Source organism: Capra hircus, chromosome 12 (assembly GCF_001704415.2).
Source record: "Capra hircus breed San Clemente chromosome 12, ASM170441v1, whole genome shotgun sequence".
In the NCBI taxonomy this organism is placed as follows: Eukaryota; Metazoa; Chordata; class Mammalia; order Artiodactyla; family Bovidae; genus Capra; species Capra hircus.
Window position 1 is genome coordinate 654,365 of NC_030819.1, and position 285,986 is coordinate 940,350.

At 54.4% G+C, this 285,986-nt stretch overlaps 2 protein-coding genes and 1 long non-coding RNA gene across 12 annotated transcripts; 1 reads left to right on the forward strand and 2 right to left on the reverse strand.

The window, feature by feature from the left end:
• LOC108637285 lies at positions 103,540-105,249 on the forward strand. Its single transcript, XR_001918922.1, has 2 exons — positions 103,540-103,696; positions 104,896-105,249. It is a non-coding gene; the product is annotated as an uncharacterized LOC108637285 (long non-coding RNA).
• Positions 107,098-117,066, reverse strand: TEX29 (testis expressed 29). Its single transcript, XM_018056337.1, has 6 exons — positions 116,980-117,066; positions 116,805-116,899; positions 115,375-115,485; positions 108,890-108,959; positions 107,974-108,137; positions 107,098-107,274 (listed from the first exon to the last, which is right to left on the reverse strand). Exons 2-6 carry the CDS (start codon positions 116,860-116,862, stop codon positions 107,234-107,236), a joined length of 444 nt encoding a protein of 147 aa, XP_017911826.1. The 5' UTR covers positions 116,863-116,899; positions 116,980-117,066; the 3' UTR covers positions 107,098-107,233.
• Positions 122,458-223,950, reverse strand: ARHGEF7 (Rho guanine nucleotide exchange factor 7). Of its 10 annotated transcripts, none has more exons than XM_018056338.1 (22): positions 223,473-223,950; positions 194,681-194,767; positions 181,616-181,700; positions 178,842-178,972; positions 174,474-174,675; positions 168,038-168,126; positions 158,339-158,433; positions 158,004-158,099; positions 150,342-150,464; positions 146,159-146,297; positions 145,439-145,498; positions 144,627-144,773; positions 143,814-143,900; positions 141,312-141,390; positions 141,004-141,143; positions 139,200-139,424; positions 137,444-137,537; positions 135,972-136,061; positions 133,261-133,437; positions 125,833-125,932; positions 125,593-125,647; positions 122,458-124,747 (listed from the first exon to the last, which is right to left on the reverse strand). In XM_018056338.1, exons 1-22 carry the CDS (start codon positions 223,635-223,637, stop codon positions 124,625-124,627), a joined length of 2,589 nt encoding a protein of 862 aa, XP_017911827.1. In that variant the 5' UTR covers positions 223,638-223,950; the 3' UTR covers positions 122,458-124,624. The 10 variants fall into 10 exon arrangements, with proteins under 10 accessions (XP_017911827.1, XP_017911838.1, XP_017911831.1 ...); XM_018056349.1 differs by lacking the exon at positions 223,473-223,950 and adding an exon at positions 194,948-194,967; XM_018056339.1 differs by lacking the exon at positions 122,458-124,747 and adding an exon at positions 124,754-125,339.

Below are 285,986 nucleotides of genomic sequence, written 5' to 3' on the forward strand. Positions count from 1 at the left end.
TAATGGTAATATGAGAGACAGAAGAGAGAGGAGGAGAAGGAGGAGACGGGGAGGAGGAGGAGGAAAGAGAAGAGGAATCCTGCGGCCCAAAGGAGATGTGATCACTCTGAGTTCAGAGGCTGGCCCACTGGATAATGTCTCTGAAACGTTTCACAGCCCCCAAGTCTCAGTTTCCCAGGTTTGAGATGGAAACATGCCCGAAGGCTGACGATCGCATAAGACAGGTCCACCGCTCGCTCCACCTGAGCGTGCAACAGATTTCAGTTCTAGGGCGGGGCCAGCATCTGGGTGGGCCGTGCTGTGTGCAACCTCACTGGGCCTAGGGAATCTGTTTCCAAACTATCTGTTTACACAGAATAGCCTTCCCCAAGGGCCCTACCGGAGAATCACAACATCCACTTGGTTTGGTGTGGACGGAGAACCAAGCCTGTGGTCGTCACACCCCAACCAGAGCCCAAGTTTCCTCTTGGGCAGAGAGAGACTTGTCCGTTTTACCCTGTGACTTATATTCTCCCCAGGGTCATAACTGGCATCTCTTCTAATAAGAAAAGATCCATCTACCAGCAGTTTCAGTTTAGAAATGGAAGCTACAATTCAGCTGAGAAAACCATCCTTCACCGTTGATTTGCGGCCCCCAGGCCTTCCTGCCAGGATCACTGGGGTGAGCAGACCCGAAGCTCCCCTCTCAAGGTGGGACCATCACAGCCCACACAATGCCAGCTGTGCAAACCACCAGCTGTAATTGCTGAGAACCGGAAGGCTGGCTTTTATTACTTAGGGCATTTGAATTTCTGACAGTAAAGCTGCATTAACGAAGGGCGTCCTTTTTTGCATTGAATTTACACCTAATGTGATTCCATTTTGCATTCCTTACATATGCAGATGAGGTTGCTAGAACGCTCCCGATGCAAAAACTGTTTTTGCTAAATCATATCAAAATGTTTCATGGGTCTCACCAAAAAGTGTTGATATATGGAAATTGCTCTTTTTCAAAAACTGTCTTTAAAACCCAAATGGTATATTTTGAATTTCTTTTCTCTACACCACACCCTCCCCGGTATTTGTGGAGAATTAGAGGAAATAAATAATATATTAATGCCACATTGCCACGGCATGGGAGCAGGGGCAACCAGAATAATGCTCATTTTAGCCATCGCTGAGACAGAGGGACGTAGTTCAGGGCTCAGGTGTTTTTCGAGGCAGGTGGAAGAGTGAGAGTTAATGTTAGAAGGTCAGAAAGTGTCCTGTGTCCCTTCTGAGTAAGGGAACAACAGAGTCACACACTGAATGGTTACTTATACGAGGGTGTGTTCCTACATACTAAAGCTGGTGGGTCTCATCTGGGCTTAGGTCATGCACCGTTTTAAAAGGGATGAAGGCAGCGCCCTGTCCCTCTAGGAACTGCAGCCCGTAGCTGCTCTGGGCTGAACAGCGACTGCAGCATGGACAGGAGCCTGGGGCACTGTCCATTTTCACATGCCAGCTTTCCAAACTCCTTAGGCAAGCTGAAAACCACAGCGCACGCCACTGCGCCATGAGAATGGGCTGTGGCAGGCTTCACGCGAGGAACAATTAACGTGACCGTGAGCACAATCGCAGAGGTTAAAGTGTCGAGAAGGAGAGGACGCGCAGTAGCCAGGTATCAGAGACGCGCTCGGAGCCTCCCCCCAGAGCAAGGTGCAGGGCAGACAACAAGCTCAGAGAGCCGGCGGCCTCGGGCGGTTAACCGAGTCAGAGGGGCCCAGAGAGCCGAAGGAGGGCGAATAACGAACCGCAGAGGAGGTTTACAAACAAAAAGACTCACAGAAGCAAGGGCTCTCTCCAGCTGACAACTCTTTCAAGTCGGGGCATACGTCTATCTGCCTGAAATGGAGGGAAAGTGTAAACACGCCATGCAAAGGTGCCGGCTGCAGCTGACCGGTCACTCGGCACACTCAGCCAGCGCCGTGTAAATCCGTCACAGGACGTGGGCAAATGCATATGGTCCTTCCTTCCAGAGAGAATCTGCACGCTTCCTGCCCTGGGATATTCCTGAGGTTTAAGGCTGGACGCTTTGAGAAAAGCATACACGGGAGGTGAACAGAGAAACACCCAAAGTCCCAACAGCCTTTCTCCAGGTGACTTGTAACTTTTTTTAAGTAGATAACACTAACCAGCCTGGCTTCCACAAAATGCTAGCATTCTAACACAGCCTCAGCGAATCAGCCGGCCTTCATGACGCTGAGGACCCACCTCACTCCGATGACCCCTGAAAATAGGTTTTTCTTGGGGTTTTTGGGGGGGGCCTCCTTGTGGGGTAGGTAAGGGGCCTGTTGAGGAGCTCAGGCTTGGAAACTATTTAGTGATGCTGCCTGAAGGGTCCATTTCCCTGTTCAATCATCTTCCCCTAATAGAATAACATACCTTGATTTTTCATCAACGTTAAGTGTGTTTTTTAATATACGTAATGGTGTTTGGATGACATTTATTTAATAGATTCGAATTGTCCCGGCATGTCTCTGCTATTGATTTGGCGCTCCTCAACGGGACTGAACATACTGTGGGCCTGCCCCGGGTTACCCTGAGTTGGAAAGTTTACACCAAATCTTGCTCCCTGAATCTGTACGTATCTCCCAGGGCAGGAGGGGAAAAAAAACACCTAAAGAACACTGGGAATGTCCTTCTGCTGCCATGTGTATCTGGCAGCCACAATTCTAACGTGTATTATTGTCTGCGATTTATTGCTTTCGCTCTTTCATTAATAATTTAATGTTTGCGAAAAAACAAGCTCTTCAAAGCACACAAAAAAAATCCATTCAAAGCTATTTAAACTTTTTTTTGGGGGGTCAGAGTTAAACGTCTTTGTATGTTGAAATGCCAGTTCTGCTGCACAGACTTAATTAAAGCTACTGGATTTGGAGAAAAGGAAGTTTAGTTGGCGCGCTAACCTCTGCCTGCTCTGTCAGTTTGAACAGAGCTGAAAATTACCTCCTAATGGCTGAGAATATGTGTGCGCAGTGTCATATTTTGAACCTAATCGCGCTGTGCTCCCCACAGACACAGACGTGTTTATTTATATAGATTTAATCAGCGACAAGGGTCCCTCTCCGTGGAGCTTGGTTAGATGGCTTGGAAGCAAAGTGTTATTGCAGCATTTCGAAACTCACAACTGAGAGCCCAAACTGCCCCAGAACCCCAGGCATTCGGAAATGGCCATTTTGACTTAATTGAAGCAAATTATTCAGGATATTGTGATAAACAGATACAAAGCAATTTTCCCTCTGCCAAAGGAACGTACAGTGACGAAGTCAGAAATTGCATTCATTACGGTGGGGCCCCAAAGAGGGTGAGTGCTGAGACCCAAGGTCAGCTCGCAGGGACCCACACACCACCTCCCGCAGCTTCTAGACCCGTGTTGTGGGAAGAATTCACACTTAAAAGGACAGGGCCCGGAGAGAAGCAAGAGGCTCTGAAGCTGCACATGAGCTGGCCGGCCAGGGCACCTGAGCCTTCCCGGCTCCCAGCGCCCTGGCCCTACACGGGAATGGGTGTCGCCGTGCCGTCTGATCCCACCCTCTGGCCTTGGATGTGGAAGGCTCGCTCAAAATTCTGCTCCCAATGACTGTTCTCTTGGGCAGAATCTACATAACCTGCTGTCAGGGACTGTCAAACAAATGTTCAACTTCGTACACCCCGTGACCGAACCCCAGAAGGGAAGGAAGGAAAAGAAACTGCTGGGATGAGAAAGTGCTGAGGAAGGCAAAAATCAGATATTCGTGTGAGCTCGTAGACGCGAAATGCTGAATGTGACCTCCAAGGAATGTCTGAGGTGACTTATCTTTGCATTCACACCGCACCCCGCCCCCCCACCACCCCCCCCCCCACCGAGCCTGGACTTACAGACACAGGTTCTAACTGCTGACTCAGAGAGTGGTGGAGAAAGGGAAGAAGTTTGCCTGGCATTTTGAAAACATGTGCGTTGTTTTAGTTGCAGGATTGAGGGTGGGTGTGGAGCCAAGTGAGGAGGAAGGCAGGGAGCATGTGGCAACAGCAAATTCCTGTAAAATTATACTCTTTGGTACTAAACTCTTTAATACTATTTTTAAAACCAATTTCAACTGTCATTCTTAGCAGGGGCATTTATATGAATAAACGAATTTACTATTTCTCCTTAAGCAATACCCAACTGTAAACCACCCCCATCTTTGCACATTTGACTGATGACAAAGCACGCCCAGCATCTGCAGTCTGCTCGTGTCCACAGAATTCCCTCTCTCATCCTAAAAAACCACTTTAAGCAGGAAGCAGCAAATGTGCTTTCTTTGAACTCAAATTATTTCAAACAAGTTCTTATATTGCTTTTTGGAAACTTACACAGGACAAGTTTTTAAATCCCTTTTTTTTTTTCACTTCCAACGACTCAGTGTTTAAAAATTTAGTTCTGCCATTAGATTTAAAGATCACTTCATTCTCTTAAAGGTAGCGTGCTATTTTGCCTCGTTATAACAAACACCAATGTTTTTACAACCGCAACAGTTCCGCGCACATTAGCATATTTTGGCTGAGGTATTGTTTTACTGTGACCTGTATAATAAGTGTCACATTAGCAAGACAACAAATCAAACGTTTGTTAATTTCCCTCGCTTTCCCACACAGCTGGTGGTGTTATCGTGTGGCCAGATTTTAATTAATATGATAAGTAACACTTGCAAGACAACAGCAGGGTTTTTTTCCCCTCTGTGTGCGTGAGGGGCTGTAAACCTCGTGTGTGTGTGTGTTCGTGTGTGCGTGTGCGCCTGCACACACGTGTGTGCAGATGGTACAAAGCAGGAGGAAGCTAAGATGTTCACAAGGGCCTTTTGCAACAAATTAATCACCAAAAACATTCACAGCCGCACACAAAGCCGTTTCCAATCTAACTTCCATAACACTATCTTCTTTTGCTCTTCCGGATCAAAGATCGCCATGCACCAATGCAGAATAAAAATCAGAGAAACAGATAAGAAAATGTGCCAATTTTCATACCTGGGGTAGCTGTGTGTTTTTTTAATCTCTCCAGCTTCCACGTGAGTAGTAGCAAATACACGTCTGACTTACACAGGGACCATTGTGTGCTCGTGTGCGGAGCGCTGCTCGGGCTGTTCTTGGGTAAGGGGAGAGTGCCATCTGTCTGCAAAAGCTAGGAACGCAGCCGAGCTCAGAAGGGAGAGATCCTTCCACCGCCAGCCAGCCCTGGAGCCTCCGGCACGGCTAACAACAGACCCAAAAGCGGTCGGTCCGACAGGGAAGAACAACCTCGGCACGAAAATACATAAAAGAAAATGCATTCCCGGCACGTGCACCCTGTAAAATATTTTACGAAACCAGTGCCGAGGCATCTAAAACTGTTTCTATACAATTTTTAGTAAAAAGAGGAGCAGTATCCAGTCCCCCAAAAAATGCGTAATATAAAACACCACCTAAGGATGAATGCATTTTACCCTTAGATATTTTAAAAATTATTTAATACTTTTTAAGTAACACAGTAGAAATTAATTCTATAGCAAAACACTAACAGTGGAAATCCTTAAATGGTTGCTGGAGGAAAATGCCAATAAGAAAAGTGGTGTTCAAAATTAGAACTGTCTCTAATGCTTTCTGATTTTGAATTTTCCGAAGAGAAAGGAAACCTCTTCCTCCCGGGAATGGAAGGCAGAAAGCCCGTTTATGGAGCTGAAATTCTTCCAAATCTCCTTATTGTTTATTTAACTTAACATTTTTTCCCTTCTGTCACAAAATACAGGTTTCCCCTGATGAATCCCACACTCTAATAGGCCAGCTACACAAGACAAAGCCCCAGAAGCAGGATGGCACTGACGTCCCTGAAAAGACGGTTTTCTCTGTAAGTAGGATTAAGCCCAGAGCAATTTCCACACGCGGCGGCAGTGTGCTGAGAGGGAAGGCCGGCAGACCCGATCCCCGGTCCTGCCAGTATCGCGCCCCCGCCCGAAGCTGCCCGGCAGGACGGGGGTGCCAGGAAGCCAGCTCGGTTGCTTTCAACCAGGCGTGTAAACACAAGCTCAACTTGAGGTCAACTCGTAATCTCCAGTAACGATTCTGAAAGGGACGGGAAAGCATGTTTCCAGCCTCCTCTGCTGGTCTGCTCAGCAGCCCTGCGGGCCAGCGTGCAGAGAGGGTCGGAGGAAAACGCCCACCGGCTCGTCAGAAGCCGACCCTGGGAAAATTCACCTGGGCATTCAGTCAGCGAGAAGAAGGCCCCGAGGGGCTCCCGCTGGGAGGGAGCAGAGCTGCCCGTGCTGGGGGGCAGAGAGCCAGCCCGCCTGTCCCCGCTCCATCCACACCGCAAGCCTGGAGCCCTCCTCCTGTCCTCTGCCCCTGGGTGGGGGGTCTGCCTTCCTGAGAGACGTTGTCGGGAGGGCCTCTTTTCTAGGGAGAAGAGCTGGGGAGCTGAAGACAGATGGACCCTGACCAGGCCAGTCCCCGGGCCAGTGTGTGCTGTACCACCCAGACGCCCACAGGGCCCACAGTTCTCAGGAGGGCTTGGTCCACCCCCAGCTCAGCAAGGGCGAGACCCCCGGACTCCCCGGCATGCATCTCCCACCCTGGCTTCCTCTCCACTGTGTCAGCAGAATGAGGACCTGGCTCTTTCCTGTCTTCACCTTGCACCTCAGCCAAGGAAGGGAGTTTAGGGGCAGACGGAGCAGGGAGGGCTTCCAGGGGTCAGGTCGTGCTCACCCCCCAGGGAAATACTAGCCCAGCGAGCCCCTAAAACAACTGGGGCATGCCCACAGAGCAAGGACCCTGCGTGGTCAGTGCCCTGACCCGAAGGAGACGGGGAGCTGAAGCTGGGGTGCCTGCAAGTCATTCCACTGCGACAACCCAGCAGCTCAGGCTTCAAGGGGAAGCAGCTGAGAGCCTGAGTCAGGTTTCCAAATTTAACACCCGGAAGATACACGTTTTATTCTGACCGAGCAGGGGCAGACGAGAGCTGTTATGGGCAGTGAGCTTAGCTAGGAGCATCAGAGCAGGTGATGTAGGAAAAGGGCAGGGACCAGGGGGAAGCGGGGAGGGAGGGGTGAGGAAAGGGGGTAGAGGGAGGGACAGAAAGGAGAAGAGGGAGGGAGGGGGTCTTCCCGAAAAGGATTCGGTGATCTAAGCACGATCCACCCAAAAATCACACACACACTGCAGAATACCCCTAGCTCCCACAAGGTCAGGATCTTGACGTGAGCCTCGGAGATTACAGGTCAGGCTGTCCCGCCCCTGTCCCAGGAGCTCAGGGCAAGGCTGGAGCGACAGGGATCAACATTGTCTCCAGGGACAGGAGATGGCACACCCTAATTTCAGATTAAATGCAGAACCCCGGCAGTCACAAGACACACCTTGAGTACCACCAGGAATGCAGGCAGACGTCACGACGACGTAAACCGTCAGATGCGGGGAATGTCTGTTTGGGATAAATGAAGTGTAAGGGAGATGGCCTTGCCTTGCTTCTGACATGCTATGGAGATTGGAGAGAGTCCAAAGAAGAATGCAAAGATCTGTGAGTCTATCAGTTCCCTTTCTGTAGGTTTGGCAGGTAATGGTGTGTGTGTTCAGTCGCTAAGCCATGTCTGAATCTTTGTGACCCTATGGACGGCAGCAGGCCAGGCTTCTTGTCCTTCACCATCTCCCAGAGCTTGCTCACACTCATGTCCACTGAGAGGGTGATGCCCTCCAACCATCTCATCCTCTGTCGTCCCCTTCTCCTCCCACCTTCAATCTTTCCCAGCATCAGGTCTTTTCCAATGAGTCGGTTTTTCGCATCAGGTGGACAGAGTATTGGAACTTCAGCTTCAGCATCAGTCCTTCCAAAGAACATTCAGGACTGATTTCCTTTAGAATGGACTGCTTGGATCTCCTTGCTGCCCAAGGGTCTTTCAAGAGTCTTCTCCAGCACCACAATTAGAAAGCAGTTACATAAAATAAAGCTTAATTTGGAAAATCCTCCCATTCCGTAGAGCAAATTTCAAAGTTCATTCTGAGATTGCCCTTTGGATCACACAGGCTCTACTGAAGCAGGACCTGGGGGCCATGGCTGTGGCAGGCCAGGAGGACCGCAGCCCTAACAGGTCAAGGGCAGTCTCTGCTGGGCCCCTACCTCTCCCTGCCCCACCCATGTCCTGTCCCTTGTGGAGGGGCATCAGGGAAGATGGGGAGGCTAACAGAGGCCCCTCCCTGACGCCAAAGGAGAGGGGAAACTGGAAGCTGGGGGCTTTCCACGATCACCCGGAAGGGCTCGTCCCCTGCCCAGTGGGGCACGGACACTTCTTAGGGAAGACAGTGGTCTCCTCTGCAGACAGACGCGGGGCCGTGTTCATCAAGAGGACAATGAGTCAGGAGACTCATTGGTAAATGATGCGGGAAAATCGTGTTCTTGGCTAGGAGTTGGTTTGCTATTTTTGTTGTTAAATTCCTGCAAATTTGCATTTGTAACGCAACAACATAATGTAAGGGGGCACTCTGTCCTTCTCTGGCTGACCCATTTGGCTGCTGCCAACATCAACAAAGAGGGCTTCCCAGGTAGCTCAGCTGGGAAAAAAAAACTCACCTGTAACGCAGGAGACCCTGGTTCAATTCCTGGGTCAGGAAGTTCCCCTGGAAAGGGGATATGCTACCCACTCCAGTATTCTTGGGTTCACTACCTGGGTTGGTAAGACCCCCTGGAGGAGGACTTGGCAGCCCACTCCAGGATTCTTGCCTGGAGAATCCCACGGACTGAGGAGCCTGGCGGGCTAGTCCATGGGGTCACAAAGAGTCGGACACGACTGAGCGACTGAGCACAGCACAAGTGATTCTGACCATCTGAAGGCGACTGACAGGGACACGGAGCGCAGATGGAGGAGATGCCGGGCCGGCACGGGTGGGCGGGCAGCCTCTGTCCCTGCGCCAGGTGTCTGCGGCCCAGGAGAGGAGCGGAAGGAGGCCACCTCCCCTTCCGTGTGTTCTTAGTTTCTAGTGAGGGTTGTATTGAGTCTTCCGATGCTGCTCGCTGTCCCTGGAACACCCGTGAAGCACCAGAGGAAGCGGGCGGAAGACGAGAGAGGCGGGGCAGGGGCTTGCAATCACCCCCAGACATCGTCTGTAGGTGCTGGACAGCGATCTGCGGAGACTCCGGCGCCCCCTTCAACCGTCAGTCTCGTGAGCAGCCCTGGAGTTACTTACTCAGCCCCCAAACCATTCTGTTCAGCTCCAGGTTGGCCAAAGCACTTCCCCGCTCACTTTCATTAGGCAACTTGCTTCATCCAATGTCAGCGGTTACACCAGGACACACGTCTCATCCACCTCACTCCTTGCGCCTCGTGTACTCAAATGAATGGGAGGCGTGTTGTTGTCCCGGGGGCCGGGAAGCAGGCCTTCCCCTGGGCCGTGCTGCCAGGCCAGGCTGGCCAGTGGACAGCAGCCCTGCCCGTGAGCCCGCAGCTACACTGGCTCCAGTCGCTTCCTGACTCTGCCCTCCGCCAAGGCGGCGTGTGGACGCTGGCAGCCTCCTCTGGCTCACACCGTCTGGAAGTTCCATTTTAGACAGACACGCTCATAAATTTCTGTGCTCTTCTGGAAAAATGCCACCGAAAGATACGGAAAGCTATCTTGGGGTCTGGCTACAGATTGCTTCTCAGAGTGTTTTGAAGGCATTAAGTGGGTAGACCCCACATGCCACGACTAAGACCTGGCACAGCCAAACAAATACAAGTCAATAAATTTTAAAGTCCTCTGTAAAGGGAACTGCGTTTGCCTGTTCACATGTGCATGAAAAGTCAAAATTTTCTGTCGATCGGGGGAAGCGAAGGCAGAGACTGGGAAAAAGCCCTCCTCTCAGTAACAAATGTCAGAAAACAGCCATTAGCTGCCTTTGTGCCTCAAGTTGGACCATTAACACCAGAGAATGAACTGTCATCCCTGAGACCATTAGACCAGCCCACAGAGCACACCAACCAGCCTGGACAGGTGCCCGGCACCCCCAAAACAGTACCCGTCATGAAGTGCCCCTCACCCTCGTACACCTCACACTGAAAGTCAAAGTGTGAGGCGCTCAGTCGTGTCCAACTCTTTGTGACCCCATGGACTGTAGCCACCAGGCTCCTCTGTCCATGGGATTTCCCAGGCGACAATCCTGGACTGGGTGGCCATTTCCTTCTCCAGGGGACCTCCCTGACCCAGGGATTGACCCCGCGTCTCCTGCAACAGCAGGCAGGTTCTCTACCGCTGAGCCCCAGAGAAGCCCCTCACACGAATAACCGAAATATGCAGCTCCATCTCCAGAGGGGAAGCCTTATTAGAACTTCAGCAACTCGCTCCTCTCGAAGGGCTCTAGGCAGCCCTCCTTCGGGTAAAGTTCTCAGCAAACGCCGCCACGACGGATTTGATCTGGGAAGCAGACTGGCCCATCCAACACAAAAGTCAGGGTCTGTCCTTAGAGGCAGCTCCTGGGTATCCAGTGAAGCCTCTTGAGGAATCACCAGAAATGAGGGCAAACTGACAGGTCCTCAGGCACGAGGCTATTTGGTGATGCGAACACTCCCACTCCAGGAAAGAGCGACTCTGGAGAGCAGGCCTGTCACCGGAGGTCACTGCGTCCCCAGGCGCCCCATACCTGCAGGGCTAGGCAGCCCGGGCGCAGCAGGCAGGCTGCAGTCAGGCTCCTCCACCAGCTCACAGTCCAGCGGCGGGTGGTGCGGACGCGACTGCAGACCTGGCCCTCCAACCCCGGGGGGACACTGGGCGTTTGGCCCCAAGAAGGCGGGACTCGGAAATACCGAGACCTCACAGTCTCGGCAAAACAGAGCTGGCCTGGATCTGGCACGGCCGGCTGGAGTGAGCGGAGGCAACCAGACAGGGTCCATCCACTAGGGCTGACCTGCCCCTGGAGCCCCGCGGGCCCCCAGGTCACGAGAGCCCAGACACGCTTCTGCCCGCAGGCCTGGAGAGCAAGTCAGCAGCGTACACTGCTTGCTCCCTGCCTCTCAGGAGCAAGAGACGCACAACCAGACACGGGGCCCAGAAGGCGGGGATCTCAGCTGAGCTCTATCCCCTGATAGGGTCGCCCCTGGCCGGGGCTTGAGGATCCCTCGACTCGGTGAAGGATGAACCAAGAGAAGAGCTCAGAAAGTTTGAGAGTCTTCACCACAGGCAAGGCGGGGGCATGGGCTCTGATGCCTCCTGGAGCTCCCCAGGTGGCTCAGGAGTCAAAAACCAGGCTGCCCATGCATGAGACACAGTTCCATCCCTGGGTCGGGAGCACCAGCCTCTCCAGGCTCCAACACTGCGCCTCTCAGGTGGCCCCAGCACCACGCCCTCTGCCTCTCTGACTTCCGTCTGTCCAGCAGAGAGCTGCCCACCTCCTGGGTTTTCCTCCCTGCTGAGTTCAACAATGAGGGGTTTTTTTTTCCCCATCATATTTCTAATGTTCTTCACAACCTTGATTTTAAGAAAGGAAAATTCCCCATCATATTTTTGGTCTGATTATCGGAGGATGGTGGACAACAGATTAACAGGAGTCACTCAAGGAGACACCAGCTCTTGTGTGTAACAGCTCCTCCAATTACCAGGCGCTGCTGAACCACTATTGATCCCACTCACACTGGGTGATAACTGAGCATTTTCCACTTCTTTAGAGTGCTGTTAGCTAGAGCCTCCCATCAATGGGAAAGCAGTAGATTTCCTTTAAACACTGCTCAACACAATAAATAGCACATGCTGGAAGTTCAGAGTTCTTTAATCTCAGTGAAACAAATAACCACCCAGCAGAAACACACAGACTTGCGAGGCGCTAAATGGTTTATTACAAAACTGGCTCCCGGGGAGGTCATTTAATATGTCACCTTAGCGACCACCCACAGATGTGCTGAAGAAAAGGCACAGCTCTCTCCATTTGCTTTCAAGGGTTTAAAATTAAGGATCGAGAGACGGGGCGGGAGGTGGGAACCGGAGTGACAGTTGTTAACCGTCGGGGTGGGCTTCTCATAACCGTCGGCAGCATCCCGCCGGCTTTGGGGCTGCACGCCTTGCTTTTTGTGGGACGGCAGGATTTGCAGATGAATGCGGGCGGATGGGTAGAATGGGGATCAAACAAGCATCTCTGTCAGGCTGGGTTGATTGGTGTGGTCCCCAGAGAAGCTCATCAGTGACTGCTCCTCTCCTGGGTATGTGGTTTGGCGAGTGACCACTGGGTGCCTTTGTCCTGATGGACCAAGCCTTTGTTGTGGGTCCCGGGCCAACCCGAGAACATAAAACCGAGAAATTGACGAATAAGGAAATCAGCACGAAACTGCGAAAATAATCTCTCTGTGCCATCAGTAGTTAGCCAAAGGGCTGACCACTGAGGCGCGGGGTCAGGTCAAACGACCTGAGACGTCAAGGAAAAGTGGTTTTCGTTATTTATTTCGCCAGAGTTTCTCCCTTTGTGGATGGGTTCACATTCTATTGTAAGAAAATAAAAGCCTGGAATTTCTCCAAACAAAGGCATTGCCGTCATTCCAGGGCCAGCTCCTCGGCCCCTGGAGCCACACCCCCTTGGCTCGCCAGACCACTGGATGTCAGGTACTGCTTTCAGCATCCACAGAGAGATGCTGCGGTCAGGAGACGGGGCACCCCAACAACTCCTCGTGAATAAGGGTGTCGTGGTTCTCGGGGCTCTGAAGAGAAGAGAGGGACAGACATCGAGGAAGGACAGGGTGAGAGCAGAGGTTAAAATGAATTTAAAGACAGGTCATCACTGAGTTGTCCTAGCCTCTGGGTCTCTCTGTATTAAGCTGATGAATACATCTCTGTCTGTTGGGTCACACCTAATCCTGTCTTTCAGAGACCTGAGGTTGAGATGTGGGGCTGAATGAGAAGGATACAGCAGCGGGCTAGGGTCTGGTGGCAGGCACCTGTCATCAGGTGGCCCAGGAGGATGGAGACACTTGTGTTGAGCCTGGAAAGGGAGGTGGCAGAGTTGGCCCCATGAGAGGACGGCCTCTGAGAAAGCCTAGAAGGATGTGTGTGGCCTCTGAGGACCCGCGGTGGGGACTCAAACAGGTCCTCGTGGCAGCAGCATCCACACCGGCCAAAACCGGAGACAACCCAGCATCTTCCAGCAGGTGACGGATAACCAGTGAGGTCCACCCGTACCGTGAGCACTGCTCAGCCTTGAGACGGGAGGGAGGGGATTCCCTGGTGGCCGCGTGGTTAGGACTCGGCACCCTCACTACTGAGGGTCTGCGTTCACTCCCTGGTCAACCTTCCCAGGTGGCACTGGTGGGCAAGAACCAGCCTGCCAGCGCAGGAGACGTAGGGGATGCGGGTTCCGTCCCTGGGTCAGGAAGATCCCCTGGAGAAGGAAATGGCAACCGACTCTGGTCTGCTTGCCTAGAGAATCCCCATGGACAGGGGAGCCTGGCGGGCTACAGTCCATGGAGTCTCAAAGAATCAGACATGACTGAAGTGACTTAGCAAGCAGGGAACTAAGATCCTGAAAGCCGTCTGGCGCGACCACAAAAAAGAGAAGGAAGGGAACTGTGCCTCCATCCCACAACGACACGGGACGAACCGTGAGGGCAGTGTGGAGTGAGGTGACCCAGTTGCAACAGGAGGGATGCACCCAATTCCAGTCCTGTGAGGGGCCCGGAGTCGTCCCGCCATGAGACGGAGGGGGACGGTGGGCAGAGGGCCTGGGTAGGCACCTGATCCCACTCCTGTGAGGGACCCGGAGTCGTCCTGCCATGAGACAGAGGGGGACGGTGGGCAGAGGGCCTGGGTGGGGCACCTGATCCCACTCCTGTGAGGGACCCAGAGTCGTCCCGCCACGAGACAGAGGGGGACGGTGGGCAGAGGGCCTGGGTGGGGCACCTGATCTCACTCCTGTGAGGGACCCGGAGTTGTCCCGCCACGAGACAGAGGGGGACGGTGGGCAGAGGGCCTGGGTGGGCACCTGATCCCACTCCTGTGAGGGACCCAGAGTCATCCGCCCACGAGACAGAGGGGGACGGTGGGCAGAGGGCCTGGGTGGGCACCTGATCCCACTCCTGTGAGGGACCCAGAGTCGTCCCGCCACGAGACAGAGGGGGACGGTGGGCAGAGGGCCTGGGTGGGGATGGGCAGTCGGTGTTTCACGTGAGCGAGTTTCCATTTGGGGGGGTGGAGACATTCTGGCGATGATGGCACCGCTCTGAGAATGCACTAAATGCAACCGAAATGTACACTGCGAAACGGTTAAGAAACTTTTCCTTAAACTTTTATGTTCTGTGTATTTAGTCAAAGCTACGGTTTTTCTAGTAGTCATGTATGGACGTGAGAGTTGGACCAAAAAGAAGGCTGAGCACCAAAGGATTATGCTGTCTTGAGAGTCCTTTGGACACCAAGGAGATGAAAGCAGTTGATCCTTTAGGAAATCAACCCTGAATATTCATTGGAAGCACTGATGCTGAAGCTGAAGCTCCAAAACTTTGACCACCTGATATGAAGGGCCAACTCATTGGAAAAGACCCTGAGGCTGGGAAAGACAGAAGGCAGGAGGAGAAGGGGACGACAGAGGACGAGATGGTTGGATGGCATCACCAATTCAATAGATATGAACTTCAGCAAACTCCGGGAGATGGTGAAGGACAGGGAGGCCTGGCATGCTGCAGTCAATGGGGTTGCAAAGAGTCAAACACGACTTGGCAACTAAAGAACAACCAATCATAAGGAAATTAAGTTCTTGGTGCTGGTAAGCCCACACTGAAGACAATTCCAGAACATAAAGCCCAGAAATGCAGCAGGACCGCGGCGCAGGCCCCAGGCTCAGAGTCTCACGGAGGGAGACACAGCCGGAGGAGTTCCCCCACGGGTCTGACGGTGCATCTGAGGCTCCCTGGGCAAACCCAGTCTTCAGCCAGCTTGCAGTTCAGGAGAGGATGGGAGAGCAACTCCAGGCCACACATCGCCAGGGACCAGGCTCCCTCAGAGAAACACTCCTGTGCGATTGGCCCTCCGCGCTTTACCTGCGGCCTTGAGCAGTTTGGTGCAAATACAGATACTATTAAACAGCAAATTGGAAACACTATCCACCTCCTGCACTTCCAGAAATTTTCAACCCCTGGGGACCGATTGAAGTGCAAACAAAAAACAACCTCTCACCCTAAGTGAGTCTGGGCAAGAGGGATCGTGGCGCGGAGCAGGCGAGTACGAGGCGCCGTTGCCGGAGGGAAGACGCGGAGGCTGGGGAGCGGCGGCTGCCTCTGCGCCCACTGGGCCGAAACAGGCGGCGCGTTGCCAAGCGCCTCACCCGGTACCGAGGGGGAGGAGGCAGGCAGAAAGCCCCACGTCTGCAAAAACGCGGGGCCTCCCGAAGCGGAGGGGCGCACAGGTACTTCGTGGGCGGCGGGGCGGCTGGAGGAGACGCGAGCCGGAAAGTCGGGATTTCTGGGCTGGCGCTGAGGTCACCGTCTCAGGCTCGGAAGAGGAAGCGGAGGCTCTGACGGCAGCTTCTCAGCAGAGGCTGAGGAGGCCCAGGCCCGTTTCTTGCTCAGTGGAGCGAGGTTGGCTCTCGCCTGTGGGAGGTCAGGAAGGCGTCGCCCGGTCCGCTCTGCAACTGCACGGGACCTCAGTGCCCGCCGGCCCGGATGCCGCGCCCGCCTGGGGGAAGGCGCGCCCGCCCGCTGCTGCTTCGCGGGCAGGAGCCGGAGGGTCTCGGGAGAGGCGGTCAGCCTGACCGTTCCCTCCGTCATCGAGGTGGTCAGAAGTCACCGCCCGAGCTTTCCTCCCAGGCTGGAAGGAGAGACCCGGGCAGGCCTGAAGATGCAGATGGCTCCCGAGCGCCCGAGCGGAGCACCCGGGCCCGGGCCTCTGCCTGAGCCACGGCCAGGAGCCGCGGGGCAGCTCTCTGAGGCGCTCCTCCTCTGCGGCCCGGGGCCCCTCCCATGCAAGGACCACCATGGCGGGGGACACCCCCCAGACACGGGGGCCCTCCTCACACCGCAGAAGCCCCCGCCCCCGCCCCGGAGGACCCAGCTCAGAGTCCTCCCCTCCCTCCATCTGTCTCTGGGCACCATCTTGGAATCCAGCCTAGCCCAGCTCTCACCTGTGGTCTGGATCTCAGAATTCTAGAATGAGAAGGCAAAGGGGAAGGCCCGCCACTCACCTCGCACTTCACAGACAGCACACCGTGGCCGTGCTTACAACGGCAGGTACCTCCTGGAGCCGTCAGAACCTCGGGGGCTCAGTTCCCCGGGGTCAGTAGGAAACTGAGGACCAGAGAGGCTAACCAAGGCGACTCAGCTGAGCTCCCATATCCAGGACATTAAAGAGACACGATTTCAATCCACGGAAGGCTTCTGACTTCAAAAAGAGACCCAGCGTGGCTGTCCAAGCCAAAGTTTAAAATGCCGAACTATGCGGCACTTCCCTGGTTAAGAATCCACCTTAGTAAAATAAAAAACCAAACTATGACCATTGTTAACTTCTTCAGAAGCGTCACACCATGCCCAGATAATTTTATTTCATTTATGTGTTGCTATCTTTCATACTTAGGAGTTTATTAGTGCCGTATGCAGCACAATTAATGCCTATTTCAACTGAAAATATCTCAGAATGAAATATCCCTTAATGGAGGTGCTTTCTCCCTCACTGCCTGTGGGGATGAGCCCGGCCACTTGCCCCAGGTTCGAGCACTGCTCACGGGTGGCCTCACGGGCATGGTGCAGGGAGGAGCCGGCCATCTGGGCAAACCCAACCCTTGAACAAGGCTTGTAGGCACTCAACTTGCTGCCTTTAGCATCTTCAGATGACAGGCGACGGGAAGGGATGGGCTCAAAATGTGTAGACCTGATGCCATTCTAGTGGACCCACCAGCCACGTGCTGACATCATGGTTTTCTGGGCAAGACAGCCATTCCAGCCCCTCCCAGCTTTTAAAATGCCGTAACTTCAAGTTGGCTTCACCCACGGCATTTGCAGGTTGGGACTTGGGTCCTGATCCTAATGACCAGCGGCCTCCCCGGCGGCGCTGGCGGTAAAGAATCTGCCTGCCAAGACAGGAGACGCAGGACACAGGGGTTTGATCTCTGGGCTGGGAAGGTCCCCTAGAGAAGGAAATGGCAACCCGCTCCAGTATTCTTGTCTGGAGAATCCCACCGACAGAGGAGCCTGGCAAGCTATAGTCCCTCTGGTGGCAAAGAGTCGGACATGACTGGGCACACACACACATAATGAACGGGCTCAACATCACCCCACACTGTGAGGACGTGGGCTCCTGTGTCTTTTAGGGGAGATGCCCCTGTTCGAGGCTGCCTTCTATGAGCAACCTCAGGGAGCCCACTTTCTATGGGGTCTGGAGACCCAAGCTGCTGGGTGCTAAGGAGGACTATGTGGGGCTCGGCCGCTCAGAGTGTCATCGCTGGGGCAGGAGGCCCGAGTCTGAGTGCGCTTGGCCACGGTGCGACCCCACTAGTCTGCCCGGCGGAGACAGCAGATAGAGCAGGATGAGCAGAGGCGAAAAACTAAGACCATGGCCTCCGGCCCCATCACGTCATGGCCCGGAGATGGGCAAACAATGCCAGCAATGGCAGACTTCATTTTCTTGGCTCCAGAATCACTGTGGACAGTGACTGCAGCCATGACGTTAAAAGACATGAGCTCCTTGGAAGAAGAGCTGTGGCCAACAGAGACAGCATATGAAAAAGCAGAGACATTACTTTGCCAATGAAGATTTGTATCGCCAAAGCTATGGTTTTTCCAGTAATCATGTATGGATGTGAGAGTTGGACCATAACGATGGCTGAGCACCAAAGAATCGATGCCTTTGAACTCTTATCCACATGGATGCATGGTCCAATTCTTTAAAGGGCCACACTCTGTTACTGTATAGCGTCTATAGTCAGAGCTATGGTTTTTCCAGGAGACATGTATGGATGTGAAAGCTGAACCATAAAGAAGGCTGAGTGCCAAAGGACTGATGCTTTTGAACTGTGGTGTTGGAGAAGACTCTTGAGAGTCCCTTGGACTGCAAGGAAATCAAAATAGTCAATCCTGAAGGATATCAACCCTGAATATTCATTGAAAAGACTGATGCTGAAGCTGAAACTTCAATACTTTGGCCACCTGATGCGAAGAACTGACTCATTGGAAAAGACCCTGATGCTGGGAAAGATTGAGGGCAGGAGGAGAAGGGGAGGACAGAGGATGAGATGGTTGGATGGCATCACTGACTCAATGGACATGAGTTTGAGCAAGCTCCGGGAATTGGTGATGGACAGGGAGGCCTGGCGTGCTGCAGCCCATGGGGTCGCAAAGAGTCGGACACGACTGAGCGACTGAACACAGCAGTAGCAGAGTGAGGATGAGAAAATGAGAGCACAGGGCTTCGTCTTCACCAGAGTCAGTGGGTGTGGCTGCCCCAGCGCAGCCTTGGGCAGGGCAGTGAGTTGGGATTGACGCTTCTCAACAAGCTTCTCCTAGTAGCCCAGCCCCGCGTGGCCACACCGCACTCCTAGAAATGACAAATGAGCGATCTCACAGCACCAGCTTAATGCTATCGTTTGTATCACAGAGTCAGCAAAATCCAGCCCCCAATAACTCAGCAGACTATTCTCCACCAAGACCGGCCATCAATACGGGTTTATGTGCCCGGTACTAATCACCAAAGTCAGATAATATGCAAGGTTAATGGCTGCAGACAGTCTGGGGAAATATCCAAGATCTGATAAGGATGGACCTGCATTATTGCACTTCTGCGCGTCTATACCCCACCAAGAACAAACCCAGGAAGGAAATCGATGTTTAAGGCAGTCGCAATACATCTCCTGTGGTTACATATAAATTGGCCCTTCATTGGCCCATTCACATCTTGGTTAATAAATAGTTCAGACAAGGGCCACCCTGATAGCGAAGGAGGGTGCCCATTGTCAGCCCGTCACCCCCCGGAGATTTATGCTGCTTCAGCACAAGGACCGCCGCGGCTTTCCAATTACCCTGCCCAGCTCTCAAAGGAGACAGAAGCGGTGGGCACTCAGTTCTGATGACGAGTTTAATATCCATATATATCAAGCCCTCAAAACTGAGGGCTGCACTGTCTTCTCCCAGCAAAGCACTTTTATTGAACAGTAAGCAGACAAAGCCCCGCTTGGGGCTCCTTTGTCCCGGTATCGACCGCCAGCCTGACCGCGGGGCCTCGTGAAGACTGCACTTCCTCTGGCCAAGCCTTGGCGACCCTCGATAGCATCCCCAGCAAGACCTGGAGGACCTTCTGTGGTCTTCGACGTTTAGAGATGGTGTTGCAGCTCCCCCCATCCGTGAGATGCTCCTACCAATAGTAGCTCCCTACCAACAGCAAGCTGGTTAAAGCCAGCACCATCATCTGGAGGAAGACGGACCCGTTTGCAAATACGCCGCGCTCGGTCACCCCTGGAGGGCTGACCCCAGTCTTGGCAGCGTGTTGCTCCTCAGATTTAGTATGCCTTTCTGTGCCCCAGTATAATGACTACAATTTACCTTCCCAAACCGAACCAGAGCGTTCTGGCAACATCTTTGATTTGTAACTACGAAATGCAGATGTGGAGTTGGCAGCTTGGCCACCCGCAGCGTTGGGGGGAGTTTATCTCACCCGTGACAGGGAGAAAGACTCTCTCCCAGGACCGTGAGTGCTGACAGTCCCTCCGATGGAAGAAAAATCACCTAGGCCAGCTGCCGGGCTGAGCTCCCGCCTCCTCCTGGGGTGCGGAGCCGCACTCCTGTGAGCCAGGCACAGGATGGCGGCCTGCTGTCCTGGGTCCCAGCCCTCCCGGGGGCAGCGGGACCACAGGGCACGGAGCCGTGGCCGCTCCGCTCCATGCTCCACAGCACAGAGACCCCCAGGGTGCCTCTCCCATGGAACGAGGAAGAGGAGGAGAGGAAGCAGCGACTCCGCCGTCCGGGCCTGGCTGTCCCGCCAGGGACGCGACCCACGGGGGCACTCGTTCCCACCCTCCCGCAGCCGGCAGCCCGGCGTGGCGCCGCGCCCGGCTCTTGGGCCTCTCTCCTTGTGCTTGACAGTGTCCGGGGAGACGGAGCAGGTCACAGAGCCTCATGTGAACCACATTCTAGCAAACCCCCAAGGGACGGGGAAGAAGGCAGAAACTAACGCTGCCCCGTGGTGAGGGAAGGATGAGGAAGGTGGGGGGACTCCCCGAGGAGCCAGGGACCCTCTTGAGAAGCGGCGCTAGGATGAAGGATCAGACCTCATCCGAGCACTGCCAAGACCAGCATCACGCTGCAGTCAAGGTCTGTGAAGGGTTTTATTTTACACTGGAGTGTAGTTTCAGGGGTACAGCAAAGTGATTCAGATATATATAATACACGCATCTATTCTTTTTCAAATTCTTTTCCCATTTGGGTTGTTGCAAAGGTTTGAGCAGGATTCCCTATGCTGTTGGTCATGTTTTAAATAGAGCTGTGTGTACATGGCCATCCAAGGTTAGGAGATTGGGATCCATGTACTTGTACGGATTAGAACACAATGAACATCTTTAAGACGACTTTCTGGCAGAGTGCTCCCAAGCCCCTGTTATCCAGACCAGCCTCCATCATCAGGAAGCTCGGTGGCTACAGTTTTGCTTTCTCACTGTGCTTGTGGGGAAGATGACCCAGCAGATGGCAGGGCGTGGGGAGGGGTTGGTGCGTGCCAAGGAGGCAGGTAAGAGAGGAACCCGTCTGTCCACTGAAGTGCCCTCGATTCACAGAGACCACTCTTTGTGACCCCATGGAATTCTCCAGGCCAGAACACTGGAGTCGGCAGCCTCTCCCTTCTCCAGGCGAGCCTCCCCACCCAGGGACGGAACCCGGGTCTCCCGCGTTGCGGGCGGATTCTTGTTTGTTTGCTTGCTTGTTCTCTTGCCGCTTCCTTCAGGACTCTGGGATGGACCCCGTCTTGCCCTGGAATTGTTCCCACACTGGCAGCGGGTCTGCCGAGCACATGCAGGCAGATTCCTCACCAGCTGAGTCACCAGGGAAGCCCAAGAATATTGGAGTGGGTAGTCTATCCCTTCTCCAGCGGATCTTCCCGACACAGGAATCGAACCGAGGTCTCCTGCATTGCAGGCAGATTCTTTACCAACTGGGCTATGAGGGAAGCCCCACACAGAGACCACAGAGACCACTTATCCAATGAGCCGCCTAGAGAACCAGAGGCGAGCACACGGATCTTCCCCTTTGTTAGGGACCTGGATTCCCTCACTCATGTGTCACGGCACAGGAATCATTGGTCAAACTTCCACTCGGGGATTTGGAGACACCCCCTTACACCTGCGAGGAGAGGGCACAGCTGTGATCCGCTCAGGGACCACTTACAACCTGCATGGAGTATTTATCCCACTTTCCTTGGGATGAAACGTCCCGCCTCTCCCCCTAACTCACGAATGCAGAGGTCTGGCGCACGCTTCACAGTCACTGACTCCACTCAACCTCGCCACCTCCAGAAAAATGGAAAGTGCAATTTTCCAATGAGGACGAAGGGTAATTCCAGCCTCGTGAAGGAAGGCCCCACGGCTGCCCACCAGAGGTCCTTGGTAGCGGGAAGCAGGTCTCCCAGAGCATGTTTTCTAAGATTGATACTAAACATGCTTCCTGCACAGAGGGTGTGCAGGCTCCCATGGGGGGTGGTCCTACGCGGGCTCCCATGAGTGAGGGCTGGTCCTACAGTGAGCAGCCCTCCTGAGCCCCACCCTGCACCCTGAGACGGTGGCATTTCTGGTCCCTCCTGACCCACGTGCATCAGACAAGTGGTTCTGGAGCTTCCAGCACCACCTGGAGAGCCTGAGCTCAGCCCACACCCTCTTCAGGTTCAGCGAGTCTAAGTGGAGTCAACCTGCATTTCTAAGGTCCCCGGTGCCGCTACCCCTGCTGGCCTGCAGAACTCACTTGAGGACCAGCGCCTTGAAGAAGCCACCCGTGTCTCATAGCGGGACGAAGGGATGGGCGTGAAGGAGCAGAAACACAGAAGAAAGATGGGGAGGCAGCCAAAGAGACGGAGGGCGCCCTGCCCTCGAACGCCTGGAGACCCGCAAGTGTGGGCACAGAAGGGAGCTTTCTCGGGTGCAGCCCAGACCAGCAGGTGCGGCCTGGGGACACAGGTCCTGCTTCTCTGAGGGAATCGTTTACTTAGTGGCTCGGCTGCTGACTGGCACCTGGGCTCTCAGCACCAGACACAACCTTGGAGATGGGCAAGCGTCATCTGCAAACAAGATGAAGAACTGAAGCAAGGGGCTGGGAGGGGCAGGGGAGGTGTGTCCCCCAGCCGAGAGTCCCTGAGAGCCCCGTGCCTCCCCTGGCAGGCAGATGCATCAGGCTCTTGGCCACCCTCTAGGATCGGTCAGCTCCCCGCTCACCAGACTCCATCTGCCCCTCCAGCTCCAGGTGGCTCCCTGAAACCAGTCCTGCTTTTAAATACTTGGCTTCTGAGTTCTGAAATAATAGGATCAGAAGCCATCGTGATCACCCCCGCCCTGGAAAGACGCTGCCGGTATCAACTCTGATATGTCTGTAACTGGTGTCGTTGAGGAAGAGGAATTTTTTTCCGAGCACTCCAGGCAATAAGGAAGCTTTCAGGAAACATCCCAGATGTTCATTCTCGTTTCCTTTCAGGTCGAATCTGTGTTAACTCAATTAAGGGCATGCAATTTGTCTGTCACAGAAATTGAATATAAAGAAAAATGTATATTAACGCAAAGTTTGAGGAGTCAGGTGCATAGAATCCAAGAAGTTCCTCATAGTTGTCTTCTTTTCCCTACAGCAGGAAGCAAGAAAGAAGGGAAGCAGGGGGGCTATTACATGTAGATGACCTTTCTTTTAAATTCATTGTTCCGCAAAAGCTTACGCACAGGCTACGCTGCAGGACTTGACTAGGCAATCACGCGGTGAGAGTTTCCTGTTTACTGTTGCGGTGGCAACTAGTGGTAAAGGAGACAGAAGGATGCGGGGTCAACCCCGGGGTCAGGAAGATCCCTGGAGGAGGGCGTGGCAACCCTTCTGGCCTGGAGAATCCCAAGGACAGAGGAGCCTGGCAGGCCACAGTCCATGGGGTCGCAAAGAGTCAGGCACAACTGAACCACTTACACATTCAGTCACTCAGTCGTGCCCGACCCTCTGTGACCCCGTGGACCGTAGCCCGCCAGGCTCCTCTGTCCCTGGGATTCTCCAGGCCAGAATCCTGGAGTGGGTTGCCACGCCCTTCCCCAGGGGACCTACCCCACCGAGGGATCAAGCCCGAGCCTCCCACCTTGGCAGGTGGATTGCTTACCGCGGAGCCGCCCGGGAAGCCCTCCCTGTTTAATGCACTTGGCTTCCCTGTGCACGGAGACCTCTGTGCCCACCGCCACATCCTGGGAGCCAGCCGGTATGATGACACCAAGGACAACCTTTCCATGAGGGCCCACGTGAAGTCCAAAGGCCTAGGCGGTGGAGGGCTGGGCTGTGGTCACTAAACAAAGTCCCCTGTGGGACCCAGATGAGGACCTGCCCCCAGGATGCGCTCATATTCTTCTGCTCTGCTCAGAAGGCCTGCAGAGCAGGGCCAGCCGTGGGGCAGCTCCCTGTGATGCTGCCTGGGCTGGTCAAGCCGCCTCCGTAAATGCCAGGCACGCCTGTGCCCCTGGCTGAGCCAGACACCCCTCCAGCCAGGGTGCCCAGCCCTGAGAATGCGGCCGGCCTGCGGAGGGGTCCCACGGGCTAGAACTGCTGCGTGTGCTGTTTCACTGAATCCTTGCGGGAGTCCCTGATGGCCATCACTGCTGGGGGCAGACGGGCACCTTCCGGACGTGACCCGCCCCGCGAAAGCCGCCAGAGCTGCTCCCCTGAAGGCACTGAAGGTGAGCACAGGCTGAGTCAGACCCCGGACAATTGTTTTGGGTTTTGTTGTGTTTTTTTCAGGCAGCGCTGCTTGCGGGATCTCAGTTCCCCCACCAGGGACTGAACCCGGGCCCTGAACCCGGCCAATCCAGTCAAATCAGTGGGCACGTCAGTGGCTTTGCACTCTGCTGCTGCTGAACCCCGCTCTCCTTTAAACCCGAGTCACCCTGACGCAGACTCCACGTGCCCGGGAGGGCCTGGCCGACGGAGAGGCGGCCTCAGGGGAGGGTCTGGAGGCGGGCACCCCTTTCCCTGCCGTTCTGCTCACCGCCCACCTGCCTGTAACTCTCCCGAGTCTCCTGCCCCCAGGGCTCCACCTCGTGGTGGACTCAGCGCCTACTCCATGCCCTCAGCCTCCAGCCGAGCGCCCACCGCCCTGGGCCTTCACCCCCCAACCTGAGCCGGACCTCGTATCCATCTGTCTTCAGACCCCATCCCTCCCCAGAGCAGCGGGGCCCCGAGAGCTGCCCAGGCAGCTTTAGAACAAAGCTCTTAAGAAGGCACCTCTTCTCCGTTTATCTCTCGGGCAGAGGGCGTAGAAGGAGTGAAAATTAAATTCAGAAAACCATTTTGCCATGATTATGCATTTACTAATTTCAACACAAAGAAGCCAGGAAATGCAGAAGCGCAGCCTTTCATCCTCATTATCTCACCCACATCCCAGGTAGTGCCTATTAAGCCATCATTTTCAACAGTTTAACTTATAATGAGAAACACCCCGAGCTGAGAGCCAGCGCCTGCCTCACTTCCTAGCTCCATTGTTCGCCTGGCTCCAGTCCCCGCGCGCTGCGTGTTTACATGTTGAGAGACAGAAGACACTGCGCTTCGTGAGGATGTCTGCACGGCGTGGGGAGGCTGTGATATCAGAGTGAACACCCAGGCGCCAGAAATGTAAACTCAGAAGCAGGACTATCAGGAGATGAGCGTTCTTTACACAAAAAGAATCATTAATAACGTGCTTCCTTCTGCAAATGACGCAGTCTCAGAGTTCATCTAAATCACAATATGATTTACAGAGGGAAGGAAAGGGCAACACAACCCGCTCTCAGGTAAGTCTCCCCAAGTACAGAGCGGGTCCTCAAAAACTCGGCGTGATTTGGAAAAACGACGACAGGAAGGCAGTCCCACCGGGGCCCCCTCGGCCCGTGCACCCCTCATCCGACACTCACCCCTCCAACCTGGAGCTCCTGCCCTCGCCCTGACGGTGGCCTTTGTGTCCTGGGGCTGGGGCGCTGCAGACACTCACAAATCCCTCTCTGCACTGGATCCAAAACACAGGGAAGAAATGCTGAGTGGTGATATGCGCTCCATTCCTCCCAAATTGGGATCCTTGAAAAGTCTGGGGGTTTCCAGAGAGCTCAGCTGGGAAGGCTTCGCAGGGGGCACAGTGGTAAAGCACCCGCCTGTCGGCGCAGCAGACGCAAGAGATGCAGACCCCATGCTGGGGTCAGGAAGACCCCCCCAAGGAGGAAAGGCACCCCACTGCAGTGCTCTGGCCTGCAGAATCCCAGGGACAGGGGAGCCTGGCAGCTACAGTCCACGGGGTCGCACAGAGCTGGACACGGCTGAGTGACTGGACACGCCTCCCTGTTGCATGTCAGCTGACCTTGCGGAGAGCCTCCAGCGCCATGAGAAGGCAGGCGGTATCTGATGCGTTGTGACTCAGGAAAAAATACCGCATGACCCCCGCTGGGCCCCACCCTACGGGCTGTGCTTGGGCCCTTCGCTCAGCCAGGACGCCAACCACCAGCAGCAGGACCCAGGCAGGGGGCCATGTTCCCTGAGACACAGGCCACCCTCAGGCCTGCGGGCTGCACTGGCAGCGGGGGGTGGGGGGCCACAGTAGGAGGTCTGCCTGGGCCTCGGGCAGGGGCCGGGGCACAGGAGCAAGCACTGGGCTGGCACCTGGGGAGGGACAGCCTGGCCCCTGGAAGCCATCAGGAGCAGACCTCAGCCCTGGGCACAGCGAGCTGTCCCGCAGCCACTGCCGGAGGGGAAGCCGAGACCGTGGGGAGGGCCCACCACTGCTTCCCCACAGTGGGCGCTGGGCGCTCCAGGCAGCAGCTCTGGGTATCAGGGTGGGCAGCTCCACGCCCCCCTCCCATCTCCTGTCTGGACAGAACGGGGCATCTCCCCAAGTTTGCTCTCCTGGACCTGGGCAGCAATGAGCAAGGCCCTGGCCTCAGGAGCTGCCTGACCTGGATGCTAAATGGGCAGCTGGGGATGCCAGGGGCTAGTGGGTCCTCAGACCCCACTCAGCCTTCTGCACCCCTGGAGCCTCCCCGCCTCCAGCAGGGGACAGAAGTCATCCCTGCCTCCTCTAAACCCTCCCACATCACCACCTTTTCAGCCAAATCCTACTCTTGGTGATCCCATGGATTGTAACCACCCCCCTTCCCCAGGCTCCCCTGTCCGTGAAATTCTCCAGGCAAGAATACTGGAGAGAACTCAAGAGTCAGAATCAGATTTTTTTAAATATATAAATGGGGAAATATATAAATAGATGGGGAGACAATGGAAACAGTGAGACTTTATTTTGGGGGCTCCAAAATCACTGCAGATGGTGACATGAAATTAAAAGATGCTTACTCCTTGGAAGAAAAGTTATGACCAACCTAGACAGCATATTAAAAAGCAGAGACATCACTTTCCCAACAAAGGTCCGTCTAGTCAAGGCTATGATTTTTTCCAGTCGAAGTCATGTTATGGATGTGAGTGAAAGTTTGACCATAAGGAAGGCTGAGCGCCAAAAAACTGATGCTTTTGAACTGTGGCATTGGAGAAGACTCTTGAGAGTCCCTTGGACTGCAAAAAGATCCAACCAGTCCATTCTGAAGGAGAACAACCCTGAACACTCACTGGAAGGACTGAAGCTGAAGCTCCAGTACTTTGGCCACCTGATACGAAGAGCTGACTCATTGGCAAAGACCCTGATGCTGGGAAAGACTGAAGGCGAGAGGAGAAGGGGACGACGGAGGATGAGACGGTTGGATGGCATCACTGACTGGATGGACATGGGTTTGAGCAAACTCCAGGAGTTGGTGATGGACAGGGAAGCCTGGCATGTGGCAGTCCATGGGGTCGCAAAGAGTTGGACACAACTGAGCAACTGAACTGAAGAAAACCTATCTGGCCGCACCAGGCCTCAGTTACAGCACACGAGTCCTTAGCTGTGGCATGTGTGATCTCGCTCTCTGACCAGGGATGGAACGCACCCCCTGAATTGGGAGCTCAGAGTCCTAGCCACCGGACAGCCAGGGACATCCCTGAGTCAGGTCTTAGGTCCTGCATTTTCCTAAAGCTGAGCCATCACTAGTTAGTTGCTAGCATTTATTGCTCCATCTAGGTGTCCCCCTGGGCACTTTTCTTACAGAATCGCATTTAAATCTCCTACCACACTGTCAGTTGGGTAATGCCATCCCCTTGTAGCAGCAGCTGTGACGAGTTGTGACGCTTGTCCAGTGTCCCTCAAGTGACGGCGGTGGCTCCCCATGGATAACCCCTCGCCGCCCCCAGCAACACATCACCGCACTGCTGAGGGGCCATCCAAGCTGAATTAGGGTTCACCATGGTAACCTCACAGCAAGCCAAGGTGCTCCAAGACAAGTATTACAAGAAACACGCAAGATATTCAAGACCTCTGAGAATCTAAGTATCTTAAACGTTCTACAGTAACATTCAACTGACTCCAACAAGCCATAAAGTGCCAGTGTGAGAGTTTAGAAAGTTGTTTCAAGCTTTCAGAAGAGAGCCTGGATCTGTAATAAGCATTGTGTAGCACTTAAATCTCCGTGCTGCTGCTGCGCAGCCACTAAGTGGTGAAGGACTCTCTGCGACCCCATGGAGTGCCGCACGCAAGGCCTCCCTGTCCGTCACCATCTCCCGGAGCTTACTCAAGCTGAAGTCCATCGAGTCGGTGATGCCATCCAGCCATCCCATCCTCCGTCGTCCCCTTCTCCTCCTGCCCTCAGTCTTTCCCAGCGTCAGGGTCTTTTCCAGTGAGTCGGCTGTCCGCATCAGCGTGCATCTGTATCCACCGGAAAAGCAGCAAAGGCGTGAGACAGTTGTGTGTGTGAGCTTTCAAGTCACGCAGATGTGGGCACAGGAAGCCAAGGTCTGGAGCAGGCAGAGGAAGCGGCCCCCTGGACTGAGGACCCGAGATGCTGCTTCGTCCACACCAGCTCAGGCTGAGGTGAATCAGCCCCAGGACGTCAGTGCGGGTCACATGGATTCATCACCTCCCACCCGCCACTCCCCGCCTCCGCCAGCTTCCAACTCGGTGCCTGAAACCGGACCCAGCAAGGTCCGAGGGCAACCCGAGAGCATGCCAGCCACAGTCACCTCCGCTGTCCCCAGGCGCGAAGGGCACGCAGCAGAGCCGGCCTGGCGCAGTGGGTGACCTGCGCTCCTGCGGCTTTTGCTGCCGGCGACGTCCCCAGGGTGTTTGCTCAGCAGTGAAGGGCGGCCAGAGCTGTTGCACTGGCCCCGGCCACCCCTGTCCTTGGCGCCCGCACCCAGGCCCACCGGCTGCTCCTGGGTGGAACACACGGAGGCCCCAGCCTGGGGCCACACGTCCCCCCAGGAGTGGCCTCAGGAGCCCTCGCCACAGTCACTGTCCTGCTGGCTGGTCTCTGGGTCAGCCCTACTCCGACCCCTCACAGTTGACTCCCCAGAATAGTGCTGCGAAAGGTCAGGGCAGGGAGTGGGGAGCCAGGGAAAAACACGAACTGCACCCCCAGGACGGGAGGAGCCGTGGCGGGGAGACGATAGAGCGAAGCGTGTCACCAGCTGGTGCGTCCCCGCGGCTTCTCATCCACCTGCCCGCCGCACGTTTATTTTAGGAGGGATTTTACTGACATCTGGTGGCAACTGGAGAGATCTCACTTTTAGAGAAACTGAGTGCCGAGATTTAACCAGCCTGGCTGTGAGTCCAGAATGAAGGGGCCTGTGCCGAGCCTGCAGTTCCCGCCCAGACGCTGGACCCCAGCGGCAGCCAGACCCACGCTCCCAGAGCGAGCTGAGGACGCGGGGTGTGGGGAAGGCAAACCCCATCCTTCCTCCCCAGGCGCTGGGCCCCGGGGTCCAGATTATAAATAAATCAGGGGCCAGGAGCACAGGTTTGAACACTCGTGACAAGTAAACAGTCCAATCGTGGGATCACCTCCAGCTTAACAGCAAAACCCTCTGCAAGCCTACGGCCCGGGTCGGACCTCGAGAGCCGTCTTCTGACCCACTGGGCTTTCTCACTCCTCCAGCCCTCCCGCCGGCTCTGGAGTGGCCGGAGTCAACTCGGATATGTCCACCACCAACCCCACCAAGTCACGGGGACAGACAGTGCAAGTGTGAGCAACAGAGCCACATGGCCAGGGCCCCAGGCCACCGCAGAGCAGGTGCCGAGCCCCGTTCTCCTCCTGTTCCTGCAGAGATATGTGACGATGTCAGCATCTGTGTCCTTACAAGTCGCTTATCAATGATCGGCCTGAAGAGGACGATCCTGCCTCAGCAGCTCTACAGGCATCAGCTAGAATCTCCCCTAAAAGTATGAAAAGTTGGACAAAAGGATAAAAGGTAGCATTTTCAGTGCAAAGTGAGAGATTTCCTTTTTAACTGACAAACAAGTGAAGTGAACGTCGCTCAGTCCTGTCCGATTCTTGGCTACCCTACGGTCCATGGGATCCTCCAGGCCAGAATACTGGAGTGGGTAGCCTTTCCCTTCTCCAGGAGATCTTCCCAACCCGGGAATCGAACCCAGGTCTCCCACACTGCAGGCAGATTCTTTACCAGCTAAGCCACCAGGGAAGCCCAGGGACACTGGAGTGGGTAGGCTCTCCTCCTCCAGGGGATCTCCCCCACCCAGGGATGGAGCCCGGGCCTCCCGCAGGGCAGGCGGACCCTTTGCCATCTGAGCCACCAGGGAAGGCCTAGCTGACAAACAGGGCAGAGCAAACTGTAGACAAAGCCCTTCACACTCATTCACACGTGTTAGGACCAGATCCTGAGGAAGACACACCGACGTTTCCAGTCGAATTTGGCAGGTGTCCCTGTGGGTGATGGCCCTCCTCTTTTTACATTCGTATTTTTTCCAAATTGTCTGCAGTGATGATACGTAACTTTTATCAGAACAAAAGCAGAAAACAAAGCCTGCGTGGATAGCAGGCTTTAAAATGCTTCTGTATTGCAGGGCAGCTCCCCCTCCAAACCTGGGCCCCTGGCCCTGCCTGGCTCTGGGAGGGGAGCCTCTGGCCAATAGGTGGCGCCAACGCTCAACCGCAGACCGGCCAGGAGCCCAGCGGCCCAGCCAGGGACCGGACATTCAGCCCGCCACCGCCACAAGAGTCGGAGCCCAGACCCGAGCCCCGTCTCACTCTCCCCGCCACGCTCCCGCTCCTCTCAGGGACGCGCCCCCCGAGCCTCCGCGGAGCCTCCGCCCACGTCCACCACCCCAGCCGCGCTCTGGAGGTGCGCCGGAATCACTCTTCACTTCTGTGTACAAGTGTGTATGCACACCACACACACGTGCGTGCCACATGCCTACACGCTCATGCGTGCACACAGCACACATACATGTGCGTGCACACACGCGCCTACACACTCGTGTGCACACACCACAGAGCACACACCCCCCACACCTTCATGTATGTACGCACCTACACTCGGCAGTGCAATTCTGCAAAAAGAAAGCCTTGCACGTGTGTGTGTGGTGTGTGCGTGATTACCTGCATCCTCGTCGGTACCTGGGTCTCTGCTCACACCTCCACTGGGAAGTTGGAAGGATGTGAAAGGCGTCATTAGCTCCAGGGGGACGAGTGCAGGTGAGAGGCTGAACTGGGCGTGTGGTGCAGCTTACTTCTCCTGTATCACATGCAACTCTTCTGAGTTTTTAAAACTTGATTTTAAAAGACCAAAGAAAGCTAAATGAAAGTTATCCCGTTTAAAACTACATATTCATAACAAAGCCTATGTATCCATAAAATGCACACACACACACATATATCATTATCGGGCCTTAAATAACAGGAAAAACCCAGAGGTGGCAGAGACGAGATAACGAGTAAACCCCCAGGTTTCCTAAGCCCGCTGGACAGGTTCCTATCCTGTCCACATGAGAGCATCTGGACTCTCCTCCCGGACCATTCACACAGCGCAAAACAGAAATGTCCTGCACAGTCAACTCCACCGAGAATTATTTTCAAGTCCCCTCCATCCTGGAAGACTTTTATTTAAAATATAATCTTTAATAATGCTTTTACTGGTAAAGCCTCTACAAAATTTCAAGTTTTAATAAGCTGAAATCTGTGAGAATAAAAAATAGGGATTATAACTTCTGAAATGCCCGTGACTGTGCTCTCAAACGCAATACAAGCGAGGCCACTGTATTAAACGCTTGTCTGAACATGGACCATTCTCAGGCCCATCTCCAGCTTCCCCCCTAAGGAGCCCCGTGCGGCCTGGGGCCAGAGGGAAGCTTGGGTGATCCTCACAGGGACAACACTTCCCCGGGGTCCACCGGCCCCTCAACACCGGGCAACTGTGACACGGGGCGAGTACCCTGGTGAGCCTGTTCCCTCTCTGGACACTCTTATGGGGTACTTTAAAACGGTAAACAAGTATATTCATAAACACACAAATAAATGAATGTATGTTATAAACAGTTTAAGGCGTAACACTTTAACACAGCAAATGAACAAAGCAATGATCCAGGCACACGGAGATGCAGGTGAGAAAGATACAGAGAAGTCAAAGACAGGCAGACAGAAGCGAGACTCCTGGAGGGAATATTCCAGAAATCTTGAGTGGGAGGAAGATAATTCTCTCCAGTATGACACCCAGAAAGGATGGTGACCTGCAGGAGAAAATAAATGAGAGCAGGCTACGGGAAAATCCTACCTGCAAAAACGTCCACGAAGTTCTTATACTTGGAGGATATGTACAAAATGCAGCCAGTGTGGAAGTGGGGAAAATATATATATACGCATGTCTATGGATATAGGTATGTAAGTGTACACATGGAGAGAGACGTGGGTTATGCCTATGTGTGCCTACCTACCTGCGTCTCTCTCCATCTATACACTTCCCTAGCGCTTCCCTCACAGCTCAGTCAGCAAAGAATCTGCCTGCAATAAGGGAGACTCAGGTTCGATCCCTGGGTCGGGAAGACCCCCTGGAGAAGGAAATGGCACCCACTCCAGTGTTCTTACCTGGAGAATCCCGTGGACGGAGGAGCCTGGGAGGCTACAGTCCATGGGGTGGCAAGAGTCAGACATGACTTCGCGACTAAAGAGAGAGAGATCTTCAAACAGAAACTTGTGTGCACCAGGACCCAGGAGAAAGGAGCAGTGACCCCACAAGACTGACCCAGACTTGCCCGTGAGTGTGCAGGAGTCTCCAGCAGAGGCCGCGGTTGGCACTGGCCTGCTGCAGGGTCGGGGGCACTGAGTGCCGCAGTGCGTGCATGGGACCTTTGGAGGGAGGTCGCCATCATCTTCATCACCTCCACCATAGTTTGGCCCCAGGTAAATAGCCGGGCGGGAACACAGCCCTGCCCATCAACAGAAAATTGGATTACAGACTTTCTGAGCATGGCCCCACCCATCAGAACAAGACCCAGTTTCCCCCCAGTCAGTCTCTCCCATCAGGAAGCTTCCGTAAGCCTCTTATCCTTCTCCATCAGAGGGCAGACAGAATGAAAAGCACAATCACAGAAAACTAATCAAACTGATCACATGGACCACAGCCTTGTCTAATTCAGTGAAACTATGAGCTATGCCACGTAGGGCCACCCAAGATGGACGGGTCATGGTGGAGAGTTCTGACAAAACGTGATCCACTGGAGAAGGGAATGGCAAACCACTTCAGTAATCTTGCCCTGAGAACCCCATGAACACCATGAAAAGGCAAAAACGTATGACACTGAAAGAGGAACTCCCCAGGTCAGTAGGTGCCCAGTATGCTACTGGAGATCAGTGGAGAAATAACTCCAGAAAGAAGGACGAGACGCAGCCAAAGCGAAAACACCACCCAGTTGTGGATGTGACTGGTGATGGAAGTAAAGTCCGATGCTATAGAGAGCAATATTGCATAGGAACCTGGAATGTTAGGTCCATGCTGCTGCTGCTGCTGCTGCTAAGTCACTTCAGTCGTGTCCGACTCTGTGCAACCCCATAGACAGCAGCCCACCAGGCTCCCCCGTCCCTGGGATTCTCCAGGCAAGAACACTGGAGTGGGTTGCCATTTCCTTCTCCAATGCATGAAAGTGAAAAGTGACAGTGAAGTCCATAAATCAAGGCAAATTGGAAGTGGTCCAACAGGAGACGGCAAGAATGAACGTCGACATTCTAGGAATCAGCGAACTAAAATGGACTGGAATGGGTGAATTTAACTCAGATGACCATTGTATCTACTACTGTGGGCAGGAATCCCTCAGAAGAAATGGAGTAGCCATCATGGTCAACAAAAGAGTCTGAAATGCAGTACTTGGATGCAATCTCAAAAACGACAGAATGATCTCTGTTCGTCTCCAAGGCAAACCATTCAATATCACAGTAATCCAAGTCTATGCCCCAACCAGTAACACTGAGGAAGCTGAAGTTCAACGGTTCTATGAAGACCTACACAAACTTCTAAAACTAACACCCAAAAAAGACGTCCTTTCCATTACAGGGGACTGGAATGCCAAAGTAGGAAGTCAGGAAACACCTGGAGTAACAGGCAAATTTGGCCTTGGAGTACAGAATGAAGCAGGGCAAAGGCTAGTAGAGTTTTGCCAAGAGAACGCACTGGTCATAGCAAACGCCCTCTTCCAACAACACAAGAGAAGACTCTACACATGGACATCACCAGATGGTCAACACTGAAATCAGATGATTATATTCTTTGCAGCCAAACATGGAAAGCTCTATACAGTCAGTAAGAATAAGACTGGGAGCTGACTGTGGCTCAGACCATGAACTCCTTATTGCCAAATTCAGACTTCAACTGAAGAAAGTAGGGAAAACCACTAGTCCATTCAAGTATGACCTAGATCGAATCCCTTATGATTATACAGTGGAAGTGAGAAATAGATTCAAGGAATTAGATCTGATAGACAGAGTGCCTGAAGAACTATGGACGGAGGTTCTGGACATTGTGCAGGAAACAGGGATCAAGACCATCCCCATGGAAAAGAAAGGCAAAAAAGCAAAATGGCTGTCTGGGGAGGCCTTACAAATAGCTGTGAAAAGAAGAGAGGTGAAAAGCAAACGAGAAAAGGAAAGATCAGTTCAGTTCAGTTCAGTCACTCAGTCGTGTCCGACTCCTTGCGACCCCATGAATCGCAGCATGCCAGGCCTCCCTGTCCATCACCATCTCCCACAGTTCACTCAGACTCACATCCATCGAGTCCATGATGCCATCCAGCCATCTCATCCTCTGTCATCCCCTTCTCCTCCTGCCCCCAATCCCTCCCAGCATCAGAGTCTTTTCCAATGAGTCAACTCTTCACATGAGGTGGCCAAAGTACTGGAGCTTCAGCTTTAGCATCATTCCTTCCAAAGAACACCCAGGACTGATCTCCTTCAGAATGGACTGGTTGGATCTCCAGCAGCAGCTGTGCTTTGCTGAAGCAGCCGTGAAGAGATACCCCACGCCCAAGGTAAGAGAAACCCAAGTAAGATGGTAGGTGCTGCAAGAGGGCATCAGAGGGCAGACACACTGAAACCATACTCACAGAAAACTAGTCAGTCTAATCACACTAGGACCACAGCCTTGTCTAACTCAATGAAACCAAGCCATGCCTGCGGGGCAACCCAAGACGGGCGGGTCATGGTGGAGAGGTCTGACAGAATGTGGTCCACTGGAGAAGGGAATGGCAAGCCACTTCAGTATTCTTGCCTTGAGAACCCCATGAACAGTATAAAAAGGAAAGATACACCCATGTAAATGCAGAGTTCCAAAGAATAGCAAGGAGAGATAAGAAAGCCTTCCTCAGCGATCAATGCAAAGAAACAGAGGAAAACAACAGAATGGGAAAGACTAGAGATCTCTTCAAGATAATTAGAGATACCAAGGGAACATTTCATGCAAAGACAGGCTCGATAAAGGACAGAAATGGTATGGATCTAACAGAAGCAGAAGATATTAAGAAGAGGTGGCAAGAATACACAGAAGAACTGTACAGAAAAGATCTTCACAACCCAGATAATCACAATGGCTATCAGCAACCATTATCAGTTAGTGCAGATAATCAGCAACCTAGAGCCAGATGTCCTGGAATGCAAAGTCAAGTGGGCCTTAGGAAGCATCACTACGAACAAAGCTAGTGGAGGTGATGGAATTCCAGTGGAGCTATTTCAAGTCCTGAAAGATGATGCTGTAAAAGTGCTGCACTCAATATGCCAGCAAATTTGGAAAACTCAGCAGTGGCCACAGGACTGGAAAAGGTCAGTTTTCATTCCAATCCCAAAGAAAGGCAATGCCAAAGAATGCTCAAACTACTGCACAATTGTACTCATCTCACACACTAGCAAAGTAATGCTCAAAAGTCTCCAAGCCAGGCTTCGACAGTACTTGAACCGTGAACTTCCAGATGTTCAAGCTGGATTTAGAAAAGGCAGAGGAACCAGAGATCAAATTGCCAACATCCATTGGATCATCAAAAAAGCAAGAGAGTTCCAGAAAAACATCTGCTTTATTCACTATGCCAAAGCCTTTGACTGTGTGGATCATGACAAACTGTGGAAAATTCTTAAAGAAATGGGAATACCAAACCACCTGACCTGCTTCTTGAGAAATCCATATGCAGGTCAGGAAGCAGCAGTTAGAACTGGACATGGAACAACAGACTGGTTCCAAATCATGAAAGGAGTACCTCAAGGCTGTATATTGTCACCCTGCTTATTTAACTTATGTGCAGAGTACACCATGAGAAACGCTGGGCTGGATGAAGCACCTGCTGGAATCAAGATTGCCAGGAGAAATATCAATAACCTCAGATATGCAGAGGACACCACCCTTATGGCAGAAAGCGAAGAAGAACTAAAGAGCCTCTTGATGAAAGTGAAAGAGGAGAGTGAAAAAGTTGGCTTAAAACTCAACATTCAGAAAATGAAGATCATGGCATCTGGTCCCATCAGTTCATGGCAAATAGAAGGGGAAACAGTGGCAGGCTTTATTTTTGGGATCTCCAAATTCACTGTAGACGGTGACTGCAGCCATGAAATTAAAAGACACGTGCTCCTTGGAAGAAAACTTATGACCAACCTAGACAGCATATTAAAAAGCAGAGACATTACTTTGCCAAGAATGCTCCATCTAGTCAAAGCTATGGTTTTTCTGGTAGTCATGTATGGATGTGAGAGTTGGACCATAAAGAAAGCTGAGCGCCGAATAACTGATGCTTTTGAACTGTGGTGTTGGAGAAGATTCTTGAGAGTCCCTTGGACTGCAAGGAGATCTAACCAGTCAATCCAAAAGGAAATCAGTCCTGAATATTCATTGGAAGGACTGATGCTGAAGCTGAAACTCCAATACTTTGGCCACCTGATGCAAAGAACTGACTCATCTGAAAAGACCCTGATGCTGGGAAAGATTGAAGACAGGAGGAGAAGGGGACGACAGAGGATGAGATGGTTGGATGGCATCACCGACTCAATGGACATGAATGTGGGTAAACTCTGGTAGCTGGTGATGGACAAGGAGGCCTGGTGTGCTGCAGTCCCTGGGTCTCAAAGAGCTGGACATGACTGAGCAACTGAATTGAACTGATATTTCTTCATATTTCATACACATATAGGTATACAGGTGTATATGTCAATATATAGAGAGGGGCCGGCATATAGACAACTTCCTAGGGATATGTATGTGTAGAGAGAGAGAGAGAAAGCTACCTATGTATATATCTATGTCTATGAGAAGGAAATGGCAACCCACAGCAGTATTCTTACCTGAAAAATCCCATGGACGGAGGAGCCTGGTGGGCTACAGTCCACGGGGTCACAAAGAGCTGGACACGACTGAGCGACTTCACTTTCTTTCTATATACCTATATGGGCTTCCCAGGTGGCGCTAGTGCTAAAGAACCCACCTGCCAACGCAGGAGACATAACAGACATGGGTTTGACCCCTGGGTTGGGAAGATCCCCTGGAGGAGGGAATGGCAACCCACCCCAGTATTCTTGCCTGGAGAATCCCATGGACAGAGGAGACTGGCAGGCTACAGTCCATGGGATCGCAAAGAGTCAGACAGAGCTGAAGCAACTTGGCATGTATGCATGCATATATCCACCCACATCTAACTAAAAACAGCCACCTCTGCTGACTCTAAATCCGTATACACTTCACCTTGGTTTTTTGATCCACAGAAGATGGGAAGCAGCGCTTATCAGGCGTCCAGTGACCCACCCGGGAGCAATGCAAAAGGAGACAGAACCAGCAGTCTACAACGGTGAGCTTAGTTTGCTCCTTCTGGAAACAAAGACGAGAGCCGGCTTGCCATGATTCTGTTCTACAACCTCCGCGGGGGATAGACAGACCGCAGCCTGGAGTCAGGACCGCGTGTTCTGGTAGTCTGACTGCTCAGAGCCCTGAGGCTGTAGCGGACTCGGGGGGATGCTCACCCCCTTTCAGCATCCTGAAGGACTCGTCTGACGCAGCCCTGGGGGCTCCCAGAAGCACCCAGCCCTGGTGAGTGATGCAGCAGGGGGCTCCAGGTGAAGCCATTTCTTCAGACAAGTGCTTCGTTTTCCCAGAATGCTGGGGCTGCTCTTGATTTGAAGCTACGCTGACATCCCCTCCACCTGGGGTCTGAGTTGACTGGAAGATGCTCACAGCACCTCTACTGAAAATTTTAAGATCAGGATTTTCTAGACTCTGAGGTCTGAAAAAATCCCATGTGGTGCTTAATGGCCCTCTCATCTAAATTAGATCACCCCAGAACACCTGTGCCCCTGATGGAGGAGTTAGGAGGCGCACGTGGTCACCGGGTACCAGCCTGTGATGTACACACTTCCCCAGAGCGGGTGTGCTCTGAGATCTCTCAACACACCAGCTTCGTGAGCTTGGGGCAGAGGTTTCTGTACCTATTTCACGGAAGAGGACACCGAGACCAGGAGTGTGAACCGTGACAGGTGTCAGAGGCAGTGTCACGGTCCAAAGCTGGGGGCCTCTGGATGCCAGTGTGGGCTTTTCAAAAACAGGTAGTTAAAAAGCACATAAAATCTGCCATCTTCACCATTTCTAAGTGTATAGTGCAGAAGTGGTAACTATGTTTACACTGGTGTGCAGAAGACCTCTAGAACTTTCCATTCTGCAAAACTGAAATTTCACCCTCAATGCTCCCTTCTTGGGCTTCCCAGGTGGCTTGAGGGTAAAGAATCCGCCTGTCAAGCAGGAGACACGGGTTCCATCCCTGGGTCAAGAAGGTCCCCTGGAGAAGAAAATGGTAACCCACTCTAGTGTTCTTGCCTGGGAAATCCCGTGGACAGAGGAGCCTGATGGGCTGCAGTTCATGGGCTCGCAAAGAGTCGGGCATGATTGAGTGGCTAAACAATGACGGTTCCCTGTTCACCCCTCCCCCAGCCCCTGGCACCCACCCCCTCTACCTTCTGTCTCTATGAGTCTGACTACTCCAAGTACTTGATATAAGTGAAATCAGACAGCGTTTGTCCTTCTGTGACGGCTTATTTCACTCAGCGTCATGTCCCCAAGGTTCATCCGTGTGCAGCAGCTGTCAGACTCTCCTTCATTTTGATGGCTGGATACTATCCCATCGTGAGTTTGTAACAATGGAAGGAAATGTTTTTCCGTTCACCCCTCGATGGACACTGGGGTTATTCCCGTATGTCGGCCGCTGTGGATCAGGTGCACGGACAGAGGAGCGCAGACCCCTCTGTCATCTCAGTCCCGTGGTTGCACATCCAGAAGTGGGATGACTGTATCATACAGTAGCCCTATTTTCAATTTTTTGAGGACCCCCCCATACTGTTTTCCATAGTAAACGGCTACAGAAATGGCTGCACCGTTTACATTCCCACCAATGGCGCCCAAGGGTTCACTTTCTGCACGTCCTTGCCGACACTTGATATTCTGGTCACTTACCAGAGGCCTTCCTAATGCGTGTGCGGGTTATTGATGTCTTCTGAGCAGGTCCACTCGGAGATACAAAGACCGTCTCAGTTTAAGGTGTGAAAACCTGCAGCTCATGTTCTCAGATGGTATCGGGAAGTTGTTAGTAACTCTCTCAAGCACAATCATGTTTCCGTGGTCGTGGGGAAGCGTGGCCTTATTAGGTGACACAGCCTGTCGCTCTCAGAGGTGAGGTGTCAGAACGCCTGCAAGTTGCTATCGGATTGTTCAGAAGTCTGGTGCAGACAGACAGAGATGATAGAGGATAGATACAGACAGTAGGTACAGATAGCCGGTAGGTGATCGATACAGATAGGGGACAGACAGATGGCAGACGACTGATAAAGACGGATGACAGATATGGACAGATACAGACAGACAGATGACAGAGATGCTCAGAAAGACACGCACTTACACACGCATGCGAGGGAGAGAGAATCGGACAGAGAGGAAGCGGCTGTGCCCGCGGCCACTGCTGAGTCTAGGAGAAGCGTATCTAGGCGCCGGTTGTCCATTGCTGGAAGTTTCCAGAGCGCCCGGGAGAAAGCAAGCTGAGGGCGGCAGCGCCCCGGGTCCTGCCCGCCCGCCGCCCGGTGCCCGGCCTGCCCGCGGCTGTCCCGCCCTGCCCACTGCCGCTGGGCCGGCGGGCCCAGGGCCGCAGCCGCTGCCCCCAGACCTCGGGCTCTCGGGGGCGCGGTCCCCCCGGAGCGGGCACCTCAGCCTCGGTTCCCCGGAGCACCTGCCGCCTCGCGGGCCTCTTCCCGAGACGACGTGAACCGCCCGCCGACACGGCCCGCGGGGCGCCGGCGCAGAGGAAGGCCCGGCCTCGCCTCACCCGCGGGCAAAAGCGCCCGCACCTCCCGTCTCCAAAAGCAAGAAAGCCTCTCCAGGCGTCCGTGCTGCCGTCACGCGCGCGCTCCCCGTGTGCCCTCAGGCGCGCTCCCCGTGTGCCCTCACACGCGCGCTCCCCGTGCGCCCCCCGCGCGCGCTCCCCGCGCGCCCTCACGCGCGCTCCCCGGGCGCCCCCCGCGCGCGCTCCCCGTGCGCCCTCACGCGCGCTCCCCCGGCGCCCCCGTGCGCCCTCAGCGCGCGCTCCCGGGCGCCCCCCGCGCGCGCTCCCCGTGCGCCCTCACGCGCGCTCCCCGGGCGCCCCCCGCGCGCGCTCCCCGTGCGCCCTCACGCGCGCTCCCCGTGCGCCCCCCGCGCGCGCTCCCCGTGCGCCCCCCGCGCGCTCCCCGTGTGCCCTCACGCGCGCTCCCCGCGCGCCCCCCGCGCGCTCCCCGCGCGCCCTCACGCGCGCGCTCCCCGGGCGCCCTCACGCGCGCTCCCCGGGCGCCCCCCGCGCGCGCTCCCCGGGCGCCCCCCGCGCGCTCCCCGCGTGCCCCCCGCGCGCGTCCTGAGCAGGGCGCCCACTGCGCCGTCTCCCCGCGCGCCGGGCCGCGGGCTGCTCTCCGGGGCGGCGGCTGAGCGCCTGCGGGGCCCGCGGCCCGTCGCTAGAGGGCGCGCCCCGCCCGGGTGCTCCGCGCCGGCCCGCCTCCGCCCGCGCCGTTTCGGGCGGCTCCTCGGGAAAGCGGCCCGAGAAGAGCCGGGCGCTCTGCCTGGCGGCTTGGGCCGCCTCCAGCCGAGCCCAGTCGGCAGAGCCCGCCTAGGCGGCAGGAGCCGCCCTCCCCAGGCCACGCTGGGCGCCCCCTGCCCGCGGCCAGGACGCGGATCCCAAGGCTAATCCCACAGACGGGAGCGGCCAGGGCCCGGACACCAGCTTCCACCCGAAACACGGGGCTGAGGGCAGCGGCCAGCCCCCCACCCGCCCGTGACGCGGCTCCTCTCTGCCTCTGTCTCTTTGTCTCTGTCTCTCTCTGTCTCTGTCTCTTTGTTTCTGTCTCTCTGTGTCTTTGTCTCTCTGTCTCTCATCTCTGTGTCTCTCTCCGTCTCTGTCTCTGTCTCTGTCTCTCTCATCTCTGTGTCTCTCTCATGTCTCTGTCTCTCTCACATCTCTCTGTCTCTCTGTGTCTCTCTCCGCCTCTGTGTCTCTCACATCTCTCTCTGTGTCTCCGTCTCTGTCTCTCTCTGTCTGTGTCTCTCTCCGCCTCTGTGTCTCTCACATCTCTCTCTGTCTCTGTGTCTCTGTCTCTGTCTCTCTCATCTCTGTGTCTCTGTCTCTGTCTCTCTCTGTCTCTGTGTCTCTGTCTCTGTCTCTCTCATCTCTGTGTCTCTCTCATGTCTCTGTCTCTCTCACACACACACCGTCTCCTTTCTCTTTAAACATCTGTGAGTTATTTCACCAAAGAGCACGGGCAGAAAGCAGAGCTCGCAGGGCGCTTCCCTTCCTCCTGTTCCCTGTCGCTTTTTGCCCCCTGCTCCTTGTATGAATGGAGCGTTTTTTCCCCAGTAGAATTCACCGAGCTTGGACATCTTGCTTGTCTGTGGCCTGTTTGTGGCCCTGATAGGAAAATCTGGGTTCCGAAGCCTGCATGGTTTCTACAGTTGGTCATTTAAATGTCCTATAAATAATATGAACCCCAGAAAGTAATACCTCTGTTAACATCTTTGCGAGTGTGTGGCCGGCTGGCCTGTGGATACAGGGGGGTCTTCAGAGGCTGCGGTGGTCCTGCCCTCTCACCCTGCCCCACCTGGAATCCTCTGTGATCCGCCAACTGGCCCCGCCCCCAAAGCTCACTTGGGAGCCTGAGAAAGGGGCCCGAGCTTAGATCAAAGCTGGTTACTCAGCTCCATCCTCTGAGAAAAAATGTACCAACCACCTGCGCTGACAGGTGCCGACCGATATCGGACCTCCTCCCAATGGGCGCCCCCTGCAGACCACCCCCATACTCCTCTGCCACTCACCAGCGGGAGGGCCCAGGCCACGCAGGCCCCTAAGCCGGCAATGCAGGCAAACAGCCTCTAATGATCCCGCCATCCGCTGGCCCCTGGGACGTTCCCAGGCAAACCTGCGCCCAGGGGGTCATGGCAGCCCGTGCTGGGGTCTGGGGGCAGCTCTGCCAGGGCTGTGTCCACAGCGAGCCAGAACCAGAAGGACGGGGGCTCAGGACGCCTTCTTTCCTGACTCCAAGCCCTGAGAGTGTGATTCCACAGATACGCAAGGTCAACAGTCAAACCCAGGAACCACAGTATTCCCGGTAGCTGTGGTTCAGCAAACGCCCTGGCCCGCACTAAGTCTGAACACTTACATGTGCAAAGCCAGGTCCAGACCAGACTACAAACACCCCACCCTGCAGTAAGTCCAAACACTTACATGTACAAAGGCTGATCCCAGCTCGCTCAGCAAGGTTGCCCTCGTCTGCTCCCGAGTCACCGAGGAGGTGCCAGCTGCCGACCTGAGTGTGGAGGCAGGGCTGGGCCTCCGCTCGTGGCTCCCACGCGCCTCTGGGCCAGACCAGGAGGATGAAGCCAGACCCCAGGGAAACCCACCGTCCAGGGAGGAGCCAGGCAGCTGAGATGGGCCCAAGAGGGCTCAGCTGCCCACCCCACCTGTCAGGGTCCATCCTCAGGGCGCCTCTGGGACCCGAGTCCTCTCCCCCTGCTGACAAGATGTGGTCTCCTCATTGACTCAACACGAGTGTGCTGAGCGCCTGTCGTGGTTCCCTGATGGGGAAGGCCCCGTTTCCGCCCTCCTGGAGGTTGTGGTCCTGGGAACAACAGGCCTTTTACCGAGAACCGCCAAAGATACGGCGTGTGGGGAAAGCCAAGAATACATGGCTGGGAATATCAGATTAAGAATGGCAGCTCTGGGGTTGATGCACACACACTGCTGCATTTTAAACAGGTAACCGACGAGGACCTACTGTGCCGCACAGTGAGCTCTCCTCAATACTCCGTAGTAACCCAAAGGGGAAAAGAAGTTGGAAAAGAAGAGACACATATATTACATATAATTGAATCACTTTGTTGCACACCTGAAGCTAACTTAACACTGTTAATAATTCTGTTCCAATATAAATTAAAAATTAAACGCAAGAATGGTAAGTCACTACAGAATTCAGGAAATTCCCCATAGAAGAACAGCATTCTGTAAAGCAGGTAAATATCAAGGGCCTGCTGTATAGCAGAGGGAACAGTACTCATTATCACGTAATAACCTATAAGGGAAAGTCATCTGAAAAGAAAGCGTCTCTGTGTATGTATAACTGACCCACCTTGCTGTTCACGTGGAACTAACGAACCTTGTAAACTGACTGTGCTTCAACCTAAAAAAATAACAGAACACCTCCTACCTACGCAGTACTTACTGCAGGGGGATTTCACCTCCTACCTACGCAGTACATACTGCAGGGGGATTTCACCTCCTACCTACGCAGTACTTACTGCAGGGGATTTTATGTGGTCAAGATGGAGCGGTGATTTAAGGCTCTATTTAGGAGCCATTAAACCAAGAGATGACCGTGTGATTAGCATCAGAGTCCATTAATATCGGTGGCGCTGGTGACTCTACTCAGGGAAGCCGCCATCGTCATTGCGTGTAAATGACCCCAAAGAGGCTCATCCAGGTTGTGTAAACGTCACTTCAGAGGAAATAACTGGGGGAAGTCTAACACGTATTTCTGTGGCATTATCGTCTCATCTTGTCATCTTTCACGAGAGTTTCGAGTTCCCTGGGAGCACGTGTGAGCATGGGGTTAGCACCGCACGTCGGCGGAGAGTGCTCCCGGCTCTGACTCTGATTTCTGGTGCCTCCTGCGCAGGGGTGTGCTTCTCGGCAGATGGGATCAGTGCCCAGTTTCCTGGGAAGTTCTCAGCTGTGTTTTCTGGGAGGAGAAAGGAGAGAACTCTGTCTGCCCCCTGAAACCAGGCTCACTGCAGGTAGACAGCAAGTGAGCCAGACACCAACTAAGGGACAGTCTGCTGACGCTTCTCTCATGGGCTTGGGGGCCATTTCTCTTGGTTCTTTAGCTTATAAAAACCATCTCGAATGTTGAAGTCACCCACAGTCAGACCGCCGCCCCTCAGCCTGATCTAACAGGGTGAGAGAAGATGAATGCACCTGGGAGCCGACGTGGGGACCCACCCGAAGGGGCCCCCTCCTGTGGTGCTGTCCACAGCACAACCGGTTTCCAGGAGAGGACGGCTCCCTCCCGGGAAATCCCCCACTGCCCTGCTGGCGCTCCATCTGCAGACACTGGGGATTCATGCAGGTGACCTCATCCAGACTGTGGTCACGACTGGATGACCTCCCAGCACAAGTCTCACGAACAGACCCACGTGTGCCTGTACATTTTGTGTCCTGTCCCACCCTGTTCAGAGGAGTCAAATGTGACACTGTTTCCTGCAAGTGGGTCCAAGGACGATGCTTTTCCTCCAGGACCCCCTCCAAGATGCAGCTCACTGGGCAGGCTCTCAGCACCTCCAGTATCACCTGCGGAGGAGGGGACTCGAAATGATGAAATGAATACGTCCTTTAAAAGTGACCCAGCCTGGAGATCACAGACACGGTGACAGGGATGGAGAGAAAGAGGGGGACAGAAAAGGGTAGGGGCTACGTGGAGGCAAGTCCAGGGCTGCCGTGGGGGGCAGGGGGCAGGGCGTGGGCAGACAGAGCAGAGAGGCTGGTCCACGCACGTGTCCCGGCCATCATTCTCCCGCCAACAGCCCTCACAGGGACCTCGAGTGAGTCTCCATAAATGCTTCATGGGCTGAGATTACCTCCCTGTGGACTCCCACAAATGTGACCACACCTTTAAAACCTGACGTGGGTACATTTCACTCGGAGTTTCAGTGTTTAACTACCTGTCTGTCTGACGAGCACGCCTTGTTCCAATAAACGCGGAAGCGTTTGAATGTTTCAGCATCCTGGCCTCTTCCCAGACCCAAGTGTCTTTGTATAAGACCCTGCCCCACCATCAGCCACACAGGGGACATGTCAAGCTGATGATGTAGCTAGTTGTATGCAACCTGAGTTTTTATCACGGGTGCAGAAGAAGACAGAAGGCAAAGTGACATTTACCAAGCACACGCTCCGTTGAGCGCTGGGCTAGGTAAGAGGCACGCAGTCCCGCTGAGGTTCTGTCTGCAGACATTTCTCTACGCACGGTTGGGGGTTTTTTTGGAGAGGACATGGTTTGTTTTTTATTGAGGTTTATCACTGACCTACAGGGATCCACGTGTACATGTTTAAAGTGACAACGTGACGAGCTTTCACGTACACACACACCCGTGAAGCAATCGCCACCACGAACACAGCGCACGGATCGTCGCCCGGAACACCCTCACGCTCCTTTGTAAGGCTTCCCCCACCTCCCCGCAGTGCCTATGTCCACTTTCTGTGCCTACGTCCACTTTCTGTGTCTACGTCCACTTTCTGTGTCTACGTCACCGTAGACCAGCTCACGCTTTTCAGCATCTTATCCGAATGAAACCACAAAGGGCTGCCCTTCCACCCAGCCTTTCGGCGCAGCGTGAGGACTCAGCGATCCCTCCGGCGCGGTGCATCAGGAGCACGTCCCTACCCTTTGCTGAGCGGTGTCGTGTGGCCGGGCTTAGCCAGCCACCCGCTGAGCGGCGTTTGTATCACTCGCACTTTGGGGATCATCACAAATGCGGCAAACATTCATATCCAAGGCTTTGGTCACATGATTTTTTAATTTGGAGTCGCTACCGAGACGCCGAATTGACCCGACAACATGGTAGGAATACACACCACCTTTGGAGAAACTGCCGTTTTCCATTTGCGCGTCTTTAAGAATTCTTTTTGTATCCTGGAGTCAGGTTCTTTATCAGATGTTTGTTTTTCTACCAGGGTGTAGCTTGACCTTTCATTGCCTGAAAGGAAATTTTGAAAAACAGAACCTCTAAAGATGAAGCCAAGTTATCAGTTCTTTCATTTACATTTGTGTTTTGATGATGTATATAAAGAAATCTTTGCTTAATCCAGAGTCATGAAGGTTTTATCTTATGCCTTCTTCTTGAAGTTTTATAATTTTATATTTTACACTTAGGTGTGTACCTATTTTGAGTTCATCTTTGTGATGTGAGGTATGGATTGAGTTCCCTTCTGGCATATGGATACCCAGATTCTTTCTAGCACCGTTTAAAAATAACTATCCTTTCTGCACTGAATTGCCTTCGTGCCTTAGTTGAAAATCAATTATCTGTGTGTGTGTGTGTGTGTGTGTGTTTCTGCACTCTCTATTCTTTAATTGATTTATCTGTCTACCTGAATACCAAAACCACACCACTTTGATCAGTGTAACTTTATAATCAGTCTTGAAACCAAGGAGTGTTAGGCCTGCAGTTTGTTTCTCTTTTCAGTTTTTTGGTGCCTTCTAGGATCTTCACACTCCCATAAATGCAGATTCATGGAAACCATCTTGTCAATTATTATAAAAAGAAAAGCCTGTTCAAATTTTGATTGGTATCGTATTGACTCCTCAGGTCAATTTGGGGAAAACGGACATTTCAGGAACATTGAATCTTCTGACTCACAAACACGGCCCAGCTTTCATGTCGTTTAGGGCGACTTTAATTCCTCTCATCTGTATTTTATAATTTTCAGTTGTCAGATTTATCCCTAAGTATTTCATACTATTTTATGCTATTGTAAATGGTATTTTTTGTTTCAATTTCTGTGCTCAAAGAAATTCAATATATGTTTGCATATTGATGTGGTATCCAATCAGCCTCCTGCACTCACTGCCTGGTTCTAACAGCCGTTTCTACAGATCCCATTGGAATCTCAGTGAAAGAAGCCAGACTGAAAGGAGCATATACTGACTGCATTATTCCACTTACACAAAACGCTGGAAAATAGAAACTCGTCTGTAGCCCCGGAGCCCTGGTCGGGGCAGGGGCTGGGAGGAGTGTTGCGGAGGGGAGCCAGCAAACCTCGGGCAGCCGTGGAGGCATTCGTGCTGTGCTCCGTGGTGATGGTTTCCCATCACGTGCCTGTCAAACCTTATCAAAGACTGAAACTTATACATGTGCACTCTATTTTTTATGAATCAAGCCTCAAAAGAAGTTGCTTTTAAAAGATACTTTGATAAATTGGAACTAAATTTCCCAGTGATCCAGACACGTGGAGTTACAGGGAGAGGACAGAGGGGTTGGGATGGAAGCGAGGCCCCAAGACCATCACCTTCTCACAGGGTCAGAGAAGAGGGGCCGTGAGTACTGCTCAACCCGAGGCAGCTGCTGGCCGGAAACCTGGGCTGGGGGTGGGGTGGGAGGTGATCACAAGAGATGGGGTCAACGACGGGCGGGGGTGGGGTGAGGAGGTGATCACAGGAGATGGGGTCAATGCCGGGAGGGGGTGGGTGAGGAGGTGATCACAGGAGATGGGGTCAATGCCGGGAGGGGGTGGGGTGAGGAGGTGATCACAGGAGATGGGGTCAATGCCGGGAGGGGGTGGGGTGGGAGGTGATCACAGGAGATGGGGTCAATGCCGGGAGGGGGTGGGTGAGGAGGTGATCACAGGAGATGGGGTCAATGCCGGGAGGGGGTGGGGTGGGAGGTGATCACAGGAGATGGGGTCAATGCCGGGAGGGGGTGGGTGAGGAGGTGACCACAGGAAATGGGGTCAATGCCGGGAGGGGGTGGGTGAGGAGGTGATCACAGGAGATGGGCAGAGGCTGTCTTCTCAACCTTCCTCTCCTGCCTTGAAGTGATTCAGGTCATGTCACAGCAGACGTGTCTGAGAAATTCACAGACAGTTCACATAACGACGGCTGGCAGCTCAAGGCCATGATTCAGAATCGTCTCACTATACAAGGGTGCTATCCCAGAATTAAGGAGTTCTAGCTCATCAGGAACAAACATAAAATACGGACGCTCGGCCTAGAAGCCCACTCCGCGAGCCCGGCCTGGGTGCCCATGCCTTACTTGGCAGTAGCTCTCATCAAAGAGGCCTCGTGGGCTTGCCCACCATCAGTAGCGACCAGGGCAGTTCCAGGAATCCGCGGGCTAAGCGGAGAGAAGCACAGGCTCTGCACCTCGGCTCACACAGCCCTCTCTGCTCTCCCACATCTGGAGCCGGACGCCTGGCCAGGCCCCAGATTTCAGGAGAAATGTGGGCAAGAGGGAGACATCTGAAGGTGGGTCACCGTGGAAACCATCCCGGTGTGTTGTATGAACAAGAGTTAAAGGAAACACGCTTCACCTGGAAAGAGGGGCTTCTTCACATCCATGTGCTCCTGCGTATGAGACCAGACTAGACCCGAGAAATCAGACCAACAGAACAGCCAGCAAGTGGAGGCAGAGAAGGCAAGAGCTCCGGAGACCACAGGGACACGCCCTGCCATCAGAGCCTCCAGATCCCTCCTCACTGGAGGAGGACTGCCCTGGTGGAGAGTGTTTCCTCTCTGAGAGCCCAGGGTGTACGGAGCTCAGAGGGAAGGACCACGGGATGCTTTCATGGGGTGCTCACTCAGGCCGCAGTCTCAGGGCCCATCTCGACAGAACCTCTGCAGCCTCTGCTCACAGACAGCTCCTGCCCGCCATCAGCCTCCCTGCGACTGCAAGCGTGCTCCACCAGAGGAGTACAGAGTTCTCGAAGGACACCCTCACGCCTCCCCAGAGAGACTCAGCCAAAGCCAGGTCTGTGGACATAGCTTCAAACCATGGGCCTTGCCATGTCCGGCAGGCCCTCACCTCCCAAACCAGGGTCCTCCCTGACTCACGGCATCCCAAGAAAGATGTGCTTGGTGACACCCCAGCAGCCCGTCCAGTTCCCTGATGGCTCAGATGGTAAAGAATCTGCCTGCAATGCAGGAGACCCAGGTTTGATTTCTAGGTTGGGAAGATGCCCTGGAGAAGGGAATGGCTGCCCCCTCCAGCATTCTTTCCTGGAAAATCCCATGGACAGAGGAGCCTGGCAGGTTATAGTCCATGGGGCCGGAAAGAGTTGGCACTGCTGAGTGACTAACACATAGCAGGAAAGGAGACGCTGCTTCTTGCAGACTCTGTTCTAGAACATTCCCTGGGAATCCAGTCCCATGGTCTTCAGGGTCAGAACCCTGCCGTTCTTGGCTTTGGGATGTCAGGTATCGGCCTTTGGAGAAACCACTGCGCATTTTCAAGATTAAACAGGGACAAACAGATTGGCAAGCAGCTCCGGGGCTGTTGAATGCAGAGACACAAAACATTCTGGAAATGATGCCCAGAAAGAACAAAGCCTGAGTGGGGGATGTGGGTTTTTACGCCAGAAAATACGGGATCCAAGCGGCCTCTGGATGCGTTGCTGGGCGTCTGCTGGCAGGATCTTTGTTGTCTCCCATACAACAATGGTAAGCGTCCTCTCTGTTTGCACACGGGTTAGCTAGCGTCTGGGATGGAAGCAGCATGCACAAAAGAAGTCCTCTGTCGTTTCGAGACAAACGACTCAGACATGATGAGATGCAGAGAGAACCCTAGTTAGCTCTTCTGGGCCCTGGAGAGCTGGCCCCTCTCAGATCCAGTTCCCAGGCTAGCCCAGAAGGAGGCGAGTGGGGCAGACCCACTCGCACCAACAGGGACCCCCAAGGAACAGCCTACCGCCACCGGGCCGGTCAGACCCCTGACCCGCTGCCAGGTGGCCACACTGCAGGCCAGGCTGCCCACCCGCCCTGCGCTGCGTTCCCAGCTTTCCCGGGGTCTGCCCCAGCAGAGCTGATGATGGGCCGTTCTGGGAGACTTTCTGTAGACGCTGGACGTGGTGTGTGTGGGTGCTGGGGGGTGTGTGTGCGTGTATTTGTGTGTGTGCACCTGTGTGTGGGTGCTGGGGGTGTGTGCGTGTATTTGTGTGTGTGCACCTGTGTGTGGGTGCTGGGGGTGTGTGCGTGTATTTGTGTGTGTGTGCACCTGTGTGTGGGTGCTGGGGGTGTGTGCGTGAATTTGCGTGTGTGTGTGCACCTGTGTGTGGGTGCTGGGGGTGTGTGCGTGAATTTGCGTGTGTGTGTGCACCTGTGTGTGGGTGCTGTGGGGGGGTGTGTGCGTGTGTTTGTGTGTGTGTGTGCACCTGTGTGTGGGTGCTGGGGGGTGTGTGTGTGTATTTGTGTGTGTGCACCTGTGTGTGGGTGCACGTTTGTGTCTGAAAGCTTCTGTGTATGTATGTATTTTGTGTGTGCCTGAGTGTGTATTTGTATATGTGTATATATGTGTCTGTGTGTTTGTCTGTCTGTGTCTGAAAGTTTCTGTGTGTGGAGTCTGTATTTGCAAGTGTGTGTGTGTGCACGCACTGGACAGGCACAGAGAGGCACAGACCCCCCTTTTCCTCCTCTGGCCTGGAGACCAGACTCAGGCTGCAGCCTCTGGGCCTGCTCCCTGCAGGGTTTAACCAAGACCTCCAGCCTCAGGAGCAGGCTTTCCCAGTGCCTGCACTGCTGACATCAGGGACCAGGTGGTTCTTGGCTGGGCCCGTCCTGTGCATCCCAGCAGCAGCCCTGGCCTCCGTATGCTGGGTGCCAATACCATCCCTGATGTGACCGCCCCGAGTGACCCCAGATCCCGCTGAGTCCCTGGGGCAGACCTGCCCTCACTGAGGACCACTTCCTAGACCTGCCACGCGGTGGGTGAGAAGAGACGAGGAAGAGAAAACCAGGCTGAGGACAAGAATACCCCTTGTACCCCGAGGTGGAGGAAACAGAGAAGCCGCGCCCCCTGCTGGTCCCCGCGCCTCCCTGCGGCCCCTCCTGGGCCCCCACGTGGTTGTCTAAGTGCCAGAGGAGAGCAGGGAGGCATCCTTGAGCTTCACAGGAGCTGCGCCTGGGGGCCCCCTGGAGCACGGATGCAGCAAAGGCAGACCCATGGATCCCCAGATATTTGAGGAGATCCAGCCGCACCGGAGATAAAGTGCCAGACAAGTGCAAAGGAGAGCAAGTGGTTAGCGGACACAGCTACCTCAGGAAGAAATAATAGGGCTTGAAAAGCTTCTGTTTTCAAAATGATTGAGTATAACACTGAGCCCGTGGGCGGGGAGAGGGAAGTGGACGCTATAAGGAGAGCGCTAAACAGGAGGAAAGAGCCTCTAAAGGTGGAAACGAAAGCAAAACCTGAAAGCAAACCTTAACACAGAGCATCAGGAAAGCAAGCTTTGGGATTCTTCCAGAAAACAGAACAGTAAGAAAAAGAATTGTAACTCAAAAGCTAAACAAAAGTGGAGGAGTAATCCATATTAGACAAATAGATCCAGAGAGGAAGACGAGAGAGAATCGTCCAGGGACTTCCCTGGGGGTCCAGGGGCTACGACTCGTCGCTTCCCAACGCAGGGGGCCCAGGTCTGACCCCTGGTCAGGGACCCAGATCCCGCATGCTGCAACTGAAGAGCCCATGTGCAGAAACAAAGATCAGAGATCCCGCGTGACCCCGTGCAGTCAAATAAACAAGCATTCAAGAAAGCAAAAAGATCAGAGATCCCGCATGACCTCGTGCAGTCAAATAAACAAGCATTCAAGAAAGCAAAAAGATAAACCACCCAAGAAATAATATTAACACAAGAAAACATCTCAGGACATTTCAGAAAGAGCATTCCCCCACCAAGTGCCAGCGGAACGAGAGTCAACGGTCAGAGGGCCGAAGATAAAGAAGAAAGGAAGCTGCACGGCTTCCCCGCGCTCCTTTCTGCTGCCCGCCTTCTTACAACCACCAGACATCAGAGAACAAGGGGCCCAGCGTTTTTTTCAGGCCAGCTTTGCATATCCAGCTGAGCTACAGTCACGTGGAAAGATAAATGTAAATATAAAGAACTTTACCTTGGATGTCTACTCTTAAAAAAAAAAAAAGCCAAGAAGCTGAGAATGAGTTGCAGAAAAACAAAGGGGTCAACCAAGGAACAAGTCTGGTTATGCTCATTAATTTTTATCTTTCTCCCTCTCCCTCCCGAGAACGTTCATCCGTGGTTAGACTGGGTTCATCCGTGGGCTTCGCTGAGTGGGTAGTACTTACAAAAGCAAGTCCAGGGGAGAAACAGAAGGAAAAAGGATGTGAAAGCTAGGAGTGCGCACATGAAGTTTTAAATAATTTAAAAGATACTGGAGAGGCTGATGGAAGGCAAGCAGGTGGGAGGCGAAGGGGCGATGTTCAAAACCTGCTGATATCGGGGTGATATTCAAAACCTGCTGATATCTACATAGCCTCAACAGGGATTTGAAAAGTCTGAGTAGGAATTTTGGTTAGTTTCAAATAAATTATTTCTTTGGTGGAATGCCTTCCTTTGACCTCAAGTTTTCTATGAGATGAGACCACATGGGTCCTGTTTTCAAAGAATTATAAGTTAACAACAGTCACTTCAGACTCAAAGCACAGATTATATAATTAAAGGGAGTGAAGTGAAGTCGCTCGGTCGTGTCCAACTCTTTGGGAGGCACTGTAGCCTGGCAGGCTCCTCCATCCATTGGATTTTCCAGGCAAGATTACTGGAGTGGGTGGCCATTTCCTTCTCCAGAGGATCTTCCCGACGCAGGGATTGAACTGGGGTCTCCCGCATCATAGGCAGACTCCTTAGCGCCTGAGCCACCAGGGATAATTAAGGGAAATATGAGGTCAAAGGTCATGGAAGCGGGGTACTGATACAGGTGGAATCAACACAATATGTTATTCTTTTAATCATAAAAACACACGTTTACAGGAAGAGTTTTTAAAAGCCGAAAGGTAAGAATAATTGCAGATATTTGCATGCTAAACAATGGAAGATAAAAATAAAAGTGTTTTTAAAGTAATGGTGAAAAAGCATTAAAACCCATAAAACAAGAACTAGAGAGCTTTTCATCTCGTTCTGTGCTCTGGAATAGCTTATGTAGCATTACCACTGAATGTTTCTTAAAATAGGAGATCTTCTCAGCAAAGTTGATGATTGCGCCCTTGAAATCCACTCTTTCAACCAATGCAATGATGCTTGAAATTGAAATAACAAGTATCCATATAAAAACTGAAAATTATACTATTATTCTCAGATATGACCATGATTATGGGCTCAGTAATTTCAAGAGCGCCAACAATAACAGCAACTATGATAATAAAACTACCTTAACTAATACAGAATTAACAAAACACCCAGACTCAAAACAACCCTACCAGCACCACGAGTGCTCCTAAGGCCGCTCTGCCGCCTGTGGCGCAGGGTTCTGCTGGCTCTCATCGTCTGCTTTCAATTCTGCTGCACGGTGCTACGGTCCTCATCACGGTGATAGTGAGCAGGGTTCATCAAGTGCCGACTATGTGCCGGGAAAATACATGATGAGTCAGATGGATTATTTATCACATACACTTTTAATAACATTCCGTAAGGCCTTATCTTTGGCCTGTGGCTTAGAATACTTAAGTTTAGCAAAGCTAAACCACACATCCCTCTCCCAGGTGTGTCCCTCTCCCAGGTGTCTCTCTCTCCCAGGTGTCTCCCTCTCCCAGATGTCTCCCTCTCCCAGGTGTCTCTCTCAGGTGTGTCCCTCTATCCCAGGTGTCTCCTTCTCCCAGGTGTGTCTCTCCCAGGTGTCTCCCTCTCCCAGGTGTCTCTCTCTCCCAGGTGTCTCCCTCTCCTAGGTGTCTCTCCCAGGTGTGTCTCTCTCCCAGGTGTGTCTCTCCCAGGTGTGTCTCTCTCCCAGGTGTCTCCCTCTCTCCCAGGTGTGTCTCTCCCAGGTGTGTCTCTCTCCCAGGTGTCCCTCTTTCCTAGGTGTCTCCCTCTCCCACGTGTCTCCCTCTCCTAGGGGTGTCTCTCCCAGGTGTGTCCCTCTCCCAGCTGTGTCTCTCCCAGGTGTCTCCCTCTCCCAGGTGTCTCTCTCTTCCAGGTGTGTCCCTCTCCCAGGTGTCTCTCTCTTCCAGGTGTGTCCCTCTCCCAGGTGTCTCCCTCTCCCGCACGACGAGAAGGGCTGTGGCGGGGAGCAGGCAGGAGGCCAGGGCCGGCCTTCCCGGTGACCTGGGCCAGCCGGAGGCCGCCGCCTGCCTCCGCCCTTCCCCGGCTGCCCTGATGGGCGGCCCGGTGAGGCAGAGCGACTCTCCGCGGCTTCCTCCCCAGAGCGCGGGCCAGAATCTGTGTGGGGGACGCACCGGACAAACGCAGACTCTACCAAGTGACTGGCCTGCCCTCGCCAGAAGAATCGAGAAAGACAAAAAGTGGGACGCGCACGTACAGATCTGCAGAGATGACTGTGGAGAAAAATATGTGGGCGGAGGACACGACTGAGGCAAAGGACAGGATCTGAACACGTGCTATCGATGGGCATTTGTTGGTCACAGTTAAATGCGTTGATTTTGATGACCGCATCAAAACCACGAGCGGTGTGACCCTGACTCACACAGAGGAGAACGTCAGGGTGAAGACAGCGACAGAGGTGGGGTGATGTTCTTACAAACCGAAGGTTACCAGTCACACCAGAAGCTGGAGGGCCAGGACAGTCTCTGCCACAGCCCCAGGAGGGACCCATGTGTTGTGTGTGGCAAACAAGCAAAGCGGTGTGTTCAGAATTAATGGCGGTGGCTCTAAACTATTTAAATATATAAAAGTGGCCAAGTCATGAAAGCAAGTCAATCACAGAGCAACCTCTCCTGCACTATATGGCTTCTTCCATAAGGTTAAAAAAAGTGAAAGTGTTAGACTCAGTCGTGCCTGACTCTGCGACCCCACGGACTGTAGCCCGCCGGGCTCCTCTGTCCGTGGGATTCTCCAGACAAGAATACTGGAGTGGGTTGCCATTCGCTTCTCCACGGAGTCTTCCCTGCCCAGGGATCGAACCCCCATCTCCTGCACTGGGAGAGAGACGCCTCACCACCCACCACTGACCTAGCCAAGCAACTGCCCAGCCTCTTCAAGGGCGGCAGGGTCGGGACGGACCAGAAGCATCGAGAAGCTGTTCCAGGCGGAAGGACACCCTCGAGACTTGACCCTCAGCGTCATTCCCGATCAGGATCGGCCTCTGATGGGAAACGAACGCCCGAAAAGGACTCTGCTGAGTCAGTTGGCAGCACGTGACAGTCTGGGAACAAGACCAGTGGCTCCAGGCACTCGCCGCGCTGCCCGAATACCCCATGCCCGCTGAGGGCTTGCGGAGGCTTCCTGCCCATCACCTGGATTCCTGACTCAGAGAGTCTGGGCGGGGCGGGGCTGGGAATCTGCACTTCTAACACGCTCCCAGGAGACACTGTGGCTACAGCTGGCCCAGGGACCCCACTTGGAGAACCAGCCGTAAGACTGATGACATTCCAGGGGTCAAGGTTAAATTTTCCAGTGTTGATTATTAAACCATTTGGTAGTGAAACAATGTCTTGTTTTTACTAAATACACTGGCGTGGAAGGACTTGACTTGATTTCAACTTAAATGGTTTGAAAAGGTGAGTGTGTGTGTGTGTGTGTGTGTGTGTGTGTGTGTGTGTGTATTCATGTGTGTTCATGTGTGGTTATGTGTGTGTGTGTGTAGAGAGAGCAGCTGGTAAAGAGCAGTGCAAAAGGTAAATAATGTCGCTGTCCTTCCTCCACGGGCCTGCACTCACGTGTCTTCCGGCGGACGCTCTGGAGCCCAGGCTGTTCCGCCATCACTCGGGAGAGAGGGAAGCCGTGGCCTATAAGATCCCACCGTTCCCATGACTCCTCCTCCCACAGCCCTGACGAGGTATCGCCAAGCCGCCAAATCACTCAGCCTGTCTGCAGCCCTCTAAAGGCCCGCGCACACAGTGGCTGCTCTCCTGCAAGCACCAAGCGGCCGGCAGTACTGAGTGAACTCTCATCCCGCAGGCTCCGGTTCTGGGACGAGAGCCCACACTCGGAGTGGACGGCTCGGGGTGCGAGCCCTCAGTCTGGAGGGATTTCCACTTTATGCCTCCACCCTGATCGTTACGCAACACCATTAATGACCTGTCCTGTCATTCTGCTGGCAATCAAGAAGAGAAAGCCTGCTGTTTCTCTATGAACTAACCACCCAGCTCCCACATCCTGTGGGGAAAATTGCACGCGTTTTTTCTTCTTTTGAGATGAGAGGCATCGAGCTGGCTGAGAAGGACGTTACCAAGCATGGGAAGATTTGTGCAGGAAGAGCACACGTCCGAGTCCAGAGTTAACGCTGGACAGAAAGCAAGGGTGGGCGAAACCGCAGGCCTGGGTGGAGGTGCACGCGGTTCTCTCCCCAGGTCGTGGATTGTACCTGAGGAAACTTGAGGGCTGTGCCGAGACCCCCCACAAGCAGGTGCCCCAGGGATCTCACCTGGCTAAGGCCATGTGCCTCCCTCAAACGTGGAGATGTAAGGACACAAAGCGGAGCCCGCACGGCCCCGTGCTGAGCCCCAGTGAGAGGACAGGCACCGCGGACCCTCGCCCAGAATCGCCTCCGCAGGCTCTTTGGCCGCAGAGAGCAGGAGGGGTCCCCGGACCACAGCCGTGCCGCGGGGAGCGCTGGCCCGTGCATCCCCCTCGCGTCCGTCCGTGTCTGGAGGGACAGACCCCCAGAGCCCCCTGACCCCTCTGGTCAGCTGCGGCACGCCAGGACTGACATGTGGAGCCGCACGCCCAGCCTGAGAGTGCCCAGAAGCCGAAAACCCTCCCAGCTTTTTCATCCGTTCATTCACCTTGCTCCCAGAAGGGCCCTTTGTATCTGTCCCTCGTCAGGTTTCAGACGGGGAGGGTGGAGACAAGCTCAACCGCTCCCCCTGCTCTCGGGGGTCAGGAAACATGGGTGTCACTGGGAGGCCTCCCCACTGCCCGTCGGCCGGGGGTCTCAGGCCCTGCAGGCAGCTCCTGCTGGCAGATGTCCTGACCTCCCAGCTCACCCCTTGAGAGCAGCATCCCTTTTACACACTCCTCTGAGGCCACACCAGACTGGCAGCAGAGACCACCTCCCACAGAGGAGGAATCCTGCCCCCCAGACCCAGCTCCACAGGCTCTGCCTCCTCCTCCCCCGCACAACCGTCATCCTCCAGAGGAAGGCTCCTCCGGCACTGTTTACGCCGGCAGGGACCAGAATGTGGCATGATGGGAAAATCTCCTGAGCATGCTGTTGCCTTCGGAAGTCTTAGCACCTCAAGCCTTCTGACTCCCTCAGCTGTCAAACCAACCTCCGACAGGAAAATCCCCCCAGAGAGAGAGCCAGACGCACGGAGGAGGAAAGGAGTGCGTGCAGAACCGTCTCTCCTTCAACTGGTCCTAAGCATTCTCATTGCTCTTTCCTACAAAAGGGTGGCAGCTGCTTTATTTTCCATTTCTATGTCATGTCCGGAAAGTGAACTCCAGTAGTGTATTCCCTTAAATTATGTTACTGTTGGGGGAAAATGGAGACTCTGGGGGATGTTTCACTCATTCTGCCTTCAGCTGGCTTATGTTGCTCAAGAATTTCATGGTTAGTCCATCCGTGGAAAACCCAGAATTGTCCTTGAGGCCTAAAATTGTACATTCTCTTGCTGACGTGGATGAAAAGTGTACGTCGCAGGCTGAAGGTAATGAACGCCCTTGAAAACTCTTGATGATGCAGAGTCTTTAATAGATAACACTCCCCTCAGAGTGTAGTCGCTCACTAGTACAAACTAGTAGCCACTGTTTCTAGACCTAACACCCAATCACGGCTGCAGCACATCTTTCTCCCTCAGCTCATCTCTTCCATTTAAAATCGCTAGCCCCGTATGTCCTGAATGCTTACTGCTTTCCTCGGAAAGCAAGGAGCAAGAATGCAGGCCGGGAAATAGTTACCAGCACCAGCTGTGAGGAGGGCGCTGTGCTCAACGCAGGGGCAGATGGCAATCCATTCCAAACGCTGGCGTCCATCTAATCGCGGGCTTCTGCTTTTGAAGGGCATTTCCAAACATTGACGCAAGCCTGTTGTTCATGGTAGCAGTTTAAGAATTTGTTGCTAATGGTGATGATTTGCATTGAACAAAAGACGGTGCTGCAAAGATGACTGACCGAAAGCCCCTCGAGACACGTGGTTTGAAGTGGAGGTCCACGCTGACCACATCCTGCTCTCCTGTCCTGCAGCGGGGTCAACCTGAGCGAGCTCACGAGCACCCCAGCCCTAGCTTCTGTGTCTGCACCCCCAAGCAAATCAAAACCTACCTCCTGGGGCATTCCTCACGTCCCAGGGCCCCTGCTACGGAATTCGAGACATAATGAGAAATCCTGAGCTTTATACACATCAGTGGACATCACAGGGAGCCTTTGCCAAATGAAGCTGGAGTCCCAGGGACAGCCATGTCCTGGGAAGGGCACACGAGGACAGCGGCCACACTCACCAGGGCCGGGCCCCTCACTGGTGCCCCCGATGCAGGGAACAGTCCCCAGGGGGAGCAGAGGGCCTCACCGCGAGGGGGCAGGGAGAGGGTAAGACACCCCCAGCACCCAGGATGGCCATTACATGGATACGAAGCTTACAATTCCACAAGCCAGCAACACCACCAGGACACAACAGGAAGACTCACAGCCCGACTCGCTTCTCCTGAGCTCGGGCACCGGCTCTGACCCCCAGCTCCGGGCCCTGATCCCTTCTGGACGCACAGAGGCCCAAGGCGGCCTCATCAGCACACCGTCTGGGGCTCCACGCCTCCTCCTTGAGGGTCCTCACCCGGCCCAGCCCATGGGGGGGTGGGGGGGAAGGGGAGTGCCCGGATCCGTGGAGCAGGTGTGACAGGCAGGGAGCACTACCGCCAGCATCCTAAAGGTCTCCGAGGCCTCAGTGATCTTCAGGCACAGCACCAGGGGTCTCGGGCACACTGTGCTCTCTCCTGACTATACTGCAGGAACCCTGGGCAGAGCCTGCCCGCCAAGGCCAGGGAGGGCTGGGGGCGTCTGATTGCCCATGTCCAGGGGATTGGCCAGTGGGTGACCTGCTCCAACAGTCAGTAGCCACATGTTTTAGCTTTTGCATCCGTTCACTGTGACCTCACTTCCCCCTGAGGCAAAAGCACGTGTTCTTGCAAAGATGACGTACTTGCCACGCAAACCTGCACGTGACAAGCATGGCGGGTCATGTGGAAGGAGTGAGGCTCTCGGTGTGAGTCTCAGTCCTCATCACGGGGCGAGGATGTTTCCCCTCTGGCTATGGACCTCCCAGGTGGCGCTAGTGGTAACGAACCCGCCTGCCAGTACAGGAGATGTAAAAGACGCGGGTTTCATCCCTGGGTCGGGAAGATCCCCTGGAGGAGGAAATGGCAACCCACTCCAGTCTTCTTGCCCGAGAATCCCACAGACAGAGGAGGCCAGCAGGCTACAGTTCATAGAGTCACAGAGTCAGACACGACTGAGCGTGCGCGTGTGGTCAGGAGGGCCCCTCCGTCGGTACACCTGGCCGCACGGGTCAGCGTGTTTCGAAGCAGGACAGGTCAGGGAGGGGCAGCACACACAGGGCAGATCTGTGCTTTCAGGAAATCCAGGCCCAAAGAGATCCAGATAGAAGATCTGCTTATTCATAGTCTGATGAGCTGGGTGTTTCTTTTTAATTTTCTCATATGAAAGCAAAGAGATTTCAGGTCAAAAATAAAAAAAAAAGGAGAGACTATAAGGATCACATCAGATACCAAGATCAACTGCTTTGGGGTGATTTTTATTATTTTTTGAGCATTTAAAAACTTGCATTAACAAGCTTGTATTACCTTTATAAACAAAGTAGCCTTTTGAAAGTTAAGGATTATAGGGTAAATTTTATATGACAATAAAAGGGTTTCATGGCACATCAGGGCCCCCATGGACCACCTGGCAGGCAGGGAGAGGGCTGAGGAGGAGACTGGGCCCCACGCCCTCCAGGTGACCTTCCCAACACCCAGAGGTTGAATGCCACCCCGTGAGGACCCGCCCCCACCCCGACCCCGCCCCCACCCCGTGAGGACCCGCCCCCACCCCGACCCCGCCCCCACCCCGTGAGGACCCGCCCCCACCATGACCCCGCCCCCACCCCGTGAGGACCCGCCCCTACCCGTGAGGGCCCGCCCCCACCCGGACCCCGCCCACACCCCTGAGGACATGCCCCCACCCTGACCCTGCCCCCACCCCGTGAGGACCCGCCCCCATCCTGACCCCGCCCACACTCCTGAGGACACGCCCCCACCCTGACCCCGCCCGCACTCCTGAGGACCCGCCCCCACCCTGACCCCGCCCCCTCTCCTGAGGACCCGCCCCCACCCCGTGAGGACCCGCCCCCACCTTGACCCCGCCCCACTGCTGAGGACCCCCCCCACCCCGTGAGGACACGCCCCCACCCCGTGAGGACACGCCCCCACCCCGTGAGGACCCCACCCCGTGAGGACCCCTCCCCGTAGCCTGGCCAGCATCCTAGGCTGCGGAGTCCTGCCCCAAATTCACAAGGTGGCGCCACCCCCCTTCCTCGGGTGCTCGTCAGGGAGCACCCGTCCCTCCTCACGGCACAGACCATTTTTTGGAGCATCCTCGCTCACAGAACCCGGCTCCCTGGAAGAAGGAACCAGGATCCCTGATGGCGGCAGGAGCAGACACCGGACAAGCGCCGTCTGCCTCTCTGGAGGTTGAAGGAGGGCCCGCACGTCCCGAAAGCCCGGCCGTGCAGGGGCTGAGCGCCTGGGCTGGGGCCGCCCGAGGCCGCGGACGGCACAGCGCCCCAAGGAAGCTGACGGCCTGGGGCTGCCCTGGGGTCCGGCCTGGGCGTCACGCGTCCGGAAGCGGATTAGGACGAGAGACGTTCTGCACATGTAACGGGAAAGACGGTAGTTGTAAGAAAACATTTGGTTTGGATTTGATGCTGGATCCTGAGTAGAGCTGATCTTCTTCCAAGGGAAGGGTGAGAGATTTCAAGTCAATTATCTTCTTTTTGTAAAGACTGTTTGTGCCCAGAATACGAGACAAAATGTTTGTCCCTTTCAAAATGCAGCAATTTGTGTCTTTCTGAACATCCAGTGTTCTGGGGGTGATTATGAGGCTTTATAGCTTCAAGATGCTGCTGCGTGTCCCACATCTTAGTCTGAGAGATTTGACCAACGTCAACCGCAGCAGACTCGATGTGGTTCCTCCTTCCTGAGTATCTCCAGGAGAAGGATTCTAGGAGATGGACTGTTGTCAGTAATTAATCCAGATATTCCTCCCTCCTCAGAAAGTCAACAAATCGCAGATAACTCCCTAATTATTAAAGAGTCGATCAGATTGATCACCATGACCCACCAAATCAGAGGTGCTAAAACTAAGGAAGTTCACGTGAGAAGCTGGGCTGCAGCAGTGAGTCACGTGGACTGAGAGCTCTTCATGTGCTCCGGGAACTCCAAGCACCAGGAGTGTAGCTCATTGCGTCCTCAGGACGGCTGGAGCGGGTGGGTCTCACTGTTCAATCGTCCCAGACGGGGAGAGCCAGGCTTGAGGAGGCAAGGGTGGCCAATGCCTGCTGTATCCAGGCAGGGGGACCCCTGAGCCTCACCTTTGTCATCCCGCCTCCCCCTGAAGGTACATCCACCCTCTGAGGCAGACTGGGCCTAAATTCCAGTTTTAATTAAAGTTCGTGCATGCTAAGTTGCTGCAGTTGTGTCTGACTCTGTGACCCTATGGCCTGTAGCCTGCCCAGGCTCCTCTATCCTTGGGATTCTCCAGGCAAGAATACTGGAGTGGGTTGCCGTGCCCTCCTCCAGGGGATCTTCGCAACCCAGGGATCAAACCCACTTCTCTTGTGTGTCCTGCATTGGCAGGCGAGTTCTTTACTATGAGCGCCACCTGGGAAGCCCCATTAAGGTTCAGCGAAGTCCAGTTGTTGGCTAACTTGAATTAAACTCCATCATAAAGAGCAATAGCCCTCACTGACGGCAGTACTTGCCAGGAGCTGAGTAAATATCGACACACCCTAATATCTGGGCTCCACTGGCACACAGAGATGCAGCCTCCGCACCCCGGCCAGTGTTCTGAGAACGGCACAACGAGGCCACCGAGTCCTCTGTCCTTGGACCAGGTCTGGGGCCCTTACACCTCACAGGTCCTTGCCCGAGCCGCCCCCCAGGCAATCCCACCCCAGTGGACAGTCACCAGGGGACATGCCCACTGGATCGGCCCCCACGCCCCACCAGGGGCTAAGACCTCGGGGTCCTGCATGCTGAGGGACGCCAGCCCCAGCCTGGGCCTGCGTGGGCCGCTTCCCCGACCGGCCTTCCCCAGGAGGGAGTGGCAGTGACTTGTGGGGTGCGGACTGGCGGGTCCATGGGGCAGGAGTGGGGTGCACGGCCGTGGCTCTGGAGCCAACTTACCTGAACCCACCAGGTCCCTTGCCAGGCCCCCTAAGGTGAGACTTCTACGTGCAAACCAGGCCTTCAGTGATCCTTAGAGCGTTTTCTCAAGGAGAAGGCAGGACCCACATTTGGTGGCTTGATTTATAGCTGACACACCGAGACCCGGGCCCGGGGGCTGCCCTGGCTCTCTCACTCTGGCCCCGTAAATACTAGGAGTGGGGAGCCAGCCCTGCGTGCTCCGGGGCCTAGCTGTATGCTCGGTGGGTGCTCAGCCCTGGGAATCAAGGATGGTGGGGGCGGCTTAGTCACTCAGTCGCATCCTGCACTTTGCGACCCTGTGGACTACAGCCCGCCAGGCTCCTCTGTCCATGGGATTCTCCAGGCAAGAATACTGGAGTGGGACGCCATTCCCTTCTCCAGGAGATCTTCCCGACCCAGGGATCGAACCCTTGTCTCTTGCATTGACAGACAGGGTCTTTACTTCTGAGCCACAAGGGAACCCCAGAAAAAAAGGATGTAAGGATTTAAATGACCCCAGGAACAAGGAACCCCTTTATTTTCAGCTGAAGGATATAAGGCCCAGAAAAGTAGCCAGGATCAGGAATGGCAGTGGTGGGTGGATTCAAATAATCCACAAATCCAAGAGGGGGAAGAGCAGATGTGTTTATGCAAAGGTAATCATCCATTTCTAAGCATGAGCATGACCTGGGGTAACCGCCCGACGCACGGTCTTCACTTGACACCCAGAAATGTGATGGGGCCACTGCCAGGCCTCCCTCAGTTCCTTTTCCTGTAAAGTTACGTCTTCAAAATCTGTGCTTTAAACCCGAGAATAACAGCAAAACCATTGTCCAGCAGAACTAGACTGCAGTTATTTAAGACCGACTGTATAGACGATCCACGTTATGAAACACACTTTATACATTTCTTTAAGATTGAAGATAACTTCCTTATAAAGTAATGCTGAGAAAAGAGTTAAAACTAACTCTAGTAAGTCCAATTGTTATCTCCAGAAATAAGCAAACTCAAAAGTCCTCAAGCATCGTCTATAGGACATCAAAACCACAGTATAGGGAAGACGTGTTCTCTGTGTTGGAAACACACACGGGATGCTTCTAGAATGCTAAGACCCCCACTAACTGAATGCTTTCTCCTAGGGCCAGGAGTTTTGATGTAATAATTATTTCTTTTTATATTTTATATTGTATTTTATTGTTGTTGTTCAGTTGCTAAGCTGTGTCTGACTGTTTCGACTCCATGAAATGCAACACACCAGGCTCCTCTGTCCTCCATTCTCCCCTGGAGTTTGCTCAAATTCATGTCCAGTGAGTCACTGATGCTATCAACCATCTCATCTTCTGTGACCCCCTTTTCCTCTTGCCCTCAATCTTTCCCAGCACTGGGGTCTTTTCCAATGAGTTGGCTCTTCCCATCAGGTGGCCAAAGGATTAGAGCTTCAGCATCAGTCCTTCCAATGAATACTCAGAACTGATTTCCTTTAGGATTGACTGGTTGGATCTCCTTGCAGTCCAAGGGACTCTCAAGAGTCTTCTCCAACACCACAGTTCAAAAGCATCAATTCTTCAGTGCTCAGTCTTCTTGATGGTCCAACTCTCACATCCGTACTTGACTACTGGAAAAACCATAGCTTTGACTATATGGACCTTTGTGGGCAAACTAGTGTCTCTGCTTTTTAATATACTGTCTAGGTTATTATATTTTACATTATATTTTAATTTTTCAAAAAGAAGAAAAATGATATTTTGAGAATTTATCCAATACTTCCCAAAGAATGCTAGAGACAATTCTTCACTGTCAAGATAAAATATCTCAGATACCTGATAGATGGCCTTCTGGATAATATACACTAAGGAAAAACTAAAACCGAGGTAAAATGTAAAATTGCATATTTTCAGGTTTATCTTTCAGTACTACGAAGTTTTTCAGAACTAGCTGGAGGAAGATTTAGGCATTAGGTTTTTGAGATGTGTGCTCGAGGTAAGAATACAGTATAAGTAGGATCTGAAAACACTGCATGTCTGCCATGAACAAGAAACAACCATCTGCAAGCAATCTCTTCATTTTCCACAGCAGAAGACGAAGGGGATGTCCCAAGTCATGACGGCCTCATCCCAGACCAGTGAGCTTGGAAAGGTGGTTGCATACAGAGGCAGAAAAGCATTTCACCCAGTGTTGTAGAGAGAGGAAGGTTGTGTAGCACAGATTAAAACAGAAAGAAAAAGAAAGAAAGAAACCCTCAGGGTGCAATTCTTGACAGATAATTGTCTGCATGATGGCCTCTGAAACGGCTGACACTGGCTGCCAGCACTAAAAAAAAGTGCCTGTTTTTTAAGCCAACTTTTACTCGCCTCGTTTTCTAATGATCAAAGCTCATTTGTCTGCATCTACATTCTTATTCCCTGAAAAATAAAAAATATACATTCAAACATCCCTATTACAGATGAATATACACTTCTTTGCCTTGTGGAAAGCCTAGTATGGCCGAGGTGACCGCAAGCCACTTGACAGTCCAGAATTAAAAGGCTGACGTGGTGTTGATGGGAGGCCCCCGCCGACATTCGCCTCCGTGTAAATGCGGGCTGTTTGCCTCCTCGCTTACAGAAGCCATTGCCTGTGTTAGGTCACGTGTGCTGACAAGACAGTCGTGCGGGACACTGACCCTTCCTCAGTGGACATCGCCCCTCCTCCATTCCCCCTTCTCCACCTTCATATTCAACTTACAGTTTTTAAAACACCATCAGAGGAAACTGACTCGTCTTACGCCTGGCAGAAACCGCGTGATGGGACCAGGCCGTGGGGTCTCCCAGCCCAGAACCCAGCCATCTGCCCAGAGTGACACGGGGTGATCCAAGGTGAGCGGCCACCTGGGTTCCGGGTGAGCTCCCATGGGGGTGGGGTGCTGGCCTCCCTGTCTCCATGGAAACCAAGGAAGCTGGTGAGAAGACAGCCCCAGCGAGGCGGGACCTTGAGGCTGAGATGGACACTTGACCCTGGTGGTTCTCCCGATGGGAGACGGAAGACTCCATGCCACCATGCAAGGCAGGATGGAGGCGTTGCGGCCGTGATGTGGGAGCTGGAGCGGCTCCCGGGGAGGAGCTGGCGGGTCTCCAGCTGGACCCCTGCCGCCACTGGGGACAGGTGTGGGGCCTGACCTGCACGAGCTCCGCAAGAAGGGTTTCGGCCAGCCCCCTGCACCCCTTAGCCGCTCAGCCCCCCACCCCGAAGGCCCGAGTCCTCAGAAAGAAGTGAAGGGCACTCAGCCTGGGGCTCAAGGCTGCCCCGGGGTCACAGGGCAGGTGACTCTGTAGCCCAAGGTGAAGCCAGAGCCCAGAGCAGCCTGACCCTGGTGACCCCATCTGGGGGTGGGGGGAGGGCGCCTTCACCCTGCTGCGTCTTAGGGGGCCCAGAGGATGCCTGGCACCCACCCCTCCTGGGACACCTGGTCTCCACTTCCTGCCAAAGGCCCTCTCGGGCCAAAGATCCATCAGGCTCCGCTTCGGTGCCCCGGGCAGGGGAGAGGCTGGGTGCCAGCCATGCCCGGGGGCATCCCCTGTGACCCGCAGGCCTGACGGTGTCCCTAGAGGGGCGCGGAGGAGACACAGTGGCCACAGAGGCGGCGGGAGAGACAGACCACTCACTTTTCTCATTTTTAAGTAACTGGAGAGAAACCAGGCTCAAGGCCAGGGTCCAGGTGCCCGCCCGCTGGGTGGCCAGGCCCCTGCCCCACATCAGAAACCCCTCACCCCTCCCGGCTCTCAGCGGGCGCCTCTCAGGTGGAGGGAGCAAAGCCGCGGGTTACAACAGGAATCACAGAGAACTTTCCGTCAAGGCCACCAAATAGTTAAAACGCAGGCAATCGGAGTTTTCAGGCTGAAAATGTGCTGTGATACGTGATCGATAGTTTCCATCATGAATAAAATCTCTTTCTTCACCATGTCTCCCACAGTGGAAATACTCCATGAGTTTTTCCTTATCATTTCCTTTGCATGAAGTCAAAAGCCAATTCTTTGCCAATTAGCTATCTTTTCTTTTGCATCAATTTAAGTTTAGCATTAAGAATAAAGCCCCACTCGACGCAGCTGTCAGCGGGACAAAGTAAGAAGGAACTTGTCAGGGTTTCTCTGACGAAGTAGATAATAAAAGCCAGAGGAACCCTGGTGTTTTCCCCCCAAAATGCATGTGAAAGAGATTTTAAAAATCAGAGTGTACTTAGCTGCTCCTGATATTGAAAAGCACAGTACACTAACCGTAGCAGAATAAAATACATACAATTAGAATCCTCATTTCGAAAGACTTCAAAGAAAAGTAATATTTGTTAGAGCTGAAAACACATCGAGGTGTGTTAAGAAAAGCACCAAAACGTGCGTCCCTGTAAACTAATTGGATAATGACATATATTATCCCAACTGTCAACTTCCGCTGAGCCTTTAAAAGTTCCTTTTGTTAAGCACACAATTTCCTCATTAAAATTCCACAACAAGGCAAAAATACCTGTTAGCCAGCCCTGAACCCAGCACACACCCCTGCCTTGTCTCGGAGATAGTGACACCCCACGCTGCTCGCGTTTTCTGTTCGTTTCTCTGAGGCAGGCTCAGGGTTTATTGATTCCGTTTCCCCGAAACTCAAAGTTTAGTAGTTTAAAATCACACACCATGGTCTCATTTTGATGTCTCCCTTCACCAGTTCCGAACCCAGGATGGAGTCTGCAGAGCCCGCAGGCAAACCAAAAGATCCTCATTATTGTGCGGGACCCTCCCCCCAAATAAAGGTGACCCAGAGTAAGACTGCCACCATCCACCACACAGTCAAAACCCAGCGAGAAGAAGGACTTTATTCCAACCAGGGCAAACTCTGCCCGCACCACCCTGCACGCTTCTCAGCACCCAGAGGGCTTTCCTTTCTTCCTCTGTTTATCCTGGGCATACTCAGAGCCAGACGCTGGAACTTCAAAAGAACGATTCCCCAGGCACAGCGAGGGTGTTCTATCAGAAGGGATGTGCTTACAGTCCCTGGGAAAGGGGGCAGAAAGCGACCTCCAGGGAACATCTCCACCCCTGGCTGGCCCAGCGCGCCCCCCACCACCAGTCTGGATCCGGGAGCCTCAGGGCTCTCTCCACAAACACAGCAAACACCGAAGGCGGGGCTGGCACACGTTTCTGCAATCCCCAGAACAGAACTTTTCACCAACTTGAGACCGAGAGCGCAAGTCCCGGCTGCCCAGGTGGCAACAGCAATGTGAGCAGCGATCCAGGGGCAGGGCCTCCTGCCCACGAGAAGTCAGCCCTCTGCCTCCACTCACACCGTGCCCTGGTGGACCCCAGCTCGGCCCGGTGGCCAGCACACCCGGCCCGGCTCCCTCCACGCCAGATCCCAGGCAGAGCTGCTGTGGCCCCCGGGACCCCCCGACCCAGCGGCGGCCACTGTGGTTCAGACAACCGGACCCTCTGTGTCCCGCCCCAGCGCTCAGCAGAAGAGGCCCGGCCCGCGTGGCCCTCACCCCCCAGGACACCCCCTCCTGCGGGGGGACCAGCGCCTACCTCCCGCGCGGACGTCCAGCTGCTGTCTGGTCCGGTCCCGATCCTCGTGGGGCCGTGAGGCGGCTCGGAGCAGCTCGGGCGTCGGGGGCGGCAGGCAGGGTCTCCCGGCTGCCGCAGCCGTGGTGGCGATGGGCACAGCTGGAGCCCGGCCACAGGAGCCAGATGCTGCGCAGCGGCAACAGACGAACGAGCAAACGGAGCGGAGGGCCGCTTCTGGAGGCTTCCGAGAGCCGGGCCCGCGCGCCGCGTCTCCTCCCGGCCGGCCCCCGCCGCTCCTTCTGCTGCTGCTACTGTACCATAATGCACTAGGTCTGGCTTTTACCCTATTGAAAGAACATGAATATATTATTATCCACACAAAAGAGCAGGTTATTGTTTATGAATTACCAGCCTTCCCAGCAACAAAGGCTATTTTCATAAGAAAACTCAATTTCATTTCAGCTCCAATTTGATTACCAGCTGAAGAAAAGACGCTCCGCTCCTAACCCTCAAAGGATTTTTATTCATACCATTGAATGGGCTTTATTGCTTCCTTTTCAAAACTGACGTAGAAAGCTTTTAGAGTAAAACATTGACAAAAAATTATTGCGCTGCTATTTTGTGCAACCACGGAGCTGAAGAGGGCAATGATTTCTCAGCCATCCTTCACTGTACTTCAGAATAGCAGAGGCTGGGATTAATGACAGGCCAGAGAGAGGAGGCGAGCCCAGGTCTCACAATGCACGTCAAATCTAAACGATCACCATACATTGAAAAGCCCCCAAAAAAGCCACAGCTGATTGATTCACGGCTTTCACAAGAAAGACAGGCTTGAAGAGTTTATTGCACCACAATTTACTTGGAATTATCATAAAAACGAGTGCAGAGGCTGAATGTCACCCCAGCCTGCTCCAAAAACACACGCCCAGGGACAGAGTTCAGGCAGGCATTGTCGCCTCTCGGGCCGGAGCGCAGGGCGGCCGGGCGTCCAGGGAAGAGGCTCCGTGAGCTCTTAGCATGAAGAGCCATGATTCAGGCTCCGTGGGGTAGAACGCTCACCCACACACACACCGGAATATTTGTCCATCTTCATCATTTAAAATGGAAAAGACTTTGAGCTGGGAACAATGGCCCAGTGTCCTGGAGGCTCGATGCCAGCTCCGAGAGGGGTTGGCCACCCTGGGGCTGCCCTGGAGGGCGCGTGTCTGTGGGTGTGTTGCTTCCATTCCCCAGGGAGACGGGAAGTTTGCAAGGGCTCAGTGGCTCACAAGAGTGGTTTGGAGGCAAATGTTTAAATAATATGGGTTGTTGTCGCTAAAACGTCTCTCTTCACATGCACAGCGCTCCTCTTTTCATTAAAATCTGAGTAATAACGGCTAAGCTGGCAGGGTTGCCAAAGAAACCTGCATTTGACATTAGGCAGTCTGTGGCGTGGCAACCTGGCTCTGGAGGCGCTGGGGCCGCGCCGGCTCACGTGGACTGCTTGGGTGGGATCGAACCAACGAAAGCCGAGCAGATACTAGAGAAATCCGCTGGCCAGCCGGCCGGCCGGCCTCTCCACTTGGCTGCCTACCTGGCACCATCCGGTTTACAGGTAACGAGTGTGTCACGTTCAGTGTTCTCCTGGAAAACAGTATTGACATTTTAAAACAAATAACCAGAAAGTAACATGACCCCCCGTTAGCCACCACACTTTTCAAAGACTGTTGACCTCAAACACGGAGTACAAGGGTTTTCTCTCTTCTCTCCGAGTCAGGCTTCCGAGCCTCACTGTCCAGTAGGGGCGAGGGTTTCCACTTGTAATAAGTCTGTTTCCATGACCTTCCCGTCATCACCGGGTCTGACCACCAACACCGGAGGCTGATGATGTCAAAGCTAATAATTAAAAAGCCAAGCTTCCGCCAAGCACTCACGTGCTTACAGACACCTGAGCGTTCGGAGCTCCTTTGACAACAAAAGTCCAAATAACTAATGCTGGTGGCACCTTCCTCAGGGTTTCCTGACTTGAAGACCTAAGGTCAAACGTTCACAGTAATTGTGTCCTGTACAGTCACCGTGAACTCTGAATTAGCAAATGCTGACCTCGGCTCCTGGGGATGGACAGGGAGGCTCCGGCCAGCTTCTGGCCACAACACGCCCGCCAACCCATCCGCACGTGACCTTGTTTTCTGTCTGTTTCGATACTCTCCTGTGTCACCTCACAGGATGCGGATCGATGCTCCATTCACAAGGAGCCTGCAGCCAGCAGCCTGTGACCCCCACCTGCGGGAGGCTCCTCTAACGGGCGTATTGTCCCCGGGAGGCTGGGCAAGGCCTCTCAGACTTTGGAACACCGCACTCACTCCAGCACGGTGCCTGGGGGCCATTTACGACACAAAAACCTCCCAAACCTGGACCATGTGGCTCTAAGGCCATGAAAAGGCCACGTGGCCACAGTGAGAAAACCGAAACAAGAGTCGGCTACCACCTCATCTGACCTGAGCTGTGGACACGTACGTTGATTGATTCATATTTTTTGCCACGCTGCACACGTCCGTCCATGAGAGGCCTCAAAACGACCGTGTATATGGCTCTGAGGTTACAAATATGTGAGCCAACAGGCAAATCCACAGACACAGAGTCACGGACAAGAATCACCTTCACTATTTCTTCTTGGACGTAAGGCTGTTTGCAGTTGTGTCCAGAAAGCTAAGGACTGAACTTTTCCCCCCCAAATGCAAGTGTTGACGCTCCAACCCTGACGTAACTGTATTTGGACATGGACCTGTTACGTGAGGCCAGAGGACCTTCCCTGGTGGCTCAGACAGTAAGGAATCTGCCTGCAATGCCAGAGATGCGGGTTCAGTCCCTGGGTCGGGAAGATCCCCTGGAGAAGGGAATGGCAACCCTGTCCAGTATGCCTGCCCGCAGAATCCCATGGACAGAGGAGCCTGGTGGGTGATGTCAGAAGGATGGGGCCCAGATCTCTAGGACTGGGGGCCTCCTAAGAAGAGGAAGAGAGAACTCTCTCTGTCTCTCAGTGCACAAGCCAAGGGAAGGCCTGTGAGGATATGGCTAGCGGGCGGCCGCAGGCGAGCTGGAGAGAGGCCTCAGGAGGCACCAACCCCCGGCGCCTCCAGCCTCAAGAGCTGGGAGGACTCCATGCCTGTGTTTCAGCAGCCCGGCCGTGTGCTCTGTCGCGACGGCCTGAGCGGACGAAGGCACCGTGAGAACCGGGGCGGAGACGTCAGTCTGCAGCCCGCCGAGATCCGCAAGTGAGTGTCTGCCGTTCACCGGCTCCAGGCGCAGACTGTGCGGCTTCAGAGAGACCCCGGGGGACGGAGCGGCAGCCTGCAGGCCAGGGGACACGGCCGGCCACAGCCCGGCCTGCGGCAGCCCCGGGGCCAGCCCGGGGGCCGGGGCTCACCCCCAGGGCCCAGTTCCTCACAACGGGGGCCTGGGAGCCGTGACGCCGCCGAGCGCTCAGGAGCGAGAGGCTGGGGTCCGGCCGGTGCAGGCCCCGGGAGCCGGCGCGCTGCCTCTCCCGCCCAGGTGACCCCTCCTCATTAGGTCAGAAAAACGCCGCGGTCAGGGAGCCGACGGAGCCTACTGGAGAAGGGCTGAAGGAACCTGCAGAGCAGGCCGGGCGGGGCCTCGGAGCGAGCCCTGAGCAGCCGCAGCTCTTCCACCTGGGTGTGACCGGGCCCAGGCGGTCTGCACACCTGCGTGCACGCGCGCCCCCGAAGCCGGCCCTCGGGTATGCTTGCCGAGGCTTAACCAGGAAAAGCGTTTCTGGGCCTTGAACAAGTCTCAGCTTCGAGGAACAAAGGAACCCACAGAATGGACAGAAATGACGTTCTCTTCAAAAGTAAACCCAGAGATGGCATTTAATATTACTGCTAAAAGACCAGGAAGTTTGTTATCTCGTGATTTAAAAAAAATTGAATGAGGCGTGAAACTTCTAATCCAATTCTGAGAGTATAAAGAAATACCATGTTGTAAAAATAATAATAATAATCATAAGAAATTGACATGTGATCTGGTATTAACTGAAGCACAGATTTTGTTCAAATTTCACAACATTTTATGCTCGTGTCCACTTGATTCAAGATTCCACATGGTATTCAGTTGCACTGAGCAGCTGCATACAACAAATTCTGGTCAATTCTCTTTTCATTTTTATTCTGTTACAAATATTTTCTAATTTTCCTTGTTTATGGCTTCTTAGACGCACCCATCATTTAAAAGTGGACACTTACTTTCCAAATACATGGGGTTTTTTAAGTAACAAGAGAAAAGTGAACAGAGGGGAGGTTGACAATGAAGCTTTCCCCCGGGTTGTGGCAGCGTCCAGAAAGCCAGCGGAGGTCCAGCTTTGGTGTCAGGCAGACCTGCCCCTTGCTCGGGAGCCAGTTTCTCAGTCTCTCCAATAACCTCCGAGCTCCTCAAAGACGAGCAGGGCCTGTCCTGGCTTCACGCAGCTGCACACAGTGGGAGCTTGAGTAAGTATTAGCCTGAGACGCCGTGAACATTACGACCCACTGGAGAGTCAGCAGGGCCGGGACCCCAGGGCCTCATCACATGTCAGCCAAGGTCACATGCAGGGAACCCACGTCAGCCGGAGGGCGACGATGGATTCAGGGCTCCGAGCTTGTTCACCAGAGACAACAGCACCTTTAGAGCCGAGCAGTCCACCCACCTTTGCACACAATTTAGAACATCTTTCAGCCACACTGGGAGGCTTCCCTGGAGGCTCAGACAGTAAAGAATCTGCCCACAATGTAGGAGACCGGGGTGCAATTCCTGGGTCAGGAAGATCCCCTGGAGAAGGAAAGGGCATCCCACTCCAGTATTCCCACCTGGAAAAGCCCATGGACAGAGGAGCCTGGCAGGTATAGTCCATGGGGTCACAGAGTCAGACACGACTGAGATTCTGACACTTTCTCTTCACTTTCAGCCGCACTGAGTCTGTTTCCTGCCTCTCTCATCATCGTCTGGACACACGAGATCCCGCTTGACTGAAGACTTCCAGCCGACTGCTGGGGTCCAGCCACAAACATACAGGAGCCCTGCCCAGCGAGACAGCACCTCCCCCCGTGATCAGGCCTGCAAGCGTCTGAAATCAGCGACTGTGTGGTCCCAGCTCCAGGAAGTCTCATCAGGTCTCCCCGAATGACCCGTGACACCTTGTCCTCAGGCTTCATCCTTGAAGGCAAGTCCAGTCCCCCGAGAAGCAGAGCTCTGGACCAGAGTCTAAGTCAGGAGGCCGCGGAAGCAGGAAAACCACACTGTTCAAGCAGGGAAAGCTGCCCGTGAGCTCAGCCCTGGGTGGTCGGTGTGCGCGCCTTTGGTGGAGCCTGACGTAAGAGAGCTCAGGTTGCCGCCACGGCTCTGCGGACCTCGTGAAGATGTTTCCCCGAAGTCCGATGGGGTCAGAGCAGACTCTCTGTTGTCACTGGACATTTAGGGAGCAGAGGACGCTGTCTTTAACTTGATGGCCATCCACTGTTCAAGAAGATAACCTGAAAATTGCATAGTCATTCAGTTGTGGCTGGCTCTGTGCAACCCCATGGACTGTAGCCCACCGGGCTCTTCTGTCCGTGGGATTCTCCAGGCAAGAATACTGGAGTGGGCTGCCATCTCCTTCTCAGGGATCTTCCCGACCCAGGGAGCGAACAGTTATTTCCTGCGTCTCCTGCCTTGCAGGCAGATTCTTTACCCTCCGAGCCACATCAGGATAAAAATCACTTTCCATTTTTTATCACTGTCCAGTTTTTATCTTGTTCGGCTTCATGTTTGAAAATTACAATCCAGACGCTCTCAGTTTCCTCCCCCATCTACGCTCCTCTTTTTTTTCCCTCTTCTGATTATCAAAAAATAGAGACTGGCCTCATGTGCTTGGCTCACAAGTTCTTACAATCAATGCACATCTAAAAATTAGAATCCAGATGGGTATGAGCCATTTCAGCCTCTATTTCCATATATAAAACAGCAAGAAAACAAGCCAGACTCAACCCAGAGGACAAATTCCCTCACGCAGGAAAACAAGTTAAATCCTTCTGGACTTTGACATGAATCTTCTGAACTTGATCAGAAGTGTTGTTCCAGGGATGAGCGTCATGACCTCCTTCTCAGGTCGCACTGGACCACGGCCATCAGCAAGTTCAAAGGCCAGCTGCACCCTCTCCCCAGAGGGGGCCCCATGCCCCCAAGTTCTCCAGTATTCCTGCCTGGAGAATCCCATGGACAGAGGAGCCTGGTGGGCTACAGTCCAGTTCAGTTCAGTCACTCAGCCCTGCCCAACTCTTTGCAACCCCCATGGACCACAGCACGCCAGGCTTCCCTGTCCATCACCAACTCCCAGAGTTTACCAAAACTCACGTCCATCTAGTCGGTGATGCCATCCAACCATCTCATCCTCTGTTGTCCCCTTCTCCTCCCGCCCTCAATCTTTCCCAGCATCAGAGTCTTTTCCAATGAGTCAGCTCTTCGAATGAGGTGGCCAAAGTACTGGAGTTTCAGCTTCATCATCAGTCCTTCCAATGAATATTCAGGACTGATCTCCTTTAGGATGGACTGGCTGGATCTCCGTGCAGTCACAGGGACTCTGTGTTGCAGAGTCAGACATGACTGAAGGGCCCTAGCACACACACAGGGTCTTGAGACTTCCTGCGGCCTTGCTTGGGCCACAGATGGTGGGCGGTCCCTGCCCGGGTGGCCAGGCAGGCCGGGGTGGGGGCAGCCAGCCACAGCAGGAGGAGAGGGCCACAGGTCCAGAGGGAGGGGGAGGCCGTGCTGGCTGAGGAGCAGGGGAGAGGAGGTCCAGCTGAGGTCAGGTCAAGCTGCCCAGAGGTGCCCACAGGCTTCAGGGAGAGGAGGGAGGGGTCAGCGTCTGACCGTGGGGTCTGGTTTGGTGTGAGGACACAGCCCTGGGTGTGGGCGCAGCGAGTGGTCCGTCTGGGAACAGAGCTGGGAGCGGCGGCCTCAGCAGACACAGCCGCCTTGAGCCTGGCCCTGCGGCCCGGGCACACCCACAGCCAGGCCTCCTCTACGAGGAAAGCGTCCACATGCCCCCTCGAGGCGCGTCTCGGGGCCCTGCTCCAGGGCGGCCTCGGGCACGTCAGGTGGCACGTGCGCTTCCTCAGTTGTTTCTCAGAGGGTCTTGAGCACAGACGCGTCCCCCACGAGCCTCCCTCCCGGGAGAGGCAGGGTGTGGCCCAGACTGTCACGAGGCCTCACCTCCTCCAGTAACCCCCCTCGTCTTGGACACGCGAGGTCCTGCAGGTCACACCTGGATCTGAACCTCCTTGTGTCTGAATCTATATCCCCTCTGAAAATGACCAGCTGGCACATCAAGAGCAGCTACAGGCATTTTCTTTCACCAAGAAAAACCCAGATAAGATGCAAAGCCCAGGGGAAGCGGTGATGATGCGGAAAGAAGGGGCAATGAGAGACGGGGGCCCGATACGAGGAGACACGGGCGAGGACAGGAGGCGGCACGGACAGGTGAGAGGCGGCAGGCCGGGGAGGCTGGTGAGCTGCTGGGGACCTGGGATGGAGGGCGGCCCGGGGGGAGGAGGACGCGGCGACAAGCTCGGGGGCCTGGAGGAGGCAGCACTCCAGAACAGAAGCATCTTTTCTCCTGTGGAAATCAGAGCGTTACCCCCAAAAGTCAAAGTCACCCTTGTAAGCCGAGCTTACAGTAAGCAAACCGTGGGGAACCAGCAGGAATGGAATATGGATGCAAATTTACTTATGCACACATGCACACTCACACACACGCACGCTCACACACGCACGTTCACACACATGCATGCTCACACACATGCATGCTCACACACATGCTTGCTCACACACACGCACGCTCACACCAGGGTTAGAACGGGCCAGGCTTGCTCCTGTGTGTCCAAATCCAAGCAACGAATAAGCACGGCTGAAGGCAGGGAGGGTGGGAAGCGTGGTGAGAGCCCAGCGCTGCTTCACGTCATGGAGAAAGGGGAACGACCCGGGGAAACCAGGACGAAAAGTAACGCCGAGGACGGCTCACAGCCGCTGCAGAAAGACAGCGCCCGCGGGCGCCGAGTGTGAGGAAGGGGCCTCGAGAAAACACAGAGAGAACCACCTCCACGCAGGCCTCAGGGTCGCAAGGACTGGGCGGAGCCTGGCCGCCACCGGCTCCAAGACCCTCCAGGCGCAATGGTGCTGGAGGGCCAGGAGCCCAGTGATAGTGAGGAGGGACAGTCCAGGGCTTTAGACAGATTCCACCTGCTGGTTCATCACCATCACCGGACCCGCCTCATCGCCCGCGTCCCCTCACGGTCAGGAGGTTCTCCGTCCACAGGGAGCCCTGCACCCGAGGTCTGGGGACAGAGGCGTCACCCCTGCTCCCATGGGGAAGTGAAGCCTGGAGCCAAGCAGGACTCCAGCTCCAACCCCCAGGCTCCGAGGAACACACGAGACCCCAGAGAAGCCCGCCTCCACCCCTGTGCCCCACCCAAGTGAGGGGCTTCCTTTAGCGCGGGGAGCCCTGTCTTTGGCTCATATGTGGGCTAGTTCATAGAACATGGGAGGGGGACAAAGGCCTGGGCTCAGGAGGTGTGGGGACGCCCCCAGGCCAGAGCGGGGGGCCGGCCCAGCAGGACACCACCAGCCACCTTGCGCACAGCACCCTCTCACACTCGCTAGTGACGATCAAGACACTCAACAGCTATCCAGCAGAGGGCCAGCCGATCCAACAGGGGCAGCATTGTGGAAAAAGAGGGGCCTGGGAGCCCTGACCTGCTGGTCGTGACCCCCTCACTGATGGCCATGGGGACCAGGGTCTGGTGGCAGAGGAGGGGATTCGGGGCCCTGAGGGAATGTCCATCACTGACCACTGCAGGAACTCTTCCATATCCACACAGGGAGAGCACTGCACACGACTCGTGACCATCAGCTCAGCTCAGTTCAGTCGCTCAGTCGTGTCCGACTCTTTGCGACCCCATGAATCACAGCACGCCAGGCCTCCCTGTCCATCACCAACTCCCGGAGTTCACTCAGACTCACGTCCATCGAGTCAGTGATGCCATCCAGCCATCTCATCCTCAGTCGTCCCCTTCTCCTCCTGCCCCCAATCCCTCCCAGCGTCAGAGTCTTTTCCAATGAGTCAGTTCTTCACATGAGGTGGCCAAAGTACTGGAGTTTCAGCTTTAGCATCATTCCTTCCAAAGAAATCCCAGGGCTGATCTCCTTCAGAATGGACTGGTTGGATCTCCTTGCAGTCCAAGGGACTCTCAAGAGACTTCTCCAACACCACAGTTCAAAAGCATCCATTCTTCGGCGCTCAGCCTTCTTCACAGTCCAACTCTCACATCCATACATGACCACAGGAAAAACCATAGCCTTGACTAGACGAACCTTAGTTGGCAAAGTAATGTCTCTGCTTTTGAATATGCTATCTCGGTTGGTCATAACTTTTCTCCCAAGGAGTAAGCGTCTTTTAATTTCATGGCTGCAGTCACCATCTGCAGTGACTTTGGAGCCCCAAAAGATAAAGTCTGACACTGTTTCCACTGTTTCCCCATCTATTTCCCATGAAGTGATCGGACCAGATGCCATGATCTTCGTTTTCTGAATGTTGAGCTTAAAGCCAACTTTTTCACTCTTCTCCTTCACTTTCATGAAGAGGCTTTTTAGTTCCTCTTCACTTTCTGCCATAAGGGTGGTGTCATCTGCATATCTGAGGTTATTGATATTCCTCCCAGCAATCTTGATTCCACCTTGTGCTTCTTTCAGCCCAGTGTGTCTCATGATGTACTCTACATATAAGTTAAATAAGCAGGGTGACGATATACAGCCTTAACCTACTCCTTTTCCTATTTGGAACCAGTCTGTTGTTTCATGTCCAGTTCTAACTTGCTTCCTGACCTGCATATAGGTTTCTCAAGAGGCAGGTCAGGTGGTCTGGTATTCCCATCTCTTTCAGAAATTTCCATAGTTCATTGTGATCCACACAGTCAAAGGCTTTGGCATAGTCAATAAAGCAGAAATAGACGTTTTCCTGGAACTCTCTTGCTTTTTCGATGATCCAGCGGATGTTGGCAATTTGATCTCTGGTTCCTCTGCCTTTTCTAAAATGAGCTTGAACATATGGAAGTTCACAGTTCACGTATTGCTGAAGCCTGGCTTAGAGAATTTTGAGCATTACTTTACTAGCATGTGAGATCAGTGCAATTGTACAGTAGTTTGAGCATTCTTTGGCATTGCCTTTGGGATTGAAATAAAAACTGACCTATTCCAGTCCTGTGGCCTTTTCCAGTCCTGCTGAGTTTTCCAAATTTGCTGGCATATTGAGTGCAGCACTTTCACAGCATCATCTTTTAGGATTTGAAATAGCTCGACCGGAATTCCATCACCCCCACTAGCTTTGTTCATAGTGATGCTTTCTAAGGCCCACTTGACTTCACATTCCAGGATGGGTTTATGCAAAACAGCACCAAAAGTTGTCGGCTTGCACAGCAGCTGCTGGTTGAGATCCCAGTTGTGGGAGCCAGCGCTCTGTGCGAGGCTCAGCTGGGGCGTGCCTCAGCTCTGCGGACCATGCTCATCAGCTGGCGCTGTTTCTGCTGGTGTGCCTGGGACGCCTGGCACCAGCCTCCAGCTGGGAGCCTGGGCATACTCATGGGGCAGCAGCAGTCCCAGGAGGGGCAGGAAGACTCCTCAAGGACTGGGCTTGGGGCAGGGATGCAGGCAGTCCCGTCATGTGCGGGCCATGGCCAACCAAGGGTCAGCCCAGGCGCCGGGAGGGGAGACAGCCCCAGCTCTGGTGGGAGGACAAGCATGGTGCAAACCGCCAAAAAGCACTGGAAACCCAAGATGCCCCCGAAGCCTCCACACTCAGTGGGGCCGGAGAGAGGCGGGGGAGGCCTGATTCGGAGAGACTGCAGTTTTTGATTTAAAGTCCTGGAGGGAGTTGGGAAGAGGTCGTTCTTCTGGGTGTTTTTGCCTGGAGAGCAAGAATAAAAGCTTAGGGCAGTGGAGTCAATTTTCATTATATATATATATTTTACTTATTTATGAAATCAACTGAGTCCAGGGGCAACTTCCTCTGTGCTTTGAAATAAGGCCTTAAAAGGCTGTGCCCTGGGTTTGCACATGCGTGGCAGGACCTCTGTGCACAGCCCTGCAGACAACTGAGAGAGAATGTATTTATATTTCATGCAGGCACATTTGAGGGGAATCTGGGTGAGGAATTTTTAAACAGTGAAAAGGGACGGGGTGCAGAAAAGACCAGGAAGGACCCACGGCTGAGGCCAAGAAGCACAGAGGGTGCTCGGGGTCCACTTTATCCTGCTTGGGCCAAGGAAGGGGCTGTCTGCTTCCTGTTCATCCCAATGAAGCCAGAAGCCCTCCACAGCGGGCAGTGCTCCTTTACCTTTAAATAAAGCAACACTCTTCTCTCCATTTGTTTTGCATTTAGTCTGAATGAATAAGTTTTTTTTAATGCATTTAGCGTGATGAAAGGTTGACCATTTCATGTGGGAAAAAAATTAAGAGCAGTTGGGAACCGGCTGGTATTCAGGCACGCAGGAGTTTATTAGGCTTTTAATGACCCCAAGGCAAAGAGCGCGGCCCCTCCGGATGGCAGAGCAGAACACGAAAGCCCAGGGACGCGCCAGAGTCCCAGGAGCCACACCAGTGTGTGCTTCCGCCCACCACTGCTCCGCCAGGACCCCAGACCCAGGACCCCTGGCACCAAGGGCACCAAGGATGCCTGGGCAGAATGTCCCCGGCAGCATTCGCTGGCCTTCTCGCCTCGGTTCTCTGAGGCCGTCGCCATACAGTTCCGTCTGGTTTCCCTGGTGGCTCAGCAGTAAAGAATCGCCTGCAAACTCAGGAGACAGGGGTTCAATCCCTGGAAAGGGAAGGTCCCCCGGGGAGGAAGTGGCAGCCCACTCCAGTGTTCTTGCCTGGACAATCCCATGGATGGAGGAGCCTGGCAGGCTAGAGTCCATGGGGTTAGAGAGTTGGACACAACTGAGCGCATGCACGCACACGCACATACACACGCACGCACGCATGCGCGTGCGCACACACACACACACACACACACAGTGGGCCACTGTACAGCGCTGCAGAGAGTTGGACACAAGTGAGCACACACACACACACACGCACACATGCACACACACACGTGTGCACACACAGACATGCACACACACACACACCTCCTTCCTTACCCACAGCACAGGCTAGACAGGACCCTGACCCCATGGCTTGACCCCCAGACCAGCCTGTCCCCCGAACCCCACGCTCTCCTTCAGCCGACAGCAGCTGCCCTCCCTGACTAGCCTCTCTGGTGGCTCCACTCAGACCCTCTTCTTTGTTTCTCAGGCATGTCTTTCCCACCAGACACGTTCCTCCATCACCAGACGCTCAGATGGGCCACAGCACCCCGAACCCCAGCTGGGGTTGAAGCCCAGAACCACTCCACTCCGCACCTGCTGCACCCCAGGGATGGTGCGGACAGACTCAGTCCCCCAGATCGCAGACACCCAGCTCCCACCTCCACTCGGCTGTAGGGAGGAGCAGAGCGCACTCGCCCTTCTTTATGTCCCAAACTCTCCATCTGCCAAAGAACCACCGTTCCTGCCAAAGACCTGTCTTCCCAGAGACGGGGCCAGGAGGAAGTGTGTCCACACGGCAGTTTGACATTTGGGGAAAAAGGAACCACGCAAGCAGAAAGAATCGTCTTCATGTGTGGCTGGCTCAGGTTCTGTTTGTAGCAGAAACAATGAGAAGCCATCTTCCACCATGTGTGACTCCCTGGGAGCGCCTGGCCCAGTTTAAGCCTCTCTCCTCCTGAACCCCGTGATGCAGGCAGAGCCAGGCCACACCCTGCCCACCGCTCCCGCAGATCTCTGATGAGCTGAGAGGGTGGTCGAAAGCGCACGTGGCCACGCCCGGAGACCCTCATCCCAGCATCTACTCCAGCTCACTCTGAATTCTAAAGTCACCCGTCTTCTCTGCAGCAAAGTCCGAGCTCAGCCTACGGCACCTTCTACTCACGCATCCTGGGGGCAGAAGACTTCAGGGCGAGAGACCCTGGCTTCCTCAAGAAGGAGGGGTGTGCAGAGCCAGAGTCCTGGGTTCCAGTCTCCAAGGTCTAACATTGACTCACCCGAGCATCACCTGAGGGTCCCGAGGTCCGTGAGCAAGCGCTTGAAACTGCCGCCCTTGCGTCCAGCTGAGCAGACTGACCACTGGGCCAACTCCGTAAACTGAATCTGTCTCTCCCCCCAAAAATATTATATGTATATATAAAATGTATTATATATATAATATTTACATATATATTATAGATATATATAACTGGAGACAAACATGCATAACCCCACACACTTTCTATTGTTTTATTCCTCCAGAAAAACTATAGAAAATTAGTCCCTGACTGACACATGAATTTATACCCCCAGAGAGGCCCTCACGCACCCACCCCTCCTCTCGCTCCTGATGTGGATCTGATCAGAAAAAAGAGGGCCCTACAGTCTCTGTTGTACAAGGACACGTTTCTGTTCCTTGATTTGATTTGATTTGACTGAAGTCGCTCAGTCGTGTCCAACTCTTTGCGACCCCATGGACTGTAGCCCACCAGGCTCCTCTGTCCAAGGGATTTTTCAGACAGTAGTATTTGAGTGGATTGCCTTTCCTTCTCCAGCAGATCTTCCTGATCCAGGGATCGAACCCGGATCTCCTGCATTGTAGACAGAAGCTTTACTGACCTTGGGGGAACCGACGAGTCACGTGACAGCACCCCTTTCCGTTGGAGGAGCTCTCCTGTTCCTGCCCAGGACGAGGCATGTCTGTGTGTGCACGCGCATGCGTGTGTGCCTGCGTGTACACGTATGTGTACATGTGTGCGTGTGTATATGTGTGCATGTACGTGTGTGCATCCATGTGCATATGCGTGTGTGTGTGAGAGTGTGTGGGTGTATATATATATGTGTGTTTGTGTATGTATATGTGGATGATGGTGAGATGGTGAAGGACAGGGAAGATGGTGATGGACAGGGAAGCCTCGTGAGCCGAAGTCCACGGGGTCACAAAGAGTCAGACACGACTGAGTGACTGAACAATAACAACAACATATGTGGGTGTGTATATACTTGTGTATATGTGTCTGTGTAAACCCCTGTGTCTGTATAGATGTTTGCATATGTATGGGTATATGTGTATTTGTGTACATGTGTACGTGTGTGTGTGTATACTTGGGTATATCTGTCTGTGTATACCTCTGTTTGTGTATAGGTGTTTGCATATGTATGGGTATATTGCCGAGGTCCAGCCTCAGCAGAGGCCAGGGATATCCTCAGGATGGACGACGTCGTCGAATGAAGAAAGATAGATAAAGAGATAAAGAAAGAGGCACGGGGTGACCAAGCTTCTTCGAGCGAGGCCCATTTACTTTATTCTTCTCAGGGCTTTTATACCCTGAGTTATACATACAGCAAGGTGAAAAATGCAGAGGCAACTCAATGTTCCATCAGGAATAACTTTCATTGATATCAGGTTCCTTCCTGCAAAAGTCTCATTTTCTGTACATCATCTTCCATTCTGGAGGCCTGTTGATATTCCATGACCTCCTTTTGATAAAGGTTGGTCAGCCAGAACACCAGAACAATGATTTTTCCTTAAAGTGTTTCTTCTTAAATTCTTAGCCTGCATCACCCTTAAAGTACAGAGTTACATTTTTATGGAGCAAAGATTCAGTGGGTTACAGCAAAGAAAGAACTTATTAACTCAAAGTCTAATATTGCTAATGCTAAGGCTATTACTTGTTTTTTCTACATCCTGACTATATGCACTCCCAGGAACACAATGGATAAGGGATGTGAGAACTTGGCAGTAAGCATAGGCTCAACAATGTTGCAAGAGTCTGGATAAACCTGCCAAGTAAGCTAGAATGCTAACAGAGGGTTTGAAACACTCCTTTCATGCCCAGGAGATTTATCAACTAGAGCCCTAAGTTAACTCTTTTGGTCAGAGACAGCCCCCTGCTAATGTCAGAAGAGCTGGCGAAAGACATAAAATAATAAGACAGACAGATTCTGGTTCGGGGGGGTAGATGCTCGAGCAGGTCCAGGGGGTCCATCGAGTCCTGAGGCCTTGCTCATCAGGACTCTTCCACATGACCTTGTCATGGGTGGGATGGCCCAGGGATTCCCTCGAGTCCTGCATGACGTTGTCGTGGGTGGGCTCCCCCATGCTGGCTCCTGGCAGTATATGTGTATTTATGTACATGTGTACGCGTGTGTGTATATACTTGTGTATATCTGTCTGTGTATACCTCTGTGTGTGTATAGATGTTTGCATATGTATGGGTATATGTGTATTTCTGTACATGTGTACATCTGTGTGTGTATATATATATATAAATGATGGTTAATGTTATGTGTTATCTTGGCCAGGCCACAGTGCTCAGATGCTTGGCCAAAGTCAGTCAGTCTGGAAGACTCTATGGAGTCATTTTTCAGATGTGACTAAAATTTTAATCACCAGGCTTTGAGCAAAGCAGAACGCCTTCCGTAATGTGGGTGGGCCTCATCCAAACAGCTGAGGGCTCTAACAAAAACAGATGGAGATTCTCTGAAGAGGAAGGGATTCTGCCTCCAGAGGGCCTTTGGAGGCGAATTGTCATGCCAGCTCTTCGCTGGGTCTCCAGTGTGCCTGCCCCACACTCACGGGAGCCAACTCCGCAAACTGAGTCTGTCCATCCCCTCAAAGTCATCACACATATTTATTATGTCTATAACCGCAGAAAACATGCATAGCCCCACACACTTTCTATTGCTTTATTCCTCCAGAAAAACTGTAGAAAATTAGTCCCTGACTGACACATGAATTTACACACATTTTTAGTAAACGTGACTCTTCTCTTCATCCTGACAGACACCTGGTTTTACTCACTTGAGGCCATCTGGATAGACTCGTTCAGCACTAAAGTCCTCCCTGCCCCGCACATTCCCAGCAGCTGCATAGAATTGTACAGAAACGCCAGTTACTCAGCCAAAGATCTGCTGATTTTCCAGATGAATCAGCTTGGCTGCCCCTCTGCAGTGTTTCTTATAAAATCCCTTCCAACGTGGCCCAGTGGGAACCAGCCCTCCCCTGGTCGGGTGCTGGGTGGGGAGGGGTATGCAGGGCCCAGGCCCTTCCGTGGGGACCTGCGCTCCCTTCATGGAGATGCTGAAGGTGGCTCCCAGGTAAGCATGGCCCCGGCCACAGTCTACACCTGGCGCTCCTCATGGATAATGTCATTAGCAGGAGAGTCCTACGCTGCACACACAGCATTTTCCACCGTTTATCACAATGTTGATCTTTATTTTAAATATAAATCAGGCAATCATTTATGGCTTTTATGTTCTTTGTATTTATTCAAGAATATTTAACTGTAGACAAAAGGTGACTTATTCATTATTCATCCTGAACAAGGCAAGTATGGCAATTTGAAAAGGCTGACATTTGAGCTTTTTGCCAACACTAGCAAAATTATATCCTTCCCATTGTAAATCAATGAAGTAGAATCATCGTGCACAAAGGAATTAAATTGCCTTGTCACTTTAATAAGGCCACCTTATACACAACCTTCCGCCAGCGCCATTGTGCAGAGAGATGGCACCCCGTCCCCAGCCGCCCGGGTCTCAGCTGGCTCTGCGATTACACGAGCATCCTCCCGGTCCCTCTCTTCCCGGGAGACGGTGTCAGGATGTCATGGGCACAGCTCGCTATCAGCGATGTGCACGCCTCTGAGCAAATTAGCACCCAGCTACAGCCGTGCAGCAGGCATTCTGTGAAATTGTCCCTCTCCTTGGACCCTCTGCTCTCATCTGCCTCCCACCCACTCCTTGCACCCACCCCCCACACACACACAGACACACACTTACACAATCACACACACACTCATGCCTCGAGAAATAACTCTGCCAACCCATCCTTGTTTTCACTGAGAAAGGTCTAAAGTCCCCGGTGGGAGGCATTTCTGTAACAACTGATGGCAGCCCTTCAAATGCAAGCGTCTCTGTTGCTGCCTTTCAGTCGCTAAGTCATGTCTGACTGCGACCCCGTGAACCGCAGCACGCCAGGGTTCTCTGTCCTTCACCATCTCCTGGAGCTACTCAAACTCACATCCATTGTCGGTGATGCTGTCCAACCATCTCATCCTCTGTTGTCCCCTTCTCCTCCTGCCCTCAATTTTCCCAGCATCAGGGTCTTTTCAGATGAGTCAGTTCTTTGTATCAGGTGGCCAAAGTATTGGAGTTTCAGCTTCAACATCAGTCCTTCTGATGAACACCAGGACTGATCTCCTTTAGGATGGACTGGTTGGATCTCCTTGCAGTCCAAGGGACTCTCAAGAGTCTTCTCCAGCACCACAGTTCAAAAGCATCAGTTCATCGGTGCTCAGCCTTTGTGGACAGTCGAAAAAGAGAAAGGAAGGGCGGGGGAGGTAAACGTATAAAGCACAGGAGCAGCTGGACTGCGGCAGAGAAGGCAGGTCCAGGTGGCTCAGGAGATGAGAACATCCTCGCTCCCTGCTCCCAGCACTGAAGTCACCCCTACAGAACAGAGGTGGTGCTCCCCAGTGGAACAGTGAAGGCGCTGATGGCAGGCTCAAGGCGTCAGTGTATTTTTGGAGGATGGAAAGCGAGTTCACAGTGGCCGCTGACAGAGAAAATACAGCGGTGATGAAACCTGGGTGCCGTCAGGATGGAGAAAGCAACAACACTTGGCTGCAGCTCCCCAAGGACCCCCAAAAGGCTCGGGAGCGGGAGACTCCCGAGTCTCCCGAGGGGGATGTGGAGTGTGGAGGGCAGGCCCCTTCCCCAACCTCCACGGGCAGGAAGCGGCCCCCAGCCCACTGCGGCCGGCTCTGAGGAGGCGGGATCAGTAGACTCTGCGATGCGGGACCAGAGGCACAGCCGGGTGTGGAGTGAGACGCCGTCCTAACAGCCGGCGCAGCAGGGTGAGCACACGGGGGGCCCAGCGCCCTTCTCAATGGGCCCCGGGCCCCAGGGCCAGGTCTCATCCGGCAGGAGCGCTGTCTGGGAAAGCCAACAGGCCAGTTGCTATTCAGGGGTCTCCACCAACTGCGCTCCAGCCCCCAGGCCTCATCCCAGAAACCCTGTCCAGACCTATATCCGGTGTCAGAGTCTCCAGGCCCTTGGGGAAAGTCCCTGACACAAAACCCAGGGGCAGGAAGGTGGGAAAGAGAGGAAAGAAAGAATTAACTCGGAGGAAATAGAAATAATAAAGGGAGCAGGGGAAGCGTCTCTAAAGTACAGTTAACATCAAGGAGATAAGAGACATTGATTTTATGGACAAGAATGGCATGCCATAAAAGACACATCGCTCAGAAAATGCAGAGGATACTAAGCTTTTTTCCTGTTCAACTGAAGGAACAGAAATAGAGAAAACCATTTGGATAATGAAAAATGCAGAGATGAAAGTTCAAAGAGAAAAACTTCAAAGATTGATTCAGGAATTCTAATACCTATTTCCAACTAGAAAGTTTTTTTTAATAAAAGAGCAGATAAGGGTGATGAGATTGCCTCTGACCCCAAGAGCTGGGGCTGAGCCCTCTTGGGATGTGGTTTCCACCTCCCAGGACAGAAGGAGGCTGTGCCTGGGGCCAGGCCTGCCCCCTGCTGTCCTAAATGGAGGCCTGGGGCACCCACCTTCCTCTCTGGGCCTCGAGTGTCACACCCCAGGGCTGGGGTTAAGGTCAGCCCCACACCTTGTGGGTGAGGAAAGGAGAGTTCCTCTGGAGGACACAGGACAGTTGTCCCCAAAAGGAAGAATTTCACTTTGGCTGGGGGTAGGGCAGGGGGGGAGTCACACCTCCTGGGCGAGCGAGCTTGTCGGGACAAACCAAGGGGCCAGCTCACCCAGGAGGTCAGAGGGAGAGAAGTCAGACAGCGAAAGCTAATAAAAAAGTAGGGGGTGATCAAGTGGGTGGGGGGAGATGAAGGCGTCATGAAAGTGTCCACGTAGAGGCTGACCATCGATGCAAAGAAACAAGTTACTGGGGGAAAAGGGAAAAGAAGGAAAGCAAACAATTAAAATAAACGACTAGAACACGCCATAACAATACGCACAGGAACCAGGCCGCTTCATCACAGAACACGACTGACTCAGACGCAACACTGAGGACGAAAGAGTTCCAAGCGGGGTCACAAGGTAAAATCAAACCCCGCGTGTGCCCAGGAGACGCATCCAGAGCAACGCGTCTCCTTCTGCCAGTGGGGCAAGCAGTTTTGGGACAGGCGTGGCGAGGAGAGCTGTGGAGGGCCAGCGCAGGGCCCCGGCGCAGAAACGGCATGAAGACAGGCGGCCAGGACCCACTGGGTGCTCAAAGCGATGACTCGTGATGCCGGGTCCGCCATGGACGCCCTCGCGAAGCACAGCAGCCACCTGCGGTGCAGGAGCGCGAGGTGCAGGGAAGGGAACCGCTAAGCTCCAGGAAGACCGCGCCTCCCGGTCCAAGGAAGGTCAAAGGGCAAAGCATCAGGAAGGAGACAGAGATACTGGTGACGCAGTAAGCTTCAGCTCTGGACACAGGACACGCTCCCTTTTAAACCCCCACAAAACAGTCACAGAGACGGGCCACATTTAGACACAAGCACATGTTTAATAATGAAATACAAACACAAATCTCCATTAGGAATGCCAAAAAGCTGCAATACAGAATCTAAGTACTGTACCCGATAGCCCTTTTTTCTTTTTCTTGGGGGAAAAAAAAACCTCTATAATAAAAAACAGTCATTAGCTGAAAAGTACAAATAAAAATTGTAGAATTACTAAAGATTGGGGGCAATAAAAGTACAGCATACCAGAGTTATGGGATACAGTTAGAACCAGGATCAGGAAAAATTGGCAACTTCAAAAAATTACGCCAATAGAATAAACGAATAAAAATAAAGGAGTTAAGTTCCCAACTTAAAACCTGCAAAGACAGCTATGAAATAAGCCAAGAAAAAGCAAAAGGGAAAAATAATGACGCTAAAATAAATGTGACAGAATAGAAACCAAATTCGTATTTCCCTAACATTTGCTTAGTAATTCTGAACATGACTATTGACAGAATACAGTAGAAAATTAAGCAGAAGTAATAAATCGAAACGTCATTTCTCTTAGAAGAGATGAACACCTACTTCTCTGATTTGCCTAAACAAAAAAATAAAGGGAAAAAGAAAGGGAGAAATGACAAAGAGAGATGCGAGCACAAAACACTGAGAACTCTCTTGCACAACTCCATGCAAATTGATTTAAAAATATAGATGAGACAAATAACATCCCGGTTTAGTCAATAAGTCGTGTGACTCTTTGTGACATGATAGACTGTGGCCCACCAGGCTTTTCTGTCCACGAGATTCTCCAGGCAGGAACACTGGAGTGGGCTGCCATTTCCTTCTCCAAAATAATATCTTAGGAAAACACAATTTTCTAAAATTGACCCAAATAAAGATAGAAAGCTTAGACAGACCTACTCCCAGAGACAAAACAGAAAGGTATCTAAGAGAACTGTTCCTTTAAAAAGAAAAAAAATCTCAAAGGTTTACTGGGCATCTATTATATAAATACAAAAGAATCTAAACATTATTTAAATTGTTGCTGCTGCTACTGCTGCCAAGTTGCGTCAGTCACGTCTGACTCTGTGCGACCCCATAGATGGCAGCCCACCAGGCTCCCCCGTCCCTGGGATTCTCCAGGCAAGAACACTGGAGTGGGTTGCCATTTCCTTCTCCAAAGCATGAAAGTGAAAAGTGAAAGTGAAGTCCCTCAGTCGTGTCCGACTCTTAGCTACCCCATGGACTATAGCCTACCAGGCTCCTCTATCCATGGGATTCTCGAGGCAAGAGTACTGGAGTGAGTGGGTTGCCATCATTGTTGCAGAAGATAAAAAGACAGAAACTCAAATTCTTTTTTGAAGCAACTATAATATTGATCTCTAAACCAATATTTGATTTAGGTCATACCTGAATGGTCTAGTGGTTTTCCCTACTTTCTTCAACTTAAGTCTGAATTTGGCAATAAGGAGCTCATGATCTGAGCCAGTCAGCTCCCAGTCTTGTTTTTGCTGACTGTATAGAGCTTCTCCATCTTTAGATGCAAAGAATATAATCAATCTGATTTCAGTGTTGACCATCTGGTGATGTCCATGTGTAGAGTCTTCTCTTGTGTTGTTGGGAGAGGGTGTTTGCTATGACCGGTGCATTCTCTTGGCAGAACTCTATTAGCCTTTTCCCTGCTTCTTTCTGTACGCCAAGGCCAACTTTGCCTGTTACTCCAGGTGTTTCTTGACTTCCTACTTTTGCATTCCAGTCCCCTATGATGAAAAGGACATCTTTTTTGGGTGTTAGTTCTAGAAGGTCTTGTAGGTCTTCATAGAACCATTCAACTTCAGCTTCTTCAGCGTTACTGGTTGGGGCATAGACTTGGATTACTGTGATATTGAATGGTTTGCCTTGGAGACGAACAGAGATCATTCTGTCTTTTTGAGGTTGCATCCAAGTACTGCATTTTGGACTCTTTTGTTGACCATGATGGCTACTCCATTTCTTCTAAGGGATTCTTGCCTGCAGTAGTAGATATAATGGCCATCTGAGTTAAATTCACCCATTCCAGTCCATCTTAGTTTGCTGATTCCTAGAATGTCGACATTCACTCTTGCCATCTCCTGTTTGACCGCTTCCAATTTGCCTTGATTCATGGACCTGACATTCCAGGTTCCTATGCAATACTGCTCTTTACAGCATTGGACCTTGCTTCTATCACCAGTCACATCCACAGCTGGGTGTTGTTTTTGCTTTGGCTCCATCCCCACATTCTTTCTGGAGTTATTTCTCCACTGATCTCCAGTAGCATATTGGCACCTACTGACCTGGGGAGTTTCTCTTTCAGTATCATATCATATCCCTTATGATTATACAGTGGAAGTTAGAAATAGATTTAAGGGACTAGATCTGATAGATAGAGTGCCTGATGAACTATGGATGGAGGTTCGTGACATTGTACAGGAGACAGGGATCAAGACCATCCCCATGGAAAAGAAATGCAAAAAAGCAAAATGGCTGTCTGGGGAGGACTTACAAATAGCTGTGAAAAGAAGAGAAGTGAAAAACAAAGGAGAAAAGGAAAGATACAAGCATCTGAATGCAGAGTTCCAAAGAATAGCAAGGAGAGATAAGAAAGCTTTCCTCAGCGATTAATGCAAAGAAATAGAGGAAAACAACAGAATGGGAAAGACTAGAGATCTCTTGAAGAAAATTAGAGATACCACGGGAACATTTCATGCAAAGATGGGCTCGATAAAGGACAGAAATGGTCTGGACCTAAGAGAAGCAGAAGATATTAAGAAGAGGTGGCAAGAATACATGGAAGAACTGTACAAAAAAGAGCTTCACGACCTGGATAATCACGATGGTGTGATTACTCATCTAGAGCCAGACATCCTGGAATGTGAAGTCAAGTGGGCCAGAAAGCATCACTACGAACAAAGCTAGTGGAGGTGATGGAATTCCAGTTGAGCTATTTCAAATCCTAAAAGATGATGCTGTGAAAGTGCTGCACTCAATTTGCCAGCAAATTTGGAAAACTCAGCAGTGGCCACAGGACTAGAAAAGGTCAGTTTTCATTCCAATCCCAAAGAAAGGCAATGCCAAAGAATGCTCAAACTACTGCACAATTGCACTCATTTCACATGCTAGTAAAGTAATGCTCAAAATTCTCCAAGCCAGGCTTCAGCAATACGTGAACCATGAACCTCCAGATGTTCAAGCTTGTTTTAGAAAAGATAGAGGAACCAGAGATCAAACTGCCAACATCTGATGGGTCATCAAAAAAGCGAGAGAGTTCCAGAAAAAACATCTATTTCTGCTTTATGCCAAAGCCTTTGACTGTGTGGATCACAAGAAACTATGAAAATTCTGAAAGAGATGGAAATACCAGACCACCTGACCTGCCTCTTGAGAAACCTATATTTCAGGTCAGGAAGCAACAGTTAGAACTGGACAGGGAACAACAGACTGGTTCCAAATAGGAAAAGGAGTACGTCAAGGCTGTATATTGTCACCCTGCTTATTTAACTTCCATGCAGAGTACATCATGAGAAACGCTGGACTGGAAGAAGCACAAGCTGGAATCAAGATTGCGGGGAGAAATATCAATAACCTCAGATATGCAGATGACATCACCCTTATGGCAGAAAGTGAAGAGGAACTAAAAAGCCTCTTGATAAAAATGAAAGAGGAAAGTGAAAAAGTTGGCTTAAAACTCAACATTCAGAAAACGAAGATCGTGGCATCTGGTCCCATCACTTCATGGGAAATAGATGGGGAAACAGTGGAAACAGTGTCAGACTTTATTTTTTGGGGCTCCAAAATCACTGCAGATGGTGACTGCAGCCATGAAATTAAAAGACGCTTACTCCTTGGAAGAAAAGTTATGACCAACCTAGATAGCATATTCAAAAGCAGAGACATTACTTTGTCGACTAAGGTCCGTTTAGTCAAGGCTATGGTTTTTCCAGGAGTCATGTATGGATGTGAGAGTTGGACTGTGAAGAAGGCTGAGTGCCGAAGAATTGATGCTTTTGAACTGTGGTGTTGGAGAAGACTCTTAAGAGTCCCTTGGACTGCAAGGAGATCCAACCAGTCCATTCTGAAGGAGATCAGCCCTGGGATTTCTTTGGAAGGAATGATGCTAAAGCTGAAATTCCAGTACTTTGGCTACCTCATGCGAAGAGTTGACTCATTGGAAAAGACTCTGATGCTGGGAGGGATTGAGGGCAGGAGGAGAAGGGGACGACAGAGGATGAGATGGCTGGATGGCATCACTGACTCGATGGATGCGAGTCTGAGTGAACTCCGGGAATTGGTGATGGACAGGGAGGCCTGGCGTGCTGCGATTCATGGGGTCGCAAAGAGTTGGACACAGTTGATCGACTGAACTGAACTGAACTGAGACCACTAAAGATAGCCCAAAAGGAAAACCAGAGACCCATATTTCTTACAAGTATCAATGCAAAAAATCCTACAAAACTTATTAGCACACAGAATCCAAAAACAGATTAAAAAATAATACATCATGTGTAAGTAGAATTTATTAGGAATGTGAGACTGGATCAATATTAGAAAATCCATTAATATAATTTGCCACAGTAATAACAGCTATGAGGAAGAAATGGTATGCTTCCCTCCATAATACTAAAACAGCCTTCAGTAAAACTCAGCAATTTCAATAAGAATCCATGGATCTTTCTCTAAATATACAGACACACACTTAGACATTTGTACAGATCTGTCTCCATTTGTACCTGCGTGCATGAGTGCTAAGTCACTTCAGTTCAGTTCAGTCGCTCAGTTGTGTCCGACACAGTCGTGTCCGACACAGTCGTGTCCGACACAGTCGTGTCCGACTCTTCGTAGCCCTAAAGACTACAGCCCGCCAGGCTCCTCTGTCCATGGGATTCTCCATACAGGAATACTGGAGTGGGGTGCCATTTCCTCTTCCCGACCCAGGGATCAAACCCACGTCAGTGTCGCCCGCATTAGCAAGCTGGCTCTTTACCAACAGCGCCACCTGGGAAGCCCGCATTTGTACTTAGATACACAAATACACATGTACTTTCGTGGACTCCCCTGGTGGCTCAGACGGTGAAGCGTCTGCCTACAGTGTGGGAGGCCCAGGTTTAGTCCCTGGGTCGGGAAGATCTCTTGGAGAAGGAAATGATAACCCACTCCAGCATTTTTGCCTGGAAAATCCCATGAATGGAGAAGCCTGGTAGGCTACAGTCCATGGGGTCGCAAAGCATCGGGCACGACTGAGCGACTTCACTTTCACTTTCCCACACATACACATGTATACACATGAAAGCGTTAGTTGCTGGGTTCTGTCCAACTCATTGCGACTCCACATACACAGATGTAAAGTCAGTCTTTAAGTTAATATCTTTCTTAATAGGAAAACAATAGAGGCGTTTCCCACTAAGGTCAGAAAGAAGGCAGGAATTCCCATTCTCCACACGGCTATTTTGGAGAAGGAAATGGAAACCCACTGCAGTACTCTTGCCTGGAAATTCCCATGGATGGAGGGGCCTGGTGGGCTACCGTCTCTGGGGTTGCAAAGAGTCAGACACGACTGACACACAGTGTGTCAGCAACTAACAGACACACACACAGAATTTAACTCTATATTGAAAATCTAATGAATATAATTAGATAAGGAAAAGCCACGACAGGGCTAAAAATTTGGAAAGAAAAAAACTTTCTATGCACAGGAGGTAAAAACATACTCGGAAAACCAGAGAGACTCAATAAGGAAAATAACAAAAACAACAAAAGAACTTTTAAAAGTAGGAGAAGGTAAAATCAATCCCCCAAAACCAACAGCATGTGTCTGTGTGGGTGTGTAATGGAAGAGAAACTCACTATTGCAAAAGCAACAAGGAGGGTCTAGTGCTTACGAGTTAACTTATCAAGGAATATGCAGAATGCACGTGAAAATAATTCCATGCCACTCCCAAAGAGCGCAAAACCGACTTGAACAAATGAAAAAACTCCTCTGTTCTAGCAGAGGATAATTCAACATGATAAAAACCATCAGTCCTCCTTAGAGATACTATATAAATTCAACAAAATGGAAATAAAACTCCCAGTAAGTTTTTATTGTGAACTTACACAAGCTGATTCTACAGTTTAAATGAAAAATTAAGCTTTCACCATACTTATATTGCATATTATTCAAATGTAGCTAATAGCTAGGAAAATTCTAAAAGGAGAGCAGTGAGGGAGGATTAATCCTAGTCGGTATTAAAACATACTAAAAAGCCTCAATAATTAAAACCGTGATCTTGGCAAATGAGCAAGCCAACCAGTTGAACAACGAGTCCAGGCAGAGACCCAAAATCACATGTGAATACAGTTCATGGCGAGGGTGACATCTCAGATCACTGGGAAAACAGTCTCTGCGATAATAAAGGCTGTTGCTGACGCACAGCATACCTATGGTCCTTCTCCCCATGTTCTCTGCCTGCATTTTGTCCACAGAAAAACTTGAGCCAAAGAATCAGCTTAATCAGAGAAGTGAGGGCACGTGGAAACAAAGGGACAGGGTCAAAGCAGACCAGATAACAGCGGTGTGTCAGCAAGCAAAGTAAGGGTCTTCCGCTCCCTCTCCAGGGCTGCGGATACTATTCTGGGCCGTACCCTGTAGATACTGCAGCACCAGGTGGAAGAGGTTAATGACGTGATGACCAGACCAGAGCCATAGCATCCGTTGCCGCGACTCTGAGAACTGGCCTCAGGGACATGGGAACAAGACGGCCGTGGCCCTGAAGACCAGCTGTCCTGAAGACGACCAGGAGACACCGGGCGGACCACCGATGGCCTATTTTGTGAGGACTGTCGGGGCTGACTGCACTGTTTCTGCACAGAGCCCTCTCCCTCAGCCTATAAATGCCCTGGGCCACTGGTTGAGGTGGGCGGGGGTGAAGGCCAACCTCCAGACAGGAGTCTGCCCTGCCCGCCGCCACCCCCAGTTGCCAGCCTCCAAAATTCAGCAAACGTTCCTTTCCACCAGCCTTGCCTCTTTCTCGGCTTTTGAGCAGTCAAATGGACCCCACTGTCAGTGACATTGAGATCACTGTGTAGCTGTTTAAAAAAGGCATGAGTTTATCCTTCACACCATATACCAGAATAAAGACCAAACAGATCAGTGATCTACACAGGAAACCTTCTAGAAGAAAATCCGGGTAGATTTTTTATAATGAAAGATGTGAAGGAAACTTTTAAAACACACAATGCATATGCAGAAAAGCAACAGCTGGGCCACGAAGCAGGCTGAGCACTGGAGAGCTGCTCCTTTTGAACTGTGGTGCTAGTGGACTGCAGAGAGCCACCCAGCCCACCCTAAAGGAGGTCAGCCCTGAATATTCATCAGAAGGACTGATGCTGAAGCTGAAGCTGAAGCTCCAATAGTCTGACCACCTGATGCGAAGAGCCAGCTCATTAGGAAAGACCCTGATGCTGGAAAAGATTGAAGGCAGGAGGAGAAGGGGACGACAGAGGATGAGAATGGCTGGATGGCATCACTGACTCAATGGACACGAGTTTGAAGAAAATCCAGCAGATGGTGACGGGCAAGGAAGCCTGCCATGCTGTGCTCCATGAGGTCACAAAGAGTCGGACACAACTGAACAACTGAACAACAACAGAGAAATTTCCAGGATATACTTTAAGTTATAAAAGCAAAATTCAGAAGATGATAAAAAAAGGACACTACCGTCTGTGTACGTACAGAAGAAGGTTAAATAAGAAATACAGGGCTCCCCTGGTGGTCAGTGGTTAAGGATCTTCCTGCCAGTGCCAGGGGCACGGGGTTGACCCCTGGTCAGGGAGGGTCACACGTGCTGTGGGAGAACCGAGCCCATGAGTCACAACTACTGACACCTGCGCTCTAAAGTCCGCACTCCACAGCAAGAGACACCACCACAATGAGGAGCCTTCACACGGCAACGGAGACCCAGCACAGCCAAAATACAACAGGTACATAAAGGAAATTTCAAAAGAAGTCTACATATCCTGTATACATCTATGCTCGCATATGCAGACACACACATATACACATGCGTACAGAAGGGCGGCGGCTGCGACGGACGGTGCAGAAGCGCGGCTGAGAGGAGCTACCCTGTGTCCAAGGTAAAGGCGACGGCTGCACTTTGCAGGAGCAGCCGTGAAGAGCTACCCCACGTCCAAGGTAAGGGAAACCCAAGTAAGATGGTAGGTGCTGAGAGAGGGCATCAGAGGGCAGACAGACAAAAACCACAGTCACAGACAATAGGCCAATCTGAGCACACAGACCACAGCTTGTCTAACTCAATGAAACTAAGCCATGCCCGTGGGGCCACCCAAGACGGGTAGGGCATGGTGGAGTGCTGGGGTCCAGCCCCAGTGGATCCAGGGTGATTCAAAGGGGAGACGGATAGGTGAGGAAAAACTTATTTATTTAGAAATATAAGATTAGGACATAATAGCGTAGTAGGAAAATTTAGTGGAGAAAAGAGGCTGAACAACTTGGTTTACGTGAACTAATGAAACTTCAGGACGAGGAGCTCGCACCGTCTACGTTAGGCCACCGGCGTCCTCTTGAATATCGGAGGGTGCCCCGCCTTGGACTCCCTCTCACGTGGAACTTAAAAGCCAGGGCAAGTAAGTAGACATGGCGAGCCTCCACGCACCAGACGGGAATTCAGCCAGGAAACAGAGTAAAGAAGAGACACGGGGGAAACCAGATTTCCAAGAAACTAGTTCGAGAGACTAGTCCAAGAAACTGGTCCATCCTTTACTGTTCAGAAGGCTTCTTATACCTTTGATAGTACACAGAGATCAGTGGGTAACACAAAGTTATGCAGCGTCAGCAGCCCTGACTCTTATCAAAACCAGGCTTTCTCTCTGCACACCTAGTTGTATACACAAGTCTTAGGTGATTTACATCATCTTCCGGCCAGAGGGCCAATTAACATTTTACAGTCCTTTTCTGATAAGGCTTTGTCAACCAGAAGACTTATTTGTGTTGTTCTTATCAAAGTCTGGTGCCACTCTCAGGAAGCACTAAATAAAGTTACATTCTTACATAGCAAAGATACAGCAATTTATAACAAGTAAAAGGAGTACAGTGATTTATAACAAAAGAAAAGTAATTAACTCAAAAGTCTAGTGTTGCTAACATTAAAACTATTATATACCTTTTTCCATATCCCGATTACATTGATTAATATCCTCCCAGGTGCCTAAAAGATAAAGAATATGGAGGCCTGGCAGCAATCATTGAGTCAACAGTGAAATCCGTCACCAATATGATTTTTAGCTCTTTAGAAAAGGCTATGTATTTTTAAGATGCTTTAAGCTTTGTGCCTCTTGCGGTTGGGGGCTGTAAACAATTCACAAGCTGTAAAAAGTCACAAGCTGTAACCTGTCAGGCAAGTTAGAGAGTTATCAGAGGGGGTTTTAGCTGAAACATTCCTGTCAAATGCAGAAGACTGAAGCCCTGAGTCAGCTTTTTCCAGAGAGTGTCAGAAGAGTGGAAAAGCACAGTACAATAAGGCGGGCAGATTCTGTTTTTTTGGGGGGTAGATGCTCAGGGAAACTCAGGGGGAACCCCTGAGACCTGACTCGCCTTGCCCATCAGGCCTCTCCGCATGACCTTGTCATGGGTGGGATCTCCCATGCTGGCTCCCAGCAGTGGAGAGGCCTGACAGAATGGGGTCCACTGGAGAAGGGAATGGCAAACCACTTCAGTATTCTTGCTTTGAGAACCCCATGAATAGTATGAAAAGGCAAAATGATAGGATACTAAAAGAGGAACTCCCCAGGTCAGTAGGTGCCAATATGCTACTGGAGATCAGTGGAGAAATAACTCCAGAAAGAATGAGAGGATGGAGCCAAAGCAAAAACAACACCCAGCTGTGGATGTGACTGGTGATAGAAGCAAGGTCCAATGCTGTAAAGAGCAGTATTGCATAGGAACCTGGAATGTCAGGTCCATGAATCAAGGCAAATTGGAAGCGGTCAAACAGGAGATGGCAAGAGTGAATGTCGACATTCTAGGAATCAGCAAACTAAGATGGACTGGAATGGGTGAATTTAACTCAGATGGCCATTATATCTACTACTGCGGGCAAGAATCCCTTAGAAGAAATGGAGTAGCCATCACGGTCAACAAAAGAGTCCGAAATGCAGTACTTGGATGCAATCTCAAAAAGACAGAATGATCTCTGTTTGTCTCCAAGGCAAACCATTCAATATCACAGTAATCCAAGTCTATGCCCCAACCAGTAATGCTGCAGAAGCTAAAGCTAAATAGTTCTATGAAGACCTACAAGACCTTCTAGAACTAACACCCAAAAAAGATGTCCTTTCCATCACAGGGGACTGGAATGCAAAAGTAGGAAGTCAAGAAACACCTGCAGTAACAGGCAAAGTTGGCCTTGGCGTACAGAAAGAAGCAGGGCAAAGGCTAATAGAGTTCTGCCAAGAGAACGCACTGGTCATAGCAAACACCCTCCTCCAACAACACAAGAGAAGATTCTACACATGGACATCACCAGATGGTCAACACTGAAATCAGATTGATTATATTCTTTGCATCCAAAGATGGAGAAGCTCTATACAGTCAGCAAAAACAAGACCGGGAGCTGACTGTGGCTCAGATCATGGACTCCTTATTGCCAAATTCAGACTGAAATTGAAGAAAGTGGTGAAAACTACTACACCATTCAGCTATGACCTAAGTCAAATCCCTTACAATCATACAGGGGAAGTGAGAAATAGATTTAAGGGACTAGATCTGACAGACAGAGTGCCTGATGAACTATGGAATGAGGTTCGTGACATTGTACAGGAGACAGGGATCAAGACCATCCCCATGGAAAAGAAATGCAAAAAAGCAAAACGGCTGTCTGGGGAGGACTTACAAATAGCTGTGAAAAGAAGAGAAGTGAAAAACAAAGGAGAAAAGGAAAGATATAAGCATCTGAATGCAGAGTTCCAAAGAATAGCAAGGAGAGATAAGAAAGCTTTCCTCAGCGATCAATGCAAAGAAATAGAGGAAAACAACAGAATGGGAAAGACTAGAGATCTCTTCAAGAAAATTAAAGATACCAAGGGAACATTTCATGCAAAGATGGGCTTCATAAAGGACAGAAATGGTCCGGACCTAACAGAAGCAGAAGATATTAAGAAGAAATGGCAAGAATACACAGAACTGCACAAAAAAGATCTTCATGACCAAGATAATCACGATGATGTGATCACTCACCTAGAGCCAGACATCCTGGAATGTGAAGTCAAGTGGGCCATAGGAAGTATCACTACGAACAAAGCTAGTGGAGGTGATGGCATTCCAGTGGAGCTATTTCAAATCCTAAAAGATGATGCTGTGAAAGTGTTGCACTCAATTTGCCAGCAAATTTGGAAAACTCAGCAGTGGCCACAGGACTGGAAAAGGTCAGTTTTCATTCCAATCCCAAAGAAAGGCAATGCCAAAGAATGCTCAAACTACTGCACAATTGCACTCATCTCACAAACTACTAAAGTAATGCTCAAAATTCTCCAAACCAGGCTAAAGCAATATGTGAACCGTGAACTTCCAGATGTTCAGTTTTAGAAAAGGCAGAGGAACCAGAGATCAAACTGCCAACATCTGATGGATCATCGAAAAAGCGAGAGAGTTCCAGAAAAACATCTATTTCTGCTTTATTGACTATGCCAAAGCCTTTCACTGTGTGGATCACAATAAACTGTGGAAAATTCTGAAACAGATGGGATTACCAGACCACCTGACCTGCCTCTTGAGAAATCCATATGCAGGTCTGGAAGCAACAGTTAGAACTGGACAGGGAACAACAGACTGGTTCCAAATAGGAAAAGGAGTGTGTCAAGGCTGTATATTGTCACCCTGCTTATTTAACTTCCATGCAGAGTACATCATGAGAAACGCTGGACTGGAAGAAGCACAAGCTGGAATCAAGATTGCGGGGAGAAATATCAATAACCTCAGATATGCAGATGACACTACCCTTATGGCAGAACATGAAGAAGAACTAAAGAGCCTCTTGATGAAAGTGAAAGGAGAGTGAAAAAGTTGGCTTAAAACTCAACATTCAGAAAACTAAGATCATGGCATCTGGTCCCATCACTTCATGGCAAATAGGTGGGAAAACAATGAAAACAGTGGCTTTCTTTTTCTGGGCTCCAGAATCACTGTAGATGGTGAGTGCAGCCATGAAATTAAAAGACGCTTACTTCTTGGAAGGAAAGTTATGACCAACCTAGACTGCATGTTAAAAAGCAGAGACATTACCTTGCCGACAAAGGTCATCTAGTCAAAACTATGGTTTCTCCAGTGGTCATGTATGGATGGACTATAAAGAAAGCTGAGCATGAAGAATTGATGCTTTTGAACTGTGGTGTTGCAGAAGACTCTTGAGAGCCCCTTGGACTGCAAGGAGATCCAACCAGTCCATCCTAAAGGAGATCAGTCCTGGGTGTTCATTGGAAGGACTGATATTGAAGCTGAAACTCCAATACTCTGGCCACCTGATGCATAGAGCTGACTTATTTGAAAAGACCGTGATGCTGGGAAAGATTGAGGGCAGGAGGAGAAGGGGACGACAGAGGATGAGATGGCTGGGTGGCATCACTGACTCAATGGACATGGGTTTGAGTGGACTCCAGGAGTTGGTGAAGGACAGGAAGGCCTGGCGTGCTGCAGCTCATGGGGTCGCAAAGAGTTGGACACAACTCAGCAACTGAACTCAACTGAACTTACAGAAGAAAGTCAGTTATAAATGTAGGAGGGACAGCAGAATTAGAGTATCTGCAACCACAGTTGAGGACAACAAAAATCATGGGCGGGTGGTTGTTGGGGGCTGGATGTTCACACAGCTTCAGCATCTCATCCCACAGATTTCTTATCATTTTTAGAAAGGGCCTGGCAACTTACGCTGAGCAAGCCTGGTCGTCATCTCAGCCGAGGGATTAGAGCTAGCCAATGCAAGAGACAGGAGGGACACAGATCTCCTGTGCGGTCCACCTGCCGAAACAGTCAGCCTGAACTGAATCCTGAGGAAACCAGCGCACAGCCCAGGCCATGGACACCGCTCAAGACAGCTCGGCTGGACTGTGGTGTCCACGTCGTGAGGGGAGGGGGAAAGCGGCTCGAGACTAAAGGAAATGAGAGATGCTCGAACAGCCATAACACTATCCTCAAGGGTTCCTGGATTGAAAGGGTACGTGAAAGGCATTCTGGGGAAACTGGGCGAATTGGAATACAGTGTTTCTGATGTGCAGGGGGCCAGCACAGCACTGGCAAGTCGGGGCAGCCTCGCTCCTGGGAAGTTCACGCTGAAACACCTCCGGGTGGGTCAGGATGGTGAGAGAGAGGGGCAGAGGGCACAGGGGAACACGGGCATCAGTGGTGCAGACAGGCTGCTGGAAGGAGGGGCGCAGAGGCTGTGGGCGGGTAAGCCTGGCCCTCCAGGACAGGAAGCCAGTGTTCAGGGGACAAAGCTGATGCCCCAGCCACACGGCAGCCCCGGGTTGAGGCCAAACCCCGCTGCTTCTGTGCTGTGCGTCTGCACCAACGCCTTAACCCCTCTGGGTCTGTTTTTTCATGGGTTAACAGACAGTGCCTGCTTCCTTGGGTTATTGAGAAAATTAAGAGTTAAAAGGCGCGCTTCCAAGAGCTCCTGGTACATAGTAAGTGCAGGCGAAACAGCTCCTCAAGGAGACTGTTAAGAAAGAGGCAGGAAAGCCCCCAGTTGGCCCTGAAACGGTGGGCGGTGGCCATCCCGGGGAGGTCTGGGGTGGCCAGGACACAGATGTCCCTCCGAGGCACGCAGGAGCACGAGCGTGTTACACTCGGCTCCCACGTGAATCTGATGGAGGGTCGTCACTGAGAAGGAAGCAGAGTGGGCCTTGAGATGCAACTTTAACTCCGTGTGGCTAGAGACGAGCTCTGAGACACACTTCTGTGCGCTCGCCTCCCTCCCAGTAAAGGAAAAGGCAGGGGAACCCAGAAGCCAGTTCAGAGGGTTCTTACTCTGGAAAAAACAAACAAACAACCTACCGCCCAAGAATGGTTACATAAAACTCCCGAGGATCAGTGGAAAGCAGCAAGAAAGCATGATCCATTGTGTGACCCGCCCCAGGCCCTAGCAGGACGCCCACATAGCGGGACGGCACCCCCTCCATGGGCGCTGCACATGGGCTTTGGGGCTCCAGGGCCCCTCTGCCTGCAGGGCCATCTTTCCCTGGGGCTCCAGGCTTCCTCCAGGCCCGCCAGGAGCAGGGCGCCCGTCTCCACCTCAACCCCCACCCGGGACTGGGAACTGGCAATCAGTCACTCCCAAGAGCCACTAAGGTGCGCGCACTGCAACCACTGACCCAAATAGACATACTTTCTCAGATTTGCAAGCACGCGTACACATGTATCACAGTGTGAGAACTCTTTCTCCTCCCAATACGCAGTCCTGTTCTGAGAGTTTCCTGAAATTGCAAGCCTGAAAACACGCAGGCCCGGGGAATGTGTTCTTCCCATCGCTGACTTCACTAGGTTTAGTCAGAAAATGTTAATACCAAATGACCTTTCTCTGAAGGGTATTTTAAGGAGACAAAGCAATTTTCTGTAATATGGTTACCATAGTGATTGGCCCTTGAAAAGGCCGGGGGAGAAATGATGTACATCCGCAATCAACAGTCACTGCGGCAACAAATGGTTCGATAAAGCAACACAGGGGATTAATTTGGAGCAGAAGAGATAAGCAGGGCTTTTTAAGTCACCAGAAAAAAAGCAGCAGCAGCACGGTGAGGCACAAGAAAGGCCTTGGTAACGGGCAGGGACCTCAGCTCAGGTGGAGGGGAGGCCTCAGGCAGGCCCCCTGACCTCCTGGGAGCAAGGTGGCCCACGGGGGCGGGGGGAGGACCCTGAGACAGCCTCCTGCTGGGGGTGGGGGAGGCCCCTGTCACGGCCAAGTGTGTCTGTGGCTGGACCCTCAAGTTGAGGCATAAAGGGGGAACCACTAAAGGAACCCAGGGCCCTGGGAAAGATGGCCGATCCAGGGTCTGGACCTGGATACTGTGTTGTGTCGGAGAGCAGGAAGCTTCTCCCGGAGCAGCGGGGACAGGCCAGGCGCACGAGCTGCCTGCAGGGCTTCTCTGGCTGAACAGGGAATTCACACATCAAAGTAAGTGATGGTGGAAACAGAGCTGCTGTTCAGTTGCTAAGTCATGGTCAACTCTTTGCGACCCCATGGACTGCGGCACGCCAGGCCTCCCTGTCCATCACCAACTCCCGGAGTTTACTCAAACTCATGTCCATCGAGTCGGTGATACCCTCCAACCATCTCATTCTCTGTTGTCCCTTTCTCCTTCAATCTTTCCAAGCATCAGGGTCTTTTTAAATGAGCTGGCTCTTCTCTTCACGTGGCCAAAGTATTGCAGTTTCAGCTTCAGCATCAATCCTTCCAACAAATATTCAGGACTGATCTCCTTTAGGATGGACTGGTTGGATGGATGGATGGATCTCCTTGCAGTCCAAGGAACTCTGAAGGGTCTTCTCCAACACCACAGTTCAAAAGCGTCAATACTTCAGCACTCAGCTTTCTTTATAATCCAGCTCTCACATCTGTACATGACTACTGGAGAAACCACAGCTCTAACTATGGGGCCTATACAGTAAGAGAGCGCAGCCCTTTAAACAATCGCACCATGAGTTCATGTGGAGATGGGTGAACGAATGAATATATAAATGGGAATTTTAATGAGGACACTTACCTAATTTCAGAGTACTTATACACAAAATACTAAGAAGGAGGAGAGAGGAACATGAAACGGACACGCCTGGGAGGTATCATCCTAAGTGGTTAATGGTAACAGACAGCAGTCACGGGGCCGCTCAAAGGTGACTCCTGGGAGAGGTGGTGTGATGAGACCCGGCCCCGCTCCACGCAGCCTGCATGTGGTCGTGAGGAATCACCAGATGAACACGGAGGAGGCACACTCTTTGGTAGCTGGCCTGTCATCTTCAAGAGAGCCTCTCTCGTGGTCCCTTAGGGACGTCCGAGGAGGCTCTGGCTGAAGGGGCCTCGCGGCCCGGGGGAGACGAGCTGAGCCGGGCCCACCCGCCTGCGCCCCTCCCCGCCCTGCCCGCGGGGCCCCAGCAGGGCCAGCTCTGCCCTCACACGCACGGGCGGCGCCGGCACAGGGGCCTGCGTCTCTGACGCTCCCCGGCGGCGCACACGGGCACCCAGGGGCCGAGACGGCGAAAGCGCAGGGGCCCCGTCTCCTCACAGGCCCTCTGACGGCGCGAGGCCAGAGGTCCAGCACGAGCCTCGCCGGCCAGGGCGCGGGCATCTCGGGCCGCTCCCGCGGCGCCGGAAGGGGCGGGCCCTCCCGCTTCCGGCTTCCGGCGGCGCCGCGCCCCCGCCGCTCCAGCGCACGTCAGACTCAGCGCCCTTCCTCGAGGGGCGCCGCCCTCTGACCCCACCCGGAGAGCGCCCGCTTCTCAGGACCCGCGTGGACACGCAGGACCTCCTCCCGACCTCAAGGCCCCTAACCGCACCCCGTCCTCCAAGTGAGTCCCTCGTTACCGTCCTGGGCTCGCCGTGGGCGCCCGCGGGCCGTCCTCCTGCCCCTGCCCGGCCTGCCGCCCCGCTGGGCAGGGCGTTTCCCGCGGGAGTTAGCGGCGGCACCGCCACCGCTGTGCCCCCGGGCGCCGCGTCCCGCCCCGGCATCCCCGGGGGAGCTCTGGGTTTCCCTCCATCTCACCGAGAGCCTGGCACATGCGGACGCTTCGTGGAAGCCAAATCCTTCATTCAACAGAAAGGACTGATTTCCATGCTGCCCCCAGACAGGATGAAAAACTCTGCCGGGGCTGTCGGGACAGACGGGGCTCCCACCCGCCCAGGCATCTCCACAGCCTCGCCTGCTGCCCCTGTGATGCCCCAGACACCCCGTGCCAGCAGGCCCACGCTGAGCGTCCAAGCCTCAGCCTCTTGCTCTGGTCCCTCTCCATGTCCAGACGCGTCGGTAACCTGGAGACACGACGCCTCTCCCAGGGCGCCAGCCAGGCTCCAGAAGGAAGAGGCCCCCACGTCCCAGGTGGCTCAGCTGGTAAAGAATCCGCCTGCATTGCAAGAGACCAGGGTTCTATTCTCTGGTCGCGAAGACTCCCCTGGAGAAAGGAACGGCTACTCTGTCCAGTATTAGCGCTTCCCTCGTGGCTCAAAGGGTAAAGAATCTGCCCGCAATGCAGGAGACCTGGGTTCGATCCCTGGGTCGGGAAGATCCCCTGGAGAAGGGAAAGGCAACCCACTCCAGTACTCTTGCCCGGAGAATCCCATGGACAGGAGCCTGGAGGGCTACGGGCCATGGGGCTGCAGACACACGACTGAGCGACTTCACGGTCATGTTCACACTTTCACCACGCGGAGGGGGCACAGAGCCCTCTGCTCTCAGAGTGACCTTTATCCTAAGTGAGTGCATGAATGCTCAGATACTTGAGTTATGTCTGGCTCTGTGACCCCAGGGACTGTGGCCCACCAGGCTTCTCTGTCCACGGGATTCTCCAGGCAAGAATCCTGGAGTGGGTTGCCATGCCCTCCTCCAGGGCATCTTCCTGACCCAGGGATCGAACCTGCATCTCTTATGTCTCCTGCATTGCGAGGCAGGTTCTTTACCTCTAGCAACCAACCCCCCTCTTAATTCCCAAAACCACACTATGGAGATGAGAGATGAGGATTCATTTTTAAAACCCACTTGCTTGCAACCTAGAGACAAGCACAAGAAAAGCCAGACTGGAAGTCATCACGGGAGGGAAGAGAGTTTTGAGCTGAAGAAAACACTCTGACTTGAATTCTCTTCTTTGTGGAGAACTGACAGCAGCCTCTGTGTGGATCGGACCCAGAAAGCTGCCACGTGCCGGCGGGTGGAACAGCCACGCCCGTGCCCGCAGAGAAGGGGGCGCAGGCTGACTGCGTCGGGCTCTTACAGGCGCTGGAGCCAAATTAGGACTTATCAGCACGTTCATTATCTAAAAATAAACCAGCTTTTCTTTGCTTCATCAAAAGATCAGATTATAGAGTACGCCGCCTTACTTGCAGAATAAAGTGTTTTTATTCTTAGACAGTGAGGACAATGAGAACTGTTACATAACCTATCAGTGTGTGGATGGGCCGGTTACGGAAGCGGATTGTTCCTTGTGATGAGGGCTATCTCGCTGAGGAGGGGCAGTGGACAGCCGTGGAGAACACACAGTCCCGAGATTCAGGATGCAAAATAGGGCACGGCTCTTGCCAGCCTTCTAGAGCGGTGGCTCTCTGCAGGATGGCTGCTTTCCCTCAGACACCCCGAGACCAGGGCTGGTACCCCCTCCACCCAATCCGCAGCCAAGGCCCCGCATTCTGTGCATTCACAGAGCGGGCCTGCCCTCCCCCTGCCCCGCCGGGGGTGGGCATCCTCCTGACCCCAGTGGAGAGCAGAGCTGAGCCCACCTCCCACCCAGGGAGGTCGCTATGGTGAGGAAAGGGTGGCCACACCGCACAACCGGAGGGACCAGCCATCCCCTCCAACGCCGGCCATCACCCCAGGGTCCCCGGAGCACCTGTGCTCCAGGCTGGCTGGCTGCACCCTCGGGGGGCTTCACGAGCGCCCTTCGTGGCCCACAACCTGCTAGAACAAGTCACAGAGCTCAGGGAAGCATGACTCCCACGATCACAGGTTCATGAAAACAAATGGACACATCTCTTCCTTTCTAGCCAAGGCACGCACACGAGATGGGCTGGGAGTGTCCACAGGTGGCGTGGCCCTGGCCTCAGGACACCTCACCCCCTGCCCCGTCGATGGGGTCCCTGCCCGGGGCGCTTGGCTCAGCCTCAGCCTCAACCTCCTAGTGTGTGCGATGGCGTCATCACAGACGTGACTGAGTCGATCCCCGATCTCCAGCCCTCTGTTCTCCCAGAGGTCAGGCTGAGATCCAGCGCTGGTCTCTCTGTGTGGCCAGTCCCCCACCCGAGTCACCGTGTGGGTGTGACAGCCCCATTGCCCTCTCCCCGTCACAAGACACGCCTATACTTGGGACACTCGGCTCAGCAGGGACCTCCCAGGCACCAGGTCTCTCTGGGCTGAGGCCAAGTTCTCTACTACCCAGGTGGGTCCTGATCAGGTTCCCCAGAGGAACAGAATCAGCCCGAGACCGACCGACTGACTGACTCACAGGAACTGGGGGCCGACAAGTCCTGAGACGAGCAGGCAGCCCTGGCCCAGCAGAGTCTGTGCCGCCCGCGCCAGGCTGCGTCCATCAGGCCCGAGCCCCGGGCGGAGCCGTCTCAGCTCAACTCCAAAGCAGGAGAAAGATGGTGTCTCGGTTCAAAGGTGGTCAGGGAGGGCATGAGGAATTCCCTCAATGGGAAGGCCGGCCTATTCCTTCTTCCTTCTGTTCAGGACGGACTGCAGAGGCCCACCCAGGGAAAGAATCTGCCCACCATGCGGGAGACCCAGGTCCCATCCCTGAATCGGGAAGATCCTCTGAAGAAAGGAATGGCACCCGACTCCAGTATTCTGGCCTGGAGAATCCCATGGACAGAGGAGCAGTCCGCGGGGTTGCAAAGAGTCGGACACGACTGAGAGACACCTACACCCTCACCCTCACTAGGGAGGGGCTGTGGTCCCCTCAGTCCACCTCCCCCACCCAGCAATCTCATCCAGAAACATCCAGAATAACATATGACTGATTCCCGACACCCAGCGGCCCCTCCAGCTGAGACGTAAAATGGGCCAGGCCTGACCTCCCAGCCTGTTTGAGTGACCACCCGTCCCGAGCCTGCAGCCCACCCTGGGTGGGGTGAGCCGGCGCCATGGGCTGCCTGGCCCAGGTTGGAACAAGCCAAGCGTCGAGAATGCAAGCTCCTGGGGCCCGGTCTCAGCTCAGGGGTTGCTCCCTCCTGAGGCGGGAAAACAAGCTTCGGGGACCCAACACAGACCACAAGCATTTCAAAATACCGTTTTTTTCTCTCACCGGTGGTCACTCCACAAAATATTTCGACGGCCATTCCCCGGCCGCCCCACCGCGGTCAGAGTTCTTCTCGTCATCACTCAGCCTCTGTCTCGCGCCTCAGTCCTCTGTTTCCTCCTCCTCTGTTATTACCAGACTCGCTGGATTTAAAGATAAAACAGAAGTGGGTTTAGAGTGGGACTCTTGGCCACCCCAGGGGGAGACCCTCCAGGGCCTGTGGACACAGCTGCAGGGACGCAATTCACGCAGAAGCACGCTGGGCGGCTGGGTCTCTGCCTCCCCCGCCGGGTCTCTCCGCTGATTGGGGCTGGAGCCGCTGCAGCCCCCGGGGAGCAGCCCTGCGGGGGGGCAGCGCCAAGCCGGCAGGCGCCCAGGGCTGCAGCCAGGTCCCGGAGGACGGCCGGGCAGGCCGCTCGCTGCCCCTTGGGACGGTGAGGGCCCGAGGCTGACTCCCACCGACCACGGCCCGGGACAGCTAGTCACCGCTGCCGCACCTCCTCGAACCTGCCGGGGGCTCCGGCCAAAGCCGCCCGCCTGCTAGGGAACCCGCGCCGGCAGGACGCGTCCCGGCGGTGATGCTCTGAGCCTACCGGCTTCAGCCAGCGCCCAAGAGAGGCCACCCCGCTGCCCCGCGCCCGCCGCCTGCCAGGCCTGGGGGGCAGGAAAGGGAGGACACTGTGGACAGAAGCCATGCCTCCGGCGGAGCCCACCTCGAAAGCCCACCCTGCTGGTCAGACAAGACAAATCTCGCTTCTGTTCAGACTAGCAGGCGAGCAGCACACACGGGGGCCGGGGTGGAGGCCGAGGGTCTCTAGCAGTGCTGCTCTCGGCGGGCTTACCGTCCTCTGTGCCGCCCTCCTGGGACTGCGGCATCTCCATACTTGGGGCCTGCGAGCCAGCCCCCACGTTGCTGGGGGGCTGTGTCTCCACCTGGACGCTGGACTTGGCCGACACAGGCGCCTCCGTGGGGACTTCCTTTTCTCTCCGGCTCTCCTGGATGACTCTGATGAGCAGAGAGAGAAGGATGGGGACCCGAGGGGCCACCCGGCCTTGCGCTGGGACGCAACCGCAGCATCACAGCGTTTGCGACCCTGCCCTCGGGTTTGAAAGAGAAACGCTCTGTCGCCTCAGCTTTGTTTCACACGAGCTCCAGGCTCACCGGGTGAGTGCCACCCAGGCTCCCAGACACACAGGGAGCAGGGCGGGTGTGCGTGGCCCACAGTCACGGCCAGGCCGGGCCACAGAGGTGCCACCTGGCTCCACTTGGAGGAGGAACATGCTTTTGCCTCACCGTTGGACAGAGTGGTTCAATCAGCCTCACGGGCTTTCATTCATGAGACAGGGGCTGGGACCCCGAGTGCAAGCTGCAGTCCGGCCCTGCCTGTGGACCACGGGCAGCTGTGGGGCCTGGCGGGCATGTCCTGACCACTAACATGCACCCCAGACGCGGGCCTGAGCACACGCCTGCCAGGGGACGGCTGCAGGCCGAGGGTGCAGCCTGGCGGCCTGCAGACCGGGGCCTGCTGGCCGTGAGGCTGAGACGCGAGGATCCAGGCTGGCAGCAGTGTCCTTCAGCGCCCCTGGCATCCGCCCTGAGGCTGCTGGGCAGGAAAGCGCGCACCCTGGCCGGCTCCTGCCCACAGACGGCCCTCCTCGTCGCCCGCACCGCAGCAAGGCTGGGAGCCGCCTGCCCACAGCACCCTGCTCCTGTCCCCTCGAGCCCGCAGGTGACGTTCAGAGAAGGAAAGCGCTGACCTGTAAATGATGGTGATGACAAAGGCCCCGGCGATGATCACGATCAGGGCAGAAAACACCTGCACGTAAGCTGGAAAACAGTTCCTGGGCGTCACTGCGGGCCAGCGTCTCCCCAAAGCCGCCTGCTTCCCGCCGCCGGCCACGCCCCCCGCCCGCCGCCGGCCACGCCCTCGCCCGGCTCAGCCCTGGGATACGGCCTCTGCACCTTCCTCCCCCAGAAACGAGTCCAGGGACCCGAGCGGGCCCTCATGGGGGCCGCCGAGAACTGTCCTGAGGACAGTGATGGGGAGGGCCGTCCATCTGTCTGGATGTCTGTCCAAACATTCTGTCCATTGTCCTCCAGCATCAGCAGCACCCAGCCTCCTGGGACCTGGGCCGCCCCCTGCCCTGGCCTCCCTGGAAATGGCCCCTCAATACGCAGGTCAGTTGTCCCAAGACACTAGGAGGCACTTTCAGGTGACAAATTCCACAGGTCTGACTGCAAATTTCATGGGCCGGGCGCTCCTTTATCCACGAGGGGCGGCTGCTGCCCCCCGTGGCTCCCACCTTCTCTGGACTAGCCCCCAAAGGAAGGCCCAGGGCCTCACAAGGTGACTCAGGGCAACCGGGCCCCCCGAGTGTCCCTGTGCAGGAGCGCCCCTCACAGGTGTGAACTCTCAGCCTCTGTCCACTCCTGGGAGGGAGAGGGAGGGCAGAGTTGGGCAACCCCCAGGCCTTCTGGGGCAGGGGGTAGTCCTCCACCTCGGGGGCCCTCGCAGCGCCCAGGCTCACAGGTGGGTCCAGGGGGCCAGCCTTCCCTACAGACTGACACTGGGCCTCCTTCCGCCAGCCAGCTCGGGACTCGGACGACTGAAGGGCAGGACCCATGTCCCTGGGGCCCAGGAGCTCCGCGTGGAGGCACTCGGACCATCTCCCCCTGGTTCTGTCCCCGCGTTCTCGTGAGGCTCGGGCCAGGATTTTAAGGAGCGAGGCCTGACCCCGGCTGGGCCATCAGTGTGCTCAGATGGCCTCCTCGCCGACGCTTTCCCCCTTTCTCCAAGCGAGGGAGCGGCCAGCTGGCGAATGCCAACCCGACGAGTGACATGACCTCTTCAGTCCCCTTGCTTCCTCCTCCCTCTGAGCCGTCTGCCCCTGACCCAGTCATAGCATCATCAGACGGCGTCCTCGCTGGTGGTTCCCTGGGGCCGCAGGGTCCCGGATGTGGGGCTTGAGTCAGGAAACGGAAAGAGGCGATGCCACACAGCGCGGTGAGCAGGAGCTGAGCGTGGGCAGGCTCTCACGAGCGAGTTCACAGGCAGAGGCCATGGGGGTGCCTGGGGGCAGCCGCCGCCCTGGGACCATGTCCAGCTGGGAGCTTCTTGCTGGAGGCGCCTCCTGGCAGTTGGCTTCTTCCTGTCCCCGATGCCTTGGCCATGGAAAGGCGCTCCCCTGGGCTCACCTCCTCACCTCCAGGACTGTGATAACCTGCCTCGCGTTTCTCACCCCCGGAGTGAACGCAGTGGTATAGACACTCCCGCGGTGACCTCTGAACTGGGCATTGCAGGGGGACGCGACCTCCAAGGTCAGGGTCACTGCAGCTGCGGCCCAGCTCACAGTCCAGCCGCTGGCCCCGGGGAAGAGCATCTCACAGCATCTCACAGCTGCGAGCCGACCTGTGGCACGGAGCAGGCTTCTGTGCGCACCCACTGCTGACCCGCAGCAAGCTGAGAGCCTCAAAGCAGCTCGTCCAGCCCCGGGCTGGCCTCAGACGACCACCACCTCCCGAAAGCTTGACTGTGGTCTCGTGAGCCACCTGAGCCCAAACCACCCAGCCAAGCCTCTGAGTCACTGCTTAAAGCCATTAAGCTTGGGTAATTCATCACCTGGTGAAAGATAACTAATGTGGGGCCGTTCCTAGACCTCAGTGCAGTCAACGCGCTTTAAACAACGTTGAATGAACGGAATTGAACCAAGTCTAAGAGTGAACTGGGAGCTTCCGAGCGACAAGAGGAAGCCCCTGGGGACTCAGATAGCAAAGAATCTGCCTGTTGTGCAGGAGACCCAGGTTCAATCCCTGGGCCAGGAAGATCCCCTGGAGAAGGAAATGGCAACACACACTCCAGTGTTCTTGCCTGGAGAATCCCATGGACAGAAGAGCCTGGTGGGCTACAGTCCACGGGGTCACAAAAAACCACCATCCCCCAGGGAGGAGAAGGCAGCCCACACATTCTTGCATTCCAAGGAGCAGCTCTTCCTTAGTGTGATTTGTGTTCCGTTTCATGAAAGAAATTGAAAATCTATTTGTGTCCTGGTTTCTGAGAGAAATTCAGAACCTAAATGTGAGTGGACCCCTGTTAGAGAGACACATGGATCTAGTTGGTGATTCAGTTTTCAACTGTCAATTGTATCTTCTGTATCTTGGCGCAAGAGCTTTCCTTTCTTGAGGTCAAGCTCCTGAAGGCTGAGACTAAATCTCAGCGGTTCCCTCTGCACAAGCTCTAGCCAGCAACCATCAGTGGCAAGCAATCTGTGCGATTTATCATGTAACACATATTATGATTGATCACTCAGAAACAGAAGCAATGGAAAAAATATCTTGGCAAAGCCTCCCCCAGATAGTTAAACAAAAGTTTTGAAATTGTCTCAGCACGTCCCATGAAGAAACTGAAGTCACACATTTAGGGGGAAAAAATGACAGGTTAAATAGTGCGCCCGAGACTCAAGGCTGAGGACTGAAAGCAAGTCATTCTCTTTGAATCCCATTTCTTCCTCAAAGATCTAATGCTAATTCCCCACGTTCGCGTTCTTAATAATACAGATTACGCCATAGCACAAAGTGCACTTCAAACCAGCCAATTTAAGAAGCTGGTGAAAGGTTTTCATAACACAGAATTATGAGCACAAAGGGCTCATAATACCCTGTCACGGAACACTACAACTTACAGCACAAAGCTTCACGTTCACGAAAAATACTGAGGACACAGCGAGAGCCCAGTGCAGGGCTCACTGCCCAGACTCTGCCCACAGATGGGCCACGCTTGCAAACACGAGGGAAGTCGGAAGAAAAGGCCCAGCCCACATGACTGAAAGGATGGAGAGAGGCTCAGTCCTCACCTCCAGGCAAAAATGACATACCCACTTGTAGAACAATGAGCCCTCTTCAAGGACAGAAAATTCCTGGGTTTGTGTTCTTTTCTAGGTTCCTTAGGGACACTAATAATTTAGGTGCAAAAAAAGAATAAGGCTTATTTTTCAAATAAGTGATAGGCATAAGGTGATGGTACTAATTTACATGATGTCTCAAATACAAACATTTACAAATGGCCAGCTCCCACCACGAAACTCTGATGAGAAGATGCTCAGGGACGGAACAGACGAAAGAAGAAAAAGCATCAGCTTGAGTTTCCCTCCTCTCACTGGCTGCATTCCTCCTGGGAGGACCCATGTCACTGCTTTACGCTGTTAGGGCTCCATTTCATTAGGATGTGAGCAAACAGGGATAATTAATGGCCACAGTGATGATGTGATGCTGGGAAAGATTGAAGGCAGGAGGAGAAGGGGACGACAGAGGAGGAGATGGTTGGATGGCATCACCAACTCAATGGACATGAGTTTGAATAAACTCCAGGAGTTGGTGAAGGATAGGGAGGCCTGGCGTGCTGCAGCCCATGGGGTCACAAGGAGTCAGACAGGACTGAGCGGCTGCACAGCAAAAGCAGTGGCCTGTCCTGTGACTTGACCTGGGAATTTCATGTCTTTTGCGTCTTTATATATAGAAGATTGAAGAGCAAACCCACTACCCTTTGGATGTGAAAGTTTCCTGCTTTTAGGAGTTTCCCACAGTACATGTCTCAGAAAAACTAAGCTGTATATGTGCTTAGGACACCAGAGTCCTCTAGGAAGAGAAACTCCATGATGGAGATGAAGTGAGCCAGACTGGCTGCTCTCCAAATAGTGAGACGCGTCCAACCACTAAAACCGCAAAATGGCAACAAGAGGATGAAACACGCAAAAAGCAGCGAATTACGGTCGGCTGGAAACAATCAGAGGCAATCGTTGACATCACAACGGCTGAAGTGGTTGAAGCAGCTCAGGGCAAACATCAGGCTGATCAGAAAGCTTCGAGGGAAAGCCTGGGGAACGGTCCATCTCCAGGGAGACTTGAAGAGCTGCGATGTAGCCCTTGGAAGGCAGGGAGAATCCCTAGGAGAGCAGCGGTCCCAGGCTCACCCTGCTGGCTGACCTTCAGGTTCCGAGCAAGCAGGAAGTGGAGACTAAGGCAGAGCTGGGGACCACCTGGGTGACGCAGGGTCCCAGCCCACACACAGGGCCTTTGGTGGAGACTGGGAGATGACCTCCGGGCGTCTACAGAGGTTTCTGTCCAGACACAAGCTGACCACTAGGCTAACCAAAGCAGAGCCTTCAGTGAGCACACACTGCAAAGAAGACAGATGCTACAGAATCCACTTAGAAAAGTCATTGGTAAACAATGACCCGGCCCCAGCGAGAGCTTTAGGAGGCAGGAGAAACTGGTTTTCAGAGTCGCCACATTATATAATTTAAATGTCTGGTTTTCAACCACAACAACAAAGGATATGATACCTGCAAAGTAACAAGAAAATATGACCATTGTACATGATATGAAAAAGGCCATCAATAGAAATGGTCTCTCGGGAAGCCCAGATATTAGATTTACTGGGCAGAGACTTTATCTTAAACAGGCTCAGAGAACTAAAGGAAGCCATGTCTGAAGAACAGAGTATGAGAATGATATCTCACCAATAAAAATAGATTATTTAATTTAAAAAAGACCCAAATAGAAATTCTTAGGTTGAAAGTATAATCCTGGAAATGAGAGTCTCACCAGAGGAGCAAACCGGTTGATTTGAGCCACAAAAGAATCAGCAAAGCCAAAGATACGTCCACCGAGAGCATGCGGTCTGAGTATCGGAGAGAAACGGAGTCAGGAAAAATTCACAGAGCCTCAGAGATCCATGGGACACCATGTCCAGTCGTGTCCAACTCTGTGACGCCGTGGACTGCAACACACCAGGCCTCCCTGTCCATCACCAGCTCCCAGAGTTCACTCAGGCTCATTCATGTCCATCATGCCGGTGATGCCATCCAACCACCTCAGCCTCTGTCGCCCCCTTCTCCTTCTGCCTTCAATCTTTCCCAGCATCAGGGTCTTTTCCAATGGAGTGTCCCAAATATGCAGCCTCTTTTCTGCCTCTTTTTTGAGCTGAACTGACTCCTCTTTTGCCCTAAATACCAAATCTTCACCCCAAGGGAAGACACTGCTCCCCATTTGACTGAACCCAAATCTCGCCAATGCTTTAGCTTCTTGAATGGTTTTGCCCGGAACATCACTTTCTTGAAGGTGCTGGAGTGACGTTTTGAGTGGGATTGCCTGCCCCGCGGGGCAGTGTGTCTGACTTCCCAGCTCCAGGAACAAGAAGGCAGGTCTTCAGGGTGGGGGGCTGAGCCCCCCGGGACTGCAGAGGAGACCTGGCTGGCCGCAGAGCGCAGCATGCCCCTGGGGGGCGAGGACCCGAGACACATTTCCCAAAGTGTCCAAGCTGTTGAGGGTCCGAAGCCAATGCCAGGGGCTCTTCCCTGCATCCGGTGAGGCCTCCTGCAAACTGCCTGCTCCCGAGACCATGTGCCCTTCCCCAAAGTCCTCAAGCCTTCACCCCTGCTTCTAAAAGGGAGGTATACAGGCTAGGAAAATGCATCTACCACCAAGTGGAGCTTGAGGGCTTGGAGACACTAACCCAGACGAGCCCAGAGGTGGAAAATCCAGGAAGCACCATTGCAGCGTCCCTTGGGATCCACGCATTGTGGCTCGCCTCCTCCTCCCCACCCCCAACCCTGCTTCAGGCACCCCCCCCAGTCCTTCTTCTCGGTGCGCCCCCCCCACTGCCTGGCCTAGGGGGTGCGGCCACTCCCCGGCTCAGGCCCCCGCCCCTCCTGGGCATCCCTGCCAGTCTCATCCTGACCCCCAGGTTCGTCCCCAGGCTCAGGATGGGGAGCAGAATTATGTCCGGTTGACGTCTTATTCTGACCCCTGACGGCGGCCCGTCCTGGGCCCTTGTGGCCCCAACCCCGCCGGGTCAGGTGTGTCCCTGCACATGGTGCCAGGGCCCCCAGCCCGAGCCAGCTCTTTCTGTGGACCCGGTGGGTCCAGCTCAGCCCTCTACGCTCCCAATGGAGGGAGCTCAAAGAAGCCTCTGCAATAGCACGCACACCCTCCGGGCAGCGAACGTTCTCTGTGGCTGGGCCCCTAGCCAGCCCCTCCAAGCCCTCTTTTCTGGGTGGCACCAAGCAGGGTGATATGGAAGGAGGGGAGGTGGAAGGAGGCCCATCCTGCAAGGAGGACCCAGGCGAGGGGGCAGGCGGTCCCAGGCCCACAGGGCTGTGCTGTCCCGGGCCGCGGGGGCTGTGCTGTCCTGGCCCGCGGGGCTGTGCAGGGGCTGTGCTGACCCGGCCCGCGGGGGCACACTCACTGGGCACGGCCTTCTCATAGCAGATGCCTTTATAGAAGCAGCAGCCAAGCTCCTTGCAGCGATCCCTGCTGACGTTGTAGTCGCATATGTCATACAGCGGGATGTCACACACTGCAAAGCAGACGCATGGAGGCGTCACCCCGAGTCTGCGGCCCCTGCGGACTCGGAGGAGTGCAGGGCAGGGACGCGCGGTGGGTTTTGCTACGGTCTTCACTGCGCGTCACACAGACCTCACTCTGCAAGTCCGATCTGCAAAGAATGCAATTTCTGAACAAATTAGCGTCAAGTTAATTGCACAGGATAACGCGGGGTCCTCCAGTGACTAAAGGACTAATGCATCTCGGCAAGACCTCTCCAGGCTCCACGCTCCACAGAGAGACCGGGAAATAAAGGTCTGACACCGTCAGTGCCCGGGAGCTGGGGCAGGAAGTGTTACCAAGTCAGGTTTAAGCACAGGGTGTGTGAAAATGATGATGCCGTGGGTCATTTCAGAATTTAGAAGTCTGCTGAGAAGGACAGAGCTCAGGGCCCAGGTCGGCGTGGGCTGCACAGACGGGCAGGACCCTCAAGGGCTGCAGCCGCCCCACTGGTCCCCTCCCCGCCCTCCCCGGGTCTGGCTCCTGCAATCAGGAGGCCTGCATCCTGGTTCCCAGAGGTGAAACCCGGGCTTAGAACGAGTCCAGAACCCGACGTGCCTCGGGTGTGAGAGCCACTTACGTCCTGCGGGCCTGCATCAGGGCTGCCCAGACAGACGGGGGTGAGGCGGCTCCCCATATAGAAGGGAAGGGGGTGAGGGGGTGGGCTCCCCAGACAGAGGTTGGGGGATGGGCTCCCCAGACAGACCTGGGGGGCAGGCTCCCTAGACAGACCGGGTGGGGGAAGGCTCCCCAGGGACAGGCTCCCCAGACAAATGGGGGGATCAGGCTCCCCAGACAGACCCAGGTTGGGGGCAGGCTCCTCAAACAGATGGGGGAGGAGGGCTCCCTGAACAGCCCAGGTGCAGGAGGGTATCAGGGTACCCGGGTCCCAGGCAGAGGGCCTCCTGCGGGGGAAGCCCACTCGGGACATCCCTGGGAAACCACGTGTAAGCCATCTTAGGGGTCTCCTTTATGTCCAGTCTCCAGGCGGTGAAGCAAGGGCTTGGGGACCACGCCCGCTCTGACACGGCCTTCCTGCCTTGGGAGCCTCTCTGACCCCACCTCGGCCCGCGGCCCCGCCCTCTGGCTCAGGAGCACCCCGCCCTCCCGGTGTGGAGGCCGGGCTCCCAGGTCCCTGGGCACACTGGGGCGAGTCACTCGATGGAGAGGGGAGCGGTGCGGGCGCGGTTGCAAAGGCCCCTCGCTGTCCGTGTGTCCCCCATCGTTGGGGACGCCCAGCCCCCGCCCACCCCGGGCTGGGCCACTTGCCGCCCCTGCAGCCTAGCCAGTCACCTGCAAACTTCTTCAGGAGGTGCGAGGGGGACTTCTTCAACTCGGGCGCATATCTCATTATAGCAGCCGAAGGAGGGCCGAGGGGTCACGGGAACCTGGGGGAGAGAACTGGTCAGCTAGGGGCTCCAGCGTGGCTGGCTCAGGATGGGGGCGGCCAGCGGGGGCCTGGCCACACCTGGCAGGCATATCCCGGCCGAGCCCCAGCCACGTGCCTCACGACAGGCTCCACGTGCACAGCAGCTCTCGGACCAAGCGAGGGACTGGCCAGCGCCCCACCCACCACGGCTCCCGGCCAGGGCAGGCCCGCCTGCCAGCTGTGACGTCACACAGGCCCCGTGACGTCACACAGAGGCTGCGCAGGGCGGAAGCGGCTGGGGACCCCACCCCGAGCCCCTGCCTGCACGACGCCGGTCCTGCTGCCCTGCCAGTCTCCTCTGCAGAATCGGTCCGGCAAGACTAAGGCCCCGAGGCCCTGGGGTGAGGCAGGCTTGGGGAAGCTGAGAGCCCTGGAGGACCCCGCGTGCCTGTGGACAGCACGCAGTTCAGTTCAGCCGCTCAGTCCTGTCTGGCTCTTTGGGACCCTGTGAACCACAGCACGCCAGGCCTCCCTGTCCGTCACCAACTCCCGGAGTTTACTCAAACTCATGCCCATTGAGTCGGTGATGCCATCCAACCATCTCCTCCTCTGTCGTCCCCTTCTCCTCCTGCCCTCAATTTCCCCCAGCATCCGGGTCTTTTCCAATGAGTCAGCTCTTCACATCAGATGGCCAAAGTACTGGAGCGTCAGCTTCAACATCATTCCTTCCAGTGAACACCCAGGACTGACCTCCTTTAGGATGGACTGGCTGGATCTCCAGGCTGTCCAAGGGCGGCAGACGAGGAGCCCAGAGATCAAGCAGGTCACGTGGGGGCTTCAGCCTTCACACCGCAGGTGTGAAGCCAGGCAACAGAACAGGGTCTGTGCAGAGCAGAGAGTGAGCTCTGTTTTCACAGCGTCGTCCTGAAGGGCCGCCAGGAGGCAAGAGTCAGCCGGGGACAACGCAATCACCCAGGGAAAAGTAAACGAGGGCTATGGCCGAACGCGTTTCCTGCTGTTTTAATTACAGTCAGTGACTGGTAGCCCGACTGGACTTGGCAGGAGGGGAAACCAGGCTGGAGGGGTGGGCCCTGGGCTCCAAGTGGACAGGCAGGCCAGCACAGGTGCCATCCGGCCAGGTCTGTGGTCTCCTCGAGGCTGCAGGGCGGGCCCTGGATGGAGCGGCCTTGGTGCGTGGGGACAGGGGTTGCGGGCGGGAGAGGGGGTGTCAGGATCCAGGGGAGGAGGGGACAGAGCAGCTCCAGCCCAGAGTGTGAGAAAAGGAGGCAGCAGGAAGGCAGGCTGACGGTGGAAGGGAGGCTCACGCTGGGAGCCGCGGCCCGAGGGGAGCAGGTGCTGAGTCCAAGGAAGCTGAGGTCACTGGAGGTCAGAGCCGGATGTGACGAGGAGCGGGGAGCCCCAGGGAGGGGAGCAGGCAGTCAGTCGGCCGGGGCCGGCTCAGGGCCTCTGGGGCAGGGCCACCTTGACCAGCGCTTGGCGGGGCACCAAGCTCGCCCCAGCTCCTGCGAGATGAAGAGGCTTTGCTCTCCCGCCCCCCGACCATGAGACCCAGCCTCTCTCGCCCCGGTTTCCTCACCTGAAAACAAGGTGATGATACACACACAGGCACGGACTGTCCCGTGCTGGGTGCCCCATAACAAGCCCACGTCCAGGGGCTCGGAGGGTCAGGCCGGGCGTCCAGCAGCGCCCGGGGCCAGGCAGTCCCCTCTGTCCAGCAGCGCCCGGGGCCGCGCTGCCGTCCACTGGGTGTAGCTTAGCTGTCTGGAGTGTATGGTCCAGGGTCCACAGCCCACCATCAGCCCAGGTAGACCCCCCAGCACTGTGAGCAGACACCCCACCCTCCCAGAGGTGCTGGGGTCCAGCCCCGGTGGATCCAGGGTAATTCGAGGACGGCATGGGCGAGGAAAAACTTATTTATTTAATTAGAAATATAAGATAAGATTAGGAAGAAATAGTGTAGTAGGAAAATTAAGTGGAGAAAAGAGGCTGAATAACTTGGTTTATGTGGAAAGCCAATAAAGCTTCAGACGAGGAGCTTGCACCATCTACGTTAGGCCACCAGCGTCCTCCTGAATAGCGGGGGGTGCCCCACCTTGGGCCCCCTCTCGTGTGGATCTTAGAAGCCGGGGCAAGTAAGTAGACATGGCGAGCCTCCACGCCCCAGATGGGAGTTCGGCCAGAAAATAGAGTAAAGAGGAGACACGGGGAAACCAGTCCAGCGACTGGCCCGGCCTCTGTTGTCTAGGAAGGCCTTTCATACCTTTCTTTGTACATAGAGATCAATGGATAATATAAAATTATGCAGCGTCAGCAGCCCTGACTCTTATCAAAACCAGGCTTTCTCTCTGCACACCTAGTTGTATACACAAGTCTTAGGTGATTTACATCGTCTTCCGGCCAGAGAGCCAATTAGCATTTTACAGCCTATTTTTCTGATAAGGGTTTGTCAACCAGAAGACTTATTTATGTTGTTCTTCCCAAAGTCTGGTGCCACTCTCAGAAAGCACTAAATAGTTACATTCTTACATAGCAAAGATACAACAATTTATAACAAATAAAAGGAGTACAGTGATTTATAACAAAGAAAAGTAATTAACTCAAAAGTCTAGTGTTGTTGACATCAAAACTACTATATTCCTTTTTCTATATCCCAATTACATTAATATCCTTCAGGTGCCTAAAAGATAAAGAATATGGAGGCCTGGCAGCAATCATTGAGTCAACAGTGAAAACTCATCACCAATATGATTTTTTGCTTTTTAGAAAAGGCTCTGTATCTTTAAGATGCTTTAAGCTTTGTGCCTCTTGGGGTTGAGGGGCTGTAAACAATTCACAAGTTGTAAAAAGTCCTGGGGAACCTGTTAGGCAAGTTAGGGAGCCATCAGAGGGGGTTTTAGCTGAAACATCCCTTTCAAATGCTGAAGACTGAAGCCCTGAGGTAGCTTTTTCCAGAGAGTGTCAGAAGAGTGGAAAAGCACAGTACAATAAAATCAGGCCGACTCTGGTTTTGGGGGTACATGCTCAGGAAAACTCGGGGAACCCCTGAAGCCAGGCCACGCCTTTGTGTTTTGTTGGGCTTCCCTCCTCATGACCGTTGCCACAGGCGGGATTCCTCACGCTGGCTCCCGGCACAGAGGGGTCTCTAAGCCACCCTGAGCCTGAATTCACCTCTGGACATGTCCTGTCCGTGGAATCTCACAACACGTAGACCTCAGTCTGGTGTCTCCCGCCTGCTGTGTTCAGGATGCATCTGGGGGGTGTGGGTGCCAGACCAACCCCCTTCACGGCTCCAGGACAGCCCTCCACGTGGCGGACGTCTTGCTGACCCGTCCGTCCTCTGACGGACGTCTGGGCTGTCCCACTTCTTCGGCCACTACGTGTAACACCACTGTGGACGTCCACGTACGGATTTTGTGTGCACATGGGTTCCCACCTCCCTCGGACACAGCCCCAGCCACGGCCTCCCTGGGTTAGGCAGTGGCTCCAGGCTCAGCTTCTGAGGAGCGGCCAGGCTGTCCCCAGAACGGCCGCCCCAGTTCACGTTGCTGCCAGGAGTGTTGGTAGCCAGGTACCCTCCTGGGAACTGACTTCACATCACCGTGCAGCAGGTTCACGTTCATTGATGGACCAGCTTCCAGGGAAGCAGTGGGGAAGGTCACGTGCGGCCGTGCGAGGGCTGGGTCAGCACAGGGAAACCGGGGAGGTGAGGGCGCTCAGGACAGACACCCAGGGCAGGGCTGAAGTGCTGGCTCAGGTGGGTGGGGCGGGGGCCCGGGTCATCACAGCGCTGGCAGGACCCAAAAAGAGCAGACGGACCATCCCCTCTGTGCCCAGGAAGCCCAGGGTCTGTTGCCCACTTTGCTGACCGGCCAGGCTGGCCTGCAGGGGCCCACGGGGAGCTCGCAGGGGCCTGGGCTGGCATCTCCTATTATTGGCCGAGCCTTTTCCCTGGTGACGCGATTTTAGCCGAGAAGACGTGGTCTGTCCTGGACCCAGAGGTCTTCCCGTGGGAGCTGCCCTGGCTTCTCTCAAACAGAAGACGCTCCTCCCCAGTCAGTGCCAGGGAGGGGACGGTGGTTAGCTGGGAACCTAGCCACACGCAAGTGGCCTCTGCGAGGGGAGGTGCCCCAGGCCAGCGGGGGGACAGGCCAGCGCTGGAGCTGAGTCCACATCCCCCCTGGGACAGGTCTAACTATCTCCCGGCAAGTCCGTTCCAGTCCTGACCCCGAGCACCCGTGCACATATCCCCAAGTGAAGCTGGGCCTCTGCAGACGCCATCGGTTTGAAGTCTAACCCAATGGGACAGGCGTCCCTCCAGGGAGAGGAAGCAGAACCACAGGCGGAGGGCTCAGGGTGGACAAACGGACACACGCCAACAGAGGCTGAGCCCAAGGCCCCGGGACGTGCCACCACGGGGGCCGGGAGGGGACCCCCAGGGCCAGGGCCCCCAGAGGGACAGGCCACCACCACGTGGGCTCCCGACTTCAGGCCTCAGGGCCCCGAGATGAGGCTCTGCTATCAGAGCCCACCCAGTTCACCACCCCTGCCACAGCGGCCTCAGGAAACCAGCGCCGTCATCCGTTTTGCTGGGGAGTAACCAGGTTCAATCCCTGGTCAGGGAACTAAGCGCCCACACACAGCATGGTGTGGCCAAATAGAAAAATTTTAAAACTGAGCCAGAGGCGTGCTGGTACCACCTGCACTCGAGGAAGCCTTCCAGAGGGCAGACGCACTGCCACGTGCCTCCCTACGGTCTGACCCAGAGATGATGACAGGGGCGCCCGGGCCATCTGACGGGACACGTCCTGAACACGGAGCCCCGGGCCGCGACCCTGACCACGCCGTCAGCTCCGTCCTCTGTGGCGGAAGCTCCGGGGAAGCGGGGCAGATGTCCTGGGAACGCTGCCCCCAACCTGGCCTGGTTACTCCCCAACACCTGCCTCCACCAGGACGGAGTGGAGGGAGGGGCGAGGCCATCTCCTCCTGCCACGCCGCTCTGAGGGGCCCACGGGGCCCAGGGAAAGGCGTCTGCCCTCCACCAAGCCCCACTCGGGGTCGACCTGGACCTCCTGGGGTGAGAGCCTTCGGCCCCCAGACGGCAGTCTGTCCTTCCCCCAGACTTGTTCTCATTTTTCACGCGTGCTAAATCGATTCAGTCGTATCCGACTCTGTGACCCCAAGGACCGTAGCCCGCCAGGCTCCTCCGTCCATGGGATTCTCCAGGCAAGAACACTGGAGTGGGTTGCCATTCCCTCCTCCAGGGGATCTTCCCGACCCAGGATGGAGCCTGCCTCTCTTACGTCTCCTGTGTTGGAAGGCAGGTTCTCTACCCCCACTGCCACCTGGGAAGCCCTTCTCTCAAGCTTTGTTTCCTAACTTATCTTCAAATATTCCCAGAGTCTAGATTTTAAACATAAATGTGATATTTTCCAGCATCAAAAATTCACACCAGAATTTTAAAATACAAAAAAAAAAAAAAAAAATTCAGAAGGATAAAGGTAACACACACATATGCCAAAAAAAAAAAAAAAAAAAATCACAAACAATAAAGTGACATGTTTGTAACATAAGAAAAATAGTCAGTTTAATGGTAATTACAACAGAGCGTGAGTAGTCAAGACCAGGACACCAGGGGGGCGTCCACGGAGCACCAGCACAGCTGTGAAAGGGGCCCCTGCACGTCCTACGGAAACACGGGCGCAGGCACCGGGGGCCCGTGGGGAGTTCTCGACGACGGCTCAACCTGCTGCAGAGCACGCCTCCTCGACGGCTCCGGTGCGTCCCCTTCCGCCCGGGCGAGGACGTGGCTCCGTCTCCTCCACCGTGGAAAGTGAGGCAGAGGCGACTCCAACAGGCAGACAGCCCCTTCCTGACATCCCCTCCACTGACAACAGCGCAGGTCTGTAGGAAGAACCACTCAGATGCATCGTCTCTGCTCCCTCGAAAGCTCAGGAAAAACCCTGGGACCCAGGAAGGATGCGTCACACAAGCGTGTCAATGGCCACCCGCCGGGAGGAGGGTTGAGAATACACGTGCAACCCTCGATGCTCAAGTCAGCAGTTAAGGCAGGCTCTGCAGGCACCCCGTCAGGGTGCGGGCAGCACTGCCCACCACAGAGTGCTGGAGAGTCAGGCGAGGATGCGGTTCCTGAGTTAGAATTTGCGCGTGACAGCAAACTTCAGCACGCGATTGGCTATTTCCCACTACAAGGTCTCATGCCTCACCAAAGGGCCTCCTGCGAAAACGGGGCTCACCAAACACTCCATGGGCCATCTTCCCAGCCCTGCCACTAACGAAGAAAATAAAACGCTAAACACAAGGAGTCGGCAGTTCTCGTTACACGGTCCAGGCCGAAGGCCCCAGACACCCTCCCCCCTGCCCCCTCCCCCCCACACCCCCCCTCCCCACCCCGGAGCAGGGGAGGCTGAGGGCGGGGCCACGGGCACCCAGACCAGCAGCTGCTCCAGCTCGGGGGCGTCCGGCCGATGCAGACAGAGGAGCGCAGGTCACAGTCACGTCTGACGCCACGCAGGCATTTCCGAGACACCCCTGATCCAGGGGCTGGGGTTTGGGCTTTTAAGGACACGACACTAGTCCTCTACAAGTTCACCTCACTTTACAAACGACCTCTTCAGAAGAGCAGGGCGGAGGAGCAGGTCCCGTGAACTGGCTGGACCCTGGGCGGGGCTCCGGGCCTGAGGACAGGCCCCCTCCTATGGGCCCTGCCAGCTGGACTCAGCGTGGGGTGGGGGCCCTCATCTTGACACCCCCTTCTTGGGGAGTCTTGGGTGTGTTCTACTGCTCGATTCGTGCAGAAACAGTGCAGACGCTGCCTCCTCAGCAAGCACGGAAGGCCTGCCCGCGCACCCGACGGGATGGCAGGTGTTGGGGTCAGAGCGGCCTCACGCAGAGGCCACCTGCGCCCGGCAGCACGTCCTCATGGGCTGCAGCGACGTGCAATAAATAACACACTTTATTTACAGGCTTCAGGGAGCTGCTCCTTCTGGGAGAACGGGACGGTGCACCTGGCCGAGTTACCAGGCCAGCCCCAGCCAGGCACCCTCTGCCATGCACGTGCTCACAGGGGCGGGCGTGCGCCCAGCTGTCACGGGGCCCGGGGGCAGCAGACGTGGTTCTCGGGTTCGGGGCCAAGGCGAGGCCCCGGGTTCAGCCCAGTGCTGCACACGGACTGCGACCCTGCTTGACCGGGAGCCTGGGGGCGTAGACGGGGCCCCTGCGGTCTACAGGCCCCGCAGGCAGACACTGCGAGCGGTGTTTCTGGAGAGCCTCAGCACAGCAGGCACCCCCAGAGACACCTGTGGGTCTGCAGCCTCCCGTCCCCACGAGCAGTGAGCTTGAGCCCCAGGGCGCAGGAGCAGAGAGGTGAGTGCAAAGGGACTGCGGCCCAGCAGCCAGCCCAGACGGAAGCCCCTCCGTGTGCGTTCAGAGCGTGACGTTTCCAGGGAACGTCCACAGGACACTGACAGGCATTCACTCGGAGCCCGCGAGTCCAGACGCCGCCACTGCGCTCACTGCGGGACGAGCTACTGGGTGTGGGGGGACGCGGCCTGGGCTCGGCCTGGAGCTCACGGCCGCCCGGCGGCAGTCTGCACGCATGGCCCCGCCAGCAGCCTGAGCGTCGGGGGCGGGGCTGCAGCGCCATGCTCCGCGCGGGGCTCCGGCTCAGCCTTGGAAGCGGCCTGACGGAGCACCGGGACACCCCTCAGAGGTTCGTCTCGTCCCAAGCAGGGTCGTTCATGTTCTTGAGAACCTTCCTCACCAGCTTCTCCAGGTCTCTGCGAGCTCTCTGCTCCTCCTCCAGAGACTTCTTCATCTTCTTGTTGTCCTGCGGGTGAAGACGACCGCAGGGGATTAACCACCATTGGCACCAAAGGGGACCCCTCCCCAAGGAGATGGGCCCCCGCTGAAGGAGCCCGCCCTGCGCTGCGGCCAGGGGAGAGGCTGATGGGGCCCCCGAGGGTCTCAGACGCAGGGCGGCTCCCGGCACCGGGACAGCCCACAAACGGAGCAGGCCCAGCACTCACGACTATGAACCACAGAATCTACAAAACGAAGAGTGGGAGTGACCCAAAGGAACCAGCAGGGCTCACGTCCCTCCTGGTCTCCCATGCCTGCGACAGTCTCCACGGCACCAAGAAGGGGGCACAGAGGCCGCTGAGTCAGGGGCCCCGTCACCCCCACTGTGGCCGATGCCAGCACCGCCCCTGGGCGGGCAGAGCGGCCGGCAGCCAGCAGGGGGCAGCTCTGGGTGCGTGGCCGGTCCCCTGCCGTCCATCCAGCCCAGGCCGGCCATGAGCTGCGTCTCGCACACGGGAGCCACCGACACGATGCAGCTCACACCAGTCTGCTCGGCGAGGCAGCCCAGTCTAACTGGCTTTTTTATGGGTCTTCTCAAGAACCTGGACCATGCACGGCACCTGGTGACAGAGAACAGCCCCTGCTGGCGCCCAACACCAGCGCGGTGGAGAGAGTGCTTAACAAGTCGCCTTGAAGACGCGCCTCCCGCGGCTCACGTTCACAGACCCACTGCTGGTCTGCTGCTGAGATCCAGACCCCGAGAGGAGGCTCCTGCTCCGGCCTCACGGTGCTTGTGGACAGCTGGCTTCAGGTCTAACACCGTGGTTCCCTCGTCGGCCCCGTTAAAATGATTACAGACAGATGGCAACTCACCTGTCGTAGCTCCTGGACTTCATCTTTTAGCGCGTACACGGTGTCGACGAGACTCCTAGACAGAGAGGGGGCACCGTGAGCGAGGGTCGCGAGCACCCCACTTCACCCCACTTCACCCCGTGCCCGCCCCCCTCGGCCCAGCTCCAGTAAGGCCCGATTCCACGCACGGGGTGTGGACCTCAGCCAGGAAGCCCCCCCCCCCCCACCACAGACACTTTAAAACACTGAGACACAGCTTACTTTTCTTCTATCACTGTCTGACCATTACTTTTAGTCTCTTCAACTATAATTTTCTCTTCTTCTGGAAGCAAAACTTGTGGAGCAGATTCTTTGCGTGAACCTGTCATCATTAAAAAAAAAAAAAGAAACCCACAGGTCAATGCCACAGCAGAGCTAAAAGGACTTGACTGCACAACACTGCTTGATCACTGGTATCAGATTCCAGGTGTTAGTTCCAGTATGTTAAGAAATACGTACTCTAGACAAAATGGGGATGGGTAGCCTTTACCAACTCCCTCCCCCTCTGTAGACTGAAGCCAAGCCTCCCTTCAAGCCCATAGCATGACAGGGCAAAGGAAACATTAGTCTTTTTTTTTTTTTTTCCAATTTATTGAGCTTCAGTTTCTGAATCTGGATTATCGATCTTTTAAAAAAATTTTCAACACGTAAGTTGAAGATTCTGACCACATCGACTTGGGCATTTTGGAGGAAATAATCAACTACAGGGGGATATTCAAATCAATCAAATTTTGTGCCATTTTATTCCAGGAAGCTTAGGAAGAACCATCAGATCACAAAGAAGACATATTCCAATATTTATCAAGTCAGTGAACTGGTCCTTAAAACATTTAACTCCAGAGCAACAGCTAAAAGTGTTATAGCACATGGTTAAGAAAAAGTTTATTACTGATCCTCTTATGAAAACTGTATTTACAGTCCCTGGAATATAAACATTTTTCCAAAAGGAGGAACACTGTTTACAATATTAGAGGGATATTTATGTCATTTAACCAAGACCCAGCACAAAAGCTTACCCGGGACAGTGGCCAGAGAAACCGTTACTGCAAAACAGGGTCTTCAGAAATTAACGAGAATTAAGCCTCATTTAAGGGTGCAAGGAAGAAAACCACCTTTTTAAAGAGCTATACAGCACTGACGTGCACCATTCCGAGTTTTGAAAATGACGTCAGATGCATCCGAGGAAGGACGCGGCCCGCCGCAGCCCCTGCTGGTGGTTGCTGGGATAAACGCAGCTTTCTCGCTGATACCATCCACCTGGCTGTTTGGTGCACACGCTTTAACCACGGAGACGGCGCTTTGGCCCGCCCGACCTCGTCTTCTCTGCTTTACCCTCGGTTCGCCTTCCCAAAGGTCCGTCACACTGGACGAGGGCCCCGGGCATCCTCACGTGGCAGGAGCATTCAGTACAACACACGCTTTCAGGACGGGACTTAACGGTTCCAACCAGCCTCTCACCACAAGCTCACCCTCCTCTGAAAGAACAGGGCCTGTGGCAGCTGTCGACGCTCCTGATGCGGGCACCAAGTGCCCCCTTCACTCCCAGGGCGGCTGGCGACAGGGAGGAGGGTCTGGTTCACCGGGCTGGGTGACCCCGATGGCCACCGTGCGGGGCGTCTGCAAAGCCCGGCTCTAGCCCCGTCCCGCAGACAGGGAGGCCGAGCTAAAGAGTAGCATCTGGCCTGAGAGGGAGGCCGCCCAGCCCAGGGGGGCACAGCACGTCACAGCGCCAACGTCCCGACAGACGGTCTCCTACGCCAGCCGAGGCACGGTGTCTACGTGTCCTAGGACATCGGTGTCGTAACCACGGGGACTACTCGCAGCCCTGCCATGGCCAGAAGGAGCTGCTGTGCTGGAGCATGTCTGTACGAGCCCCTGCCTGTGGCTTGAACTTGTCAGCTGCTGTTCACAGACGACCCTCCACTAGTGACTTGTGCTCACACCGAGACGCGGGTCCTGTGGTGACGGCTCCAAGGCTGCGGGAGGCATGGGGGGCGGGCAGCGCCCAGCTCACACCCGGCCTGGCACAGCGACCGACCTGCAGGCTTTTCAGGTCCTCCAAGCCCTGGGCCCGGAGAGGGACACGTCCTGAAAGGCTTCGTCCTGCTGATGACGATGACCGGCTCCAGGGGCCTCATGCGGGGCCGCGGCCACGGTCTTCCAGGCCTTTCTCAGCACACACTTCTGGGATGTCTGGGCCACGTGCGGAAGTACCGCTCAGGGAAGACACGCACTCGGGAAACACAACTGAGAGGCACAGAGGCCGCCGGATTAAGAATCTGAAGGGCCAGGCACCCAAACTTCCGACACCAACGCCAGCGTTGGCCATGTTCCTGCTGGGAGGAGGGACAGCGTGCTATTTCCCCTGAAAACAGACAAGTATTCCTAAGGACTCTGCTGTGTGGACCACACGTCAGGGAGCAAAGGGCTCCACTTAGTTTCCCTGTAAACAGAAGCAGGTGGGCGACCTGGGACCCTGGCACCCCCGGGGGTCCCCACTGTTACCTGCTCCGCCCTGGAAGCTGTGTGCCACTGTCAGGCCAAGGGCCACCAGGGTGGACCGGTCACGGGCAGCCTGTAACATGTTTCTTCACCCAAACTAGCTAATGAGACCACAGGCTGAACATGTTTTTTCATGTAAGTGCCTTAGGAAGATTAAATTCTACGTTTATTTCTCAATTATTTTTGCATCTTCTAGCTTCGAAGCCTAGGCAACCTATTTACGTTACGCGTTTGCAGCAATGAAGTCTTCAAATGATACACAGAACAGAAGCGCAATGGAGGGGGCAGTGGTGTCCACTCTGAGGAGCAGGGCTGTGCAGGGGCTGGGGCTGCGGGCCTCGGGAAACTCAGGCCTGACACCAAAGCTCGGAGCCTCAACTCCATCAGCCGCAAAAAGAGAACGAGACCCACCACCTCTGCAGAGGCCACTTTGACAGGTGTCTTCTACCAGATGACATCGTAACCACACACTCCACGATGTGAGGTGACTGTGAGACCTGATCCAAGAGCTGCACGTGCAAGAAGGACACCGTCCTCATTTTGGCAAACACGCTGAAAGCACGCGAGAGCAGGTGAAGCTACGTGACGGACAGGAAGTGTCGACGGCTGGATTCCTGAAACATGCCGACATGAGAAACGCTACTGAGGATGTGCCGGTGAGCCAGGAGGCTTATAAGTGAAGACTGTTCATCAGCCTGCACAGAACTCCTCAGGCTGCCTAGTTTCAACATACTTTTGTGAAACAACTGAAAAAAAATTGCAAGTCTTTCAGCAAACAACAAAAGAATATTCTCCAGCCAAGTTTCTAAGTCAGTCGACTGTTTCTATGAGAACAAAGCTCTAGAAAGTAAGCAGATTTAACAAGCTTTCTCGAAGATCAGTTCAGTACTTTTAAAAGCATCACAGCAAATCTTCTCTGAATTAGTTAGGCTGGAAAAAGAATTCCAGAGCAGAGCCTCCAAACATGGCTGTCACTTTGAAAGCCTCCACTGTGGGGCTGAGACACAGGAGCGTGTGCTCACGGAGGCGCCAGCACACACAGGGGCTGCGTCTCCCCAGCTCTGTGCTCAACACAGAGCTCTGTGTCTCCAGGAGACCACTGGGATTCTGCAGCACCTCACTGTGGAAAACGCTGAAAGCTGTAGCCGCTTCCTGGAGGTTCACAGTGCCTAAGATTTCCAGCAAAAATACCCATTTAACCTGAATTCAGCATTACCTAAATCCAAGTGCTGAACACTTCCTCCATCATCAAGAGGAACATTTTGCAGCTTTCTGGCTAACGTTCTGAGGAGTGTGAGCCAGCACACGACCCTGCACGTGTCTGTGAGTACACACACAAGCACTGCGTGGCTTTGCTGTGGCTCGGTACAGGGGTCTTTCCTCAGGGCAGACCCAGCTGCTGCCGGCTGACAAGCACTCAAGCACTGCCGCCAGCAGGGGTCGCTCTGCGCCCTCAGCTGGGGACGGAGCAGGCGCTGGGGACCCGTGAACTCCCTGGGACGGGTGACCTGGAAGCTGGAGACCCACTGAGAACCTGTCCCCTCCATCTGTCACAGGTCCCCAGGGGGCCGTGGAGCTTAGTCTGAGAACACGCAGGTGCAGCACCTCCGCCTTGTGGACAGAGGGCTTGCCCAGACAGCAAGCAGAGGGCCTTGGCCCCAGGCACTGTCACGGGGCAGGCAGGCCACCCCCGGGGGGCACCCCCGAAGGCCTGCAGCTCCAAACTCAGGGGCTGCGCCGTGCACGTGGGTCCGGCCGCCTGGAGACCCTGAAGACCGGGTAGGGTCTTTCAGAAGCGAGTGTCCGCTTCTCCGGCCAGCGGCGGAGTATCTTTACAGCACGGTTCACATGACTTCTTGTAACTCACAGAAACGGAAGTAACTTTCAGCATGAAACAGAACGCTAACATTTAAAAAAGTCTACTCAGTAAGATCTCTCCGTTAGGCCACTCTGTTATTTCTGGCTGTGATAAGGTTCCAGTTCATTTTTCTTAGGGAAAAACAAAACAAAACCACAAGGCCCCTCCTCAGAGAAGGCTGTCCACCCGGCCACCGTCTGCACCCCGGCCTGGTCCCAGACCTGCCACAGGCGCCTCTGTTCCTCCCATTCTGCCTCTCCTGGTCGGCTAGACACGCACTCTACAAATAAAAACTAAAACCTGAGCCCTTGGCCTACGGAAAGGAAACACTGAAGGTGGGCTTTCTTCCTTTTATGCACAGCCCTGACTCCACCAAGAGAGAGGAGGCAAGAGAGCATTCTTCTTTCTGAAGACAAACCTCCCAGTGAGCAAAAATTTCTTTACGAAAGAATTAGAGGGAAACAGATGACATGAACACGAGAAGCGTCGTCTCGCGTCATCTGAAACATTGTTAACCTAAGAAAGTGCAGGCTTTGCCGTCGAGGCAGGCACGAGGTGAGCACCGCCCCGCCGTCCTGCGGAAGATGCTAGTTCCAAACAGCCGAATCACAGTGAACCGCAAATTCTGCTCCCCCAACCCCAACCCCCCTCCATGTAACACATATTAAAAGCCAGAGGCTAGCAAATGCAAAATTTATTTCAACTGTACATAACAGACGTCTTTTCTTGAATATAAAACAAACACTTCGTTGCCATATGCAGCCACAAACAGGAGTATGCATACTGTACTGTACAATGGACATTCAGGTACACGTCCGACTGGGTCCGGAGCGGCAGGCGCCCACGGAGAGCGGCTCTCCCGCTCACAGACTGAAAGCACAACACGCAGATTTCCAAGGTCTTCACCACGATGCACACACATCCCTGTGTTTCGGCAGTTTTATGCAAAACACGTGATATAGCTTACAGACTTGTGGCAAGCATCAATTCAATGGGAACACCATTTGAGCCGCTGGCCAAGGGCCTGCAAATGGCTTAAACCTACCTTCTAGCTCAGATTCTTCCCCCTTCCGTTATAATACTAACTGTACACAGAGATATTATAGAATGGCAGAAACACAGGTACTGGCTCAGCACGACTGAAGTTCCGCAAAAGTGGAAACACTGTCCGTGGCACGCCCCGTGAGAACGGCTTTCAAGCCAATGGCACGGATACTTCCAGCTAGGTCACAAGGGCAAATGGTGCCAGACTTCAGAACAAACCCAGACAGACAGACAGCCAGGTGGTCATTCTGTAGTGATCTTAGAATCAACAGAAAATCATTGTCAAAATGGCTTTAATTGGCACAAAGAGGAATTGCGGGAAATAGGAAAACTTTGGTGGTTGGAATATCAGTGTCAGGACAACCCATCTGGCGTTCAAGAGAATCCCAGGCACACACAGCACGGCCTGAAAGCCCGCGTGCACCGAGGCCCGGCCCGACCCACTCACAGTCTCTGAGCAGAGAGAAACTCCTGCACCGTGAGAACCTGGAAAGCTGTGACGTCACCTGATGTGACATGAAGTAAAACACGCTTCTGAGTTCACTGCATGACATGAAGCATATGAGCCATGTGCTACTTGGCTGAACGTATATAATCTCCTCCCTCCCACGGGTGAATACTGGGCTCCGACTAATTCTAAAAGACTGCTCCTCAACTTTCTTATTTACACTAACTGATATAAAAATACGAACTCTCCAGGTGGCATAAGCAGCTCGGTAGACACTCAGGGACAGACGGACGTGTGCGACTCCTGGCTTTCCTAACAAGCCCCTGCCTGTGGCCCTGGCCCTCCAGCACAGCTCCTGCCGGGACCCCAGGAGGGCCGCGGGGACCAGCGCCATGCACAGCGGGACCAGCTGCCCGGGCCCAGGGCGCAGGGCATTGGCTCACGGCCACTCCATGCAAACAAGACTGGAACCCTGCACGCCTGGTGCCGAGGAGGCAGGGCACTGAGCACACAGGGCCACAGCCGCCCCATGGGGAGGGGAAACGCCACCCCAGCTGTCACGGTGTCTTGCTTTCTGAGACTGGCTTCAGGGTGTCCCCAATGCACAGCTGAGTGTGACGGGGAGGGGTCTCGCCCTCCCGCCCAGCGTGGACTGTGTGTGCGCTGGTGCCACAAGCGTGTGCCACAAGGCACAGTCAGTTTTTTGTGAAGCAGGAGCCAGTCCAAGGGAGGGCAGTGAGAAGCTTCCCACAACAAACCCCAGGGAAGTAGGGGCATCCCCAGATGTGAGATGTTCTCGTAAGTGTGTTACACGGCAACTTGGTAAACTTTTGGGGACTCGCATCGCCATGGCAACCGAGAGTGAGGGTGATGTTCCACCTGGGCTGTGAAGGGAGTGTCCCTGCAGCTGAAAACAAGCACGTTGTGCCCGCAGGCCGCGGGCTCGGACCTGGGAGTCGGGGTGGGCGACTTCCTGGGTATGCACACAGCCTGACCTATGCGCTCAGAGGCCGGACTCCCGCCCTGCACTGCAGGGGCACCGGTTTGCCAAGTGCCTTCTAAGAGAAACTCCTCCAACTAACGGAAGTCTGGGGGATGACATGCAGGTGTCTGGCCTGCGGGGAACTGGGGCCCAGAGCTGGCCGTCTGCGGGGTGTGGACGTGCCCCTCGCGCGCCTGCCCAGGCCCAGAGCTCACACCCGCCGCGCTGACGGAGGCTCCTCCCGGGCACCCAGGGCAGCCGAGCACTCGGCCATGTGGTCTGGACTCAGCTCTGGAGGCACGGTTCTTCTCATCTCTCCACAACTACTGGACTGGCGCGTCCCGCACACCCACACAATTACGTCCCTGTACGGAAGGCCAGAGTCTCCTCCACGTTGCTGGCACTTAGATCACAAACCTGTGTGGTTTCGGTATAAAATACAAAAGTGTTCATACAGCTGTATCTAAAACGAAACAAGACAGTCGCTACACTGAGAATAAAAACCCTAACCATGTCACGTGGGGCTGTAAGACCACCGCTGCCCATGGACAGAAGACCCTCGGTGTAGCTTGTGGACACACCACCGCTTTCCACAGTCAGTCGCTTGAGTGGACACTTCACGTGGCCAGTAAGCCCCACAAAATACAATGGGAAATATCAGAAATGCTCCCCAAAGTTGTTAAAATATCACATAAAAGAGACAAGAAACAGCAAGAAAACATCTAAGAAAAGCAGGCTGCAGTACAACAAGCATTGTTAAGAAAAGCTGAGAAGTGCGTTAGTTCTGGTGAGAGATATATGAGCAACAGCTCTTACGAGATGTAGAACCCATCCTGTAACTATGGGCTGTCCATATACTGTCATAGTCAGAGTCTTCCGAGAAGTCTGAAGGCTCCACACGGGAGAGGCTGCTGCGCCGACCCAGGGAGTCTAGACTTGACTGGTCGTCGTCAGCCAAGACGTGATTATGCATCAGGTCAGTGCCTTGCCATGCTAAGACGGGTGGGGGGTGGGGGAGGGCGGGGGAGGAGGGGCAGGCGGAGGAGGGGCGAGCAGGAAGACGGCAGGAAAAGCCACAACCAAAACAGGAAACAAACGCAGAAGGTGACGGGAAGAGAAGGGAGAGAGAAAAGAGTGTTAGAACACGGCAGCAACGCTCGATCCTCCTCACCTACGGCTGGGTTTCATCACTGACTCACTGACTAGCACAGCCCGCAGAACACAGCTGGATCGATGGTTATTTAAATAAACCCATATCACGATGCCATTTCCAAACTGCTCCTTTTTAAGCTTACTGCTATTAGGCCCTCACTTATGAAATCTTTTACGAAATAAGCCCACAATCACAAGAAAATTCTAAAGACATATGACAAATAACCAATTCTGCTACACATTCAATTAACGAATGACCTCATTTAGGACATTATTTGTAAAAGGAATCATTCATGTGGCTAACATGCATATACCGAACGTAAAATACTTCCCGAGGATTTCTGACTGACTCCTTCAGCTGCCTCTCTGCCAGACTAGAAGTCACCTTACCGATGGGGGTCTAAACTTACCTTGTGCAACTGTAACGACCACGAGGACTTCCGACAGCGACGGGGTGATACGGGTCCCGCCCCCGCTCCCCCACCCCGCAGAGCACACAGGCCTCTAGCCCGGAGCACCTACCCACAGGAGCGCCACCCATACGCATCCAGGGGAGTGGTCACACAGGAAGACACGTCTGGCCGGATGCCATCAACCCTCATGCTGACCCTCCCCGACGCATGGGGAGCCATGAGTGGCGGGCCCGGCCGGGAGGGCGGCAGTGCACAGGCCCTGTGGGCGATGCAGGCGTCCAGCACCCAGGCGCACCGCACCCGACAGAGCCGAGGCGGGGCACGCACGCCCACGATCTCTGCTCCACGGGGACAGAGCCGCCCCACCTGCCGTCTCCAGGCTCCACAGCGCACCACCCAGCCAGCACGAGAGACACAACTCCCGAGCCACCTGTCCCTGACAACCTTGCATGAAGGCCAGTCCCAGGCCTCAGGGCAGTTAGGCCGTAACATCGATTAAAAACAAAACCCACTGTGCTGGCCAACGTCCAGTGGTCTGCCCGCACAGCAGAAGTGGACACACAGGCAGCGTGGCGAGACCTACACACGCCAGGGCCCCGTCCCCGGGGGAGAAACGAGACCCACACAGAAACACAAGGCTCACCACCAGGTCCGTTCACCTGGGATGCCGAGCTGAAGCCGCACTTCACACAGCTGATGTGGAGACGAGTAACTTTTTAAAAATCTCAAACTCAAAACCCAAAACACTACAGGCACATATAGCCTATTACCCAAAATACAGTCTCAAGTAGGAAGCCGTCCTGTCCTCAGGGACGATGGTCTGCGCTTGCAGACTACAGCCCCGTCACCTGCCGACTCCCTCCACACGCACACCCTGCTCTTCCTCACCTGCTCTGGGCACTGGTCACTACAGACAGGCGTTCTCACCAGACGCGGTGCAGACCAGACGTCCCAACATCACGGGCGGGACGTGTAAACTACAAGCCAGAAAGAAAGTTCCGGATCACCTGCAGCTGTACCCAGGGCTAATCCTGTTGGCCCCAGCCTCCCACCTGCAGTCACCTTGAACAAAAGCTAAGTTAAAGCAATCAACAGTTCCTTTTCCACCTTTTCTTTCCAGCATTTTTTTTTACAACAAGCGTGACACGGCTTGGAACTGCCACGTCACACTGCAGGTGGTACAGATGAGGTGACGGGCAGTTCACCAGTCGAGAAGGAGAAGGGAACCAGAAACACAGCATCTAATAAAAGCTGGTTTTCACGCCAGAATTAATGACATCCAGTCCGAGGCAGGGGAAGCTCAGCCCCTTTTCCTCCTGAACAGACCACATCCTGACTATATCTACCCTGCACTCCAACTCTCAAATGCTCAGGAATTTGGGGAAAAAAAAAGAATCCACTTTTTTCCTGTTCACACACCGGATTAAGATGCTTTCATATAAGACATTGTAAGTAAGATGCAGGTACACTGAAAGGTAGGAAATTTACCCAGTAAACTCCCTGGTGTCTACAGCAAAAACTCTAAATGCAACCATTTGGGGGGGGGGGGGGGGGCGGTGAGTTGCTATTAAAAAACAGAAACAAAAAACAACTCTTACTCTAGGCTTGTGTTTTTGACAATAATTCTCAGAAACTCTTCGATCAAACCACTTCCACACCAGGGGTTTAGGCAGCTTGACCAACTGAACTGAGAGCGCACTGCGGTGTCCTATCACAGCCGTCCTCTCCAGGCCCCAGAGCTTCTACACCTGGCAGCACCATTCACGCCAAGGTTTCCCGGCAGGGCCGCGTCACTGACCGCTCAGACCCCTTCTCACGACTGAGGGACGCGGGCCAGGCCGCAGGAGCACCCTCACTAGGGGTCACGCCCAGAGCCTGCACAGGGCCACAGCCGCATCCTCTGGGGCGTGATTTCAGGCAGAAGGAGCCAGCAGAGTGGCCGCGGGCTCCGGCGACACTTACTTGAGTTGAGCGTCTGCCGCGTCTTGGCGCTGGTGCAGTAAGCCTCGATGACCTTCAGGATCTGGGCGTCCTCCTCCAGCGCAGCCGTGCCTGCGAGGGACACGCGGCCGTCACCGCCCAAGTCACCAGCACAGCCAGGCCAGCCACTCAGCCAGCGGTGCTGACTGCCGGCCCCTCCCCTGGATCTGGTGCCGGATAAACATTTCTGGATATTCACAGAATAGTTATATTCCAAAGGACGTTTACTTCTATTTTTTATCTACAACATGTCTGCCAAAGAGCTAATACCCAAACATGTATACACACACACGCACACATATATACACACACACACATATATATATACACGTATCTATATGTCTGTGTGTGTGTATATATATACTTATACATTTATATTGTTTTACTAATCCATAGGAAAAAGAGTACCCCCCCCATTCTGAACATGAAAAAAGCAGCAGAAACAATTCACAAGAGTCACAGAAGAATGTTCATCGTCACCAAGAAAAGAAGTGAAAATTAAAACTAGGGATGGTGTTTTCACATATCGCCTGAGAAAATCAGAAACCACGATTCTCCGTGTGGATGCAGGTATCAGAAAGAACTTCCTGCACCCACACGCAGGAGGCAGAGAAGACAGGAGCAGCCCCTGAAAAGCCATTTGACCCTATTTACAAGCGCTTCCCTGACCCACAGATTCCCACCAGAGTTAATCCGGAAGCTGACGGAGTGCAGCCCAGAGAGTGCAGGCATGGCTCCAGAGCTTGGCCTGAGCTGGGGCCCCTCCAGACTGGCCTCACCTGCACCAGGGGGCCACCTGGCGGAGGACGGCGCCTGCGGAGCAACAGTGTCTGACGCTGCTGGTGCCGGGCAGCCCTCACACCCCGCGTGCTTCGTACAGCTGTATGGTTAATTTCTGCTTTTGTTCTAAATTTTTATATATTTTCTAGAATACTCGATATATATTTTTAAAGGCTCAACTAATTTTTTTTAAATGGTTAGAATGAAGGACTGAGCCACTTATAAGCCGTACCAAAAACGTTTGGACAGCATCTCATGATATCAAGATAAACACACGCAAAGCAAGCCAGGTGCTCCCTCCTAAGAGTCAGCATTACACAGAGGGCTTAGGAGCCACCGAGAAACTGACCTACATGTCACCAACTGGACCAGTCGTGTAACAAGTTTCTGTGAGAACAACGTTTAACTCCCTGCAGGATCCGCTGGGAGTCAGTGTCCACAGCGGGGGCACACTCACAGGGGATGCTGCCAGCGCAGCTGATGCTGCCGGCACTGAGGGGGCTGCGCTGCCCCACTCCGACGTCCTCAAGAGCAGACCGGAGGCTGGGCACTGGCTTCCCCTCTGCGGTTCTGGAAAGCCCCGTCCCCACCCTCAAGGCCCCGCCTCCTCACCCGAGGCCCCGCCTCCCAACCCCCCTCCACCAAGAGCCGGGTGTGTCCTCGCAGGCACTCACTTTTTCTCAGAGCGAACTCCTCGTCTGAGGGCTTCCTCTCCGGCTTGCGCTTGGGCAGCAGCTTCTTCATGGTCTTGGGACTCTTGCTCAGGTCCTGGGGAAGGAGAGGAAAAGGCTGGCAGACCCCAGATCTGGTGGGCAGGCACGGCCGCGGTGGAGGGGGAAACCGTGAACACTCCAGCGCCCGCCCCGCACACGCTGACCGCGCTCTGCCAGCTGCGGAGCGCTGACATCCTGAGGCACAGCTCTGACGGCCCTCCTCCACCTGGACCCGCCGGCGCCGGGACCACCGGGACCACTCCCTGGGAGGTGCGGCAGCCGGCAGTGCGGAGAAGAGAGGGCAGCGGGCTGACGCCTGTGCAGGGAGCCACGTGCGCTGCCCACTCTAGGGCAGACCCCCCTGCTGCAGCCAACCAGAAAGACAGGAGGACCCTGTCGATTTCTAAATGAAAGGTGAGGGAAACAGGGAGAAGCAAAGGGAACAGAATCAGCCCACGGGCAGCACACTGGCGCCCTCCGCTGGCAGAGCTATGTTCAGAGCCCAGAGACTGTCCCTCTGTCCACAGCACATCCGGACCCTCAGCGGGGCAGGGGAGGAGCAGCAAGAGCAGCCCACGCGGCCGGCAAGGGTCTGACTGTCAGGCACGTACTGAACCCCAGTGTCAGGGAGGCTAACTTCTGCATCACTGAGTCGCATTCGCCGCCGCTGAACCTCACGAGGCCAGTCCGAGGCTGAGAACGGGACTCAGGCTATGGGAGGGATCAGGCTGACAAGCACCGAAAGAACAGCCTGCGTTCCAAAGGTGTCTCTCCAAAATCCGTGAAAGAGAGAACTTCCAGAGCGCTTGGGAACGCAGCAGACCAGCAGTCCCGAAGAAGTGAACACAACAGGCGTCCTGAGGCACAGGGGCGGAGGGACGCCCAGGAGCAGCGCCCGCAGGCGGCGCCGAACGCCGGCCTTGCCCCAGGACGCCTGCTCCGTGACCAGGCGGCCTGTGTGCCCAGCACACTGGACATGTCCACGGCCACACCCGCCAAGCCTCTCTCTCCTGTACCCTACTCCCCCTCCCCTGTAAGAACCCGCAGCAGGGCGTGGCTGCACTCCGCCACACTGAGCTAGGCAGCGAGGATGCCAAAATGGGCCACCGGGAAGAAACATGTCCTAAGAACCAAAGTTCACTAACAAAACCCATACAGGATTAACTGTAATTTATGTTGTACTCCCCTATGTGCCGTAAAATTCCTCCAGCAAGGATGGAGGCAGGGTCTGCCCAGGTCCTTCGGCAAATGTGGCCTCTCTGAGATGCAAATCGGTGCAAAAGCGCTTCACCAGGCTCACAAACAGGCCCCGCCCACCAAGCGCACTGTCCCACCCACCATGCTCACAGCCACACCCACATCCCACCCAGCCCACCGCCCGAGCCACACCCCCCACACTCATAGCCACAACCACACCAGAGTAACTGAACTCAGCTCACACTCAAGCACGCTCGTGTGATCACCACAGTCGTCAACCAGCTTCCTCAAAGCACAAACAGTGCCCCGAGCCTGTCCCTCTCCCTGTGATAGGCACAGAGGGGACCCCAGTGGGGGTCTCCCCAGGACTCTGGGGCCTCCCCAGGACTCTGGGGCTCTGGAGCACAGGAAGGGTAACAAGGGAGAGAAGGCAGAGCCTTCCATTCTGAAGAGGCTCATCGGCTCCACGTCACAGACACAAACACGGGGCTGTCACATTCCCACACTCACTAGGGCTCACCTCCTTGTAGCAGAGGGCAGCCGAGGGCCGCAGAGGGGGTGCTGGTCGCAGGCAGCTCAGGCTCCAGGGCTTAGGGGTCTTCGGAGGCTCCAGGGGCCCCCAGTTGATGGTGGTGTGTGGAGTGCCATGGTGGGAGGGGTGGGGCAGCGTGTGGTAGGCGGGCGTCAGCGGCGCGGGCTTGCTGTCCGCGTGCTTGCTGGACGGGGTGATGGAGTGGGAAGGGAGCTGCCAGGGACAGAGGGAGAGAGCAGAGCGCGTTCACCGCCGGGGGACCCGAGGCCAGCCCAGCCCTCCCAGCACAGCAGCGCCCACTTGCTAGTGTGCGTCCTGAATCTCCTGATGCTCAGGTTACTGGCCGTCAGACCGAGCATCCCCCACACCCTGCGTGAGGCCTGCTGAGCTCAGGGCAGGAAGCAGCAGCTTGCTGGGTCCAGACCCGGAAACCCATCCACCGCCTTTAACCGCCATGCAGTCACATTTGCAAAAAAGGCATTTCATTTAACACAGATATCAGGATTTTATAAAAGAATGGGCATTCTCTGCCCTGGGAATGTGACTGGGGGAGCATCATTATTACCTCGCCAGCAAAAGTAGAGCCTGATCCCTGTTTTTGTTAAAAAAAAAATTTTTTTTCCTGGGACACAGTCAGGCCTATTCGTGTCAATGGTTGCTTTTATATTATAAAAGCAAAATACAATTGCAACAGAGACCATAGTGCTTAAAAACCAAAAAAAATATTTACTGTGTTTTTGAAGAAAAATTTTACCAATCCCTTGGGTAAAACATTTTCTCAGAAAAATCAGCTTTAATCAAGACAAGGTTACATAAATTTAATCTCTCAGAAGGACCTTATTAATGGGGTTTATGCTCCTAGAAACTGCAAAAGTATTCGATCACAATGACAAATAAGAACTTTAAACAATTCAAAAGCAGCCAGTGACCTCGAATTAACCCAAAACAATACGGTATGCTTAACAGGAAAAAAAGTTGAGTTGTTCTGTGAGCTGGAAACCAGAGTAAGGTCATTATTCAGAAGAAATGAATAATATTTGAAACACAGGCTTAAAGGGGAGCCTGGGCTCAAGCTGAGGCTTAGGGCTCGAGGACAGAAGCAGCGGACTCTGCCATGACCACACAGCTGCCCTGGGACCAGAAAGGCCAGGGTCCCGGCACATGGCTCCCTGAGGTGGGAGTCTGTAGAGGTTGGTTTCAGGCTGTTACCACCTGAGTGAGAAGGGACTCCCTGTTGATGACAAACATGTACACACCTATGCCCTTGGGATAAATGTAGTCCCATGAAAGCTAAGCATCTCTAGAATACATTTACAATATGGAAAAGCTGTCATGGCAAAACCATTCAAAATGATAGTTGAAGCAAATGAATAGCTTTTCCCCCAAACTGCTGAGAAATGGAGTAAGAGGCTGCAGCAGTGACCAGTACACCATGCCATGACCACCGTCCCTGGGACGGCCCTTCAAGCCCAAGGGCAGCGACCCCAGGGTGAACCATGTGGGAGAAGTCCCAGGAGAGACCCTCACAAGCCCTGAGGTAGTGTTCGCGGCCCACCCTGGGCAGGGCAGCTGCCTAAGCGGGTGCTGACGGGCGCCTAACCGGTGAACCGTGTGCGTGCGTGTGTGTGAACTCTCGAGAGGCAGACAGGCAGGCCTGGCTCACAAGTGGGTCCCTGTGAGGCGATCGCGGCCCACGGGGTATGAGGACGCGTCTGCAGAGAGGCCTGAGGCCCAGCGGCGCTCTCCTGGCCCGGGGTCTGCGGGCGGGGGCGGGGCGGGGCGGGGCCCTTACGGTGTGCGACGGCACCGAGTGAGGCTTGCTGCTGGGGTTTCCTGCCGAGGCGGCCTTCGTCTGCTTCTGCAGGCGGTCCACCCACTCGTGGAGGTCCTGCTGGTTGTTGCAGGACACCAAGATCCGCTCGATCATGCTCCCTGGAGGAGACAGGCACGGGCTGGAGGGCGTCAGAGCGCACACACGTGCACCCCATGGAGGCCCCACAGCACGCCCATGCAGCCCTCGGGGGCTCAGCGGGGCCCGCGCATGAGGGCCGCTGCCTCGGCACCTGGACAGAGGGCACCCACAGAGCCCGCGCCTATCACCTGATATTTCAAACGCGTTCCTGTGATTTTCACTGTCCTCAAGCTTTGTGACCGTCATTCCTGTCGTTGGTAGCTTTCCCTAAAAAAGACCCCCCAACAAAAACAGTCAGTCAGTGCTTTTCTAGTAAAGGAGGTACCGTTAATAAAGTAAATATTTAACAATTTTAGGAAATGCAGAGGGACTGTCTTTGCAAAGCAAACTCTCTTGTTTGTACCAAAGGCATATATAATACAAAAGCCTCTACCTTGAATAAGAAATTGTAATACTATAACCAAGAAATGAGCCAGCAAAAAGGGACAGGGCTGCAAACCAGAACAAAAACATTTCATCTGATGAGTTACTCTAAATATAAACAGCAAGACACAAAAACATTATACACTATGATAAAAAAAAAAAAAAAAAAAAAAAACTAGGGTCCACAGTGGCTATTTTAAATGATGTTGTTTATAGAAAGGAAGCAGAAATGTGCCTTAGAGAAACACGGGGCGAGTTCCACATCTGAAGGCAAATAAAGGCGACTGGAGCTGGAGGGACTTGTGAGGCTGCGCCTGGCCATCCGCCACCAGACTGTCCGTCAGCAGCTGCGCCAAGCGCTGCCCACAATGCAGAGAAGAGCACCAGCCCACCCGCTCTGGGACAGAGGGCATGAGGCAGGGAGCGGAACCAGAACTGGGCCGCGGAGCGAGCCCCTCGAATAACAGCCACCAGAGCTGTGGAGGCCGAGTGAGTCCGCAGGGAGCATCTCTTGGGTCAGGGCCAGGGCCCCGAGGAGCAGGGCCCTGAGCAGGGGGGCGGCTCAGAGGCCACAAGGCTCGGGACTCCTGACACCCGGGCAGAGGCCAGGCGCCGAGAGCACCACACGGGCCTGGCCACCTCCGCAGCCCCACAGGCCTCATCCGGTCCACGGGCAGCGGGGCCGGGGCGCAGGAACCTGTCCTGCAGCCGGGCGTGGGCACTGCAGACGCCCTGCCGAGGAGCCGACGGCACTGGGCTGACCAAGAGCTCGGAGAAGCCTGACGGGAAAGACAGCTGCGTGTCCCGGACTAACCTGCAGCAACAGCCGCGGAGGCCGGGACGAGCTCGCGGTGGCCGGGGCAAGCTCGCGGTGGCCGGGGCAAGCTCGCGGTGGCCGGGACGAGCTCGTGGTGGCCGGGACGAGCTCGCGGTGGCCAGGACGAGCTCGCGGTGGCCGGATGTGGGGCAAAGCCGGAAGTGAACACTGACACGCGAGCACTGGGGGTCTCAGCACTCGGAGAGAAGCCCCTGAGACAGCGTGCCAAGGGGAAAGCAGGGCCCGGCGGCGGCATGCTGACGCCAGCACCCTGGGGCCTGAGGCCGCTCCGGACGCCCCCGCAGCCCCACAGGTCACCGCAGGGCCCTGGGCCTTGGGGTGGGGGGAGCTTCGAAGCCAGGGTACATGGCCGAGAAGGACAGAGCTCACTTAGAGCAGCAGCAGCCAGCTTGGGGAGGTGCTCAACCACAGGCTTACAGATTGGGAGGCGGTCCTTTCCTGGGCTGGCCCGTCTATCTGCTTTCTCATGCCTAAAGCGCTCCTTTCGGAACAAGTGCGTGATGTCAACTCCTCTCTGGGCTGTTAAGCTTTCGGAGCAGGTACAAGCCCGCCGTGAACGCTCTGGACTCAGGACCCAGCAGAGCGCTTGTTGGGGACAAGACAAATAGCGTGCCACCCGTGCAAAAATGCAACTCTGAGCAAACCCAGGGTGATTTCTGTGGGAATGGTTCCTGGTGACCAGGCCTTGAGGAATTGATGGGAAGGCTGCAGCTTCAATAACCACACAGGAACAAAGCAGTCAACTTTGCCAGAAGCCCCTACTAGACAAACAGAAAACCTAAGGCACTTATCAGCTTCCCTGGAGGCTCAGACGGTCAAGAGGCCGCCAGCACCGCGGGAGACCTGGGCTCATCCCCGGGCTGGGCAGGTCCCAGGAGGAGGGCAGGGCAGCACCTTGCGAGACGGACAGAGACGGAAGGGCTCTGCCCTTGCATCTCTTCTTAAAGCTGCCTCACATCCTCGCGGAGAAAATCAGGAAAGTGACGAGCAATAAAGAAGCTAAACAGCACGCCAGGCGTGTGCCCGTGACCGCTGAGTCCAGCGGGGGCCCACAGACCACCTCAGCCACACATGCCCCCCCCAAGCCGGCCCGCGGAGCGGCCGCCTGCCCTGGTGGCAGGAAAGCAGCAGAGCGCCCTGGAGGCGGCCAGCTGGCCCGCGCCCCAGCACTCTGGGTCCTCAGGGTCAGCTGCACAGAGACCAGGCCCCTTCTCCGCTGGCTCCAGATGAGCAGGAAGATCCTAGCTTCACAGTCACGTCAGAACACACAGACTGGGGCTGTGTGCACAGATGCGAATATGACACTGTACGTACAACACTATACACAGCACACGACGGACACACGCAGTATCAACCTGGAAACTCCCAATGAGCCTGAAAACGGCTCTCAGGCCCACAATCAACAAATATAAATTTAAAATGTGTTTACCTGATATATGAAACCACTCATCCTAGGACTGGCAGACAACATTAGCAAAACATTTGGGAAGAGTAGAAGATATCTCTCATTCTTTTCCTAATGTAAAAGAACAAATCCAAATAACTATGTCAAAAACACACATTCACACATGTTCACAATGGTGAGAACAAATACTTACATTCGGCCTTATGAAAGAGTATATCACACTTCATGTTTAGGTGTTTCTTTCTACCAAATTTAAATTAAACGGGAACAAAATTATGAGAAATTCGTAAGACTCACAAGTACCCATGGAACACCGTTTCTAAAAATCTGAGTTTAGCTCTGCCATTAACTCCTCATTAGGCAGGAGTTAGAAAAACAGATTTTTTCTGTGGTTGAGAGAAAATAGAAGAAAAGAACTTGTGACCTTCCAGTGGCAGAGGGAGACCAGGCAGACCCTTCAGGTTGAAGGCGGGGAGGGTAGAGCCGGGAGGCCGCCTCTGGTCCCCGGCGGATCCTGGCACTAACCAACCTAGAGCCCGACACGCCTGCTGCTGCCACCCCCCATGAGCTCTGCCCAATTTACATGGAAGGCTGACGAGCACTGCTTTTGTATTAAACCTCATTTGCTGCGATCGGTTAAGAAGAGCCCCAGAAAGACCAAAGGTGAAGCCCAAAGATGCCCAGGCATCTAAAAGGCGACTCGAGGGAGAGACACCACCCACAGCAGTGAAGGGACTCGGGGGTGCCGTGGCCCCGGCAGGGGAAGCCCAGGCACAGGGGCCCTGGAGAGAGGTTTCCCCACAGTAAAAGAAGTGCAGGGAACGCTGAAGGCAGTACCTCGCTGCCGGCACACTGGATCAGGACCTGGGACATGTAGACGACGCTGCCCAGGGTCTTGATGTCGTCACCCTCCCAGCTGCGGATGGCCTCCGTCAGGATCTGCAGCTCCAGCTCCTTCCTCTTCCGCACCTCCTGACACTGGGCCTGGGGGGGCACAGGAGGCCCGTCAGGGGAGACGGGCTCTACTGCTGCGGCGCCGGCTGCTTCTGCAGACAGACGCTAGTGAACAACTCGCTCATTCATGAGTACAGAATCAAGTCAAGAGAGACCCACAACAACACCACAGCTCTAGAATGAGAAACACTAGCTGAGAAAAATATAGCAAATCCTGTCACTTTTAGAAGACGGAATGTGGACTGGACAAGAAAAACATCCTCTGATTTTACTAGTGAGCACCGGAAGAGGAGACCTGGAAGAGGGGGAAAGGGTGAGCTCCGCTCGTGCTGTAAGTAAGGCACACACCCCAGAGACTCAGGCACTGAGACAGCACAGCAGCAGGTAAGGGAGAAGCCCAGCACTCCTTTCACGCGCCAGTCAAGACGCTGGGGTGAGACTGCAGACATGGTCCAGATCGCTGACGTGTGCGGCAGCATTATGCGGTACCGTGTAAACGCAGACACTGATCCTTTCACCTCTCTGGTGTCCACAGCGCCGTAACGCAGGAAAGTTTACCAGCCGTGGAATAACTACGTTGTTTATTTTTTATTTCTCCAGAATAAATCCAAATTATAGTTCACAACTAATTTCCTGTATTCATTTGCCACAATAATGTCTGAAGGAAAAAAACCGTAACACGCTCTATCACTTACTGAAAGGTTTTTGAAGGCGGTCATGGATTTCTGAATATCTTGTCTGTCTGGGTGATAATCCTTTGAATAAAAGAAACACACTGTGAGCTTCCATAATGAGCACTTGCCCTTCAGCAGGCTCTCTCTGGAGGCTGGCTTGGGCCTGCCCCTCTGTCTCGGCGCTGAAGCACCTCTGCTTAGCCTCTGAGGGGACCGTGGAACGGTGAACAGTCTTCTGGATTCTGCCCTGGAGGAGGAGGCCAGCCCAGCCTCGCCCACCGCCGCCCACCCCCACCACCGCTGCTCAGCACCAAAGGGCAGAGGGGAGCGACGCAGCAGCAGAGGGCCTGCCCCTGGGGAGTGGCTCACCACAGCCTAACTAAGCCAGCAGCCTGAGCCCCAACCTCTGCCGGGCCCACAGCCTGAGTTCTGAAAAGGAGATAAGTGCACACCATCCGCTGACTCTCTTCCTATTATCTCTCCATAACTCATATACTTAACACTGTAGGCACAGGCTCCTGATGGGACCCCTCCACACCACGGACATTTTCCAGCTACTGGAACTCTCCCTGCCAGCAGTGGTTGGAGCAGACGCCTCTCTACAGAGCTGGGATATGAGGAAACAACTTCACAACCAACAAGTCCCTGAGAAACTCTCCCGAGTCACAGGCCAGTGGTAATACCCTCTCCGGGGCTGGCTCCTGACTGCTCTTCCTGGTGTGGCTAGTGGGGCAGACGTACCTCCATGTGTCTCTCCAGCTCCTTGAGCAGCGCAGGGTACTTGTCCAGGCGCATGAACGGCTTGCTGAGACCGGTGGTCAGCACGAGAATCCCCGGGCTGCTGGCGCCCTTCAGCTCCATGAACTCCCCCAGCTCCTCACTGAGTGTGAGCAGAGAGAGCAGAGGGCACCGTCAGAGCCCAGGAGGGCCGCGCGCCTGCCCCCAGCCCCTAGGACGACGACGGACCACGCAGTGCCCTTGACCACTCAGAGGCCACAGGTTTTACAGCCAAACGTGTGCTGCTTATCTCTAAACACCACAGGGAAGACCCCCCACAGTTCACGCCAGGGCCCTCGGCCTGAGCAAAGCCCCGTGTGCATGACACAAACAGTCATGGTCTCCCAGCAAACCATTCAGGAAAGCCCCCTCAGCGAGCCACCTGCATACAGAGGTCTGACAGTGGGCGGTCCTTGTAGGGCAAGAACAGAGCCCAGTCAGCAGCCCTTCAAGACTGTAAAAGCTTAAGGAGGCGCATCACAACGACGACCACCCAACTCAGGATGCCGGCCCGCCGCGCGCTGCAGCCCGAGCAGCGGCGGCGCGAGGCAGCGCCCCTGCCCCCGGCACGCACGCGGGCGCACAACCTCCAGAAGCCCTTTTGCAGCATCGGTTCACTGAACCCTCACCACCCGTGGGAAGAAAGTCGTCTGCGTTTGTGGACGAGGAAACCAAGAGCGCATATCCAGAGACAGGACGCTGCTGAGCGAGCCTCCCGCCCACTCCTCCTCTCTCTCCCGCCTCCCACCGCCAGGCTCCATGGAGGGCGCTCCCAGGCCCCAGCCTCGCGCCCAGACCGCCCTGGCTCTGCTTCACATGAGCACCCAGGGGGACCCAAGCTTGTCACCCACACATCTGTGGCTCACGTCTGTGATGGGAACTCTGCGTTTCTGTCCCTCACAGGGCAGATGACACCCGAGGTCCCCGGAAGGACGCCGTCTGTGGCCCGCACTGCTGACGAGCAGTGTCTCTCCAGACATGGAGCGGAGGACGCCTGGGCTGCGGGCAAGCGGCGGGGGCCACACTCCCTCTGGGTCCCCATGTCTCCCACTGGGAGGAGGTCACTAAGAAAACACGAAAATCCTGAAGCCCTGACCCATCGGTGGAGGTCAGCTGGATCCGCCTCACACCACCCCTCCCCCTTAATGGCACTAGGAGTAAAGTTTGACTCCTTTAAATATAATCCAATTGGGGCCTTTTCTACCACGAGAAAAATATCAAAAAACATCTCTTTGGGCCATTTTTGTTAGTTTAGTATCATACGACAATTTATAGTTAGGGCTGCTGCTGCTGCTAAGTCGCTTCAGTCGTGTCCGACTCTGTGCGACCCCACAGACGGCAGCCCACCAGGCTCCCCCGTCCCTGGGATTCTCCAGGCAAGAACACTGGAGTGGGGTGCCACTTCCCTCTCCATTTGTGAATGCTGGCCCCTATGTTTTCTCACTTTAGACTAAAGAGGGAGACAACAAAAATAAAGAAACAACTCGGGCAGACAATAATAAAACTAAGCAAATTATTCTTATCAGCCACCCACCTACTCCCCAAATCCCCTACAACTAAAAATTTACGTGAAATTTTTGCAAGCGAAAGTAACTCCTCTCAATATCCATATGACAGTCTTAAATGCCAGGCACGCACACTGTTAGGAAACGAAACAAGACCTTTTATGCATCTTCACTGATCACTGTATGGGCGTCCCAGGAGATGCTAGTGGTAAAGAACCCCCCTGCCAATGCAGGAGACATACGAGACCTGGGTTGGATCCCTGAGTCGGGAAGACCCCCTCAAAGAGGGCACTCCAGAATTCTTGCCTGGAGAATCCCATAGACAGAGGAGCCTGGTGGGCTACAGTCCACAGGGTCCGCAAAGAGTCGGACACAACTGAAGCGACTTAGCACATAGTTGCTTCATTTCTTAGTTTTTAAAAAATTTAGTACCACAATAAAACGAAACAGCAGGTTACAGCTTTTCTGACAAAACGAAGGCCCTTCCAGCCTGGCCTCTAATGATGCTAGCAATCCTGGCAGAGTGTTTCATCCTCTGTATTTTCTCAAACGACACTGGGGGCTGCAAGATGGTGCCCGAGGAACACAGAGGCAACCTCAAGCTAGCGCAGCAAAAAGGGACAACTACTGTGCTGGGAAAAAGAAGACATTCTACATACGAAACCATGAAGCCCCGATCCATTCGCAACAGGCAGCCACAAGCCTACGGCGTCCACTATCAAACGATGATGCAAAAGGCGGACATCCATCATAACTCAACAGGACTGGCGGTTCCACACATACGCTTTCCAGATTCACACTCAGAAGTCAGATTAACACAACATAGGATCCGAAGACTAAAAGTAAGACTTAAAAACCGCAGAGCACTGTGTTTAAATCAATCCCGGAGAAAGTGTATTCAAGCAGAAAAACAGACTGATCCACCCCCAAGTGGTGGTTTCATGACCTCAACAAGAGCAGGACAGAGGCTACAAGCAGGACCCAGGACAGAAGGGGAAGGGAGGGCGGGTTGGCGGAGGCCACCAGCCGGGGCAGCCGGCTCTCAACTCCACTCACGCTCCGGAGGCCGGGTCTGAGCTGCGGGTAGGGCAGGCGCCGCCACCCAGGGGCCTCAGGAGGGCACGTGGGCAGCACATCTTGCCAACCACCTCGCTCGACCGTCCTCGGCACGGTCCCAGAGCCTGACTGCCCACCCCTCCCGCCTCTCGGCCGGGACACACCATATGCAGACAGGCAGGAGTCCCTGAGCACAGGCCCATCTGGATGCCCTCCGGCTCTCCTGGGAAAAGCTGCCCTGAGGTTTCAGCCACGACACAAGCAGCCATTAAGGCAATAACACAGAGAGGAGCACAGCACGTGCTCCCAAGCGCTGCCCCAACGTCTGAACGGCTTTAAATGTCACCTTCAGGACACACCTTCCACCCAGGGGCCGGCCCCTGACCAAAACAGCAGGAGGAGAGAACACATTTAAAATGCCCTGTAATTTACCCCAGCCTTCTATCTGCTGTTCGTCTCTTCCAGGACTGCGTCAGCAATTCCTGAGGATTTTTCAAAATTTCACTTCAATCCCTGCATCTCGCTCAGGAGGAAACGCTTCTAAATCACCGTTCCGAGGAGTAGACGCTCAGCTACTCAGCGATTCTGCTTCCCGCCAACAGGACGGTATGACCAGGCACTTCCAGAAAAGAGGGGTGATCTCCGAGGGCCACCGGCTACAGAGGCGTGGGTAGGGCTCCAAGCAGGCCACAGGCCCTCCCTAAGGCCCACACGACCCGGCCACAGGCGGACAGACACAGGCCGTCTTGCCAGAGCCTCATTCAGTTACAAGCAGCCCAACGACACCCGCTTCCCGGCACAGCCTCTAAGCTTCAAACTGAAATCTAAGTCAGGAGTAACCTGAGGCTAAACACTTAGGCCAGGAGCACAGGCCAGGAGCACAGCGGCACTGGCCTTGCTGCGACTCACGCAATGTCTTCCTTATGGTTTAAGAAACGACCGAACTGCTATTTATGACTGAACTGCTGCTTTCAGAAGGAACCATACAGTTTTTTGAATCCTTAACAGACGCGTGCCCCTCTGGGAGCAGCAGCAGAGCCTCGGTGCCCACCCTGCGTGCAGGTCAAGCCCTGCGGCCCTCCCTGCTGCCCAGGAGGCCGGGCTCCGCACTGCCCAGGGCGCACGGCCATGCCTGCTGCTGCTTCCCGTTTCCGGCTGCAGAGCGGGAGCGCACAGCCTCTGCCCCGGCGTGCCCCACAGAGACAGACCGTCTCCTACAGCAAGGCCCGCTCTGCCGCACGTGCTCCAGCCTCACGCACTGAGTGGGTGCGATGGCAGCCCGGACCAGCCCGCGGCCACCCTCCAGAGCTCCCACCAGCTCCCCTGACCTCTGTCCACAGCGTCCAGGCCGAGGAGGAGACTGCAAAACACGCCCACTTCTATTATAAGCACTAGTTAGGATTTTAAAGCCTGACGTCAGTCCTCCCCAGGCACTCACTCGGAGGATAATTAAACTTACCATTCTTGAAAAGCACACGATGCCTGCACCATGTTTCAAGTAACATTTGACAGAAATGAGCTGCCCTGAGGGAACCCCAGGACACGGCCCCCCCACCCCCACCTGGAAAGAAGTCCACGAGACACACCTGTGCTCCGTGAGGACGCTGACCGCGGACGGGTGGTTGGCACAGTACGCCAGGTATAGGGTCTTCATCTGCGGCATCAGGCTGAGGAAGCAGCCCCCGACCCTCTGCTGGGCCTCCGGCATCCTGCAGACAGCGACACAGAGCCGCACTTAGTAAGCGTTGCACAGGGCAGCCCCAGCCCCGGGGGAGCCGCGCAGCGGAAAGCAGGCCGTCCCCGCCTCCAGCCTCCAGACGCCAGGACCTGCACGCCAGCCCCTTCCTCAGGCACCGAGCAAAACAGACGTCCAGGAGCGTCATGTCGTGTGCACATAAGGAGGAACACGACGTGTGGTTGCTTCGTCAGTAAGGTTTCCTGCTGAAGCAGCCACTAGACAAGCGCAGAGGCCCACAGGCGGCTTCCCAGGTGGGAGCAGAGACGAGCGGCCTGCAGAGCGGGGCGGTCACCCCGCCAGGTGAGGGGGACGGTACCGAGTGCCGGGGGCCGCAGGGCCCTACAGCCTGCCCCTGAGCAGGTCCTGTGTGCACGTGAGCGCCGGCACTCCGCCCCTTCACTGGGATCTGGGGTCAAAGCAAGTGGGCGCCCGCACTGCTGGCAGACTCCTGCCCAAGCGTGAGCCCCCCACGTGGGTTTCAACAGTCTTCAGAGATTAGTCACAGGTTCGTGTATCTGCAGGATAGACAGTCACTGACTCAATAAATTGACTTCACCATCCAGTCGGGCACTGGGAGCACATTAAAAACAGAGGAAGAGGGAGTCTCTACCTAAAAGGCAACTGCAGTCTTTAGGGGGAGACAAAGCCAGCTCAGAACTAAGCTGGATATAACAGAGAGCGAGCCAACGCCTCACTCATACGGCCACACACGCAGGCGCCCCCAGAGGGGAACACGGCGCAGTCCAGAGGGGGACAGGCCGCACCCCAGAGGGGGAGAGGGCGCACCCCAGAGGGGAGAGGGCGCACCCCAGAGGGGGACCTGGTGCAGTCCAGAGGGGGACAGGGCGCACCCCAAAGGGGGACATGGCACAGTCCAGAGGGGCACAGGGCGCACCCCAAAGGGGGACATGGCGCAGTCCAGAGGGGGAGAGGGCACAGTCCAGAGGGGAGAGGGCACACCCCAGAGGGGAGAGGGCACACCCCAGAGGGGAGAGGGCACCCCAGAGGGGACAGGGCACACCCCAGACGGGGAGAGGGAACACCCCAGAGGGGGACATGGTACAGTCCAGAGGGGAGAGGGCGCCCCCAGAGGGGGACACGGCGCAGTCCAGAGGGGAGAGGGCACACCCCAGAGGGGGAGAGGGCACACCCCAGAGGGGAGAGGGCGCATCCCAGAGGGGGAGAGGGAACACCCCAGAGGGGAGAGGGCGCACCCCAGAGGTGAGAGGGCACACCCCAGAGGGGAGAGGGCACACCCCAGAGGGGGACACAGCGCAGTCCGGGAGGGGCACAGGGCGCACCCCAGAGGGGAGAGGGCACACCCCAGAGGGGAGAGGGCGCACCCCAGAGGGGAGAGGGCACACCCCAGAGAGGAGAGGGCACACCCCAGAGGGGAGAGGGCACACCCCAGAGGGGGACACGGCGCAGTCCGGGAGGGGGACAGGGCGCACCCCAGAGGGGAGAGGGCACACCCCAGACGGGGAGAGGGCGCACCCCAGAGGGGAGAGGGAACACCCCAGAGGGGGACACAGCGCAGTCCGGGAGGGGGACAGGGCGCACCCCAGAGCGGGAACAGCCCCCCCAGTCACCAGGGAGCAGGCATCACACGCTGCCAAGGGCGCCCTCCCCAGAGGCTCTGAGACCAACTGCTTTCTACCAGGACCCGGACGCCCAAGACACACCTACCCTGAGACACTGGCATCTCAGCAGGCGACGGTCACGCTTGGACGCCAGGAAACAGGTGGGGGCAGCCTTCTCCCTCGAGAGACCGGCAGGGGCCCCACCGCCTGGCTGCGGGGCTGAAGGCAACAGCAGTGACGGGACGTCCCGGTCTCGCCGAGAAGAGCAAACTGCTGCCGGAGACGGGGCACGGGACGCCTGCAGACGCGCCATCTACGTGACAACATGACGGGGCTGCACGCCCTGCTCAGCGCTGGGACAGGAGCTGCCTCGCCCGCCTGGGCCAGACCACAGCGCCACACACTCACACTGCAATCTAGGTCAAGGGGCTTTAATCTGCTACATGTCCACGAACTATATACGGACAACGACTTCAGTATATCCGACTTCAGTATATAAGATTTTCTTTCTTTCTTCCCATCGAGCTTGGCTCTAGAGTTTTACTACCTTTCTCAACCCAACTGTGCAAGAAATCACTACGGTCGCCACCATCAGTTTATGAAACCTTCAGTCCATCAACTCGCCAACCTGAACTAGCAGCCAGAGCTCAGAAAGGTTACGTGAGTGGTCTTAATTGGAGCCTAGGTATTATGCCAATACATCTCACACGTTAACACCATGTAGATCACCGAAATAATGGAACATACAACACTCACAAAGATCTTCCAGGCAGAACATGACTTAAGAATTGAGAGAGAGGGTGTTTCTCTCTCATGCTTCCAGAGGCGGGTTCGAGAGCATGAAGACGTGCAGCAGCGCGCAGGGCTGTCCCGCGTCCCCCTGCAGCCTCCGGTAGCCCCACACCACGCTGTGACAATTAGTGCCGGGTCAGAAAGGCCTGCTACTGTGGCTCTATCACTGATCTGATGATAGGAGGGGGTGGTCTGGTAGGAAGAGTCATTAGTCAAGGACCTGCTAACAGACGAAGAGTTACAGCGGTCAGATACCAGGTGAGGAGTTATCGATGGTCTGGTAACAGGTGAAGGAAACAGGTAAAAGCACTAGTCCATTCAGGCGTGACCTGAATCAGACCTTCACGATAAGACAGCGGCAGCAACAAACAGATTCAGGGGATGAGATCTGACAGACCAAGTGCCTGAAGAGCCATGGACAGGGGTTCATGACACTGTACACGAGGCAGGGATCAAGGCCATCCCCAAGAAAACAAACGCAAAAAGGCAAAATGGCTGTCTGAGGAGGCCTTACAAATAGCTGAGGAAAGAAGAGAAGCTAAAGGCAAAGGAGAAAAGGAAACATATATCCATCTGAATACAGAGTTCCAAAGAACAGCAAGGAGAGATAAGAAAGCCTTCCTCAGCAATCAATGCAAAGAAATATAAGAGGAAAAACAACAGAATGGAAAAGACTAGAGATCTCTTCAAAAAAATTAGATACACCAAGGGAACATTTCATGCAAAGATGGGCTCAATAAAGGACAGAAATGGTATGGACCTAACAGAAGCAGAAGATATTAAGAGGTGGCAACAATACACAGAAGATCGGTACAAAAAAGAGCTTCACAACCCAGATAATCACAATGGTGTGATCACTCACACTCACGTAGAGCCAGACATCCTGGAGTGTGAAGTCAAGTGGGCCTTAGGAAGCATCACTACGAACAAAGCTAGTGGAGGTGATGGAATTCCAGTTGAGCTATTTCAAATCTTAACAGATGATGCTGTAAAAGTGCTGCACTCAATATGCCAGTAAATTTGGAAAACTCAGCAGTGGCCACAGACTGGAAAAGGTCAGTTTTCATTCCAATCCCAAAGGCAATGCCAAAGAAAGTTCAAACTACTACACAATTGCACGCATCTCACACGCTAGTAAAGTAATGCTCAAAATTCTCCAAGCGAGGCTTCAACAGTATGTGAAACAAGAACTTCTAGACATTCAAGCTGGATTTAGAAAAGGCAGAGGAACCAGAGATCAAATTGCCAACATCCACTGGATCATTAAAAAAGAAAGAATTCCATAAAAACATCTACTTCTGCTTTATTGACTATGCCAATGCCTTTGACAGTGTGGATCGCAACAAACCATGGAAAATTCTTAGAAGTGGGAATCCCAGACCACCTGACCTGCCTCCTGAGAATTCTGTATGCAGGTCAAGAAGCAACGATTAGAACTGGACATGGAACAACGGACTGGTTCCAAGCTGGGAAAGGAGTACGTCAAGGCTGTATATTGTCACCCTGCTTATATAACTAGCATGCAGGGTACATTATGCAAAATACTGGGCCAGATGAAGCACAAGCTGGAATCAAGATTGCCAGGAGAAATATCAATAACCTCAGATACACAGATGACACCACCCTTATGGCAGAAAGTGAAGAGGAACTAAAGAGACTCTTGATGAAAGTGAAAGAGGAGAATAAAAAAGCTGGCTTAAAGCTCAACATTCAGAAAACGAAGATCATGGCATCTGGTCCCATCACTTCATGGCAAATAGATGTGGAAACAATGGGAACAGTGAGAGACTATTTTTTCGGGCTCCAAAATCACTGCAGATGGTGACTGCAGCCATGAAATTAAGACGCTTACTCCTTGGAAGAAAAGCTATGACCAACCCAGACAGCATTGTTAAAAAGTAGAGACATCACTTTGCCAACAAAGGTCCGTCTAGTCAAGGCTATGGTTTTTCCAGTGGTCATGTATGGATGTGAGAACTGGACTTTATAAAGAAAGCTGAGCGCCAAAGAATTGATGCTTTTGAACTATGGTGTTGGAGAAGACTCTTGAGAGTCCCTTGAACAGCAAGGAGATCCAACCAGTCAATCCTAAATGAAATAAGTTCTGAATATTCATTGGAGGGACTGATGCTGAAGCTCCAATACTTTGGCCACTTGATGCCAAGAACTGACACTGGGAAAGACCCTGATGCTGGGAAAGATTGAAGGCGGAAGGAGACGGGGACGGACAGAGGATGAGATGGCTGGATGGCATCATCGACTCAGTGGACGTGAGTTTCAGCAAGCTCCGGGAGCTGGTGATAGACAGGGAAGCCTGGTGTGCTGCAGTCCATGGGGTCACAAAGAGTTGGACAAGATTGAGTGACTGCACTGAACTGAACAGGTGAAGAGTTATCAATGGTCTGATTCAGGTGAGTTATGAAAGGTCAATAACATGTGAGGAGTTATCAATGGTCAGATAACAAGTGAGGGGTTACCACTGGTCTGATACAGGTGAGCTGTCGATGGTCTGACACGGGCGAGCAGTCCGCAGTCTGGTGCGGGCAAGTAGCAGTGGCCTGGTGCCCAGCAGTGGTATAGGCAGTGTCCGTAGCCTCCCCAGGGAGACCACCCTACAAGGTGGGCGGGGATGCCCAGGGCCCGTCTCCTTCCCCAGAGCAGAGGGGTGAGCTCCAGGAGAGACGTGGGCAACCAGAGCTGCCGCACGACGTCCCCTCATGGCACGTTCACTCCCGCTGGTGCTGCTAACTGCAGGGAAAGGGTTCAGGGTCCAGTAGCCACCAACTTCCCGGGGAGACCAAGGGCAGCACGAGGGTGTGGCCGTGACCTGAGTGAGCCTCTGCGTCCCACCTGAGTCTGTCCACTACCAACCGAGAGAGGCGTCCCTGCGAGGGGACACGAGTGCCTCCACACTGGAGCCTCAGGGCGCTAGCAGCGCCTGGACCCCAAACGCTGAACACGGACGGATGCCAGAGGCCCGGGAAGGCGGCACCACCTGAGGCTACGCCAGAGGAGTCCCCATCGCCGGCCAGCAGCTCCAGCCCCCGCCTTGAGCCATCCGTTCACGTCCCCACGTGCCATTGGAGTGCCTTCCCTTCCAAACTTCCTAGACGCGCAAGGTTCTAGAGCTGAAAACGTTTCCGTGGAGTCATGTGGTCTCATTCAACGAGTCAGGAGGTTGCGGCAAGAGCCACTCAGGACCTCCCAGGTGACACACAGGGGCCGATCCTGATGCGGGGCCCACTGTGCAGAGGCCCCGCTGGGGTCGGAGGCGATGACTGCGCTTGCCTGGGTCGGCGCACCACCAGCCCCAATCGCTGCCCCACCAGGCCAAGTCCTATGCTCTGCTCTTCAGCAGGGACAGCCCAGCAGAACCAGAGAGTGCTCTGCGTCTCAGCCGGTCCATTCTACAAAGTTAAATATCATCTCTGGATCCCCCCGTGTTTCTATTATTTGGATGGTTCAAAATACAACTTTCAGACAATATAAACTCTATTCTCTAGCTCAAATCTGTATTTTGATAATAATCTAAAACAAATACTATTTTACTGTGAAAATGTTACAGTAACGGTCCAGTGTCTACAAAGGTGAATTTATTTATATCTTAAGACACGCCCTATAATTAACTTTGAACATAAATACACAATGTTTATTTAACCAGTAGCAATTATGTCAAATGTTCATTTCAGTACTTTCTTCAATAACCTGAAGCCCTACAAAATATAAGACACTAATGGGAACTCAGCCTACAGTACACAGAGGAGTCTGCAACTCAGCCAGTGCAAGCGAGCGGGAGAGCACGCCCAACATGCGCGGCGGCCACACTAGGGAGCCGGGGCTGTGCCAGCGCGGCCCACGCCCCAGGGCGCAGCAGCAGGAACTGGACCCGGCGGAGGGGAGGGTGGGGAGGGCTGGGCACACCACCTCCTGGGCCCACCCCTGACGAGCGGGCCTGCCAACTGAGCTGAGGCCCTGCAGCAGAGCGGGCGGGAGCCGGGTATGGGCAGGGCTCCCACCGACGGCCACTGCGCGGGGACCAACCTCCTACCTTAGCTCCCCCCACCCCCAGGCCGCCCCTGTGGCCCTCCAGGCCAGCCTGTGAGACACAGCTGGGAACAAGCGCAGGAATAACCAGGCACCCCCAGCTTCTGAGCAGAGCTGAGGCTGGACGCTGCTGGGGAGACAGACGGGCAGAGGGCCACCCGGAGGTCAGGGCCTTGTCAGGAGGTCTGTGCAGGACACAGGGGGAGGCCCAGGCAGGGCACAGGGGGAGGCCCGGGCAGGACACAGGGGGAGAGGCCGGCCTGAGCCAGGGCGGGGGCAGCGCGAGGGCAGGGCAGAGGCTGCCACAGGAACGAGCACCCTCCCAGGACAGACGAATGCGCGGGAAGGTGTGCCAGGTTGAGTGCTGGGCACAGGGTGACCCTCGAGGGCGGGGGACAGGACAGCGAGTGAACGAGCAGACGTGGGCCCCGAGCGGGGCCGCTCAAGCGGCACAGGCTCTGGGGCGGCTGCCATACTCCCATCCCCGCAGCGCTTGGCCGAGCTCCCCTGAAATCCAACTTCAGCTTTCCTCACAGCGCTTCCGCACTACCGTCTGTAATCGCCTCCACCACCTTAACCAGCTGCCTCCCTCCCCGACTACCAGCTCCTCTGGGACAGGCGTCACCTCTGTCTCGTTAACACGTGTCTGGCGCGTGCTGGGTGCTGCCTAAGTAAGCAGAGGACAAATGAGAAAAGGCGGGAGAAAGCTGGCTGTGCGTCCGGCCCTGCATGGACCTACAGCCCACATAAGAAAAGCCGGCGCGGACGAGGCACAGAGACGCGCGCCTGTGAGCGGCACGCCGTGCTCCCGACCTCGGCAGGGCCGGCTCCGAGCCGTGATGCTCCCTTGCGCGCTCCCTCCCTTCCGCAGCCGCCACCCCAAACAGCCACTGCTCCCAGGAAACCTCCCTCCCGGCTCGCAGCAGTCAGCAGATCCCACTGAGGAAGAGGGTCCAAGATACACTTTCACCGTAAAGGTTGATATGCCCCAAACATTCAAAATAACCCAGTACTCACCTTTGGAAATGTGAAACCTAAAGTTAATCCTAAAGTTATATCCATCTGAATTTTACAATTATTAGCCTCTTACTTACTTGGTGCATTCTTCTAAAGACTGTACAAGCATTTGCTGGAAAGAACATATTTCTTCTAGATTTCCCATTAAATGTGACGTGTTTGCTGAACTTAACCTAGAGCCGAGAAAAACAACAGGAGACACGTGTGGGCGGTCTACTCATGCGCCCGCCCCGCCCCGCTCCGCTCCGCCCCGCCCGGCCCCACCCCACCCCGCCCCCTAATACACCAGGAGCTTTCTCGTGTCTTCAGCTGTATTCTATCCCAGCGTTTCAGCTGCTGTTCTCTGAAAACACGAGGCAACAGCCAAGTGGACCACTGTTCCAACACTTGACACAATTACCATCTAACTTACTTCTCGCTGGTCTGCAGGGGCCGTAGGTAGGTTGAAAGCACAGTCTGAAGTTCTTTAGAATATTCATTTTCTGTTTCCAAAATATTCTGTAGCACCTACAATAAATGATAAGTATTACTTGACATTAAGACGTATAAGCTTTGGAAAGTTCATCACTCCTGTTCAAGTCACACTGTTCCTTCTATGTAACGCTGGTTTGTTTAATATCATCACTCCCTGTGATTATTAACTAGTAAATTCAGGTAATGAGTTATTATCGAGGCTATCCAACTGACTTCATCTTCCTGCCAAGCATATTTAACTCGGGTGCACCTAGAAAGACACCTGAATGCATGCCATCCTCAGACAGTGATGCTGAGTCTGAAAGAAGGAACCACTGACAAGCGCGACAGCATGGAGGCACGGGTGAGTCTCCACCACATGCGCTGCATGAGAGAGGCCATTCACAGCAAGGGCAGCCTATGTACGCCATCCACGGGAAACCCAAGACAGGCCAAACTGATCTGAGAGCGCAGGGACGGGGGGTAGGGGGCAACGGGGAAAGGGACATGAGATCAATTTCTGGAATAATGGACAAGTTCTGCCTCATGATTTGGGTGGTTGTTACACAGACACATACACCGGCTAAAGCTCACCGACTCATCCCCTTAGCGTCTATGCACTGTGACGCACGGAACGTGCATCCATTTAAAAAACAAACATGAGGCTCACCCTGTGGATGGCATCTAGTCATTCTAAGTCAATTTCTGGACACTGCAGACCTTTACCAGAGAAAACGACCATCTCAGATCATCCTATACACGTTACAAATTAAAGGTCCACCAGCATAAAACCACCACTGTATGCAGAGATGGGAGAAAAATTATGAATCAACCTTGAAATTCACGTTTCCTGACAGCCTGCAAAAAATACAGACAAAAGCAGTTAACAACTCCTAAAAACCGAGAAAGAAATCTAAGTGTAAAACAGCTGAGCTCAAACATGAGCCCCTTTCCACCGCAATCAACGGCAGGAGCACTGGTCCCTGGGGCGGGGCTGGGCGGGGCAGCCCAGGTCTGCAGGGGGAGCCTGATGGATGGATGGACCTGGAAGGCCGAGCGAGTGCCCACCCAAATCACCTCCCATCCAGCGAAAACCCTCCTCTACACAGGAAGAGTGAAGCTGGGAGAGGTGAACCCCCTCTACAGCCTCAGGCCAAGGGCTGCCTGGGAGCGATGAGCCCTCCTCAGCCGTCTGCTCCACCCCACTGAGAGCCTGCGCCTTCTCCAGTCACGACGTCACGCCACGCGCATTTTCTGAGGAGCTACTTACTACCTGCACTAAATGCACTGTCTCCCAAAACTAACACGGCATCCTAAACTAATCCCGCAGAAGAGATTAGACAGAATAAAGACTCCAAACATGCTCGGTTTTCTCCCCTGATTTTCAATAATCAAAAGGTATGTTTAAACGTTTAAGAAAAAAGTAACCATTAGCTAAATTTAGAATCAGCGCTGACACAAGCAACAGGAATCACCGTGTGCTCACTAGGGCCCTCCGAGCTCCGGAGGGGAGTGGGGCCATTCGGGAGCGCAGGGGCCCGAGGCGGCACCGCAGCTGAGGGGAGGGGACCAGGCTCTCCCTCGCTGCGGCGGCTCTGGCTCCGCTCCATTTCGCCCCTGAATGGATGGGGAGGGGCCGCTCTGGGAGACCCTGCCTTGTGGGGAGAAGTGGGTGCCGCTCTCACAGTTACGACACTGCCCCTCCAAGAAACACCCAGTGGGCCCAAGTGTCGGAGGACTGGAGGGTGGGCGCACCGTGTGACCCTGCCTCTGCGTCACCGTGGGACACGCTTCGTCCACGTCACCCACAACTTCTCCTCACAAATGACCCGAAGCAAATCAAGCACCACGAGTGGGTCCCTGAACTAAAAAAATTGAATCTGTTACAGATGAGTGAGACAAAAAGCCCTATTTAACGTGACAACAGAGGCGCAACTCAGACTCCAGTCTAAGAACAAACAGCAGCAATCATTACAGTGAAGTGAAGGCGCTCAGTCGTGCCGACTCTGCGACCCGTGGACCGTAGCCCACCAGGCTCCTCCGTCCATGGGGCTCTCCAGGCCAGAGCACTGGAGGGGCTGCCATTGCCTTCTCCAGGAACTATCAGCAACACTGCTAAGAGCGCGCGCGGAACCCGACACACCCGCTTTACAGACACAAACAGCTCCCCCGCGACAGCGGCATCGGGAGTGTGAGCGCAAGGCAGTCGGATGACCCTCCTCAGCCGCGGGGCGAGCAGACACGGAGCGCCCCGAGAGCGCACCAGGACCCACGCACAGCGCGCTGCCCGACTGCCTCTCCTGCGGCGGCTCAGCTGCTAACCGCGTCTACTGGCTGCAAACACAACCTTCAATTAAGTGCTCAAGACCAGCTCTAGAGCAACCCTGCCCAAACCACCCAGACTACGCTCCATGGCTTCCGCAGACGCTGAGGGACCCACACCAGCCCCGGCGTCCACCGCACACCCTTTCCGAGCTCACAGCATGCCGTGGGCTCCAGCCATCACCTGTCTCCCCTTCCTGGACTGCTGCACGCTCTGGCTGCTGCAGGACCCCATGGGACGTCACGGCCCAGCCGCCACGGCTCCATTGCACACAGGCGGGTCCAGAGAGGGTCGGGAAAAGCAGCCGTCACCGGGCACCACGAGGAGGGCGGGAGGCGTGGGGCAGCCTGGCCAACAATGGTGCCCACAGGGGGACCGCATCGGGCAACTCACAGACAATCCCTGGCTGTCAGCCACAGCGGCAGAGCCAAACAAAGGACCGACTCATGCCCTGCAGCCCACAGAAGCCCGCTTCACTGCTGCCAGGAAAGGAGCGCGGAGCGCCGCTCTCCTTACAAGTGAGTCACAGCCATCACTGCAAATTCCGTGGGTGTCGTTATGTTCTGTGTGTTGTTGACAGTCCTCTGAAAATAAATAACTGATTTACATGTAACAGAACACGTAACATGAAGGAAACTTTTCAAGACTTGATGCAGCCACAGTAAAACATTCCATCACAAGCCACAGCCAGGGGCTCCCCTGGTGGCCCAGCGGCTCCACCCTGTGCTCCCGACCCAGGGGCCTGAATTCGACCCCCGGCTGAACTCAAGGCCGGCAGAGCTGTCCTTACCCTCTCCGCCCACCTAACTATAACCCCCACACCACAAGGGGGAATCACCATCACACATACTCTTCCAGCCCACTCTATTTAAACGCTTAGTACTTCAAGTTTCAAAAAGTAAATTACTAGACAGGACCCCCGCCATTTATGCACCAGAGCGTGGAAGAGGGGAGAAGGAGGGCAGCCGTGCCCGCAGCGCCCCCGCTCCCAGGGTGGAGGCCTCGGGCCGCCCCCGGCCGTCACTGACCAAGGGTGGGGTCCTGATTTCTGCGTCCTCAATGCTTCATGACATTAGGTCTCAAGAAGAGTCGGGGGGTGGATATAAAATGTTTACATTATTATGCCATTTAAAAGGAGCTATGTTCTTACGGTATTTCTAAACTTGGGGATTCACAAGACTGGGATGCTGAAGATTTAGTGCGCAAGAGCTCCAGCAGAAGCCGTGGGCCCACTCTGCTCTGTGTCACCCCAGAGACAGCAGACCCCGGCCTAACCCCAGCCTTGCACGTCTTCCCTGGACGGCACACATGTGTAGGTCTGCCTGCTTCTTCAAAAAAGGGGCTCTTCCTGGCCTGTGGCAGAGGTGCAGAGAGTCAGCTCCCCGAACCGAGGCAGGAAGGGACCTCACAGACACCCCGCCCAGCCGTCCCCGCGTGGCACAGCTTGCTCGCTCTCCACTCACAGACCCAGTCCTGGCCACCGCCGGAAAAGCTGCCCCGTGGTCTCCATCCGCAGGAAACAAGGACACTGCACAGGAACCGCGGGGGCAGGGCCTGTCCCGGCAGCAGGCGGTCAGTGTGGACGAGGGCCAGGAGCGGAGGGCCAGAGGCAGCAGGCGGTCAGTGTGGACGAGGGGCCAGGAGTGGAGGGGCAGAGGCAGCAGGCGGTCAGTGTGGACGAGGGCCAGGAGCGGAGGGCCAGAGGCAGCAGGCGGTCAGTGTGGACGAGGGCCAGGAGCGGAGGGCCAGAGGCAGCAGGAGGTCAGTGTGAGCGAGGGGCCAGGAGCGGAGGGGCAGAGGCAGCAGGCGGTCAGTGCGGATGAGGGCCAGGGGCGGAGGGCCAGAGGCAGCAGGCGGGCAGTGTGAGCGAGGGTCAGGAGCGGAGGGGCAGAGGCAGCAGGCGGGCAGTGTGGATGAGGGTCAGGAGCAGAGGCGCAGAGGCAATAGGCGGTCAGTGTGAGCGAGGGCCCAGGAGCGGAGGGGCAGCCCCGAGCACAACGGAGCGGGCGGCCCCGTATCGGTCGGTGCGCCAACGACCTGACCCCGTACGGGCTGTGGGGAGACACTGACCAGTCCTGGGCAAGGTGGAAGAGGCAGAGGCCATGAGGGGCGAGAGCAGCCAAGGTTGGGCTGGCTGAGCGTGGCTCCAGGTGAGCCTCCAGCCACCAGGCCTGGGTTCTCCCGGACAAGCAGGCAGAGGCTCTGAGAAACCCCAGGAGCCAAGGGGACGGGTGGGGGTGGGTCCGTCTGGAGCACAGGAAGGGTCTGTGGACGTCTGCTACAGCATGAGGGATGACGGATGTCTACTCTGACGCGTGATATACCAGCGATCACTGCCTACTGGGCCACGTTTGCAATCTTTCAAAGACAGAGCTCCCGAGCCTGTCGTGACACCAGGCGCATGCGGACGCCGGCAACGCGCACCTTCTGTCCTCTGCGAAAGGAGCCCTGACGCGGCCCTGAAGACAAAGCCACGTGCCACACGACACGGAGGGCGTGACAGCCGCTCTCTTCCCAGATGGACACAGTCAGGAAAGCTCGCTCTCTGATGGTGACAGGGAGACTCCTGTCCCCTAGGAGAGGTGCCAGAAGACTGTCCAGCCCCTAAGGAGTGAGCACACGGCTTCTCCAAGAAAAGGGCTTCCCCTGACCTCCCCTGGCCAGGGGTCTGTCACCAGGCGGGAGGCACAGCCGATTCCTTTCACTGCCACACCTACCAAGCTCAGAGAGGTCACACACTCACTCCCTTTAATTACACGATCCCGTCACCCTTGACAACCGCCCTGGATAATGAATCCTCAAATGGGATGCCCATGTGCAAACAGAATGGTATAGTGGCCTCAAATGCTTCTAAACACACTTCCTAATAACCATGGGTCCCTAGGACTGCAAGTAGATCCAACCAGTCCATACTAAAGAAAATCAACCCTGAATATTCATTGGAAGGACTGATGCTGAAGCTGAAGCTCCAATACCTTGGCCACCTGATGTGAAGAGCCAACTCATTGGAAAAGACCCTGACACTAGGAAAGACTGAAGGTGGGAGGAGAAGGGGACAACAGAGGATGAGATGGTTGGATGGCATCACCAACTCGATGGACAGGACTTCGAGCAAACTGCAGGAGATGGTGAAGGACAGGGAGGCCTGGAGTGGCTGCAGTCCACGGGGCCACAAAGAATCGGACACAACTGAGCAACTGAACAACAAAATAAACACGAGAACCTCCTAAGGGCCAACACTCACGAGGCACCTTACGGCCCACTGCTAACCCCGTTAACGCTGCAAGGCCAAGGCCAGCGTTACCAGCGTTCTGTTACAGAGACATGGCCGTGCAGGCGCGGGGGCTTCCCCCAGGCCAGCCCACAGCAGGGCGTCCAACCCCACACGCAGGGCCTGAGCCCTGCCAGTCACCTAAAGAAGGGCGCTGCTGACCGTCACTACCCGGAGAGCGAAACACATCTCACAGCAAAAATAAATTGTGCTGCTGGGCCCTGTCCCCAAACTCAAGTCAGCCCTCCGCGCGACGCAGCCACGGGGCTTCCTCCCCTACGGCCCTCCGTGTCTGAGCCCCGACTCCGCCTCCCGAGGTCTCGACCCCCTGCGACACTCCAAGCCAGCCTGAGCTCTGGGGCCAGAGCAGCCCCCACCCCCTTTGCCAGCGTGGTGGAGGAGCACAGGTCTGCCCCATTCCTGGGCACACTGCCTTCTGCCCTCAGCGACAACACTCTCACACAGCCAAGTCACACTACCTGCATAATTTTATATTCTGATCATTGTACTTAACGTGAAAACACGTGCTGACGCTTTTTAAAACCCCCTGTACACCTGTGAGAATTAGAAATGGGCGCACCACTGGCGCCTGAGGCGTCAGTGCACAGCCACACACGTAGGCTGCTTGCAGCTCATTGCTGAGCAAAGCGTCCTACGAAAACATCCTCGCACAGACATCTCTGAAACCATCTCAGGTAATGTTTCTGGGGTGATTTCAAGAAGCAGAAATACTACGTTAAAGGCTTGGGTGTTTTCAGCATTCCACACACAGCTTCTCTTTTGAGAAACGCTTTCTGGTTCTGTAGGCAAGGAGCATGAGGGTGGCCGTCCACCAACAGCAGGCGAGACCAGAGGCTGGAAACCGACAGCACCTCTCAGGCCCCTCGGGGGGCAGGGTCGGGGTCGGGGGGCGCCCATGAGGCCACTGCCCCAGGGCGAAGCTTCCCTCAGACCCACAAGGCGGGCGAGGCCACTGCCCCAGGATGAAGCTTCCCTCAGGCCCACGACAGGGGGCGCGAGGCCACTGCCCCAGGGCGAAGCTTTCCTCAGCCCCACAACAGGGGGCACGAGGCCACTGCCCCAGGGCGAAGCTCCCTTCAGGCCCACAAGGGGCATGAGGCCACTGCCCCAGGGGACGCTGCGACTGCACCCGCCTAGGCACGAAGACCCCTGGGGGGACAGAGTCAGGTGGGAATCCACCCCCACCCATCCAGTCTGGGGCACTTTACCTCTACGAGCTCAACCAGGTACCCCAAGTGAGTATCAGAGAAAAGGCAACAACCAGGATGATTCCAACTCTGAGACACTGGAAAGATCAGGGTTCCCAGGGGTCGGGGGTCGGGCTCAGGGTGGCAAGGAATGAACAGGCCCAGAGGATTTTCAGGGGTGAAGCAGCTGGCGCCGTAATGACGGAGCCACGACAGGTACGGTGATCGCCGCAGGGACCCCTGGGCTCCGGACGGCTGTGTCGGTGCAGACTCTCCTGGGAAAGCGTCCCGCCTGCTGAGTGTGCTGCGGAGGAGGGGTCCGCGCCTGTGTGGGGCAGGGGCTGCAGGGGGCTAGCTCCCTCTCAAGGGCACGGTCAGCTTAAATTGCGCTGAATAATAAAGTCCAGTCTGACAACGTGTCCAAAGAACTGAAGAAAACTATGCTTAAAGAATTTCTTTAAAGTATGAGAACAATGACTCAAATACAGAATGTACTGACCCATAAAACGAATCAAATGGAAATTATGAACTGAAAGGTACAATAAATAAAATGAAAACTTCACTAGAGGGGCTCAGTGAAAACACAAAAAGACCCACAGGGATTTTATACTCCCTAGAATAGAAAAAAAAAAAGAAGAAAAATGAACAGCACCTCAGAGACCGGTGTGATACCCAGTGCTTGCCAACCCACGCTCAGTGGGTGTCCCAGAAGCAGGGCAGGAGAGGCGTGACCAGCCCGAGGACGGCAGTGAACCGCGAAGGTCCTTGTCCTCTCCCCGGTGTCGTCGTGGCTGGTCTGGACCATCGCACAACAGCAGAAGCCACGCAGCCTCCCCACTCACGCCTGAACCTCCAAAGGTCTGCATCGATACCCCCACCTCCGACACCCCCCACCCCGGCATTCCCCCACCACAGCTCCCCCCAACCCACAGCACCCCCCCACCTCCAACACCCCCCAACCCACGGCTCCCCCCCACCTCCGACACCCCCCCACTCACGGCTCCCCCCCACCTCCGACACTCCCCCACCCACGGCTCCCCCCCCACCTCTGACACTCCCCCACCCCGGCATTCCCCCACCTCCGACACCCCCCCACCACAGCTCCCCCCACCTCCGACACCCCCCACCCCGGCATTCCCCCACCATGGCTCCCCCCCACCTCCGACACTCCCCCACCCCGGCATTCCCCCACCTCCGACACCCCCCCACCACAGCTCCCCCCACCTCCGACACCCCCCCACCCCGGCATTCCCCCACCATGGCTCCCCCCCACCTCCGACACTCCCCCACCCCGGCATTCCCCCACCTCCGACACCCCCCCACCACAGCTCCCCCCACCTCCGACACCCCCCCACCCCGGCATTCCCCCACCATGGCTCCCCCCCACCTCCGACACTCCCCCACCCCGGCATTCCCCCACCTCTGACACCCCCCCACCCACAGCTCCCCCTACCTCCAACACCCCCCCACCCCCAACACTCCCGTCCCTGACCCCAAGCCTCTCCCGTGACATCAGCCCGCACTGGCCTCGCCCCGGAACCCTGGGCTCATCTCCCAGGAACTCGCGCGGCCGTCCGTGAAGGCACGCCGGCCGAGGCTGCGCGAGAGGCTGCGCGAGAGGCCCCGCGCGCCGCCCCTCCTGTGCGGCCTGTGTGTGCCGCGTGGCCCACGCCTACTCTTCTGCGTGACTCACAGATGTGGAATTCGGGCAAGCTGCAACTGAGTCCCGGCTTAGTCACCAACTGGATTTGTTCACTTTTCTAGAATGAGAGAGACACCAAAAGACGGTCCACCAACTCTACACGCTGATGTCCTAACAACCACAGTTTAACACGTGCTGTTTACGCTCACAGCTCTACGTAAACAACAGTTTGGACGTGAGACTGAAGTCAAGGTGTCCCCTCACCCGATTCAGAGTCAGCAGGCCCTGTGCACGGGGCTCCTCTCCCTGCGTGAGCACGATTAGAGATGGATGGACCTCTGGAAGGGCACTGGTCACGCTTCAATCCGAAGAGGACTACACGCTACTGACCGGACCTCCGGAAAGCACGGCCACCTGGTTCCACGCAACACCGGGCGGGAACGGGCTCCCGGAGATGAGAACAGCGGCATGGGCCCCAGCAGGAGTCCTCTGACGCGACCCTCGGATGGACGCAGGTGGGAGGCCTCCGATGTGACCCTCCGGACAGACACAGAAGCAAGGGGCTCCCGCTCCAGGACATCACTGGGAATTAGAACGGCACTCCTTGCCCCCTGTAGCCTCCCCAGGAAAGAAGGCAGCGTCTCACCCAAGAAAGGGGAAGGGAAGGCGGCCCCACGAGTCCGCAGCGGATGCAGCAGCCAGGAGTGCAGGGCACCCGGCCAGACGCGCGCCTCACTACCACGCACTTCTCAAGCTCACAGACCGCTCAGGTTTCCAAAGGTAGCACGTCTCAGGATCCTGAAACACTTGTCTTCACTATGTACAATGTCCAGAGGCTCGCCTCTAATTTCAGGCTATTTACATATATACACACATCAATCCCAGGAAAGACTACGGTAACACACAAGATAAGCTAAAACCTGTACTGATCTAGAGAACTGACGACCTACTCTGAGCCTAAGGGCACTTAAACCTTCCATTACATTACACACCTTTGTAAATCCCATGTTGGAGTAATCGCAACACCAGGTTACGCAACAAGAACAGGCACAACTACACACACAAACACGTGAGGACGTCACACAACGACCGCGGGAGCAGGAGTCTGCGTGGCCGGTAAGCCCCGTCTCTAGGCAGTTGACCCCATTCTACACGTCGAGTTTCGGAGACACTGAAAAACCAGTTATTCTTTGAGGCGCCCCTCGGTCACTCACCACGTTGTAGTAGCTCTTGTTAATGGCGGTCGTATCGAATCCTTTGGGAGGGCTCTTCAAGGTTCCGGACTTGGGTGACACTGGCTTTTCTGAAACAAAGACGGAGGGCAGGTTCACTCCTGGCTCCAGCCGAGACCACTGAGTGCAGCAGCCCCCACGGCCTGGCCTCTGGCTCCGACTGAGCCCCGGACCACAGGGAGGTGGGACAGAAGTGCACGCGGCCAGAAGGCCCCAGGGCCCAACCCCTCCTCACGGCCAGCTCCCGGGGCTCAGAGACCCCCACAGCCCGGCCTCTCAGCTCAGCTGCACCCCTCACAGATTACACACCGCTGCCATCAACACACAAGAGAACCCACGAGCCACGCGAGCTCAGGGTGCAGTCCGAGTGAAGTCCGATCCCAGCAGAATCAGAGGAAAAGCGGGCAGACACCCAACAGCGTTAAGACACCAAGACCCACAGTCTGGAGCATGTCTGGAGGGACCCAGGTCACGAGAGTGCAGAAGGCCTGCCCACACAGGCGACAGAGGAGGAGAGCCCCAGGCAGGGTGGCAAGAAAAGCCACAGTCTTCAGGACCTCCAGACCAGAACCAAGGAAAGGGCCCCCGTCATGGCAAGGATTCAAGTGCATCACAGGACTTTCATCCAACGCCACTCAAGCGAGGCTTCTTCAGCGCAGGCGCTGCAGGGGCCTTGCCAGCTGATTCTGTGGCTCTAGGTATGTGTGTGCGTGTGTCTGGCAGTCACTGGTTCTGCAACGTGGGTGTGTCTGTCACCGAGGTTCTGTTGGGGGGAGTGTCTAACCTGGGATCTCCAGCTACAGAGGCTGGCAGTGGCCCACGGCTGGCAGGGGGAAAGGGGAAATTCTGACGGGCGTGGCCTCAGGGGCCAGTCTCCACGCCCCGCCTTCTCCTGCACCCTCTCTGCCCTCCTCCACAGGGCCCTGCTGCTGACGGCTGGCAGTGCCCTGGGCACACCTGTCCAGAATCTCTCTCTGGCAGCATGGCCCTCCAATCCCAAACACCATCAAGCTCCAGGTCCTAGATCCCAGCTGCTCAGTATTTCCATGACCTTCTCAGCACCGGAAACCCCTAAAAAGCCCAAAGCAAAACGCCTGTCTTCAGCTGAGGGTCCCCCTCCTCCTGTGGGGCGGCTGACCTGAGTCCCCCTTCACTGTCTCTGTAAGGGTTTCCAAATGGGTGACAATGCGGAACAAAACAGAAGGCCCTACTCCCAGCTGAAAGCACTCTCTCTGTCCACAGGGTGGAAAGGAAAACTCAACAGGAAATAAGTGACTTTGAAGCTATGAGAGATACAAGGAGGAAAACATCCTCTCAATTTTTATATCTGCACGTTAGCATTTAACTGTGGAAGAAAACCTGATTTTTCCATCTGAAGAAAAAAGTGCCTCTTCCTCCTTAAAATCTGCCATGTGGAGGAAGCATATGCAACTGCAGTAAAGGGGAGGTGGCCGAGCCTAAACTACGGCCCTGGGATCGAAAAGAAGTCCCAGAAGGCACACGGCAACAGAGGGCAAGTGCGGCTGATTCATGAGGCCTGGAGCTGCTAAAAGCGAGTCGTTTGCCAACTGCCTCACTTTACCAACACTTAAGTGTAACACATGCCTCTCAACATCCCAGTTAGTAAAAGTTAATCAACTTACTATGAGAACTATAACAAAGACGTTTTTCAAAAGCAAGCTACAGGCTAATGCTCTACAAAAAAAGAGAGACAGGCAGGAGAGACCCAGACAAATCAAGGTTTAGGTCCAAAGAGGTTGTCTTCTCTCACTTAAAAAAAAAGGAGACCATACAATGTGCTGGGCGTCAAGACAGAATCTTCTGGGCTGGGAGCTGTCAGGAACACACTGTGTGAGGCGCTCCCTGAGCCGTCACATGGAGGAGCCCCCATGCACCCTCTGCAGGAGACCCAGGAGGGCAGGGCTGGCGCTGCAGGGACAGGCTCCTGGAGAGGTGTCCGTGGAGGTGCAGGCCGCAGAACCACAGAGCTGCAGGCCTCCAGCTCCTCTGGAGAGAACCTGGATGTGTTAACACAACACGACAGGTCAGTCATGGCCACTCATAACAGGAAAACACACAGGAAACAGATCTTAAAACACGCAGCTTTCCTAGCGTCCTAAGGAAAACAAAACATTCTGCGGCCCATCCAAGATCTAAAGACAGACTCCCTGTGAGGAGGGCAAGGGAGCCCCGAGGATGGAACAGCGCACCTTCCAGGGCAACTCGGGCAGCCTGTCCCCGCTTCCACGCAATAATCCTCACAGAGCGCCGAGGACAGGACGCAGACACAAGCATGCTGACAAAAGGGGGCTGGCGGCCCTCCCCCCGGGCGCGGAGAGGAGCCACGGCTGCAGAGCACGGCAGCGTGGGGCTGCAGGCAGGGCCGGCGCGGGGCGGCCCGGGGAAAGGAGGCGCCCACTGAACAGCCAGCCATCAGAGAACAGCCAAACAGAAAACAAGCCCATCAAGAACTCGGGCGTCAAGGGAGCGTGAACAGGAAAGACACAAGGGGCCCAGTCCCGAGATGCAGAAACAACATGGCCATCTAGGAGGCTTATCACACGTGTGCTGAAAACGCCTCCAAAGAAACTGGGGCCCGAATGAGTGAAAAGGCACCATGAACACGAAGGACATCTGGAAAAGAGGGAAACAGCCTCTAGAAATGAGCCCTGCGGGCTAAGATGGAATCTCGGTGGACAGGCGGGGCGGAGGGAAGCGGGCAGGGAGAGATCTGAGGAGCGGGCTGCAGGTGAGTCTGGTCCATACATCATGAGGAATGGCAGGACATCGGCTCAGCGTGTCAGAGACGAAACCTGGCACTGGGCCCATGTGGCCCTGGACTCGGGGCTCCCAAGCCCCACGGCGCCCATGTTCCAACCCCTGGACCCAGCGCCGGGCGCCTGATGGCAGCGCCAGCACTCCAGGACGAGCCTCCTGGCAACCTGCCTTCCACCCCGCAAATTCAAGAAACCATCGCACATGTGTCTGTGTGTGTAAAACACACATTAACTTCGTGAATAAAATGAGTTTACATACCAAGAGTCTGCACAGAAAATGTTCAGGGACGCTGACACACACCTTCCGTCAGACAGCACATGCTCAGGAGGACACCCAGCGCCTCCGCAGCGAACTCTGAAATAGCCTCACGCAGACCCCCGGAAGAGGTCTGAGGAAACGGATCTCCAAGGGAGCATTCCTGTCTTCACGGGGACTATTTCAAACCAGAAACCACACTCGGGCCCCAGGCGCAATCAGAGCACTGCTGTCTGCAGCCACACGGGGGCAGGAGAGCACGGCCACGCGTTCGCCCGGAGAAGCCGGACAGAGCTCACCTGGAGACACACAACCCCAGGGGACATCACAGAGAAGGAGACCTCAGCTTTGTGTATTTGATAAAAATATCTGTAAACCAAAACAGAACTTTAACACAGAGAAAAACTCCTGCCATGACGGCCACTTAGAGGAAGGAATCTGTACGCTGGGACCTGGCACATTTTGTTTACAGAAAATGAAGGCTAAATTACACTGCAGATCACAACGTTTATGTCAAACTTGCTCTTTAAAAAAGAGAAATCTATTCCAAAGTCACAAAGTCATACAAATTACCAAAAAAAAAAAAAAAAAACGCAATTACACAAGTGCTACCATGATGCTGGATTTTCACTTTCAACTGTTACAAAGTGAAACAGTAAAAACAAGCTTTCACGTCTTTCCTTCTCAAATGGCCTCATTTAAAATCAGACAGGCACAGCTTTCCACAGAAGAGAGTCACGTAATCGGAGGACACTAGGGATGGAAACTTACTCCTCAAAGTAGCTATTCCTTTAGCTCGACAATCAAATAGCAACACCCAGCCTAACAGACGGAGAAGGCAACGGGACCCCACTCCGGTGCTCTTGCCTGGAGAATCCCAGGGACAGCGGAGCCTGGTGGGCTGCCGTCTATGGGGTCGCATAGGGTCGGACACAACAGAAGCGACTTAGCAGCAGCAGCAGCAGCCTAACAGATGACTCACTTGAGCAAATATGCCATTCTCTATATTTTAAAACTAAACAGGAAAACAAGGAAAGTTTTCAGTTGCTTGAGTCTCAGTGTGACATGAAAACTAGGGTTTCCATGCGAGCCCTGCAAGGAGCTGTTTGCCAGCAAAGCAGTTACACACATGCAACTAAAGGGGCCTCACACACACACACACACACACACACACACACACACACACAAAGCTAAGCCAGAGAAACACACACACAACTAAGCCAGAGAAACACACAACTAAGGCAGAGATACACACACACACACAACTAAGGCAGAGAAACACACACAAAAAACTAAGGCAGAGAAACACGCACACACACATAACTAAGGCAGAGAAATGGGATCGCAGGCAGAAGAAAGCGATGTGGCTACTCCTGACGCAGGCACCTCACCCAAATGAGACAGCTGCTTCTTAGAGCTGTGTCTGCCCCCCCTCCCCACGGAGCTCAATGCCCCCCAGAAGTGGGGTAAGAGTAGAACACGCCTGCCAGGCTGCGGGACACCCAGAGGGCCCCACAGACGACACTGACCACATGCATGTCCACCTGAAAACAACCCCATCTTTGCAGTGTCATTTCCCAGGGTTAACTCTGGAAACTTCAGGAGGAGGAACACCTGGAAAGGAAAAGTTTATCTGTACTCATTCACACTTTTACTACGATGCCTCAACATCAGACCAGAATTTCCATTTTAAAGAATGGAATCACAGTAGAATTCAAGAAGCCCAGACCCAACAGATGTCTACACAATCAGCAAAACCCACTCTTTATGGCTTGCTCCTTTGCCAGCTCCAAGACCCCCTCAGGGCACGTCCCTCCACCAGCTCTGTGACTCTTGAGGGCGTGCCCATCACCAGCTCTGTGACCCCTGGATCCCCTTCGTAAAGGGAAAGACCATGTTACTCTCAACCTCGCCCCCCAAAGGGCCCAGCGCTCTCTTGGCCCCAGAGGGACTGCTCGGCCTCCCCAGCACTCAGGCCCAGGGGCCAGAACCAGGGCTGCCCCCGGACGGGCTGGCGGGGACTGCCGAGTCCAGCCAAGCTGCAGACTAAGGCACACTTCCCAGCAGCCGTGTCTGTGACGCAGGCAGCTGGACACCAGCGCCGCGCCCTCGGCTGGTTCTACCCAGGGACAGATTAACAGGAGGGTGTTCAGAGGAGGGTTTTATTTGCACCCTATTCCCTGAATACCCCGACAACACTATCTTCTGGGGCTGTGGTGAGGACTGAAAGTCACAGATAAAGAGAAGTTTACATAGGAAGCAGAACACAAAAGCTTGGCTATTACTCTTAACTATATTCTAATGATAATGAACAAATGCTGTTTTTCTGATCAACTACAGAATAAAGAGCCCCAATGAGATACCACCTGACAACCATTAGGATGGCTACTGTCAAAATAAAAAAAACCAGGAAACAAGTGTTGGCAAAGACATGGAGGAACAGGAGCCCCGTGCCCTGCTGTGGGGTGTGAGAGCCACTGTGCACGACGCACAGTAGGGCCTCAAGACCTGAACGGAGTCCCCGTATGAGCTGGCAGTTCCGCTCCGAGCTACGTACCCACGAGACCCGAAAGGACTCAGCCCCACGTGCAGTGACGTCAGTCACCAGAGCCCAAAGCCAGAAACAACACAGTCCAGCAGCAGCAGCAGGACAGACGCGATCTGGCTGTGAAATCACACACACACGCATACTGGTCTCTGCCCCCAGGTTCCTGGCCAAAGGCTCCTGACCCTTTGGGGTGTCCTGACGAGGCCACTGGGAGCAGCCACGCCTTGGAGTGCCTGCAGTGCCACGAGGCGATCACACCTGAGCAGAAATGCAAGCAATGCCAGGACCACCACTCCCTTCCAAAATTAGATAGGCCTTGCAATAATTCTTTAAATTCAAGAAACTGCTAAGCAACTACAGAAAACGCACAGAAGGGGATGCATTCCAAAGTGTCACACCAGTGCAAAGACACGGACAGATCGCTCAGCATCACGTGACTGGCAGAAGCACCCACGGTAAGAAGCTACACAGCCAACGGCATACAGCAAGCTTCAAGCCCCCAAAAGGATGGCGAACTACACCTTACACAAATGTGTAACCACAAAGAAAGAACTAACAGACGTGACAGGTTTCTCCTCACAAACGGTAAAGAACAGAGTGAGTCTGTTTTCAACTGCTGGTGTCACGATGGCAGGAGACGCCGGCCTGAGTGTGGAGCCCCTTCTCCAACCCCCACTGTGGCCGGGCTCTCACCCTCCGCCAGGGCCGGACCACTCCCAGCTGGGACTCCCAAGCCCGGCCCCGCCCCGGCCCCGCCCCGGCCCCGCCCCGGCCCCGCCCCGGCCCCGCCCCGGCCCCGCCCCGGCCCCGCCCCGGCCCCGCCCGCCGACCACTCACCGCTGGGCTTGACCTCGCGCACGTAGTTGCTGGGGAACCAGCCGGTCCTGCCGTTGTGCGTGCCCTCCCACCAGCCCCCCTCCTCCACCCGCGTCACGTGGATGACGTCGCCTTTCGAGAAGGATAGCTCGTCCTCATTCGTCTGCTGGAAGTTAAACTTGGCTCTGACGACCAGCTGATTGTTGCTGTTGTCGGTCATGTCCTACAGGGGGAGAAGGGAGGGAGACGTCATGAAGACAATGGCGTCTCCGTCGCTGCGATCAGACCAGGTGCGACCCAGCACCGCAGCAGAGCCGCGGCACACGCGGGGCCGGATGGAGACACGGGAGTCCCTGCCCCGACCACCGCCCAGGCCCCGGCCCGGAGGAAACCCCGTTAACCGCCGGCAAAGGCTTAATCGGGCCACGTTAGCCCAGAGAACACTCCACACACACGCACAAGCCCCTGCGCTCCACAGCCTCGGCGCGGGAGCTGGGCCCCGAGTCTCACCGCCCCCCCGTCCACAGTCAGGGTCCAGCAGGAACCCCGCAGACGCCCGGTCAACGAGCCTGGCCCCAGAACCACAGCCTACGACCCTCAACCAGGACCACGCGGCCTGACACAGATGTGAACAGGATCCCACGTCTTCCAGTACGCTCTCAAAGTGTCTAAGAAAATATAAGATGCCCCTGGTTCCACGAATAAACAAACTCGAGCTTGACTGAGAAGACAGATGATACCAACACTGAGGCGACGCTCTCTCAAAACAGACGAATAAAACAGAAAATCTCAGAAATAGGGCAGAACTTACAAAACTTACTCAGACTGACATAGTGAAAAACAAAGAAAACTATGAGATCCCCGGGACCTGTGAGAAATGACAAAGATCTGACACTGGAACCAAAGTCTTGTTAGAGAAAGGACACTGCTAAAAAGGAGTCTAAGACGCACAGCTCAGCATGTCCCAGGTGTGCCGAAAGACACAAGCACACGTCCAGAAGCTGAGTGAAGCCCAAACAGGAAACAACTCAAGATACCTGGGCCAATTCACATCACACCTAAACTTGAGAAAACTGAAGACAGAGACTTTAGTATCTGGATAAAGACATCTGCAGAGACGCAAGAAGAGCACCCTTACTCAAGACGTTAATGTAAGACACACCCCGCCAAAACAGGATTAACCGAGAGAAGATGAGGATGGAGGCAGTGGAGGGGTGGACTCGGGTCGCAGCCAGCCCACAGGCGCTGGTGCCGGAGGCCGCGGGGGCGTGTGAGCTCCCGGGGAAGAGGAAACCGGGACACCTTGAGCCGTCTGAAGGCCCAAGAGGAGAGTCTTTCGAAGAAGGCAGAGAGTAGACTGCCATCTGCCAAAGGCACACAGAACGCCGTCCGGGAAGGCCAGGCCCCACTGAGCCTGAGCCGTGATGCTGCCGCACCACAGCCACCGCCGGCACAGGGGACGTGGCAGGGCGGGGGGCTCGACGCCCCTCTCACTGCAGGGCGGCCACAGCCCAACACTGTGCTGTCGAACAACAGGCTTTACACAGGGCGTTTATCAGAGACATAGCCAAATACCTAAGGAACCTACAGAGACATTGAAGAGTGGCGTCTCTACTGATTTTCTCCTGTAGCAAGTCTCAGAGAACCACCCGACTCTACAGTAGGCGCGTGCATCGCCGAACAGGAGGAAAAGACAGAGCACAGACGGTGCTCAGGGCTCCAGGCGGAGGGGCTGACATGATGCCTCCGAGAGTTCACGTGTATTTACCTATTTAAATATGCACTGGCTGCTGTGAATCGTGTTTACTTAATAATTCAAATCAATGCATCCACCTTTATCTACTGAATTAGACCTTAATGCAAACTTAATATTTAATACCTAAAGTATTCAATAAAGGGATCTCTTCTAAGCATCTGGAGGAACCCTGGACTGAGCACTGTCCCCTCAATCTCAGGGGCACCTGAGAGGTGGAGGCTGGATGGGTCACGGCCCCGCAGGGAGGCCGCCCTTGCCCTGGTCAGACACGGCCGCCCACCGAGCCTCGGCTGCGAACCAGCGCCATCTCTCACCAACTGTCCACTCTGATCGCCACGACCTTCTCTTTTCTGCAATGTATCCTGGCTTTGCAGAGCCCGTCGGGGTGACAAGTTCCAACAATGGAATGTGACACGTGACAAACTAAGGCGCAGAGTGGGCCCCTGCTGAGTCGCCTCAGGCGTGTCCGACCCTGTGCGACCCCACAGACGGCAGCCCACCAGGCTCCCCCGTCCCTGGGATTCTCCAGGCAAGAACACTGGAGTGGGCTGCCATTTCCTTCTCCAGTGCATGAAAGTGAAAAGTGAAAGGGAAGTCGCTCAGTCGTGTCCGACCCTTAGCATGGACTGCAGCCTACCAGGCTCCTCCATCCGTGGGATTTTCCAGGCAGGAGTACTGGAGTGGGGTGCCATTGCCTTCTCTGAGCAGGCCCCTAAGGACGTCAAACTGCCCCGGGAGCCCTCTGCCAGCCCAACTGCTGGGCACACACGGGCGGTACTGGCGTGGGATGGGGCCCCACCATCAGGAGGCAGCAAAAGACGTGACCCACAGCCTCCCAACAGGCCAGGCCAGGCCAGCACCAGGACACCTCCTGCTTCAGGCAGCGACACTCCACAAAGGCCCAGACAGGGCAGCGTCAGCGGAGGGCAGGGCAGTCTGAACCCTTCACGCCTGAGGCAGACTCTCAGCCGTCGAGCGCCCCCAACCCTGAAGGATGACACGGGCCCAAGGCAGGGAGAGGACCACGGGCCACACCATGCCAGCCCGCCCTCCCTGGGGCCGCCACTGCTGGCCCAGCCACAGCAAAGGGAAGCTTCAGTCACGAGCGTCTCATCTAGGGTTTCACCCTCCCCTTCAGGTCAGGAGGAGTCTCACCATGCTCCCTCCAAGCAGCTCACCGTGCCCACCACACAGCTGAGGTGGCCGCAGGCTTCCCATTTCCGGTGTGACAAAACTTCTCTAATGAAACACTAGTCCTATACGTACTATGATCTCAGCAACATTCATCATAAAAGGACATTTAACTGAGTAAAATTCTTCAATTGCAATCCAATCCTCATTTATTCAAAAACAAACAAAAAAAAGCAAACGAGAAGAGCCGCAAGTGAATGGGTCAGGCAGCGAAGGTTTCTCTGCCCAAAGCTTGCTGACTTTTCATGTGTCTTCCTTGGGTATTTCATGAAGCAGCTGTTTTCAAGGGATCTGGACACCTTCCTTTCTTCATCTGGACCACGATGCTCCCAACAGGGCCCCCTAAGTCCCTCCAGCCCCGGGGAGGTGGACGGTGACACGCGTCAGTCCCCATGAAGCGCTGACCAGCCGGTACCGAGAAACCGTGCCCAACGGGCGCTGTGCTGTTCTCAAGGTCAGAGACAGGGCTCCAGGGCTTCTCCGAGGGGAAGGCAGGCAGTCACGCACACACGAGGGAGAGTCAGCCTGAGCGCGAACAGTTCAAGAGGTGTAAAAACTATACCCCTTCTACAGTTTTCCATTTTTAACAGTGCTTCGTGACCTAACTCAAATGCATCTCTCTACAAGGCACAGCTCAACCAGGCCAGCTTTATCTCTCCAGGATCCCCACGTGCTTACGGAACAACATCCCCCTATGGTGAGCAGAAAGCAGTGGCCTTGAAGACTGGAAGGCTAGGTTCTCTTCAGACTCACATGAGAAGGCCGCTGAGTTTCCAACATGAAACGGTTACTAGGATGTCACACGAAGCAGAGTCACAGCAGCGGCTGATGAAGCCGAGGGCCAGGCCGGCGTCCGCCCCGGGGGGCTTGGTGATCCTCCTGCAGACACTCACCCTGGCCAGTGGACGTGGCGGCCGCCCCCACAGGCTCTGCTCGACCCTGTTCATCACAGTCCTCAAGGCCTCATTCCCAGGGTCTGTGCTCACAGCCTGTCTCGTGGGGTCTGTCCACCCCGGGGCCCCCGCGTCACCAGCACTCATGAGGGGGCCCCTCTCACACGCTGCAGCCGGACTCCGCAGTGTGCTATCACACGCTCATAAAGAGAAAAACCACCTCGAGGGTCTTCCACGTTTAGCCTTTTCTTCATCATCTAAGTATGAGACATGGATTCTTGTGCCCCAACTTCTACTCGTGTGTAGAGCAGGAAAGAAAACACCACGCAAGCGACGAGGAAAACACTTCAAAGCCCACGTCCGTCCAGATACACAGAGGTGCATCTTGAAATAAGCCGACGCGACATGAGACCTGTGATAATCTGGCGATGAGCAAATGCCAGCCCCGAGAGCAGGGGCAAGGCAGAACAGGCCCCCGCCCCGTGCCAAGCGCCTCCCGAGCCCCGCCCACCGCACACTCCCACCGCCGGGACCCACGTCCACACTTACCAAACTGCGGTACTGGCCCTGGAACAACTGTGAAGTCCGGCCGTGTGCAGGCTGCGGTCCCAGGGAGTCAAAGGACTTGATCCGGTGGGAGGAGGGCCGGGCGCACACGGAGTCACTCCCCAGGCCGATGTCTGCAAGGCCGTCAGGGGGCGGGCTGAGCACCCTGCTGCCCACCCGCGGGACCCACCCGCACGCGCCCCCGTTGCCCTTCCCAGAAACCAGCTGCAAAGAACACGCGTCGGCTCTGGCATCCGGCAGTCTGTTCTGACCCTTTCCTCTCACCTGGGGAAAACAGGCCTCCCGGTGAATTCCGAGCACCGCCCAGGCCTCGCCCCCTGCACCCCTGCTGCACGCCTGCCCTCAGGGCCAGCAAGCCGCGAGCCCCAGTGGGACCGTGCGGAGAAGGAAAGACTCTGACGTGCAACAGAAGCCCCTGGCCCTTCTGGCCAGAGCGGCCCCTCAGAGGGCGAGTCCCTCTGCACGAGGGCAGCCACACCTTCCTCACCTCCCAGGGCTGTGAAGGACCAGGGTGTCAAGGGCACCAAAGGCTCAGTCCCTGTTGGGGGTCTGGCCAGGACCACATGCCCACCACCACCCAGCACGCCTAGGTCAGCAGCCCGCTTCACAGATGCAGCAGGATCGTGAAAGCAAGGCCACAAAAAGGCTTTCCAGGGAATCACTGCCCTGAGACGCAGGCCCTGGCAACATCCTGAAGCTTCGTGGGGGCCTTCCATGAAAACATCCTGAAACTGGGGGCCTCCGGGCCCGCTCTTTCTGGCAGGTCTGTCTGGACTGGCTGGCACAGTGTCTGAGGAAATGCTGACTTAGTCATCAACAGTTGAGAGCCAGAGGACTTCCCAGGGAAACGGAGCTTTCCAGCTGCTCTCACAGCGCCCAGGAGGGTACCACAGGGTGTGCGCTCCTCGACTGCCCAGAGCTAGCAGGGCCCAGGCATCTAGGACTCCTGCCCTAAAACCACCCGGACAGTCAGTCCGCACGCAGCCCCTCCAGTTCTCAGGCCCAGATGAGCGCTGGCAGCAAGAGCCAGCATTCAGCACCACCGTGGGGCAGGGGCCCGGGCAACTGCAAGCACAGAGCAGCGCCCAGAGGACACAAGTGCGGAAACTGCCCAGCAGCTGCCCCGTACCCGGTGTACGCTCAGGACCCCTTCCTGCCCCACCGCCAACCTTTCTCTGTCCAAGAGAAAGGCAAGGATCTGGCCACATGCCCGAGAACGCTTCCTTCGAGTGCCAGGAGCAGAGGGGCGCCAACGCGGGCCTCTCTCAGCGGGGCCGCCGGCAGCACTGAGGGCAGCGCGCCTCACGCCTGCCGCTGTTCAGCCGCTCAGTCACGCCCGACTCTCTGCGACCCCGTGGGCTGCAGCCCACCAGGCTCCTCCAGCCATGGGATGTTCCTGGAACAAATACCATTGCCATGTCCTCCTCCAGGGGATCTTCCTGACCCAGGTCTCCTGCTTGGCAGGTGGATTCCCTACCACGAGCCACCAGGGAAGCCCGTCTCACACCCGAGTTGGCCCCTTATGGCTGACACCTGCAAAGGCATGGCCACACGTCACACTGGCTTCAAAATCAGACGCGAAGAGCAGCAGCCAGCAAACCAGAGGCAGAAAGCTCTCACTCTACAAAGCTCTAGCCTCTTGTTTAAGAGCTGCAGAGAGAAGCACCGAGCTCGCTCCAGAACATCCAAGCAGCTCTTTGTAGAGAAGAGCGCTCTGCATTCTGCACCCAGGGACGTCAAGAGCACACGTGACACACGTCTGCACCAGACGGGGTGAGAGCGACGGCATGGGCGCCCTGGAGACACGGCCCCGGCCGTGTCTGCACGGGGCGTGTGGAGCCTGGCACTCCCGCCGCGATGACCGAGCATCGCCACCTGGCGGACGGAGCAGAAGCATCCTCTGACCCCGGAAACAGACGCCTCCAGCCTCGCCTGGGGTCTGTATCTACCGAAGCTGCTCCTGCCTGTGGCCCGAGCGCACGTCCAGCCCCAGGATAGCGCATCAGCCGTGGCCCTGGCAGCCAGGGGTGACTGGGCTGGGCCGGGGCATGGAGTCACGGGGGAAGCACGGCTCTCAGAGCCAGCCTGGCCGCACACGGCCGGCCACCCTCTTGCTGAGTGCTCACATCAAGCCCATCCCTTCACAGGGGCGGGGTTTGCCGGCAGGAGCAGCATGCTGCCTGACGGACAACCTTCATGAGACGCCACAGATCTCCTCCTGCAAGGCCTCCTCCGGGTGGAGTGCTGACGTCCGTCTGAGCCCACCTCTGCTCCAGAATCCAGACCTCCACCCTTGTCTACACTCACTCACCCGGGTCCCAATTCAGCTTGACCTGAGGTGCTGCCATTGCAACCGCCAAGAGTCTCCACTGCAAGCCAAGGTCAAGCACGGAAGCCCAGCCTAGAGCTGTGGGCGCGTGAGGGCCCTGGGAGTGGTCCCTGGGGCCCGCTCCTCCCCACACAGTGAGGGGAGAGCGCCCCCATCCGAGGGGCCAGGACAGCCCACGAGTGCGCCCGTGGACGAGGCCCCTCTGCTGCTCTCTCAGGCAGAGGAGGGGAAGTGCCAAGACACACGGGGACCCGAAAAGGAAGAGCTGCTCTGACAAGGAAAAAGAATAGCATCGCAGCAAAGCCACAGCCAAGAGCTTAGCGCGGTCCTTTCTAAGCTCAGTAACGCTCGCCCTGCCTGCTGACAGGAGGGCGCGGTTTCTGCCCGTGGCTTCCCCTCCCCTCAGGTTCAGCAGAAAGACACTTACCTGCTGTTACTTTATTCAGCGTCACTAAGGAGCTGAGGACCTTGTTGAAATTCTGCCCCTGATACAAATCGTTTGCATCAAACGTCTGCAAGGGAAAGAGAATAAGCAGGATTAGCCGAGCCCGGCACTGGGGCGGGGCGTGGCAGTCTGTGCAGCGGGAGGAAGACAGTGGGCTTTGCAGGTGAGACCCGGGGCAGGGCACCCGAGGAGCTCAGCTTCCAGGAGGCCGGGCCACTCTGCTCCTGGGGCTGAGTCCATTTCTGAACCACCCTGCCCCACCCTCCCAGCGACCTGGTGCACTCCTGGCACTCAGAGAGGGCTCTTCTCCTTAGACTGAGGCCAAGGCTGCTGGGCACGACTACGACACACTTCCTCTCCCGGTCACAGCCCAGGCCAAAGTCAGGAGCAGCCAAAGGGAAGCCCAGATGCCGGAGTGGACACAAGGGTCGAGGGAGAGGAAGCAGGGAGGCAGACTCCAGAAAGAAGGGCGCCTCCACCCCAGAGACCAGGGACACAACCGCATTGGCCCAGCCCCGCCCGCCCAGGAGCTGGAAGAGAATGCATGTCGGGCTGCCCAGACAGAGCGCCACGGTCTCGGACGTATGCACAAGCACCACAGGCTGAGACACACACACCTCACTCCCAAACGCTGTCTGAAGATCACACACAGCTTTGGATCACTAAATAACAACAACTCCCCGCAAAAAATTTAACCATCAGATGATCCACAACTTGTGCCAGAGAAAGTAGGGAAAGAAAATTCTTTCAGAGATGCAGGTAACAGAAAGATGTGTTCATGTGTCAAAATGAAAACTAGGGTAACATACTCCAAAGATTCTCTCACCGGGGCAAAAGTGAACTCCGGCGGCCAGCCATCCCAGGAACGGCGTCCTCTGCAGGTCGCCCACCACCTCTGCCCCGGCTGGTTCACAGTTCCTGAGTCTCACATCCTGCCAGGAAGCCCGGCTCCTCTTCCTGCCTCCCACCCCCTGCGAAGCCCCGGCGGATTCAGCACACTGCACAGTCCCCGCACAGGCCGCTGGCAGAAACTGAAACCCGCCCCACAGCCCGCACCCCCCACATCCAGAGAACGGCCCGCACGCAGTAAGAAGGCAGCAACCCGCCAGGCTCCCACCATCCCACCTCCCCGCCATGGCTCGGAAGGTCTCTGTGAGGACAGACCCAGGACACAGGGCTGCTCCAAATCTCGACAGTCACTGCCGTCTCTGGCCCACTCTCCTGCTTTGCCTTCTGAGACGAGTAAGCATCCTCGTGAGGTGAGCTTAGACGTGAGCCAGAGAAAGAAAATCCAAGAGCTGAACAAACCAGCTCCAGAAAGGAGGCCATTAAACCCAAGTTGAGAGAGGAACGCAAACAGAGCTGGGAGAGGGGAAGAGTTGTGAACTCAGCCAGCCAAGCGCTCTGCGACACTGCTCACACCTTTCTCGCGGATGGAGCACGAGATAAAACGCTCGTGACGCCAGATCCTGCCCGCCTATGAAAACGAGTACCCCTTAGGACAGTCTCTGGGATCCCCGTGATTCCAAGGTTCAAGCCAGAGGAGACCGTGATTCAGGCGGGCGTGTGCAGCTACAGCTGCAATGGGCTGGCTGAGTTCTTTATTAAAAGGAGGGCCCTGAACAGGCCTCCACTCCCTTCTGTCAGAACACAAAAGCTCCTTCTCCTGGAAAAGGTGGGAGGAAGCAGTCTCAGCTCTCAGGTCCTAATTCCAGAGCTTGGAAAATTCAAATTGTAGTATTCTGCAAGAAGAAATATACATAAAAGTATCTACTAACCTTCATCGTGGTAAGGCAGAGAGTCACAAAACCCAGAAAAACAGGATGTTGAAAGCTGAAGTTTCCTGTTATTCCAGAACTATATATCTTACTTGGACACCAGGAAGCGTCTGGTTGGCTGAAGCAGCCCACCAATGGGCTCCAAAGTGATGTCAGAACTTAAGTGAATTCACACACACACCACACTTCTCAACAGGAAGCTACACAATGAGACCAGACAAGCGCCTGCCACCGAGAGGGGAAGACGCACATTCTGAGTCAACAGATGTTTTGACTAAAGGGCTTCTCTAGAGAAAGATAACCAATTACTTCCTGAAACAGGAATGTATTCAACAGAAGAAAAAAATCTTAGGGTTCAGAGAAAGTGGGAATAACAGTGCACACAGTTACCCCGGGGCACTCACGCTTCGGAGACAAGCCTGCCCGCCCGTGGACCCTCTGCCAGTGGTCACCTCAGTCCATCAGGGCACCGAGGCTCCCAGACAGAAGTCCACCCGCCCAGCCCCACCTGTGCAGCAGAGAAGGCAGGTTCTCGAGCACCCAGCGCCCGGAGCCGCCGAGCGCACTGGACACTGCAGGGGAGGGCTAAGCCGGACCGTCACGCGCCTGAGCCGAACTCGACCTCCCAGCCGTCACGCTCGCTCCCTACACCACCCTCTGACACGCTCTTTCCTTACACTTAGCATCACACGTGGTATCAGGCTTGGTCCCTGAACTAACACCGGACACAAAGAGATGAGGCGCCACACACCAGCCGCCACCAGCACCCACAGCGGGGCGATGCGGTCAGGGTGGCCCGCCCACCAGAGCAGGAGCTCTGAGGCCCCCGGCCAGAGGATGACCACGCCGCCCTCCGGCTCCCGTCTGACTGCAGTCTCCCAGCCTCCGCTCGGCCCCTCCCCAGGCGCAGGGTGGGCACCCCCACCCGCCGTCCCGCCGCTGGCCAACAAGAGCCAGCCCAAGCAGCCACTCTGAACAGGACACTGCCCTCACGTCCCAGCAGAAGCTTCAGGAACCTTCCAGCATAAGCAGGGCACGGCACTCGGGAGCTTCTCCCCCGGCCTGAACCCCAGGATAAAGAGGCCACTCAGCACACCCACGCCATCTCCACAGCCAGCACAACGGGCAGGGCACACCTGCCGAGTGGTCAGCCACGGAGTCCTGCGGGCTGCTGGTGGGCAAGCCTCCTCTGGGTAAGAGCAGGACATAAACCCACGTCTCCCCCAGTAGAGCTGGCTCCTGAAGAGAGAGTACAGCTGCTCCACAGACCTGCTCAGGGAATCTCCCAGAGAGACCCCAGGTCCCGGGCTCGCCCTCAGAGGGCTCGGGCTCTCTCAGGAGACGCCCCCTCTCCCCTGCGCGTTGGCACCTCTGCAGGGGCCACGCGAGCTGTGAAGGAGGGTGGGGTCCAGAGATGAAGGGAGACAGGGCCCAAGGCAACTGTCGACCTAACAAGTCACCCCAACACCCAGACGCCCAACCACAAGCCGTGGCTCAGGAGCCTGCGGCCTGCTGGGCACGTGGCTCTGTCTCCCTCGGGCAGGCCCCAGTCACCAGACCCTCCACGTCTCGGGAAGGGCCACGGCCCCCCTTCAGGAGGGAGGGTCCCTGAGGGAAACCCGCCCCAGGCCCTCCATGGGCTCCCACCTCCTGGGCCACCCTCTTTTCCTCAAACCCAGCTGCCACTCCTGCTAACCGGGCCTGCAGAGCACTGGCACTCCTGACAGCGGCCGGGACACCCCCACCCGCAGGGTGACGGCAGGGCGCCCAGCTCACCCGTCCGAGAGGCTCTCCCCACCCCAACACCGGCGAGCGACTTTGCCTTAGCTTCCAGGCTCACAGGTGGTACGAGAGTCAAGAAAGTCTCCCATATAATAACAAAAAAGCAAACTTCACATAATGTTATACTTCATTTAACAAAGAGCTTGTCAGTCAGGAACCTTCCAATGGTAAGCAAGTGAAACCCAACTCAAAACTGGCGTAAACGAAAAAAACAATTATTGGTTTGCATAACTAATGAGTCAAGAACGGCAAGGACCACGGGCACAAAATCAGAAGCTTCGGGCATCTCCTGACTCGGCTTGTCTCCACGTGGGCTGAAGATCAGGAAGGTCCTTCCTCACAAGGCCACGAGGCCACCAGGAGCCCCCCTCCACAGCCAGCAAGTCCACCACCTCGGCCACACCTGTGGGCCCTGCCAGAGTCACAGCCGAGAGGCCAGAGAGGCAGGGCAGCGCAGAGAGCCGGGCAAGGCCAGGTGACGACACGCAAGCACCTCCTGGAGACCTGCCCGCAGCTGGGACTCAGAGCAGGCAGGAAAGGTCACCTCGGGACTGACCACCAGACCCAGGAGCAACACAGCAGTAGCGAGCTGCTCCCGCCAGCGCTGCACACACACACACCCGCCCCGTCTCACCAGGTGCCACAGCCACAGCAGACGCTGACCCGCCTGGCCACACCACTGCAAAAGCGACGACTCACACCTCAACAACGCCACCACGGCTGGGGTGCCAGAGAGAGAAGACCAGGCAGTGCGGAGAAGCCCTCCTTCCACCCTCCTCAGGGAGAGGACCCCCACCGCAGAAGGCCGACACAGCTCCGTCCCAACTCAGGCAGCTTCAGCATTCCAAATGCAACCAGCCAGGTCAGCTCCGCTGATGAATTTAGGAGAAAGTTATTTTTGACACAAGAAATTGTTACTTTTGGCATAGCTCTGGAGTGTCGCTCTCAAAGTTTAAAAATATAATCTTGCCCTATCACATTGTCAAGTGGAATTTGTGATTTTAGAACAAGATGAGTAAAAAAATGAATCTTAAATAAGTTGTGCTATTTAAGTTTAATGCAAATGGTCCATATTGCTGGGGAAATATGAAAAGCAGAAATCCAGCAGAGAATGTTCTCTTTCTCGGCTTCTGCAGATTCTGCATTTAATTCCACCTACTCCTACACCCTAGGGATAAAATTAAAGTTCGATGATGGATCCTATCGATACACAGCACGTTCACCCTATGTGCCCCCGTTTCTTCTCCCTTAAATGACAATTAGATCATATTCAATTCTATGGATTCCACTGTATCGACACCTAAAACACAAGGACAGGGACCACTTACTCAAGAAAAGAGACACCAAATATTTTAGGCATTTCCAGGAAGGGCTGGGGCAGAAGGGAGCACAGAGTCCTGAGGAGCAAGGCAGCAGGACCCACGCATGGAAGGGATGTGACGTCTCCGCCCCCGTAGGCACCGTCAGTTCCAGACAGACGCCGCCAGGTGTGAAGACGCGCAGGAGCAGCCTCTGCGGCCCCAGGCGCTATGCTGCAGACTTCACCCCAACCTCACCTCGTAAAGGGGAAACCAAGGCTCCAGAAGGCCTTCTGATAGAGGTTCCAGACGGGAGCAGAGCACTGAGCCGCATCAGTCGCTGGGCCCCCCGACCCACACACAGGTCAGCGGGGCAGCGCCCGCAGAGGAGGGCGGCTCGGCACCAGCCCGTCTGCCCGCCGAGGGCTCCGCGTCTGGAGGACAACTGCACAGCCGCCAGACAGAGGGTCTGAGCAGGTGCCCGGCAACTACTCAGGCCTCAGGCTGACGGCTGGTCAGGCGCGGACGCTTAGGGCCAAAAGAGCAAGGAGCACACTGCGCTAACACTCAAATCAAGTCATGACAAAACCCAAACTGTGAGAAATGCATCAAGACGGCCAACTGCAAGTACGCACTGACTCCCATCCCTCCCAGCTTTTCACTGAGATGACAGAAAGCAGCCGCTACTGATGAAAACAGCAACAAAGAATCCACCGCAGGAGGGAGCAAGGGGCCACCAGCCGTCAGAGGAGGCTCAGGGAATTCTTGTGGGGGCTCCACGGCAATGACCCAGAGTCCTCAACACCAAGGGAGTCAACAAAGGACAGCGGTGGGGAAGCTGGAGAGCAATGGCACACGACCCCTGGGTGGACGCAGCGCAGAGGCCCCTGCAGACCCGGGACCGCAGGAGGGAAGGCGTCGCCAGAAGAGCGGAAACGCCTGGGCACGCCTAGGCGGTACCAGCCCGACGTGGCGGCGCAACAGGAGGGCCTCATTTTGAAGACGTGCGTGCTGGGCACAGCCTGGAGTATCCCCGGGGGTGCTGCGCTGCGCTCAGTCATGTCCGACCCTCTGTGACCCCAGGGACTGCAGCCCGCCAGGCTCCTCTGTCCATGGGGTTCTCCAGGCAGGAGTACTGCAGTGGGTTGCCACGCCCTCCTCCAGGGAATCCCCCGACCCAGGGATCAAAGCCAGGTCTCCTGCACTGCAGGCGGATTCTTTACCAGCTGAGCTACCAGGAAAGCCCACGTGAGGGTTAAATAGCGGAGGAGCCACGGGTCCACACACCTCTCAGCGGCTGAGCACCAGGGCACTGTCTGCACAAGGACGGTGTGGAAGCACAGGGCGCCCACCCTCGTCTCCCGGCTGTCCTGCTGACTGTAAACTTTCCAAAACGCAGCGGGCTGATCACGAGCTTCTCTCCTGCTCCCCCTCACCGGCCCCCCGGCTCCACACATCAGCAGACAGGGAAGCACTTCACTCGTCACGCACAGAGCCTTCCTCTGCAGGCCTCAGGGAACAGGACTCAAACCAGCCATCCCACAGGCCCCCTGTCCACTCAGTCACTGCCACTCAACACGCCTCAAGTCCCAGCGCGGCTGGGCCAGCCCGGTCCTGCACCGGGAAGAGTGAAGAGCAGCAGCTTCCCTCTGTGCCTCCTCCGCCAGGCAGGCTCCCTGGCTCTCCCGCAGGCTTGGGGGAAACACATGGCCCCCTCTCCCGGCCAGACTACTCCCAACGCCACCAACCCCTCATGCCAAGCACACACCAGGACTTCCCTGGTGTCCAGGGGATAAAAATCTGCCTGCCAATGCAGGGGACACAGCTTCAACCCCTGGTCTGGGAAGATCCCAAACAACCCAGAGCAACTCATCTCGCGCGCCTGGAGCCCGTGCTCCACGGCAAAAGGAGACGCCCCAACGGGAAGCCTGTGCACTGCACCGAGAGACGGTCCCCGCTCGCCGCAGCTATGGGGGGCCTGTGCACAGCAACAGGACCCAGCACAGCCAAAAGCAAACACAAAACTTAAAGGACCCCCGGGGGAACTAGTCACAGCAGAGTCTCCACAGGGGCCGCTGGACCCACAGTCCCGTACAGAAGCTCCGCAGCCACGGATGCCAGCCTGCCTGCCTGCTACTCTCCCTAGAGCAGGAGCGCGCGTCAGTCACCCTGCCTCGCAGGGGGAGACACCAGCGGTCGTGGGCTGGAGACCCGGCAGCCTCAGCTCGAGGACCAGGCACTCTCCCGACTACCAGGGAACACACCCAATACACATCAACCGGAATCGGGTCCAAAATTTGGGTCAAATTAGCTCAGAAATGCATATTCTGGCTAGAAAGTTAGTTTTTTTTTAACATACAGAATGCGGATCTCACATCTAAATATGGTCTGAGAGGCCTCGGGATTTGTTTCGCTTTGCAGTGATTCCCTGGGAACCTGTCCTCTTGCTAGTTCCCAGGACTCAGAGGAACTCCACAGGGACACAAACCACCTCAGGGCAAAGAAGGGGGGCACTCTGCCTTCCCCAAGACCAATGGGGAGAAGCCTGTCAGGAGAGGGGTCCCTTCCTCAAGATCAACAGGCATTTTCTTGATTTGTTTTTACATGAAAATAGGAAAGTGACAACTAGAAGATATTCAAAGAAGTCCGTTTTACTGGACTTGGAAAAGGGGGGAAAAGGAGTGAAAGAGGGGAATGAGGTCAAAAGACAGGCCACTGAGGGGCTAGAATCCCTGTGGCCAGAGAAGCAGGCCGCCAAATGTGTCAGGACTCTGCTCGCGAGCACGCAGAACGTAGTACCCAACAGCAGCCGTCCCCCTGCTCCACAGCCCCCCAGGCCGTCCCCCTAGATCGTCCCCCCTGCTCCATCCCCCCTAGACCGTCCCCCCTAGACCACCCCCCCTGCTCCATCCCCCCTAGACCGTCCCCCCTAGACCACCCCCCCTGCTCCATCCCCTCTAGACTGTCCCCCCATACCATCCCCCCTAGACCGTCCCCCCTGCTCCATCTCCCCCAGACCATCCCCCCCCCGCTCCATCCCCCCAGACCGGCCCCCTGCTCCGAGGTCCCCTACAAGACCTGGAATCCACCCACCACCTCAGCAGCCATGGACAGCCATGCCCTCCCACTCTCCTGCCAAGAGCGCAGCCAGCCACCATGCCATCAGGATCTGTGAGGGACCCAGTCCTCCCTGCAGGGCCGAGAAGCAGGAAGCTGCAGACGCCACCGTGTTTGTGGTGGTCTTCAGGCGGCTACAGAAAACAGTGGAAGCTGCGATTCCGGCTCAGCTGGCCCAGTCCAGGTGTGGTGCGCCCAGGAGGACGCAGACGGTAGAGCGGCACAACCCAAGTTCAAATCCCGGCGCTCCCACACTGGGCTGTGACCTGAGACCTTGTCATCCCCTCCTCTGCAAAGTAGGGACGACACCCTCTCCACAGGGCACCTGGGAAGACTCGACAAAACAGTACACGCGGAACAGCTCGGCACACACTCTACTTGATATGTCAGTCACGTTCAACTTCAAGCTGACGTGTGTCTCCAGCCTCTTCAATGATGGAGACTTCAAGGGTCCGATGTGGGTGCCACCTGCCTCGTGAGGTGCTGAGCGCTTCCAGTGCAGCCGATTCAGAGCGAGAGACGCTTTCAGTGAGAGAAAACTTCAGATTTTAAAGACTGAGTGTGAAAAAACAAAGTAATGTCCACCATATCTTCACGTCAACTACACCTTCAGGTAAGAATGTTCTGGGCACACTATAAGTTTAAAGACAGTGGACTATTCAAATGAACTCCATGTTTCTTTTACCTTCTTTTAGATATAGTTACTAGAAGATTTAAAATAACAGGTGTGGCTCCCATTCTATTTCTATTGAATGGCACTGATCCTGACAGGAGCCCCCAGAGACCTGAGGGGAAGGGAAGCCCAGGTCTGCGCGTGGGACGCAGCCTGCGTGCAGCAGGAACCAGCTCCCTGGCAGGAGAGCTGGCCAGGCTCAGCAGCGTGACACAGAGGGTGCGGGACAAACTGCACAGAACCGTAGCGTCAGAGGAGGATGTAGCGTCCCTGCTTACAAGCACCTGCAGGACGGCCAGAGGACAGCTGTGCATTTCACCCACCAAATGACTTTTAATTACTCACTGTCTCTCAACTTCTTCAAAAGACAAGTTCTGGCCAAAACATGAATGACTTGAAGAGTTTATCCGGTTGGTCAGTCAATAAACACTACATCATTCCTACCACTTCCAGCTCACCGTAGAGTCGGGGAACAGATGGCTAGCTAAGACGACAGACTATGGCCCCAAACACACCTGCAGTGCAAAGCGAAGCGCACAGCTGAACTACCCACCCATCTGAATCTAGGTCAAAGGTGGTGATAACACCTGGGTGGCGCATCTCATTCCCAGGGAAAGGACTGTACACGTTTGTCTTTGTTTCAATTAATTCTGAAGCCTACATCAACAAGTTTCAAGTTTCCACACGAGCGTGTTTTAGTTCTTTCAAAACTATTTTTAAATAGTTTTGGACAAAATCTCAATCATGACCTTGCTAAAAATCCAGACGAGAACGGAGCAGGAGGACAAAGAAGTTTAATAAAGAATCTGCCCTCCAGAAATACACAAGGAAGATGAGAATTTTAGAAAGCCGTAAGGCGCTTTCTTTCCCCACCTCATCAGCCCATCAACCCAGCGGATGACAACCCTGGAGGGCCCTACTGATGCCTTTCCCTTCTCTCTGCAGGGAGAAAATGAAAGCTCCATCACTCACACAGCGGGAAACAGGCACCGTGGTACACAGTCTCCAGACTCGCTTCCAGCCAGAACGCCCCCTTTACAAAGTGGCCCTGGAACACCTCCGGCCGACGCCAGGCTCAGGAAAGGAGGCCTCCTGCAGCAGCACAGAAGCGCCTCTCGTAGGGCCAACGCCAGCTCCGCGCCCCAGCGCCCCACCGCCAGTCCCCCCGGGGCCCGCGCAGCCCTGCCAGCCCTGGACCCTCACACCCAGCCCAGCTGCCCAGGACCTGCCACTGCAGCCCCTCTGGAGTATTCCTTACCAAGCCCGACAGCAGCCTGCGGTGAGCACTCCCAGGGCCAATAGTGAGGACTGACGTCACACTCTGGCTCCTTCCTGTAAGACGAGGACTGGGCTAACTCAACAGACTACGGAGTAAACTAAGGCAGCACGTGCCAGTCCTTAAGGAGCACAAGCAGCAGAAAGCGGCACGCTGCGGAGAGCCGAAATCCGGGCCAGGTGGAGACGGGAAGACTACACACAGGACCTGGTCAGCATGCGCAGCACTCTCACAACAACCAGGACAAGCTCTGTCCTTCCACGTGTACCAGGTGAACGGGGGCTTCCAGGCACAACATTCTCGAGCTGGAGACACTCACAGTGCCTGGCTCCTTTCATCAGCAAACTCGACTTTTCCAGGAAAGTTCCAACTTTCACTATCAAGGCATACATAATTCTAAATAGCGTGACTTTACATCCTTATTACACTATTAGAAACATGAGAAAAAAAAATCTAAATTCTTATCAAACTCCATACTGTTGAAAGAAACAAAAAAAGTCAAATAAGATGCTTGCTGCTGCTGCTGCTAAGTCGCTTCAGTCGTGTCCAACTCTGTGCGACCCCATAGACAGCAGCCCACCAAGATCCCCTGTCCCTGGGACTCTCCAGGCAAGAACACTGGAGTGGGCTGCCATTTCCTTCTCCAGTGCATGCAAGGGAAAAGTGAAAGTGAAGTCGCTCAGTCGTGTCCGACTCTTAGCGACCCCATGGACTGCAGCCTACCAGGCTCCTCCGTCCATGGATTTTCCAGGCAAGAGTACTGGAGTGGGTGCCATTGCCTACTGGGTAGCAAAAAAAAAAAACATAAGCAAAATGAAAAGATCAAAGTCACATAGGCTGTTTTGCTAAACATGGTTTTCCAATAAGTTTTTACATTTTCCAAATTTCAAAACGTTTTCTAACCTAAAACCTAAATTGTTTTTCAAAGCTTAACAATAAACGCAAACTGTACAATAGTCCTTTAAAATTAAAATTCCTTTCATGATCAGAACCACTCACTGGGGCATAATATTTTATTTCCACACTGTATTAAGATGTGTACACATGAAAATAACTGATAAAGTGATTATGATGTTCCATTCCTCTTTTAAGAAATCTGTGGATAATTTATAATGGTGGTAAACAAGAAAATACATACACCAAAAATAAGCAGCCTGTTACAAGCACAATTCAGTCTAAACCTCTGGAAAAAAGCACCTTGACACTTTACATAAAGAAAAAGCTAATCTAGAATTCAAGCTATCAATTTTGGGAGTTCACATTTGTAATTTCAAAAGCTTTCTGCCAATCTCTCATCTTCCAGGATTTTGTGAAAACAAAGCATAGGGCTACAAGGTATTTCAAAAGAACAAAGCCTTTCTCTGCTCACTCCCTTCCACGTTTTTCTTTTAAAACCCCGGGAAACGGCCACACTTGTGTTGCATGTGTGAGGCTGTCTTTCAGGAAGCAGGCCTGTCCATCACATCACGGATGAGAACAAGTCTGGAGGCCCACCTGGAGTCCATGCCACACAGAGTCCCTTTCTCAAAAGTGCTTACACAGTGTATGGGCTTTCTGATCTGCTTTATTATTATTATAACCTCTCATTTAATTGAAAGTTCTAAGTATGACTTATCATTGAGCTTGAAAGAATGGTAACTAAACTTGTCTCTATGTTAACTTTACTAGAAGAGATATTCTTAAAAATTTGCACAAAATAAGTCAAAATTGATTTTTATACATAAAGTGAAACATCTGATACCAACTACAACTTCAAGGTCAATCAATCACAAGCATTTATGGAAGGCCTACAAAATGCCAAGCACTGTTCTAGATGCTTAGGATGTGTTAGTGAACAATGCCTCTTCCAGAACATCTTTAAATAAGCTCTTCATGTTAAAAAAACAGTAAATTTCAAGATGAACATTTTTTTTTTCAACAAAAATATAAAAAACATAAAATTTCAACAGTAACCTTTGGAAAACTAAGGATGGGTTTTTTGTGTGTGTGTTTTAATTCAACTTTTTTAAAAACAATTCTTTCCTTAAAACCTTACACTGAAACGTCACATTATATCTAAGTACAAACTGAGTTTCAAATTTAATGATTAAAAAAAAAGACAAAAAACACCTCAATAGTTTGGAAAGGATAATAAAATTCCACAATAACCAAGAAAAAGCAAAAACTGCCACAAACATTCATTATCACAGCCTGACAGGGACCTTCGATGAAAAATGACCAAGCTGACCCAGCAGAGAAAAGGACCCTTCTGAAACAATGTCTCTACCACTGTGAACTGCCGCGTCTCTGCTCTGGAATCGCCTCAGAGTCTCATTTCCTCACAGATATCAAGCACTATCAACCTAATGATAAAAACAGTACCAACAGATAAGCTTTCCATAGAATCTTCCCCAGATCTGACGGCTTCCAGATTTACCTCCCAAGAAACAGAAGAGGAGAACCCGCCGCGGTTCCTCTGAAGATGCTTTCATTCACTGCTGCCTAGGAGCCTGGCAGGATCCATCTCAGCCCTCAGATCAGGAAACAGAAGCAGAGTGCTAAAGCCACAGGCAGAAGAGGCGAGATTTAAACCCCAACAGACACAAAGCAGCCGCATTTCTGATCTAAAGCACTACCCCAGGGTTTGGGGGGGGGCGCGGGAAACACACACACATATGGGAACGTAACATGAAAGAGGAATTTTCAGAGAGACGCAGCTTAGCGTAGACAGAGTCCTAAGCAACGTGGGAGCGACACCTCCGCCGAGAAGGCTCCCCGAGACGCAGGTCACCGTCTAACCTAAACGTCCAGTGAGAACGAGAGCCGGCTGACCTACAGCCCAGGGAGACGGGGGCGCGTCGAGGAGGAGGAGGGGCCCGCTCCCCTTCTCCGGGCTCGGCCCGACACCTGCCTGGGCTTGGCGAGCCTGGAAGCGCGTCCTCCGAGCATCCCCAGGGCAGAGAGGCGGCCGAGGCGGGTACCACGGAGCCCGAAGGCGCCCCTGACGGACGGGCGCCCGTCACCTGCACCGCAGCCCCCTGAGCCCCCGCCCCTTCGCGGGGGGCGAGACGCGGGGCTCGTCGCCGCCCCGACGCCGCGCTCGCCCCGGGCGCCGCCCGCCCGCCCCCCGCGCGCCGGCCTCACCTCCAGCCGCAGGGACGCCCCGCAGCCTCGCAGGAACTCGCGGATGTTGCTCAGGCACTCGCCCTCGCTCCGGGGCTCCGGGTAGACCTGCAACACAGAGCACAGCCGCTGAGCGCCGCGCGCGGGCCGGGCGCGCCCCGAGGCGAGCCCGCCGCGGCCCCCGCGGGCGCGCCCGCCCCTCACGCCACCAGGCCGGGCGGCGCCGGCGGCCCGGCGCGACCCTGGCCGCCCCCGGCGCCCGCGCGCTCGGCCGCCGCCTCTCCTCACCCGCTTTCCTTCCTCCCGGCTGCACCAATCTCCTCAGGCCCCTTCCCTCACCAGGAAGTGGAGCGGCGGCGGAAGTGACGTCTTCAGACCGCGCCCCGGCCAGCCCCCCTCACGCGACCCCTTCCGGTCTCCGCCTCGCTGGCGCGGCCTCCTCGCCTGGCTGCTGGCCCTCAGCCTCGGACGCGGCCCACCTGACGCAGGCCACGCGGGGACTCCTCCGTCCCCGAAAGCTGGCGCTTTTCCCCGACGCGGCCCCGCGGACGCAGCCCGCCCGCCCAGCGGGGACCCGGGAAAGCTTGGCCTCCGCCGCTTCGAGCAACAACGAAGGGGCTGGCGAGAACCTGTTTTTTCTTCAGTTCTTCCCCGCCCCCGGCTCGAGGGGGCAGGGGGGCTAGAAGTCTAATAGATGATTTTAACTAATTAGCAACGTAAATTGTGCATGTTGGGATTAAAGCGCAACGTTTTCTTCTAAATCTGGACCGTGTGTTTCATCAGTGATTAACCAAAATAGCCGGTTACTCGTCAGCGCGAAGGCTGCTGGAGATGAAAGGCGGCAACTGCAGCCTCCATCACGGGAGAGGAGCGGCGAGGGCTCCCGCAGACAGACCTTCGGAGCTTGGTCCAAGGCAGAGCTGTAAAGGCCACCGCCACGCGTGTAAGGAGTTGCTAAAAACCTCCCACGGCAAGAAACGAAGGAAACCAAGAACAGCACCAATTACACAGAACAATCAAGGGAGAGGCCTGAGACCTCAGAAGAGCTTTCTGTTGTTCTGAACGACACATGAAGGCTTTTTACGCTGAAGTGTCATCGGGAATTCGAGCATTCAGGACGCTCAAGACATTTTTGTCCTTCTGTCCCCTAGGGTGAAATCTCGACATTCCATCAGGCCTCTCTCAGGAATACTGTGGCTTCCTGTCAAAGTGCTCAGGGCTTCTAAAATTACAAAAGAAAGCCAGGGTGTTAAGCAGAGGGAATGAGACTTTCTTCCCCCCTAAAGTTTAAAAATTCCTAGAGAAGTGCCAACATGTTTCCCTCCAAATACTGAACAGATTTGTTTTTTCCAATGGAACAGCAAAACCAAAGCTTCCTTCTAGTCCCATCTATTCCTTCCTCACACTCCCTCACACAGTCAGTCCTCATTCATGGATTCCGTATTTGCAAATTGGCCTACTCGATAAAATTTATGTGTAACCACAAAATCCGTATTTGCAGCACTTTCTCAGCCATTTATAAATGTGCAAAGCAGCAAGAAATTTGAATTTCCTTATGCACACGTTCCCAGCTGAATTTGAGCAAGGGCATACTGTGCCATCTTACATTAGCTCATAATGGAAGCAAATGTTCTTTCTGCTGTCTACTGGTGCTGTGTTTTTCACTTTTTTTTTTTTTTTTTTTTGCTTTTTCTTGGTGATTTCACTATTTTAACTGGTCCCTGAGCGTACTGTTAAAGCACTGTCCAGTGTTCCTAAGCACAAGAAGGTTGTGATGTGCCTTACAGAGAAGATAAGTGTGATAGATAAACTTCATTCAGGCCTGAATTATAGCGATACAGGCCCCAAGTTCAACGTTAATGAGTCAACAATACAGTACATCTAGGAAAAGAAGATATTCGGAAATTACATGAAGCCGCTCTGGAAAGTAACCTTTATAGTGCATGATGCAGCTGTGGGAAAGATGGAAAAGCAACTACATTTGTGGATTCATGAGATGACAAGCAATAAAAAGAGCATAGTAGACAGCATTGTTGTGAGGCTGAAAGCCAAAGAAATGTGCACTCATCTTACCCAGGGCCAAGACAATGCTAAGCCCTTCTGAGCTAGTGCGGGTTGGCGTGCACAATTCAAAAAGTGATGCCACATGAAAAATGTCAGACTTGCAGGCAAGCCAGGTTCTACAGACCAGGAGGCAGCAGAAGAGTTTAGAAAATACCTGCCAAGTGTTAAATATTAAAAGGGTTACACAGAAGAGCAGCTTTTCAGTGCTGATGAAACGGGCTTATTTTACAAGAATGCTGGCAAGTGAACCTGTGAAATGCAAATGACCTCCAAAGCTCTTGGCTTTAAATCATTCAAAGAGTGGGTAACCTTGCTATTATGTGCAGTAGCCAAGGGTGACTTTTAGAGAAAACCCCTCATGGTACACAGAGCACAAAACCCATGAGCATTCAGAGGGAAAACCTTGAACCATATGCCAGTCCGTTGGAGATAGAACAAAAAAGCATGGATGGCATCTGAAATATTTCTGGGAAGGTTCCACAACTGTTTCCCAGAAGCTGAATCCTATCTCCATGGCAAAAACCTTTTCTTCACGGTTTTATTAATCTTGGATAATGCCCCAGTTCATTGCCGTTAAGAGCTCAAAAATGCCCACCCTGACACAGAAGTTGTCCTCATGCCCCCAAACATGGCATCTCTCATCCAAGCCCTCAGTCAGGGCGTGATAAAAGCTTTCAAGGCACATTACGCCAGGGAGCTTTAAGCAAGGCTTTCGAGGCTCTTAGCACCGACAAGGAGACCACCATACTGCAGTACTGGAAGTCAGTCACCATGCGCAACATTGCTGCGTATCAGCACAGCCTGGGACAGTGTCAAACAGGCTACCATCAGCAACTGTTGAGGAAACATTTGGCCAGACTGAAAAATTTTGAAGGTTTTGAAGCTGTCGCAGAAAATATGAAAAACAGTGTCAAAAACACAAAGCATATTGCACAGCAAATGAGTGGAGAGGGTTTCCGTGACATGAGGAAGGCACCAGGGAGGAGATCTGGGGAGAAACAGCAGCGGAGCCCACCAACCAAGGCTCAGATGAGACGGCAGAACAAGGGTTGAAGTCAGTGATGATGAGGACGGTAGTGCAAGTCAGCCTGAGACTGCAAGAATCATCCCTCTTACAGCAGCCAAGATGGCAGAATGGCCTTCAGCCTTGGAAGAAATTTTCAATGACATGGAAAATGGGGACCCTGTGCCCAAACGCCACCTCACATTTAAGCACCCTGCCTCAACTGCATTCATCTCTTATGCCAAAACACATAAAGATACGAGGCAAAAAGCCAAGTGGACAAAGCTGAAGCAATTATTTCAAGTCAGATTGGGAGAGAAAGTTGTTGACACCATCACCAAGCTGTGAAGGCTAAACTCCTGGGGCAGGGCTGCCAGGCCACCCTCCTTGACATCTTCCTCTCCAGCCCAGGGAGCTTCACCACTTTTCCTGAGTTTCCAGTGAAGTAAAAAGAAGTTGTGTCCAACTTTTTGTGACCCCATAGTCCCTGGAATTCTCTAGGCCAGAATACTGGAGTAGGTAGCCGTTCCCTTCTCCAGGGGATCTTCCCAACCCAGGGATCGAACCCAGGTCTCCCGCATTGCAGGTGGATTCTTTATCAGCTGAGCCGCCAGGGACAAGTTTCCAAGGGACAAGTTTCCAAGGGACAAGTTTCCAAGGGACAAGTTTCCAAGGGACAAGTTTCCAAGGGACAAGTTTCCAAGGGACAAGTTTCCAAGGGACAAGTTTCCAAGGGACCAGTTTCCAAGGGACCAGCCAACATTGAGGGGCTTGACCACACTGTGTGCTGCCCGGCCACAGGTCGCGCAGCTCCGTCAGCAGGGAGGCTGTTTCTGTACATTTGTCAATGTTTCAGTTCAGTGCAGTCGCTCAGTCGTGTCCGACTCTGCAACCCCATGAATCGCAGCACGCCAGGCCCCCCTGTCCATCACCAACTCCTGGAGTTCACTCAAACTCACGTCCATCAAGTTGGTGATGCCATCCAGCCATCTCATCCTCTGTCATCCCCTTCTCCTCCTGCCCCCAATCCCTCCCAGCATCAGAGTCTTTTCCAATGAGTCAACTCTTCACATGAAGTGGCCAAAGTACTGGAGTTTCAGCTTTATCATCATTCCCTCCAAAGAAATCCCAGGGCTGATCTCCTTCAGAATGGACTGGTTGGATCTCCTTGCAGTCCAAGGGACTCTCAAGAGTCTTTTCCAATACCACAGTTCAAAAGCATCAATTCTTCGGCGCTCAGCCTTCTTCACAGTCCAACTCTCACATCCACACATGACCACAGGAAAAAACATAGCCTTGACTAGACGGACCTTTGTTGGCAAAGTAATGTCTCTGCTTTTAAATATGCTGTCTAGGTTGGTCATAACTTTCCTTCCAAGGAGTAACCGTCTTTTAATTTCATGGCTGCAGTCACCATCTGCAGTGATTTTGGAGCCCCCCAAAATTAAAATCTGACACTGTTTCCACTGTTTCCCCATCTGTTTCCCATGAAGTGATGGGACCAGATGCTATGATCTTCGTTTTTCTGAATGTTGAGCTTTAAGCCAACTTTTTCACTCTCCACTTTCACTTTCATCAAAAGGCTTTTTAGTTCCTCTTCACTTTCTGCCGTAAGGGTGGTGTCATCTGCATATCTGAGGTTACTGATATTTCTCCCAGCAATCTTGATTCCAGCTTGTGCTTCTTCCAGCCCAGCGTTTCTCATGATGTAAATGTTTAATATTCAGTTAACGCTGTTTTGGAGGTTTTCTTCCTTGTGTTACACTGTACTGTCCAGTATGCGTGTGTGTGTGTGTGTGTGTGTGAGCAGTGGACACTTTTGAGAACAGTCACCCTATGGTGACATTACATAATGCTATCATTGAAATAGTGTTTTCTTATGAAGATACATGGCATGTAATTATTTGTAAATATTACATATATATGTTAAATAAGCCATCTTTAAACAGAAACATACCCCAAACAAGACTAGGTATTGATTGGCTGACCAAATCTCATGACCACAGTCTCAAAGGAAACTAACCCTGTATTTCTCCAGGAACAGTGGTTCAGTTGTTGCTAATTCAGTGGTCCGTGCCCTTGTAGAATGCAGTTACCACAAATAATGAGAATTGCCTCAACATTTAAAACTATTAATCCATAAGGATCTGTTACGAATTCTCTATGAGTTCACAAATGATGGAAACAATTACAGTTTTTCATAAAAATTATTAATTACAAAATGAAATTATTATTTGAAAATGTATCTCTTAAGGCAATGTTTTTTCAGCGTTTAGTCTTCAGTTAACCCCGTTTTGGAGGTTTCCTTTCCTGTGTTGCGCTGTACTGTCCAGTACACAGTATGCGTGTGTGTGTGTGTGTGTGTGTGCAGTGGACATGTGTGCTTTTCAGAGCAGTCACCCTATGGTGACCACACTACATAATGCTGGCATCGAAATAGTGTCTTCTTAGGAAGGAGGCGTTTCTACATGGGCGCATTTACCCGTGGACGACCGCGCTGCTGGAAAGCATTTACCCGTGGACGATCGCGCTGCTGGAAAGAGATGTGGGCCACCACCAGTTCTACTCCACGGGGCTTTATGCAGACACTGAGAGACCTTGTTCATAAATTAAGTGCATGGAGATGGATGGAGTTTTGTTAGGATGTAACTTGATTCTCTGAAACCTTCTGAGTTACATAGCCAAAGTCCTGATACAATCGGTCATAAATAAAACCTTTATATCATCAGCTAACAGCTTGATTGGGGTCTCCTTCAATTTCTGTGAAAGCGAAGAAGTACAACCCCGAGCTGCAGCCCGCAGTCATCAGAGGCACACCCCTCCCAGCACCAGGGCCCTCTGTGACCCAGCCGGGAAGCCCTCCTCCCAGTAGCGTGCACCCTGGGGACACAACAAGGGTGAAGTGGGAGAGGGCCGTCTTTGTGAAAGGGGAAGGGATACCTGGGCCAGCGCCAGGGTCTCCGTGCACGGGCAGCTTCCCAGCTCATCAGAGTTGAGCACAGGTGCAAGCTGAGGACCTAGAACTGGAAATGTGATGGTGGTGGTTTAGTTGTCAAGTCGTGTCTGACTCTTTGTGACCCCATGGACCGTAGCCCACAGGCTCCTCTGTCCATGGAATTCTCCAGGCAAGAATACTGGAGTGGGTTGCCATTTCCTTCTCCATGATGAAACAAAAGGCAATATTTAAAAGCCCCCCTCCATAATTTGCTGAAGAAGCCGTATGAATGGTGAGTGAGCACATGAAGAAGTGTGGCGCGTCCTTAGTCACGGGAGAAATGCAATCAAAACCACAGAGGACACTCTCCACCCGGCAGACTGGTGAGATGGAGAAGGCTGGCGGTCTCACGCACTGAAGACGGGAGCAGCCGGAGCCCCACGCTTGACAGTGGGGCACTCGGGAAAATGCAGTGTCTCAGAGTCAGACCCACCTGAGCCCCAGCAGTGCCTCCCCGGGGCGTTTACCCAAGCGGGACGGAAACACGCCCTCCAGAAGCCACGCTCGAGAATGTTCACAGCAGCTTCATTTGCAGCCACCCGAAGGCGGGCTCCCTTGAGTGCATCTCCCGAGGGTCCAGAGAGGCGCTCCAACAGCTGCCCTGCGCCTTCTCCAACGGGCCTCTCCCGAACCTCCCACCACGACAAACTCCAGGCTTATCTGCCAAAAGCTGGAATCTGGCAGAGGCGTGCTGCTGCTGCTAAGTCCCTTCAGTCGTGTCCAACTCTGTGCGACCCCATAGACGGCAGCCCACCAGGCTCCCCCGTCCCTGGGATTCTCCAGGCGAGAACACTGGAGTGGGTTGCCATTTCCTTTTCCAATGCATGAAAGTGAAAAGTGAAAGTGAAGTCGCTCAGTCGAGTCCGACCCTCAGCGACCCCATGGACTGCAGCCTACCCGGCTCCTCTGTCCATGGGATTCTCCAGGCAAGAGTACAGTCCCAAAAGCATTGTGATTTCCCTTTGAAACACTGCTTTTGTAGTTCCTATCTGATAAGGGGCGTGTCTGATGTTCTGAGAACCTGCTACAAACTAAATCCCAAGGCAGCATTGAGGTCAGAGGTCAGACGTCAGCACCAGCTGCTGGGCTCCCGCCTCCCCAACTTCTTCCACCATCCACCCCACAGCCAGCACAGCCAGCTCCACTCACAGTCAGGATAAAGGCACCCTCAGCGCCTCCTTGCCAACTCTAAAGGTATCCAGAGTCTTAGTTTCCAAAACTGCCACCAGGAAGAACAGGCCGTCCTCCCAGCAAGGAATTGCATGGGTTTCAGCTAAGGTGGAGAGTACAGGAAACTAATAGCTGGGAGACACCCCACTGCCTGGGACCCTGGTCCCCAGGACGGGTGGCTTCCTGGGGCGCCTCCATGGCCTTCCCCCGCCCCCACTTTGTAAATAGTCTCTTCGTTAAATCCTCTTCAACCATCTGTTTAGCGTCATCTGTTTTTCTCTGGGACCCTAACCACAGTGAGCCTCCTGGTGGTACAGCGAAAGACGAGAACAACTCAGGGAAAGGACCAGCCACAGACCTGCCACAGGCCAGTGCACCGGCCCCCCACACTGCTTCCAGAAAGAGGCGGCTTTACCTCCCGACACGTCACAGCCCCTGCGTTCAAAGGAAAAAGCGGGAGGAACGTGAGCGGGTGTTCAGAAGTGCGTGGCCTGGGGTGGAGGCACACGGCAGGTGACGGGGCTGCCGCCCGGGAGCGGAGCGGGGGCCACAGGACCAAGGCGCGGGGGCCTGCTTGTCACGCTGTACCTCTCTGTACCCTTCCAATTCTGTCCCACATGCAAGTATTATTAAATAAACACACTTTTAAAAAGAAGAACACTCCAGTCTCATGTACTCCACAAATAAAGTAGCCCTCCAATTAAAAAACAGCCCACAGAGAGCCCAGCTGTCAGTGCATTGGGGTCCTTACAAAGCAGATCTCAACCCGCCCCGCCAAAATGCAAGGCGATGCTTAAAACCCTAAAGTCCCCACCCAGAAGTCAAATGGGCGCTGAAGGGCTCGTCCAACTTGTAACGAGCCAGCAGCCATTGCTTCACTCTGACTAGAGCGTGGCTGTCTCCTGCTCAGGGGACACGCTCATTCTGCACCCAGAGAGGCAGAGGGGAGGGAAAACAGGTCAGCAGAGCCCAGCAGAAGGCCACGGGGCCCTTCCTCCAGTCCCGCGGAGGACAGTGAGGCCGCGGCAGCGCCTGGGACCTGGCAGCGAGTTCCAGAGAGTAAACGGCTCCCAGGGCACACAGCCTGGGGTCACAGGTCGTTTTCGGGGAGCCATCGGAGCTTTTGATAAAGCACATCTTCCTCTGCTTCCCTTCTTCAGCACCAGCCCTACTCCCGGGTGGATGCTACGGTCGTCTGAGGAGCTGGCCGAGCCCGACGGGAGGCCAGAAATGCGAATGCACCAAGTGCAGCTTTCCCGAACATGAGGGGTGCCGGGTGGGGACCGGCAAGACCGCAGAGCCTAAGTTAGCTCGGGTGGCCCCTGAGGCTCGCTTCCCACAGACTCCAAAAGCGCATTTCAAGTCCCTGAGAAAAATGGTGGCGACAATCCCAAATGCATACCAATGCCAAAAATGGATTTTTTAAAATGCGAGCACAGACATTCCCCAGATAACCCGGGCCAAACTCCTCCACCACAGTTACATTTCAGCCTCCCAGGAATGTCAGATCGACAGGCAGGTGTACAGTTACTGCCAAACGAGAGCAATCTGAAAGCCGGCACGCCGCCTGCCCCGTGTGGCTGTGACCCACACGCAGCGTGGGAGAGGCGCACAGCGAGGCCCCTGTACCACCTTGTTCCTTCCTGGCGCAGGAGACAGCGGCCCGAGCTCACAAGGGCTTCCCAGGCGGCGCGGTGGTGAAGAAGCCGCCGGCGACGCAAGAGACGTGGGTTCAGCCTCTGGATCAGGAAGATCCCCTGGAGAAGGAAATGGCAAGCCGCTCCTGTAGTCTTGCCTGGGAACTCCCATGGACAGAGGAGCCTGGTGGGTTCTAGTCCACAGGGTCACAAAGCGTCAGACAGAACAGGGCGCACCAGGTTCACAAGACAACTCAAACTAGGCCTCGTGCTCACAGATTTGTCTTAAAGTCTCACCCGTTCCTATGGATTAGCATCCTTTTTCTCCCTCTCTCACCCTCCTGCTTTCCACCCAATGGAAACATGCATTTTGGACCATAAAGAAAGCTGAGCACTGAAGAATTGATGCTTTTGAACTGTGGTGTTGGAGAAGACTCTTGAGAGTCCCTTGGACTGCAAGGAGATCCAACCAGACCATCCTAAAGGAGATCAGCCCTGAAAATTCGTTGGAAGGATTGATGCTAAAGCTGAAACTCCAATACTTTGGCCACCTGATGCAAAGAACTGACTTTGGCAAAGACCTTGATGCTGGGAAAAGTTGAAGGCAAGAGAAGGGGACGACAGAGGATCAGATGCTTGGATGGCATCACCAACTCAATGGACATGAGTTTGAGTAAAGGGAGGCCTGGCATGCTGCAGTCCATGGGGTCAAAAAGAGTCGGACACGACTGAGAGACTGAACTGAACTGAAACCAGAGCCACTGCCGACTTTCTTCAGCTCCATCTCGGCACTGTTTCTGGTCCTTCCTATTGGTTTCCTCTCCCACCGCACACACTTCAGAACGGCTGGCCACGCCCGTGCCTGTGCCCACGGGTGGAAGAGCCCGTGCAGAGGCTGTGGCAGCCGAGGGGAAGGTGCCTCCGCAGTGTCCATGCAGCAGCTGGGGCTGAGAGTCCGTCTCACTGTTCACTGAACCAGGGTAGGTGAGGAGCGAGCGGGGAAGCTGGAAGAAAACTGCAGGAGCCACAGAAACTGCAGACAGGCTCGTTCTCCCCTGACTGGCATCGCAGCCATAGCAGCAGGCATGCTGTAGCTGACCCAGCAGACACAGCCGCAGCACGGGCCACAACGTGGACCATGTGGAGCTTACGTGTGCTTACAGAACACGTGGCCCATGGCCAAGCGGGTACATCGTGACACGCACGCGCAGTGCTGTGAGGCATCCCGGCTGCTGCATAACCACGCATTCACAACACGTGGGCCAAAAGGGCCTGACCACCACCGTCTTGCCTAACTTGCTCTCTCCCTACAGAGTCCCCGGAGAAGGCAATGGCACCCCACTCCAGTACTCTTGCCTGGAAAATGCCATGGACGGAGGAGCCTGGTGGGCTACAGTCCACGGGGTCGCTAAGAGTCGGACACGACTGAGCGACTTCACTTTCACTTTTCATGCATTGGAGAAGGAAATGGCAACCCACTCCCGCCTGGAGAATCCCAGGGTCGGGGGAGCCTGGTGGGCTGCCGTCTATGGCGTCGCACAGAGTCGGACACGACTGAAGCGACTTAGCAGCAGCAGCAGCTACAGAGTCCCGGGACGGGAGCCGGCCCCCAGGAGCAGAGCTGCCTGCTGCCTGAACGGGGCGCTGGGGGCGGCATGCCTCACAGGTCCGCTCTCTGCCTCATGGACAACGCAGCCTCCTTCCTCGACCGAGATGCCTCAGGTTAAGGTGTGCCGTGTCCGCAGCCACTACACTGCCCACCCCCCCTCCTCAGGTGTCCGGGAGGGGTCCGGGCCGCCTGCCGCGGCCCTGGTTTACCGCTGTGCCCCCTCCAGCCTCTCCCCACACAGTGAACCAGGGGCAGCAGTGGGGCTTCGGAGCAGTACCAGCCTCCTGCTCAACCAGCCCTCCCGGCTCGAGACCCCGTCTATCACTTTTAAACAACCTGAGAAGCTGCACTGAAGCCTCTGGGCCAGAAGACGAGACACTCTGGAGACCACCTTGCAGAAGCTTTGTTTTCACCCGCAGGTTAGCGCGGGGGAGGTTTGAAGGCATGCGGAGGGTGCTGGCTGACTTTGCAGAGAGGCTGAGAAGCCAAACGGAGCCTTCACCCGGGAAAGAAACCTGAATACGGGGAAAGGAAACAGCTGAAGACACCAGCTGGCAAGTGCGCCTCTCCATAAATAGCAGCTGAGACCCTCCCCGGAGGGCAGGCCAGGGACAGGGCGGCCGCAGCCCAAACGCTCCTGCCGTAAAAGCCTCTCGCGTGCAAGAAGCCAGCTGAGACTTCATATTAACAGCGAGTAATAAAAAGGTGATAAAAGATCGTTATCGCCAAGAGCCTGGAGTATCTGCAGAGCACCAGCTGAGTCATGGAGGGCTGGAGCTGTCAGACGTGTAGCTGGGAGACACGTTTTCAAACGGTCACTTGGAAAAACAGACCTTCCTAGGTCAAAGACGAGGCTGCCAACGCAGACTCCAGAGTTCTGGATCTTCCGTACCACTCTAGCTGGAGGATGTCCCTGTACACGCACAATCTGCCAGTCACCTCACCCCTCGGCTCAAATCGTCAGCAGCTCTCCATTTCAGCAAGGGTAAAAGCCAGAGTACTTTCAGAGAAGGAAAAGATGAGGCGTGGACTGGAAGGAGGAGCTCACTGCAAAACACACGTCCAGCCAAGGGCTTATACCCAAAACATACAAAGTATGTTCCACAAGAAACCAGACGAGCCAGTGAAACAATGATGAGGCGCGGACTGGAAGGAAGAGCTCACTGCAAAACACACGTCCAGCCAAGGGCTTGTACCCAAAACATACAAAGTATGTTCCACAAGAAACCAGACGAGCCTGTGAAACAATGGGCGAAAGGCGCGAACAGTCTCCTCACCAAAGAGGGCACAAGACGGCGTCTCACTGCACCTCGCTGTTCGCTGAGCCCGGGACAGGCAAGGCGGAGCTGGAAGAAGACACTTCACTGGCAGCGGCGAGGCAGGCATCCTCTCCTCTCTACTGGCCGACACAGCAGCACCCACGACGACACAACTCAGCTCAACGCGACTCTCTCCTGGACCTGACCCGCCTCAGCTGCACGGAGCGTTTCAGGTGGTGCTTACATCATAGGTCATCGCGCACGCACCGTGCTATAAACGAGCTCGGCTGTTACATAACCACGTATGTACGAAACGTGGGGCCAGAGTGTGAGGACGTGGGGAGAGAGAGCCTGACCACCGCCATCTTGGCTAATTCGCTCTTTCCCTCCAGATGGCAACGGAACTGACAGATGAAAAGATGCCCCAGGTCAGCTGTCATCAGGGAAGTGCAGATCAACACTGCAGCGAGACGCCCCTGCACACCCGTGAGGTCCTCGCCAGCCTGGGGCGACGGCAGCCCCATCCCCGCCCGGCAGGAACACGAGCCACACAGGCATCGCGGAAGACGGCTCCTTCCAAAGCCGAGCATCCTCCCACCCAAGGTCCGGCACTCTTGCTTCCGGGGTCAATTCGCTTTACCCAGATGGGTGGAAAACATGTCCATGCGAAGACCTGAATACCAATGTTTACAGCAGCTTCATCCATAACTGCCCAAAGCTGGCCGCAACCAGGATGCCCTTCCGTAGTGAGTGAGTAGACAGACTGCGGTCCACGCAGACAATGGGAGACCGCTCAGTCATAAAAAGAAGCGCGCAGTCGAGCCGCAGGAAGGCGCATCAGACACTTAGATGCACACGACCGGGTGGAGGAGGCCAGTCCGAAAAGGCTGCACACCGTGTGACCCCGGCAGAGGAGAAGCTGCCAGGGACGAGGGGAGGGCGTGGGGTGGACAGGCAGAGCGCAGAGGAGTCTCAGGGCCGTGAACCATCCCGTGTGAGCCCGCGATGACGGACATGCGTGGTGCCCAAGCGCCCAACTGCACAGCGCAGGGCGAAGCCTCACGTCCACTGCAGACTTTACTCGGTGTGCCAGCACCGCGTCGTCCACTGCGACAGCTGACACGCGCTGGTGCAAGACGTCGACAGCAGGGGAGAGTGGGGAGGGCTGGACGGAAATCCTCTATGCTCTCTGCTCAGTTTTTCTGGAAACCTAAGACTGCAAATAAAGTCTACTGGGATTTTAAGTCAATGATCTTATGATGGCTGAGCAGGCCTGCGCAGGCAGCTCTTCCATGCCCTCCCTGACCTCACTGGCCAGCCACTACTCTCCCCCAACCCACAGTGAACTCTGCTGTTCCCAGAATTTGCCAGCCAGGCTCCAGCCTCAGGGCCTTCGCAGAGGCTCTTCCCCTCGCCTGAAACTCCCTTCTCCCCGACATCCAGGTCTCACCTTTGCTCACATACATTGTCTTTGCTTAGATGTCACTTCCTGGTCCACCTACCTACCGACCAGATGCAAAACTGCATCACCCACCTGCTGACACCCCTGCCCCCAGGCTTCTCCATAGCTCCCACCACCTGCTGGCACCCCTGCCCCCAGGCTTCTCCATAGATCCCACCCTCTGCCCCCAGGCTTCTCCTTGGCTCCCACCATCTGTGGGCACCCCTGCCCCCAGGCTTCTCCATAGCTCCTACCCCCTGCTGGCACCCCTGCCCCCAGGCTTTTCCATAGCTCCCACCACCTGCTGGCACCCCTGCCCCCAGGCTTCTCCATAGCTCCCACCACCTGCTGGCACCTTCTGCCCCCAGGCTTCTCCATAGCTCCCCACCCATGCTGGCACCCCTGCCCCCAGGCTTCTCCATAGCTCCCACCACCTGCTGGCACCCCTGCCCCCAGGCTTTTCCATAGCTCCCACCCTCTGCCCCCAGGCTTCTCCTTGGCTCCCACCATCTGTGGGCACCCCTGCCCCCAGGCTTCTCCATAGCTCCTACCACCTGCTGGCACCCCTGCCCCCAGGCTTCTCCATAGCTCCCACACAAACACGTGATGCGATCCATGTGCGTGCCCAGAGAGCCTCCTTGCACATGGAGCACACATCTCCCACGCAGAGTCCGTGTGATGAGGGCCAGGTCTCAGCACCTGCATACAGGGATACAGGCACTGAGCATGTTATGTCAGGTGAATTAACGGTCACAACTTCACTGGCACTAGAGTCTACTCATTATTTGTGGCTTCCCTGGTAGCTCAGACAGTGAAGCGTCTGCCTGCAATGCGGGAGGCCTGGGTGCGATCCCCGGGTCGGGAAGATCCCCTGGAGAAGGAAATGGCAACCCACTCCAGTACTCTTGCCTGGAAAATTCCACGGATGGAGGAGCCTGGTAGGCTACAGTCCACAGGATCACAAAGAGTTGGACACGGCTGAGCAACTTCGCTGGCACTAAGGCCAGCGCCTGTGACTCGACTGGGTACCAGAACCACTTGGGAATAGCTTCCAAAAGTGAAGGTGAGTCATGCCGACATCACCTGGAGCCAAAGAGGAAGGCAGCTGGTGTGACGTGAGGGCTGAATATCCGGCCCAGGAACCATGCATTAAAAGCGCACGGAGATACACTCACCGTAGCCAAAACGGCCGAGACATAAAGGCCGCTCTGGGTTTCAGCAGAGACCCATAAGCCTTTTCTGTCGAGGCTGACAGATGCATCCTGTTACCGAAGGCTCCGCCTGAGGCCGGCCGCCAGCCGCCGCCCTGCGCTCCGAGGGCAGCCAGCACGGGCTCTGGGCTCCGCTCCCCTCCATGGGCACCAGGCCTCAGTCAGCCGGGCGCCGCCGAGTGCCAGCGCTCTGGCTTCAAGGCCAGCTCCCTGTCACTCAGGATGACCGCTGACTCCAGGTAGGGCCCATAACCAGCTGGCTGGCTCCCCCAGGCCTCGCCTCCTGCCCATGGCCGGCACCGGGATGGCTGTCCAGGAAACCCGCGTGGGGACAGGCTGCTCTGTGCTCCGGTCCTAAGCCTCACCGGGGAGCCGGAACAGGCTGACGCCGCCCTCCCGGAATCCCAGCCTGGGTCGGCTGTCTCATCTCGCCGCCGCCCACCACGTCCCCTTCCTTCGGTCCCTTCCTCCCTGTCCCTCAGTCTGAGCAGACCAAGTTCCCGGGCCCACGGATTTGGTCTCCTCCCCTCGAGTTCTGAGCCCGTGCAGTGAGCTGGGCTTCAGTTACTCTACATCTCAGCTCGGTAATTTCCACATTTCTTTCGTTACAAGTCCTCTTTCTTTGCTAAGACTTCCTAGCTTTCCATTTGTTTCAAAAGAATCTGTAATTGTTTTCTGAAGCCTTTTTATGAGGGCGGCTTGAAAACCCTTGTCGGGATTCCAGCCCCCTTCACCTGAAGGAGATGGCCCCTGAAGGTCACCACGGCAGTACAGTATCATCTGGAAAAGCCGCGTACGTGACCGCACTTGGGTGGTGGGGTTGCCAGAAATTGTCTTCTTCGGTATCCAGTGACAACATGCACTTTAAATTGGCCTTCGTTGTGCAGTCGCTAAGCTGTGTTGGGGCTCTTTGGTAACCCCATGGACCGAGCCTAACGGGCTCCCCGTCCATGGGATTTTCTAGGCAAGAACACTGTAACACTTCCTTGTCCGGGGATCCTCCCGACCCAGAGGTCGAACTCACATCTCCTGCGCTGGCAAGTAGATTCTTTACCACTGAGCCACCAGGGACGCCTTCTTAATTGGCTGCTGAACTGAAAAGCACAGACTCCTCAGCAGTGGTGGAAAGCCAGCAACAAGCCACGGACCCCTACAGACCTGCAGAGAGAAGGGTCCCCGGCCTAAGGACCCAGGCCCACCGCCCGTGGGAGGCAGCAGGAGGAGGCACAGCCCTGCGGACTCCCACACTGAAGCGTGTTTTCACCTGGAGCTGGACGCCGCCCGGCCCCAAGCCCACAGCACGGCTGCTCTGCCTCTCCCCTTAAAAGCCTCAGTTTTAGACAGAACCCTTACCTACAAGTCCCTCTTTTGGTAGCTTTTAGTGACTCATCCTCTTATTGAGCTACAGGTCCTCCCAACCCTAATATGAATATTTCAAGGATCCTGCCTTAAGTGCCCTGACTTAAATAAAATAGTCATCAAATCACAAGCAAGCTTCTGAGCTTGGTCTCTTAATGGAGACTGTGTTTCTCTTCTGTTTTATACAAGAATTTCTAGAAGTAAACAGACAGGGGAGGAATCCCATTTTGCAGATAAATTCCAAGTGCCCCTTCCAATTCAAGGCAGGATTTCTTTCCAAGCGCTCTACCGCCACGTTTCAAGGCTCCAAAAGCCCACCGTGAAGCAGCCTGGGGTCCGCTCCGCTCTGAACTGAAAAGCACTAGGTTAGGGCATTTCCCAAGCACAGGGGTGGGGAGCACACCAGGTCAGCAAGCAGCCCACGCTCACCTGTGGGGAAGCCCCCAGGGGCTCACACCGTGGTCCCCTGTGCTTGCAGCGCCATGCAGGTCATCGGGCTGGCCCCAGGTTATAGCACCGCCGGGCCGATGAGCTTGGGGGCTGTGAGTGGTCCTGAAATGTGCCCCCTGGACCTGCAGCGTCAGCATGTCCTGTGCACCCATCAGAAATGCCCACCCTCCGCAACCTGGACTGTGACATCAGAAACTCTGGGTGGAGCCCAGCAGTCTGTGTCTTCACAAGCCATCCAGGAGGTTCTGGGCACACTCGCGTGTAAGAACCATGTAACCACCTGTGCCAAAGGTGCAAAGCGAGGAACCGCCACCGAACCAGCTACTGCCAACTGCGATGTCAGCAGCTTCACTCGTAACTTTGATGTAAAATTGTAAACATTTTTATACAAAAATTCATTGTTGGGCAGCTATGCTTCCAGCTCTAAGAAAAAGGAAAAGGAAACCATCCCAAGCCAGAAATTTCAAGGCACAGGCTCCTCAGCGGAAGTGAGAGGTGGGGGAGAGAGGGAAGAGATGACTTCCTGCAACGTCCTTATCAACGATGCTGTCCCCACCACGCGTGTGCACGCTCAGTCGTGTCCGACGCTGTGCGGCCCCACGGACTGCAGCCCACCAGGCTCCCCCATCCCTGGGACTCTCCAGGCTAGAATACTGGAGTGAGCTGCCATCTCCTCCTCCCGGGGGTCTTCCTGACCCAGGGATCAAACCCACATCTCCCGAGCCTCCTACACAGGCAGGTGGACTCTTTACCACGAAGCCACTTCGTCCTCTCAAAGGAAAAAGACTAAGGAGGAAAAACAACTGATGAGCCCCCACCCCCCACACAAGGAGACAGACTGGAGGGTGTGGGTTTATTGCTTTGAATGGGAAACTGAAGTGAAGTGAAAGTCGCTCAGCCATGTCCAACTCTCTGCGACCCTGTGGACTACAGGCAAGAATACTGGAGTGGGTAGCCATTCCCTTCTCCAGGGGATCTTCCCAACGCAGGGATCGAACCCCAGTCTCCCGCATTGCAGGTGGATTCTTTACCAGCTGAGCCACAAGGGAAGCCCAAGAATACTGGAGCGGGTAACCTTTCTCTTCTCCAGCAGATCTTCCCGACCCAGGAATCGAACCAGGGTCTCCTGCCCTACAGGCAGATTCTTTATCAACTGAGCTACAGGAAAGCCCTTGAATGGGAAAGATAACACCCGAAAGCTAAACATTGCTTACACTCACCGAGGTTGTTTAGGGACAGTATTCCCAGTAATCACTTGATTTACTTTCATCTCCCTTCATTTATTATAATATGTAACTAATTGGGAGTGTTTTCTACATGAGAAAGAGAGAGCAAGGCCCAGGAGAGATGTGCGTATATTCACAAAATTATAAAACAAATAGTCTTTGACTTCAACCTGAACTTCCTGAAAACTGTACACTGACATCCCTAAAAGGCCTTCCCTCCAATGGATCTGGATTCTCAAACGTCAGCAGCACGTAGAGACAGCCTAGAGTAGCAGGTTCTCAACCACCCCTATCTTTACCTAAAAAGCCATTCACTCACTGTAAAATGAATCAAACCGGGGAGATTCAACACCTGACGTGAATTCGTTTATGATAAGAGAGGGGTTTCCCTAGCATTTCAGTGGCAAAGAAGCCACCTACCAATGCAAGACACGAGTTCGATCCCTGGTGGAGAAAGATCCCACATGCCGCGGAACAACTAAGCTCAGGGGGCCACACCCCATGAGCCCGCGCCCTAGGGCCCAGGACCCGCGCCTCCTGGGCCTGCGCCCTAGAGCCCGAGAGGGGTTGGTGGCCCGCACCCTAGAGCCTGGGGGCCCCTGCCCCCTGGGCCGGCGCCCTAGAGCCAAGGACCCGCGCCTCCTGAGCCCACGTGTCACAACTCCTGAAACCACAGCAAGAGAAGCCGCCACAGTGAGAAGCCTGGGCAGGAAAACTACAGAGTAGGCCCCGCTCGCCACAAGTAGAGAAAGCCTGCATAGCAACGAAGACCCAGCCCAGCCGAAAGTGAATGTTAAATTTTTAAAAAGAGATTTTCAAAAAAAGATAAATTGATTTTTTTTTTTGAAGTTGTAAATCTCAGAGGGGCTCAGACTGACCACTGCTCAGCCTCAACACACTGGCCGGACTTGAACCCATGTTAAAACATGTAGGAAGTCAGGGAAAAACCACACAGATGTTTTTTCCCTGAAGCCACTGAAAGCAACAGAGTTTTCTAAAGTCTCCTTTATCAAGAAAAAAAAACTGCTGAAGCTCAACTTCCTCTTAAGAAGATTTCCTACAGTTGATGAGCATCAGGCTGTGAAAACCCACCCCAAGTTCACGCATCCTCGGATCCCACGGGCCCCCACTCTCTCAGCCCCACACTCTGCTCCCCAACCTCCGGGTCCATGCTGCCCCAGTTCCGACAACATCCCCTAGTCCCTACACTCAGCGCCCCCCCGAGCACAGGTGCCCTTGGTAACATCACTGACCACTAGGCTGACTGCTCTGGGTCTTCCCCCCATTTTTCCTCATCAGTCTAAGAGGGTCATCAATTCTGTGGAGTCTTCTCAGAGAATAAGCTTTGGGTTTTGCTGTCTCCAGTAATTTTCCGCTTTCCACGTCCCCGGTCGGTCATCGAGTTCTTCTTTATTCTGGTTTGTCTGTTGCTCACTTTGGGTTTAACTTGCCTTTACTGTTCTAGCTCCTTAAGATGGCAGCTCTATTCCAACCCACAGAAGACTTAAAGCCCGTGCAGGGTGCGTTCCCGCTCACTCCCGGAACTATTTATAAACAGGATGCCTTAAGACTCACACCCAAGTAAATAGTTACTGTGAGTTATCTGAAGACCCAGGCTGGGCTCGCGGACAAGGCAGTTACTCGGGTTCAATCTACATAACCGTGTTTGGTCAGAGGTCAGCGGAAGGAGAAACAAAACCTTCCTCCCCATTCCTCTTCCACAGATGAAGTCTGGGAGCCGCTCGGCTCCAGGCTCTCCCCACCCAGAGGCATGGCTTCAGAGCGTGCTGCCCTCTGGAAGCTTAACCTTTGCCAAGAGGCTGCTGAGAATCTAACCCCGTTCTATTTATGGGCCTTGTTTTCAAAGGAAACAAAAATGCCTTAACAAATAGAAGACCCACAACCAGAAAACTTCACGTTTCCATGAGAAGAAATCTGCTACGCACGTTGCTGAGCAAGGCAGTTTCTCCAGCACCGCAGAGAGACAGCCCTGCGGTCACCAGAGAAGTGGAGGCGGAGGGGGTGTGCGTTCCCACGCCTCTGGCTCCTCCAGAAGGCCAGCAACCCGGCCTAGGGGCCAGGACGAGGCCTCCCCAGCTCCCAGCTTTCTGTCAGAATTCCTACAGCATTCTTCACAGAGTGAAGGACAAAGTCATAACCTTTCGGTATGCGTTCCTGGATCAGGAAGATTCCCTGGAGAAGGGAATGGCTACGCACTCCAGTGTTCCTGCCTGGGAAATCCCGCAGACAGAGGAGCCTGGTGGGCTGCGTCCATGGGGTCACACAGAGTCGGGCACGACTGAGCAACTGACCGCACAGGCACACACAGAAAGCAACAGGCTTTTTCAGAAGGTCTATATTCCTGACAAAAGCCTCCTGAACAAATTTACTAACTTCAGCTGGAGTTAAAAGTCCCTTGTGAACTTATGAACAATGGTGTGTCAAACGTTTTAATCAGATCTTTTTAACAACTAAGATGCGTCAGTTACCCAAAGTATATTTTCCTCTAAGATATCACTGAGCATAAACACATTATATTTCAAAAGTCAGAAAATTAATTTGCCCAATTAAATTGAAGTAATAAAAAAAATTTTAAGTACAAAAAAAAAAGTCTCTTATGAACTTAGGCCATCTCAAGCTCAGGGAGTCGGTGGGAAAGTGTGTTCCCAGCAGAGACTTAGCAGTGAGACACTCAGGATGGAGGGGAAAGGGCCACCACAGGCCAGAGGGTTTGCAGATAATCCAAACCAGGCTGTTCTAAGGATTTCTGCTTGACTGCTAAAAAAATCATGCTGCCAGAACATGACTTCTGCCAGGAACTGCGACTTCAAAGCAAAGCTGGACGCCAGGGCTCCCGCTTTAAATAAAAGCATTAGATGTAAGCAGGGAGAGGCTTCCAGTGCTACAGTTGTTTGGTTCTGAATCGCATGCACCTTCTTTAGAGAAAAGATAGGGACCTCATCGGTTCCTTTCTAAAGGCTGCTCTCGGGGTAACAGCAGTTACAGTCACGCACAAAACACCACTTGAGCTCTCGAGCCGTGTACCGCGCCCACCCGCCACCGGAGGCTGCAGAACAAGCAGCCACAAAGCCTCGGGAGCCGCTGCAGCGAGCCTGTGCTTCTGTCCGCGGGGCCGCGCGCAGCTCGCCTGGGCTCACGCGGCAGCGGGGACCTCTGATCAAGGTGGCAGCTCTGGTGACCTCGCCTGGACTGGCCCATGAATGGGCTCGGAGGGCTGCAGGTAGGCCCAGGAGGGTTCAGCAGGCACAGCTGAGCTCTTGGCCCTGTGGTCTTGCATCCCGCAGCATTTGGGGCCCGGGCTGGTCCCGGGTGCACACAGGCTCTAAGAGAGCATGGAAACACACCAGGCTTCCTGGGAACTGCTGCCTGCCCCTGTCTGCCACATCTGTTACCAGAACAAGTCAAGGTCAGCTCAGATGCAAGAAGTGAGGAAACAGGCCCCACCCCACCCCTCGATGGGAAGAGCTGCAGTGTGACTTGGCAAGGGGTGAGGAGCGTGGCTGCAGGGGCGCAGTGAGGAGGGGGCGGGGGGGCCTCCTCCGTAACCTACCATGGCCCTTCTCTAATCCGCTGTGTGCCCTACGAAGCTGACCTCCATGGAGGCTGACCTCTATGCCCCATTGCCCCAGCAGTCCTGGAGACCCCATTCATTTAGACTACAGTGTGAATGACTCCCCCCAGGCTGTACAGTGCTCAACCTACACAGCCATATGGTGCTGCCCTCAGCGAACCTGCCTGTAAAATGATGAGTCTGGGCAGCATGGTGCCTTGACAATGCCTCCCACTGAGAAGTCACAAATGCTTTACACTTCGGACCCTACGGTCTCTCTGGACCGCTGGAAAAGGCAGCACAGAACACACGTGTGTGTGTGTGTCCCCGTGTATGATGGGCACAGTAGCGTGCACACAGCAGGAGCATAACAAATACATGGGCTGCATGTGCTGCCATCGGAGTGGAGAGTGAAATGACTCTGAACAGATGTGTTGGAAATGTACAAACATCCCACCCCTCTTCCTGGATTACAGAAGTATCCCACAAAAGAAAGGCTGAGAGCTACCAGTTTGGTTCATAAAACGAGAAATACAGAGCCAAAGTTAGACAAAGAAAGATAAGGAAATAAATGATCCAACCCTAACTTGGTAGAACTGAGGAGGAGAGGAAACATCAGAAATCGTACCCAGGACACACACGCCCAGGACAGCCCGGACGCCCTCCCAGTGTCTGACAGGGGGCTGGCGGGCCTCACTGCCCATCTGTGGCTCTGGGCCCTTCCCATGCACGAAACCCTAGACGCACGAAACCCGAGCCCCCAGCCAGCCCTCTGGCCCCTCGGGCCAGCAGCTGCGTGCGCTCAGCAGCTGCGCGGGGATCTTCAGCTAAGCAGAGGACCCAGGAACCAATCCGTGGTCCCACCGCCCCAGACAATGGTATCCATGAGGGTGAGAAGGAAGGGCCGCCAGCACCCTGAGACGGCAAGAGCCTGTCCAGCTGTGAGAATAAGGAAATACTCCCGGATGTGGGTGGCCTTAAGGTCCAAGTCCTGGCTTAGCGTTTTCCTGGACATAGCACAAGTTTCAGGCGTTGATCTATAAAAGCATCATCTACGAGGACCTGGCCCGCAGCCGGCACTGCACACGGCCCCTCGCGTCCACTCACTCACCCTAGGAGCAGCCCTCCTGGCCTATGAAGCCGTTTCCTCCAGACAGCAACGGTCAACCTTGACTTTCTCTCTCTCTCACCCTAGGAGCAGCCCTCCTGGCCCATGAGGCCGTTTCCTCTAGACAGCAATGGTCAACCTTGACTTTCTCTCTCTCTGTCGCTCAGTCGCGTCCGACTCTTTGCGACCCCATGGTCTGTAGCCCGCCAGGCTCCTCTGTCCATGGGATTCTCCAGGCAGGAATACTGGAGTGGGTTGCCGTTTCCTTCGCCCAGGGATCTTCACAACCCAGGGATCAAACCCACGCCTCCTGTGTCCCCTGTACTGCAGGCGGATTCTTTACCCATTGAGCCATTGCTGCTGCTGCTGCTGAGTCGCCTCAGTCGTGTCCAACTCTGTGCGACTCCATAGACGGCAGCCCACCAGGCTCCCCCGTCCCTGGGATTCTCCAGGCAAGACCACTGGAGTGGGTTGCCATTTCCTTCTCCAATGCATGAAAGTGAAAAGGGAAAGTGAAGATGCTCAGTCGTGTCTGACTCTTAGTAACCCCATGGACTGCAGCCCATGAGGCTCCTCCATCCATGGGATTTTTCCAGGCAAGAACACTGGAGTGGGTTGCCATTGCCTTCTCCAATTGAGCCATTAGGGAAGCCCTAATCTTGCTTTTAGGAGGAAGAAAGTCAGGCTCAGAGAAGTCGGGCAGGTTGTCCAAAGTCACACAGCAAATGGACAATTCTGGAGCACATCCTGGGACCACCCCACGGTACAGGTCCCGGGGGCAGAGTGGGTCTTGGGAAGCGCTGGGCCTCCCAGCACCTGGTGCTGCCCTGGGCAGAGGTGAGCTCCCAGACGGTGTGCGGGACCCTGGCTACCTTCTCCTGACCCCTGTGCAATGCCAGCCTGAAAGTCTAGAGACAGTCCCACCAAGTAAATGAATTACACACACACACACACACACACACACAGACATACACAGACACACATACATAGACACACACACACACAGACACACACACAGACACACACACACAGACACACACACAGACACACACAGACACACACACACAGACACACCCACAGACACACACACACACACACACACACACACACACACGGCATTGTTTTAAATCTCAGCTTAGATGGATTCTGAGTGAACTCAGGGTCCGAAGGTCCAGGAGCCCCAGCGGAGCTTAGCAGGCGCCAGGGCGAGAGCTGAACACTTGTCCGTGGGGGCGTCCTGCGCAGGGCCACCGCTCTCGGAGACTCCCGGGACCGGCTCCAGCGCCCCGCTTCCCTGCCGTTGCCCCGCCGCCAACCTGCGCCTGCGCACGGCAACACGCCGCCCCTTCCCTCCCGGGACGCCCGCGGACGGCGGCAGACCTAACCCTGCGCTCTCGTCCGCCGTGGCCGCTCCTGGCAGCGGACTTCCCGCCCTGGCTGGTGACCCCCGAAGCAGACGGGGGCGCAGCCGGGGCTCACCGAGGCCACCTGGAAGGTCCCGCCTGGGGCCGCCGGCACCCCCGGGGGATGCCCCCAGCTCCTGCCAGCGGGGTGCCTGGGCTCGGCACACCGCAGGGCCTCGGGGTCCTCCCCGTGAAGCGGGGGCCACGTGGGGCCACAGCAGTTTAGCCACTCGGGGCGCTCAGTACTTTCTGGAAAGGAGACGCATCTGACGGTGGGCTGCGCTTAGAGAAACGCGGGAAGAAGGCCACCCCGCTGCCACGTCCATCCATAGCACGAGGCCCCAGGAGAACACAGGCCGCGCCCTCCCGCCCCAGGGCCCCGGGGACATCTCCCCCGACAAAAGGCCAGCCTGCGGCCCTGCCCCAGCGCCCGCAAACCCAACTCCGCACGCGTGTGCCTGCGCGTGCGTGCGTGCGTGCACGCGCTCGGGAATGCTGGCATCGACACCCCAGCACTTCCAGCGTGCCTCCCGGGAGACGACGCGAGGCGGTCCCAGTGGAATGGAATTTAGTTGCCTCTGCTTTGTTCTGAGTGAAGCAGCAAGCGCAGTTATGGCCCCTCTCTCCTCTGGTGCTGAGTAGTATCTGAAAGTCTCTGCTTCAAAAACAGATGTTTCTTATGACAAAAGGAACTATCCTGAAATCTCAAGCAGTTTTATTAGAAGCAACTCAATATAGCAAGTAATACCAAACGTTAAAGATGTTTTCTCCTTACAAACACAGGAAGTCACGCGTTCTGGAAACTTTCCCTCGGAGAGCTTCACCCGAGATGACCAGGTGTTTGTGGCAGCTACAGGGCACGGGCTTCCAAACCAACTGGCCCGGAGTAAGGTCCTCACACTACCCCACACTGCCGACCACATCCTTCTCAGGGGGCCAGAAAAAACACACACTTCTCCAGGTGGATGCTCAGAACCGCTCGCTGTCCAGTGGCCACTAGGACTATATTTTTCTTCTACCCCACCCCAACCCAGAATCTCAAGAATGAGCAGAAAGCAAGTCAGGAATCAGTTCCAGGCAAGAATCCTGGAGTGGGTTTCTTCCTCCTCCAGGGGATCTTCCCCACTCAGGGACTGAACCCGGGTCTCCTGCATTGTCAGGCAGATTCTCTACTGCTGAGCCACCTGGAAAGCCCCGATCAGTCTGGGGAAAGAAACACCATGCTCTAACCCACGCCTCGGAAGACTCAGCAAAGGCTGGACAGCCCAGAGCGCGTCCCTTCCAGCTCGCCATTCCCCAGCCCCTCTCCGCCTACACCGGACGTTCTTTCTGACTTTCCCCTCAGCCCCACACTGCTCTCGTTTTTAGAATTATGTCTTCTCCTGGACTCAAAGCCTTAAGAACTCGTTATGCTGTCTTTTTTGTCTCCCATAGCACCTTGCACCTACAGGCACGTAAACACTTAATAAGCTGATTCATTCAAACTTACTGTGCAACCTGTTATGGGTTGGGTCATGACCCCAGAAATTCATATGTTCCAGCCCCAAGCCCCAGGGCAGAAGGGGACCTTATTTGGGAACAAGGTCATTGCCAATGTAAACAGTCAGCCTTATTCTGGGAGGGCGGCCCTCACCCACTGACCCGAGTCCTTATGAAAGGGGCATCCGGACATAGTGGAGACCCCAGGGGGTGCCCCAAGCCAGGAACCAGCAGAGACCTTGGGGGGGAGGGAGTACAAACCCCTAACCCCTGCAGAGGGTGCGGCCCTGCCCACCACGCCGTCCCCAGGGTGTGAGAGCGTGCAATCCTGGTGTGTGAGGCCGGGTCTGCTGGTCTTTGCTGCGAAGTCGCAGGAAGCTAGCGCAGCCCAGCGGCTCCCACGAGTCTGAGTGCACACCACACCTCGGGTATCAGCAGGGCCACAGGGCAGTGCGTGTGACTCCACAGATACAGGCGGCGAGAGGGTCTCCTGGCCACACTTGGTGGCTTATGGTGTGTGCTGTGTTCCTGGGCGGAGAGAGAGGGAAGCGGGTCCCTGAGTGTTTGAATCGAGCAGCATCACCTGCAGCAGTAACAAGCGACACTGAAGCAGCCCAGGGACGCCCCGGTGGTGCAGCGGTTAGGACTCCACACTCTCACCGCCCAGGGCCGGGGGTCACTTCCTGGCGGAGGAACTACGACCCCGCCAGCCACGAGGGGCATCCAACAACCAGGTAAGTAAGTAAGTAAAGCCGCATTTCACGACTCCTATCATCCGAACGTGTCCTCCTGGTCGTACAGGAGTTTCAGAGGTTGGGGCATGATAGCCTCTCAATTTTAGCCCCTCTGACTACATGGTTCAGAGCCGGTTAAAGTGTTACCTAAGGAGCTAGGTGCCCAGAGGGCTCCCTGGACCCTGCGGCCTCTGTGTGTTTCTCATCACGGAGGGAGCGAATGACGGAAGCAAACAGTGTGGGCAGGGCAGAAAAGCATCCTGGCTGTTACCAGACAGAATCAGAGCGGCAGGGGCTCACCCAGGGAGACCGAGCAGGCCTCAGAACACCCACTGTTCTCTCCCCTTCGGCAGAGAGGACCCCCTCGGCAGCAACAAACTGCATGTCTCGCCTGAACCGCTCCTGGAAAGTTTCTGAGCCCCTCCTGTCCCCGTCTGACCTTCTGCCTAAAGAAAAGCAGGCCACATGAAGGGAACCTCGACAGAAAGCTTTGCAAAGCGAGCAGAACAATCTGAACCGAGATGAACTTCCCTTTCTTTCTTCACCCTCTCGCCGGCCCCGAAACAGAACAAAGCTACCGAAGGCACGGAACACACTGGGACATGCTTTCCTAGTGAAAGGCACACGGGCAACCCGAGCCGCCCCAGCTCTTCCCGCCTCTGCGCCACGCTCGCCTCCGTCTGATGGCTCCTTTCACATGTTGTGAATTTGCAAAAAGTTAAGCTGCAGGCTGCTGACACCCCGTTAACCAGTCTTCCATGTGTTCGTGTGGCAAGCTGGGGTCGAGTCAAGAGCCTTTCGATCCCCTGTGAACACTCGGCAAAGTTTCCAAACGTTCCTCTCTAAGGAAAAGCAACGTCCTCGGCCTGGCGTTCCCACACTGGGGTGAAGGGTGCTCAGCGTGTGTGCTTTCTGGCAAACAGGAACGGTCTCTGGTGTGCACGCAAACATGGGAAAGTTCAAGTAAATAATGTGCCTCAGGAAATGGAAAATGCTCGTGAGACTTCTGAAACCCAGGGTTTCCAGGGGCGGAGAATGGCTAATATTTTACTCCCCAAACCTACCTTTGTACCACAGAGAAGTGGTCGCTGTGTCTATAATTTGCGACTTTGACGTTGAACTTGCACTGTGGCTGGGTCCCTCTAAACAAACCAGTCGGGGCCTCGGGGCGGGGGGCGGTGATAAAGGGTGGCTGCCCTCTAAGAAGTTCCCAAACGACCACAGTTTTAGAGCATGTTGGGTTGTTTCCGTTTGGCTTCTGCAAACTAATGTTAGCCATTCCTCTCTTTGTTGCTTCCGAGATGAAAGGAGGGCTACAGTTTTCTAAGAAAATCTTTCTACAGTTTAAAACAGAGTGATTCTTGAAGTCCACCAGTCAATATGAATGCAGTTAACGTGCCAAACAGCATACGCATTGATAATGTCATGCTTTGAATCAAACAGCCTCTGAAGTTTCTTAAAGCTTTACTCTTAGAAATGGAACCGTTTTTTATATAAGCCTGTTTTGGTTAACTTAGCATGCATTTTCAATGCTTCTCAGCATCTGTCTCTTATTACCAGAGGTCCTGATATCCAGATAACAACAAAGTATTCTGAGTGCCTTGGAAGTTCGTCTGCTCTTTATTCCTGTCTTGAGCCATAATTTTATTGTGGCACCAGGCTTGCTGAGGAGCAACATTTTTACTCCCTGGACAGACAGGGGGACAGTCTTTGTGAAATGCAGATTCTGTGTGGCACCCTGGATGGGAGGAGAGTTTGGGGGAGAAAGGATACATGTGTGTGTGCGACTGAGTCTCTTTGGTCTCCACCTGAAACTATCACCGCATTGTTAATTAGCTATATTCCAATATAAAACAGAAAGTTTAAAAAAATACATTCCAAGTAAGAAAATACCCGAAACTAGTATGTGTACACAATTCAGATGAATACAGTCTTTTCTGACCTTTCAAACGTAGTGCCAGAACATGCACAGACTTAAAAGAGTCAACGTTTTACTTTCTAAAGTCACCTAATTAACATTTCATTGTTAGCAAACTGATACTGTACCGTTGGGGCCAATACACCCTATTTAAAAAATTAAATAATTTTTCCAAGTTATGGTGTACATTTAAACCATTTAAGAAACTGTTGATCTTAAGATTATGTATGGGGCCGGGGGGGGGGGGGGGGGGGAGGAACTGGGGTAAGATTGTAGTGTTTCTGAGACACGGGGATCCACCGCGTTTAAAAGCGCCCTATCGGTTCGGCCGGCCCTGCTTTGTCAGCGGAGCCAGGGGAAAGCAAAGTTGAATCACTCAGAGCAGCGGCCAAGGTTCACACTCCAGCCGCGAGGAAACCGCAAGTCACCGAGAAGGGCAGCGGGTCTGCGGGACTCGGGGTTCTGTTCCGAACCAGGGATGAACCTGAAAATGCAACCTAGGACTTGCGGCCGGCCCTGAACAACGCCAGGGCTTCCCGACCCCGTGTGCGGTCCTCCGGGTTTGGAGACAGGAGAATTCTTCCCTGGGGAGGTCAGCACACCATCTCCCAGTCCAGCTCTCCGCGACTGATAAACGATCTTTTAAAAATGCAACTGGTCAGCGAACCAGAGGCCGAAAGTCTCACACGATACCAGCAACAAAAGCTGTTCAAACAAAGCCGGGGAGGACGCCCGCGGGCGCCGCAGCCCGGTTTCGGCTCAGGTCGCCCGGAGCGGCGCCTCCTCCTGCGGGCGGGGCTCCCGCGACCCCGGCCTCCTCGGGCCGCTCCCCTCGAACGCGGCCCCCGGTCCCCGCCGGCCCCGCACACAATGGCGCCCCGAGCCCGGGCGGGATCCCGCCGCCGCCGGCTCCCCCGCGCCGCCCGCGCGCCCCCCGCGCGCCCGGGCCCGCGCACAAAGGAAGCGCGTGGGCTCCTCCGCGCGCGCGCGCGGCCACCAGGTGCGGGCGCCGGCGACCCCGCGCCCGCGCGTCTCGGCGCACCCCGGGCCGCGGCGGGGGCCGGGGGGCGGCGCGCGGCCTCCGTCCGCGCGGGGCCTCCCGCCGCCCGGGCCTCCCTCCGCCCCGGGCCTGTCCGCCGGGGGTGCGTGCGCGGGCCGGGCCGGGGGGGCACTCACTTTCTCGATGGTGCCGGGCAGCAGGCGCTCCAGCAGCCTGCAGAGGACCACCCCATCCTTCAGAGACGCCTGCAGAAAGCCCTCCGGGTCCGAGATGGTTTTCTTGGGCGACTCCAGCACGCCCAAGGTAATGAGCCACGTAACGGTCTGCTCGGCGGAATTCATCGCGGCGGCGCGCCCGGCCTGCCCGCGCCGCGAGCGCGTCTCGGCGCCGTTCACCTCGGAGCGGCCGCGGCCCGGCCGGCTGCGCCCACCGCCCCCTCCTCCCGCTCGCCCATGGAGAGCCCGGCGACGGCGATTGGCTCGGGCGGCGCCGCGGTCCGGCCGGCTCGCGCTCCCTCGCGTGCGTCCTGGCCGACTGTCAAGCGCCTTTTCATTAGATGCACATGAACCTGCGGCGGCCGCCCGGCGCCGCCCCCGCCGCCGCCTCCCGGCCCCCAGCCGCTGCCGCCGATGACATCACCGCGAGCAGAAGAAAGCCGCCGCGCCGGAGCGGCCCCGCGCCCCGACCCAGGGCCGCCCGGACCCGAACCGAACCGAACCCGGGCCGCGCCGGCCCCCGCGTTCGGGCCCGCCGCCGTGCGCCCCCGCCGTGCGCCCTCCGCACCCCGCCGGCGGTGCGCGCGCGTCCCCACCTGCGCCGCCGGGTGGACGGCCCCCGCCCCAAGGGCCCGGTGACCTCCAGGAGGCGACAGCCCGCCGGCCGCGAGAGCTCGCCGCGCCTCCCCGCCCGAGGGCCGCGCGCGCCCTTCCCTGGGTGCGCCCGGTGGGGCCCGGGGCAGCCCCCTCGGAGGAGGAGACCCGGCCGGGCTCCTCTCGCTGTCCTGGCCCTTCTGCCGCCTCCTTCGCTCCTCGGGAGACTCGGGACCTTTATTTGTATTCCTGATTCATGAATGTTTAAATGATTAAGTGCTTCCCAGAAAGCTCTTTTTATTTTTGCCAGTTTTATTTCAAGAGGTCGGGGGTGGAGGGAGCTGAAAACGAGACGTTTCCTTCTCTGCGCTACCTTGCAAGCCAATAATTACAGAACACAATGATAATTAAATCTGTAACCAGATGGGTCTCTTTCGGGGAGGAATTGATTTCCCTGCTGCTGCGGCGCTCCTTGGGGACGTGACCAGCGGGAGCGCCGTGTGGCCAGTAGCAAGCGTGCCCCCAGCCGGGAGGCCCGTCTACCCCGCTCGGGTGACCTCCCTGTCCGGGGTGCTGCGGGCCCACCCTCCAGGACCAGAAACCTTGGAGCCACCGCACGTTAAATTGATGGTGGTGTTCCAGACACTGTGGGAGGAAGGTCAAGAAAACAGCAGAACCAGAGCTGGGTCTGCACAGAGGACTGGGAAGGAAGGACTGAGAGCAGCTCAAGTCCAGACAGGCCACTTGGCCAGGTCACATGTGGTTGAGAGATGCTCAAAGGCCGGGCTATGAGCCAAGCGGGCCAGGCCTAAGGAACTCAGCCCTCTGTTCTAAGGAGGACGCTTCTTCAGACAAGGAAGTGGCACTGTACATGCCGCAGGAGGGAGCGAGCCTGTCCTTAAAAGAAGGACCGTGAAGGTGTCCGTGTGTCCGTCCGCACCCTGAGTGCTTTGCCTGTTTGCTTGCTGTGACTGCCCCTGGCAATGTAAAAGCGTCATCTACAGCGACCTCGCACTTCCCCGGTGGCTCAGTGGTAAAAAACCTGCCAGGAGGCGTGGGTTCAATCCCGTGGTCGGGAAGATCCCCTGGAGGAGGAAATGCAAGCCACCCCAGTATTCTTGCCTGGAGGCTTCCACCGACCGAGGAGGCTGGTGGGCTACAGTTCCTGGCGTCACAGTCAGACACGACTGAAGTGACTAAGCGTGCATGCGCACACAAAGAGCTTACTCTGTGCCCGGCACATGTGGAACGTATTAATCCCATTAGCGACAAAATTAGAAAACATGAAGATAAAAAAAACAGGCTTGACTCCCCTCTTCCTCCTTCTTCCAGAGCACTTCTTTTGCAACTGTGAGTTGTATTTATTTCCAGCTTCGAGTTAAGTGGTTAAGTTTTCTTTCCAGATGTGAACACAGAGTGGTTCAGAGAGCAGCGTGAACCCCGGATTTTAAGGGCCGTGTGGTGGTCACCTCCTGAGCTCCCGGCGTCTGCTCTGAGTGGCACAGTCACTGCGGCAGCCTTGGGAAGGTTCTGTCCCACGAGTGGTGGGACGGACTCAAGCCTGGGTTCTGCAGCTCCAGGGTCCATGCTTGGCACCCGCTGTCCAGACTACATCTGTCTACAGTTTCTACGAAACAGGACAGCTCCCAGCTCCATCAAGTTTTTTGTGCCCAAGGACACTTTGTCAACAAAAGGGCGTTCACCCAAGAGTAGCTGTTCACTGAGGCTCCTGTTTACTCTCATTACTGCTGAAATGGACGCGTGATTTAGAGTCGAGTCGTTACAATTCCAGATGCGTTAAATGACGTCCGTCGCTTTTAATCTAGAAAGTGGGTTTAAGGTTCAGTCCGACTTAATCAAATGGTCCTGCAGAAAGGTGGCTCCAGGGAGTGGCCTTAGGTAGCCACTGAACCGGCAGGCAAGCATTATCAGAAGGGGGACCCAGAGGCCACCTACTCTAACTGACCTCGGAAGTCCCTGAATGTTTAAATGCTCTATAGCAACCAGAGGCATTGTTACTTTGGATGTACTTTCATTTCAAAGAAGATTATTTGGAAGGCATTCCAGAAAGTAACACCGCTCAGACCTAGGTGTTTTTAAGGGTATAATTGCGCTCACTATCCAAGGTGGGCATCTGGTTAAGCTTAACATTTTTCCAAGCTCCTGTGCAGGAGAACTCTTTGCTCTTCTGGGTTGGTGCCAGTTAAGAATATTGCTGGCTGAGGATTTGACCTTGTCTGTGAATGCCCTTTGATGCACCCAGAAAGATCGTGGAAGGGCTCTCCACACAGGCCCAGGCCCCCCAGTTTCCTCCTTTCTCATGAGGACTTGAGCCTCATTCCCAGCTTGGCTGTCTGTTCATCCGATGGCCACATACAGCCCACTGTTAGAGCTTCACCCACAAATAGCCCCAAACCTGGAGCTACCACAGCTCAGCTGAACTGTGCCAACTCCATGTGTTAGCTTGGTGCTCAGAGGACGGTGTTACAGAGGTGTTAAAAGCTACCCCAGCCCAAAGCCAGACAGACAGATGGCTGTTTCCCTAGCCACCACCCCCTGTAGAGACGCTTTTACTGAACTGGACGGTCATCTAGAGTGAAACGTGCAGTGGGAAGCAGTTCTGTGAAGCTCACTGTAACTAAAACAGTACTTATTTGGCTTAAATGTGGTCAAATGCTAAAAATCAAAGACGCAAAGCAGGAAACTATAATTTCTGGATAGATAGAGCTGAGCAGTTACTCAGGGAAGGAAGACATTTACAATTACAGTCATCGTGATACCTAATGTCAACAGGACACTCATCCTGGTTTGAGTCCCCAGAACAGATCCTGCGCCAACTTGGATTCAAGTAGTTCACTTGGGGAGTGACCGCAGGGAGACACGCGAGGAAGGGAAGAAGTGATCACACACTGCTTTCCCTAGCAGCTGCACCAGCTCACAGTCCCACCAGCCGTGTAGAGTCAGACACGACTGAGCGACTTCACTTTCACTTTTCACTTACTGTCATGCATTGGAGAAGGAAATGGCAACCCACTCCAGTGTTCCTGCCTGGAGAATCCCAGGGATGGGGGAGCCTGGTGGGCTGCCGTCTATGGGGTCACACAGAGTCGGACACGACTGAAGCGACTTAGCAGCAGCAGCAGCAGCAGCAGCAGGAGTATATTGGACCAAGCAGCCTTTTGAAGGTAGATGTGTGGTTGGTTCCCTCCAGAGCAGAGGACAAATTTTCTCCCTGACCAGCAGATTATAAATAACGTTTCCTCCAGGACGAGGTGTGGGCAGGTTCACTCGTAGTCCCTTTGAAGATCAGGGTTTGCCAGCCTGGGGCTCTCAGCTGTGACACAAGCCCCCCGTGTGCGGTGCCCAGCTGAGCCCACCCATCTTTGCCCTGGACTTGGGGTCGGGGGTCCTGGTGAGAACTTGAGGCTGTGCTGAGTCACGAGGCCCTTCCTCGCTCTGACCTGGGAGTCTCCTGTCTTCTCCTAGCAGCGACGAAGCTTTGGCTTAACTTCGTTAGCTTTCAAATGGCTAAAATCCCAGATCCATTATACTTCTTTATGGTCCCTTACTCATTGCCCAAAATTAGTGATCAATTACCCTTCTTTTTTTCCCTCTGAATATGGCTTTCACTATGTCCCAGGAGTTTTATTAGATGGTACTTTCTTTTTCATTGCTCCCAAGGGGACTCGCAATTTCCCTTCTGATTTCCTCTTTGAACAAATCTTTCTTAGGAATATTTTTCTTAATTATCAAGAAATTGAAAGTTTGTTGACCACTGACTCTTAGTCAACTGAACCTATAAATCTCTACTTTTCAAAATTTGCTAAGATTTTAAATGTGCCGTGAACATAAAAGGATGCACATTCTCTGTTGGAGAGAGAATAAACTTCTATTTTCCAGGTAAGGTTTTTGTGCCTTTTTTAAAAGAACGTTTTATGCCAAAATAATTTTAGACCTACAATAGGTTGCAAAAATAGTACAGAGGGCTCCCAGGTAGGCTTCCCCTGGCTTCCTTCAATCATAATGTGTCGCACAACCAGAGAACAGCTCAAAGGAAGGGCATCGATGCTGGTTCAAGACTATTCGCTAAACTGTAGGTTTATTTGTACTTTGCGTGTGTGGTTCATCAGCCCCACCTCGTGTGCAGCTGGCGTCGTCACCATCCAGACAGGTGCAGAACTGCCCATCTGCAGGGTATGGAAAGGGGAGAGGGCAAAGCTCTCCAGTGGTCTTTCTGGAAGTGGGGGGCTGAAGCTGACCAGCAGTCACTGCAGCCAGAGTCCCCACTGATGTTCCTGGGCAGTCACCCCTGCCCTGCTGAGATTTTGAGTCTTGCCCCCACCCTTTCTGTGAGATATGCCCAATACTGAAAGATATAGACATTAAAATCACATTTTCCCTAAGTCTCAAATCATTGAAACATCTTATGTGAGATGTTCAAAGCACAGGTGAGTTGAAACCATATCCTTTTCACAAATTCTGCCTTCAGTCAATTCATAATGTTCATCTTTGTCCTATTTCTTTTATGCTTATTTTCCATGGATCTGATCACAGTTTTCCATTCCTGTTTCCTTCTTCCTTGTACCCACCTGATGACTCTTTCCCTTTCATTTTCAGCCTTTCTTCCTCACTTTAAGTTAGATTGTGCCAAGAGCATAAATGGGTTTACTTTTTATGCCTCGTTGACAGGGTCTGGTGTGTTTTGTTTTGTTTTTTTTCATAATAAGTCCATTCACGTCTAGTGTACTGACCGAGAGACTTCGTTTTGTCCCTGTTGTTGTAAATAAATCGCTTTTTACCTTACATTGCTGAGGTCTATTTTCCTCTTCTGAGTGTTTGCTGGTGTGTTCAGATGGCTTTGTTCCATGTTTTGCCCGTTTCTTTTTTAATCCGAAACTTGCATCATAGTGTTGCATTTAGTAAATGGTTACCTTTCCTTGCCTGGCTTATGGTCAGACTCGTGTAGCTCTGCTTTCTAAAGTGAGCCGCGTGACTCACTGCTCCCCAGCGACGTGCTGCTTTCTTCCTGCTCACCAGCCGCCCCGAGAGACGAGGCTTGCAGAAGCCTTGTACCTCCCGCTGCTCATCAGCTTCACCCCCACACTTCGGAGAGACCACCGGAGGGCTTTGCCTTCTCCTCTTTCTATACCCTCAGCGCCCACAGTCTGCCATCCGTTTGTCTATGATTAGGCTTCCCAGGTGGCCCTGATGATAAAAGACCCTCCTGCCAGTGCAGGAGACTCTAGAGAGGCAGGCTCCATCCCGGGTCGGGAAGGTCCCCTGGAGGAGGAAATGGCAGCCCACTCCAGTGTTCTTGCCTGGAGAATCCCACGGACAGAGCAGCCTGGCGGGCAATGGTCCAAAAGACAGTGGGTCGTGAACGAGTCAGACACAACATCAGAATGTCATTTGTAGTAACCTTGTTTTCCAGGAGTCTTTATCAAGCCCTTGTATTACACACACATGGGGGTGTGTGTCTGCGCGTCACTGCTCACCACCACTTTGCCCTCTCTTCATGCACCCTGAGGTTTGGGTGTTCGGTGTCGTGTCTCAGACGTTCCCCTCTAGTGGGGCACGTGAGTGATAGACTATGTTATTGACCCATGTTTGTATAAGGGTGCATGTCCCCCGGCAGAGCGCGGCGTCTTGGCTGGGCGGAGAATCACACAGATGAGCCCTCTGCTCACCCGCACCTGGCAGGAAGCTCTCCCATCGTGTTGTAGCTCCTCTCGAGGCTGATCCTCCTACTCTCTGTAGGGAACGTGATCTTTTGGTCTAGAGACTGGTCGGATTTTCCTCTTTATTGTTAAAGACCAGGGTTTTCATCAGGACCTGATCTGAGTGTGTGGGTGCATATGTGTGTGTGCGTGTGTGTGCGTGTGTGTGCATATGTGTGCATGCGTGTGTGGGTGCATATGTGTGCGTGCGTGTGTGTGCGTGTGTGTGCATATGTGTGCGTGCGTGTGTGGGTGCATATGTGTGCGTGCGTGTGTGTGTGTGCATATGTGTGCGTGCGTGTGTGGGTGCATATGTGTGCGTGCGTGTGTGTGCACACATGCGCATGTGTTTACCCTCATGGCTCCCTGTGACTTGATGGCCTTTCAAACTGCTGACTCCCATCTCTCTACAGAGATTGAAATGTGCTTCAATCACTTATACTTAATGCCTCGCCTTCTCTTTTTTTTTTAACACCCTGGAACCCCTCTTATCTTCCTGTTAGCTCTTCTTTATGATTCTCAATGTGGCTTTTTTTCCCTCGTGGTTTCTAGCTCTGTATTTTCACTCTGTGCTCTGAGGTATGGCTTCCATTTTATACGCCAGCCCAATATCGTGGGTGCTCTCCTCCCATTCAGCACTTATATTTTTCTCTTATTTTCAGGAAGTCACTTTTGTGTCGTACCTGAAACTCCTTAAGCCTGTTTTTGTCTCACGTTTATAATTTTAGGAAAGAGCGACAGGAAACATAATCCCACAATTGAGGGGATTTGCGGTGGTTAAATGGAGAAGGGAATGGCAACCCGCTCCAGTGTTCTTGCCTGGGAAATCCCATGGGCGGAGGAGCCTGGAGGGCTACAGTCCGTGGCGTCAGAGTCAGACACGACTGAGCGCCTGAGCGCCTGGTGGTCCAAGTGCTCACCCCGTCATTTTGTGCCCAAGCAGAGAGGTAAGGGGCTTCGGGAGGTTCGTGGGGACTGGGCGGCCCTCTCGTCCCGTTCGTCACCACCCTCAGTGTTTCTGCCCTGTGCGGACGCCTCACTTCGAGTCCCGGTTCCCTTCTGTCCAGAACCTCTGGAACCCCCGGCTGGTGCCTGCTCGGGGCAGTCGGTTCTTCATGCTGAGCTCGTGCCCGTCCTCTGGAGGGCGCTCTGCGGGCCTCGCCACCGCTTTGTCCCCTTCCACCACCTCCGATCCCCTCCTGTCCGCTAACTCGCCCTCGGTCCTGCCCGCGCCACCCACCCCACCCCAGCCTGCAGTGATCCCTCCGCCACCCCGACCGCCTTCACACCGCCGTCCTGTGGGCTGCTTCCTGCCCCGGCGCCTCCCCCAGGCACCGCACTGAGCCTCCATCCCGGGCTGGTGGAAACGAAGCCCGGGTTCTGTTGGGCAGAGTTAACCCCTGGCTGGTATCGGATCCTCACCGGGGCTGAACGCCTCCCACACTTTCCTTACCTCCGTGAGGAGCACGAATCCGAGGTTCTCGGGCTCTTCACAGGGCTCTTTGAGGTCTGGGGGTTAAGAAGCCCTTTGAGCGCTGATGGAGACGGAGAAAAGCCTCCTGGGAGGCAGCGTGTTTCCACGGGCCTCAGGTCACGGCCGTGCAGGATAGAGAGCAGATGCGAGCGGAACACACACGCCTTCTGAGGCTGAGCGGACCTGCTTCAGAGCAACGGGCGCTAGGATGAAAATGTCCCCATCGTCTGTGTTTGTGGGATCCGTAATGAGGCTGCAATAGACACACATTTTAGGAAGCAGAGTGTTTCACACGTGTGTCTCCTCCACAAGTGGTTTACTCTGGGGACAGCGCTGAGTGTCATTCTCAATGCCTCTGCCTGGAAGTTACATAAAACGTGTGTACAAACCCCCAGAGTCGGGAGTGAACGACTGTGTGCCAGGGTTCTGTGGGGCTGTCGTCGCTGTTGGCCTTTAGTTGCCCAGTCGTGTCCGACTCTTTGCCACCCCATGGACTGCGGCACACCAGGCTTCCCTGTCCTTCTCTGTCTCCCAGAGTTTGCTCAGATTCATGTCCATTGAGTCGGTGATGCCATCCAACCATCTCATCCTCTGCTGCCCCCTTCTCCTCCTGCCCTCAGTCTTTCCCAGCATCAGGGTCTTTTCTAATCAGTCAGCTCTTCACATCAGGTGGACTTCAGCTTCAGCATCAGTCCTTCCAATGAATATTCAGGGTTGATTTCCTTTAGGATTGACTGGTTTGATCTCCTTGCTGTCCAAGGGACTCTCACGAGTCTTCTCCCACACCACAGTTCAAAAGCATCAATTCTTTGGCGCTCAACCTTCTTTTTGGTCCAACCCTCACATCCATACATGACTACTGGAAAAACCAGAGCTTTGACTATGTGGACTTTGTTGGCAAAGTGATATCTCTGCTTTTTAATACACTATCTAGGTTTGTAATAGCTTTTCTTCCAAGGAGCAAGTGTCTTTTAATTTCACAGATCTGTCGTAAAGCCTGACATAAACATTGGCCCTAAGCATAGGCAATAATTTGATTTTTATTTTAAAATACCCATTGATATTTTATCTGTATTTCCTGCAAAACATAAAAATATCTGTTAGGGTACTTTTTGAGAAAGAACAGCAGCAGACGCTGACAAATAAATATTTGTTGACATAAGTTCAGCTCAGTCATGTCCAACTCTTTGCACCCCCATGGACTGCAGCATGCCAAACTTCCCTGTCCATCGCCAACTCCCAGAGCTTCCTCAAACTCAATAAGTAGCCACTGTCATATTTTTTACAGGAACAACAAAATGCATCTCACATGAAATGCTTTTGCCTTATCAATGGCTTCATCCATTTAGATGTAGAATCTGTTTCCCAAAAGGAGCATTTTTAATTGGCCCCATTTTCTGTCCTTTCGACTTACTCCAGAAAAAAAAGTATATTGAACGGATCATGGGTTTGATTAATTGGAACCCAATTTTTAGAAGCCACAAATTATTGAAAATTGGAAATAGAGAAGTCCCTTGGGAAACAAGGCCTTCGTGCTTATCCAGGTACTAAATTCCATTTTGATGCTGCCTGGACCATGAGCGGATGAGCCTGGCATGAGACGTCTCAGTCCCCATAGAACCATTTCTGGTGGAGGAGGTCCTCTGAGCTCAAGGACCCTGAGCAGAGAGGAAGGCTTGAAGCGCCGCGTGGGCTCATAGAAAAGCTGAGAAAGCATGGATGGAACTGTCAGGTAGAAGAGGGATCAGTCACAGAACCAGGAAGGATGGCAGGGCAGAGGGACCAGCCAAGGACACAGGCTGGGAAGGGAGGCTGCAGTCACACATGGGTGTGGGGACCGAGTGGCCCCCCCTGGACGGTGCAGCTGGCCTCAGAGTAAAGGGCAACACGTCCAGTGAGGGGGAGTCACACATGTGCCTTCTCATAGCAGCAGCATCTACCGACGTGAGACCAGGAAGAGGTGCACGTCGTTGGGAAAGAGCTCGGCAAGTGAGCTGGCTGTGAGATCATTGAGGCGGGTCATGTGACGAGTGGGAAGAAGTGGGTGAGAAGTAAGGCCAGAGCATGGCCACTGTGACTGCTGCCCGGCGGGAACCGGAGGAGTCCTCGACCCAAGAGACGATGCATGGGTGCACGCCATCATCCCTGAGGTCCCGAGACGGCCAGGGTTTGCAGACCCTGGCCCGAGGGCTGAGCGCCTGGCTGCCCGAAGTCCAGCATCCTGCCCTCGGAGGTCGGGCCTACGTCCACTTCCCTCAGCCTCTCCCCCCCTCCCCTCAGCATCCCTGATCCCCCATCCTCCAGTACCTTCCACTCACCAGCCCGCTCCTTAGACGCATTCTGGGTTTGGACAACCGTGTGGCCTCCGCCCTCCTGGCGGGACCCTGGCTGACACAGGATCCCAAGCAGTGGGGCATCTAGTCCAGTTGGAAATAGGTCAGGGGAGATGCGAGAGGCTGAGGATGATTCCAGGTGAAACCAGGAGTCAGGGGTGTGTGGGGCGGGATAAACAGCCCGCCGGAGCGGTCACCGAGCCAAAGGAAGGGATGGGGCAGTAGCTGGGCTCCACGGAAACATGCTTGCAGGGACCCCACAGTCTGTAAAGTGAGGTGCCAGGGTGCCGGAACCAAGTGTCCTGGCAGCCCCCCTCACCCATCACCATGTCTGGGCTCAAAGGGGAAGCCCAGGAATCGGGGCAGAGTGCAGTAAGAGCTCCTCTGGAAAGGGGGCCCATGCTGTCTCCAGCCTTCCTGGAGAGGGAAGGGCCGCCTCACTCCCACAGGAGAGGGGGCTAGGGGCCACTCACAGCTTCGCCCGCTCCCCAGCTTGGGGGGACAGTGACCAGCCCAGCTGATGACCCTGAGTGGTGGGACAGGCTGGCGGGAACCCTGCGTCTCTGAAAGGGCACCCTTGAGTCAGACTTGGGGGAAGTGAGGTGACGGCAAAGGCCCAGTCTCGGGGTGCGGGGGCAGGCTCAGGAGCATGCCCGGGGCCTGTAGGCAGGAGCCCCCCAAGGGCCATGAAGGGCCCACCCAGGAAACCCATTTGCAGGAGACTCCAAGCCCACTGCAAGTGGGGAGGGAGCGCAGAGGAGCCCCAGGTGGGAGTTTGCTGGAAGCCTGGCACCAGCACCCACTCCACGTCTGGCAAAAGGTTGGGACCATGCTGGGGAGAAGGGCAGCTTATATCAGAATGAGACGTGGAAACCTTCACATTGCAGTAGCCAGGTAATTTTTTATACCAAAAAAAATGTGATTCTTTGTTAACACCTGCCAAGGACCAGAAGAGCGGTGCCCTCTGCATCGGAGCTCCTGCAGTGTGTTCCTGGGCTGCCTGCGGGGACAGGGCCAGACAGGAAGAGCAAGGACGCGCCCGTTCTCATCCTACTGAAGCCCTCTTATTAATACACTGCAGACACTTTGCTGTGAAAAAGAACATTCTGACAGCACAGCGTGAAGCTGGGGCCTGGGCCAGGAGGGGGAAGCTGTCCTGGGCTGGGGACCACGGCAGGGGGCGGTGGGGGGATGGCCAGGGATGGCAGACCAGGGGGCGCTGGGACCACAGAGGAGGGCGTGGCCCGGGACGCGGGAGCAGGCGTTGGGCGTCCTCCTGAGAGACTACTCCTGCGGGCGAGAAGACCTGAGCGCTCACAAGTCACGTTCTAACCTAGGGAACAAGCTGGCGTTCTGAGTGTGCAGAGCCACCCTTCCTGCCCACGGCCAAGGTCTGCTTCTTGGTCCTGAACGTTCGGGCCCAGGCTTCAGTGTCTCCACAGGTAAGTGGCCGCCTGCTGGCAAGACAGCTCTGCCCTACCCAGGGCTAAGAACATGCCCCGCCCTCCTGTCTCTCCCGGGGAGAGCTCAGCCCTGGCCGCGGATGTGGGCTTGAGACCGTGGTGGTGAGGGGCGCGCGCCCAGGTCTGGGCTTTCTCCACTGTCTGTCACTAATCGGGGTCGGCACGCCTGTCCCGGGCAGCTCAGAACCTGCGCGGCCACTCTCTCCACCTCCCACCTCCAGGTGGGTGACGGCCGAGGGCAGGGTTGGCTGGTGGGGAGGAGGGTCTCAGGGAAAGAGGCCAGGGGGCAGGTTTCAACACAGACCTAGGTGCAGGAAAAGCTTAGCAGTCTTAGCAGCATCTCACCTTATTCCTCACGAGGCAGTGACCGCAGCTTCTGAACAAGCTGATACGGTGGGTAAGAGTACTGGACTGACCTACGGGTGTGATGTGGGAAATCTCAGGTTATGTGGACAGTTTTCATCATGAGCATATACCAAAGCTAAGATGTCTACCTGTTTTTCCATAAAGAACGTTTTAGTGACGCAGATGTTGGAGAAGGAAATGGCAACCCACTCCAGCATCCTTGCCTGGAGAATCCCATGGACAGAGGAACCTGGCGGGCTACAGTCCACGGGATCACAGAGTCGGACACGACTGAATGACTAACACACACAGGTGTCTAAAACCCAGACTGACAGATAAGACTTGAAATTCATTCTCACAGACACCTTACAATTATTCTCCATGTGCCTGTCTATCTTACAACTTAATAATTTTAATGTTCTGTCCTCAAGCTAGTGTTTACTGTTATAAAATAATAGATGCATCTGACACAGGCCCACTTATAGCCATCCAGGGCTGGGAGCCCCTCCGGTCAGCTGCTCGAGCAGAGACGGAGGGCTCATGTGAGGACAACAGCTGATGGCTGAAGTGTTTGCTATCAGCCCTGTCAGACCTCAAAATCCAGCCACCAAACCAGGTATAAGCTGGGGTTTAGAGCAGTGGTTTTCATGTATTTTCACTCATGAAAAACCTATTGTAGCCTTGCAGATTTTAAGTTGATTTCTAAAAGTTTTATTTCCAAGTTAAAATAGTTAAAAATGTAATGTTCAGTGAATTATAAACATTGGCTTAACAATAAAATCAGGTCCCTCCTTGGTATTCAATGGCGTCTCTAACCATAAAAATTTCACAACCACCATTATTCATTTTAAAATGCACTAAGGTCTTCTTCAAAGGTCTAAATTTACATTTTACTTCTTTCCCTTAAAATTGTATTTTTAATATACTTTGTCCACAGAAAGCGGAGTATATATTGACACAACGTCTGACAAATGTAATATGGCCACGTCTTTCACAATTCCAAAAGGACTTATTCTTTAAATCAGTAATTCCACTTCTAGGAAGTTAAGTTTAACTTTCAAATGTGAGATAACATATGTAAGAGTTTAGTTATTACAGCATCGTTTGTAATAACAAAAGATTAGAAGCAATAAATTCTACGGAGTCCTAAAAACAAACAAACAAAAAAGAAGTGGTATAAATAATCCAAAAAAAAAATAAAAGATAAATGAGAGTCATAATAATAAAAAAAAAATAAAATAATGAAAAAACAAAAAAAAAAAAAAAAAGAAGTGGGTCCAAATACCTGGATAAAATATCCAAAGACAAGAGAAATAGGAAGATTGTACAACAAAGTGTAACATTCGCTGGTATTGCACTTTGTCTAATGTAACTTAAATTCAATGTAACTTAAATTTAATGTGTTATCCTTTTATATTAGAGAGACTTTTCCTAATCACTGGAGCATACTTCTCTGCATACAAAATACATATACAAATAGAAATACATATTTTTAATGTGATCAAAAAGCCATTGGTGTCAAAAACATTTATTCTAGGTTGTATCATTGTAATTTATTTTTCCTTTCACAACTGATAAAAACGTTGCAGCATACCAGTTTTTATAACTGAGTATTACGTGTAAATGGAGAAGGCAGTGGCGCCCCACTCCAGTACTCTTGCCTGAAGAATTCCATGGATAGAGGAGCCTGGTAGGCTGCAGTCCATGGGGTCGCTAAGAGTCGGACATGACTGAGCGACTTCACTTTCACTTCTCACTTTCCTGCATTGGAGAAGGAAATGGCAACCCACTCCAGTGTTCCTGCCTGGAGAATCCCAGGGACGGGGGAGCCTGGCAGGCTGCCATCTATGGGGTCGCACAGAGTCGGGCACGACTGAAGCGACTCAGCAGCAGCAGCAGCAGTATGTATAAAAGTCACTCTGGAAATGATGGAGATGGAGGGAGCTACCCCACTCTTGCATCCACCCACACATCTGCGTGTGAGTATGCCCCATCGCCAGCCTGAGACGCAGGTCAGCATGTGTATCCGTGTTTCTCCCTGACTCTGGAAGCGCGACCTTGGGTTCACTTCCCAGCTGTGCCCCCCGGAAGCGGTACCCAGGTGTCACCTGTGTCCCCAGGTACCTTTGTTGGTGACAGGAATGACCAGCCTGCATCTGGATGGGGAGGCCTTTGAGTGTCGGGGCCACCTCTAGCTGGGCACGTTAGTGCTCTGTGTGTGAGACTTGAAATTCTGCGAGCTGCTTCGGCCTCTCTGAGCCTCACAGGGCCCCAGAGGCCTGACTGTGCAACTCCCGGCCTCAGCAGCTCTGCCCCCGGCCCCTCACCCACAGGAAGGGGCCCCGACAGCTATCCCCGAAGGCTATCCCCGCCGACTGAGCTAAACACGTTCCCCTCTGCCCCCCGTCCTCAACCTCCCTGCCGGCCCAGTCGTGCCCTGGGGCCCCCACCCTCTAGTTACTGCAGCGTCTGTCTCTCTCAGCCCCCGGTTCCCTCTGCTCCCTCCTGTAGCTCCCGTGTGGCCCTGAGGACTTGGTTCTGTCCCTCCCTCCACACCTCCCACCGCGGGAGCGTGGCTGACCGTGGCTGCCGTGGCTGCCGTCCGGTGTGCAGGCAGGCGGCCTCTCCTCACCAAGCAGGCAAACAGGAGCGGGTGAGAACGCCCCGGAACCCCCCCGCCCCTCGCCAAGGCTGCTCCCAGCCGGCAGTCGGATGCAGGATCTGTGTTGCTCCTCGTCCCGCCTTGGGCTGCGCCTTGGGGGCTGGGGAAGGGTCCCGAGCCGCTTTACAGACCCTGCGAGGACTCCCCCGGGGGACGGAGCCGAGCTCTGCTCTTGGCGCCGGGTGTCCGCGTGCGCCCGCCCCCGTCCTGCTGGGAGAGGCCCCTGGTGCTCTGCTGAGCCTGAACATCCGCGGGCCCCAGACGACCGCCTGGTGGGCCCTGCGAGCACCAGGTTTATCCGAGCAGGCGCTGAGAGACCTTGTCCGCAGAAAGAAACAGCAACGAGTTCTGCGCAGCGCTAACGTGCGCTACACGGGTGGCTGGAAGGCGGAAACAGCAGAGCCTGTGCGAGAAGAGACCATCTGAACAGCCTGATATCAAATAAGCCGAACTTGGAAGTAAAAACCTTCAACCAAACGAAAGAAAGGCCCTGGCAACACAGAATTCTTAATGCGGGAATGTGAAATGGTACAGCCACCTTGGGAAAAAGTGTGGTGCTACCTCAAAAATTTAACAGAACTGCCATAGCAGTTCCACCTCTTGGTATCCATGCTTAGCCGTTCAGTGGTGTCCGGCTCTTTTGCAACCCTATGGACCACAGCCCGCCAGGCTCCTCCGTCCATGGGATTTTCCAGGCTAGAGTTCTGGAGCGGGCTGCCATTTCCTCTTCTGGGGGATCTCCCTGACCCAGGATCAAACCTTCATCTCTTGAGTCTCCTGCACTGGTAGGTGGGTCTTTTATCACTAGTGCCACCTGGGAAGGCTTCTTAGTATATAGACCCAAAAGAATTTAAAACAAGAACTCAGGCAGATACTTGTCCACCCTCATTCACAGCAGCACTATTCTCAACAGCTGAGAGATGGAAACAAGTCAAGTGTCCATCGACAGCCGGATGAATAAGCAAAATCTGTACAAGGAGATATTATCCAGCCTTGAAGAGAAAGAAGATTCTGAGCCAGGCCCTGACATGGATGAGCCTGGAGACATGGTGCTGAGTGAAACAGGCCAGACAGGAGAGGACAGACACCGTCTAACCCACTAAGACGAGGTCTTCAGAGGAGGGTGGCAAGGATGAGGTGGTTGGATGGCATCACTGATGCCACTTGGGCAAACTCAGGGAGATAGTGAGGGACAGGGAGGCCTGGCGTGCTGCAGTCCGTGGGGTCGCAATGAGTCACACATGACTTAGCAACGCAACAACAGCAGCAAGAGGCGTCCCATTAGCAGAGAAGTGAGATCGTGGCTGCCTGCGGGGGAGGGGCTGGGAGCGGCTGCTCAACGAGGGGGCAGATTTTCAGGTTGGGAAGATGAAGCAGTTCTGGACCTGATGGTGGTGACGGTTACCCAGCAATGTGGATGTATTTAGTGCCATTGAACTGCACACCTAAAATGGTTAGAATGGCAAATTTCACGCTTTGTATATTTTGCTGTGTGCTGTGGTCCATGGAGTCACAAAAAGGTGGACATGCCTTAGTGACTAATCAACAATATTTTACTGTGATTAAAAAAAAATTCATTACAACTAACTTTCTAAACACAGGAAAAAAACCGTATTTTGGTTCCAAAAAGCATGTTCTGTGTCTGATCAGCTCATTTAGGTAGAACCTGGCACAACCTAGTCCTGTGGTGGCGGCGTAGTCCCTAAGTCGTGGCCAGCTCTTGCGACCCCACAGACTGTAGCCCACCAGGCTCCCCTGCCCTCGGGATTCTCCAGGCAAGAACAATGGAGTGGGTTGCCATTCCCTTCTCCAGAGGATCTTCCCCACCCAGGGGTCAAACCTGGGTCTCCTGCATTGCAGGCAGATTCTTTACCGACTGAGCTACGAGGGCAGCCCGACCTGGTCCCGAGAGACTGGTTTCTGGGGGACCAGCAGCGCCGCCCCCACGGAGAGAGGACCCCTCCGGACTCCTGAGCCGGGAGTTCTGCAAGCACACGACGGGGGCGCGGAGGCGCATCAGAGGAGCCGCTTATCCTGGAAAATCCACCCCAGCCGCGGATGAGTTGGCTGTGCCGCTGGGCCCCTCTGTCAGGGTCCGCTCCCCCGCCGGCAGGGCCGGGCAGGACAGCGGCAGGTGGGAGGGTGGGGCGGCCGTGACCTGGAGGCGGTGGGCCAACTGGAAGGACTGGGCAGGTGTGCTGGCCGCTGCTCAGAGAACTACAGAGCTCTGCAAGATGGAAGGCGGAAGAAACGTTGCCTGTTGAAGGCAATCGTTTGCGCTAAGAAGCGTGAACGTCGTGATTCCGGAAGCTTATCTAACTTGTCCACACTCGTGGAGTGACCTGGCCCAGGCAGTACAGCCAGCATCGACACTTGTGTTTTCCTCTGTGTGTTCACAGTGTAAAAGTCCAAAGAAAAGAAAAAAGCAGCCCCACTCGCTTACACACTGGACATGCACACCACCTGCAGCCCTCCTGACTCCAACTGCAAACGGCGCTGAAAAGATGTTGGCATCGTAACACGAAGGTCACCTCTGGACCCGTGACAAGTGACGGGAATGAGGCTGAGCTTGTGACGCCCCCTTGTGCGAGGAAAGGCCAGTTCTCCCACCGGTGTTAGCTGCTCTCGGTCCACCCCAGTGCTGATGGCTTTAGGGCCTGGGGGTTAGTTAGCGTGGCAGCAACTTAAATGTAACATGGGCTTAAAATAAGTACGGATAAAGGACTGTATCCACAGCACTCCCCATCTCCCTAACTTGAGTAAGGTCCTGAGCGTTCCATCAGAATGTTCTATGTGCTGCGTAAGAATTCTGAGAGCTTGTAACTGTTATTGTTGCTATTTAGTCACTAAGTCGTGTCTGACTCTTTGAGACCCCTTAGACTGTAGCCCACCAGGCTCCTCTGTCCGTGGGATTCTCCAGGCAAAATACTGGAGTGGGTTGCCGTTCCTTCTCCTGGGGTCTTCCCAGCCCAGGGGTGGAAGCTGTGTCTGCCGCACCAGCAGGTGGATTCTTTACCACTGAGCCACCCAGGAAGCCCTGTGCTCGTAATTACACAGCTCCTAATCATCATTAATTTTTTACTCATATCCAGCTAAAGTTAGATTGTTTGGAAAACAGTGGAAAAACTGTATATCGAGTAACAAAAAATGTCATATGATGAAAAATCAATGATTTGATATGGTATCAAATGTTGGTAAGGATGTGGTAAATTGCAGCTGGTGGGAGTGTAAATTCATACCACCTCTCAGGAGACCTGTTCAGCAATTCTACCCCTAAATATACAGTTCTCAGAAATACCTACAAGTGTGCACCAAAACACAAGTATGGAATGTCCGCAACCACGTCACTCCTAACAGCCAGTGCTGGGAGCGGCCATGTTGCCGGCTCGCAGTAGGAGGGATAGATGAACACGGTATATTCAGGCTGTAGCCGTTCTCCTGCGATGACCTGTGACCCCATAACACGCTGCACGCATGCTACATGTGTACTATATGTGCACTGCAGGCGCAGCACGTGTAAACTGCGTTTGTGCGGCACGCGTATCACATGTATACCACGTGTGTGTTGCACGTGTGCCACACATGCCGCATGTGTGGCACATGCATGCCACGTGTGTGTTGCCTTGTGTGTGCTACGTGTGTGGTGTGTGCTTCACATATACCACATGTGTGTTGCACACGTGCCATACACGTGGCGTGTGTGGTACGTGCATGGTACACGCGTGTCACATACACGCCACACGCATGTTGCCTTGTATGTGCTACGTGTGTGGTGCGTGCTTCGTATATGTCACGTGTGTTGCACGCGTGCCATACACGCGGCGTGTGTGGCACATGCATGGTACACGTGTGTCACATACACGCCACACGCATGTTGCCTTGTATGTGCCACGTGTGTGGTGCGTGCATACTACCAGGCAATGCTGCTCCACTCAGAATATGGACAATCTCTTGGACATAATGAGGAGAATTCGGACACACAATGTAGTAGTTTTTCCCGTGTTTAAGAACAGCAAGGCCCCTGCAACCAAGCCAACTAGGAACGCGCTTGCTCTTCAGCAGCGATGACTGGGTAGGAGGGAGTCGCCAGGCAACACCCTGGATCTTGTCCCGGAGCCCCCACAGAGGCAGCGGCTGTGTGAACAATTCTTCTATGGTACATTTAGGATTTCTGAGCCTTTCTGTATGTAAGCTGTTTCCATTTAGATGTTGACTTTCAAATGCATCCATATCCTTTAAAGTGTATTTGTAGACATTAAGGAGAATTAGCTTTGAGACTAAAGACTACATAAGTGAAGTTAATGAGAATGATAAAAGTCCTATGAGATTCAAGAAGTTAAATATTAATGTTTTCATAAATGCGTTGGAATTTTGGTATGCTTTTTGATTGAGAGCCCTGCGCAGAATAGGAATAACGCTGTGGATTACCACCCCCTATTGGCCATCAGTGGTAAGTGCAGGTAGAATCGATACAGCTCACCGTCAATGGCTGTGAGCTCTGGCATCGCCTTCGCTCATAGGAGCTACAGATCAGCATGAAAGTTCAGTAGAAAAGGGGGGCGAGGTTGGGGCTGTGAAGATGCCCTCTGATGAGGGGACAGAGCGGTAACACCCGCATCTGTGGTTCAGAACATCTGGGTCTCTCATTTAACCGTCTGCGCGCTCGTGGCCCAAACCCCTCGGTTCCCGCGCTGGACACGGCTCGCGCTCAGCGGGGAGGGGAGGCCTCGCCCTTCTCGACTCCGCAGTCCGCAGCTGCATCGGCTGCTCCGTGCGCCGACTCCATGGTCTCACAAACGTGGAGCCACACAGATTCGCCTTTTTGTGACTGGCTTGTTTTATGTTTGCTTTTAACGAGAAAGGCTGGCGGGAATCTTTAACAAACTCTGCCTGTCCCCGTGTCGTCTGTCTCATGACCCCGTCTGCCTCTTGGTGATGCTCCTGTCTTCCTCTCGGCTTTAACCCGTGGCTCACTAGTCCTTCCCGCCCGCTGTTCCAGCGCGGCTCACTCCCTCTTTCCTGGTTTTCCGCCTTCCTCCCACAGTCCATGACCCCACTGGAAGGGGCCTCTGGGGAGCCGTGGGTGGTGACGACTCTCGGAGAACCCGGACGGTCGTGTGTGGGCTGCCCGCTGGTCAGCGCCAGGTCTCTCTGCGGGGTTCACTCACCGGTGCCCCCCTGAGCCCCAGGGCGTAGCTACCGCCAGTGTCTCCACAAATAGGAGAAGTAGGTGGAGATGCCTTAAGCAACGCGAAGTGTCCCCACCGGGTCCCTGCATCTTTCATGCTCCAAGGAGACAAGATGACTGCCCAGGCCCCGGGGACCCTCCCGGGCTTCTAAGCAGGAAGGCGTTCCCGAGCCAACAGTCGGCAGGTGAGGAGGGGCAGCTTCCAGGCGGCGGGGGAGGAGTGGGCCCTGAGTCCTGAGAGGGCAGGGCTGTGCTGAGCCGGGAGGCCTGGGGTCCCTACACGACCAGAGGCGGGGGAAAGGGGCCCCAGGGATGCCTGTGATGGGCTGAGCTGCACCCCGAAAAGGCTTTCCAGGGGCTCAGTGGAAAGGAACCCGCCTGCCAGTGCCGGAGACACAGGAGACGCAGGTTCGATCCCTGGGTTGGGAAGATCCCCTGGAGGAGGGCATGGCAGCCCACCGCAGCATCCTTCCCTGGAGAATCCCGTGGACAGAGGAGCCTGGCGGGCTACGGGCCTTGGGATCACAGAATCAGACACGGATGAGTGACTAAGCAGCAGCGGTGTCCCTAAAAGAACGGGCTCACATCCCAACCCCCAAACCTCCGCAGGTGTCATGAGTGAAGATGAGCTCGTGTCCGAGCAGGGCGGGCCCTTCGCCAGTGTGACTGGTCTGGAGGGTGAGCTTTCCCCACCTGGTAGTTGCCTTGAGGCCTGAACTGTGTTCCCAACAGAGAGAGAAACGTGTTTTAAACAGCAAAGGACAGAAGATGCCCACAAAGAGCTCCAGATTCATCTCGCCAAGCTGCGCATTGTCTCAGCTCATATTTCTATTTCACAGCCAATTATGGCCATAAATTGGCGTTTTCCTGTGCGCAAGAAGTATGATTTCCCATTCTGTCCAGTCAACACTTGGATGAGAAAAAGCAGTGGCGTGCTGGCTGGGCCGCTCTCTCCTAACTGTTGACAGTCTAAGGGCCCTTTCCTGAGCACCCACTATGTGTCAGGTTGGTGCTGGAGCTGGGCGCACTGGCGACCAGGTAGCTGCAGGCTGTGCCCTGGACGCCCAGTCTCCCTGACACTGTGGCTCGGGCCCCCCTCTGCAGGCCTCAGCGTCTTATTCATTGTGTAAACTGGGTGCTTTAAAATCGATGACATCACGTCACACTTCATGTGCTTTTGGGCGAGTGTCTGCTCCTCTGGTTTCAATTCACTGGTTACAAGAGCTGGGCTCAGGCTCCCTCATTTTGATGCAGAATCCAGAGCATCTTGGAGACTTTTCTCCCTCAAGATGAGTTTCATGTTTGACTTCTATTGAAGTTGTGTACATATTTATAGGAGATTAGGAAAGCGTGTCTATAATAAGGAGATAAAATGTGATGGTTTCCATTTTATAGGACAAGAAATATTTTAAACAAAAAACAAAAACAGCTAACCTATCATCTTTCAGTTTAAAGTTTCTCTTTGCTCTTTGCAAGGCGTTCAGATGAAACAGGGGAACTCAGTTGCAGCCCCGTGCCACCGCAGAGGAGTTCACAGTGACATGAGTCACTGTCGTGGAGGCTGTGTCCTGAAATTGCGGCGACATCGCTGCCTCCGGACAGAGGAACCCAGCGCCGGGCACAGACAGAACTTTCCCCCCACCCCCGGCGGCTGAGAAAGATCAGCAGAGGCGCCGGGCGGCCCAGCTGCTCAGGGGTGGTTTGGGGATGCGGTGAAGCGTCCGAAAACGTGAATGAGAGGGTCAGGTGTGGAGGCGTGGGCAGCAGCTGGGGCAACTGCGGCTCTCGGAAGGAAGCCCGCCTGGCCGCGGACCCGCCCGGCCCCCGCGGACGCCTCGCTGAGCCCGGCGCCGGGTCAGGCCAGCCGGGCGGGACCACAGCCGGGCCGGGCGCGCAGAACAGAACCTCCGGCCGCAGGCACAGCCCGGGGCGGCGCGTCCTGTGCTCTCAGCCACTTCAGATACAGCCTCGTTCTGTCGATTCATTTCTGCTCCGTGATTGAAATTTAAAAAAATAATAATAAGCTTTAATTTTGTATTGGTTTACAATTAACAGTGTTGTGACAGTCTCCGGTGAACAGCGAAGGGCCCCACGATTTTTCGAGCCCTGGGACACACTCAGCCTTGTGGCAGGTGCACCAGCCGGCCACTTACCAGTGGCCGAGCGTGTCTCTTCGACGTGTGCGCCCGTGTTACTCGCTCAGTCGTGTCCAACTCTGTGACCCCACCGACTGTAGCCCACCAGGCTCCGCTGTCCATGGGATTCTCCAGGCAGGACTCCTGCAGGGTGTCTGCCGGGTTCTTTCCCTTCTCTAATCAGGATTTCGTGGGGGTGGACCGATACTCTGAGAGGCGGTCGAGCGCCCGCAGCTTAGCAGGCCGAGCCCCTGGCCTGGCTGCCGTGGGCGGTCGAGCGCCCGCAGCTTAGCAGGCCGAGCCCCTGGCCTGGCTGCCGTGGTGGTTGTGAGTGACGGCCTTCTCATTCTGTTATTTCTGCTCCTCTGAGAGTTTCCAGCCTCCCCAGAGATGTGTTTATTCATTTGTATACAGCATTCAAACCAATCTTTTTAAATGTTAAAATGTATTGAACAAGTTTGAAAATGGAATGAATTATTAATCGGTTATTTTTAAATGTCAGGTTGTTTGACTAGAATCTACCAGTTTCCCTATAAAATTGCATCTGAGAGAGCCTGGTCTAAATGCTGTTGACTTCGTATGTTTCTGTCCCCTCACCATCTAATCTGTTGCCCACGCTTTAAGATATTTAGTTCAAGATACTGGCTATCCCGGCTTCCCAGGTGGGCTCAGTGGTAAGGAATCCACTGCCCACGCAGGAGACGCAAGAGATGAAGCTTTGATCCCAGGGTGGGGAAGGTCCCCGGGTGGGGAAGGTCCCCGGGCGGGGAAGATCCCTGGAGGAGGAAATGGCAGCCCCCTCCGGGGCTCTTGCCTGGAGAAGCCCGTGGACAGAGGAGCCTGGCGGGCTGCAGTCCATGGGCCCACAGAGAGTCGGACACGACTGAGCACATCTCAGCACTGGTGATAAAGACATAAAAATATGAACCAGATCATGTCACACAGAGTCGCCTGTGAAAGCTTTAAGCCAGAATTAAGGAGGTCGGAAGGTCTTAACGTAAGCCTTTTGGGAAATAGGATATTTAAAGCTGTGGAATTTACTGAGTGTGGTTTCTTTTTCCACTGGATGACATGGTTAGTCTCTAAAAATAGAAAACCCATCAGACTAGCATCTAACAAGCAGCAAGAGTGTGCAGTCTTTCTGTGAGATAGTGTATCACGCACACGCTGTCATGGAAGCGTTCACGAATCACCCAGATTTGGTTTCTGTTCAGCCCCCATTACCCCTGTTTGACTTAGAGTTAACATTCCCTATAACGGGTCACTTTCGGCCAGAAGTTCAGCCTCTTTTGCAAGTTTAATTTCCTGAGGAAGCTTTTTTCAACATTTGGGGGAAGGGCGAGGTGCATGAATCCAGATGGATTTGGCTGGGACGGCATATTTCAGCCAAAAATTACTGCAGGGTACAGCATGAGGCGCATTTTTGCCAGAAGATGGAGTCACTTCACCAGCCAACGTGATCTTAACACACCTGCGTCCCAGCCGAGGCCAGCAATCTAGACTCCAGGTAGCTGGTTGTTCTGTACACTCTTGTCCTTCTCGGAAGAGCTCAAGGTTTAAATGCGAATGTCAGTCACCAGCTGTGATCACACCTGCCCAGGAGCTGCGGTTTTCCCTGCAAGGTGTCTCCAAGGAATTCTGAAAGCAAACAGGCGTGGAGACCCATCAGGCCCACGGCTGCCCTGTCCAAGCTCTAGCACTTCCCCCTCAATGAGAGAAAACGAGCCCGACTGCCTCAGGCGGCAGAGAGCCCTGGACAGTCAGCTGGGGTGGAGCCAGAGGGCTGGCTGCCTTGCTGGACGCTCAAGGCAGAGCCACAGGTGTGCTGTGGAGGTGGGCACCTGCCCACGGAGCTTCATCTGCGCAGTAGGACGGTGAGGTCTACAGCAGCGCCCACCCCCCCCCCCACGACCGGTGAGCTTCCAGAGTGCTCAGAGGCTGCGTTGGCAAGAGGTACCGAAGCTGGCCCCTTCCAGGGCTCCGTGCCCAGCTGCCTCAGTCGTGTCTGACTCTTTGCCACCCCATGGACTGTAGCCTGCCAGGCTCCTCTGTCCATGGGTTTCCCAGACAAGACTACTGGAGTGGGTTGCCATGCCCTTCTCCAGGGGATCTTCCCGCCCCAGGGGTCGAACCCGCATCTCCTGCATTGGCAGGCGGGTTCTCTACTACTGAGCCACCAGGGAGGCCCAAAAGGGGATTCGGGGTAGACAGACCGCAGGATGGCTTCCCAACAAACAGGCGAGGCCACACCAGGCGGGCTAGGTCTCTGCTGCGGTGAGTAGAGGCTAGTGACGCCACTACACCCCACGGCCCAGGGCACCCCCACAACGGAGAACGTCCTGGCAGAAAACAGTCAAGAGACTCTGTCTTCAAAAGTTCAGAGGCTGAGAGATAATTTATACCAGAACTTGAAGCAAACAGCTCATTTGCAAAACTTAAGCAGAGAAAATCCTCCTCGTTCAAAACGATCCCAAAGGACAAAGCTGTAGATCACCCAGTAGGTGCCCATCTTGCGGAGAGCTTGAGGGGCGAGGCGCTGTTTCCTAGCTGTTGGCTTGAGGACAGGAGTCAGATTCGTCGACTGACACCCTGTGAAATGCCTTGGGAAGAATGTGCGCTGATTAGTGTGGGGACAAAAGAATGTTCTTGAACGTTCTCACTCTTACTCACATGGGCTGGCCTCTCACTTCCTACTGGCTCAGGACAGGGGGCAGAGCTGACAGGGACCAGGAAACGCTTCCAGGCAGACGGTGCCCTGCCCAGGTTTTTCTTCTTCCGGTTCCCACCAAAATCAGTCACCTCCAAGATGGCAGTATGATGGCTTTGGAGCCAGATTCTTACAGTGGAAAAAACCTTAAATCATCTCTATGGGTGGATTAGTAAACTTCCAAGTATGTTGGAATCGGGAATCATAGCTTTAATACAGATTGTGACTCAGTATTATGACTCACCCCTGATGGAGAAAGCATTCTTGTGGAACAGATTGTTGGAAGGAGTTCTGAGGCTGGGTGGGCCCTGTGGATCCGTGAATGAGGACCTCACACAGAATGGGGGGTGGCGACTGGGGGAGGGGTGCCCCTCTTCCCTGTCCCTCAGGAGGGGGACCTCAGGCAGCAGTGACCAGCCCAGGGCTCTCTGCAGAGCCACCCTGCAGGACACACCTCAAGACAAGGTTTCCAAGAGGGGCAGGAGGGAGCGCCAGACCCAACAGCCCACCGAGGGTCGCATGACACGTGAGCGCCCCTGTGGCTGTGGGAGTTGGGCCTGACGCCCAAGGTCGTGGGCCCTGAGGTTTTACACAGAGAACAGCCGCCCGCCGACCGTGTCCTTATTTCTGCCTTGCCTCCTTTATTAGTTACCTAAGGCCGTCATGATGAGATGGTCGGATGGCTTCACCAACTCAGTGGACACGACCTTGAGCAAAGTCCGGGAGGCGGTGAAGGACAGGGAGGCCTGGCTGCCGCAGGCCATGTGGCTGCAGAGAGTCAGACATGCCTGAGCAACAGCAGCAGCAAAGGCGGCCGCAGCGAAGAACCAGAGCCCAGGTGACTTCACACGGCAGAGGTGTGTCCCCCGACAGGTCTGGAGCTCAGAAGTCCGAGATCACGGCGTGCTGCGCGCCCCTGCAGTCTTGGGGCAGGGCTCCTCCCGCTCCCCCAGCTCCCAGGCCCAGGCTTCCGAGGACTGAGGCCACGTCACCCTCGCTCGGCCGCCCGCTTCGCTTGGCCGCCCTCTGCGTCTGTGTGTCCTCCTCCTCTTACAGAGACACCAGCCGCCAGACTGAGGGCCCACCCCAGCCCAGGACCATCTCCTCTCAAGAGCCTCAGCGCAGACCCCATTTCGGACATTCTGAAGTTCGGGGTGGACGGGAAGCCAGGCACCAGCGTCCCCAACATCAGTGGCCTTCATAGGAGGGAGCGGGCAAGCTCCAGGGACTCACAGCCAGCCCAGTAGGCGGGACACTGTGGCCCCAAAGAGAGAATTCCAGAAGCCCAGCAGGACTGACGCACCCTTGGACGCCATCTCCCTGGGAGCAGAGCCCTGAGGGTGTGACCAGGCTCCAGGGCCTGAGTCACCATCCTAATAGGAGGCCCAGGGGGGCCCCGCAGGGGCAGGAGGACCAGCGACCAGTGGTGGGAGGGGGCAAGCTGGAAGCCCCTCCAGTCTCTGCTGTCCTGAGAGCTCTCATTCAGGTCCCATTGGGGGTGTGCGGGAAGGGCCAGGTTGATGTGGGGGGACCGGCTGGGGACCTGCTTTGGGTAGATGGGGAGCGAGGGGCAGCCACGCTTGACCTCCAACACTGGCCAGGCTGGGCCTGCGGGGTGGGGCCAGTCCCGAGTGGGGCCAGCTGGGGGCTCGCCCCCCCAGGCGAGGCAGGGGCTCACCCCCAGGCGCTAGTGAGGAGACTGCGGCCCAGGCCACTGCAACCAGTGGGCCCTGGGCAGGCGCTGCCCACCGCCATCTGACCCTGCGGGGGCGTCTGAGCACAGTGCTCTGCAGGGAAGCCAGAGTTTAAAATAAAGCAGCATGTGACGGGACATTCTAGCTGGGAGAAGACTCAGGTTTCGAGGTCACTGGTTCAGATCAGGGGACAGCTGGGCCTGGAGTGCCCGGGTGAGCCGTGAGCAAGCTGGGGTTTCTGCCGCTTCCTGTAGGCCAGCTGTGTCCCTCCAGCTGCCCACTCACCCAGGAAGGCCCGGCCTCCGGGAGCAAGCTCTCTGCCCTTTCCAACGGGGCGACACCTGGTTCTATGCAGGCTGAGGAGCATGGCATGGGGTCTGTCATTCAGCAAACAGACTCTTGTCAGAGAAACAACTGTTAAAGCAGGGCAAGGGCTGGGGGAGAGGCTGGGGGAGAGGGGGTGATTTCACACAGCCCCTCCTAAGAAGTCACCCGCATGCTGGGCACAGGATGCGCGTCTCGGGAATAGGCCCGGAGAGCTAGGTCCTCATTCTGGGCTTAGAGCATTGATGCAGAGAACTTTAAAACGTGACCATCAAGAAAGGACTAGACGTTTAAACTTAAACACTCTGAAAATCAACCCCGGGCTTCCCTGGTGGCTCAGCGGTAAATGACCCACCTGCCAATGCAGGAGGCAGGGCTCGAGCCCTAGTCGGCAGAGAGCCCGTGCGCTGCAGAGCAGCTAAGTCCATGGGCCACAGCTACGAGCCGACAGGCCCTCGAGCAAGAGAGCCGCCGCAGTGAGAAGCCGTCACCCCCGAACCAGAGCCTAGCCCCCCATTCCCTGCGACTGCCGAGCAGCAAAGACCCAGTGCAGCCAGTGAGGAAATAGAGAAAATTATTTCTTTTAAAAAATCTAACGTACTGGTCAAAGGTGACTGACTCACATCCATTTGGTCTGATCAATGATTCTAATTCTGGAGTTCTGCCTTGTGTTCATCTCCAGAAGCCAAAATCGGTCGCTTTACGAAGAGCAGGACTTTGTCTTGGGGCCACAGTTGTCATCTGCGTACAGGAGAAGGCCGGGGGAAAGGTGCAAAGAAAGTCAGAGCAGCATCGGCAAGAAGGCCTCGGTTCTTACAGCAGCAGCATCTGAGGGCCCTCTAGAAAGCCTCTGGAGGCAGGGTGGCGCCCCAAAGGGGGTCTGGGCAGGGGATGGGTCGGCTCATTTTTCTACCCCTCACAGAAAGGGAAAAGCAGAGACTAACGATGATGGTACCTGGTCAGGTCTGTGCTGGGAGCCACTGGCCCATAAACGTCCTCTCGGTGGCCTGGACTCTGTCCAGAGGGCACGGTGCCCACAGAAATCTCAGTCACCCTTGTGCCCTGGGAGCCAGGCAAGGAGGGAGACCCGGAGTCAGAGAGGCCACCCCAGCAGCTGGAGGCAGCTGGGCTGAGATGCCAGCGGCAGGAACCCAGGCCGCCCCGAGCCTGCATCAAGGCGGCGGTCTCAACACCCCTGGAGCACAGGAGGACTCTAGCCCCAGTTTCATCTAGAAAAACACAGCCTAATTGAGCTGGCCTCCAGAGCACAGATGGGAAAGCACCTTTGTCTAGATCAGGAAGGTGGGAGCTGGCAGGGCGGGTCCAAAGCATTTTGTCAAAGAAAATGAACAGCCTTGATGAGAAGCAGGCATAGACGGTGGCGGGACGGACCGTGCTCACCGAGCTCGTGCAAAGGGGCAAGAGTAGGAATCAGCAGTGTTGGCACGGATCTGAAAAGAGACTGCGCCCCCGCCTGCCCCAGCCACGCCGGCTGTATCAGAGGCCCATTTCTCTTGCACGTGGTTACCTACTGGCGCAGTAAGAGTATTTGTTTCAGAAGGTGGTATTTTCTTTATTCTTCATGCCCCCAAAGCTGGATTCTAAACGGCAGGAGCCTATACGCTTTTTAAGTTGAGGTTGACCCTCCCTGGAGCCCTTGACAACCTCAGAGAGACCACCCAGGCTGGGAGCAGAGGGAGCCAAGCCCTGCAAAGTTCTAACTGCAGAGGTGCAAAATCATTTTATTCACCACCCCACAGCTGTTTGACACATTTTATGAAATCCAAAAAAGTCGCTGAACTGTTTTTCTATCAGTCTTGTTGCTATTTAGTCACTAAGTCAGGTCTGACTTTCTGTGACCCTGTGGACTGCAGCGTGCCAGGCTCCTCTGTCCATGGGATTTCCCAGGCAAGGATGCTGGAGCGAGGAGCCATTTCCTTCTGCAGGGGATCTTCCCAACTCGGGGACTGAACTTGCATGCCCCTGTATTGCAGGCTGATTTTTCACCACTGAGCCACCAGGGAAGCCTGCCTATTACGTCAGCAAACTAGTAACCGTACACCGACATGCCTCCCTGTGTCTTAACTCACTTCACAAGGATAATCCGTGCTTCCTGCTCCGGGAAGGCACAGATGTCTGGAATCTTTGTCAAACACTCTTACATATGGTTCAGTAGCAGGCTGGAATTTCCAAGAATAGCCACAGTATCTCTCATCCCAAGGTTTTTTGTGGGTTTTCTTCCAAACAGTGTGACTTCAACGCTGTTCTCTTGAGTCGGCCATCTCCTGCCCTTGACTCTGGGCCGACCTGGTGATGTTCTGGCCAGCAGAGTGTGGCTGGATGGATGGGAGATGACATCCGAGGCTGGGTGACGCTGTAAAAATGTCCTGCATTTTGACGGGCTCTTCTGAGGCACCCGCTCTGGGAACCCAGCCACCACGCCCCGAGGAAGCCCAGACGGGCCTGCTGCGTCTGAAATCGTCACCGAAGTTCTTTTGCATCCAGCTTGTGTCTCACCCTAACTCGAGCCATGAAATCTCTATCCACGGATGTGGCTGTACTAACTACTTCTCAGGTCGCAAGAGGGTTATTTCCTATTTCTCCCAGAGTTATTTAGTCATTTCAGACCATCTTTAGCTACATTTCTGCAAGTTCAAGTCAGTGGGAGACACAGGAAAGGAAAAGAATTTGGCCTGGTCTGATCGCTATTGCTTGACAACAGGAGAAATAATTGGTAATTTTTATAATTATCTTTCTAATCAAAATTTAACTATATGAGCAATTCAAGTGCATTTTGAACAGTTCCAAAAAGCTAAAATGTGATAATAAACCACAGCCATGCCTCTCCCCGACTCCCTAACCCCGCTAGTCTCATGAATTTGCTGGGCTGTTTTCGGATCTTTTATACATTTGCGAGCATGCGTCCTCAGAGAAAATGCAAAGTAGAATTAAAATACAGAGTGTCATTTTGTGTGGGTTTTTTTTAACCCATAAACTTAATGATATGTTAGAAACAGCTCTGCAATGCCCCTTTGTATTTATTTCTTGCCTGCAGACTTGAATCCCTACACCCATGAGATCCATTGCTGCTCTAGACGCACTTTCTCCTGTTTAAAGGGTTAGAGTTTAGGTGTCTTCATAGCCTATGTGATGGAGTTTCTGCTTCTGTTTCTTATTCTCCTGTCAACTTTGGGTCCATTTCTGGGCGATTAAAAAGAAACACCTCGCTTCATTACATTCCCCCCACAGAGACACCTTCTGTTATATACAAAATCACTTTGCATATCTTGGGTGTTTCACGGTGATATTTCTCATCTGGTGCGGTTTTTGCTATAATGTGAAGACTATTTTTATCACATCTTATAGCAAAGAGTCGGACACGACTGAGCAACTGAACTGAACTGATAGTTGGATGGTACTAAGCTATAGAAAAGCTATTTACCTGATTTTATTACAATTATAGGAGAAGGCAATGGCACCCCACTCCAGCACTCTTGCCTGGAAAATCCCATGGGCGGAGGAGCCTGGTAGGCTGCAGTCCATGGGGCCGCTAAGAGTCGGACACGACTGAGCGACTTCACTTTCACTTTTCACTTTCATGCATTGGAGAAGGAAATGGCAACCCACTCCAGTGTTCTTGCCTGGAGAATCCCAGGGATGGGGGCGCCTGGTAGGAGGCCGTCTATGGGGTCGCACAGAGTCGGACATGACTGAAGTGACTTAGCAGCATTACAATTATAAACTTGAAGTTTAAGGGTTAATCGTAAACGGGGTTGAAGATTAGACAGTGGGAATTTTAAGGAATGTGTTACTGCACAACGTATAACAGGTCGACGCTACTTTCCTGATTCTGATAGTGTTTTAGAGTCAGGTAGGCATTGTTTGTAAAAAAAAAAAATCATACTGAGCACTTCAGAGCAATGGAGCATCACAACCTCAGCTTACTCTCAAATGGTTCAGGGAAAAGCGATTTATGGTACTACTGATGCACTCTCTATGTCAGTTTAAGATTTTTTTCTTGTTAATTAAAAAAAATAATTGGAGTTGCCTGCTGCTAAGGGACACAACTGAGCAACTGAACTGAACTGAACTGAACTGAAGGGATTGAAAACTTAAACAGGGGTTAGGAATGCACGTGTTTAGCCAAGAAGCTGTGTATGTAGCTGCAAAGTTGGCCAATTCAGAAGAGAGGCCCTGTGGCTGGTGAGGAGCGGTTTGCTGAGTTAACACCCTCCATACACCCTGGACTTCCCAGGAGGCTCAGCAGTAAAGAATCCGCCTGCCGAGGCAAGAGATCCCCTGGAGAAGGGAAGGGCAACCCACTCCCGTATTCTTGCCTGGAGATTCCCATGGACAGAGGAGCCTGGAGGGCTACAGTCCATGGGGTCTCGGAGTCAGACACGGCTGAACGATTGAACAGGAACAACACGGCAGCCGCACCGGCCACACAAGCCTGTCCGCCTCGGGCAGCTGCACGCTCCTCCCCGCAAAGCCATGCCCTCCCATCTCCTCCTTTCATGGCGGCCTTTTCCATTTGACTTTCTGGAAGTTTTAATCCCACGCTCAGCCACTGCCAAGTGATATGATGGGGTCTTGGCCTCAGCTGGGCTTTTTTTAAAAAAACCATTTACAAATGCTCTTCCGAGGCAGGAGCTGGACGAGTGGCTTTTGAGGCCCTTCCAGTTCTGTGATCTTGGGCCCGGTGGCAGGCAAGGAGCAGAGGGTGCCCGGGGACACGGGCTCCAGCCCCCGCCCCCGCGGGCTCTGGGCCAGGGCGCCTGCACCTCCACCAGCTCAGCCTTCTGGGCGGTGGGTCTGAAGGAAGCTTTTAAATAGCAGCAGCTGTTGCTTCTCACGGACGTTTCTGGGAACACAGCTGCTGAGTTCAAGTCACGCTTTGGGGTTCTCTGCAAGAAGACTCTGGGGAGATATCAAACGTCCGTCTCCTCAAGGAGTTCAGTTACACGTTCAGGATCCTTTGTCACTCACACACCCTGAGAGACTGAACAGATAGAAGAGCAACGGCCAGAACATACGTTAAAGACGGAACCTCGCCCACAGGCTGCAGCAGCGCCCGGGACACGGCGCCTCAGCCACACATGGGCTCCCGGGAGCCTGCCAGCTTCCGTGCCCGCTCCAGGCTCCTCTTGGCCGGCGTCTTTCCACTTCAGATTAGCTGCCCGAGCTCTCAGGTGCCCTCCAGGTGACCCAGGGAGACCGGCTGTCCCACAGGCCCCGAGAGCCTCCTCCAGGCCCCCGAGGGCGATGGTGAAGGAGCAGCTGTGGGGTCCACCCGGCTCCCTAAGGCCCCACAGGCCCAGGAGAGCTGAGCAGACTGAGGCAGGTGCAGGAGTCGCCTGGGAGGTCACCCCGTGCCCAGCCCTGACACCTCACTGACGTCCCCCTCCGGCTCTGCAAGGCAGCGCTTGTCACCTCTTTACAGGCAGGAGAACCGAGGCCGAGGGGAGCTCACAGCCTCGTCAGTGGAGGGAGAGGCAGGGTAAGCCTCCCTCACCTCGCCTGGCAGCCTCTGTGTCCAGCCTGTGCGGTGCCCCCACCCCCAGGGCTCAGCCAGGAATCGGGACCCCGCTCAGAAGGGGCAGGTGTGCGTGCTGGACACCAGAGGCCCACACCCCAGAGCCCTCTGTGCGCATGGCCAGGAAGCCAAACGGGAGAACGAGGTGGGATGCAGAGCGCATGGCCTGCACACTGACCATCCCCCTGCGCTCACAGGGGAGCCGGGTGGACTCACCTCCTCCTTCCTCCCGACGATCCCGCCAAGACTCCAGGCTTGAGAGCCCACCCTGGCTGCCCACAGCCGAGCAGCAGCCCCGGGCTGGCACCACCCGCCCCCCTGCAGACGCCTGGCAGCCACAGCAGGTTCAGTCAGTTCAGTTCAGTTCAGTCGCTCAGTCATGTCCAACTCTCTGTGACCCCATGGACTGCAGCGCACCAGGCCTCCCTGTCCATCGCCAACTCCTGGAGTTTACTCAAACTCATGCCCATTGAGGCAGTGATGCCATCCAACCATCTCATCCTCTGTCGTCCCCTTCTCCTCCTGCCCTCAATCTTTCCCAGCATCAGGGTCTTTCCAATGAGTCAGTTCTTCGCATCAGGTGGCCAAAGTATTGGAGTTTCAGCTTCAGCATCAGTCCTTCCAATGAACACCCAGGACTGGTTTCCTTTACAATGGACTGGTTGGATCTCCTTCACAAGGGACTCTCAAGAGTCTTATCTAACACCACTGTTCAAAAGCATCAATTCTTCGGCACTCAGCTTTCTTTATAGTCCAACTCTCACATCCACACATGACTACTGGAAAAACCATAGCTTAGACTAGATGGACCTTTGTTGGCAAAGTAATGTCTCTGCTTTTTAATATGCTGTCTAGGTTGATCATAGCTTCTCTTCCAAGGAACAGACGTCTTTTAATTTCATGGCTGCGGTCACCATCCGCAGTGATTTCGCTGCTGCTGCTGAGTCGCTTCAGTCGTGTCCGACTCTGTGCGACCCCACAGACGGCAGCCCACCAGGCTTCCCCGTCCCTGGGATTCTCCAGGCAAGAACACTGGAGTGGGTTGCCATTTCCTTCTCCAATACATGAAAGTGAAAAGTGAAAGTGAACTTGCTCAGTCGTGTCTGACTCTAGCAACCCCATGGACTGCAGCCTACCAGGCTCCTCCATCCATGGGATTTTCCAGGCAAAAGTGCTGGAGTGGGGTGCCAGTGCCTTCTCTGGCAGTGATTTTGGAGCCCCCCAAAATAAAATCTCTTAGTGTTTCCATTGTTTCCCCATCTATTTGCCATGAAGTGATGGGACTGGATGCCATGACCTTAGCTTTCTGAATGTTGAGCTTTCAGCCGGCTTTTCCACTCTCCTCTCTCACTTTCATCACAGCAGCCTAGGCTAGTATTAAAGTGCAACATTATTTTTCTCCCAAATGTTACTAGATGTTTGGAATTACTAATAGATGTGGAACAGATCACATAGAAAACATAAAGAAGCTGGAATTCTAAATTTAATTTTTAAAAAATCAGGGTGTAAAAAACAGATCTTTTAATATTTAATCATTGTTTCCCCTTCAAAGCACAGGTTGGAAAAAGAAAAAAAAAGCTATGGTGATAGCTCTATAGAGGTTTTTAAAGCCTAAGAGTAGAGTTTTAAAGAAGCATTTTTAATTTAAATGTTATATAATCATCTACTTAATGATGCTTTTTAAAAATTCCATCCTTTTTCTTATTCCCAGTTAATGGCATAAAAGTTAAATTTAGTAATGAATTTTTCTATTAAAAAAACTTAATTCATCACTGGCAGGAAAGAAAGATGATTTTCCTTCTTGTGAACCTACTTAAAAGAATGGCTTGTCATCCCAGCTAATTACCCAGAGTTCATTCCTTCAGTCCTCCCCGCCTTCCTTATACCAAAATTACACCGGGTATTGGGCTCCCCAAGTGGTGCTTCTGGTGAAAGATCGGACGGTCAGTGCAGGAGCTCAGGAGACACAGGCTCGATCCCTAGGTTGGGAAGATTCCTTGAAACAGGAAATGGCAACTTGCTCCTGTATTCTTGCCTGGAAAATCCCATGGATACAGGAGAGGAGCCTGGCAAGTTGCAGTCTATGGGATCACAAAGAGTCGGACATGACTGAGCGTTCTGCTGCCCTGAGGCTTTCTGTTTGCTTTCTAGATAATTTTTTTTTTTCTCGTGGACCATTTTAAAGTCTTTATTGAATTTGCTGCCATATGGGTTCTGTTTTGTGTTTTGATTTTTGGGCCATGAGGCATGTGGGATCAGGAAGTCCCAACAAATAGTTTAAAAGAAGTTTCAATTAGAAAGACATTTTGAGCAAAACAACCATCACATGGATCAAAGATGTTCAGAAAACAGAGTCTTAAATCTTCACTTTAAAGTATCTGTGGAGTGAAGCTGACATTCGCAGTCCATCCACCCAGGCCTTCCTTGAACAATTTTGTTAGCTGTAACTTAATCAGAAATGTAGGGAGCAGTTTGTGAACTTTAGCAGACTTACCTGTGCAGAGCCAGGCAAGCCGCCTTCAGCGCACCAACCTCTCCAAGCAGAGACCACCTCTGCGACCTTAGACATCACCGGACATTGCTCCAGGTGGGTCTAGTGGTCCGCTTGTTTTGTTATTTTTAAAGTTCATTCAAACAGCACTTGAAAAAATATCCTTTCATTTTCTTGGCCTCGTGGTCAATTCTCCATGATGTGTTTTTTGAAAAAGCAAGTTAGCATAAAATGACTGGCTGGTACAGAGGTCAATATTAGGATTCTCCTATGTTTAAAATTACTACTGGAATCTAGTAGAGCAGCCCAGGTCCATAAATGGCACCACTCTTAGCTACAGAACACAACCTACAGGACCTCATTAACATGGTGATGAAACTGCCGTCCTTACCACATTCCTCCCGGAAAACGACCTGTGACAGAAAAAGCTTCCTGAATCATCAGAACTAGTATTGCTGTAAAACCACAGCGTTCTGTGGACAGCCGCTCTCTGCAGACAGCTCGCAGGGTGCGCAGAAGAGTTTTGGAAGGCCCGGCCTGCCCTGTCCCTTCCCCAGGGGCCGTGCAGGGTCACACTGTCCTCTCAGGTGCTATAAATCCCAAGGAAAGCGCTTAAAGCCCTATCGCCCAGACACCAATGAAACAGAAGCGCCTCGCCTGTGAAAGAGGAGAGGGAAACTCGGCCTTTTCCGTCTTTCCCCTTGCTCCTACAACGATCTAAGTTCCAGAGACACAGAGAACTTAGCCCGAGAAGCTTGAGGTGAAGTTGAGCGGCCCTCATCTAGAAAGTTACCCAGCCGGCAGAAACCACTTCACAGATCACGGTTCTATGACCTGTCACTGAACAGGTTGGATTCATCGCAGGTACAGCTTTATCTGCTCTTCATTTAAACAGAAGAGCTTGTTTCTATGGACAGCACACTCATTTATGCTGATAACTGGAGTGCAGCCAGATTTTTATCAGTATGAAAAACAAAATAAATTTAATTTTTGTAATACAAAATCTTGGGCATTCAGTGCTACTTCCTATGAGGGCAAAGTAGCGCTTGCCCTGCTGGCAGACCCCGAGACGCAAAGGCTGAGCGGCACGAGCGCACATCGCCGCACAGACTCCGTCCTGCAAAGACTACCGTCAGGGAGCGACAGCGTCGGGGCAGAATACGGCTGCAACGCGCTTTTATTTACTGACGCGTTTGCCACTCGTTTCTTTCATTGTCACCATTATGTCAAACACACAAAGAACTGAGGGGAAAAAATTAAACATAATTGGACCATGATTTCTCATTAAGTGCTGGACAGACGCCAAGGCCTCCCCGCTAAGATAAGACATGAAGAAGGTGATTATTCTTTAAGACCAGATCCGTTCATTCAGGCCACAAAGGACCCCAACCGCAACCGGTCAACAGGCAGGTGGCCACCAAGTGGCCCATCTCAGGCCACAAGGAGGAAGGCGTGGCCGCTCCGGACCAGGGGAGGCGAGGGGGCTGCCCAGGCAGGCTGGCAGGGACGGCTCTCGGGGCTGGGCGCGAAGGCACCAAAGTGTAAGACAGGGGCGTGGTCACTTTTAAGGCCAGTAATTCCTGGCAAACGTGTAAGAGGACAAGGTAACGAGAGTGCGTCCACAGAGACAGTCCACGGAGCAGCGCCCGCGTTCCCCTGGGGAGCGCGCCGGCCTTCCGACCCAAAACGCAGACTGGGGAGCGTCCCGAGGGGCTCCGTGAGCCCCTGACTGGTGTCTGAGATTTCCCTAATTTCAAAGACTGGAGAGCGTCCCGAGGGGCTCCGTGAACCCCTGACTGCTGTCTGAGATTTCTCTAATTTTAAATACTGGAGAGCGTCCCAAGGGGCTCCGTGAACCCCTGATTGCTGTTTGAAAGTTTCCTAACTTTAACCACGGGTGCTGGCATCTACCTTTCCCCTCTAGTTGCCATGTGAAGCTCAGCCTCTCATAGCTCTGGCAAGTCTATCCCAGACTCTCCCACTCTGATCCACTTAACACTGAGACCATCCATTCTCACCCACAACACACAGACGTGTTCACCTCCATCAGTTTAAGACGCCAGAAACCTTTAAGCCATAAAGAAGCATAGGGATGTGGCTTCTCTGACTGTTTCAGTAACAAATAATAGAAAATGTGGTTTTCTTATGTAGTGTATCTTCTCCTTCCAAAAATATCTAGAAACTTCTTCCCAAACACACTCTCTGCACTAACATTCCGGACATCTGTAAATTCTTACAGGGCTCTCGTCTTGCCTGCTATCGCACTTCATCCTGCGCTTGCTAAGTCACTCAGTCGTGTCTGACTCTTTGCAACCCCAAGGACTGTAGCCCACCAGGCTCTTCTGTCCACGGGATACTCCAGGCAAGAATGCTGGAGTGGGTTGCCATTTCCTTATCCAGGGGAACTTCCAAAGCCAGGGATCCAACCTGCACCTCTTACCCCTCCTGCATTGGGAAGCCCACCCAGCAGACAGGTCAGCCACAAGGGTGCAGCTGTCTGCTTTTAACCTCTCTTCCTTTCAGAGAATACCGGCCTGACCTCCAGGCAGGAGGCAGACGTCTGGGATGCTGATAACCAGGAACCGCCTGCAGCACCGGGTCTGGGACCCTCCAGATGCCCTCAGTCCCAGGCCCCCGACGCAGCCCCCATGCAAGTGCACCCTGGTCCCCCACCAGGAAGAACTCGTGGTCTCTGGACGGTAACAGATCTCTTAAATCACGGAGCCCTTTGCTCGCCTTTCCCACCTCCCTCTCAGGAGATTCTACCAGATTTAGAGCTGAAAACATCCATGAACACCCACAACCCACTCAGCAGAGCTGGCTGCTAAGGGCTGTCCTCCCCACCCGATCACGCTGGAGTTGTGCGACAGGCCCACCGACTTCCTGGAGAAACCCCCACTCCATCCCCCACTCAAGACAGAAAAAGCCAGACCCGCCCCTGGGACCTGCTGTCCTGGCAGAGGGTGGCCCAGTGGGAGGCTGAGATCAGGCCTGGTAGAAGCTGTTTCAACCTTGCACTTGAGAGGGAAGGGAAAGCACCCTGAGGCCACCGTGGACTAACTTACAGAAACACAGAATTAAACCTGAGGCTCCACGGCGTCTTTAATCCCTGCCCAGTCAAAAAATCTCCCCGATACTAAACAATAGGGTGGTTGGATGGGTAGGAAAACGTGTTAATGTTATCACTAAGGCTGCACCACTCTCGGAAGAATTAAAAATAACAGTCCTTGTCCAATTCATCGAGTCTTTGCAAAACAGAAATGTAACTCTAGAAGTAAAACCCACACCCAACCATCCTGCTCATCAACCCCACTCACAATGCTTGCAGGGGCTGCAAGAGGTCAAACATTGAGATGGAACTATCCTGCACTTGAGAAAAGCGAAAGCCTTAGTTTTCTGATGACAGTGGGACTCTATTTGCATTATGAGGCGAAATCAAGATCGCACCAGTCTTGCCAAGAGAGCCTCTGAATGGACCAGAGGCCGTGAGTAAAGTGCGGTTGCGCACGTCTCAGCCCCTAGGGGATCTGCACCCTGACCGTTTATGGTCTTGATGCTGGCCTCCAGAGTGTCTGCACACTTTCCAGAAGCTCAAGATACGCATCAGACCCTTGCCCTGAGACGGCCTACCCCACACGGACAAATATTTCCTTTCTTCTGCCAGAGTCAGTTATAATTCTCGCCAGACAAGCTCGGACAGCGCTGTGCCCTTCTGCCTCGGTAAGTCCCCAGCTCTTTCCCTTTCCCAGAATGCTCTGTGGGTTTCACCTGAATCCGTGACTCCTGAGTTTCGATTCTTAAAATCCCCAGTTGATACTGGCCATTGTTTCAGAGCATGTCTGTGTGTTTACATATGTGTGTGCATGTACCATTTTCCCGTCTAAGAATGATACCGTCAAAATCAACTTTAAAAACTTCTTGAAGAGCTCTAGTTTAATTGGCTTTGAGAAAAACAATCATTTATGTACAGTAAATACTCCTAAAATTCTTAGAAATATAGGAACTGACCCAAGTGTTTTCCAAGCTCGTGTGATGTGGGATAAGTCGTCTTGGACTATTGGACTGTTTTTCTCTTGGACTATTCTTAATAAGGGCTTCCCTCATAGCTCAGTTGGTAAAGAATCTGCCTGCAATGCAGGAGACCTCGGCTTGATTCCTGGGTCAGGAAGATCCCCTAGAGAGGGGCATGGCTACCCACTCCAGTATTCTTGCCTGGAGAATCCTGTGGACAGGGGAGCCTTGCAGGCTACAGTCCATGGGGTCGCAAGTCGGACACGGCTTAGCGACTAAAAAGAGAGATTCTTAATAAGAGACTGTGAAAGACTTGCTTTACGTTTTGAATGCGCCACCGAGGAAGCCAAATTCCACGCACTTCAGGCTGTCTGTCTCATGTCGTTGATTACAAAAGAAAGCTGAGTCTTCCCAACACTGGAAAGGCTAAGCTCTTTTTTTAATCATGTTATTCCCTATGCTTAATTTTGAAGTCCTTTATTGTCACTTTGGTGAAATAAATAGTTTTCATAGTGATCTATGAAGCTATTTGGTCAAGCGTTCAAAACTTTTTGACATTTTGGACAACTTTCCAAAATCAAATTCCAAATGAAATCTTCCTGACCTTAAGACTCAGAAATTTCCCAGAGGGTCTCAGAAAATCTCAAAGGATTTGGTCTCTCACTTTGTAAAAAGAGATGCTGAACTCCTTCGGTCCGTTTGATATGTTAAACTGTTTTGGAAACATTCTCAAATAAAAAGTGATAATCTTCCTTAGGATATATTTGTATGGATGAAAGGTTGTTTCAGAAATTATAAGACGTTCCTAGAAATTTGTCAATATCCTTGCTTTCCACAGCATGTCCCAATATAGCGCTATTGATCATTCCAGTTACCGTCACAGGAACAGCCAATTGCCTTGCTTGCCAATTGCAAACTCTCGTCAATCTCTAACTGTGGTCATTTTAAGCCTTTTATCATTTACAGACAGCTATTTTTTTCACTCTGGTATTTTCCCAATTGCTCTTGTAATCAAATATAGGCCAAAGTTCTTTATCTTAAACAAAAAAGCACCATCCCTGGGACATGGGGAAGGACGGTCCTCTGGGAGCAAAGACTCCTGGTCCCTTTGCTTAAATAACTTTATGGTCACACCATTGTGCTGGGTAAAACTCTTCAGAATGAGTGGAGAAGCTAACAGATTTGTGTAACTGCTAATTCAAGATCAAGCAGAGCAAGACTTCATTCAGTTCAGTTCAGTCGCTCAGTCGTGTCCGACTCTTTGCGACCCCATGAATCGCAGCACGCCAGGCCCCCCTGTCCATCACCAACTCCCAGAGTTCACTCAGACTCACGTCCATTGAGTCGGTGATGCCATCCAGCCATCTCATCCTCTGTCGTCCCCTTGTCCTCCTGCCCCCAATCCCTCCCAGCATCGGAGTCTTTTCCAATGAGTCAACTCTTTGCATGAGGTGGCCAAAGCACTGGAGTTTCAGCCTCAGCATCAGTCCTTCCAAAGAACACCCAGGACTGATCTTTAGGATGGACTGGTTGGATCTCCTTGCAGTCCAAGGCACTCTCAAGAGTCTTCTCCAGCACCACAGTTCAAAAGCATCAGTTCTTCGGCGCTCAGCTTTCTTCACAACATGGGATTAAATGAACTGACGAAGAATGGTCAGTTAAGATTTTTATGGCTTTTTTGTTAAACCTTCAGATTCTTTAACATTTGCTTTTCCAGATTTAAGGAACCACTTTCCTCTTTTCTCTTAAGCTACCTGTTAGTGTTCGATTGCCCAGTTGCATCCGATGCTTTTGTGACCCCATGGACTCTAGCCTGCCAGAAGCCTCTGTCCACGGGATTCTCCAGGCCAGAATACAGGAGTGGGTTGCCACTTCCTTTTCCAGGGGATCTTTTCAACCCAGGAATTGAACCTACATCTCCCGCCTCAGCAGGTAGATTCTTTACCACTGAGCCACCAGGGAAGCCGTAAGCTACCTATAACTCAGAGCAAGTCCCTGAGTTACACCTTTCCAAACAGAACTGAACTACTTATCTTTTTCCCTGACTTCTCCAGGGCTGGAAACTCTTCCTGAGTATCCTTACCTTCATGGAAATCTGGTTATTCCCATGAGTCCAATAAGAATCTGTTCTCCTTAAAGCAGGACACGGTGGGAACTTTGGTCATATGACAAAGCTTTGACTGGATGTGGTATTGGAGAATGCAGATAGTTGTACTGACATTAAGTTTTGATTGTAACCTAAGTGCTTGACGTTGAGCTTTTGATTGCCACAGCATCGGCTTCGAAGACATTCGTCTCAAATAAATGTATTACCAGCTGTATGACTTAGTTACTAGCCAAACAACTGGGGAAGGGTCCAGGCTGCCCCACCCGCCAAGTTCCCGTTAGGAAGTCCTTGGTAAACCGGATAGCTGGCCATGTGCGTGGCCTGCTCCTGCCATCCGTGCTCAAAGTCCCACGCCTACGTTTCAAGCCACCTATAAAGGGCGTGCACGTGAAACCCCAGGCGCTTCACCCTTGGACCGCGATGAAGGCAGAGCCCCAGTGCACCCATGCTTTCTTTCCACCCACGACCTCACCGCATGCTCCCGGCGGGCCACGTGTGGCCATGCACCCTCCAGGGCCTGCGAGGAGTCCTTTTTGGTTGGGTTTGTTTCCACAGACAGGCGCAGGGCTGAGGGCCTGGGCCCCTCTGTAGAGATCAGTCTATTCTGGACTGTGAGCCTTCCTGGGAAAGTTTCAGACAGGAGAACAATGGGGTACAGGAAAAGCTGTTCCAAAGCCCGGACCGCTCCTTACGCTGAACAACTCTGACCTTGCCTCCAACCTCCTTCCCTGGAACCCACCCCACACCCGGAAGAAAGGAGCAGCCTCATCTCTGCAGACATATGTGTGCCGAGAAGAATCCCAGGACGACAAGGACCTGCTCAGGGGACTTTGCTCAGTGTCACGGGAAGGGGGAGTGGGGGACAACGCACGCGAGAGTATGTGTATACGGCTGAGCCCCCTTTCTGTCCACCTGAAACTATCGAATCGTTGTCAATCAGCTATAATTAACGTGTCAATCAGCTATAATTAACATTGTTAATCATTATTATAATTAACATTGTCAACTGGCCATAATACAAAATAAAAAACTTTTAAATTAAAATAGATAGCCAACGAGGACCTACTGTACAGCTCGGGAACTCGGCTCGGTATTACGTGGCAGCCTGGGTGGGAGGGGAGTTTGGGGGAGAATGGATACATGCATATGCAAGGCTGAGTCTCTGCTGTTCACCTAAAACTGTCACAATGCTGCTAATTGGCTATACTCCAATATAAAATAAAAAGGTAAAAAGAAATCCCAGCCAACAGGCGCTGTTCGCGACACTTACCTCCTACTGCCTGATCAGCCGCATTCCTCCAGGACTTCCGTTCCTCATCAGAGCTAGTGTGAAAACCCTCACGTCCTTCCAACCACTTCCTCAGACCTTCGTTTCCTCGTGAAGGTTCCCATTTCACGTAAAACATGTTAAATCAACGTGTAAGCTTTCTTCCTGTTCGTCTGTCTTTGTCAGCGTAACTTCACACCCACTGGGGAACCCTAAACGGGTAGAAGAAAACCGTCTCCTCCCCTAGGAGAGCCAGTGTGTGCTCAGGCGCCCAGGCGTGTCCGACTCTTTGCGACGCCGTGGACTGTAGCCCACCAGGCTCCTCTGTCCATGGGCTGCTCCAGGCCAGAACACTGGAGAGGGCTGCCATTTCTTACTCCAGGGGACCTTCCCAACCAGGGATCGAACCCGGGTCTCTTGCGTCTCCTCCACTGGCCGGCAGATTATTTCCCACTGAGCCACCACTGAGAACCGAGCCCTGTAGTCTGAATTCACTGCACACACGTGTCTCCCGGGCATCTGTGAAAATGCAGGCTCTGACTCAGCAGATCTGAGCTGCTCCCGAGCTCTGCATTTCCAGCAGCTTCCAGGTGAGCTGGGGAAACAGCCAGCGGGTCTGCAGGACTGAAGAAGGAGCCAGAACAGGACAAAGTCCTGCGTAGAGACCCCAGCCCGCCTCCCACCTCCTTGCCAGCTACAGACCCCGAGCACGACTCTCTCCGCACCCCAACACACGGGCAGGACCCACTCCTCTCCTGCCATGATGTCACACACCCTGGGCATTCCGCTGTGTCCCGGAGACCGAGGCGGGAGAAGCTGAGGGGCCTTCAGGAGAGGGTCCTCCTTCTGCTCAGGGGGCATGGCGGCCACCACGGGACTGACCCTCCTGGTCCTGCTGCTCTACTGCGGGCAGGGAGCCGACCTCCCGCCGATCAACATGAGCTCAGGTACAGCCTCGGGGTTGTTGTGGCCGGGAGGTAACGGGGCCCCGAGTGAGTCCGGGGGCACAGGGTTCTCCCAGGCCCTTCCCCTGCGTGCCGCCCCAGATTTACCACTTAATCCTGGAGGATGGAGCAAGCTGCCCAGCTATCCTACGTTCAGAGAGGTTTTCGGATGGGAGACTAGCATGCATTATATGCTTTAACTTTTATGATGGACATTTCTGGCTTACCCACTAGCAGAGGAGTCGTGGAGAGACGCTCCATTACCTGGTTTCAGTCGTACACATCTTGCCATCTTGTCTTGCACACACACACACACACACACACACACACGCTTTCGTGGTTGTTGGAGTATTTTAGCATCGCCCAAAATGCCTTATGATTCCCTGCAAATGCGTCTTGCTAAGATAAGGGCATTTTTCTTTTACGCACCTTCAGCGTCACTGAGGCACTAACAAAATGAAGAAAACTCCCAAGCAGGGCCAGTCCTGGCCCACGCCCAAACCCCCCACCCCCGGGGCTCAGCACGTCCTCTACAGGCGGCGGCTTCGAACCCCACCCAGGCAGGCCCCGCTGGGCCCCGGCCGCTGCGTCCTGACCCCTGGGTCGAGGAAAAAGACAGTGGACGCCCCCGTCCTGGGATGTGACTCGCTGCCCGAGGAGTGCGGGGGGGCGGGAGACCTGAGCCTAGGCCCCCTCCCACCCTCCTCAGAGGGATGAGCCCAAGGAACGAGGCCCTGCCAGGCCCCCTGCCCAGTGCCCAGGGGACGAGTGGCCCTGGAGGTCCGCACAGGGCTTGGGCGGCTCCCCCGAGAAGGACGCGGCCTCGGCCTGTCCCCGAGTGACTGGGGAGGCCCAGCCCGCTCCGGGTCTGGGGGGAGGGCAGGGGGTCCCTGCCTGACCTCACCGTGAAGAAGCTGGTGTCTCCAGCGGTCTTTCCTCAGGACACTGAGTCTTGAGGCACTGCAAGGAGGCCTCCCCTGGGTGCCGGGGCACGGGGTCTGTGACGGGCGCGGACGGGGCTCACCCCGCGCTGGCTCCCCGCCCCTGGCGCTGTGGGAACCGCTCCGGCTGGGACAGACCCAAGTCTCCCGACGTAGCCCTGAGCCCGTCTGGCTCTTTGTCCCGACAGACCGTCCACAGCGACCCCGAGGGCAGCTTAGGGCCGGTCCTGGGCACAGTCTCTGCTCCAGCCTCCAGCCTCGGCGGACACCGGGCTGGCCTGACCCCGAGGGAGCTCAGGGCTGGTCCCGGGCCGTGGTCTCTGCTCCAGCCTCCAGCCTCAGTGGACACTGGGCTGGCCTGACCCCGAGGGAGCTCAGGGCTGGTCCCGGGCCGTGGTCTCTGCTCCAGCCTCCAGCCTCGGTGGACACTGGGCTGGCCTGACCCCGAGGGAGCTCAGGGCTGGTCCCGGGCCGTGGTCTCTGCTCCAGCCTCCAGCCTCAGTGGACACTGGGCTGGCCTGACCCCGAGGGAGCTCAGGGCTGGTCCCGGGACGTGGTCTCTGCTCCAGCCTCCAGCCTCGGTGGACACCAGGCTGGCCTGACCCCGAGGCCAGGAAGGGTGAGGGCCTGGGCCCCGGGGGAGCAGAGGTCACCATCCTGCTTTCCCCGGGTGGAGCAGAGCACACCCGAAGCGCTCCACGGCGAGCCCATGCCGGGGCCAGGACGCACACTGTGCAAGCAGAGCAAGCAGCGTTGTCCCCGCGCGGGCACAGGGCCGGCGGACCCTGGACTTTGGGAGGAGGCGCAGGCGGACAGGCAGCCATGCTGGACAGGGTGCTGCCCGGGCCGGGCGGGCGTCACCAACATCGATATTTCTCTGCACACGCGCGGGCGGGCCTCACAATGGCTCCGTTATAATTAGGGACAGACGCGAAACGAGAAGAATATTTTTAACAAAGCGCTCGCAGGAGCAGCTGTGCCCATCCGTAACGACTCGCTAACGTCGCCTCCGAAGAGAACTGTGCTTCTGTTTGCGGCGCTGACGGAGGTCAGCACACTGGGAAGCGACTGTCATCGCAGCGCAGACCTTTCTGTGCAGTTTCCCTGCATTGTTCTGAGCCCGCGTGTGCACAGATGAGCAATTGCTATGCAGATTGTCCGTCATTAAAACCGTTTCAAAATCAGCGTCGTCATTGGTTTAGCGCTGGAACTTGAATGACTGCAGACACCACCTGAGCGCTCTGGGTGCAGCAACAGGAAGGCGGCCTTGCCCGGGGTCCTGGGGGGGGGGGCCGGCCCGTCTGCTCCCCGGGGGTCCTGGGGGGTGGCCTCTGCTCTCTGATCTCCCTGGGGGTCCTGGGGGGGCGGCCGGCCCATCTGTCTTCTCCCAGGGTCCTGGGGGTGGCCGTCTGCTCCCCGGGGGTCCTGGGGAGGTGGCCGTCTGTTCTCTGGTCTCCTGGGGGTCCCGGGGGTCCTGGGCCGACCGTCTGCTCTCTGATGCCCCTGGGGTTGAAGGATGGGGCTGATCTTGACCTTGAGTGGAGGACGTGGACCCCGACACCAGCTCTGAGAAGAGTGGGAGGCGCCCTGGGGGTGCAGTGGGGACCGATGCTCAGGGTCTCTGCACCCTGCCCGGCCCTGCACGGCTGATTCAGGTCAGCGAGGCCAGGAAGGTGGAGCCAGGGTCCAGGGCCCCACGGAGGACTGGCTTCCAGAGGCCCACCCCTAGGGACAGAGCCCCCCCACCCGGACCGCTGTTTACAGACGAGGGGCCACAGGGGCCGGGCTCTCAGGTCCCCAAGCAGAGGGGCAGAGGGCAGGCGGCTGTGCCCGTCTCCCTTCCTCCACGCCACATCCTCAGCCCCAGACATGCTAGCGGCTGGAACCTGCCATCGGGGAGGAAAGTGTGGTTTTCACAGAAGGACACGTGTGCCCCTTCTTACCCTCCCCGAGGGCAGCGCCAGTGAGCCTGCCCAGGAGCGGGGTTGGTTCCCAGAGTAGGGCCACCTGTCATCACCCTCCAACCTCCTTCCAGACCAGCCCTGAGGGGAGGGCTCCCTCCCCTCAAGCAGGCTGGTGGCCCCACAAAACCAAACCTATTTGGAGAGAAATCGGTGCCAATTTGAGGAACATTGTTAACCTACTAGGGTTTTTATTTCCCCCCTAGCTTCAAGCACTGAAATGCCAGCAAATTTAAGTAATCTGGATGATGATATGGCTACAATATTCGGTAAGGAACGTCCTCCCCTCAAACACGGCCGCGTCTGGGCGGGGTGGGGGGCTGGGGGCCGTCGCCCAGATACCCTGGTGCAAGCCGTCCAGATACCCTGGTGCAAGCCGCACAGGCGGGAAGGTGGCCGGGTCTGAGGCCCCACCAGACGGGAGCGGTGACGGGGACGCCGCTGAGCGGGGCTGCTGCTTAGACCCGGGGCCGGGGGCCCGCTTGGGGAGGACCCTGCTCCGCCAGGTCAGGGAGCGGCAGTGACTCACGCTGTCCTGGAGGGTCTGACGGTGCCGCGGCGGGTGTCTGGTCTCCAGGGCCGTTGCGGGGGCAGCGGTGCGCGTCCTGCAGGTGTGCCATCCAGAGGCCGCCGGCTGCCCCGAGGGCGCTCACAGGGGGTCAGCGTGCTCTCTGTGTGATGCAGGTCTGGTCGTTGTCCGTTTGCACGTTCAGCGTCTCATTTCCCTAAAAGGAAAGTTAAAGTTGGAAAATACACGAGGTTTAAAAGCACAGGCGTTTCTCACCTTGCACGTCTGTCCGGCTCATCGCTACCTGGGATTTTTTCCAGAGACAATTACGTGTATGACGCCCACAGGTGTGGACGTTTCCATGTGTCTCCACGTGAGCTGGAACCGGGGGCCCAGCCGGCCTCCTTGCTGGGACCAAGGGGCTCTTGGGCTGTGGGACTTTCCTGCTAAAACAGGAAAATCAGGGCAAACCAGGGCGGGTTGGTCACCCCACTGGGTGGGAGTCAGCACAAGCCCAGCACATGGACAGGCTGGCCGGCTGGGCCGCGGGGTTCGAAGCTGGGGCTCGGCGTTGATGTGTTCACAGCCCCCACCCCGGTCCCTGACTGTGTTAACCGTGTCCTACACGCACGGCTTCATTTGAGCCTCAAACAAATCCTGATGAGGTAAGCGCAGACCCCGTCATACAGATGAGGAAGCCCGAGGCCCGAGAGACACGTGTGTCAGAGGACGTCCGGTGAGCGCAGAGCCAGGTGTGGTCCAGGGCTGCCCGGCACCAAGGCCAGGGCCCGCGTTAGACGCTCCCTGGGCTGGCGCGGGGACGCACAGGCAGAAAGCAGGCCGCCGGGGGTAGAAACCAGGAAAGACGCTCGCGCCCGCCTGCCTGCGGGGCGCAGATCACAGAGGCAGGGTGTCTCCAAGGGGACAGAGCGGCCGCGGGGCAGAGGGAGAATCAGGACCACACCGGGCAGGTGTCCAGCATCTTCCCTCCAGCGGGCGTGTCCAGGCACCCAGATGAGCTCAGGTTTCCAGAAGTTACCTAGGGAGGCAGTGGTCTCCCCACCCCTGGACAAGGTGTTTAGAAACCAAGTCCCTCTCCCCCGTCCTTGGGTCCCTGTGTCCAGCCCTGCTCTCACCGCCTGCCTCAGGGCCGCGCAGAGCAGAGGGGTGTAACATGCGTCCTTGTGTGCTTTTCCCAAGATGAAATTCTAGTCCAGGAGATGTTGGAGCCAAATAGATCTTCATTTTTTGAAGCACAAAAACCACTACCAACATTACCAACAATAACAACCTCAACAACCTTAACAACGACTCCGACAAAGAGAAAAAGCAAGTATACCCTTTTCAAGCCTTAATCGCCTGTGTTCCTGGAGGTCTGTGGAGTGTGAGCACAGTCCCACCTGGCAGCGTCTTTGAGATCAGCTACTCCCGGGCAAAAGCAGACGGAGATGTGAAGGAGACAGTAGTCCCATGTTTTCTGTAATCTTCCCGAGGCGGGAAGGTCAAACCCAGGGGGGCAGAGATAAGCTCCTGTCTCTGGGTGGTCTTCGGGGGCACGTGCAGGAGAGGCCTGGTGCTTGGGGTGCATGTGGGGTTTAGCCGCTGCAGGACCCCAGGATGCATGCAGGTCGGAGCTTCCAACTACCCCGCGAGTGTGATGCTCCCCTAAGCCTCCTGAGAGCAGGGGCGGGGACTTGACTCCAGCCAACAGGGGACAAAACTAGGGTCTGAATGGCCTGGCCCCGGGTCACAGAGCTGATGGCAAACAAAACAGCCGCTTTTCCCAGCGCAGCTTTGTTGCTGTTCAAACGCTCAGTCGTGTCCGACTCTGCGACCCTACGGACTGCTGCACGCCAGGCTTCCCTGTCCTTCACCATCTCCCAGTTTGCAGCTTAGCGTAGTCCAAACACACAGAAAAGGGAAATAGCACCCTGAGGTCCAAACAGAACATGCGGTTAACCCTCAGTGATGGTGAGAGCCGTGTGTCTGAAATCTACAACAGAGCCTGGAATGCGTTCAGCAGCAGGAACGCCAGCGTTTTCTTGAAATTCTGCATCCAGACGTCAATGCCAGTTCCTGGGATTAGCTCTCAGAATGTCCGCCCAACAGCTGGGTTCACAGAGGTCAGAGAATGCCCGCCTTTGCATGTTCTCACTAGAGCACGTTGTCAGGAGCTGAAAAGTGTGTTAGCATCCCTGCCTCAGGTTCCAAAGCACAGTGTGGGTCAGAGCATCCTTGCACTCATGCTTTCCCTTTTTTTTCCATGCTCTTCATCAAAGAAGCCCGTATTAAAATGAATTATCAGGCCAGCACTAATAAGAAGATGCAACATGAAAGTCAGCTCTCTGCCAAGAAGGACGACAAACTCTTCTTCAACGGTAAACACACCTCGGCGGGCCCCGCCTGAGCTCAGCCATGGTGGGAGGACTGGAGGCTACAGACAGAGATGCCTCCTTCCCAGGACGAACAGCCTGGGCGGACAGTGAGGCCACTGCCCCGGGTCGGGTCAGGCAGGTCCCCGTCTCATAGGGACTGGGGGGCCCCCACCTCCTGCCCGTGGGTCTGAGGAGCACACCGTCCTGCTGTCCTGCGGGCAGGTGGCCGCCCCAGCAGGGGAGGGCATCCTGGCGCTGCCCCACCTCCTGCCCCCGCAATTCCACTGCGCTCACTGCTCCTTCCCCGGGGCGAGTGGGGCGGGGAGAGCCCAGGGTACCCAGGGGAGTCCCCAGGAAGTGGGATGAAGAGCAGCGAGCCGGAGCTCCGAGGCTGCAGAGCCAGCGTCCTTCGGGGTCAGCCCTTTAGCCTGGAGGCCAGGCACAAGAAAGGAGACGTCACACAGCTCCTGGGGCTCCCTGTGCGCCCCGATCTGAGCCCTGGAAGCGAGACCAGCCCCGGGGGACGGGAGCTGACTCAGATACTCACTCCCGGGCCCCACTGAGCTTCGCCGCAGCAGGGCCGGGAGCTCAGGCTTCAGTCTGTCCCCGGTCTCCTGTCTATCCTGGGAGCCAGCCTCTGGGTTTGGAAGCTGGAGCAGTAACAGGAGTCCGGTCCCTTCTAAGACCTCTGGGCTCAGCCCACTCCTTGACGTGCAAACCGCCAGGCGGTTATGAGATAATTAAAGCTGGATGTCTTGCCGGCCCATGGTAGGAGAGGTTATGGGCAGAGTCTGTGCTGAAAGGTCTGAGCACGAGCTGGACTGGCCTGGGGGCACAGGCTCCCTGCGTCCCGCCCATTGCAGTCACTGAAGAGGGGAGATGGGCTGACTGTCCCCAGTCAGGAGTCCCTGGAGGGGCTGCCAGGGGTCAGGGGTGAGGCAGAAAGGAACGGGTAGGGCGCGCCCAGTTCACCAGGGTCCTCAGAGGGGACCGTGAGATCCCCCAGCCGGCCGCGTGGCAAACGGACGCAGAGGGGGCCACACGCCCCTCCGTGCCTGTCCTGGGCCGCCCCTCCGTCCTGAGACTGACCTGATGGCCCGGCGGGGCATCCCGTGGGTGGCTCCCTGAGCGGCTGGCACAGCGGTAGATTCCTGTGGGCCCCGGGGCTTCAGAGCCTGTGGATCCGTTCACAGAAGTGTGTTGCTCCTAATCGGCACGTGTGAGTGAGAGAAAGCAGAGGTGAGTCACGAGTTTGGGGCAGGGCGGGTGGGTGAGGGCCAGCCTGGGAGGGGACCCAGGGACGAACAGACACTCGCCTGCCGTCTGGGGGCCGGGAGGGGCGGGGAGCGTAGTGCAGTGGTCCAGGAAAGGTCCGCCGGCGAAGAAGCCGCTCCCCTCTGTCCTGAGATGACCACCCCGCCCCGTGAAACCTGAGCCCGGAAGGCCACGGGGTGGCCATGAGCCCCAGGCCCAGGGCGCAGAGACCCCACCTCCGGGGCAGCTGCCCTTGCGGTGTGTCCCGGAGCAGGGACCAGCGGTGGCCCGCGGGCGTGTCCGGGCCCCCAGTTTCTTGACCAATGGCCACTGTCCATGAGAGCCAAGGCCGAGGGTGACCTGGAGCAAAGGCGGTGACCCATACAGGAAGCAGGCGAGCGCAGCACGGGGAAGGAGCCCAGACCCCAGCTCCCCTGCTCTCATCCGCCGAACTCCAGCGGGTGCCACCGCCTCCAGCAGAGCCGCCTGACACGGCGTTCTGACGCTGGCCTCGTCCACCCCCTCACGTTACAGGGCCGGGTGCCTAGACCGCGGCTGTTCTGGGAGTCCATGGGGACCTGGCGTCGGGGCAGGATGTTAGACGGTGCAGAGGCATAGACGGTTTGCGAGAGGAGACCAGAGCCTCAGCATGGTCACCTAGGAGCGCGAAGAGACAGCTCCGAGAAGGGCAGGGCGGCCTCGGGCAGCGGCAGCTGCGTGCAGATGGGGTCTCCCGGGCTCAGGAGGAGCCTCCTGGCTGGAGCAGGAACAGAAGGAAGTTCTGAGCAGGGCAGAGGACTGTCACCCGCAGCAGCGACCGCGACGGTGCCTCTGAACAGAGACATGTCCTCGCTGCGTGCTCTTGGCCACAGGCAGGCCGTCTCCAGCTACTTATAAACGGAAGTGGGTTGCCGCCGTAACCCTGAGCGTGTGTGCGCTCGTGGTGGCGTGTCTGGGAAACAATACCTCGGGCAAAACGAGGACGAGGCAAGCATTTGATCCAGTCTCCTTTATGAGATCTTTGTGGACTTAGGCAAAACAAGCTTCCAGCAGCAATACAGGCAGCTTCTCGTCCCCCTTTCCATGGCGCTGCCCGCTGTGGACATCTCACACAACCCAAACACAGCCGCGAAGACCAGGGCGGCGCTGTTAGCGCAGTGCAGTCAGGCGACCCGCAGACCCAGGTCCAAGCTGGCTGATTATCTTACCAATTGTTTTTTTCCTGGCTCCAGGATCCATCCAGGATTACACATTGTATTTCTCTCTCATGTCACTTTTACTCTCTTCCAACTTGGGAAGTCTCCTGATCTGTCTTCACAGCCTTGATTGACAGCGCAGGCTAGTTCTCTCATAGAATCTCTTTCCATTTGAGTTTGTCTCACATTTTCCCAAGACTAAATTCAGGTTATGCATTTGGGGCAAAAATGTGAAAGACATGATGAAAACATATATCTCTTTGTCAGGGAAGTTTACTTCATTGCTGGTTTAAGGTGGTGGATATCTGATTTCCTCATAATCAGGTTAAAAGTTTTCGCATGTGTAGATGGTATCTTGTGGGGAGATACTTTCAGATTCTGAAAATATCTTTCTTTCTTTCTCATCTTATTTTCACCTATCGATTTAGCACCCTTTGCTTGGCAACCCACTCCAGTGTTCTTGCCTGGAAAATCCCAGAGACAAGGGAGCCTAGTAGGCTGCCATCTATGGGGTCGCACAGAGTCAGACACGACTGAAGCGACTTAGCAGCAGCAGCAGCTTCTTTCCTGCAAAAATAACCACTGTTTTCATTGTTGTCTACTCTCAACTCTTTGAGACCCCATGGACTGCAGCACACCAGGCTTCCCTGTCCTTCACCATCTCCCAGAGACATCCATCCTCTGTCATCCCCTTCTCCTGCCCTCAATGTTTCCCAGCATCAGGGTCTTTGCCAATGAGTTGGCACTTCGCACCAGGTGGCCAAAGTACTGGAGTTTCAGCTTCAGCATCAGTTCTTTCAATGAATAGTCAGGACTGATTTCCTTTAGGACTGACTGGTTGGATCTCCTTGCAGCCCAAGGGACTCTCAGAGTCTTCTCCAACACCTCAGTTCAAAAGCATCGGTTCTTCAGTGCTCAGCCTTCTTTATGGTCCAACTCTCACATCCATACACGACTACTGGAAAAACCATAGCTTTGACAGTTTGGACCTATGTTGGCAAAGTGGTGTCTCTGCTTTTTAATACACTGGCTAGGTGTGTCAGAGCTTTTCCTCCAAGGAGCAAGCTTCTTTTAATCCCATTGCTGCAGTCACCACCTGCAGTGATTTTGGAGCCCACGAAAATAAAGTCTGTCACTGTTCCCATTGTCTCCCCATCTATTCGCCAAAAGGTCAATTCCTGTTTCCGTCAGTCCTTGCACACGGATTGGTCAGAATTCCACTGTCAGGAAGAGCGCTTTTTTCTCCTCCCTTAATTCATTGTTCATTCCATTATGTGTCTACATCTCTGTGAACTTGCTAGCAGCTGATGCTGAGAGCGGGCAATAAACCAGGCTCTCAGACTTGGTTCCTAGGTGCTCGGCGTGCTGGCCTCCCTTTGGAGTACTTTCTAGCTTTCTGGCAACACAAGAAGCCTCAGGCCGCTCCCTCGGTTTCCCTGGCCCCGCCCCAGGACCTCCCACGTCTCCAAGGAGCCCTGATTCCTGGTCTTGGAGGATGGCGGTTGGACATCAAGATCAGGGGCTGCACGTGTCCCCCGCTCCTGACCTGTCGTTGTCTCCAGGCCCTCCCCGCAGTCAGGGCCGGGAAGATTTGGGTGTGCAGATCTGTCTGTCCTACACTTCCTTGTTCAGATGGCAGACTCCATGAGTTCAGACTGACCCCACCTGACCTTCGGGCTCACCTCTTCTTTTTTTTTCTTGCCTTTATAATTTTTTTTATTTTTTAACACCAAAAACATTTTATATTTGAGTATAGCCGATGAACAAGGATGTGGTAGCTTGAGGTGGACAGCAAAGGGACTCAGCCATGCACAGACGTGTATCTATTCTCCCCCAAACTCCCGTCCAGGCTGCCGCATAACACTGAGAAGAGTTTCCTGCGCTCTGCAGTAGGTGTTTGCAGGTTACCCATTTTAAATATGGCAGTGTGTCCATGACCTTCCCAAAGTCCCTAACTATCCCTTCCCTCCAGTCCTCCTCTCCTCTTCACTGAGAGAAACCGGACTCCCACACGCCACTAGGGCGGACCCCTTGACCCAGTTCTGGAATCCCAAGAAACAGGTGAGACTTCCCGGTGGAGACCCCCCCCTGCGGAAAACAGAGCTGCTGTCAGACCAGAGTCATGTCCAGCCTTTCGTTCTCGGCCTTGCCGTGTACAGTGGCGTCCTGCTCTCCGAAGTTCCTTGTCGGTTCTTTTCTTCCCACACCCTTCCATGCATGCCTGCTCTATGTGCGCCAAGTCACTTCAGTCGCGTCTGACTCTGCGACCCCGCGGACTACAGCCCGCCAGGCTCCTCTGTCCATGGGATTCTCCAGGCAAGAATACTGGAGTGGGTTGCCACACGCTTCTCCAGGGGATCTTCCCGCCCCAGGGATCGAACCCACGTCTCACATCTCCTGCATTAGCAGGCACGTTCTTTACCACCTGGGAAGCCCGCTCTTCCAAGGGGCTCTCTTACTCATCTGTAATTCCGTTTGGGGCTTATATTCCATTTTGGGTCCCTCTCCATCAAGGCTGATTTTACAGATTTATTTTGGAGTGTGTGAAACACGCTGTTGTTTAGTCGCTAAGCTGCGTCTGACTCTTTCGTGACCCTATGGACTGTAGCCCACCAGGCTCTGTCCATGGGATTTCCCAGGCAAGAATCCTGCAGCGGTTGCCATTTCCTTCTCCAGGAGATCTTCCTGACCCAGGGATGGAACCCGCATCCCCTGCATTGGCAGGCAGGTTCTCACCACTGAGCCGCCTGGGAAGCCCTTGTGTGAAACAAGACCCTGGGTCTAATAGAAAACATCAGACACCGGGAGTCGAACCCTCAATCCTCAAACACATTCCCACCCGCTTCTTTCCACCTGCTCCCTCTTGCCTCCCGCCGCAACCAGCCTCACCACTTTCTGGCTTGTCCTTTCTGCATTTTCTTCGACACAAAGGAACAAGTCCACGCAAATGCTCCTTTTCTGGGTACAAGATGATTCTGTTTATTGTTTTACTTTTTTTTTTTTCCCAATTGAAATACAGCTGACATACAATATCATGTTAGTTTCGAGTGTGCTGTGTAGCGGCTTGACTTTTGCATACGTTATGAAATGATCGTCAAGATAAGCCTATTAACCATCTGTCCCTAAACAGTTATTACAGTATTATTATGCATACTCCTTATGCTGTTTATTACAGCCCCGAGGCTTAATTACGTTACAACCGGAGGTCTGCACTTCTCAGTCCCCTTCACCTATCTTGCCAACTCCCCTCCCCTCTGGCAATCCCTCCCTCGCTCTCTGTATGGATGATCCTGTCTTCATTTTGTCGTGTTTGCTTTGTTCTTTTAGGTTCGACATGTAAATGAGATCATCCAATATTTATCTTTTCTCCGTCTGACTCATTTCACTTAGCATGATACCATTATAGTGCCTGTCATCTTATCCAGCGTGTATTAAGCCGCTTTATTGAGCTATGATCATGCAAGCTGTTTCATCACCTCTTCTTTCTTACATGAAAACCAGCACACGGGAGATATTTCACACTTTCCCTTCTTTTAACCCAGAAGCACACACTGCAAAGCACTCTGTGTCTGTTTGTAGGAAGAGTCCTCATTGTTAGTCTTTTTTACAGCTGCATAGCTGTCCACTGTGTGGACATAATGTAGGTGATTCAACCACCCTTCTATGCATGGGCATTCAGCTTCTTTCCAACATTTTGCAAACAATGCTGAGACGGATAACTGATGCACGCGTACTTCCATACTGTCAGAAGGAGTCCTTCCGGGTAGATAGCAACTGTGGAATTAAACCACAGCTGTGCGTCAAATCTTGATCACTGTGCTTACTTTTTCCTACAGATGAGGACAAAGAAATACTTTATCAGATTAAAAGCCTAGCAGCTCTGGAAAGAATCATTGAAAGTCTCCGGAAATCTTTAGGTAAAGGGAACCAGGGGGCCACCATGGCGATAGATGAGTGTGGCGGATCGGTCCTTGAGCTGGGGCTGTCCCCCTGGTGAGACGGGAGGTACCTCATCCACTCCAGGGACCCACGTGAGCCGTGAGCAGCTCGGGACAAGCAGGTGACTCTATCCTGGGGGTACCCCGTGAGCCCCACTCACACGAGTCCACTGTCCAGGAGTCACGGGGCCACCAGCAGGCTCCCCGCACTTCTTGGCTGAACTGAGCAAGGTCGAGCCGCTTTTCCAGGAGTGATGGGGAGGAGGGCTTTACACACCCCAGTGTCCCCGTGAGCAGGCCCAGGGAGGTCCCGCGCCCCTCTCCGCAGGCGCCTCCCCCTGGGGTCAGGCCTCCCGCCCATCCTGGGCCGCAGACCCTTCACTGCTGAAGTCGCCCACGCCGTCCCCCTCCGCTTCGGCCTTTGGCCCCACTTTTGTCCCTGGAACTCTCCAGAACACCTTCGAGCCTCTCCCAGGCCGGCCTCGCGGCCTCCTTTCCTCTCTGAGTCAGACCTGGCCGCCACGCTGAAGGTTCCAGGCAACTCCTGCAGCTTCGCACGCACCATGCACCCGCCCGCATTCAACCGCATCTCACGTGGACCGCACTTGAGCCCGGCGCCTGGCGCTGGGCTCTTCCCGGGATTTATATGCCCCCTCCCCCTGCCCAACACACACACACACACACACACACACACACACACACACACACACAGAACGGCTTCCCGGAGGCTCAGCGGTAAGAATCTGCCTGCAAAGCAGGAGACGTGGGTTCGATCCCTGAGTCGGAAAGATCCCCTGGAGGAGGGCGTGGCCACCCACTCCAGTATTCGGGAAATGTCATGAACAGAGGAGCGGAGTGGGCTACATTCCACAGGGCCACAAAGAGTCAGACATGCCCGAAGCCACCGCGCACCCACACACAGCCCCACCGGGAACTGCTGGGTGCTGGCACATCGGATGGCTGCTCATCCAGGCCCCACTGCCCTCCAACGGCGAGACTGCTGTCTCAGCGCCCAGGAGACGGGGTCTAGGCTCAGCCCTGGGACCTCCCAGGGGTTCAGGGTGAGGCAGGGCCTTCCGCCTTGGACTTTGGGGGGCCAGAGCCAGTCCCGAGGCTCCCCCCGGACCTTGGCTGAGGCCTCTGGTTCCCCCAAAGTTGCTGGTTCTCCATCCGCTTCTCGCTCTCTGACAACCTCCCCTAAATCCACGTTCCCTGCTTTCCCTCCAAGCAAACATGCCCCATAGTCTGGGGCTCTGACCCGCATCTGTGACGCCCTCTGAGGCCGACAGGGCTGATGCCCAGCCTGGCACCAGAAACTCGGAAGGCCAGGGCCGCCTCTGTTCCCTCTGCCCACCACCCGGTTCCTCTGGGGAAACAGCGGAACACTGCCTCCCTCCGAGGGCCAGGGCCAGCTGGCAGACCTCGGGGCTCGGCTGCAGTGGAGAATGCAGCATTTGAAACTCCCTGACCGGGGTAACATTGCATAGGAACCTGGAATGGTAGGGCCGTGAATCAGGCAAATTGGAAGCGGTCAAACAGCAGATGGCAAGAGTGAACGTCGACATTCTAGGAATCAGCGAACTAAGATGGACTGGAATGGGTGACTTTAACTCAGATGACCATTATATCTACTACTGCAGGCAGGAATCCCTTAGAAGAAATGGAGTAGCCATCATGGTCAACAAAAGAATATAAAATGACAATCTCGAAAATGACAGAATGATCTCTGTTCGTTTCCAAGGCAAACCATTCAATACCATGGAATCCAAGTCTATGCCCCGACCAGCAACTCTGAAGAAGCTGAAGTTGAACAATTCTATGAAGACCTACAAGACCTTCTAGAACTGACACCCAAAAAAGATGGCCTTTTCATTATAGGGGACTGGAATGCAAAAGTAGGAAGTCAGGAAACACCTGGAGTAACAGGCAAATTTGGCCTTGGAATATGGAATGAAGCAGGGCAAAGGCTAATAGAGTTCTGCCAAGAGAACGCACTGGTCATAGCAAACACTCTCTTCCAACAACACAAGAGAAGACTCTATACATGGACATCACCAGATGGTCAAATTGATTATATTCTTTGCATCCAAAGATGGAGAAGCTCTATACAGTCAGCGAAAACAAGACTGGGAGCTGACTGTGGCTCAGATCATGAACTCCTTATTGCCAAATCCAGACTTAAATTGAAGAAAGTAGGGAAAACCACTAGACCATTCAGTTATGACCTAAATCAAATCCCTTATGATGGTACAGTGAAAGTGAGAAATAGATTTAAGGGACTAGATCTGACAGAGTGCCTGATGAACTATAGATGAAGGTTCGTGACATTGTACAGGAGACAAGGATCAAGACCATCCCCAAGAAAAACAAAGGCAAAAAAGCAAAATGGCTGTCTGGGGAGGCCTTACAAACAGCTGTGAAAAGAAGAGAGGCAAAAAGCAAAGGAGAAAAGGGAAGATATATCTATTTGAATACAGAGTTCCAAAGAATAGCAAGAAGAATAAGAAAGCCTTCCTCAGTGATCAATGCAAAGAAATAGGGGAAAACAATAGAACGAGAAATTATCTCTTTGAGAAAATTAGAGATACCAAAGGAACATTTCATGCAAAGATGGGCTGAATAAAGGACAGAAATGGTATGGACCTAACAGAAGCAGAAGATATTAAGAAGAGGTGGCAACAATACACAGAACTATACAAAAAAGATCTTCATGACCCAGATAATCACGATGGTGTGATCATTCACCTAGAGCCAGACATCCTGGAATGTGAAGTCAAGTGGGCCTTAGAAAGCGTCACTATGAACAAAGCTAATGGAGGTGATGGAATCCCAGTTGAGCTGTTTCAAATCCTAAAAAATGATGCTGTGAAAGTGCTGCACTCAATTTGCCAGCAAATTTAGAAAACTCAGCAGTGGCCACAGGACTGGAAAAGGTCAGTTTTCATTCCAATCCCAAAGAAAGGCAATGCCAAAGAATGCTCAAACTACTGTACAATTGCATTCATCTCACACACTAGTAAAGTAATGCTCAAAATTCTCCAAGCCAGGCTTCAGCAATACATGAACTGTGAACTTCCAGATGTTCAAGCTGGTTTTAGAAAAGGAACCAGAGGAACCAGAGATCAAATAGCCAACATTCGTTGGATCATTGAAAAAGCAAGAGAGTTCCAGACAAACATCTATTTCTGCTTTGACTATGCCAAAGCCTTTGACTGTGTGGATCACAATAAACTGTGGAAAATTCTGAGAGAGATGGGAATACCAGCCCACCTGACCTGCCTCTTGAGAAATCTGTATGCAGGTCAGGAAGCAACAGTTAGAACTGGACATGGAACAAGAGACTATTTCCAAATAGGAAAAGAAGTGCATCAAGGCTGCATATTGTCACCCTGCTTATTTAACTTCTATGCAGAGTACATCATGAGAAACGCTGGGCTGGAGGAAGCACAAGCTGGAATCAAGATTGCTGGGAGAAATAGCAATAGCCTCAGATATGCAGACGACACCACCCTTATGGCAGAAAGTGAAGAACTAAAGAGCCTCTTGATGAAAGTGAAAGAGGAGAGTGAAAAAGTTGGCTTAAAGCTCAACATTCAGAAAACGAAGATCATGGCATCCAGTCCCATCACTTCATGGCAAATAGATGGGGAAACAGTGGAAACACTGGCTGACTTTCTTTTTCTGGGCTCCAGAATCACTGCAGATGGTGATTGTAGCCATGAAATTAAAAGACGCTTTCTCCTTGGAAGGAAAGTTATGACCAACTTAGACAGCATATTAAAAAGCAGAGACATTCGTTTGTCAACAAAGATCCATCTAGTCAAGGCTATGGGTTTTCCAGTGGTTACGTATGGATGTGAGAGTTGGACTGTGAAGAAAGCTGAGCGCCGAAGAATTGATGCTTTTGAACTGTGGTGTTGGAGACGACTCTCGAGAGTCCCTTGGACTGCAAGAAGATCCAACCAGTCCATCCTAAAGGAGATCAGTCCTGGGTGTTCACTGGAAGGACCAATGCTAAAGCTGAAACTCCAATACTTTGGCCACCTGATGCGAAGAGCTGACTCATTGGAAAAGACACTCATGCTCAGAAAGATTGAGGGCAGGAGGAGAAGGGGACGACAGAGGATGAGATGGTTGGATGGCATCACTGACTCAATGGACATGGGTTTGGGTAGACTCCAGGACTTGGTGATGGACAGGGAGGCCTGGTGTGCTGCGGTCATGGGGTCAGACACGACTGAGCGAATGAACTGAACTGAACTGAACTGACCTGGGTCAAATCCCCTTTGGGCTCCCAGTGAGTTGGGTGACCTTGGGCAAGGGACAGGACTTGCGAAGGCTCAGCATCTTCGTCCTCTAAGTCGGGTCTTCAGGGCAGCTGTCTCCTTGGGGGGCAGAGGGCAGAGTGGGGTGATACTGGCTGAGCGTTTAGTCCAGGGTCTGACACGTACCCACACGACTGGACCGGTGGGAGGGCCACAGTGCTGGCGACCCCAGGAAGGCGTTTGTCCTGGGTCAGGGACCACAGGCGAGGGGACTCAGCACTGCCCCGGCCCCGCAGCCCTCTGCCCCAGCAATGAACCCGGAGCTCCATCTCTCAGCCCAGGCTCTCCCGGGTGAGTGAGCCATAGGGGGCGGGTCTGAAATGCAGGCTCACAGGAACACCGAGAATTTCTCAAGAAAATCTCCTCTTTCCAAACAGGGAGTTCGCTCATGAAAAGAAGAAAGAAGTATAAACATTTGTTCAGGGGAGGCAAAAACCGCAAGCGGAGAGAGAGCCTAGACTAAGAGCCCAGGACTGCCCGGGGGACTGCCCGCTCACCCCCCCAACTAGGAAGAAAGACGGAGCGGAGTTCCTAAGCATTCTGTATAAAGAAGAGCCGTTTTATTCAAGGAGTGCCAAATAAAGCGAACCTATTTAAATATTAAGTTAGAGGCAATGTGGTTTTTTTTCCTTAAACAAAAAAAGAAATGAAAATCTAATTGAGCCTGAAAAATAAGAATGTCCAAAGCTTCTATTGCCTACCAGGAGAAGCTTTGAAAAAAAGTGTAACCTCAGAGACTGGGCCACCATCAGGCTCCTCCAGAGGAGCAGAACCTACAAGACGGGAGTATAACGTGGAAAGATCATAAAATAATCAAGAGGCTTTAGATCATGTGATCATGGAGTCTGGCAAGTCCCAAGAGCTGCACCCAGGAGAGACGATGGTTTGGTTTCAGTCTGAGTCTGAAGCCTGACAGCCTGGAGACCCAGGAAGAGCCAGTGTTCCTGCCCAGCATCATGCAAGGGGCACGGCCAGGTGTCCAGTGCATGCACACAGGCGGAGTACGCTTCATGGCCTCGTGAAGGATCAGAAAACACACTCTGGGTTTCTGTGACGATGACCCGCGTTCCAGGGAGCCGTGCGGTTTGACCCTCACGGAGGGCGGTGCTGACATCACACCTCCCCGTGGCCAGCTGGTTCACAGGCACGTCCAACCCGAAGGGTGCCTAACTGTTTTGAATCTGACCCCTGAGTGAAACCAAGATCCCTACTGAGAGGAAAGCTTTCAGGTCTCCAGGAATGACCCAACTCTGGGTAATTTCCACTGCATTGGGACGCTGCTTCCTCAGAATGAAGGTGGCTGTGGCAGAGAGACCCGGCGTGCCCTAGGCGCCGGCGCCTCAAGGCCGTAAGTCTTGCCGCCATCAGTGCCTCCGCTGCAGAGGTCCTGGCCCGCCAGTATTTTCTGGGAGACGGTGAAATGTTTTTCTCAGCAACTGCCAACCGTCTTCAGTGGTTTCTTGTCCAAACTGATTTTGCTTGTGGACGAGATCAGCACACTGAGGAGAGCAGGCTGGAAAGTGAGATTACCCCATTTCTCCAGAAAGGCAGGTTTGGGAAAAGCTCATGAATCTTGTCTTAAAAACAGCCACGGAGAGAGAACTTCTGCTCCAAGGTGCAGGCGTGGCAGCAGATTGATGTTGGTTCTCAAACACCACTTTCAAAGGCAGCTGGAGACAGGGTCATTGATGCTTTCGAACTGTGGTGCTGGAGAAGAGTCCTGAGGGTCCCATGGACAGTGAGGAGATCAAACCAGTCAGTCCTAAGGGAAATCAGCCCTGAATATTCTTTGGAAGAACTGGTGTTGAAGCTGAGGCTCCATACTTTGGTCACCCGATATGGAGAGCCAACTCACTGGAAAAGACCCTGATGCTGGGAAAGACTGAGGGCAGGAGGAGATGGGGGCAACAGAGGATGAGGTATTTGGATGGCCTCACCGACTCGATGGACGTGAGTTTGAGCAAACTCCAGGAGACGGCAAGGGACGGGGAGGCCTGGCGCGCTGCAGCCCATGGAGCCACAGAGCCGGACATGACTTAGCGACTGAACGACAGCAGAGACAGAATCAAGCTAAACCACCTTATTTGTAATTTGCTGGCTGTGCGCTCTTCTCAGACAGACAAGACCCTTACCCCCTCTTTCCCAGATGTCACCCGGATGACTGTAAAATGGAGTACTGGGGGACTGGAGCCAGAGAACAAGGCCTCAATCCAACCCCGAGTTCCCAGACGAGGAAGCTGAGGCAGAGAGGTGCCAAGACTCGCTGGTCACCAAGTAAGTCGGTGGCCGAGCAGGAAGCAAAGAGCTCTGACGTCCAGCCTCTCTCGGTCCACGGCCCCATTCTGCAGCCCCTGACGATAGACGGATGTTTCACAGCCATTACCCCTGCTCTTGTTTCCTACTTGCCTCCTGTATTAGGGTGCTCGGACTGCCGTCCCAGTGTCAGATGACAGGGTGGTTTAAACAGCAGCAGTGTGCTGCCGCCCAGCCCGGCGTCTGGAGGTCCAAGATCGGGGCAGCGCTGGCTCCTTCTGAGGCCGCCCTTTGGCCTGCAGACGGCTGTCTTCTCCCTGCGTCCTCCCGTGGTCTTTCCTCCGTACGTGTCCAAACCTCTTCTTGGGGGAAACCTGTTAGAATGGATTAGAGCCCACCCTAATGATAAGCTCTCCTTTAAGACCCCATCTGCAAATACAGTCACATTCTGGGTTCCTGGGTGTTACGGCTTCAGCACGTGAACATCAAGGGGACACGACTCTGCCCAGAAGCCCTCGTTTGTGGAGTATTCTGTGGTTTGTGCACTGCCTACACGCACATAGGGCCATCCAGCCCTCATCACAGGGTCTGGGAGGAAGAAGTCACCCCGGCTCAGACACTGAATGACCTTCTCGTTGCCACAGCATCAAACGGCCTGTGGTGGACCCCGTACCACAGTAGGCCTTCTAATCTGGAGGCCAGGGTCTTCTCACTAAATGTGATGAAATCGTG

Excerpts from the sequence above, each read along its gene's own strand:
- ARHGEF7 (XM_018056338.1), bottom strand. The coding sequence starts at position 223,637 with ATGAATTCCGCCGAGCAGACCGTTACGTGGCTCATTACCTTGGGCGTG. Across the intron at positions 136,062-137,443 it reads GGAGTTCGCTCTGAGAAAAA|GCACGGCTGCGCTGGAGGAG; the intron begins GTGAGTGCCTGC and ends TGTCCCTCGCAG. Across the intron at positions 133,438-135,971 it reads GCGGCAGACGCTCAACTCAA|CATGGCAAGGCACTGACCTG; the intron begins GTAAGTGTCGCC and ends CACCCGTCTTAG.
- TEX29 (XM_018056337.1), bottom strand. The coding sequence starts at position 116,862 with ATGAGATATGCGCCCGAGTTGAAGAAGTCCCCCTCGCACCTCCTGAAG. Across the intron at positions 108,960-115,374 it reads CTATGAGAAGGCCGTGCCCA|CTTACGTGCAGGTGTTTTCT; the intron begins GTGAGTGTGCCC and ends ACTGTTTTCCAG. Across the intron at positions 108,138-108,889 it reads GTCATCACCATCATTTACAG|AGTCATCCAGGAGAGCCGGA; the intron begins GTCAGCGCTTTC and ends TCTGCTCATCAG.